The sequence below is a fragment of the Myiozetetes cayanensis genome, unplaced genomic scaffold (genome assembly GCF_022539395.1).
Source record: "Myiozetetes cayanensis isolate MyiCay16 unplaced genomic scaffold, myiCay2020 scf13, whole genome shotgun sequence".
Lineage (NCBI taxonomy): Eukaryota > Metazoa > Chordata > Aves > Passeriformes > Tyrannidae > Myiozetetes > Myiozetetes cayanensis.
In genome coordinates, this window is record NW_026086937.1 from 11,773,980 (window position 1) to 12,062,337 (window position 288,358).

Below are 288,358 nucleotides of genomic sequence, written 5' to 3' on the forward strand. Positions count from 1 at the left end.
ATAGGGACTCCAATCTGACCCTCCTGGAGACCATGGAGGTCTGCTTTAGGCATGGCTGGGTTGGGCAGCAACAGGACTGTGCTCCTTGACATAACCTTTTAGCTGGCTGTCATGGCCACCTGTGGTCTGTATGGTAGATGTGTGTAGCACTGACACAGCTAAAAAGCTCTGCTATTTCAGAGCTCCTGGGCTACAGCAGGATCTTCAAGGGCAAGGCTGGAAGATGGGCAAACAGGAGTCTTTCTGATCTTTTCTAGGTAGTAAATTGAATCTTTTCTGGCCTTAGCTTTTTAAAAGACCCATTCTGGGCATTTCTCCTTGATGGAAAATCAGCCTCTCATACTTAACATGTTTTGGGCTCAGTAGAATAAAGGAAGACTGTCTGCAGAAGCGTGTGGTTCTTCCAACTCAGGGTTACACTGGCTGCAGTCAATTTGAACACCTAACAGGCAGCAGGTTACAAATGCTGCCCATGAGCTCAGTCTTGCTTCATCCTTTGCTCAAAGGTCTGTAACAGAGCAGAGATGGAGAACTGCTGTAGAGTGAACATGACTGAAGTAACTTGCTGGCTACACTGAATGTAATCCCAGATTCTTTCTTGAATCTCCACTATTTTCTACAGTTATATTTGACTTCTCTTTTTAGATGCCACTCCAAAGTGCAGAAAATATATAGGTGTCAGGGAGGGTTGTTCTCATCAGATGAGCTACTTCTAAACGATCATGCTTTGCAAGTCCTGGGTTAAAGTCATGTGGTTGGGTTGTGCAGGTGGGTATGCAGCTGAACTCCTCTGCCCCTTTTGGCCATGCTGTGGTCACAACTGCCAAGGGGTGAGCAAGCAAGAGTCTCCAAATGGTGTTCATCCTTTCAGGGTCAGGCATGCTGATTTTTGTACTGTTTGGCTTGGTTGTAGCTGAAGCTTCTGAGATGGGCTCAGTGAGATTTCATCAATCGAGGCCTAAAGAAATTGCTATTTCTGTATACAAGCAAATTAAACCAACCAGTCAAGTTTTCCTATAAGCAAAACATCAGCATAGTAGAGCAGAGACAGGCAGTATCTTGATAGTCTTATTAAATAAGCCATTGAAGACTGCCTCTACCTAGTGTTCAGCAGACTTGGGAACAGGTGGCACGTCAAGTGCATCTCTGGATACTGATGCTGGTTGGAAAACAGGGTTCTCTGAACTTTAAATTACAGGCATGAATATTCTGGGCTTGACTGGTGCTTTCCTGTCAGTGCCAGACCCTTCTACCTCCAAGGGAAATGTCATCCTTGTAGCTTGGTCAAGGTGGCCACAAGGATTAGCATTCTCACCAAATAGCTTATATAGCACTTAGGATGCTGGAGCATAAAGCAGCATCACCTCTTTGCACTGTAGAGCTGCTGGAATCTGGTGTGGATCAAAATGGCTTGAGGGATCAGACTTCACCCAGGCAAGGTTAAATACTTCAAGCAAATTTCTCCTACAAGCATGAAGAGTAGTCTCCTTGGCCTGCAGCCTTTTCTGTCAGGGATGAAGATGTTCTATGGATCATATAGATAATTTCAGGTTAAGTATATGAATGTTTTTTGCCCTTACCATGACTGTTAAAATGCTTAAAATTTGTGTCACTGACTGATGTAACATCTAGTGTGGAGGTGAACAGCTTCACACAGTGGTCTTCCCATTTTTGCAGCAGTTCAGTTTGAGCTAGTTCAGTTGGGATTTCCCTCTGCTTTTGTCATTCTCCCTTCTTTGCTCCTCTTCCCTTGTTTTCTATTGCATATCTCACTTTCATTTGAATTTTATTTCCCAGTATTTTTCATGGTACATGCCAAGAGCAGCTTAAGCTCTGAACTGGTCCAGCCAAAAGGCTGTCAGTGGTGCTGGTATTGAGCAGCACTTATCTGTCTCTTGTATTTGAACAAACTCTGAGTTTCAGCTTGAAATATCACAGAGAGGTCCAAGTCCCTGAGGCATGGGAAAGCTGTGCTATGAATACACTGATGGTAATGGTCTTGGCTCTGCAGGTTTTATTGCATTTGTTATTTTCTAACATTCTGGAAAACATAGCATTAAAATGAAGTGAGTGAACACAGACAAGTGGAAAAGGATGTTGGAGCTGGACAGAAAATGATTCTTTGTGCCCAAGGCTCTGTTGTCCCCTACCTTAGGGTCACTGGAGCAGTCTAGCACATGCTTAGCATTTTGCAGGGTGTCAGCTGTCATTGAATAGCCACCTTAGTGGTGTCTCATAGAACTGTGGTGTTTGAGGGAAGAGATTAGTGTTCTAGAAATGGCTCTTAGCACGTAGGAATAAAGTAAAGAATTTACCTCCTGGGATTTGGGCCTCAGTAGGGGTAAGTTTGCTATGACTTCTTGACTTAGAAGATAAAGAATATGAATGTTACTCAGGTCTGATGGTTGTAGAGTTGCAATGAGCTAACAGACTTTTTTCTAATTGTGGGAAATAGGTATTTTAAGGTAAATAGTCTATTCTCTGAAAGAATTCAGGCATCTGGCTCTTAGGGCTGAGCTGCCAGCAGGAAGCTCTTTCCTGCCTCTGCCCTGTAAAATTCTTTTGCCTTGCATAAAGTATTCCACATGCATGTAATTACCTTTTCTAATCAAGTCAAAAAAGAGGATAGTGTTTAAATAGCTCCATTTTGCAGCTTATTTTCATATTTTATCTACTTTCATGTAAGTCTTAAGCTTTTATAATGGTCTAGCAACCTGATTTCAGACACCTTCCTCTCTCATCTGGATGAGAAGGTGACAAAGTATTTTATTATACTGAATAACTAGAAGCCCGTGGTGGGACTCAGAGGGTCTGTGAAAACACAAATATTTTGCTGCAAGGACTGAGAACAACCTCTATCTTCCATGGACTTTGAGGAGCTTGGGGTGCTCATGATGCTCAGAATCTCACAGGAAACTGAAAAACTGGGAGTTGAGCTGTCTGTATCAGATTCAACTGCCATTAAAATCAACATCAAGACTCTTGTTGAGGTAAATGGATGTATATGGATATTTATGAAGAATATCAGTAGAAGGAAGCTGGTGTTTCTACCAGCCTGATGCTGATGCTCAGAAGGACCTTCCCTCTATTGACACACAATTCTTCTATGTCAATACAACAGTGGTACCCTCCATCCATGATTTTCTTCCATAGTAATTTCTGACTTAGTAGTAAGTGATTGCAAAACCTCCCTTTTTGGTTTTTGTACCAGTTTTGGTACTTTTGTGACACTAGTGCTTTTTCCTTTATTAATATAATACTGACTTCTACCTGAAAGCCGACGTGGTTTCCGAGCCAGCAGAGGTACCACAGACATGGTATTTGTTCTCAGACAACTGCAAGAGAAGTGTAGGCAACAGAACAAAGGACTCTGTGTTACCTTTGTTGATCTAACCAAGGCTTTCGATACTGTGAGCAGAAAAGGTCTGTGGCAGATTTTGGAACATTTAGGATGTCCTCCCAAGTTCCTCAAAATGATCATCTCACTTCATGAGGACCAGCATGGCCAAGTCAGATATGGTGATGCACTTTCTGAGCCGTTTCCAATAGCCAATGGCAAGGCTGCGTTCTCGCACCAACTTTATTCATTCTTCAGCATGATGCTCCAAAAGGCCATGGCAGACCTCGATGATGAAAACAGTGTCTACATTCGATATCGTACCAATGGGAGCCTATTCAATATAAGGCTACTGAAGGCTTACACTAAGACCTTAAATCATCTTGTCCGTGAGCTGCTTTACACTGATGATGCTGCCCTCGTCGCCCACACAAAAGTAGCTCTGCAACGTTTGACATCCTGCTTTGCAGAGGCTGCTGAGCTTTTTGGGCTGGAAGTCAGCTTGAAGAAAACAGAAGTTTTATACCAGCCTGCACCTCAGGAAGTCTCCCATCATCCCCATATCACCATTGGTGAAACAGAGCTCAAATCAGTCCAGTAGTTTAATTACCTGGGAAGCATCATCTCCTCAGATGGTAGGATTGATGCAGAAATAGACAACAGGTTAGCAAAGGTATACAGAGCTTTTGGTAAACTCCATAAAAGAGTGTGGCAAAACAAACACCTGAAGAAAAGTACTAAGATCAGTTTTTACAGAGCTGTTGTACCGTCTACTCTTTTATATGGATCTGAATCATGGGTCATTTACTGCCACCACTTGTGTCTCTTAGAACACTTCCATCAGCGCTGCCTCTGTACAATCCTAAACATCCACTGGAGTGACTATGTGACCAACACGTCTGTCCTTGAACAGGCAGCAGTCACGAGCATTGAGGCCATGCTGCTGAGAACACAGCTGCGTTGGGCAGGGCATGTCTCCAGGATGCAGGACTACCGCCTCCCTAAGATCATGCTCTATGGGAAACTTGCCACTGGCTGCCGCAAGAGAGGAGCCCCAAGAGGAGATACAAGGACTGCCTGAAACAATCCCTCATCCTTGGCCATATTGATCATCACCATTGGTCTACCCTGGCCTCCAATCGTGAGGCCTGGAGACACACCATCTATAATGCTGCTGCTGCTTTTGAGAACACACGCAGGATCACTCTCGAGGAGAAAAGAACGCAGCAAGCATCGTGTCTTGTCGATATCACCTGGGGAGTCTTTCTGCTGTGCCTTCTGCAACCGGACTTGTCTATCTCGCGTTGACCTGTTTAGCCATCAGCATGCTTGTAACCAGCGTGGGTAGAGCCCTTCTCAAATCTTCATTCACAAAGCCTAGCCATGATGATGATAATACTGACTGATTAATCTTAACAACAAGTTATCAATAATTTTATGTAATTAAACTGTCTGTCCTAGCCCCAAGGTTGTGGCTTACATTGGTCTTTATTTCACACATCAGCTCCTAATGCACTTACTCTATGCTTCCAGAAACTACTTGGGTAATGTAAGGAAGTGACATCAGCTGATGATGTCATATTGCTGCTTTGTTCATAAACAGAAGCTACCTACATTATCCTCAGGGTGATGGATTACAGTTTGTAGAATGTTCTTTGTATTTTACCCAACCTACATTATTAAAAACTTCTAGTCTCTGTTTACTCCTCTTTCTCCCCACTGTGTTCTTTGCTTTCTCAGTAGTGTTATGGGTCCTTCCTGTTGCTGATGTGTCATGGCCTGCTTTCTTGGAACCTGCTGCTCTTGCTTGCGCTTATCTGAGCACAGCTCATGGCACATCGACATCTGAGCATGGTGTGGTACAGAGCTGTTTTCTGTCCCTAAAGAATCTGTTTTTCTGGCTATTGATGGCAGCCAGATAATGATATCTATTGTTTTTTTTGAGTAGATGCTTTGGAGTCCAAAAAGGCTTTCAGAAGCACTTGGCTGAGGCTTGCTCCCCATTGTAGTTGGTTTTGAGATTAGACCCATGCTGAACATCAAGATCAGTAGTTCAAGTTGTCTTTAAACTTTGGACAGGACAGATGTCATTCTGTCACATGCAGTAAAGAGCAGCTCTGTCTCTGAGAACTCTGATCTGGGTGCTGAAGTTGGGTTTATTGCCATTTTGGATGGTCATCACTAGAAACTGGGACTAGGCAGGTGATATCCCACCACTGGTGATCTGCTCCCTCCAGCCTAATGCAGAAATGCTGCATGTAGACATGGCAGCACATGTGGCTGTGTGCACAGCCTTGAAGGCTGGCTGGTGTCTCTGCCCTCCTGAATGGGGGTTTCCTCTTAGAAAAGGAGGCACTGTTCCAGCACAGCAGATGGGCAGGAGCAGCAGCAGCTGGGAGACCATGTATGATCATCATGTGGGCTTACTGTCTGCAGTAGTGCCAAAACAGCCACTTGGCTTTATCGTGTCTGTGCTCAGGGCTGTTTCTAACCCAGCTGCTTCCACAGGCAGGGTACAGAAAGAGGGCAGGCAGCACTGAGTGCAGGAGGCAATGGGCTCTGCTTAGCATCTACTATCAAGAAGGGAAGCAGCAAGTTCCTCAAGGGCTGAAGGTTACCATCTCTATTTCTGTCTGGAGCACTATGTGAGAGCAGCCAAGCTGAGCCCTTGTTGTTCCCTCTTGCCTGTATAGGCTGAGCTCTTTCCTGTCAAGTAGAACCTTACCTCAACCAGTAGAACCTTACATACTGCTCTCCTACCACTGGGGTCAGGGAGAAGTTCCAGGACTGGTGTTCAGTGTGAGTTGACCTGCTGGGGTGGGCAGGTCTCCAGCAGAGCATGCAGAGCAAAACCATGCTGATCAAACAACAGTGCAGGGGGCCCTGTGTTGACAGTCCCAGAGGAACCACTCAGGAATAACATCCAGATGGAATAACTCTGCCTTTCCCAAATAGCCATCTCCTTGCCATGACAGGGGCCAAGAATATGCTGAGGCATTATGAAGAACAGGGTCTGCATGAGATGGTTTGTACTTGGATTGAGCCACCTTCTTATTTGTACTGTGATTCCAGCTTACTCCTGAGAACTGAACACATAAAGGAAGCAACCTTGGCAGCTCTGTGGACTTGGTACTGGAGAGTGGTGCTTCATAGGTTCTCCTTCCACCTTGGCTTACAAGGTGTGGGTGGGAAGGAGTTCAGGTTTAGCACACCTGCATCTCTTGAGCACTGCAATGCTTTCTCTTGCTGTGGTTTGGAGGAGAACTTGATGCACTACTGAGATGCCATTGATGTGTGTATTGCTATTTGATGTGTGATACTTGTAAAGCCAGAGTAGGCACAGATCTGACTTTCCTGAGGAACTGGAGGAGAAACAGTGATCTAACTTGAGCTGGTATTTTAATGCAGGGATAATGTTGAAATATAGAGTAGAGTACAGACACTATAATATTTCTTTCTACTGATAAATAATTTGAAAGGTGACCTGTAAATGGCAAGGGAGAGAAAATATCACTGGATTTGTTCCCTTGAATTTACCTCTTTGCATTGAGGAAAGAAGCCTTGAAGGAGTATAGGGAGGGACTTCTCTCTTTAACATGGCTTTTTAAAAACATGTATGTTAAGGCCTCATGATGGTTTCATGATATGGAAGGGAAATCATGATGTCTCAGATGAGGTCTAGAAAGATCTCTGATAAACTGTAATTGTAAACGAATATGTGTGGATTAATGGGTTTGGGTGTTTTGCTTGACCTGTGTTTCTACCCACTATTTCCTTAAAGGAAGAAATGCTTCACAGCTCAGAAGCAAAACAAAAAAAATAACAGAAACGTTAATTTTGCCTTGCTCTCCAAGGGTGAGCCCTGTGAACTAATTCATGTCCTCCTCCACAAGGAAAACAAATCTCCACTTATGTTTGCCAGTGTTATGGCTATCCCTTTTAGGACATTAGAAAAATATATTTTCAGTATTTGGGAAACTTGATCTTCATGTATTCTCATAGCAGTGGGGCTCAGTCTGATGCCTTCAGCTAGGAACTGTTTCCCAGATTTTTCTGTAAAGCTGAATTATTGATGGCTGTTAGCTTTCCAGGGAGTGCACAGCTTTGAAAGGAGGCTCTTGGTTCATTGGTCCAATGCCTGCTATTACAAATGGTACCTCAGATTGTGCTCTTGGTAACTAGCCCAGCTGTACCTTAAAAGTTTTCTTTGCCTTCTTTTCTTTCTGTTGAAAGTTGTTCTTGAACTTGGATGCCAGGAACCTTAATGTCCTCTGAGAGTTTGCCTTGCAGGAATCTGCCTTTAATCTATGCAAGTTGGTAACTTGAGTCCAAGAGTTTTAGGAAACTGAGAAGTTGTGGAGCACTCTGGTGTATATTCTGATTGTGTTTTGCAACATTAGTGAGGACTAATAGACCTTGAAAGAGTTATTGTTGTGTTATTTTTCAGAAAGAGCACACAGGCTGACCCTGGAAGTGTAGTCTGGTCAGTTTGGCATTGATGGTAGGTAAAAGCAATGAGGAAATAGGATCCCACCAGTCAGTGAAAGAACTGAAGAAACAATAGACATTTACTTCAACCTTTTAGACAAATCATAAATTCTAAGTCTGCTTTATAAGTTCTGTAGTGAAGTTTGACTTGTAGCTCACCTACACTACCTAAAATTAAAAAACCCTAATCTTGTTCTTCACAATAATATAGAACCTAATAAATGGGTAGGAGCCAGTTGAAATGTGAATTTTATGTGCTAGGTCTTCATTTTGGGCTGTTTCTTGTTGCTTTTTAGGGGCCTGTTCCTGCACTAGTATGCCATCTCTGACTTGTGTCTTGCCACCTTGTGGGGTGGCAGCTCAGATTAGAGCTGGTGTTGCTCAGAACTGGCTGGACCATGTGTTGAGGTGGGATCACATGTGTGATGTTCGCTTCCATAACCAAACTTAGGGTTCTGCTTAGGGATGGGAATGCCCAAGGGTAGTGTCTGCAGGATGGTTTGCAGTGGTTTAGGATGAAGAGCATGAGAGAGGATATAACCACTGACTGGCTTGCTAGTCCTGGGCTGTAGATGAGAAGGAGAACATAAGCACCAGGATGTTTATACATCAGTATAGGAACAGCAGGAGGAAGGGAGTTACTGTTCACATACTTAGAAACTTACATAGTGCCGGAGCCACATATTCTCTGTGTGTGCAGCTCCCAGTACGGTGGATGCCTTGAGGTGCCTTTTCACTAGTGCAAATTATAAAAATAACCCCAAAATTGGGTTTTACCATCCCCATTGCACCAAAGTTACAGATCTGGAAAAAATCTTAAGAGGTACAGGAATAATACCACTGTGGAGAAACTTTCTTACAGGGATGAACTCCAGGACGATCTCTTTGTTCTCCAAAAAAGTGACTTTATCCTGGTATGAATGTTTTGATAACTTATTAGCAGGGCACTCCTTGCTTTATTAGTGAGAGGGTGAGTGAAATCTAGTGGCTGAATGTGAAAGCAGAAAAGCATAAGCTCGCCGTGAGGTGGATGTTTTATGAATCAGCATAATTAATCTTGAAACAACATATCCAGAGAAGGCCTGAACCTGAGACTGAGCAACTACTGAGAGCTCCTCTCCGTGTCTGCAGGTGCGTGGGCTCAGCCTGGCTTGCAGTGCTGAGGGAGAGAGCAGTGATTCCCCGTTGACCTGACCGGTGCAGGAGTTGCGATCTTGGGTTAGCACAGCACCGGTGGGCACCGGCCGGTTCTCCCGCAGCCGCCGGGCCGTGCGCGGAGCCGCCTCCCGGTACGCGGGTTGTGGCCGGTGCGCCGGGCGCGGGGAGGATGCTCCAGCGGGACTCCCGCCGGCACCACCGCGTTGTGTAACGCAGCGCTCCCGCTCTCCGGGGCGCGGGACGGGAGAGAGGGACGCGGTGCGGCCGGTCCCGCCGGGCGGTCGCTGCTCCTCCTTCCTTCGCTCTCTCGCTCGCAGCGCATCCCGCACCGGGGGCCCGGCGGTGCCGCGGTGCGGGGGCGGGGCGCGGGCGGGGCGCGCATGCGGGCGGTGCCAGGCAGCGCGGCGGGCCGCGGAGCCACTCGCCCCCGCAGCACCGCTCGGCCAGGGACAGCTCCCGCCGGCGCACAGGTAACGCGCTCCCCCCGCGCCGCGCCCCGCTCCACCCGCGCCCCGCGGGGCTGCGGGGGGGGCCCGGCAGCTCACGCCGTCTCCCCCCCGCCCGTTGCTTGCTTGCAGCTCCGGGGCTGTGACAGCGCCGTCTCCCACCGCGGAGCAGGCAGCGGCGGCCGGCTCTGCCCGCCGGGCTCTCGGCTGAGGAGGGAGCGCGTCTTCCCGCAACTTCCCGGCGGTCGCAAGGCTCCGCGATGGAAGGGAAAGGTGGGTCGGGCGCAAGGGGTGCGGCGGCGAAAGGACCGCAGTGGCCGGGCTGGTGCGGGGCCGGGCGGCCGAGGCTGCCGCTGTGCTGGGGACATTGCAGCACCGGCGGGGAGCGGGCGGGAGGCGCGTCCCTGCCGATCCCGCGGGGTGCTCGGCCCGCTGCGTAGGGAGTGAGGGGAAGGAGTGGCTTTTTTTTTTTTTTTTAAATTAATTAATTTATTTATTTTCCTTTAGGGCGAGACAGATGTTAGTTGGTGATTTGTTTTCTTAATGCTAAGGATTTGCATAATATGAGGTCTGTCCCGTGTTTTTTTTTTTTTTTAGCCAGTCAGCAATGGAGAGGTTTTTAATAGATGAAAAGCATTTCATGATTAGAATGGGTTTTAAAAAAAATCTTTTTTCTTTTTTTCTGAAACGAGAACAGGGCTATAGAGCTCTACCCTCCTTACATTGCATATTTAACATATCAGAACATAATGATAGATTGAGAGAAATGCAATGAGTATTGTGCTGTTGAATTGTCCACCCTGGAAAGACGAGATCATTAAATATTGCCTGCCTAGCTTGTGTGTTTGCATACAGAGATACCTCATCCACGTATATCCCTTCAGGTTGAGCATATGTATTTTGTTTCCATCCATAGCTATGTAGTCCTGCATGCTTATTTACCTATCTACCTCTACAACTGCTTTGGAAATCCCACATTCAACTGGTACGTGAACTCAAAATCTGTACATGTTAATTGCCAATGAAATATTGATGATAAGTTAGTCCATGCAGGAGAAAGGCGAGTTGCCATTCCCTCTCAACATAGCTGCCAGTTCTCCTGTATAACACAAATCTGGTAGCTGTTTAATTGATAGCGATCAAGGCAATGGGACAATATGGACTACATTAATTCAAGGAAAATTATGGTAGACTTGTATAACACAACACTACATACCTTCCAGGGAGACGAGCAAGCTATATTTAAACCTCAGGTTTATTTTTGTAACTATCTTGTCAATCAAGGCTATAGTTCTCCTGTGTAGGAATATCTGATTATATGCTGATTAAGGAAGGAAGCTATTTCAATCATAAGGAGGCAGTATGTCCTATAAAGTACAGTTTCTTGTGGGCAGTGATCGATAGAATTACCAGGGCATGAGGACAGGTAAGTACCTCTTTAAAAAGTGTATCTGCAAAGACTTCACTTAAATTAAAAAACCCACAGCAGTCATGTTAGCCTTACATTTTTTTTTTTTTAATTATCCATGCTCTTTTCACAGTTAACCTGAGATGGGCCACCTTTGCCTTTTGAATGTCCCACTAGTACATGTCTTGATGTGAAACAAATGGACTGTGACTTTAATATAACACATTACGTGCCTTGTCATGCACTACACAAGCAGGCAAAAGGCTCTCTGTGGAACTTCTGATGGAACTCATGTAGCTGGAGGAGCTGTACGGGGGGCAGAAAGGAAACATCTGCAATAAAATAAGAAGGGTCCAGTGAGCTGGTGTCAGCACCCATAGCACTCCCAGAGAGACCATCACCCGATTCCCGTCTTGTGCAAACAGCAACTGTTATGGTGCAGTTGCTGCTGGAGTTGGCAACGAGCATCTGAATGAAGCAGCTTTTCAGGCCAATGATAATTGTGTTTATTAGTTGCAACATGGGCTCCACAGCAATCCATGCTTCCTTGTGCTTATCTTTGGTGGAGGAGATAGCAGGAGTGAGAAGACCCCAAGAGTCCCTACTCTGAGAATTTTGTGTGGTTTTCTGTTGCTAAAGATTTTCTTTCACAAGGTAGAGCTAGGGAGCAAATACTCTCTGGGTTTCCTCTATCTATGTAAAAAGAAGAGTTGTCAAGAGCAAACCCCGCAGAAATCAAGGCACCAAAATGGGACATGTTTGAAGCAGAGATGACCTGAATGGAAATATACGAGGAACTTTGGCATCTCAATGAAAAAATGAGAAGGCAGAAGCCTTCTCACGGCAGAGATCCAATTGTGTTGGCACTGAAGTAATTTTTGAAACTCACATGGTGTTGGAGAAGCATGAGAAGGCCTGTGGTGCACAGCTCTAGCAGACAAATTTTGTGTGCATGTATAGTGAGGCACAATGCAGGATGTCTCCCCCGAGGGAAGGTATGAGCCAGCCTAAACTCACGTTTTCATTTTTTATGACTAATCATAGATGGACTTGCAACTGCATTGCCTTACTAAGCACTTGTTTACGTTTTATTTTCATTACTAACCAGGCCTCTGCATTGCGAGTCCTATGTTATGAGCTTGCTGCTTTCATACAATGTTTCTCCAAAATCATCTTACTTTTAAATGCTTTTTCCTGCAATCTTTCTCCCACCCTTCCAGTCTTCCTTGGTGCAGATCTTAGAACATCTCAAACTCAGCGTTGTGCAGATACTGGGGAAGAGTGTGTGCTATATTAAGTAACATAGTCTGTTTAAGAAAACCTACCTTCTGGTCCCTGAATTCAGCTGTCCCTGATGACTGCTGTGGACATTTCTGCTTAGGATTTGCCATCTCAGTACAACTTAGTTGTCCAAATGTGGCTGATGCTTTGCAAAGCCTGCAGTCCTCTGTAAAAAATGGGCTAGAGAACCATCTCTGGTGCTGCCCAGAGCAGCCATAACTGATTTCACTGATTAGACTTATTCATGACTGTTGGGAGTAATCTGGACGAGGAAGAGGAGTTTAGAAGGTGGAAAGAAATTACTTCTGGCAACATAGGCCAGACAACATCAGACATACAGACTGTTTGTTAGATTGTGAGCTTTCTCTCTTGTGGGAGAGAGCAGGTTTCTCTGACTGGCCAAAGTCCAGTCAGAGGCAGTTAGTTTTCCCAGTTAAGAACATAGTAGTTATCTGAAGATGCATGTATCCCCTCTATGAAGCATATCAATCTTAAATCCTATCCAATGCCCTGTCCAAGTTTATATATACCTATCCCTTTTTTCCAGAACCTTCCTTATCTGCATATAAAAACCCTCCATTTGGTAAAATACAGTTAGATCACTTTAGCACCCACAGCTGGTGTCTCTGTGTGATTTGACCCCTGAGCTCGACCGGTACACCACCGGGCACAATGAGAGAAACTGCAACTCAGCTGTGAACCCACTGGTCCAGAGAAGACCCCAAGATCCCAAACTGTGTTACGTGACAGAGAGGGAAGAAGAATGTATTCTGGTTCTTATGCAGTGGGATGCAGGACTAAGGACTTTACTGTTAGGGCTGTAGCAGTTAAGAATGCAAACCAAGAGAGTTCTGATGTGGGCTGAGGAGGTGGTGCAGCCTGTGCCATCTTCCAACAGTCAAAGCTGGCTGGAGCTGAACATCTTTATCTCCTCACAGCTCCTAAAAGATAAATAGCACTCTCTGGAACTGCAATGTTACCAACGAATCTTGGTGGTCTAAAAGTAGCATTTGGCCTCATCTAACTTAGAGCTTCTTTAGTTTACTCTGTTCTGCACAATCACTGTCTCCAAACCTTTTCCCCAGGTAAGAAGCTTAAAAGTTGTAGCTGTTCCCAAAGCTCATTAGGCAATGGGGAAATGGAGGGCACTGTGGGTGAGAGCTCTGTTTTGCATCAGCCACCTGATCCCTGTTCTTGAATCTTACCACTACAGCAGTTACTGTAGGCTGCAGCAGTAAGCGATACCACACCAGGCATCCCAGAAGCTGGGCTTTGCCAAAGCTAACAGTAGTTAATGTGGAGGTTAAAGAATACCTGGTCTCTTGCCAGATTCTTCAGTCACAGCTAGAAAGATGCTTAGCAGAGGAAGGAATGTCATGCAGCGATGTTCAGACTCGGAGGCTGGGAAAGAAATCAGCCGAGCAAGAGTCAAGCTGCACAGTGTAGAATGTATCCCTGGGCTTCTGGATGGAGTAGAAAGGGACTGCAGGGCTTTCCTTGCTGCAGGGAGAACTCCTTTCCTCTGACTGTGCTATGCCCTTTTCTGTACTTCTGAAGACACAGGGAAATCCCTTTCTCCCTCACTGCCAGAAAACACATATTACTTTTCTCTTGTCTGAGGTGGGGATTGGGGTTTTGATGTGTCTGTCTTGTGTGGGGAGCAGGGGAAGGCTGTCTGCCTGAACCCTCTTCAGGGGCTCAGCCAGTTTTTGGTGCCCTCTAGTCTCCCTGAGAGTCAGTGCTGGGCACTGGTGGCTCTGGGGTAGTTGCATTGCCTTGGGTGCAGGGCAGGCTGCTGACAGAATAGGATCCATGCTGTTAGCTAGGAAATACAACAGGACTTGTTCTTGTCAGCTGGTCTACAGGGACAGCAAATCTAAAGCACGTTGTTGGCTGAGACATGAAGGTGCTCTTGTCAGTCCTCTGAGCCCTGGTCCTTCCCTGTTGGATAGTAACCTCAGGTTGGAGAGACATTCTTCAAGCAGTGGTTCTTTCCACAGGAAACCCATCCTTGTGCTCAGAAGGCTGTGGGGTAGCAGCCAGGGCACCTGACCTTATAGCTCTCTTCTACTGAGGGTCCCAAAGCAGCGGCCTTGGAGATGTCTCCAGATGACATGTCTGCAGTGTGACTGTCCTAGGCAGATGCTGCCACAGTAGTGCTACCTGAGTCATGTTCTCTTCTCAGTCATAAAGCTTGGAGCAGGAATTTTGCTTCTGTAGAAAAGGCACAATGCTGATGTTCATAGATGTGTCATGTTCAGGCCTTTAAGTGAGATCTTGTAAACCATCAGTAAGATCCCATTTACCTAGGGCACAGTTACTCTTCCTGGGACTGGCAAACTGGTCTGAGCTTTTTGCGTCTTGCTATCTTGTGGAATGGTCAATGTGGTTTGATCCATCCTTCCTCACTGGAGCTGCTCTGAAGCCTCCTTGTCCAACCCCAGAATTGTGGACCAGCTTTCTCTGTTCAGATGCTTGCACTGTCCTGTAAAGGACAGAATCTTCACCTTGAAGAACTTGTGATCAAAACCCAACAAGAGCCGAGGAGTGGTAGGATTGAAGACAGGCTTTGTGGACAAGGTGAGAGAGGGTGGCAAGTACGAACATGCAGTTCTAGAGATTGCTGTGCATTGTTCCCACCTTCATGGCTTTCTTCATTGATCAAAGAAAATATCTTAGAGATCCCAGCCGTGGTTCGTGTCCTGAAGTTGTTTAGAATGCTCACGTCAAAACGTATCTCATAATGCGTCTTCCTGACATGTCCTGTATTTGTTAGCGGTAAGTCTGCAGCATTTACTGTTGTATGTGTGTTGGAGTAATGCAGATTGCTTTGGTAAAGTCTGGGTCACACAATTCATGGTGCATACTTGTTTGTAATGGAAACAAAGTAGTGGCACAGTTACTTTTGCTATGAAACTGTTTACTTTGTTGGGGGAATACTTGCATTTCCGTCAGGATGGTCAGAGGCTTCTCTGAGCAGCACGTTTTCCATAGAGGAGGCAGCTCTGTGCTCTCAACCTTTCACAGAGATGTACCATGTGAGATCCAGGGCATATTAATGAAGCTAACAGTTCTCAAACTGGCTGCAAGTTTGAGGGTGTAAATAAATGGCATGATTTTTTTTTTTCAAGTCTTTCCCCTGTGCCATACGTTTCAATGTGGGTACCAGCTTTCTGTATAGCAGGGGAACACTTTAATTGCCTGACCTTAACACCTTATTCCCAAGGCTGGGGTGGGGTGCAGTGAAAGATTACTTTGGTCCTGTGCTTTAGACTGGATCTCTGCTGAAAGATGCAGAATGAGAGTGTAAAGCACTAAGCTAGCACTGCTTTCATGCTTTTCTTTAATGCATCCCAGGAAGAGAGAGAAATGTCTGTTCTTGTCACTTGAGAAATCATGTTAAACTCAACACAAATATGACTGTACTGGAAAGGCTCAAAGATGGTAAGAACTCAGGTTGCTATGAGGTACTTGCAAATGAGCAAACCTCGGCTATTTGCTGCCACCTAGAAGAGCAGATAATGGTCTAATACCTTTATTAACCATCATTTGGTAGCTGCTGAAATACGCTGGGTGGGCATCTTCAACTTCTGAATGAGAAGGGTGACCCGAGACTATCTGATGCTGGGGGAAGTAGACATGGTACCCAGAAAGTATGTGTGCCCTAATGGGCCTTGAAGGGAAAAGGAGGGAAAAGTAAGTGGCCATGCTCATGTTCCTTCATACCCACAAACCCACCATGTTACTAAAGAAAGGGGAAAGAGGACCCTAATACTAGTCTAAAATCTTATAAAAATTGGTGGAGGACTTGGTCATCTGGCTCTTATGAAAATACTCAAGAAACAAGTCCTCTAACCCACTTCCACAAGTTATGTGGGAGATGTGGATGTTGCTTTTGGGCTGAATGAAATGCTGGAGTAATTGAAAATATTTTGTTTGTTTGTTTGTTTTAATGCATTAAGTTGTTCTGATGTACCATTCATACATAGAGTGGCTGGAAGCATAATCTGTGGATACTTTGAGTAATGACTTGGATACAGCTGTTTCATCCTTATGTCATTTGGGGTCCAGTAATTTTAAAAAACCCTTGGTGTTTTTTTAGTGTGTGTTTTTTTTTTTTAAAGGGGCTTAGCTTACTGCAAGACTTTTCTCACCTGCTCTTATCTTTCCCTCTCTATCTACTCAGCTATTCAAACCCTGTCTGAATTGCATTCATTTCTAATGTGCCATAAAACTTGATATGCAAAAACTAGTTATTTAGGAAGAATTGCAGAAACTATTTTAGTCTGTGTCTTTTGACCTATAAACGAGGTAACATGATTAATTTTTACATGCAAAGCTTGGTGTTTATTAGCATGGTAAAAGGCAAACTGACAATGAAATATATTCCTGGTGGGCATAATAATTAATGCTTTCACTCAAAGTATAAAGGTTTTAATAATGCTGTTATACTAAAATGACTGAAGAAAGAGTTTACTATTTTCCTGTCAGTGATACAAGGATGTTTCCTTTTAATATATTGCTTATATCCCTGCTTTTTCAAAGTGTTCTTTATGCTCAAGAAGAGTACAAATCATCATTCCAATTCATTGAGTTTCTTCTCCCAGGTCTCAGGTTTGGATGAACCTTATGATTTGATACTTACGCAGGACACACATTGAAAGCTATGGCTTTTTTCTTCAGATTGAATTAAACTATTTATGGTGTCCTCATGTTTCAGTAGAGATCTTGTGGCTTGAGATGATGGCTGCTCAATAGAGTGCAGGAGCAATACTGCGGCGTGCCATGAGCCACGTGGCCGAGGGAGGGCTGTGTGTGCATCAGGATGTGTACTTTGAGAAGTAAGGCGTTTTTACTTGCTATTTTTAATAGCATGTGCAAAGCAAGAAATCAGGGAAGCATGGAATAGCATTTCTAATTTGGAAAACGGCTTTTCTTGAGCTATGCTTCTTCCTCTTGAGTTTCATCCCCCTGTTGGAGACTGGCTTAAGGCTGGCTTTATCTACCAACAGCCTTGAATAGGTAAGGTTAATTTGCTGAATGTAGCTACTTGGATTTTCTTCATAAATCCTCCAGAAGTGTTGAATGTTTTATTGGTATAATAAGGGAAAGTTGCCTTCCTTCTCAGTCACTGAGAATATATTATTAATGCAAAAACACTCTCCTGGCATTTAATGCTATCTCCAGAAGAGGCTGACAAGGATGAAGGCCTCTCCAGGAAGACTGAAGCCCATGTGGTAACTAAGTCTTTTATGCCATACTCATTCCAATGTAATGTGCCATCACTGTGTATTTTTCTCCCCAAATCCAGGCAGACAAGGTTATTGGTAGGATGGGCATGCTTAAGTGTTGGGATAGTCACTAATCAAGCAAACATTGAACTAGAAACCTTGAGGTATCTTTCAGCTGACTCTAGTCTCTGATATGACCCTACTGAGGAGCTTGAACTCTAAATCTGGTTCCAGGTTCTGTATCCTGCCTCTTCCTCCTCCCATTCACATACTAGTGTCTACTGTCTTCTCATTTCTGAGTGTTTATCGTTACTTGGTGTATTGAAGAGCACGATCCAGGTGTTGTGGCTATTGTTTAGCTGTTCTTTATTTGGAGTGGGGTGGAATTGCAGGTGTCTGTGCAGTTTGAAAGATCAAACCTGTATGAAATTCAGCAGGAGAATAAGCTTCTGCTTTGAAGGACAGCTCTCAGCATTTCATCCTTTATTGTTGTGTAGTTCTGAGCGTGCATTTTGGGGGAGCACTTCAGTGAGTATAAAACTTGTCTGACCTTCAGCTGAGAATATTCTGCAGCAGTGGTTTTAGAAACATATGGAACAAACGTAAAATATTCCACATATCCTGAATTACTGTTTCATCACAGATAGTATTATTTTGGGATTCAGTTTAGTTTTCTGAAACATTGTCTGGAAGACATAAGTATGAATTCATTCTCCACTTAAGAATCCTTGCACACGTTATGCTTGCTACGATGCAAAAATGTCCATTCCACTGTGACTTTAGAATAACACCAAATTCACTCTCAAATGCTAGTGACTCCACCATAAAGTGAGAGGGAAACAGCAGCAACACCAACAAAATGAGGAAAAATTTAGAATCCAGTACCTTGTAGTATATATAGAAAAAAAAAGTTAATTATAGATGAAGGAAGACTTGGATTTCCTATTTTGATACTAACAAACCATTGTAGCATAACTGGGTTGACAGTAGAATAAGCTTCCTTAGCAAGACCTGCTTTTTATAATATTTCCAGCTTATTTAATCTCTTTGAAGGCTGAATATGAGCTTTTGAGATATTTTTCTAGCCATGAATTCATATTCCCTTTTAGTATTGACCAGCGCTCCTGGTATTCTGAAACTGCCCTTTAACTGGTGCCATATGTTATCAAATAATTGCATTGACAAAGCCAGCTGTTAATTTTTAAACTTTTTATTCCTATCAGTGTGCCCCAGTGGAGAAATTTCATACTGCAAATTATAACCATTTTGTTGCAATATGAGAAGTGAGGGAGAAATCAGCAGAGAAGTTTAAGAATTACTGTCCTGAGTCTCCTCTTCCAGTTAAGATTTTCAACAAAGTTAGTGAAGCTGTTCTGGATTTGCACTTGTGTAGATAAATACATCATTTGGTCAGTAGGCAAAGGCCAGGTCTCTAATGCTTTACTGAACTGAAAACACAATGGAAATATTAGTGATTATATGGTGTAAGACCTATTTAAATGACGTTAGACCTCAATTATTAACCACTTAAGAAGTAGTAAAGGTTTTAGGAAGTAATTTTATATTGGTTCAAGGTGATACTAAAATAACAAACAGTTATGGCTTATTTTACTTTCTTCCTGTCACTTTGAAGGCAATTACCTTTATTGGTACAAATTATATCGCTTTGAGGGGTTTGTGTTAGCAACCGCTATTAAAATTGCTATATAGTATCTTCAAAAGTCAGAACATCCACCCCATCTTAAAAATGACTATGAATTACACGTCTAACAAGTGGCTTTATGCTGAGACATGTCTCTACCATTACCACTAAACATAGTGCCAGATATCTAGATTTATCTGTCAGTTTTATTTGTATGATTCATCTCTCAATAACATGCATTCCAGACTCTCTGACCTAAACTGTGTTTACAGTGCATTCCCCTCTCAAAAAAAACAAACATCCAAGGAACAGCAAGAGTCTGACTTTTTATTTGTTTGTTTAAAAAATAAATTAAAAAAATAATAAAAAAAGGCACTAGGGATGAATTTTCCATCTCCTTTGATTAGAAGTTTCCCAGAAATAGTGAGGATGAACCTGACATACTGAAGCATACAGCCGTGGGCAATATACAGAGACAAAGAACAGAATGTGTTTAAAATCTTAATTATTTATAGTAAGAAAATTATGGTTTTCATTAAATTGTCCCTTCTGTGGCACCACCCTAAGGTTGATGACAGAAATCCAAGTACAGAGTTTAGCCTTGTGTTCTACTGCCTGTGAAACTAAGAACAGGGAATTGAGGCTGATGCTGAGGTTTGCATGCATGGAGATCTTCTAGTGCAGGCAGTGCTCTGTGCTGTGCAAGTGAGCCAAATGGTAGGAATGTTCTGACTGATAGCCTCTTCTAGGCATACCACTGTACATATGAAAACACTGTTCTTTTTTTATTTAAAGGTTTTCAGGAACAGTGAATACAGAAGAGTATCACTGAATCTGAGCACTGTTAAAGCTGGCATCACCACCATTGAAGTGCATTTATGGTCATGTGGAGTATGAGTTTATATTCAGTAGGCAAGGCTAGTGTATAGCTAGCTGCCTTGCTACTCTTGTATTCCTGGAGTCATCTTTATCACCCAGAAGCTGCGCAGTAATTTGGTAATCCAAACCAAACAGAGTATGTCCTGGATGCAGCTCCAACTGATCTTGAAAGTAGCTTGGTGGGCTATTGGCTTGGAGAATATTAAGACCATGTAGGTAGAAGTGTCTCACTTCTGTCTCTCCCTTGTACCCTGATATCAGCTCTGAAAGTTGGGCTTTGGCTTGGAGCCCTGGCTGTGGCAGCCAGCAGGTGTGCTTGGTGCTTAGCCCTTCATCCTGGCTACTCAGATGTGTGAAGACTTTGTCTTCTGTCATTTTCCTTGCCTATGGACAGCCCCTCTCCTTAGTATCAGGTCTTGAGTCTCAGGAGGAGTCCGTGATCTAGCAAAAGATAATGTTTGACACTTTGGGCTGTTGTCTGCCTGTCAGGAACACTGAAGGAAGCATCTATCTCTTCTCCCTCTTGTTTGCAGTGGAACTGCCTAAAAATCAGGTTTTTTATTTTGCAGAAAATCCCATTTTCTGAAGTTTCTCTGCTGAACTGGATTGAGCCTAGTATTTTTCTTACCATTTGGGCCCCTCAAGAGCTTCCTGGACCCTGCACTTTCTGATGGATCCCATCTTGGATTCATGAAAGTTTGTCAACACCTATGGTGGTATGAACAGCACACCTGAGAGCAGAAACTCATGTTTTCAAGCTAAACAACTTCACTGTGTACTGTTCTTGTAAGGAGGTATCACAGTAGCCAACTCTTACTGATTTCTGAGGGATTGTGGATTTCATGGGATGCTTTTAAGGCCTTTTCACATGGAGGTACATAGGGACTATAAAGCTTTATCAGTGCTTTTAGCTCTTGTACTGTTTCTCTAATCAACCTTGTAGCTATTCCATCTATTGAAGCATGGAGGTTAAGTTGATGGGAAAAATAGTTGTTTCTAAGTTTCCATTTTAACTTCCTTTCTAAAAGAAAAACAGTGATGTTTGCCAGAAAGGAGAGCCACATTGTCAGGAAATCTTGTGTATTCTTGTCTCCAAAAATACTGTACATCAGTCCTAAGTAACATGTTTTGGTTTGAAATTGTTTTGAAATAATTTCTTTGGGGAATAACACTGCTATTAGTTATATTATTGTTATGGTTATATATAGATAGATATACACACTCTCTATATAATATATATAAAAATATATAAATAATAAAGTTATATTATTGTTATTAATTCTGTTAACAAACAGTGATGTTTCACTGAAAACTTTAAAACTTATTTTTTCTCTAGGAAAAAGCAACAGCACTGGTCACTAAACTGCAGGTGTTACAATTTACTATATCAAGTATTTCTGTGCAGAAGATGTCAGCTACAAATGTTTTGCCTATTCTTTGCCAATGGTTATTGGCTCAAATGTCGTGCAAGGCCATGTGAAACTGTTTAGTTCCATGAAGAACTGACCTCATCTGGATGGATTATCTTGTAGCTTTACCAAAAAAAAGCATCATTCAAACCAGACTGCACTGTCTTGTTTTATGAACTATATGGCTTTCACCCCATGTCCCAGAATAGCCCCAGTTGGCACTGATAGCTATGAACTACGTATATTTATAGTGATGCTGCATGGTACCAGAAATAGTGACCAAAGTGGCTATCAGCCAATGGCTGCTGAATGCCCTGAGAATAATGATGGAGCAATGAGAAATATCAAAGCATGGGCAGTGGAGTCGCTTGATATAAGACAAGCCTGGATGGATCTGGTATTGCATCTTTCTTTTTTGCTGAAAGGCATACTGGACTGTCAAATCTGTTCCTAGAGGGGCTAGTTACAGCTACATAAGGCAATAAATCACTTCCTGCTCCTCTGGAAAAGAAACCCCTTGGCTCTCAGCTCAACTCCTGCTGGCAAAAAAGTGTGGGGATGGAGAGCCAGAGTTTCATGTGGCTGTGCCAAGTCCAATATACCAGCTTGTAAATCACCTGGGTCTAGCCCCTTGTGTCTGTATGCTGTAGTGGGAGGATGGCTACAGAAACCTGCTTAGTGGAGTTACTGTGCATGGGGGCTGTGTGTCTGTGTGGCTCTGTACTTTACGTTACATGGGAGGCTGGTGCCTCGAAAGTATGTATTTGAGTGTGTCCTTGGGTTGAAGTCTTCATTACCTTGGTAGGAGTTTTATTAGGAACCCAGTATGGCTTTAGTGCCTTACCCTACTGATCTGAGACCTTGCATGGGTAGCATTTGCATTTTGGGAGTGACTGGATCACAGAACCACAGGATGTTCTGAGTTGGAAGCAACCCACAAGGATCATCGAGTCCAAAGCTTATAGGGGGATTGAACCCACAACCTTGGCATTGATATCACCACGCTCCAACCAGCTGAGCTAATCTCAGGGTTATCCTGGAGGTGATGGTGTGTTGTTGCCCTGAGAGCTCAGGGAGCCTTGGAAGGAGGGCTTGTTGGTGATAAGGAAGAGGACAGTACAGAGCAGCATAACTCCTCAGTTAAATCCTAATTGTGAATTTTCATGTGTTGAAATTGATTTTAAATCCTCTGTGTTGCTGAATGGAATGAACATGCTGGGTAATGCAGCCCTGAAAGCAAGGCACTGATATTTTGTTTTCTCCTGTTAATCCAGAAGTTTTGGAACCATTTTACTACTAAAGTATATGTTAACATCTAGCTTAGTGGGGTGGTATTAGCTTTCCTCTCTATCTTTTTCTGAAGTTCACAGCTTAAAGGTGCTCCTGAAACATCTCAGATGACTTTAACTGAAGACGTGCATCCCATTCTAGCTGCCATCTTGACTAGAAAAGGTGAAGTTTACTAGGGTTTTTTTGGATTATGAATCCTAATAGTTTTTCTGCACTTCAGCAATAAATAAAACAGCAGTGTTTAATAATAGCAGGTAAGATCATAGTGTCAGGCCTGGAGGGATGCTTTAGTGCTGCAGCAGCCTAAATGGTGGTCAAAGATTATAGAAAGATGAAAGTACATCTGACCTGTTTGGCAAGATAGACAAGAACACAAGGAAAACCTCTGTTCCATTTTTTTTTTTCCTCCTCTTGGTGATTACTATTGTAGCATCACTGTATTGTGTTGCATCTATGTTTTTTGTTTTTTCCCTCCAGCTGTTGTGAGGCCCTGTGTGTGTTTAAGCATTATTCTGATGTTGGTCTGATATGGTGATGTCCCTTCTTTGCCTCAGCTCTAATCTTGTTCTTAGTAAAGATAGTGATGCAGAAGACACTAGAAAAGCATGGGGTCTGAGAAGTGTTTCTGTAAGTCTGCTGTATTCCATAGGCTGGTCTGTGTACCTGTATCCCAGAGGGACATCATTACAGAAACACAGATGAAGGGACTGATGTTACAGTCTACACGATTGTCCCTTTTTTGTTACAATTGCTAATCACCTGGCATTTCATAACATCTTTTTCTCCTTCGGGGCTGTCAGCTCCAATACCTGCTGTACCATCTTGCAGTGATTGGGGTGGCAGAAGATTGCGATCCCATAATTGCTTTATAGTTGGTTTGCTGTGAGCCTGGTGGATGAAAATTACCTTGAATGGTAAATGAAGTTACAAGTGCATGTGATCGAATGCTGGTGTGCGTCACTGCCCTCTTCGCATTTTGTGCTGCATGTGTAACGTTTCCATTAACTGAGACTGAAGGACTTGTTCATTTGTTTGCACCATTTTGCAGGGTACACTAGACTTCTGTGTAAAAGATAGTATTAATTTTTTTCCCGCTAATAAGATCTATTGATAGGTCCACTTCCTAGTGGGACTGAAATCCTTCAGTGTAAGAGATTTTTGTTACCTGAAACATTCTGTACTTTTAAATGTCAGAGAATCTTTATAAAGCTATGAAAATGTTATGAATCGTGTGTATAATCCAACTCTTAATTTTAAAATCTACACATTTTATAAAATTATTATGGTGGTCTTATTTTAAGTTTAAAATAGTGTAGTTGGTTTGGTGTAATCTGCAAAGTTTCCATGCAGAGTAAATCTAATTTTTCATGCGGAAAAAGATCTTCAAAGACAAATATTTGCAGTAATAGAAAAGGCAACGTAGTGAAATGATGTTAAAGAATATTATTCTTTGGATAATTGTTTCCTTTTTTTTCTTTATGGCTCATTACTGGAGGAAGATATCCAGGGCTGTGTGTGGGTGTGTGTGCTTCTAACAGGTGGCTAGTTTTAATCACCTTTCCATGAGGGGAGGGGATTAGGAATTTTGAATGATAGGTTTGGGAGTGAATTTTTATTGTTTGAAGTCTCTCAGGTACTAGTTAGCCTGGTTTTGTGGGTGATGGATGCATTTGGGACTATTCCAGAGAGATCAAAGAGTCCATGTCACCAAACCATGCTGAGAGCCCACCACTAGTTAGTTAGTTACATTGAAGTGTACATTTGCCATTGAGGAACAAGGAACTCAAACCAATAAGCACTTGTATCAGTGGGTGCTTTTCCTGTGTTTGCCTTGTCATGTTCCCTTTGAGTTCTGCTGTCACACCTGTCCTGGCATACCTACCTGTGCCAGCAGCAGAACTGGCACAACTCAAGTCAACATCTCAGGTACTTAATGCATTTTACACTGCTGGTGTTTAAGCAAAGGTAAAGCCTCTAATGCTCTGTACATGATATTCTGTTTGAATAATGTAACCATTTCACCAATGCAAGGTAGAACCCCAAGAAATCTTTCCTAAAAATGGAACATTTTATTCTGTTGCAAAGCCCAATCAGGAACAAGCAATGTCAGCTCCTTATGGTGTAAGAGCACATTTAGGGTAATGCAGCTCACCTTGTATACTCAGCAACTGTCTCAAAAGTCAATTAGAAATATTAACAAAGGCAAAACCTTTCAGGTCTGGTATAGAATTGAATAAGATTTTAAAGACCCATCTCCTGAAAAGTTCAAATGTTTCAGTACTAGCAGCTGTCCAGAGTAAGAAAAGATGGAATAGGAAATTTGTGGGACATTAAGTCAATTCACATTAAATTGCTTTGTTTTGATAATTCTGTTCAAAAGCAGCTCAGCATCTCAAGGATGTTCAGGTGACATATGTTTATATGACATGTAATGTTTTGCCAAAAGAAGTGAAAAGCTTCATTCTCATTGACTTCAATATTTTTTCCTAATGACACGTGGCTTCTGGAGCTGAGTCTGGCAGCTGGATTCCGTTCCGTCCTCCCCTCAAATCAGTCTGCCTGGTGAAACATACAGCCTTTGTAACATACAACACTAAATTGTTGCACAGCTCTTTGCATTCATGGCTATCAGTGCTACAAAAAGGAAACCGAAGAGCTTTATCAGTGTTACAAAGGAAAATGAGGCACAGAGTAGAAGTAACTTGCTCAAGGTCACCCTTGAAAATGCTAGGATAACTGTCATTCTAGGACAGGAATAAAACATCTTTTCCATGATACTCTGAGCTAGAACATCAGAAAATTCGTATCTTTAATGATTGACAGGGAGACTCCTTATTGCAATGTGAAAGATGTAGTTCTCCAGGGATTTTTCCCTGAATAAGAGAATGGGGCTGTGAACCGCAAGTTAGAAGCAGTGTGTTAGTAGGGAAAGGCAGCTGAATTTATTAGAAGTATTCTTCAACTATTTTTGGGTTAGTTGAAGGTGTCAGGACATTCTTATTTGGCCCTGTATGATACTTCACTGCAGTAACCCTGATGAGGCTGTCTCATTGTCGGTAAATGCAGGGTTGTTCTTGCATAATTGGAGGGTTGGGGTGGGGGTAGAGATCCAAAAGACAATTCTCAATAATGGTAATACAGAAAGTCTGAGGGTTTGTTGAGGAAGCATCTGTGGACCTGGTTCATAAGCAGATGTTTTCTCTGAGTGGAGATTTTATTGCCCTCCTTTGGTGTAAAGAAATAGAACAGCAGCAAGTTCGCACATGCTTCTAGCACTTGTGATTCCTGGGGTTTAGGGGCTTGGAAGAAATGTTTTCTGCTATTGACCCAGTTATGTAAATATCTCAGTGTATATAGAAAGAGATTACAGGATGCAGCTCTTAGTCTTAAATGAAGATTTTTCTTGAGTTAAGAGAAAACTGGGTCTCTAGGGTGTTCAATTTCTTCCTCTACCTGCAGCATCCTGACCATTCCCCTAGGCGTACTGTGGTCCTTATAAACTGGAGTTCAGTACCTGCAAAGGTTTTGACTGCCTCCAAGCATCAACCTGCCCAAAGGAGTAACAGTAACACAAAAGAGGAGTACTCTGAGGACAGAGCTATCTATGCCTTTGGTCAGGGTGGCAAACATGGAAGTTGTGCTTTTGGAGGCATAACCCATCCTTCAAAGCCAGCCTTTGAATTGCGACTTCAAAACCAACCTACCTGCTGGAAAATGGTTACATAATGCAGACTTGAATGTGTATTTTTCCCAGAGATGGGGGTGACCTGCTCAGTGATTGAGAGATGAGTACATGTTCATTAGGATGTGCTTTTCGATAGGTGGGACCTGGCATCCCAAGAAATTAGTAGAAAGGGATACCAGAACTATGTATATGTAGGTGATACTGCTATCTGTTATGGAAAAGGATTTATCAAATTACAGTGTTTATTTCTGTAGCCTACACATAAGGATATACTTGGCAAAAAGATAATACAGCTTTCCTGGTCCCCCAGTTTTTTTGAAGTTTAGTGGTCTGTACTTGGCTGCTCTGTAAGTGTATTGGACTGTGGCAACCCCCCATTGCTTGTGGGAGTACCTGGTTGGGAAGCTCTCCAGCAAAGGTTGGGGTGTGCAGATGGAGAGTGGCATGCTGGGTGGGTTCTGGAGTTGTCTAGCTCTTGGTTAGGTGAGAACTGGATGCAGGGCCATGCTGGGGGGGGCCTCCTCCGAGGTCTGCAGCCCTGCTGAGACAAACCCAGGCTGATGTGTAGAGCCTTGGGAGAAAAGCTATCAAAAGTGTCAGCTCTGTGATATGTGCTCTGTGACAGGAGAATTGTGCTTCTATTGCTGCCTTGCACTGTACCAGCACTGCTTCTGGAAAGCTGTTTAACCGTGTAGAGACTGACTTAATCTCTGGCCCTGGGTGAATGGCAGAAAAGAGGGTGCCAGCACTCGCAGTCACTGAGTACCAGCATTACAGACTAGCTTGCTGCTGCACTTCATCCCTGTGCTTATTTTTGAATAGGAAACACTACGTATAGCTATTTATACATTTATATATTTATACATTTGCCAGGCCTTTTCTGAAGCTCAAGCAACAAGACATTAATAGATGTTTCAAGAAATCACTTCCTCTGTTGGTTACTTGGGTTTATTGATTTATTTTGAACTACTACTTATTAGCATATTATGTGGAAGGATTATATTGAGAAATATCTAGGAAATAGGCATGATAACCCAAACCTTTACTCATCTGTAGGCTGTCCTGCTCACTATCATGCCAGGCAGTAGCAGGGATGCCCAGTGGGGCAGGGACACAGACATTTGGTATCCCTATCTGTCCAGCCCAGGAGAATTTATTCCCTACTCTGGCTTTATCAAGATGCTGGGAGAGCCAGAGCTCTTCGGATGTTTCAGGGAGACCTGGAGGTCAGTGACCAAAACCAAGCTGAGTTGAGGGTTGTAACCAGTAGAAGGGGCATCTCCTTTGGTGACGACCTGCAGCTCCTCACAGAGCAGCAGTGCTCTCTGTGCCTGGGGCTTTCCTACTCTCTCCCTGCCTAAGAGAAGAAACATCAGCAGATACACCCGAGTATCCTGAGGCATTCCCAGTGAGCTGTTGTTACAATGTACTTGGTTTGAATGCACAAGGAAGAGAGATCAAGTTTGGTTGCAAGGGGCAGGAACGACTCTTGATTTTTTATTGCAGGGATTTGAGTGTGAGGTCAAATAGATAAGACTTAATGGCACACAAGCCATTGCACACAAGTTAATGGCAGACTAGACAAATTTAAAACCCCCATATATTTGATGCTGTGTAGCTTGAGCAGTTCACAAGCAACTTGGATGCATTTGGCCAGCAGAGTTTTAGTGATGACTTTCTATCCACTCTTGAGATAACTGGAGAAAGAACAGCATCAAATCCCTACCCTGAGTCTGAATTGCCTAAGATTTGTATGCACATATCTTGGATCCTTCTTGGGTGCCTCAGAGAAGCTAAATGAATAATGTACATCCTTGAGGAGAGAGGCACTAATTGTTTAGGAATAACCCTTGCTAAGGCAAATATATTTTTAGTAGAGTCTCAAATGTCTGCCTCTGCAAGCAATTTGCCTGAGACACCCTTATGGGCAGGTGCTGAGCTCCAGTAATTCTTTTGTGTGGTTATGATGAGACTACTTAGGTCTGCTGCAATATGCAGTACAATGTGGCCAAAGAAATTACAAAATCATTGTTTGTCCTACAGAATATGGATCTGTGAAAGCCTATTTTCTGGCAAGGCACTTTGGAGAAGTTTTAATGTGGATCTGAGTATTGTCTTGGCATCGTTTGTGTGTTTATGCTTTTGCACCCCACAGAGTCTCGTTTGTCAAACAAATTATTGCCCCATGGGTGACTGTTTAGAAAGTGAAGTCATCCCTGAGTGGTCAGTACAGCCCAAGCTGCCCTGAAAGAGGAGAAAAATGTCCTCATTCTTGCATGCTTCTGAGTTTCTTCTCCTCAAACCTTGTTTTGTGCTCTTCTGGGAAGTCCTAGAGGCTATGGTGTAGCATTATTGATGGTGACAGCTAGGCTTTCTTCAGAAGAAGGGAAAATGATATTTTAATTGATTTGTTAATTGCAGATCGGGGTCAAACACTGTGGAAAAGTAATTTGGCTTATCTTGATCTGTTTTCATATTGGGTGTGTCTGTTCCAGCATTCCTTAGCTGTTGGTACCCCTGTGCTATGCAATGGACAGTGGCTTTGGGGAAGGAAACAAGCTGGGAGTGTGTGTGGTCAGCGCCCATTGCCAATGGAGCACATGGTACCTGCCCTGGCAAGAGGTCATGACCTTCAGTGTTTGGTGGCTGCTGCTCAGATAGGCTTTGCCCAGTGCAGGATTCACACATTTCCAAGGTGTTGTTTAAAGGACTTTCATTACCAGGCATAGGTGTTGCTAAGCCTGGGGTGCTCTGGTGTCAGGACAGGCAAGTGCTGTGTAGCTGTAGAGAGAAATAGAGAAGGGGGATGGGGAAAAGTGATCAACTGATTCTCTGGTTTGAACTCACCAAATAAGCCTGAAATCTATTTTATTCTGCTCTGAAAGAATAATTTTCTTGTCTGGGAATTAACATGACTGTGATGCTAATCTAGCACCATAAATGGGATTGAGGCTGTGATGTTCTCTGCCCTGGAGAGTCACTGCCTCAGAAATCTGCTGGGGCTCTGCAGTTGTCACTTCCACATTGTATCTGCATCCTCAGCCTCATCAGTGTTTCAGTTTGAAACAGCACAGGCTTTTGATCATAAACTATTTTACTTTCAGGACAACATGAAGGAAAGGATGTTATGCTTTGCTTAGAGGAGGGGAGAGAGAGTCTATGGCTTTTGTATATGTGTTTTTGCAGCACACTGAGCCCAAGCCTTCTAACTTAATGGGACAGATTTGCAAATTCACACCTGCAGATTTTGCCTTCCCAGCCGGAGAGCAGCCCGCACCTGCTTCATCTCGCCTGAGAGACCAGCAGCTCAGATCTATAGATAGTTTACTCTCTCTGGTAATAAACAAATGCCTCATCCTGCAGCACGGACCTCCTTTAGGGGGTAGTAAGGCTCCCCCATCAGGTGAACAAGGGCCAGAAACAAAACCCTGCCCATCTCTACTGCAGATACTGTCACAGCAGAAGTGCAGTGGAACATGTATAAGACACTGTTGCTGTCTAAGCCCACATATCTCCAGACTGTCAAGAAAGTAGGTTTTTGGTTGATTGGGGTTTTTTTTGTTTGTTTGTTTTCCTACACGTGCCCACATGTAAGGCATCAAGGAGCTGTACTGTGCAGCTGCCCATAAGTCTGGCCTTGTTTCTGCTTCTTCCTAACAGTGGTTCGTGCATTGCATTTTACTCTGAGATGAGTAGCTCAGGCTCCCATAACCATGGAAACCTGGTTTGTCTTACTTAATAGCTTCAACTGAACTTTACATCTGTCTACCTGGGAAAAGGAAGGCTGCAAGCTACAGGTTAGTTGTGCACACCTCTGGAGATGCTAAAGCCCTTGAACACCTCTAGCAGCATCCTGGCCCACCAGAATGAAGCAGCAACGCTGAGATAATACTTGAGGGACTTATAAGCCAGGCAGGAGGGGAAAACAGGGAATGAAGGAAGCCTCTCCTGAGGCAGGAAGGTGTTATGAAGCTGCATAATAAGTTGCTGCATAATAAGTTGCTGCATTCTGGTTGTCTTGCTCTGTGTTTATTGGCTAGACATGTTGGGCATGTGGAGCTTTCTGTTGTGACTTTAAAGATTTAAAAAGATGTTTTCCATTTTAAGTTAGAAACCCTTTAAACAGCTTGTAACAGAGAAGGAAATCAGGGTATAAGCTCATGAGCATAACATAAGCTTTGAGTTGGGATAAGTGCCTCTCTTTGGTAACAGCATGGCTTCACACAGGCTTTCACTTGATTATTGGAAGAATAGCTGCTGATAAATGTTTCTCATAGCTCTAAACTGGTGCTAGCTGTGCTGCCAGACTGGTTAACGTGGGGAGAAGTGTTTTTAAACAGGCTTAATTCAAGGGGGTTTATTCTGCTGTATTTCTGCATAGATATGCCTGTGTTCCCAATGGGCTGTGATTTAAACTTTCCTCTTCGACACTTTCCTCTTTGAAGAACAGGTACAGCTCTGGACTTCAGGCTCCCAGTAGAAGCCCTGATGGCTGCCAGCCTGTCAGAATAGGCATCGCATGAGCTGCCAGAGCTGTGCTCCTTTCCTGATGTGAGGAGTCCTGTGTCTGTGTTTCCTGTTGGGAGTGGGCTTGGTGCAAGCTTTTGGAAGCATGTGGAAAAGTGTTGCCCACACCAGGGAGGTGCTTGGTGCAGGGATCAGTGCCAGGACTCTCTGTAAACTGGTGCCAGAAGCAAAAATAGAAATAATGGTGTCCACTGGCAAGTCACAGCCCCAGTGTGTCCATCTGTGAAATGGAGGTCATAATATTTCACTGTGGATGCCTTAAAGGCTTACTTAGTGTTTATGAAATGTTCTGAACTTTGGATGATGCCTGCTGTAGAGGGCATTTACAATGGTCCCCAAATATCTTTGTTGGCAAAGCAGGTACATGAGAACACTAGCATCTTCCCAGTGTATAGAATACAGAGATGCTGGTATTGCTTGCAAGTTAAAAATCAGATGCTTCTAAACCAAACCTTTAATATTAATTTGACAGTTATGACCCGCAGGTATGTTGTAAGAATGAAGTAAAAGAAAACCATAGCAGGTAATATCTAGTAAAATTCTGGGTTGAGGATAGTGCCTGAACAACAAAAGCTGCTTGGGAAATTCTTCACACTTCTTAATGTAACTTAATATATATTCTTAATAACAGCTTAATATAGCTGTTGATCTTAGCACATCTAAGCACAGAGCCACTGTTCTGTGTGATGGATCCACATTTCTTCGCGGACATGACAAGCATAAATCTCTGCTTTCTCCATAGCAGCCTGGCTTTCATGCCAGTTGCTGCAGTGTTAGAAGACTGGGCCAGATCAAGGAGCCAGTATTCCAAACTTGGCCTCTCAGTGGGGACTCTGGCCAGCACAACCATGCAAGATGTAGTCTTATAATAACAATATGCTTCACAGAAACAGTTCTTAGTTATCTGGCTCCTTGAGTGTCTGGTGAGCACAGAAACAAATGTTTGTCTCTTGCCTGCAAAATCCAAGATCTTGGGAATTGATCCTACCTGTGTGCATCCACATATAGAGCAACTGCTACAGGTTATTTTACTGGCAGTTAAAAATCAATGGTTTTTTCCCCATAGCTTTTTTGCTATTATAGGTGCTTCCCCACTCCTTGTTTACACAGAGCGAAATGATCTGGATACCTGGATAGCCCCATCTGTTCAGGGTACTAGTCTCTATTTCCAACCCAGACCTGAGAAACTTTTTCCTCAAGTAAATTTAATCAAGATTGCTTCTTCTAATTAAGCTTCAATTAAAATACATTTATGACCAAAAAAGCCCCTTTTTAAAAAGAGCCAGCTGGGAGCAATTTTTTTCCTATAGGAGTTTCTGGGAGTCAGTGGTTCCAGATGTTGGTTGTGTCAAATGTCAGAAGTGCACCAGAAGTACACTGAGCTGTTTCAGTACTGTTAGGTGGTACCCCAAATTGCTCCAGGAATGTAGTTTTGCCCTCTTGTACTAGAGATTTCTCTGGCAGTACAGAACAGCAGCTCTGTTTGTCCAGAGACAGTGGACCAGAATAAATACACTCTGTGCATTTTTTTATGTGTGCTTATGTGTGTACACATATGTACAAAAAAATGCACATGCTTATTAACTACAACACTGTTTACCACACTGCTTATGCAACTGATAGGATGTAGAGATGGCACATGTTACCTGAAATATCTCTGGCAGCAAATTAGCTTATTTAGAGCAACATTTCAAACAGTGGCTTTTTTTCCTTTCTTTCTCCTAGTTGACTCTAGCATTTATAAAGTTGCACAAGTAAATTCAAATCTAATCTCTCTATCAGCACTTCAGAACTGAGAGTGTAGCTCTAACAATATTGAGTTGATGTAGCATAGACATTGTGGGGGTGTAGGAAATAACTCCACCTCAAAGCAGAAACAAAGTTGGACCTTCTGAGTTGTGCTAGAAAATATCTCTTCTGTCTGTACTTAAGATTTGGATAATGACTTTTAGCTGGGTCTCAATAGTGGAAATGGGAAAATGAGTGGAAGTGCGTTCATGACGTACAAGTTGGCATCAGGAACTGGGCAGGTGATTCGTGTAGATTCATTGATTTGAAGTTGCAGGGGTGACTTTGGTTTGCTGGGGCTAATGAGAGGTGCTGATTCTGTCTGCAGAATTACATTTTTCTCGTAACCTGTTTCTTGCCAACTCAAGTCTGTTTATGGATCAAAGGGTGAATGAATGATTACTATTTGGACCATGTTTGTGGAGCTGAGGACCCCAGATGAATGTTGATACAGAAATGACAAGTCATCCCGTGGCTGCTGAGAAGAATATCTGATGATGACCTCAACTGCGGTGCAGCTCCACTTACAGTTAATATTTTTGCATCAATAAGATAATTATAGTTAAGAAGTTATAGTTAAGGGTCAAGCTCAGCAGATTGGTAATTTGGCAGGGAAGGAGAACAAGCTGCTGGTGTGTTTCTGGGACACCCTGGTAATAATCTTGCCTCTCCACCTATTTGCTTTGTTACCTTGATCAAGTTGTGTCCCTTTACCATGCTTTTGATGTGGAGGAATGTTTTTTTGATTTACCTGTTGAGATTGCAAACACTTGACAAGCCTTATCCCTTTTTGTGTCTGTGTCTGATACTTTGTCCTTTCAATCCAGATCCCAATCATTCCTTCAGGGTATTACTGAGCTGAAAATGATCAAGTAGCAGTCACAATATATAAAGGAGCTGAATGTGACCATCTAGGGAAATTTCACCCCCCTTCAGGGAACATGTCTTTGGAGTGTTTGAAAATGGTTTACAGGTTTTTCTAATGTCTAGTAACAAGCTCTCTAAAGCTGAGGGAAATCTGGAGGTGGTGGGTTGATCTTATTAATGCATGAAATAAGGGAACATAGAAAACAGTGGGCAAAGCATATACACCTTTAGCTTCCAGAATTGTTGCAAGCTCAGACCTCTTCACTCTGTAGCCTGAAGCCAGGTAGAGGTGCCTGTGGCTTATTCAAAACAGAACTGGTTTGTAAAGCTCTGTCTGTGGCTCCTCCTCGCAGATGTGCAGCCTCCCTTCAGTATCTTTAGAGCTACAGCACACAGTTCCACCGTGGCAGCCTGAAATCATTGGTCAAGTATTATTGGCTGTCTTAAATTACTGCCTCTTAAATCATACTAAGAAATTAAGGTGTAGTTAAAAATGCCAAAACAGGTGTGTTGCATCTGAGCCTAATGCATGCAGATGGTGCCACATGCACAGGGATGTAAAGGTAATGCTGTCCACATTAGAGGGTGAGGACTGCAGGGAGCTAAGCAGGTATGTACCTTTATTTGTGGAAGAGATAGCACTGATCTTGGCCTAATGAGATAAAAACACAGATTTGCTTAAATAAGTCCAATCCAGACATGCTGCACTGTGCTTTGTAGTGCAGGTTAAACCCACTTACTGCAGCAGCTTTTGGACTCCCAAGCTATGGGTTGGCTTTCTGGTGTGTCAGAGTATTTCCAGCTAGAGGAGGATGTGTGCAGGTACTTGCTTTGTCAAGATGCTGTGTTAAAGGAGCATCTTTGATCTACCAGGAGACCCATGATCTGGGTTTTCAGTTTATAATCTAGTCTTGATTCCAAAACATCCAGCAGCAGACAGCTTAGCTTGTACAACACACAAGGCAAGTAACTTCTCTACTTTTGCTGTTGGCTTTTGTTACCCCTTAGTTTGGAGCTCAGCTGAGTCTGAAGCTGTGCCTTTTCCAGGAGTGAGATGCCACTGATGGGCTGCTTGCCACTGGCTGGGGCACATGGCTCCTGGCTCTGGCAGCATGATAAGGTTGCATGTGCTGAGCAGATGCAAAAAACTGCTTCTCTGAGCAGAGGGAGTCAGGGAGTGAACCAAATGGATCTGAATTGTAATGCCAAACTTTAGGCATTAGGCTTTAGGTTTGAATTTTGTATGGGTTCCAAATGTAGAGATATGGTTTTTTTTGGAGAAAAAGTCTGAGATATCCTGTTCTTAAAGGTATTACGGATTGTCCCCATGGGCTTACATCTGCCATTGCTGCCCTGGATGGGAAAACGTACAATGAAAAGGTGGTAGGGTATGGGCAGGAATTTTCTAGTGGTTGGGAACTGTAGTTATTGCCTCTTTGTAGAAATGAAGTTGATGATGCTTTGAAAGCTAACAGATTTGATAAATGATTGCACACTCTTTTAAATGCAATTAAAAACCATATGTAGTGTCTCAGTTTAGGCATCCTCAATCACCAGTCACTTCTGGAAAGTAAATAATGTTTAATTTCTTTAGCAGTGCATACAGAGCTAAAGCTATAAAACTGAGTCTGGAAAAGAGCCTGATAAAAATCTATTGTTCCCTCCCCAAATCCAAACAAGCCAGAAAAACATCTCTAATTAAAAAATTGAAAGGTTCCTTGACTGGCTGACTGCTTGTGTGTTCTTTGAAATAGATTATTTCCATCTTTTCCTCTGGCAGATCTCTTACTACATACTGTCAGTAACTCCCTTGCTTTACTTTTAAAGGAGAACCAAACCCTCATTTTCCTATTTTAGAGGGCACCTACAGCAGCTGAAGTTAATAAAAATGAAGATGATATAAACCTAAGCCCAGAGAGCTTCCACAGCTGGATTAAAGGTTAGGGTCTGTGAATTTTGAAGTATATTTTGTCCAAGTTAAATTGCATTAGTCAAAACAGACACTGAAAGCCCTGGATGCCCGTAGTTAGTGTGGGGGCTTTTGCTCAGAGCAGCACCCAGAGATGACAAGCATCCCTTGCAGAAAGGAGATCTATTTTGTGCTCTGTCCAGCCCTGTGGGATGAGATAACGTGTTCCTGACCTGCATGGATCTTGGAATCAGTAGTGAGTAGAGTGCAGCTCTGCTGATCAGACCTGCATGTTTTTAATTAGAGTAACTTCTTTAGGTCAGGTCAGGACTAGGAGTTGGTGGCTGCTCCAAAATAGAGAGGGAAAAGAATCACCTCCAGCTGATACAGCACAACCTTCCTCTTCTATGAAGAGCTGAGGGCTGTGCTGTTTCAGATGACTAAAGGCTCACATGGACCGATTGCAGAAGCCAGAGCTCATGTGAGCATCTAGTGATGATGCTTCAGTTTTCTTTCCAGTTATTTATGTCTGCTGGTGCTTTGGAAACTTCTTTGTGGGTCTCAGCTACTATGGAGCCTTATCAAGGAGACAGATTTAAGTCTAAAAATTCAAGGGCTCTAGAGACTGAAGTCAACCTCTAAGGGAAATGCAGTTTTCCTCAGCTTAAAATAACTTTATAATGTCCTTTACTCTCCAAGGTCTATTTCAAGGCTCTGCCTGGGTTTGATTTTGACTTGTGGAGAGCCAGGCTCCTGTGAGGAAGGAGGACCAGGAACTTGAGGGAAGGCAGTCAGGGGAGGGGAAGGAAAGGAGGAAATGCTGATAAGGGTGACGAACAATTTCACCTTCAGGAGTGATGAACTGTAGGAGAGTTGGCTGCACTGAGGGTCTGGCACAGCTTCAGCATACACACGTGGGGATGGATCAGCTGAGAGAAATGACTGCATTTATTCAATGAATTTACATGAGGTGCCTGCATTACCAGAAAGGGATGGGCTCCCTCCCCCTCCAAAACATCAGTGGCTCCATGCAGGAGCGCAGGAGTGGAGCAGCAGGCTCAGCAGAGGGATAGGGCAGGGAATTTTTCAGTGGAGCCTTTCCTGTGGAAGCTGCTGAATGGGTCTGGCTCCTATAAACTGAATTAATAAATGGTTACACATTGCCAGCCTGCTGCTGGCTTCTCTATAGGCTGCCTCTACCTCTAGCCAAACTCTCTCTGCTTTCCCCCCAGGCCTTCATACCTAGAAATCCACCAGTAGCTTTTTGCACATCTGATTTGAGGTATTAGGTTCTGTTCTGTAGTTGTATTTCACTTAAAAACAGTGCCTGTATGCAGTGTGTAGGGCAGGAAGCATTGATTTGCCCTTAAGTGTGTGGACCAGAAGAGGAAGAATAGGTTTTTACTGAAAGGTTGGAGCTACAAATGCTTTCATAGCATGTGGTGAGAACTGGGGCTTGAAGTGGGAAGTCCAAGGAACGTCATGCATCCTTTGGACTCTCCCTCAAAGTACAGTACACCGCAATACCAGCTCCACTTTCTTCTGTGCTCTTATTCTTTGCCCTGAGGAAGTGCCCTGACACAAACTTATGGCACACAGGAGTCAAAAGAGCTTGTTAAGAAAATATGCTGAAGAGCTTAAATTACCAGAGAGTTTGCAGACTCCCCATCCTTGGAAGAGTTCAAGATCAGGCTGGATAGGGTTCTAAGTAACCTGGTTGAGTTGGAACTAGGTAATCTTCAAGATCCCTTCCAACCCAAGCCATTCTGTGATTCTACTTATTCTTTAACCCTGGTGTGTTATTAACTGTTAAATAGGCTGCCCAGGCCTGTGACTGGGGTGTGTTTATCCTAAAGGCCTCCTCTAGCCTAGGTGAGTTTTGTTCTCAGCAAAACCTTTTGATACAACTGGTCTACATTGGGGGTCTTGCAACTGATGCTCTGCTCCCTCAGTTTCCAGAGCCAAAGAGCATTTGAAAGAAAGCAATATCCCTCAATCCTTATAAAAATAAGTTACAAAAAAAAAAGTGACTATTCAATTTTAAGATGGGATTTCTTAAAATAAGGATTATGGAGGTGTTGCCTTCCTTCATGGCCCAGGGAGCTGCAGAATGTGGCCTGAGCTGCAGCTCCATGGAGTTCAGGCTCCATGTGAATGTGCATGTTCTGACTGCAATAGTCACATTTCATGGGAGATGATGAGGGATGAGGTATGGGATAAATACCAGCTTGGTGGAGGAATGCTAACCAGACCATGGTACAGCAGAGAAGCTTTAGTCTTAAAACTTTAATTCCTGATAGCTGCCAGAATGACAGAGCCTGTCCCTAGTGACACACCACAGTCCCTACCTTGGCGTGATGCTTCTGCTGTAGGGGTCTCATGGGACACACAGAGCTACTCGTGTGAAGTCTGTGCAATGAAAATAATTCCCTGGCTGCTCTGAGTTAATTCCTTTTTTTAGCTAGAAAGTTGCTTCTGAGTAGGAGGGGAAAAAAAATCGTGCCATCATGTTTTTAACTTGCAATGGAAAATCCAAGACAGCTTTTACTATCCTGCATTCAACCTTACTGCAGGTATCAGTACTGGTAATACTGTCAACATGAGCATTGACTGATAGAGTTAAACATCATAAGCATATCTTGTTTTGGGCCTGATTTTATCTGATTTACTGGACAGAGCAAATTTGCTGGATTTGCTAAAGGACAGAGCTCTTTGATCGAATTTCTGTTCCTTACGTAGGTGCTTGTAAACTGTGATCAGATTGTCCTATTAACCTTCTCCCTTTGTTGGGGAGAACAGATGGTGCTTCTGGAGCCTTTCTCTAAGCTGAGCTTTGGTCCTTTAATCATCCTCTTGGAGGTTCTTTTCACTGGATCCAGTTTTCCAATATCCTTCTTGAATTGCAAGCATTAAAATTTAATGTAATTTTGACAGCGCTAAATGCCACATGCTGATTTATTTTTTATTTTATTTGTGCACCCCCCATCCCAAGCCTCTCTGAGCTCTCTTGAGCACTGGACTATTCCAGCACAGTGTGCTCAGCTTCTCTAATGTTGATCATGAAATTAATGAAAATCAATGGCTTCACGGGATGCTCTCCCCATGCATGTTGTTCTGTGTGTGTGTCAGTACTGAAGTCTATACTGTGTTCTTTGGTGGAGTTTATTTAGCCATGTGGATCTGTTGTTCAATTATTTAGCAATCCAACATTCTTTGCCATTTTCAGGCTTGCAACGTAATGATTATAGACTTTCTTCCACTCATTAATATGTGTTTACACCACAGAGCCAAGGAGCAGCCTCTACCAAGCCCTTAGTAGGAACACACATGTATACCTATGACTATTTAATCACCACTACATGAAATGATTTTCATCCATTAATACATATTTACTCATCTTAATTAAATAATTATGTAGCCTGAAGCTAAATTCTGTATGAAAAGTCAATAGTGTCATTTTACTCACTAAAATCATGTTAAAGGGTGGTATTTTATACTTCTTTTGAAGTCAGTAATGCTAGATACTGTGTGTTCTGGAGAATTTCCAGTTTCTACAGATTAATTTTATCATACTCAGTTTTCTGGAGATCATTATTAGAATTTTCTATTTAATTCTTAAAATATTTGGCACATCAGCAAGTTTTGTTCCAGCTACTGTGACTTCTATGTGCCCAACATATTTAAAATTGGTATCAATAATAGAGTGTTTCAGGATGTTCTTTTAAAACTGTGGTGCAGGTCATCCAAACCTGATGAATTTAGATTCTGTTTAATTAGCTGCATTTTCAGATTCTGCTTAGTTGGTAGTAGAATAAGGAGTGCAGAACTGATGATGTAACATGTGCATACACCACTGAACTACTGTCCCTGTGCAATGAAGAGTGTTAAAAATATCTTGTAAATTTTTTGACTCCTACCATATGGAACTGATTGAAACAGCATTGGAATGATCTTTAATTGCCTTAAACCTCACCTTATATGGTTCTTAATTTTACTAGGTAGATTCACTACTGGACCTTTATTTATTAGAATAACAATTCCTAAGTTTTGGTTCCTTATCGTTACCTTTCCCTTTATGCAAGGTGATGTGTATAATCCTGTGCTTCCGAGTGGCTTATTGCTGGTCACAGCACTTTTGAGTTAGTATGCTGTCATCTGAATGGTGGTGATGCTTGGGGAGCACTTCAGTAATAGCCCTGTGGGACCTCCAATTCTTCTGTGCTGAAATCCCCTTCAATATCTCAGTTTTTATTGTTATCCATTCTTGATGATTGTTTAAGAACAAGAGTAAAATCTCAGTTTTATCTGAGCTATCCCTGACTCAAGGGCACAAAATACTTAGAGTTGTTCAATTTTTTTCTCTATTTACCATTCACAGATACATTAAAATCACTGATTTGTCCCCATTCCTGTTGTGTGACTGCCAGGATGCAGCACTATTGAGGAGTGCAGTTTTCAGAAATGAGCAATCCTTGCTCCTCGGGTGTGTTGTAGTCTTCTGCTATGTAGACAGATAAAACTAATTAACCTAATAGGAGACACACAGAGAGGAAACAAATCCTGAGGTTTGTTTGCTTCAGCTTTTTTGCTTGGCTATCCATGTTTTGCTGTTGGTTTCTAGTGAGAAGATCAGACAAAAACCTTTCATTTACCGAGATGTACATCCCACTCTAATAGTTGGTGGAGCATCACTGCACAAAGTCTGTGTCCTCTGTGCCCCATAGGGTTCCCTAGTTGAGCACTTGTGGACTGAGAAAGATGCTTTTGAAAAATGGAGAGGAGTTATCTTCCAGTGAATTGCTTGAGATGTGGCTGTATGCAGTGAAGCACTGCTGTTAGTCCCTTGGGATATTTGCCAGCCAGCTTCAGAAGCCCTGAAGCTTGCATCTGGGTCTGATAGGACAGCAGGCCATTCTGCTTTTCTCTTTCCACCCTGAAGAGCACCCCATCCAAGGCTTGAAAGCTGTCAGTGCAGAGGGCTTGTGAGGATGAAAATTTCTCCCAAATACATGCATTATGAAAGCACCATGCATAGGTAATAGATAAAATCAGCCTTCACAAGGACAGAATAGTGTATTATTCCCAAAATGCATAGCTTGAGCTCCCCTGTACACACAAGTTAGTGTGGTGCGTAGTGAAAAAATCAGCTAATCCACAGCATCTACTGAGCACACAGGCTTGGGGCAGGGGAGCAAATGCAAAATGACTCAGGCATGCTCAGCTTGCTTTCTTTGTGAGCTGAAATGATTCAAGTTGTTTTGTGTTGGGCTTGAGCTTAGGGTTTCCTCAGCTTGGTGTAAACAGGGTTCCTTGATTATGTTGTGCCTTATTTGTCTTATTCTTTGAACAGCGAAGGAATTCTTTGATGATTCATGTGGCACTCAGTTAATGGGATTTTTATAACTAGAATCAGCTGATTTGCAGAAACAAATAGAAAAAATATTTTTGAAAGGCTTCTTTTGTGAAAACCACATCTAAGTGTTATGAACGACCTTGATATCAAAACAACAGATACATCACACAGCTTCTAAGTTAGCCTTTCTGAAATCTCATCCATACTCTCCCTTTGAAGTAGTTCTTATAAGGATTATCTCGTCCACCCTCAGCCTCTATCCTCCATAATTGAAAGTTTATACAGCAGCCATTCGATTTTAATATGGGTAGTTGGCAAATGTGACATCTTTAATTCTCTCCCTATGCCAAGATGTGATGAGAATGAAGACATGAGTTGTTACACTTGATAACTGCAAATACTGTTAATGTTGTTGCCAGACAAAACAAGTGTTCAAAGTTTCAAAGACTCTTTATTCCCCCCTTTAATTTTGACCCTCCCACCTCAGTTGGGCAGAATTGAGCTGTGGTGAGCTAAGTACTTAGACCTACCTGCTTTATGCTGCAGAAGGTTTGCTGTAAGTCTGAATGTCCCTCAATGGGCAGATGTGCTAGTTCTGTAGTATTGGTACGTATGCCTTCAACATGTACTCTGCTGTAATGTAGCTGTTAATCAGTAAATGTATATGGAATGAAATATGGCCCCTGTCAATGCTGCTGCTAAGGTGCACTTGCAAGTCGGAACCCTTGAGAGTAACTGCAGGTGTTGCCAAGCACATGCTGTACCTGCAAAACAGAAGATGTCCTTTGAAAAACACAGTCTCAGATGGTGTGTGGTTAGGAACTGATGTTTTAAAATGTAGTCCAGTGCAGATGGCAGCCACAAAGAGCTTATTTTCTCCTTTTCCTTTTTACTATTTTTTCTGTGCTGTAAGTCTTCTTCATTTGTATATCTCCTAAACCTCCAAAGCAGTAGTGGAGAGGGCAGCTACCATTGTTCTGTCTCCTGGCTATGGACTGAGGATACTGCGTCTCTATTAATTAGAGCAGTGTGGCATGATCTCTTCGTTCCCTGAACAGTGGTATGCACAGTAGCGTGCTGTTGGAATCTTTTCTTCTACCAAAGACGAAGCTGCAAGCTTTAAACTTAATGTAGCAAACCCAAGACTTTAAAATGCCTCGGAGGTCTCATTTGTTATTGCAGATAGTGCTTCTGGTGTACGATGATTTATGAGAGATGGCTACTGTCTGCTTTGGAGAAAGGACTCCGTGCCCATGAGCAGGTCTCTCTGACACCCTGTTAGCAGTGGGCTGTGAATTCTTTGCAGGATAGATGTTATTTGAATCATCTCAGAAATGACTTACAGTAAATGGTCTTGACTCAAGATTGCCTTCAAGAGCTGTATTTTCACCATTCTTAATACTATATTTGACATCAGACTTTTGTGATGTTTCCTGATGGAGCAGGATGCAGGCTGAGTGTTGGGTACAAGGCCAGGAGTACTGCTGGGTACTGGCCCAGGAGCCAGTCAGCCCCAGTTAGAACTGGGTTCTGCCTGTCTTTAGCAGGGAGCAAGAACATTTTTTCCTGGAGTTTGGTCTCAAAGCTACTGTGTGTTTGCTGTCACAAAGCTACCCAACACTGAGGTCTGGAGGACTCTTGTTACTGGAGCAGCTGTCAGGTCCAAGGATGTGTGTCCTGTCATGCATGTTTAGATATAGAGCAGGTGTTTCTGAGCATCACTAGGCTCTTGCTGCAGACCTGTGCGGACTATGGCCGGAAGTTTCTCTCCCATGTCTCCCATCTCTGCCATGCTTCTAAATCAGTGATACTACAGGTGATGTTCTGGGAAATGGCTCAGGAATTAAATTCCCCTGAGCTACCCCAGGGGGGGTGGGGGCTCACCTGTGGGAGGTGATATGGTGGTGGCTGCATCCATCCCAGGGCAGCTGCACTTGTAAAGGGAGATGTGGAGTGGATTAATGAACACTGAGTTCCCTGAGTGTTGTCAAGTAATAAAATCACTGATGCAGGAAATTCTGAAAAGTGGAAAATTATCAGTGAATATGAGAATATCAAGGGCAGGTAACTAATACCTGTGGTGTGTACCTAGATACCTTTCCCTGGCTCTTTGCTAATACCCTGTAGAAAAAGGATGCTGGTCTATACAGCCCATCTTTATGCTGAGAATGAAAAAATCTAAACAAACTGGAGTTGTGACACTTCACACCTCCTGTTAAACTTCATGTTCCTCATGTGGTAATCATTAAAACAAATACCATGATGCCAGCTCTAGATTTTTATTTTAAGGATATTAATACCTCATTTTTTTCTTAGTGCTTCTCTCTTGTTCAGAAAAACTGTTCTTGGCATAGAAGATAAAATGTATTTGTTTTCATTGTTAATAAACATCCAGTTATATTCAATGACAGGGCAATGAATCAGTGCAGCAACGCGCCAAATATGCCAGGGCCACTTCTGAAACATGATGCTGCAGTTCCCTGCAGACCGAGCGCAAGTTTCTCATGGATGTGTTGTTTTCTGCTGTCCACCTCAGAGAAAATTATTTATGGGAGATGATAAAGGGAACTTTTTTGCAAGCTACACATGCTGTGAGCAGAGATGAATGGAAAAGGATTTGAAAATACCTGAGTCCTCATTTTGGAAAAGGAGGGAAAATGATGTTGTTTAATTCATCCCTGGTGGGATTCTGCTGCTGTGGAGTTAATCATAAGACAGATTTGTCCTTACAGTGGGATATTTCTGTAGCAGCACAAACTTGCTTATTTGGTGGATAGAAAAGGTTTTACAGGTTAGTTATTAAAGAAGTGAGAACCAACCTGGCTGCAGTATGAAAGAGCTAATGTGATTTCAGTGTGAAATGGTCCCAGACACTGTGCTCCATGAAAAACTTCTAATGTTTTGAAACAGTTTCTAGTTTTAGGATTTGAGAGGAAAGGGTGATTTTTTTTTTTTTTTTTCACCTAGGTTCCCTTTTTTTCTCTTTTTATTTGAACTAGAATGTATTAAACTGTTTTGCTTTAATTGACAAAGAGGCAAATTTCTCTTCCATTTTGTAATGGACTTTTTCTTATTGTTTGGAGTAATTACATTAATTTATTTTTGTCTCCAAGTTAAAGATATTCTCCTGCCCTCATTGCTGTGGTTGAACATTGGGTCCCGGAGTTTGTGTCTGTGTCTTGCAGTTTTTTCCCTGTATGCAGACTTTAGCATCAACAGGGCTTTCTTCCATTGTGCTACTTTGATCCACACACAGGTTATGATATCCAGGGCTTCTCTCTTCTCAGAGAAGAATCTGAAGAATCACTTTCAGTATGGAAATAAATTCAGTGCAGAGATTCATGTCTGATTTCTTTTCAGCTATGTAAACTGTAATCTTGGCTAAATTGAAGTGACTATACTTTGTCCTTAAAAACAATTACTTTGATTATTTTTGGCTATGCTGCACTCTGCTGATGGCATGTGTGGCCGGTGGGACTTACTTGAAGTAGTATGCTCTTAATATCAGCTCAAAAACAAAACTATCTCAACCCCCAAAAATTATTGTAACGTAAAAAAATATTTTTTTTCTGTCTGACCCTACCTCTATTTAGTTATTTAAGCTTTTGATGTTGAAATTTAGAGATTAATAATTGTAGCTGCTTGAAAAAAAGTCAGGGTAGAGAACAATTACAACTGCAAACAAATCTCGCTTCAGCTTTGCCTTTCCCGCAGTTGGAACTCAATGTCTACAGCACTGCTGTAACTGTACACATGATTACTCACTTTCCTAATAACTCTGGGAAAACTAATTACTTTTTCAGGGCCGTTTGCTGCCAAAGGAGGGCTTTCTGTTATCCGGTGCAGCTGCATCATCGTGATGTCAGGCCCCAGTTTATTCCATTGCAGCTGCCTCACGTGGCAGCAGCACACCAGCCCAAGCAGTGAAGAGACCTGGTTAGGGCTACAAAGGGTTTTTTTGGGATGGTATTGCTGTCTGTGCTGAGTTTTACTCAGTCCTTGCTTAACCTGCGGTCCATCCCTAGTTCATGCTTGTCTTGCTCTGATACATCCACAGTGCTGAGTGCACAACTTGCTGTGGCTGTGATGGTCCAGTGTGTATGAGGATGAGTCCCTGTTGCAGGTGCTGGCATGCTGTGGCTGAGCTATGCTTTGAGTACTGTATATGTAATGCTTAGAGATGGAAGTCCAGGGATATCACAGTAATTGTGGCCATGTAAGAGCTGTAGAGGTCAAGTCCATCAGACCCGTAACAGCTTGTGGCATGTGACTGTAGTGTGACTTCTTGAAGGTGCTGTTGCAGGCAGACCTTGCAGTGTGCAGCATGTCTTCAGAGTACACGCTGTTCTTGGAAACTAGAATTGGCTTTGCCTTTAGGATTTTGTAGTGGAACAGCCTGTTACAGTGTAACTATCTGAATTTTGGACTTGGAAAGTCTCTTAATCAACTCATAAATCTAATCAGAGCTGTAATTTTCTGAAAACTCAGGATTCAGTTTGGAGCTGAAGCCAAGTGTTCTTGGAGAAGGTATAAATCTGTTGGAGAAGGTGGATACTTGAGCTAGAAGCATTATATAGACGAGACACTATTACGGGTAGAAATTGAAGAGCTGCTCCCTATGCTAAGCAGATTTTATTTCACATCCGTAGGTTTGATGGTGCTTTTAACCCAGAGTACTGCTTACCAGACCAAAAGCATGATTGGGAAATTAAATGTTTAATTATTGTCTCGTTAGATATATGGACTTGCTGTACAGAGCCTCCCTCCCCAGTACCCAAAGTTGTATCTAAAGCTCAAAACTTTGAATGTAGGGGTTCTCTGGCTATTTAAGGCATTTTTTTAGAATTAAAGACCAACTGATTTGCCTGTAATTTGCAGCCCAGCTCTGTTCGAGGCTGGTGGAGTTTGAGAGCTGACTTAGTGTTCTATCCAAGCAGAAGTGAAACACCCTCTGGGTAAGGGGCGTTCTCCTGAGTCTTTCATGCCTTCCTCACTTCATCTCCGCCTGGATTTCCATGACTCTGAAAAGACCAATAAATTGTGGAACTGTGAAAGTGCAAATAACTACAGTCCTCCAAGAAGCAGAAGCACTTTGTGTGAAGTGGTAGTGAGAAGCAGTTTCATGGCTATTGCCTCTTTGTGCACCAGATACAATTACCATGACACCACAGGTAGCTGCAGTACTTCTGTAATCAGCTGATGCCAGGGTGAACACTGGTGAAATAAACTTTCCTTGGGAATACACTAGCTATTTACCCAAACACATATTGCCTTTTAAAAGACATCATAGAAGGGGCTTACTCAGTCCAAACTAGCACTATTTTACATGTTCTGTATGTGAAAGGAATTCTGTTTTCTAATCTAGTGATTTAGCCAACTAACTGCCTCACTAAATGAGCAGAAGGGAATTAAGCATTGAATTTAAAACAGCCTTTAAAATTATTTTTGCCTAATAAGTCATTCTAGGACCTGGATTTTGCCATATGCCCGTGTTCCTGTTCCCACCAGCAGCCTTTCTGATCTCACATAGGTGGGGGTTTGCATCATGTCATAGCCTGTCACAAAGTATGACCCTTCTCCCTACCCAGTCCTGTCATTGACTTCAGTGTTGCTGCTTCATACAAGTGTGAATGGCTCAGTGTGGAGGAACTCTTGGAGATGGGGACGAAGCCTGAATACAAAGATGCTCACTCTTTTCTCCTCCCTCCCTGCTGCCAGCCAAGCCATCAGAGGAGATGCAACCATTTTTTTTGCCCCTCTATTTGTTCTAAGTTTGCCTGCAGTATTTTAGAGCAGCTGATCTCTGTGCTGAGCACACAGCCCTCTCCTCCCTGTGTCTCACCTCGTGCTGTTGGCTGTGCAGGGTTTTAGAGCAGTAGGAATAATGAAGTTTTGATGCTGGAGGGAGGCTGGTGGTTCAGGGGGCTAGAAAGGTAATGTCAGCCCTGAGCATCACAACCTGTGCTCCTCAGGGGCTGGGAGGATTCTCTGTAGTACTGCTCTGTTGACTGACATGGGCTCTGGGCATGGACAGCAGGAGCTGTGCCTGCCCCTTGAATAGGTCTGAGGACAGAAATAAGTGTGAGATTTTCATGAGAAATCCCAGATGTGCTCACGAGGCAGTTAGCATGGCAACCTGCACCCCAAAAATACTTGGTATTCACTTTGGTCTACTTCAAATGTTGTATCAGTGTATCTCCGGACATTAAACATGGGGACTGAATACCATCTCTGTCAGGAGCTACTCAGTTCTCAGATACTTGTTTCTGTAGCTTCCACAAACCCCAGTGGAAGCAGGACTGTGAGATGCAGAGGTGCTTGTGTTGGCAAGCTAGTAAAACACAGAAGTAAACACTTGTTCCTTCATATGGTCCAGGAGAATCTCTAATTTAAATGCTGGAGGCTGCAGAAAAGATGCTAATGAACCGAACCTAGCAGCCTCATTTACCCATATGAAATCACTACCACTGGATAATTAATTCTTCTAGAAAATACAATAATAGTGATGTAGTATACAGAACACAGTGCTGCCTTCTAATAAGTCTGAGAGGCAGACTGCAGTGTATATTTAGTCTGTACTAGCTAACCAGCAGTTTCAAATGCTTTTATGTGCAGACCCTTGTTGCTAACTCCTGCTCTTTGCTGGTTGAGCTAAAAAAAAGAACTAAATTAAAGAATAATGTACTGTAGCTGAGAAGTCAAAAAAAGCTAAAAACAGCGTTTCTAAACAAATTAACTCTCCCAAATTAACAGCTTTCAGTACTTTTTGCAGAAATGAAAATCACTTTGTTTTTTTGGGGGGATGGTCAGGGTGATTATGCTACATTTTGTTGAGAATCTTAGGTTCATAAACATGGACCTTTACTGCAGATTACAAGCACTCAAAACGACTTGCATTACCTATCTCTTTTGCTCTTACAGCATAAAGTGACTGTTCCGTTGAAACAAAGGGTACTAGTCATTTAGTGCATGATATATGGACTGTTGCCTCTGAACACCAGCACTTCTAATGTATGTTTAAAGGTTTAAAGCTCACTATGGCTGAAAGCATGCAGTGCCTGAGGGCTGCCTCAGTGGAATTCTTGGAGCATTTAACCCATGGAGGACTCTGCTGCTTCTCTTTCGGTGTGCGTGCAAAATGCTGCCCCTCTGCTTAGGCTGATGCAAGCTACCAGGCAGAGGACATCTGTGTCCTTGATGGCTGCAGTGGGAATATTTCTTGTTTCAGGTGCTGGGATGCTGCTCAGAATCTGCTTTGCTCCAGGACAGTAAATATATAAGGGCTTCTGTGAGGAGTGTGTCACCAGTAGAATTAATGCCAGGTGTTGTAGAGCTGTATTTACAGTCTGCCAATCAGTTTGAAGGCCTTACAACTATGGGAGAGAAGTTCCAGACCCAGAGGATGTCCTCTCTGCACTTGCACAGCTGCCCAGAGACCACATTTGGATGGAGTTGGGGTCTGTGCACTGAATTGCTCAGCAGAAGCACCATCTGGAATCAGTTTGTTGGTGAAAAGATGGTTCTGGTTTCACTGTTGCACCCACATACCTAAAGGAGTTCTTTCCGTGTCCTCTACCACCCAGTGGGTTGGAAGAGAATCCAAAAATACAAATTTAATCTATTTATATGAAGATTTCTTATTTCTTTTTTGGGTATTTTGTTCTGAAGAGCAGATTAGCTCCCTGAAGCCGTGAACTTGTGCTTTTGTCTCTCCAGGTTGCAAACACTGCATGTATTTGGGGCTGTCCTGATGTGTGTTCATTTGGGTTGAACCATTGCAGAGAGACCTGGGCAGGTTCAGGCTCCATCTTAATCTGTCTGAATTTGACTCGAGTAGCCTGTTCTAATCATTTCAATGGTGAAAATTGGCCCAGAGTAGGAAAACTTTATCTGTGAATGTAATGTAGAGGCAATATCTCATTACTGCCTTGAGCAGCACTTGAAGTTGAAATTTAGAAACTGCAGCATTCAGCCCATTCCCTCTGCAGCCTGAGTTTGAAAGATGCATATCCGTTTGGTGTTCGAAGAAATATTGGCACAGTGTGCTGTTGAATGCTGGCCCACTTCAATTGCTGATGGAAAGATGAAACACATTTTGCTCTTGGCTGGCTTCCTTGCTTGCTGATGCTAATAACATCACAAACTCAGCATTTCAGGGGTCATCTTGAGAGAAGCAGAGACCTGAATCCCCCCAGTTGCACGTTCCTGATATTGTTACCATTTCAGGGAAACATTGCTGGGTCAGAGACCATTGGTTGCACGTCAGCAAAGTGGTTGCCAGGTGACTGCAAGGGCTGCTGCACAATGGGAGTTGTGATCCGAAGCAGGATGGTGATGGTTCTCCTGACTGGCAGGTTTCTCCATACACATCTCTTCATTTTGCACTTGTGCTAAAGGTCAGACTGAAAACCTGCAGAACTGCAGCTTTCACAAACCACCTTTATAGGATACAATGCAGAGGCATACCTGGTCATGTATGTGTAGGTACATCTTTATCATCCTCTAGGAAGCTTTGTAGTGTCTTCATCATTTTGTAGCACCCCAGGGAGTTTTTCTGTCTCTGCCAATTAATTTGCTGTGGTTATTTCAATTTTGTTCACAACCTACTTGACAAAAACTCCTTAAAGCTAGGCTCTTACATCGAGGGAGGGGGTGAAACACAAAGCGGTCTGGATCACAAGTAACAGTAGGAGACATAATGCTTAGCCGTAAAAACTGCATACATGCCTATAAGCTGATGCATGGTAAACTCAAATGCTTTCTCAGCTGCCTGCCACTATGAATGGTAAAGATGATAGAAATAAACTTTAATTTGTTCATTAGTGAAAAAATCAAACAACTGCAAAGCCAGCTTTTACTATACCTCGCTGAAAGTGGTTTTGTAACAGCTACTTGATGCCAGTTATTTCTTGATATGTTATTGTCCCACATGGAGAAGTGATGGCTTTCTTCTAGTCCTATAATGTGAATTTGTGTCTTTAGCACCTGAAGATGGACAATTTGATTTTGCCTGGACACCCAAGTAAGATGGAAGAGAAGGGGCAACACATGGTGCCACCAGTGGAAAGTGTTTGTTCCTGCTGAAGTATGGCAGTACTTCTAAAAACACTTCATTGTGAAATGAACACACAAACTACTGTATAAATGTTCAACTAGATATGTCCGCTGCCTCCCTTTTGTCCCTGAAAGAGGAATATTGAATAAAGAATTGCTTAGGATTTTCATGTGTACACAGGTCCAGTGCACAAGGTGGGAGGTAGCAGAGAGCCGCTGTGCAGTGCTGCCTTACCTTGGGGAGGCTGTGCCATCTCCCCCTGCTCATGCTGGCAGGCAAGCTTTGACTCATGGATATTAATTAACACCAAATTGTTTTTTTCCGCCTCTACTGTGTAATTTTTCTTTCTCAGCACTTAAGACTTCTTTGTGGAATACCTCTATTTATCCCACATCCCCCCAGAGTGGAGAATTTTAATTCTGTAAGAACTAAACATACCAAATGTCTCTTCCCCACCCCCAACTTTTTTTTTTTTTATTAGCCTACTGCTGTAGATCAGTATTAGCTACACAAGTGATGTTTGCAATCATATTTTCTAACTGGGGCGGTTACAGTAGGCACAGGGTGGCAGCAATTCAGCTAGTCTGTATACAAACATCCTATTGCCAGCTCTGCTCCTGCTAGTGCTCTGTCTCCTGGTAGCTTTCTCTGAGGGTGCTGCACAATTGCTCTGCTGGAGATATTTTAATTAATAGTGGAATTTAACTTCTTAATGTACTATTAACTAGATTTCATTCTTTTAGGCTGATATTAGCTGTGGTGGTTCATGGGGCTATTCATGTGCATGGAAATGGAATTATGTGCAGAATTTGGTCTTGTCACTCAGGGTGATGATTCCTGGGGCCTTCAGTGAACTTTGTCAACTGACCCAAGATGAGGCATTTGGATTTTTTACATCTGAGTTCTGTGGGAAGACTTCATGTTGTTGAACTTAAAAGTGTTAGAGGCTGCTCTGGGAAAGGGGGGGATATCCTGTGCTTCAGTTTTCTCTAGCAATTTTAGTCTAACTGATAAAATAACTTCGATTGTCTGGATGCTTGGATGCTTCAGGCTAGTGACAGTGATTTTTGTATTGCCTCTATTGAGGATTTACTGCCATACAAAGATCAGCAAGACCATCTGCCCTCAAGAAAAGAGGGCTTGATAAAGCTTTTCCTTGCAGACCTGAGGAATGGTGAGGATGCCCTTGAATTCAAGGGAATCTCGTGTCCCTTCTTAGGAGATTGAGCAGTAGGAGCTGTCTCTGTCCCATCTTAGCTGCTTGGCTCAGACCCCTGAGGGACTTGGTGTTTCTTGAAGATAGAATACCTAAAAGCCATGTCTGCTATGCTTATCAGGAATGTGATTTTGACTGGTTTCATGTTCCTTTATTTGTCGAAATCTATTTTTCTTCTCCTGATTATAAATTAAGGCAATGCTTTGAAGACTCTTTAATTTGGGCTGTAACAAGGCTCATCATTGCTGGCAATGATGAATGAAGGGTTTGACTGGAGCATATGTTAATGCACAGAAAACAATGACACTTAAAATAAATGTCTTCAAAGTGCCATATTTGGCAGTGGCTGCAGGAAATCTGTAGTAAATGATGCAGTGCTGCTGCTACACTTATGAGGGACAACAGCAGCTTCTGGCTGGTTCAAGGATTTAATTCTACTGAGCTCCAGTGTGAGCAGTGACCTGCAATGAGTGTCTTGCAGCCAGGTTTTCAAAAGTAGTTTCTGGTTTGAGCTATGTAAGAGATTTGTTGTAATTCTCTCTTCAAAAGTCTGTGAATGCAAGGCAACTCCAGCACCAGATGCAGGGTCTTTGGGGGCTCTGAAATCTGGGCTGGGATTTGATTTTTCTCTTTTTTTTTTTTTTTTTTTTCTTCCCCAAGGTCTCTAGGCTGTATGTGGTCAAGGTACTGAGTGTCTGTATCTGGAACATAGGTCTCTTGACCTCTGTCACATGATACCACCTCTCAAAAGGTGTCCCTTTGTATTTATTGGCATGTGTGCTGTGTAGCTTAAATCAGTAGCAAAGTGCCATTTGCACTAAGACACAGCTTCTGCACTAGCCTGGCGTTTGTACCACAAGCAGAGCAATTTAAGAACAACATAAGCCACTTTGTTTTGCAAAATTTATCTTTTCCCTCTCTTTTGCTCTTATGTTTTCTGCATTAACACGTAACTGAAACAAAAAAAAACCTTATTTGCCACTTGCAAGGGTTTTAGTAGTATGGTGGCCCTGGAAAAGCACGTGTTAAAAAAGACAAAAAAACAACTTGAGGAAGTTGTACACTTTTTGATTAATAAAAGATTTATTTCTCATCTGTGAGCACAAAAGTTTTTTTACACATCAGCTCATTAAACAGATTCAAGAGAGCCAAACAACTCTACTGTGAGCATGGTGCTATTTTTCCATGAATCAAGGTTGGGGGATGCATAGGCAGTTCATTTACGAGATAGGCAGTAAAGCTCACCAGAAGGCTTGTGTCTCCCAGCACTGGTTTCATTCTAGGGATCAAAAAACCAAACTTGCAAACATAGTAAAGTCTGTAACCTCATGTTTCTAGAAAGGGGTTAATGCAGGGGACAGGGCAGAACAAGGTAGAGAAAGGGCCTGATTGAAGTGTGCAGGAGGACTCACCTTCTGTGTAGAGGAGCTGCAGCCACCTTGGCTTGCAGGCTTCCCACATAATGCATCTGGGGACTGGAAGCTCAGGCTGCACCTGAGCAAGGTGAGGGGAAAGGGAAGGGGGTGCACTTGAACACAGGTGGGGGTCCGTGCTTTGCAGTGGCTCCATCATGGTCAGCTTTGCTGTTGCATAATGGTATGTTTGTGCTTGCACCGTGACTGAGGCACGTGTTGGGCTGGACGTGGGCAGGCAGCTCTGCTGTGGCATTGGAGCAGCTCCAACACGCCCATGGGAAGTAGCATATGGGACAGGCATGTTGCTGGATGCTCTCACACAGGGTGCTGCGGCTGGGCTGGGGTCCCATCCTCCCAGTGAAATAAACATTGCAAACTGCGTGCTGTGCCTTAAACCAAGCCTGCTCAGAGTCTGGGATTATAGTCAAGCTTTTAAACCAGACTGTGTAGAGGCAGTTGTGTTTTTCAAGCAAGCATATCCAAGCCCTGTGGCATGAGCAAAAAGTGTGGCAATGTTTTTTCACTCGGACAGGGTAGTGCTGTTGTAGATGCCACAGAGAAGGTCAGTGTTAAACAGCTTGTAACAACACCCTTACCACAACTAGAAGTGGACTGTGGAAAGCTGGGTGGGAGAAATATCATATGTCTGTGCCAGGGAGACCTTTTGCTTTAAGGAGTTGAAAGGATTTTTACCTGGAATGACTACAGGTCTAAGCTTACACAGATATGGAAACAGTCCATATAATTGCCCTAAAGAACTGTTATGCTGTGGTTGAGAGTAATGGGAATGTAGGATACTGTGAATAATAGAAAAAACCCCACAAACAAACAACAAAACCCCCTCCAAACAAAATAAAACCCCTGACTGCTAGAGGAATTTCTGTTTCCAAACCTCAGCTGGGTGTTTTTGCATTATGGATTTTTTTGTTCCATGTTCTGGAAGGGTTTATTAAACCAGTGCATCACTGCAGGAGGTCTGGCAGACAGGTCAGGCTTTCCTGGACCTGCGAAGTCAGGCCAAAAGTCAAGACAGCTGTGACAAACCCTGCCAGGCCTGAGCAAACCTCCCAGGAGGAGCTGGAGGTGCTGGTGCCATTGATCTGCGCCCTGGGGAACCTACCCAGGGCAGTGGTTGGGTTTCTCTGGCAGAGCTGTGCAAACACAAAGGAGACAGAGGTGCTGTTACTGAAGATGATCTAGAAAAAGAGTTGTTTTCCTTGTTTCTGAAAATAGATCTTGCCTAAACAAACTCACAGTACTTTAAAGAACACCTGACAACCAGCCTGGCTTTTACAGCACACTGGGATTTAATGCTGAGTGAAGGCTCAGTTGCTTTCTCACTACAGCTGGGCTGGGGAAATGCACTGTCAGTTCAGGAGGGAGAGAAATTAGACTAATACTTTGGGATTTTTCCTGTTCTTACTCCAAGATATTACTTTGTTAATGAAACAGAGGAAAACAGGAGACTTTAGAATTTCTTTTACAAAAAAGCTGTTAAAATAAGCTTGTGACAACTTTTAACTTTGAATGAATTAACTTTAAACTTTGATATGAATTAACCAAAGTCTGTGTTCCATAATCTTGTTGGGGGTTTTTGGTGGTTTTGTTTGGGTTTTTTTTGTTTTGGTTTGGTTTGGGTTTTTTTGTTTGTTTTTTGTTTTTTTAATCTCTGTGGGAAAGGTAACAAGTATGGACCTATACCAAGACCAAAAATCTGAGCTGGAAAATCATCTTAAGACAAAGCTGATTTGCTCCCCAAGCTATAGCTTCAAACACTGCAAGGCTAATTAATAGCAGAAACATGAATTTGTGTTTGTCCTTGCCCCTCAGTTGCCACTCCTCTGTAGGTATGATGTCTGCTCCCAGTGACTGGAAGCCAAAATCTCTGGTTTTCCTGATTCTGTTTCTATCACAGCAGGCTTCTTCAGGGATGACTTACATGTTTAAAAGCTTTTGCTGAAACTTATCTTCAGTTGTATTAATTGACAAGTTCTTTGGTACTTGCTAGTGTTTCACTGAGCCCGAGCTGCATAAGACGAAAATAAATGTCACTGCCTTCTCTAGGACAGTGGGACTTTGTGAGCTTGCAGTTGAACTGAGACATCCCTTGGGATTGCCTTACAGGCAGAAAAAGTCCTACAGACTGCATATTAAACTTCCTATTTTTAACTTTATGTCAGGTTTAGAGAGCATAGCAAGACAACCCAATTCCCCCCGAGGATTCAAGTAGAAATATCACTGTCATTTCAGTTCACTACTTGGGGATAATTAATTGCCACTGAGGACAACTAATCATTTTAAGGAATTTTTTTTTTGGAGAAGGACAGAAACAAATACAGCATAAAAGACTCTGTCTGACCCCTCATGAGGCCATGCCAAGGCACCGTGATATGTAAAATATAATAATTATTTGCTGTCCTGAGCCTTGGTGATTCAGAATGTGTTTGGTGTTTGGGTTCCTTAGTCCTGTCCTTGATGGGTGAAACCATAACTCAGTTGAGATGGATAGTTTGTTCAATAATGGTTCCTGATTTCAGGTGACCGTGGAGAAAGCTCAGCCTGTGGCAAGAGCCAGAAGGGCTCAAAGCTGTATAAATGACTTGTTCCTGCCATGCTGCTTGGGCAGTTGAAGATGAAAGGGCCTTGAGCTTCCTGGCTTTCTTCTACCTTGGGCCAGCACCATGAGCCCATCCAGGAGGAGGTGTGACAGCAGCTGAGGTTGGCTGAATATCCTTTGCTGTGGATGTGATGGCTCTGGACTGAAAGATCTCAGAGTGCTGGAACCTCTCTGATACCAGCTGCTGCTCTCCTACCTGTTATCCCATCTCGTACTGATTGCTGGATGCTCCGTGTGTTGCAGAGCCAGCCTCCTAATGACCTGGTAAAAAAGGAGCTTTATATGAGCTGCTAGACAGTTTCAGCTGTGTTCTCTCTGTGGTCTTGGCAGGCTTCATTGCTGTGATAGACATATCCACAACTTAATGAAACCAAGGGTGATTGTTTTTCCAGGTCTCTCAGCCCATGTTGTAGGTTTACTGGAAGAAGACATGAGTGTTCAGAGACCATGTCCCCTTCCTCTCACCATCCTTGAACGTAAGTTTGATCTTGACAAAAGCATCTTTCTGCTGATGCTACTGGTATGAGTTTGCAGGTTTATGGTGACCCACTCATTATAACCGGCCGGTAGTTTTGAGCCCTGACAATCCTCCTAAATGTCACATGTGACACTTCTAGATCATGATGGCAGAGCAGTGGGCACACTGATAAATCAGAAGGCAGGCATGTTCTTAGCTTCAGAGTTTTCCCTCTGAGCTCAGGACCACCTTCTGCTCTGATCTTGATGCTGCTGGGCATCTGTGGAGTTTTCCCTATTGTTCTTGAAAATATCTACTGGGGTTTCTGAATATACTTGCCATTGCTTCTGTACTGCCTGCTGGAAAAGATGGCTGGAGGATGAGAAGCAAGAGTCCATTCCTAATGCAGTCAAAGAAACGTTTGTATTGCAAGAGGTAAAAGGAGAAACAGATGGAAAACTTACCTGAAACTTGCATTTTAGCTCTCCAGCAGGATACTAGAAGGCATCTATTTTCCTGTTTAATTATTGCGTTTTACAAGCCCATGAAACCGACAGAAATATTTTAGAGTTTCTCAAGCTCTGTCTCATAAAGCCCTGTAATTCGTAGAGGTTGAGCAGTCACAGGTGTTTGGGGACTGCTCATAGGACAGTCCTTTTGTGACAGTGCAGTTCTCTGAGGAAGATACACAATGGTTTTAAATGTTCTTTGCAAGTGCAGCCTGTTGTGCAGCAAGTTCAGCTGCAATGGATATCCAGGAATTTGAGATCTAGGCATTTGGAATTGTTTCCTGAGGAAGCACAGAGGATAATCATAGCATGAAACTTTCTCCAAGTGGAAGATCCCTTATCTTGCAGGCACTTAAGTAGAAAATGCAATTGCCTGTGTGCCCAGACGTCTGTCATGTACCATGCAGCTGGTATCCTCTCCCGCCTGGGGAGTTGTTGGCAGACTGAAGTGGTGCTTTAGCATTTGACCTGAGAGGTGAAGTGCTCCATGGGCAGGGACAGTGTCACAGCTGTGCCTTTGCTTCACTCATGCAGCAAAAGGCTGTTGCATCTGCTCTTGCTGCAGATGACTTCCTCAGCCATGGCTGCTTTGCTGCTGGCTGTGTGAATTTTGTTTGGAGTCTGCAAATACTGCCAACAGATGCAGAAACTATTTTATTTTCTTGCACAGAGTTGAGGACAGCTGAGCTTTTACATAAATAAAGTTTACTCCTGCATGCATGCGTGGAGGTCCCAGTGGTGGCTCTTACTTGAAGCTGGCTCTAGCCCTCCATTAATCAAATTCCTGAGTTCCTTGCTTGTTCTTTTTTCTGTTAAGCCATCACTGAGCTGAGTGGGCATTTAGCAAGAGTAAATCTGTATGAAACACTAATAGAGAGCAGCTGTTATCTTGAGAGAAATATCAATGTGAATTTTCCCTCCAGGTATTTGTGTTTCGAAACAGAGAGAAAATGTTTAGACAATAGCTGGGCCATAGGTGGGAAATGGAATTGTGTTTGTAGAGACGGGTCTGATTAAAATCCCACCTCACCTTCACAACCTGGCATTATGCCAGCCAAGGAGAGGCAAAGACCTCCCTGGCCAGATGGCCTGGCTTCCTCCCATTTCTAAAAACCTCACTGTACACCATGTTCATGAACTTTAAGTGCCCTCTTAAAAGCTGTATTTTTGCTGGGAATCTGTTTTGGAGCCATCTTGTGCCAATCAAACGTTCCCAATTTCTAGGTTATGTGTATTCTTGGCCATATTTATCTGTGTTGGGCTCCAATGCTGTCCTATAAATACTTTAGGAAGGACCATATTCCCTCTTGCATTCTTCTTTGCTGGGTTTAAATGGGGCAAGCTGCTTTAGTCCTTGTCATGCACAGCTCTGCTCGGCAGCTGATCCTGCTGACCCTGCTCTGTACCTGCTCCAGTTGGGCTTCATCTCACTCTAATACAAGAAAGCCACTTCTTTAAATGTAAGAGTCTTTCGGGTTGACAAGCTTAAAGATCAGCATCTTGTCTGGCATAAGGCTGGAGTCTGCAAGTTCAGCATTTGGACTTAAATAGTTTTTCATTTTTCACACATTTTTTAAAAAATGCAGTATGCACAGTAAACAGATGATGCTCAGCAGGGCACTGCATAAGCTGCTTTCTGTTGTGTATTGCTCTCAGCGATGGATGAAATTAGGCTTTGAGAGTCACTGGCAACCCTTACCCAGATCTATGGTAGGGGACATTTCATTTTCAACTCTTGTGCCATCACTTCTTAAAGTGCCTGTTTAGGTCTGCCAACCTCCACGGAGGCTGAGGAATGCAGAAACACTTGGATCCAAATATCTTAAAGTGTTTATGAAGTTCAGATCCAGCTATGAGCCTGGCAAGTGCCAACTAATGGAAGCTGTCACACTAGCTAGAGATTTATGGTTGGTTTTGTCCATTATCTCTCTGCCCATGTCCAAGTGCCAATGCCTCACCAGATCTCTCACAAAGCAGCCACAGATCAATGCTTCTGTAAGAAAAGTGTCTTCCCAACCTCCAATATTTGGCTTATTCCCTAAAGCAGGGGAGTTATTCTTCATAAAATGTGTCAGCCAGTACCTTTGGATTTTTTTTCTTATAAATAGATGATCCTTTGTGGATTTGTGCCAGTCTCTTCCAATATAAGGCACTATTACAGTGAGTTTCAAAGGTTATTGTAGCTGAATTGTGCAAGGAGAAAATAGAGTGAAATTTGGAAATGCTGTGATGCAGTTACAAGTCAGACTTCTTAAAATTTATGATTTTTTTTTTTAAAACGTAGTACTGTGCAATACATTCAGTGACGGCTGGGATTTTTGTAATACAAGTTCTTCTTTGGTCATTTAAAAGGCAACCAGAATTGCGTGAATTTATTAAGACTTGTATTAATATCCTTAGTTCCACTTTGTTACTGAACCTTAAATTAAGCTCAAATAATTAGTAGAATAAAAAATTACATGGAACATGAGAGTTAAATGATTTCTGATACTTCTCTGGAATGAGTGGATGTGAATGAAGCAGCAGAGCAGCAGTTTTGAGGTGACTGGTTTCCAAAGCTGGTGTAAGCATGCTGTTAATTAACATTTTTGCAGTGTTTTGAAAATGTAAATTGCTCCAGGAATGTTAAGTATCGTTATTATGGTAGTGTTGAAAAGTAATAGCTTAATCTATGAAATTGAGTCCTTTCTTTAGAATTGCAGGTGGGATCATGATGTGGCTGCTAGAGTAACAAACTGCAATTCAGAATGCTTGGTTCAGCTCTTGGTGCTTTTTAGTGGGGTCTGTCTGAGGTCAGCTCACAGCTGTGATAAGTGACCTGGAGAAGGGGTAGGGAAGATGAAGACAGATCATTCCTGAGGGACCATCAAATTGTTCCATGAATTAGCACGAACAACTGGTATCCAAAGTTGTTACTTGTAAAAGCAGGCGTTTGGATACACAGAATAGAGAGGGTGGCCTATTTCTGTGAAGCAGAAGGTCTGAAAAGGTGCAGGGCCACTCACTAGTCAGGTGAACCAGAGCCCTCAGGACAATCTGAGCACTCTGTGTTCCCATCCATCGTGCCTGTGGTACGGGTGTGCTAGGGGTGTGATTGCTACCCCAAGAGCAAAGGTCCAGCTCAGGGAGCTCTCTGCTGGTAACTGAATATAGCAAATGCTGTCTGTGCGAGGGCAGGCACAGAAAGCTGGAGAAGCAGGAAGGTCAATATGTTTTCTCTGAAATTAGGACTGGTGAAATCTCTTGTAAAATACCTGAGGCAGTTTCCAATACCTGTAATTAGAAAAAGATACTGGGGGAAAAAACATATCAGAGATAAATCAGAGACTAGCATGAGAATAATCAGAAAGTATGACTTATAATGAGAGGCTGAAGGAATGTGATTAATTGAAGAGTGATTTGATCTGTCGGTATCTAGATGGAGAGTAGGTTTTAACATACTGCAAGATCCAGTGGCTGGAAATAAAAGGTGGGCATATTCTGACAAGAAGTAAATTGAGGTTTAACTGTGAAGCTAATTAACCATGGGAACAGTATCTGATACTGAGGACTATGGTAACCTCTTCATCACTAGAAATGTCAAAATGAAGATTGGGTGCTTTTCCACTCCAGCTTTCATAGGAATGTGTTTTGGACTGTGTCTTGATCTGTATTAGGTAAAATACCCAAAAAGATAACAACACTGGCCTTAATCATTGTTCTGCTTTGGGCAGTTTTAATGGGGGATGTTGTAATTCTAAGTACAGAATCACAGAATATGCTGAGTTGGAAGCAACCCACAAGATCCCCATGTCCTGGCCCTGCACAGGACCATCCCCAGGAGTCACACCATGTGCCTGAGAGTGCTGTCCAAACGCTACTTGAACTCTGTCAGGCTTCGTGCTGTGACCACTTCTCTGGAGAACCTGTTCTAGTACCTAACTACGCTCGGGACTATCAATGAAATCCCAGATGTTCGAAGGCAAAATTATGACTGAAACTGCCAGGGCCAAGGTTTCTCCTATGCTGACTTTTAAGAGTGTTGAACCTTTCAAACTCTCATCATTTCAACTGGAGTTCGCTCAGTAGCTATGAAAATGCAGCAGTCAGCTGGAAAAATGAGTGCCTACAGAACTGTAGGGCAAGAAGAACTGTCTTCAAATCCACGTCTACAAATTTTGCCTTATGCCTGAGGGTGAGTTTAAGCTCTTGTGAAATAAGAGTTAATAATGACCATTGTCTCCCAAGGACGTGTGTGACCTTATGAGCATTTGGAACAAGCCTCACAGAAGGGTGGCTGCAGTTGAACCTGCCCTCCCCTGGCGCTGCCAGGCATCTGACGCTCACTGTGCTGCCTGACACAGAGCGGCTGAGCTGACCTGCCGTCTGGCCAGGAGACATGAGGTCTGTCTTGCAAAAAGAAAAAAAAACAGTCAAGATTTGGTGCATGTTGTCTGTATCTGAAATTATTTAAACCCTTCTGTGTAAAAAGCCAAGGAGAGGATGTGCTGTTGTTGCGTCTGAGTCCTGCTCCAACCTGGGCAGAGCAGAACTCTGAACAGGCAGTGCTTCAGGAGGGATCTCAAACAAGACCTCTTCCTTTTTTGTTTGTTTGTTTGCTTTGTTTTTGTTTGTTTTGTTTGTTTTGTTAGTTTTGTTTGTTTGTTTCCATTTCAGGGTTTTGTTTGTTTGGGGTTTTTTGTTTGTGGGAGGTTTTTTGGTTGTTCTATTTTGTTTAAACTGTAAGCTCAGCAATTCCACTGAAACACTTTAGTTTGAATACGCTGGTGTTTTCTAACAGTGGCATTTTTACTTAAGCAGGTCTTGTTGACACCAGAATGATCTCTGTCTGAGGGGGACTCTGAGGTCTGCAGCCTCTCACAAGGACAGAGGTAGTTTGAGGCAGTTCAGTTTGGCAGGAAAGGGAAGTTGTTCCTTGCATTAGCATGCATGTTCTTCCATGCATCATGAAAGGATGCGGGGTATTTGTGTTCTTGAGATTTTCCTGGTTTGCCAACTCATCTCTGTCATCAGGATATCTACTAAGTGAGGGACATGGTTATTAATGCTCTCTGGTGTGGTGCAGCAGACAAAAACGAGTTGTCACCAGAAGGTGACAGTATCAAAATGAGACCTCATGTGCACAAAGTGCTTTTATTTGCATACAAACTGACTAACCCACTAGTAACGGATATGTCTTTCATATATGGGGAACCTAAGCATGACCAGTCACTCCAAATGAACAGGCATCAGAATTTGACCTACACAAAGTCACACATTGAAGCGGGAAGCAAAAGCCAAGAATAGATTCAGGGTCCTGAACTTCCCCAACCTCTAGAATAGGAGCCAAATTTCATCTCTCACTTGTAATTATGGTCGAAACCTGCTCTGGAAATGAGAAGCACTGATTTCTGTTTCTGCTCTGCAGTAGATTTACTGTATGACCTTGGAGGAAAATGTCCTTCTGTGTCTCAGTTTACCTCCCTACTGATGGCAACAATTGTACACAGTAAGCTTTAATGGACTTTGGTGCTGCACCTAACTGAACTTAATGGCTCTCCTTGCAATGGGAAGAAGACCAGATGCTTTGTTTGTAGAGTGTCTGGATGAAAAGATGTTGCAGAATTGAGACAGATACTATTTGTTTTAATGTGTGGACCCAGATAATAGTCACATGTACTCGAGAGCTGATTGCTCACGTGGACAGTAAGGGATCACAGTTCAGTCTGGAGAACAGTAGCTGCCTCAACACTCCTTGAGCTGCTGCTGTGTGCATGTGTGGTCTCACCTGACCCAGGTGCTGCCAGAGCACTTGGAGGAATGTGTGGGTAGGAGTGGAATTTGTAAGAAATCCAAGACCCAGATCTGTCAATAACTCACTGAACCAGGTGAGTGCTACACCTTGATGCTAATGACTGGTTAAGCAAATCTACTGTGTGGAGAGTTCCTGGCTGAGCAGGGCTCTGCCTTGGGCCTTATTTTCCTCACTCATTCCTCAAACTAGTTGTTTTTCAAGTATATAGAAACTACTTGCAAAGGTAAAGCTGAACACCGACTCACCATGGTGCATAATGCTGAGCTAGAGAAGTTATCAGTCCCAGTACCATGGAAATGAGTGCAGCATCACTGGCTGCTCTGCATTCCCTACTGTGCATTGCAGTGGTCTAGCTGGCTCTTCCAAAAAGGTAAACTAATGTTGAAAAGTTTACCTCATGTGTTTCCTGGTAACTGGTGTCACCAAGTGGAATATTTCTGGCAAGTAGAATAATGTTTCTCTGTTCTGTTAGTAGGTGAGGTCTAAGAAGTACTATCAGTTTACACCACTTGTGCTGATTCTTTGTTTTCTAGGCCAAGGGGAAATAAATCACTGATCTGCTGACCAACTAAAAGCCTGTTCAAGTCAATTATCCCATAAAGACTCTTGCTGTGCATTTTATGTTGCAGTTTTTCAAAACCTAAATAAGAAGTCCCTTTTTTGAAGTATCTCTTAGTCAGGTTTCAGTGCATCAATACTTCCTCACTACTAACATTGGGGATCTCTGGAACAATTACTTATTGAAGAATTCTTGGTTTCCATGCACAGCAGGGGCCTGTGGGTGCCTGATGGAGGCATGCAGCTACATCCAAACCTGTGTTATGGCTCTAGTTTGTCAGTAACTGCAATAGGTTCCTTTGAGATTTTACTGGGTGAACAGTTGCATACTAAAGACAGCCTCCATCCCAAAAAGCTTATAACTTGAAGAGGACAAAGGGAGATTTAAGCCTCCAAAGTTCCTGTATCAATGGCAGCCATTCCTCCTATTGATTGTTTCCTTGCCATTATGAAGCTTTACACATTCACATACACCCTCACCACCACCTTTTTTTGATTCTAAAATGATTTTCTCATGAAATTGCCCTTGATCTCCAGCCTGAGACACTGATGCATATTTATAACCCTTCCTCTGTACTTTTTTGTCACTTGACTTTACCAAATCTCAGTCCTTGTCTGAGTTGGCAATATAAAGCACAAGCTGCAGCCCAAATGGGGATGAGGGTTGGAAGGACTCTCTTTCTTTGTCTTTACCCTCTTCTACTTTGAGCTCAAGATGTGTAGGAGGGCATAATTTTGCTGCCAGCTAATGAAGACATTCAGTGGGATATAATCTATGCTTAGTCCAATCCCTCCAACTCCAAGACACCTGGTTGACTCTCACTGCACAGCTAGCCGAGGTCCTTTGTGGGCAGGCAATAAGTGGCAAAATCCCCCAACAGAGTCATTCTGTCTTCATGTCCTTACCAGAGATATAACCCTACAAGACTAGAGAGCAGATGCCAACTCTCAGCCAGGGTCAATTGTCACAGCTCCATCACCTGATTCAGTTTGCCCTTACTTGTGCCTCACTGTTCAGCAATAAACAAGAGAAATCAGGATTTGTCAGACAGCTCCCTGTCTCTGGAGCCACACTGGGGAAACTGAGCACCTCAGCATAAGTGGTATGAGAAGCCTGCAGACAGTCCCCGAGGCTGAGGCTGCAGCAGCGAGGGTGCTGGCAGCCCCACACTTGGATTCTTCTGTAAGGGTTCCTCTTTTCCCTGAGAAGCAGAGCACAAAGCAGGACAGCATCACATCACCAAGCCCTGAGGGTCATAATTTGGCAATTCCTCCACCATAATCCCCATGACTATTAAAACAGTGCAGTGTGTTGGTGAGAGACTGTTAGAAGAGCTGTAAAGTGGCAGCATGTTTTACACTCTGCCCTTGGATGTGAGTCATGGAGATCTCCTTATGCTGAGGGTAGTGAGCATTTGTATTCAGATGATTTCTCAAGCTCTATTGTTGAATGCTGTGGAAGAAAGTGTTTACTGTTGTTTTTCCAGGCAGGGACAAAGTGCAGGGTGGTCTAGTGAGCTGCTTTCTGAAAGCTGCTCTTAGAGATGTGTTTGTTGGTCTCTTTTGCTTGTTCTCTGCTTGTGCAGAAACAGAGCACTCCGTGCTTTCTTCCACCTGTAGTTGGTGCAAGACAAAGCCTGATTCTCTGCACACATCTCAGCAAAAGGGCTGGTTATGGTTTGGCAAATGCGTTTATACCTGCTGATCTTTGTAACTTAAATACTTCTGGTGTCTGCTAGACATGAAGTATATTCACACAGAGAAACACTGCCTGCCTTCAAGAGTGTCTGGTTTTCGCGTTTGGTTTTTGTTGTTGTTGGTGGTGGTGGTGGTGTGTGTGTGTTTGTTTGTGTTTGTTTTTGGGTTTTGTTTTTTTGAGTTTTTGTTTTGGTTTTTGTTTGGTTTTTTGTTTGGTTTTTTTTTTGTTAGTTTTAGTTTGGAGGGGTTTTTTTGGTGGTGTTTTTTGTGGTTGTTGTTTGTTGCTGTTGTTTGGGTTTTTTTGTTTTCTTTTTTAACTGCAAAATAGGGATTTTTTTATGGCTTGGATAGTGGCATGCCTTTTCCTTTGCTATCTGACCTATCCATGTCAGGACCTTGGCTTCCTGTCTTCTGGGGTTGAAAGAAAAATAGACCTCATGAGCTGTGCTGCAGAGCTGTCAGCCAGGAGATGCCACATGGGTGTCCTTTCTGCTTTTTTGCATTGTACTGTGATGGTGCTCCAGTGGAGCTTCTCTTCCTGGCAAGCCTTCTGAAGAGATGCTGAAAAGAGCAGGGTAGTTTCTGAAGGCGTGGAGGGCCCTTTATATCACTGAATTATCCATTGCTTTGCATTCTTTACCTGTGGACACAACACATCTTTTGATGATGAGGTGACAATTCAGGTCTGGTGCTGAATGGGACACTCCAGGTGGTGCCACGGATCAGCTGTTGACTGCTGGCTGAGAGCACAGCTAAGGCCACCCCACTGAATGCACCAGCTGTGTCAGTTAAACGATGGCTGCATGCTTCTTCAGAAGGCACTGCTTTCAGGAAGCCATAGAAGCTATCATCTCCACTGGGAAGACAATTTCTAAGCTTCTCCTGTAGAACAGGTGTGAATTTTGAAGAAGTGGGGTCATCTTTAGTTAAGTGCCCTCAGCATCAATCAGTTACCAATATTTCAGCTTCCTTCCTTGGTGCCTTTGGAGGCATCTGACATCCATCAAATAAAGCGGTCTCCAGATGGCCCCAACATATGGTCCATGTCTCGGAATAGCTGAAATCTAAATGCTTGCCTCCTTGGGAAGCTACAGCCCCTTGCTGAGTCTCAGCATCCAAGGGAGATGCCTGCTGCTTTAATCAATGTGCGTTCCATTTTTTTCTGCTTTGTCATAGTCATAATAATAAGCAAGTCTCGCTTCAGCATCCCTAGCTGCAAGAGCCTTTCTATGCTTGAAATACTAAATACCTGTCAGTCCCTTGCTTTCCTCTTGTCTTTTCCCTCATCACTAGGACCCTACTGATCTTCTCAATCCTCAGAGCACTAATTACCCTTCTCTTCCCTCCTGCTATTGCTGCTTTTCCTTCCATCTTCTAATCTCTGATTTGTGTAAATCACGAAGGGTGAAGGAAGGGTAAATATCAATAAAGCAATTCAAGACACTCATGACGTTTCTAAGGGCTAACCAAGCTCCCACCTGGGGAATGGCAGCTAGTGATGGCTGTTATTGGTCTGTCCCATTTTGAATCAAAGTTTGTCTCAGTCTGTCATCTTCATTCCTTTGTCCCCACTCTGCTTAGCATTGTGAAATGGCTAACCAATTTCTGAGCCTCCTCAAAAATTTGTGCTCTCTTAAATCTTGTATCTGCTTTGATGCTGTAGTCCTGCTGTGCCTAGGAGTTCTATCAGCGTAAGTACTGGGAGTTGGGCAGCACCCATGGAAAAGTAGTCTTGAGCCTTTACTGACCATTTTCCTTGTCCCTGTTGGAAACCATTTGGAGAGAAAATGTTTAGAGGAAGGTACACTTCTGTAACTCATGCTCCCTATCAAAGTAATAACTAAATTAAAAATAATTTTTGAAAAATAAGTTAAATTATTGGAGCTGGATGGAAAAAGTGCCTGCACAGAAACTTCAGATGGAAATCTTGCACTAATTCAATAAATATATCTATAAGAAAAAAATAGTATTCCTTTAAAAGTGGCACGTGTGACTAAGTATGTGATGGTATTGTCACATTTTAGGCTATGTATGAAAGTTATGATTTGTACATATTTGCTTTGTGTGCAGAAGTATTTGGTCAAGACTTAACCTAAATCAAAATTGCAGTTAAAATTCCCATTGATGAAAAGGCCCATTTCTGACAATACAAACCCTGAGGAGGAGGAGTTGTTTCTGCAGCAGTAGATCTCTGTCATTCTGCAAGGTCCATAAACTTTATCAAATTTACCTCATAAGGGATGTAACTGTGTTTCAGATGTCAGAGGCTTAACAACTTGCCTGCTACTCCAGTGTCCAGGTCCCTAATGGCCTTGACCCCCTGAGCTCTGCGCAGGGTTGTTATTGCAGAGCTGAATTCACACACCCTCCAGATGCTGATATTGCCACTTAAATGGTGCAATCTACTGGTGTGAGATCTGGCCTTGAGTACTCACCTGTGTAATCTGTGGCTCAATTAATTTATCCTGTGGCATCCACTCAAAAGCCCATTGCTTTTTATCTAACTTGGTGGTAGTTCTCTGTCCTGGGCTTAAAAACCAAGGCAGATGCTCCCTAGACTGTAGCTTAGGTTTTTAAGGTTTTGAAAGTGGAGATGAGAATGAGATTCTGCAATGTGGGAAGGAGTTACGGACACCCTGGTTTCCCTTCCATTTTCCATGAAACTTCATGCTTTGTGGAGCCCAAAATTCAAAGAAAGAACAGTCTTACTTTCTCCAGCCCAGGCTAGTCATGGCTACACAGAGGAGTGCATTGACAGTCCTGAGGCTTCATGTCCCACCACTGTGACAGGAGTGATTTGCTGCCTTTGGGTTATCTCTTGGGATGAGAACTTTCTTTAATCTGCCTGTTTGCTGATGCTTGTCCTTTCTGCTGCACCTGCCAGCAGGAATTCCTGTTAGCACCCACTGCTTTGGTAGCTTTAATCAGGTACATCAAGTTTATGTTACCTAAGTCACCAAAGAGCCATCATGTGGCAACAGCTTCCCAGCATGGCCTTACAGCTGTCCCCATCTCACCCTCTCCCTTCCCCAGGGGCAGCAACATGTGCACGAGTGCTGTAGATTGAGTCATTCCTCTGTGTGCAGATGGCAGTGTATTCATGTCTCATGTAAATTATTTACAAGTCTTGATGCTTATGTGCACAAAGTATTGTGCTTTGTATTGTGCCTGTATTGGGATTATATTAATGAATTTAGGCTTGAAGTTAGAAAAGAGTTTGTGATGAGGAAAAAAGCAATGTTCTGGAACAGCTTCCCATAGGAATAGTAATCTGCTTGGGTTTTTTCTGGATTCTTATTAAGTGTTTATAGTGAGCCCATATGAAGTGATGATCCATACCAGTGAGTGTGGGACAGGGCACTTGACATTTTGGGGCCATAGTGTTGCCTGTGGGCCTCATTCAACATCATATTTGCAGTGGCTTCACTTACCCTCTCTTCTGAAATGAAATTTCAGTTACCTGGATGACCTGTGATCACTTCCCCAGCTCACAGAGTAACTGTGCCTCAGGTGCAGTTATGGGGGCGGTTCTGTGCAGAGCAGGAGGGCTAGAGCCTGGCACAGTGCTGTGCAGACACAGCCATCTGGCTTTGGAGATGCTTTTGTACCTGGAAGCATGTCAAAGACATTTGTGGTAACATGAGGCTCCATGGGTCTGTGCTGATGGTTACCTTTTTGCTGTATACAACTGGGCAGGTTTGGCTTCAAGGAACTTCTCCTTGGCTGTGCAGGGCAGACAAGGTGGATGGGGCAGCATCTGATGCAGGCCAAGAGAATGGAGTGTCTCTGTATCCCCAGTCCCATATTTTCCCTGTAACTGAATCCCCTCTCACTTTCCTCTGCAGTTCCCTAATACCCCATCCTTTCCCTTTTCCCTTCTTCTCTTGCAGCTCTTTTAACCCATCTCTACCCTGAACCTCATGCCAGCAGCAGTGTTGCTGAAGGAGGTCCTTTAGCATGTGCTGGTGCCCTCTCATCAGTGAGCAATGGGAACTGCAGGAAGCACTGGCAGCCTGGTCATACCAGTTACAGTTCTTTGTTGCAGAAGGCAGATGCTTTTTATAATTGCTGTTCATAATGGTTGTAAGACATGTCCTGTACAAGATGTGAGGTGGCACATAGCAGAGGGAGAGAAAAATCTTTCTAACCACATGGTTGTATCAGCACTAGTTTGATGCCAAGGTCAGCTCTTGGTTAAAATGGGATCCCACTTTGCTTGCTTACGTCTGCTGGAGGAAAAAAAGTTTGAGTTGGGGCCATAAAATGATTAACTTTTTTCATAGTGTTATTTCCATGCCCTCCTTTCTGCGTGTAAAGCATTCTGCTTAAAAAAACACACAAAACCCCCAAAAAAACCCCAAAAAAAGCCCACACAAAGCAAAAAAACCCCCCACAAACAACAACAACAACAACAAAGTAAACAAACCAAAAAAAAGCAATTATAGGTGTAATATTTTGGACTGACTGTGGTACTACCCTAGGATGAGTCAATTAATTCTGTCTTCACTGAGCAGGAAGAAAATCTCCATGGCTGTCATGCTCCATCACCTTTCCTAATCACTTTGAACATGCATTTCTAAAGATACCATCCCCATTGTCTCGCACACCAAATAATTTTTACTTTGCTTTCAAGACCACCACTGGTGTAAGAGAGTACACTATACCTTTGGAAGGCACTCAGGAAGGTTTCAAGAGTAGCAAGCTCCTTATTTCTGTGGTTATTCTTTTTGGATTTATTGGTAGGTTGATGGGTATGAAAGAAAGCTTGTGGTTTTTCATTGAGACCTTGTTCGATCTGTTCATGAAGATGATGCATTATGAGAGAGTAGATTTTGTTTGTTTAAATTCACCCTTGAATAAGAAAATATAAGAAAATTGTTGGTTGTACAAGCAGATACTGAAGAAGATAACATTCTGGAAAACCTCGTGAAGTAAAACTGGGACCTGGGGAGAAGGGGTGGTGGGAGGTATGAAGGGAATTTTGGCACAGTTTATTCATGTATATGCAGGGTCTGGGTCTGTGACACAGTGCAAACAGGAGGTGCTTTTCCATGGGTGCTCCGGGTCAGTTTTATGCCCGCCATGTGGTGTGCCAGACTGGCTCAGTGGCTTGGGTGCTGAGAGGTTAAATTGTAACTCACATTTTAAGGGATGCAGAGCCTTGTGCCTATGTTTGAGACTGTGTTAAACTGTGTGGATGTAGCCAGTGTGTTTTATCCTCAAATTTTGGATTTCAGTCTTTATCTACCCCACTTTCTCTTTAAAATGTTCATTTACAAAGCTTCATATCACAGTTTTTACCAGTTGGCAAGTTATATTTAAATCAGCTAGAAAAAGAAGAGACTGAACACTCAGCATATCTGAGATGGAATCAATTTAAGACAAAAAGGTTTTAATGCATTAGAAGAGCTTTGGGTGTCATCTGTCTGTTCCTGTGCCTTCCCCACTGAATGATGTGAATGCACTTAGAGCTGCTGTTGAAAGCATGCTCACAGCATGATGTTATTGTGGAACTTGGAGTCACTGCACACTAAACTCAGCGTGTAGATAGAATTGTGAATTGCATTTTTTTTCCTTCTAATGTTCTATATCTTCATTAAAAAATAGAATCATACCTAATATCCCCAAATGACAAATGTGTGAATCAGAATCTTAGAGATACCACATTTTGAGGATACTCCATTTCTTATGCAGCAGTTAATCTGAAATACCATTAGAAAATCCTGTATTATCTCCTCTCAGAATTTGCAAGTAGGGCTTTGAGCAGAAATAGAGTTTTAGTAGAGGCAAGTATCAGTTCTCCAGGTAATCTGATCAATCCTTTCCTGTTATACCACATGCTCTGAAAATACTCTTTTCTCATATAGTTTTTCTTAGTGGGAAATGCGAACATTTTTCCCTAGTCAGCCAAACCACTGTACTTCTTCAAAGCTGGGGATGATGGGGGGAGGGCAGAAAATCAGACCCAATGGCATCTTTTTCTAGAGAATGTCAGAATGAAACAAGTTCTGTGCAGAGGGGGGAAAAATATTCAACCTGCACTTGTCCACAGGTATGGCAGAAGGCAGACTAGGCACCTGTCTGTATTCCTCAGCTTGTGCAGCTCCCAGACAGGCATCCTGAGTCTCCAGCCCTGAAACACGGGCTGTGTTCTTCTCTATGGCAATGCCAGAAGTTCTGCGCCATCAGTGATTACAGAAAGGACATCCCTCTCTGAGAAACTATATTTCAAGGACTGCAGGGCCCCTATCCCTTTACTGTTCAGCCTGACACAAGGCTTTTAGCAGGAGCATTTGCTGACAATCCTGGCAAAACTGCTTCAGTTGCATGTTGTCTGACTTAAGGCAAAAACAAGCTTGTCCAGAAGGACTTTATGTGTGAGGTTCAGTTGCTGGGCACTGATGTCTAGTGCCATTTTAGTCTCCCTAAGAAACCTAAGATATTCACATTAGTTCAGGTAGAGCTAGTACAGCCTGCAGACCAGTAGTCTGGAGCTGAAGCAGAATATTGAGTTGGTGGTAAGAGTTATACTTGGAGAATCTTTATTAGTACGGTGATGCAAAGGTGCAAAGACTAAAATAATTGAATGGGCTGTCTTCTTGCTGTGTGCTTTGGGATTTTTGTCATAGGATAATTTCCATTAGGATGAGATCTCAGAAGTTTTACAAGAGAGGACTCCTAAAGAGCTTACAGTTTAAGGTTCTGGCCCTCATGACTTGTTCAGACCTTCTGGTCCAAATGGGCTGAGCTGTGCTTTGTTGCAGGCTTTAGCTCTCAGTGTCACTATTTCCAGGACAAGTCAAAGGGCTGAATGGGAAAGGTACAGTGTTGCATAGGAGTGCTGTGTGTTCTGTCACAATAATTTTTTTTTCTTTATTAATGCTTGTTCTAAGCCCTTGTTGTCTAAAATCTTGCTGTCTGAGTCACCCAGGCAGGCTCTGTGAGAACACATGTGATCTAACCACTCTTAGCAGACTTTTCACTTTTATTATCCTTTGGTCCAGATTTCATATAGTTCTTACTAATTCAGATCTGAAAATGAATGTCTTTGTCTTCCCACAGCACTTCTGTGCATCTTATGTATATGTAAACTGGAACTAAACTATTCTCTTTCTGTTGATATGATCATCTTTTCCTCACTGCCTTACCTGTAACTGCCTACTATTGATTTGTCACTTTGACCCTGCATGAACTAAAAAGACTTTAGAAAAGAATAGGTTCCTAAAATGGATGTTCCTTGAGTGAGAAGCCACAGCTAGCTCTTGTTTTTATAATTTTTTTGTGTGTGTTTATTAGAACACTGTCAGTATCCCAGGCATGGAGTAGCCTCATCTCTCTGTGCCCCCAGAAAGCCAGTATGTCCAAGCTTGAGCAGTAAAATTGCCAGTCAGTTGTGCAACAACACACGCTTGATCTTCTATAGAAAGGGAATGTTTGCCAAGAAAGGGCATCTGCTGGGCAAGAAGGACTTATTAATGTACAAGCACCTTCTGGCCTCTGTCCCTGCCTTCAGGGCTTGACACAATGTCCTGCCGAAGTCAGTAGCAGCAAGGCTGGAAAAGGATTCTGGACATCCTGACTAGGTTTCTTGTTCCCTGAGCTAAATGTTAGTCAGACTCGTTTCCATCACTGTGGTAATTGTATGTTTGTGCAGACATGTCAGTGTGGGGAAGGTTGTTACCTTAATTGCATTCAGTCATTATATAAAGGACTCTCAGTGAGGAGCTGTAACTACTCAGGAGCTTTAATTGTGCCCTGATGTGACGTTATTGTCCTGGCTTTGCATGTCTTTGTGGGTGTATTTCTGAAGGAGGTGGCTTTTGTTGCTCCAAGCTGACAACTCCTCTCAAGAAGTTGTTCTTTCCATCAAGGTGACATTCAGGAGTGAGAGTGCGACACGTCACCGAGGAGGAGGAGAAGTGCTCAACAGGGAACTGTGACTTCAGTGTGATGTTTCTCCATATCACCAGTCCAAAAGCAGTGTTTGCAATTCTCCGATGTTTCCTGTGCCATTATTCCTAATAAAAATCCTCTTGATTATGAAAAGAAGTTGTACCCTCCTAAGCCACTCTGTGAGCAGCCCTCACAAACAGTGATATGTGGCTTCCTTGTTGCAGGTGCATTACCAATCCAGGGCTCTGAGAGTCTGGGGAAACTGCACTGCATCAATAAACACCTGAACTGAAAAGAGTACAAATGGAGCTGGGAACACCACATGGAGCCTTGTGCTTTGGTTAGCTGGTAACAGTCATCTCTGTTCTCTCTGCCCTCACTAGAGGTCTATATCGCATCTACTGGAGATGCAAAATAGTATCTGCAGTTCCCCTGTCTTGAACCATGTAGTCTCTCAAGCCTTAAAAGTTGGGACATTCTTATCACAATTTGCATAGAGCTGCTGTTTGTAGTCACACAATAACTTTAATGGGGCTCCCCATGATTTGAAAAGTAAAAACCTAAGACATGGGCTGAACCCCTCAAGTTAAGATGTACTGGCTGGAGTACGACAGATGATGCCATGACAAGACGGCAGCCAGGAGAGGTCTTTGAGGGCTTCCTGTCATACCCTTGGTCTCCCTTTCAGAAGTAAAATTTTTATATGTGTGTTTTTCAGGCTAAGAAGGGAGAGAGTTAGCTTCTGTTGGTGTACTCAATTTGGTGTAGCAAAAATAAAACAGGTTATAGTTTCCCAGCAAAGGGACCAGTGCCCGTGACAAGAATGCTGGCAGTGAAATCAGTGCAGTGCAGCTGCTATGCAAATGTATAGCAATGAAACACAGTCCTCCATTTTTAAACAGGTTCTGCAGCTTATTTTGTGAAGTATTTCTTACACTTTGACTGTCAACAATTTTCTTGCATGTTGCAAGACATGCAGAGTACTGGAGCAAAAATAAAGCAAAGGAGTGACTTTTGTAGTTGGAACCATGCACCCCAAGCAGTTAGACTGAGGAAGGGTCTGTTTTAGCTCGATGTCTTGTCCCAGAATATCTCAGACTGAAGGTCAAGGAGAACTTGGTTGAGTGATTTATAATAACAGATTAATTTATATTAAACATCCAGACACATTGGTTAGAAGGGGGTAATCCTAAACTGAGATGCCCATTCAGTTGACTATCCTATCAGGGATGCACAATGCTTCCAAAATATGTTGTCCCCTTGAGGTTCCCTGACCTCAGCTACAAGAGAATGAAGACAGCCTTATACATTGGGTACTTTCTTTAAAAAATGGATCATCTATAAATGGATCTTGCCCAGAGTGTGCTCTTGTGCTGAGTGTCTGCTGCTTCACATTTCTAATTCATGCAGAGGATGTAATGGAGGAGTGAGCTGCTGGGCTGGATTTAAATGATGACAGAGGCTTTTCATAGCACTAAAAGAAAGTGACGCTTCTGATGTCTCTAGTTTTGGTGTCTGCTTCAGGGAGCCTGTGAGCAAATGTTTCTGCTATTGGTAGGGTTAGGACTGATAATCAAGTTTTCTAGGGAGGCAGAAGCTTTTAGAACTGGAAGTCTGCAAGAGCCTTTCCTCTACCTCCTATTGCTTCCTGACAATGTGGCAAAGGGCTGATCTTTGGGTCTGGCACAGCACCTGTAGATAGAGCAAGTAGGATATTCCGATTTGGGGTAGTTTGTGGAAAATGTATTTAGTGACTTCCATCAATGTGTAAAAGTGACTGGAAGCAGCTGCACTGAACAGATATTACTTAATCAGCGCAAAGTGCCAGCTGCGCTACAGTGTTAGCCTACTGGGTGAGACATAAATAAATAGGATAGATAATGGAAGGTTAGTTTGTCATATTTTTTAGCAATGAGCAGATGTGAAAGAATTTGTGATTTAGGGTCTTGAGGGTTGCTTTGCACTTAGGTCTGAGTGAACGGAAATTTTCAACTCTGCAAGTGCAGCTGGGTGAATAATTTGTAGTGAATAATATATCTGAAAGCTTTCACTGCATTTCGGATTGACAGAAAACACATCACAGTTTTAATTATTGGGAATGATTTGTTGAAATATTCAGGAGCTATTTTTGGTTCCTGCAGACGGGGCATGGAAAAGTTAGCTATTTAAAAGCCAGATTCTTTTTTTTTTTTTCTCTCTCTCTCCCCCACCCTGAGCTCCTGTCTGGTTTCCTTGCTCCATACAAGCTTCCCAGACCAGGGCAGCAGGACTCCTTGTATCCTGGCTTGAGAATTTAACACAGTTATTGCAAGTCTTCCTACTCTTACACTCAGCAGAGAGCATGTGAGAAGGATCAGGATGGGGTTGGTTCGTTGGTTTCTTGAGGCACTTGTGGAACTGAAGGCTTTCCATGTAACTGGGGAGAGACTGGAGAGTGGAGACCTTTGGAGAGGCAAGGAAAACATTACAAAAATTTTATATGTCTCTCCCACTCCTGTACTTTTCCCAAGTTCAAAAAAGTCAAAACCTCAGGACTGGCCCTCAGCACTTCTGTCTGGGTGTTACCTGAATGTTGCATAAGGATGTCAGGGTATTCCTGACTCCTAATGTGGAGAGTTACTGGCATGGACAGTTTCCTGAAACTGCTGGAAACAGCTGTTTGCTCTCCTTACCCTCTTCCCCTCCTTGCACCCCCCTATTGGGTGGTACCCCACCACTCAATCATAGGCCATCCCCATATGATACAGCTTACTACCCACTGCTGCAGGGGAGAATTGGCTGGAGAGGGATGCAGACACTATAAAGAAAATAAGGGAGAAACAAGCTTCTTTACAAGGAGAAGCATAGGAATAACATGAAATACAAATTTTCCTTCTCATTTGTAAAGAGGGAGAGGTAGCATTTTGAAAATGGAATGGATAGGGATGAATAAAAATGTGATTTTCCTGAGTAACCGAAATAGCAACCAGAAAGTAAGGAGGCAGATGCAGGTACAGATTGTGCTGGTTTGCCTGGGCTTCTGTTAGCTGCTCTCTAAAATGTTTTGCTACCCTCTGGTGGCTTCCTGTGGATTTGTGCAGTCTGGTTTCCATTCCTTGTACAATCCCCTGCCAATTTTCTGAGCTGAGAAACCCAGATGTGCTGGTGGGGATTTATATTTTTTCTGATTCTAAAGCAGGAATAGAATAATAACAGAATGGCAGCTTTGTGGTTTTGTTTTTGTGGTTTTAGGTTTGGTTGGTTTGGGTTTTGTTGTTGTTGTGTTTTTTGTTTGTTTGTTTTTCTCTTGTTCATATGAACTCTGTTTTGGTCTAGAGTTATAATCACAAAGGCAGCTTGGTTGGGAGGCTCAAATGAAAGAATAATAACTTTGTACCTAGGTTGACTGCATAACAGGAGCTGTTCAGTGTTTGGGAATGGCACAGGCTTCTCAGTCCTGCAGAATGCAAACCCATGTCCTCTATTTATCTACAGAGGACACAAAACGAGTACCAGTGAAGTCAGTTATAGCAAAACGCCCCTTATCTCAGTAGCCCAGAATATGTTCTGTTCAACCTTGTGCAGGGACGATGCTCAAACTTTCATCATCCTTTCACTGTGCCTTTGTCTTCATTATTCAGTAGCTTCTTGTGTTTTCCCTTTTCCATCTTCCCTGTTCTTTAATTGATTTTACATTGTGCCTTCATAGCAGAGGAGCTGTAGGTAGGGATATAAAGGGCAGTGGTTTGATAGATTTACAAAAAACTCCTCCCAGGCATTAATTCCTGGGTTATGGGGTCAGAGAGGCTCTTGTGATCTTCTCAGTCTGACCTCCTGTGGAGAGCAAGTCACAGGACTGCCCTCAATTGACTTCTGCTGGAAGTGCACCAATGAATATAGAAAACATCTCCTCTTGCTTTAAAATTTTCCAGTGATGAAAGATTCACCTTGTTGACCTGGTGCTTTATCTCCTTCAACATCAAATACTTCTGAACTTTACTTTGTTTAGTTTCAGCTTGCAGCCCTGGGATTTCTTGTTACTTTGTGAGTTTGAGAAGCCGTGTGTTGCCAGAACTCTGTCCTGTGTGGGACTCATGGGCTTCACTGAGTTGCCAACCAAGTGGAGCTCTGAGAGGCATCTTGGTTTGAAGAAATGAAAAATTTTTATTTGTAATTGACTGAGAAGTTGTGGGGTGTGATGTGACATCACAAACTCGTTGCACAGAAGGCACACACACATAAAAGCAATACAAGGGCATGACGGGTGGGGGAGTTGTTATGTGCTTTTCCCCTGTGCATGTCTGCACTAGGTATTTCTAGGGTTCACGTGCTTAAAACAAGAACTTACAAAAGGAGAATTTATGCAGGTTTTAAAATGAGATCTCATTGAAAAAGTCCTGCAAAGGCTGAGTTTCGTGCAACATTTCTTGAAATACAAAAGCATTTGTTGTTTCGGGTGCGTTTTTTTGGTAAATCAGCTGTGCTGACGTCCTTTGGGATGTAGGCTGCTACATTCAGCAGAATGATTATTGTTAGCTTCTTACACTGTTTCAATTTATGACACATTTTAAAAGCAGCTGCATTCATCTCACAACTTGGCAGAGGTTTGGAGTGGAGAGCAGCCAGTGCCCTTTGTGCTGGATTAGCCTACAAAAGCCCTGAGAGACAGTAGACCACAAGCCTGGTGGGCAGTAAGCCCAGTTATAAGACCACCTTAAAGGAAAATAGTGTTTTGGGGTTCAGGCATAAAAGGGGTGCAGTAGATTTTGGTTACTTCAACTATAGAACATGCTGTGACAGCAGATGACCCAGCTTTTCCTATGGTTTGACCTCCATCAAACCAAACTTGATGTTTTTAAAGCCACTCGAAACCCCTCAGGAGATGATGAAAAGTCAGTCAGTGCAGAGGTAAGGGACAGGCTTTTAGGTTTCAGAGTTGTCTTTTCTTGGCAGGGTGCTGAGCCAAGCAAGTGACATCAGCAGTCCTGAGTGCAACGTCACTTGTAAAACAGTTTCTTTCATGGCCCTGTGTCCTGTTTGAGTGAGCCTCTGGGAGCTGCTTATTTCAGTCCTGCTGCAATATCCCTGCTTGTGAAGTGGGGACAGAAATACCAACCTCAGCGTCTCTGCCAAGGCGTGCTGTAAGGGTTTGTTAACGTACACAGCTGTTGTGGGAACAGCTCTGCTGTTGATGTTCAGCATCCCCAATCTATCTTTTGGCATTGATGCTTTCTAAACCAAAGAAGTGTTTTGAGCTGATGCCAGTAGTCATGGGTATGTCTTACACAATCTTTTGCAGCCAGATGCAAAATTGTTTGGGCTGTGTTTTGGGCTGGCTGGACTCAGTCTGGTTCAAGACTGCAGGCTGTGTAATTACATAGCCTGAGAGTCTGATCTGATAAATCCAGTCTCCCAGCAGACCTAAATAACTAAGTGTGGTGCTTTGCTGACATGGTTACTAGGGTTTGGGACTGGAGATAGTTTACATCTCTCCCTCTTAGGGAAACTTCTTACTTGACAATAAAACAGAGCGTAGACACTTGTGAAAAGAGAGCATATGCACCAACCTTTAAAAGCTCCGTACCCTCTTCCCAGGAAGACCAAGGAGATGGCACAGAGTATGAAACAGAGAAGGCTTCAGCTGAGGTGTTTTATACTTTACAAATAACTTTTTATTTCGAAACTCCATCTTGATCTTGTCAGATGACAGGTAGTTCTGGAGGAAGACAAGATGCAGACTGACAGCCTCAAGGTAAGGCAGTAAGGGAGATCCCAGGTATGTATGTGAGCACTTCTGCAGTGGGCACCCCAGACTGCTGCATTCCCTCTTGTAGAGCCGTCTGTGTAGTAAGAGGAGATGATTTTCCTGCAGGAAATCAGGAGGATTTCAGGAAATCAGGATTTCTACAGGTTCAGAAAGAAAGCCCTTTGCAAGCTGTGGATGAGGCTCTGTGTTCATTGGGAGTTCCTGAAAACTGTTGCATTACCATGCACAGAGAATCTTTGTGCAAGGTAACCTCTTCCCCAACTGCCTGTGTAAGAGGACATCAACAATAATAATAATGGCCAGTCTTCGCGAGCGAAGATCCGGGGAAGGTCTTTACACCTTCCAGCCTGCGCATTGGATTTTTTAGGTGAGACACAGCGTGCGCGGAACTGAGCCCACCCTTTAATCCTAAGGTTCATCTGCCGGGGCCAAGCGAGCTTGGACAGTGGCAGTGAGGTCCTTAGGACGTAGGTGGGTTGCCTTTAAGGGTTAACGAGCCCCACCTGCCCGGGAGTGGCCCTGACCGGGAATCGAACCCGGGTCTCCGCGGTGCTAGCGCGGCGCCTTTACCACTAGACCACCAGGGGCTGCCAAGGACATCAACAATGGAGGTGTGAAAGAGCAGAGAAAGAAGCAATGAATCACCTACCATTCCAAAATGAAAGGAAAAGAGAAAAAGAAAGGGAGAAGAGTGCTCTATGTCCTTAAAAATCAGTCCTTCACATCACTTTTAGAAACAAAACTGACAATGGTTAGGAAAGAACAATCCCATCTACAGACTTTACCAGTGGGGTTTGGCTTCTCAGTATGAGGTGAAAAGTATACTTCTGAAACTACATTCCCCACTGTTTTCAGGGCACTGCACCCTCAGGCTCCAAGTGCATCAGACAACTATCCCAAAAAGGCACTTTGGGGATGTAGCCTACATCTCTGGAAGGAACTGAATGGGGAGTATGTCTCTGCTAATGAAAGCTGCAGCCAGAAATAAGAGTTCTGGAGGATGAAAACTAGGTTAAAAGCAGCCAGCAACAGAAAGCAGATGAAGACAGAGTGGGTTAAAGAGCTCTCAAGCATTAGATGGTGAATGGTTTAGCTTCACTCCCAACTCCTAGGTAATACAGTCCTGCCAGACTGACAGGGCTTCTGGGGTGAGTTGTCACAAGATGCTTCTGCTTGTTGTTGTTTTGGGTTTGTTTTTTTGATGGGTTTTGTTGTTGTTGTTGGGGTTTTTTTGTTTTGGGGTTTTTTTCCCCTTAGATTTTTATTTTTAGTTGAATTCTCCCACTTAACGCACACTACAGTGACCCCTACTGCTGCCAGCAATCAAAGGCCCATCTTGGTGCAATCATTAAACTATGTGAAAGTATAGCCTATAGTCTTAAAAACAGATAGAATCATTTATAAGCCTTAAGTATGCAGAAAGTCTGCTGCTAAACTCTACATCACCAAAGAAGAAAGCTTCTGTAAACCCTTGTGATGCTTAAAATGTGGAGACAGTGTTTGTGTAAAGAATAAGAATCAGCCACAGCCTTCAGAATAAACCTTGTCTCCCTTTTTCCAAGAAAGACTGGAGAGGATATGCTGACCAGTTGGACCTCCCACACAATAAAACTGCTGTACCCTACCACATGCAGAAACAGTATCCTTTTTGCTCCTGCTTGATCCTAGCCACAAGGATCCTCTCCCATTTTTCAAGAACAATTGTAGGGTGGGGAGACCCTGACAGCAACACAAGTATGAATGGGCATTCAATGCTACTGCCCTTATAAAAGTGGATGGCAGCTGCTGTCCTCTGTAACTACTTGCGATGTGTTAAAAGAAGAGCCTTACACTGATCTACACATCTGTGTCTCTTGTCTGTGTTAAATACCCTGACCCTGGGCTGAACCATCACCTGCTTATTTGACCTCTCTCTTTTCAGCATGATTTTTCTGGTGGGTGAGTGAGATCTTACCAGAGACATGGACTTACAAAGAGACAGTGAAGGAACAGGAAACTTCTAATATGGAATAGAAGGAAGTTGGAAAAGTTGGAATAAATATAAATAGCAGGGTCTCAGTGAAGTGCGGTGCAAACACAGCTGCTCTGTGGCAGGATGGCCAAACCACCACATGCCCTTTTCCATCAGTCCTAGTTGATGTAGACAACCACAAGAAAAATGGCATCCCCCATGAAACATTCCTTGGTAAGAATGGCACTGTGGAAAAAATTATGGGGTACCAGAGCCATGGCCCAACAGTTTCTACATGGTGAGAACCAAAGTGGGAAAGCAAGTTGGGGAAGAGCAGAAGAGCAATACTTTAAAATGAGAGTATCCAGGCACTGCTACCTGCATCCCTGACAGACCAGTACAGGCTTTTCCCTACGACTTGTTCCCCAGGAATTGCTCTGTTCCAGTTTTAGCTGCTCAGACTATCTCATAGGCTGGAGCAGATGTCAGCTCAGAGATTGTACCTGATTGTTAATTTATTCTGTTTTAATGTAGTCCTGTTATCAGATGCTTCCCCTAGTGGTGTACAAGTAAAGCTGTTGTCTGTTCTGTCTCTCATCAAAAGCAACTGGGTGTTTTACCTGGAGACTAGAGGCTGTTACTCTTTCTGTCCTTGTTCAGAACTGTCCCCACTTCTGGGCTGGAGAAATGGAAAAAGAGGCAGCTCTGGTGCCCTCCTGCCTGAGCCCAGAGGGTAGGGTGGTGAGCACCAAAGTGGCCAAGCACTGAGAGGGATCCCCAGGTCTCCCCATGAGTGACACCTGCTCCTCTGTGTGGACAATCTGACTCATGGCCATGCTCTGTCCAATGTACACCCATGGGCTGTGGCAGCAAACCCCTTCTCTCCTGCTGCCTGAGTTAGTGATGCTTTGGGTCAGGGGAAAAGCAGCTGAATTACTGCAACTGCATGGAGACCCAAGAGTCCCACTTAGGCACTCTTTCAGAAGTTATCTTTGACCATCTGTCCTCTGAGAGCATCAGCCTGAGAAAGATCCTTCTGCTTTTGCCTGCTTACCTTCATGTAGTTGGCTGTTGACGTTAACCATCCTGGACATTTGTGGTCTTGCCTGACAGCTCTCGCTGTAACCAGGACAGTGACTGAGGGAGGAGGGTGAGGAGCAAGGCATTTTTTTTTCTTTCTCTGCCATGCCTTGCTCTTGCTATCCCTGCCGTTCAGTAAATGTAGTATATAAAAATAGGGGGCATTTTTGGTATCAGACCCTTCTCTGTCCTGCAAAACAGCACACTGTGCAGTACAGCTCTGCAGAGCTGAGCCAGAGTGCTTTTGTACACTGCCAAGTAGTGCTGGATCCTTATGGCTTTATTATGGCTTGACACTGAGCACAATGAATGAAAAATAGATGATCTGGCTGTGGCACTTGCTGTAACTCAGCAGGGGAAAAAAGAAAGACACTCCCTTGGGAACCTGCCTTCTCTTTCCTCACACTCTCCAATGTCATGCACTGCCTCACCATGTGCATGGCACTGACCTCAGGAAATCTGAGGTTCTCTCATCATGAAAAGCAAAAAGCTAAACTTATGTTTTACAACAAGCTGCTCCTGTGAGACTTAAGCAAGGATGAGTTGAGATTGTGACAGAGGGAAGCAGCAGGAGGTCCCATGCTATGGGTCTGTTTTTCCTCAGAAAGCAACCATTGCTTCCCTCTCCCTGGCATAGCACCCCAATCCTGACCTAAGGACCTTCTGGAGATAGGCAGTGATTGCTCTATAGTAGGAAAATGTTGAGCTGTCATTCCCTAGTTCTGAGTCATCCTGCTAAATCTGTGCACAGCAGCTGGGTGAGAAGGGGAGTGGGAGATGGAAAATCCCCCATGGGATCAGGATAACAGTGAAGGAAACCAAAGTGTTGGAGAGAGAACAAGTAAAGCCTCTGAGTGTAGGGGTTTGAAGGTGGCACTGGTCTCCAAGATAACTAGGTGGAGCAAAGGGAAGCCTCACTGCTCCTTAGGAGGAATATAACATCTAAGGAAAGCTTATGTTGAGGTTGCTTGTGTGTTGAGGGTTTAAGCAAATGCCAGCTGGAAGGAAATAATTTTGTCAGTGAAATGAGACTGGATGCATGACATGTGAGAACTTGCTCAGAACAGTTTTGCTTTAATTGGACATTTTTCCCCATTGTAACTACTGTTTTACTGCTGAGTTGTAGGACACAGCTTTTTGGGAATGGAAAGTGATGGCTGAGGTTCCACTCACTTGTAAGTGCAGTACACCTGGTAGGACCATTTGTGCAGGGTCAGAAATGTTGCATGGGGCTACACAGTACTGGGGACTTGGGATGACTCAAGTCTGCACTTGTATATTTTGATTCTGCAGAGGCTTTGTCATCTCAGGGAAATTCCTAAAATTTATTGCTGCCATTTTGTGGCATTTGTTTTGACAATGTCTGTGGCTGTTCCAATATAAACAGGCAGAAGGCTAATGCAGGACTGGCTGGAGGTCAAACTTGTCCTGCAGCACAGCCAGTGCAGCGGCCTTGCCAATAGCTGTGGTGACTTTTCTCAAGTAGCTGGAAAAGGCACACAGGCCACATGCCATTCGCAAGCTAAGGTGACAATTAGAAAAGGTGTGTTACAGTGACCCATAAATAGCTTAGCGTATGCTGACGGAGCAGCAGCTCAGCTTTATTATTTCAACTTTGAATCCTGAAGTGCCTGTTAAAAAAAAATAAATAAAAAAAATCAGTGCCTGAAAAGTATGGGCTAAATTCAGACCTTGTGGAGCAATATCAGTTTATAGCAGGTCAGAATCTGGCCCCTGCTCTCTGACATTATTGGTAAATCCTCTGCAGACACCTCTGTCTCCTCTAACCCTTCCTCGGTCCACTCTGCTGCTGTGGTTACAGCTTTAGCTTGTGCTGAGCTGCATTTTGTGCTGTGCCAGGTCCATCACATGTGTCTTGTGTTTGGTCCAGGTTTTGAACTTTGCTTGTGGAGTGTAGACAGTCATTGTGGTGCTTGACCTTCAAGACCTCAGGCAATGCCTTGTGTATGTTTCCCTGATGATAAAGTAATGTTTCACTGATTTATCTGCTTTCACACAGAAGTGCCTCCTGCATTTTATTCCCCTCTTGTAATTCCAACCACCGGTCATCCGTCTTTTGTGATTTCCTGTTTCTTGCTGTGCTCCACAGCAATATTCAGAGAATGGTGCTTCATCTTTCACTTGAACACTTCTTGTTGCTCCTTAATTTGTTGGATTATTCATCTTTTGGAATGGGACTTGCTAGATTTTTTCTTCCAGATTAAGTGAAATATCTTCAGCTTCTGAGGAAAGAAGGATTTTTACTTTTTCATAGGGGAGCAGAGTTTTCCAGGGTCTGATAATCAGTCTAAACTGTATGTGGGCTGGCACTGCTCCATTTTTGGCAGAAGATGAGTAAGGCCATTACTAAGTATGTCACATGTCAACAGTGATTCCTAACTCTGGGAGCCAGCCATGTTACCTGTCACTGGTATGATTATTGCAAACTGGTGTTGCTAACTCTTAAAAGATTTGGGGCCTTTCTTAAATCCCCAAGCCATTATGTAAGAACAATATCTTGGCATATTTAGATGTTTTCTGATTCTAATGGCTGCAGAAAAAAGCTAACAACAGCAACCTTAAAAGATGCTAAACCATGGGTGAAATGCAAGAAGGAACCCCAAATGTGTTACTTATGTTTGTTTTTTTCTCATACTAGAGGATGGAGGAAGTGGCTCTGCCTTGTAGAGGCAGGGTTTGAGCCTGGTCACATCAACTGCCTTCACCATTTGTCCTGAAACTATGAACAGCAAAAAATCTTCTCTGTTCTGTGGAGCCAGTCTGTGGTACATGTATGTCTGTGTGCAGGGGGCTGCAGAGCAGTGTGGGAGTTTTGGCCTAATGGGGAGGGAGTTAAATTCCTCTCTGTTCAGGCCATCATCAGCCAAACTCTCCTGATATTCCTCAGTTGTCAGATTTTGTTTGAGAAACTTAGGGAAATGTTTTATTTTGATAAGATCAAAACCTTTCCTTGATAATTTATTTTCAGAATATTATCAAAATACTTCAGCAAAGTTGAGAGTTTAAAAAATGTAATTTTAAGGGAAAATAACATATGGTTTTGTTGTGTTGTGTGGGGGTTTTGTTGTTGTTGTTGTTGTTGTGTGGTTTTGTTTGTTTTTTGTTGTTGTTTTTGTTTTGTTTTTTAATTTTATATTTTACTTCTTTGGATTGTCTGCCACAAAGTATAATATTGTTGCCTAAAAAACGAAATCTTTTTCTTTCTTAGCTCTCTTCAGTTCTGGCGAGGACTACACTACATGAGACAGTCTCAGAAAAGGAAGTTTTCCAGACAGAAAGTCTTCTTAACTAAGTTCACATGCAAAAAATGTAGTCAGTAGGAGGTTCTGTCCTAAAAAGCCAGGATTTCAAGGGTGGCTCTTATAAAGGTCTTGTAAATCCAGTCTTCAATTCTCTTGAAACATTAATTTTCCTTCACCTACATAGACCCATTATAACGCTCTGTAATATTATTATTTAATACCTAGCTTTTGTAATTTTTATCCTTTCAGAGCCAGGAGGGACAAATCTGTGTGTGAGTTCTGTCTTAGCCATGCTACACTGCAGGAACTGGCAGTTACATGTTCCAGAATAGTGATTTTTCTAGTGTTTCAAAATGTGTCAAATGTTCAATATGTTTCAAATGTCTCCTTGAATTCTTCAGCCATGGTGGCCAGGTAATCAGTGAGGGTCTGAATCATGGCTTTAATGTCATTGGAGCAGCTGTGAATTGGAGAAGAAAGCATTTCTTGTACCATCATTCCCAAGGCAGGGTGTTAGGCAGGCTAGCGCTTGTCTTGATGAGGCTGTGCCACATGTGTTGTATTAGCATGCCAGAATAAATACACTTCAGATGTAGACAACAGTAAAAAGCTCCATAAGTGTCACTGAAGCAGGCAGATGAGGAGATTCATGCTTCCACAGATGCTATTCCTGACCTCAGATGCACTCTGGAACATAAGGAGTGGGTTTGTGGAGGCGAAGGGGAGTTGACTTTTTTTAAGGGTAGGTCTACTGTACTTTTGCTCTCAGAAAATCCCCCTTGTTAAGCCTTGCAACTTTTCCCTGTGAGGTGAATGGATTAGTTGCACTCCTAGATGGGGAAAGCAGCTTACCGGTTGTTCACGTTTCATGCAGTGAACTGGGGGGAAAGACAAGAGCACACCCTGAATTTGGAAGCTGCACCTTTTCCAGCTTCAGTTTTGCCTAGGTGGCTGCCTGCTAAAAGCAAAGGAGTCAAGGGGCTGTCCAGTGGGCAGAGCCCAGCAGTGCTGCTGGCCGGCAGATTGGCTTGCTGCCCATCTCAAAAGCCTGGCACTGGCACAACTGTGAGCTATTGCCCTCTAAACTTGGGTCATGCCTCAGGCAAAGCCATTGTTGCCTACTGTGGATTAATAACCTCAATTACTGAGGCCCTGTGGGTCAGATCTTCCCCTTGCTGGCTGCATGACAGTTTTTTAATCTGCTTTCCTCTCTCATAACCTCTGAGCCAGGAGGGATCGACAGGCCAGGGAGATCGTCTGCCCTCCTGCATATTTTGCCTTGTAAGGGCTGCAGATGTCAAACAGAAAGCAGAGCTGGCAGGGGACTTGAACCCACCAAGGGTGCATCTAGAAGGTGGTTCTGCCACTATCAGATTCAAAGGACAAATAGGGTAACATCTTGGTGTTTTGTCATGAAATTCATCCATCTGCAAAAAATCACAGCAGCATCCTGTGGGGGCCTGACAATCAAGTTTGGTCATCTGGGGAAGGGGCTGCATAGCTCTTGTGGAGGGAATATCCCCCTAAATTTCTTAGTGTTTCTTGAGTATCTGAGTAAGGGTGATGCAGAAGTTGTCATGCACTTGGATTTCTAAAATGCTTCCGTCACTGGGTGTTTCCTCTAAAAAAAATGGTCAGGTCTCATCAGTGGGGAAACTGCCAGTAAAAAGGGACTGAACTACACAGTCCTGGACATGCTTCTAAATGATCTCTAAGAGTGAGAGGATGGAGAAGGGACAAAATCATTGGAGTAAGAAAAACAGGAGTGTACAGGAAAGAGCTGCAGAGAGATTTCCTTATATAGAGCATCTGATGAACTAACAGCAGTATAGGAGGAGTGCAGGGCAATGCAGCCACTGACAAAAAACACATTTATTTATTTATTTATATTTTTGTGGTCACTTATGGCAAGGGATGCTACTGGGGACCATTTTCTCACTGTAAAAAGACCAGAGATAGTGTGAATCTCTGTGAAAGTGCTAGCTCAGCAGATGCAAACAGAACGGGAATGCAGGGGAAAGGTACAGATGGCAAATAGTAGGTATCCTCCTGCCGTGCTAGAAATCCCTGGTGCACTTGCACCTTGAGTACTGTATGCATCTCTAGTTATCCTATCTCAAAAAAGATGTGATAAAACTAGAAAGGCACAGGAAACAGCAACAAGGTCAGTGAAGTGTGAAGAGTAGCTTTTGCCCAGAGAATGATGGAACAAATCAGGCATTTTAAGGTGTCTTCAGAAACGAAACAATTGAGGAAGGAAATACAACAGAGGTGTATGAAATCATGACTTCCATGGAGAACATTAAATTACCATTTCACAATATAATCTTATAATTCTCACCTTATAAGCCAAGGGGAGCATTAAGTGGAAATACTGAGAAGCAGTTTTAAACTAATACAAGTTTTTTCCTGCCACGTGATTAACCTATAGAACTCCTTGCCAAAAGATAACGAGTAGACCAGTGGTATTACTGGCTTCAAAAAATGATTAGAAAAATTTGTTGGGGAGAAACCTATCAAGGTTTCTTAAACACATTGTGAGACATCCTGTAGATGAGGACAGCTGTGGGCAGTGGAAGTGGGTGGAAGGAGCAATGTCTGGCTGCCCTTTTTTCCAGAGCATCTGTTCTGAGATGCTGGTATTACTAGCAAAATAAGTTTGGAGAAGGCCTAGAAATTCTAGCTTCTGAGAAAGTGTCACTGTGCTGAAAAATATCCAGAACAACCATTTCTTTGTAATTCATTTGATTTGAGACATTTGAGACACAAAGTCTTCTTTACATGTAATATTAGATTTCTTCTTATTATCAGGAAATGCAACTACTGAGTGCTCATAACCTTTTTATGTGTCTGAGGATAAATGTATTAAATGATCAAGGCTACGGGACATCTTTTTCTCCTGAACCTGCTTAGATGAGCTGAGAGGAGGCCGAGATTTACCAAGTCAGTCTTTCCACCAGGAGCTGGAGTTGGTGGTTTCTGTTCTCGCTTGTTCAGAAATGCAACTAAGAAATTATTCTGATGTACAAGATCAAGCTCTTTTACTTTCTCATCTTCCATTTTCTCTCAGGTGGTGTGTGGTATACTTTATCCATGGTAGAGTTTCAAGAAGAATCTTTGCCTTATAATGAGTACAATTTTATACTGATCAGGAAGAGGTTAATCCTCTCATTAAATCACCATAATGAGGACTGACAGATGATTCCCTACTTGGCCACAAATTTATTGTGACCTTCATCAAACCCCTGAACTTTGTGCTGCAGCTCTCAGTGGCTCTGGTGTGAGCAGGCTCTGCTTTGGTGGAGCTGGGTGCAGTAGAAGTTGTATGTGGCTGGTACATCTGCCACCCCTTCTTGTCAGTAGTGCTCTGCTTCATAAAGAAGGGGCAAAGGGTAAGCAGAAATACTCAGCACATTGGTGACAATGGGGTAAAACTTGTTTGCACTGAAAAGGGCTGTATTTATTTGCTCATTGGTAGATTTTGCTCAAATGGCTCCTGCAATGAAGGATGCTGAGAAGTGTTTCTCTGCCATCACTGAATAATGTATCATCACATACAGACCCATGGAGTGAGCATCAAGAAATGAGCACCAAGTGCAAGCAGTTCTGTAAATTTACAGACAGGGACAAGGTCTGAGATCTGATCAGCACCAGCTTGGAAAAAGGTCCTGAGGTTAATGGGCCATTTCTCATCATACTTGCCTGTGTTTGGCCAGAAAATACAACAAAGACAGAGACTTGCAAAACCACAAACCAATCAACCAAACAAAAAGAACCCACCTGCACAAGCTGTTTATCTGTGTACTAGTCACAATGTTCAAAGAACTACAGGTCAGGATGGTGGAAACAGAACAGCATGGACCCAGCACCCTGAAAGATCATTACCTGCTTTTGTATGAACACAAGGAAATTACCTTTCCTGTCTGTTCTCTTTGAGCTTTTGTAGATTTTCTTTCTTTCTTGGCTTTTGTAACTGATGAACTCATGCACATTATGCTATTTTAATACCTAGCAAAGAGCCTTGTCAGCTAAATCACCTTATTTGTCTCTGATCAGAGCACAGGGTATTTCTTTTTAGTAGAAGGTATTAATTTAAATTCCGTAATCCCAAACATATTCTTGTTTCTGTTCTGTGCTTCAGAAGGCCAATGGCATTTTAATTTAATAAGGGAGATACACACATGACACTGTGTTCCCTGTAAATGTCTTCTGACCTCAGTGAGGCTTTCACTGCTTTCTTTGTGTTCCAGTAAATGCAATCTCTACTTTTATTCAAACACATGATTGTTTCTAATACCTGTGTTCTACCACTGGGTAAAAATCTAAATATCTGTAGCATTTTCACAGTAACTTTTGAGATGTTATTTGCATTATTATTTAGTAGTGCAAGCTCATCAATGGAGCCAAAGAAAGATTTATGCACCACTATGTTCCATTGAAATATTGTTTAGGTACATGCTTTCCCTTTGCGGTGAAAGAAATTTTATTTTAGTTTACCTTGTTTTCAGATTAAAATGAGTTAACACATCTAGCAATATCTCAATTTATGTCACCTACATTTATCTTTTAAAGTTCTATGAGCTTTGTTTACTGGGTTAAGATTTACCTAATTGGTACATGATATTAACGAGTATTTTGTGGCATGTAAACACTTGAGTCATATGCATCACAGTTCTAAAAAATCATCTTTTGCCATTTTTATACTTCCACTTTGCTGTTTAAATTTACGTAAACGTACTCAGTTTGAAAGAAGAACATGTGCACGTTGCAGTCCTCATGGACCTTATTTGGGAATGCCAAATAACATTCATTCTTTTCACTGATTTGAGTCTGCTCTCCTTTACTCTGATGTGAATCAGGAGCTGACCCCTTGGAGCCTGCCCCACAAAGGCTGGATCATCAGTCTTCCTGCAAGGTGATGGTAACTCCTCAAAGAAATGGGGATTATTTTTTTAGTGGGTTTGTGGGTTATTCTGAGTAGATTTTCCAAGAACAATTATGTTGGTTTAATGAACAGAGGTCTCAAAATTCAGCTACCTGTTGCATTCTAATTTTTTTCTTCTTATAAATGTCTGTGTTGTGTGTGACACACTTGTTCTCACACATTCATGTGATAAATCTGCCTATTTCCATGCTAGCTTACTACATATAATATGTAAGTGCATCTTTCCTGGGACTTGGTGCTGAACTTCAGTCCTGGCATCTTTAAATGAGAGCCCCCTCATTTACAGCTCCCTATTGGCTGCTAAGCAAGGAGGGCACCTTGACTCCAGATCTCCCTGTGCTGTCCTTGATCTGCCATATCCAGAATTGTTCTCATCTCAAACATGCTGCTGATGCATTTGCAGAAAGAGGACTATTATTTTTGTGCTATTACAGACGTATCCAAGAAGCACCAATTGTGTTTTAGGGCTTCATTGTGCAAACTACTTTTGGCCTCATTCCAGAGGGCCTACAGGCTTACTTGCTGATCAGGTAGAGCAGAGGACTGAAGGACAATATGGGTGAAGAGGAGAGGCAACAGCTGTAGTCTCAATTTGGTATCTGCCCTGACATGGCACCATAGGCTTCTGTGACGGCTGTGGATCAGGTTTTGCTGAGGAGTGTAAGTGTAGCAATGATCCTGTGTAAGTGGGGATGTGGAGAAAAGCAGTTTAATTTAGGTTTTTGCTGTGACTTGGTGCATATGCAATGTCCTGTCTAAAATAGCTTATGAATTAAGACATAGAAATGATAATTTTCACCTTAAGTCACAGTAGACAACAAAAGCTGAGTTTAGCATGAATCCCAGGGATTAGTTATTAATACCTTGCATCCTTCTAACAGTCTTGAACTGTATGCCACTGGCTTTGCTTCTAGCTAAGTGCTGTTCTTCAGCATATGAAGTAGAGCTGACTGGAAAAAAAGAGCTACAGTTTCATGAATCATTTAGCATTTTAACTGTTTTTCTTTTCCCCCCCTCTATTCTAGAGTAAGATGGAAACTGTGGAGTATTTATTGAGGGCATGAAAGATTCCAGGTGCTCTCACAAATACTAGTTTTTCCACAAATCCTCGATAGACTCACACCTAAACAGCACTTCTTTTGTTATGCCTGGTTTATGTGCCTTGGTACTCTAATCTCCACATATTTCATGGCTTTTACTATTCCATCCTAATGGGATTGCCGATGAGAAAATCAGCATTGCATCCCATATCATATAATCCCATGTGTCTCATTCTTTTCATTTGGACTTGAGAGACCTCCTACTAATTGTTAATAAAGTCTTTATCTCCACTCTCACATCCCTGTGAAGTGTTGGCCAAGAGACAACATCCTAGAGTGCACTGTCTGGAAAAACTTCCATCTCCTGAGCTGGTCAGAGATGCCTATCCACTTCTGCCCAGTGCCAGGAGAAACAAAAAAAGAGAAAGCTTTGAAAGGTGTTGTGTGAATAGGTAACCCTGCTTGAGCACAAGGTAATCCAGTTAGCAGCCTTGCACCAGGGTGAATTTCTATTTGTCCCAGAGGTAGCTGCTTTTTAGTGGAGTGTTGGAGTCTACCTGAGTGAAAGAGTTAATTTGAAAAGCTTTTGTATATGCTAATACTATTTTTTCAGAGGAACTTTCTGTGCTCCTGTGCTTTCCAGCCTTGTCTGGGTTTTGTGTAATTTCATGAATTGGAAACAGTTCTAAGGAGAGCATCTTTCCCCAGCCATCCTTGCGTGTTAATTACGGGCTCTACCTTTCTCTGTGCAGCTCAAACACTGAGACTTAAGACTGCAGCGCTGTAACCGCGATAACGGGCAAAAAAGAAGGAACCTTCAGTTTCAATGGAGCGCCTTTTGCAAGAAGCTGGTGCTTTACGGTCTGTAGGTGGAAATACGGAAGCTCCCTCGTTTATAGGAACACCCCAGTTCCGGGCACCCGCACCCACGGGTGATTTAAGACAAGAGATGTGTCTTCTTCTCGGCCACGTTGCTGGTCCCGTGGTTTCTGCCGGTCCGGGAGCCCCGGGAGGGCCATGCTCGGTGCCCCTGCACGTGGTGCCTTCTGTCGCTGGAGACACCGGCGGGCACCGACCCTGCCTGGCACCGGACAGCGGCCGGGGGGCCGGCGGAGCCGTCTCCTCCCTCTGTCCCCGCCGGGACTGGGAGAACTTCAGCGCGGCGGCTCCGTGCAGGGCGGCGGGACCAGACCCTGGGCGGGGAGCGGCAGAGCCCCCGCCGGCAGCGGAGAGGGGGGGGTCCCGGCGGCGGCTCCCCGCCCCGGCGGGGGCTGTGCCGGCAGGGGGCAGGGCTGGGAGCCGGCCGCTCGTGTTTCTAGGGCTTGACGTCCTTCCAGCCAGCCCGCCCCCCTTTCCCGGCAAAGCCGGCCCTCCGCGGGCGGAGAAGTCCCGAGAAGTGGCGGCGGGGTCCCCCACCCTCCCCCGGGCGCGGCGGGGCCGCGGCGATGGGTCGGGAAGTTTGGCGGCCAGGGGGCCCGACGCCCCGCCGCTGAGAGCCGGCTGCTCCGGGGCCGGTCCCTTTTCCGAGGAGCGGAAGGGCGCCACAAAGTGAAATCCATGAGGATTCTCGGGCTTCTCCTGGAGAAAGGCTCGCATATGCTGCAGTGTCTCTGTGGAAGGCGCCTGAGATCCAGCCACAGCCCAGGTGGGGAGCGCGCGTCCTTGTCCCCGCCGCCCTCGCCTCCCCGCCCGGCCGCCGCTCAGCCCGGGCTGGCCCCGTTTCCTCGCCTTCCTCCGCCGCCGCCTCGCCGGCGCCGCGCACAGGTGGCCGGGATGGGCCGGGCGCTGTCCGCGGTGCTGACCCCACGGGGCATCCCCGACACCGAGTCCTCCTTAACTCGGCACCCCCCCACACCCGGGTCCCCTCCGCCCCCAGGCTCCTCACCCGTGGCACCATTCACAACCCGGCCCCCATCCACCCGAGGACTCCACCCCACCCTTTGCTTAATCCCGCCTGCAGCCCCCACCCAAACAGAACCTATGCATAGGTTCTTTGTCCCCACACAGATGCCTTCTGCACACATGACCGTCGTTAGTGTTCCCCATCCCACTTGCAGCCCACTCAGGTCCTTCTTCTTCATATGGGATCCCTGTATCTCACATCTAACCTGGAACCCCCAACATTACCCTCTGTTACCACCTGGTCAGTATAGGGATAACTTTCTCCAGGTTATCTTCTGTGCCAATTGCCCCACAGAACTCTAGGGTTGACCCCACCGTAAGAGCTCTCCGTAGCTTTTGTTTCTAGTAGTAGTAATGTTGCAATGATTTTCTGGCTGCTCCTGGTGGGGGGCCATAAGACTCCCAACACCTGTCTCAGTATCTAGCCTGTTGGGCAGAGACTATTGCACTAGGATGGGGAGTGCAGTGGGGTGAATGTCTGAATGATATTCCTGATCTTAAGCTGTCCCTGACCACTTTTTGAAGAGGAGAATAAGTGCATGAGTGCCTTGGTTTGGTGTGGTACTACCTCTGAATTTTAGGGTGATCTTGGTGAAGCTTTTTAAGTGGTGTTTCTACAATTTCTTTTTTGCTACGTGTGGGTTCTTTTTCTTTTTTCATAAATCTGACTTTCCCTCTCTACAACACTGGGTAAATGCTTATGGAAAGAAGCCATATGTTATTGTTATTATTAAGATCTGCAGAAGCTGTAGCACTAACCCTACTGCTTTGAGCTTCACTGGTTTTTAGTTCCTATTTGGCTTTTGAGTAGGTCTGCTTGTTGAACCCTGACCATTGTAATCTTTGGGCACTGGATGTTTACAAGTTGTCTTTTAGATTATTCTTTGCTCATGCTTGTGCTGTTTCCATTTGTGAGATCTTGGTCCCGGAAGAGAAAAATTTCTATACCTCCTGCGTAAATTGTTTGGTGTTGTGTCTTGAAAAGAAAGGCTGTTCTTGGGGGAACACTGTTGCTGAGGTAGCCTGGATTCCCTTATGGCCTTGCTAAGAAAAGGTTGTTAATGGTTATAGGCACCTGTTTATGCCTCAGTAACCTCTTCCCTCCCACGACACTTGTGTGTGCAAGTTGTTGTCTGAGATAGGTCATGGCAAAAGGGGACATGCTGGAAATCTTTGGGAGGCTGGCTTGGCTCCCTTCAAAGTATGTTCTGTCCTGCTTTGAAGAACAATACAATAAATAAATAGAATGAATCACGTCTGTTCTTTGAAGCATTACACACATTATTCTCTTTTCAGTGAAAAACTATTGGGATTTTCTTCATAGTGCTTTGTGTGAACATTTGCTTTGTGTCATTTGGAAACTTGGACCAGTAAAGAGAACAATAACCTACTGGTAAAAATGGGGTGGTGCTCAGGCCACGGGGCATGCTTAGCTGTAACTTCAGTGAACTAAAAGTTGATGATAGCATCCTAATAGTTTCCCTGCTGAGCTGGTTTGGCTTTACAGGTGGATCCTGTGCTGAAGCGTACTTGATGTGTATATGGTGCCTGAGTCTTTCCTGATCTCTTCTGCTCTGATGGAATGATACTGAACATTGCATAGTCTTTGTATTTCATGATGTTGTGCTAAAAGGAGGTAGTTTGTGGGAATGACCTCTTATTGTTATCTCCAACTGACCTTATTTTCCAGATACTAACCCCATGCCCCCATGAGACTGAGCACTCTGGATGTGGTCTGTTGCTTTGAATCAGGATGCTGAAATATGTTCCCGCTTCTTGGCTGCATTTTTTCATTTTCCATTAAGGTTGGGCTTTATGTTCTTGAAAAAATGTGCAATAAAAATGAAAGCTTCCACCTGTAACGGCGTCACTGTGGGCCTGTGCCTTCTAGAGGAGAAATCTCCTTGCTACTTCTTCAGAAGGTGAGCGTACCCCAGGAGATGGGTGTATACTCCAGCAACAGCCCTGAAAGTGTAGTGCTATGCCCAACATGGCACTGTGGGGGCTATTCCAGTCACAGATGTAAACCAACAAAAGGATTATGTTATAAATGTGGAAGAACTGTGGAAACATGGATCACAACAGCAGTAGCATAGAGTGCCTGTGAGCTACTTATATGCCCTTGATCCTCTGATCTGAAGGGTTATACTGATAGATTGACCAAGCCCTTGCCCTTCTCATATGTATGTTTTCTTTAATGCAAACAAGTCATAAAAATGTAAGCACATGTGTAAAGTCAGATTTGTACTTTTGTGTTGTGCTGACTCAGAGCCTTAGACCACTCCTGATTCTGACAGAAGCATTATACTTAAAAGAAAAACAGTGAAATATTGAAGGTAGTTGTGTAGTACTGTGATGCTAGCGAAAATATTAGCAATATTTTTGTTATTGTTATGCAAAGACCTCTCACCTTTTTAATCTTAGCTAACTCTAGCCTGGTGTTTTCTCGTGCTCCACTTCTGAGGTCTGCAGACACTTGTCTCAGTCTGTGCAGAGGAAGGCTGCTTTGGTTGTTTGAACAGCACCTGGCAAAATGGGACTTAATGGGTCCCCAAGCTACCAAAAAAGTGCAAATAATTTATAGCAATACAGAACAAGAGATTTATCCTATTCCTTTGTGAATTTCTCTACAAGTATTTTAGCACAGCAACATCCTGTATCATCTTCCAAGTACTTCACTTGTTATCTTAGTTTCAGAGTTTTTACACTGACTGATTGTATTGCATGGGCAGAGATATTTCTCTTCTTGATGGTGCAATCACAGTTAATTTTGTTAAGTGGTTTTTTTAAAATTTATTTTCTCTGCTAACACTTTTGCTTGGGAGGTGTGGTTTGGCAGTCCAGATTTTTTTTTTTTTGCTTTTGTCTTCCTAGTCAACATTATGAAACAGATAGCTACTATGTTTGTAAATTCAAGGTAACCATTAGATAATGATTGTATTGTTGTTGTAACTGTGAATAGAGTTGTGAAAGAATATTTTGGGTGACTGTACCAGGTTTTCACACCCTTTGATGTAAAAGCCCCTGTACCCATAGACTATATAATAGCAGCACTGAGATTTCTGCTGTTGAGTGTTTCAGTCTGCCTTTGTAAGGATTTCTTATTTGGCTGAATGAGTGGTTCTGTCTCGTGCCTGTCCTGCCCTTGGCTCCTGTACATCCTGTGGGATGCATCATTGCTAAAACCACAGATATTTCTCACATCAACTAGCAACAACATTCAGCAGCGATGCGTTTTCAGCTTTATTTTCAATAGGAGAGATCTGGTTAGATCAGAGACTGATCTATTCTCAAACATTCATAAGAGTACTTCTCACTTTAAATCTCTGTTTTGCAAATTGATGCCTTCAGTAGAAATTAAGCTCATATTGAAAGTAAATCCTGAACTTGGCTTCCATGAGAGTCTCACACTGGTGAAATTTGGAGATGCTCCTGGAAATATGCTGATTGATGCTGGCTTTATGGGAAATTAAAATGATGTCTGGCACAGTAGGTCTTCATATTTCTCCAGGCATCACAACACTAAGTCTGATATTTGGGGCAATAGGAACAAGCACTCTGTCTAGGTAAGCAAGGTCAGGTTGTGGCTCTGCCATTAGCCAGTCTGTTGCTGTCAATATGCATTTTTACATTTGTCCTGAAACTATCTGGGGCACTGTCATAATGTGTCTGCAGTGTCTGTGCAAGACATCTCATCTGCAGATGCAAATGGAATCACCCACATAGGAGGTACAATTGCATATTCAAGAACAGCATTTGGCTTATGAGCAGAACAGGCATTCCTTGGTTTGTTTGTGCAGTCTTTTATGCATTCATCTACACTTTATTTACATATACTAGTTCTTGAATATACAGTGCTGTTTATTCAAGTAGACAGCAAGTTATAGTGTTCAGCAAATACCGCACAGTCAGCTTCAAATTACTGGAAGCAAGAGCTCTGTATATGGAAGCGACAGATAGTAAAACCTGCAATTCCTGCTGAGTTTAGGGAGCACAGAGAGCCTGTCTGATCTGTGGCAGTCAGAGTGTGGTATGTGCATTACTGGTGGGAGATTGGAAAGGCAGCTTGGTGCTGCTGAACTGGAGCTGGGAGGGGGTCACAAGGCTAAGAAACAATGGTATCTGAGTGGGGGTCATCAGCACATTTTCCTTCCTGCACCAGGTCTCTTGCTTGCCAGTCTCTGCCACTGCTCGGAGCATCAGAGCATGTCACTGTTCCTGCACGCATTTTGCTCAGGCGCCCTCTTCCTGTTTTGTGCTTTTTAGAAAAGAAACACTTGCTGACCAGTGGAAATTAAGTACCTGTGCTGTTCCAGGAAAATGCCTATTGTTGACACAACATACGCTAATGGAAATAATACCTTTGTCTGATTTAGTTTAATTCATCTGGGAAACAATTAAACAAAACTCTGAAAAATCTTTTTTTTTATAATAGGAGCACTCCTCTAGGGTATTATTCCAGAATAGCTATAGCATTTTAAATCCCCACTTTCCTTTATTCTAAAGTAACCCTCTATGTAGACACTGGCTAAGCATCTCTCTTGGAAGCTCATAGTGCTTGTGCAGCTTTATATAAAAAAAAAAAGAATCAGTTCTGGATGAGCTAGAAATGATGAATTTTTTAGGTTGGTTTTTTTTTTTGGTGAAATTGCTTGTTTTCTGTTGTACAGAATTCCAGAGATATAAATGATAATGACCTGAGTTATATGCATATGACTTTTTTAAGTGCTCTCAGCCAGTTCTGTGTAGCTATATAAAGGAAAGTCTTTGATATTATGAGGATTTTATTGTTCAGTTTGCAGTAAAATATTTCATAAATCTTCAAAAGCAAATGCGGGTCCACGGACTCCCTGGGTGTAAAGTAATTTGGCTATGCATAGGTGTCAGTCAGATGTCTGAGGTTACAGAGCTGGGTGTCTGGAATTGCTGCATCTTCACTCAGTCTACTGAGTATTGAAACTTGGCTGGATCCTACCAGAGCATTACTGATACTGAGTCATATTTGGGAAATGTTTTACTTTCAGTGAATGAAAAAATCAAGCAAAATAAGAGTAATTTGAATTTTCTTAAGTATCTGTATTTAGGATGATGAACAGTACTCTGAAGCAGAGGTTGGCTGGTTTATGGCACTTGTCGCCTGGAGGTTTACATGGTTTTCTAAAGGAATACAGCTTACCTTCCTTCACTTCCCAAACTCAACCAAGGAAAGAGCAAGAGCTTGTCTCAGTTTAAACACCACATACAACTGACACATTGTACACTGTAAGTTTTAGTGGGAAATGTTAACTAAAAATGTAATGAAATAATTTTCAGCCTTTTTCTTGGTTTTCCTGAATAACTGTGTGTATAAAATAATGTCTTCTGTGTTATTGTTTTTCCATTTGAAGAATAAGAAAAGAATCCAGGGACATAGGCAGATATTTAAAGCTGATGACTTTCAGAGCAGATGCTTTCAGCTTAAGAGCTATGTGACTATTGTTAGGTCATGATTACTCAAAGACCAAGGAGTATTTCCAGGGAGAGGTCTCAGTTCAGTGAACCATCGAAGTGCGTATTTAACTCTCTGCATGTACCTAGTCCCATTTTAAGATGATCATATGCTTGAATACTTACCAGAAGCATTGTTTTAGATGAGTGGCATGTACCATCCCTAAAACTCTTCTTGTTCTCCCTGTCCAACAGGTCATTTACAGTAAGCTTGTTTTCTGTATCCAGCAGATTACTCTGGAGGTATTCACAGCTGTCAGTTCTCAGATGAAAAGCCACTTTCATTTTAAAAATTCAAATCCTCCTACTTTGTTTGTGAGAATTATTTACTTTGGCTTACTGAAGTTTCACTTGAAATCAAGCCACTTGTCTTCCCATAGCCCTTTATGCTGCTTTCCAGAAGTGACCTGTTTAATTTTTTACCAAACTGATGCTAGTTGTAAATTTTTTAGGTCAGCATGGTCCAAAAACTAGATGATATTTCTTGTAGAGTCATAGAGTTGTTTAGGTTGGAAAAGACCTCTAAGATTATTGAGTACAACTGTTAACCCAGCACTGGTAGGACCACCACTAAACCATGTCCCTGAGTGCCACATCTGCATTTCTTTTAAATACCACCAGGCCTGGTGACTCCAGCACTTTCCAGGACAGCCTATTCCAATGCTTGAAAACCCTTTTGGAGAAGAAATTTTTCCTCATATGCAGTTTAAAGCTGCCTTGATACAACTTGAGGCCATTTCCTCTTGTCATGCCATTTGTACTTCAGAGTAAAAGGCTGAACCCCTACCTTGCTACAACCTTCTGTCAGATACTTTTAGAAAGCAATAAGGTCTCCCCCAAGCCTTATTCTCTCCAAGATGAACAACCACAGCTCCCTCAGCTACTTCTCATAGAACTTCTTCTCTAGACTCTTCCCCAGCTCTGTTCTGGAGCTGGACATGATCCAACACCTCAGTATCTTTCTTGAAATGAGGGGCCCAAAAGTGAACACAGGAATTGAGATGTGGCCTCACCAGTACCGAGTCCCGGTACAGGTCCTTTGTGTACTCTCTAGATGCAGTGGTAGTACACAAAGCTTTCAATTGTGTGAATAGATGTCTGCTTGAAAAGCCTTTAAATAGATTGTTCTTCCCCTTGGAGGAAAAGAGATGTGTAATGTTTAATAATAAAAACAGTACTTCTTCCTATAGCCTGAAATGGCATGGAAGGAGGTAATCATGTTCTGTATGGCAAAGCATTTTTCTAAATGGATGTTTATGCCTTTCTAGCATGGTGGCTGTGATTGGCTGCTGGGCCGATTTGCATGTGCTAAATTGCAGTCCTGGGGATCTGTGAAAACAACCCAGCAAAGCCAATCTCAGCTGGGAGCATGGAAGCTGCTGCTAATTTTGTGACGAACCACCCCCAGGCGCAGCGTGAGTCATTATCATTGTTTTGTTTTCCAGAAGTCAGTACCGAATGCTTCCAGGATCCAAAGCCTGGATTATCTCTGGAATTGTATTTATTTCCCCATAACTTTGCTTATTCCTGATAAGAGGGAAGAATAGGAAAAAAGTCCATATTAAAAAAACCCATGAAATAATTAATTGTTTCCTTATTAGTGTTCTCTTCCTGCTTTTAATGTGCATTCACAGCCATTTGTTCACTTGAAAACTCACTTGTGCATAGCCCAGCACTCGCACATAGCCCAGCACTCGCGCTGCTCAGTCCTAATCAGCTTGCTTTGTGCTGCCAAGGGGATGGGGTGGCAATAATAAGTACAGTGAGATGAAGCGACTTGACTGAAGTCATTGCTTGGCCCTGGCAGAGCTGAAATGGGGAGTTTCTGCTCTCTGTTCTTCTATTTGTCCTGTTAGTTTTGCAGTGAGTCTTTTTATGAAGCCACAGCTGTGTGTGGGAGCAGCTGGGGCATCCGTTTGCTGTTGGTCAGGAGTCTGTCATCTGAGGAATGCACTGGCCTGATCCCCAGAGTCTTACACCTGATGACTACTTCCTGGGGTTGCCGGTCCTCTGGGAGATAAGACAAAATGTTGAGAGACCAAGAAAAACCCCTGCCCGCTGCTGGAATTGCGACAAATATAATCAATTTGATCCCAGCTTTTAGCCCTTCTTTCAGGTTGTCTTCTCACATACACTTCTTTGATGTGGCATAGACCATGCAAATGTACCTGCAGGGACTGTGGGCAGGATGCAGAGGAAACGCTGGGTCCTTCAGGGGAAAGATCTGGGAGCAGGAAGATGCATGTGTGTGGGCATATAGAAGCACAGAGAAGTGATTTAAATGCATAACTTGGACATACAGTGGGTGGAAAAGACATGGACAGTGTGGGAGGCCTACATGAGCATGGGAGTGGAATAAGGAGCTGAGAGCACTGAGGAAGAGGAATGAAGAAGGGGGAACTTATAATGTTACCTAAAAACTTTGAATTGCTTAAAAGCTGTAGCTAAACATGCTGTGCTTTCTTTGGGGAAAAAAGTACCCAGTGTGGCATTCTCTGCTCTGCCTTAGTGATTTTCAGGATTGGGAAGTCTGCCGGAAGGACACAAAGTATACCAGAAGTTAGGGACAGGCCATAGCAATCTTCTTTACAGGGCTTGTGGTGAAACTGGAGAGCATTCAAACTGGAAAAGCACAAGGATCAGAAGTGTCTATGACAATACCACAGTGACAAGCCTCTCTGTGATGTCCATGTGTCTACAAATTACCTATTGGAAATGTATTGCAAAGTCCTCCATACTGTAAATTCCTTCTCAAGTCTTTCTCAGTCTTCAAGGTTTCCTCTTCTGTCACAAATGTGACATGAAAACGAAACCAAAAAAATAATGATTCTACTGCCAGTGGGACTGGGCAGCTAATGTGCTGCCACTGCTTTTCTGAGTTCCTATGACTTACTGTTGCCTTGTTTATCCTCTTTCATGGTTGTTTTCCAAGGGTGGTGATTGATGCATCTTATCCTACATGGAATTGCAGTAGTGAAATTCAAGCATAGATCCTGACAGACCGGGACACCTTCCTGTGTTCCAGTGCACGGTGCTCTCCTTGCTCTCAGCTCTGTGTGCCCAGGCCCTTTACTTACCTGCTTCTTGAGTCATAGGAGTATCCTGGGGGGTGTGTTGGTGTGGCTGGAGGCCTTTTAGGTGTTGTTTTAGAAAAGGTGATTTCACCAGTGCTGATTGTACTTATGTTCAGTGCAAGCAAGGTATAATCTTTGTAAATATTTGGTTGGTTGATGAGACAAATATGTATATAAATATTCACATATGGCTTAGTGTCCTATCACTGTGTTTGGGTATTCCTCTCTAATAACTATAATTTACCTTTTATGGATAAGACAAAGAAACCTGGTTTGTTTTTTCCTCTGTTTCTGCATTTGCTGAAGTTTCTGTGATGAATCCTCTACTGTGCTCACCCTTAACCTGAGGAGGCAGTTCTGGGAATGTAAATTGTGCTCCCTGATGCTTTAAGACTGCTCAGCAAAGAAATGCACCTTTCCTGCCCCACCTCACCTGGTAGATGGTTGACATATCTTACAACATCTTGCTGGAGGTCTGTTTCTGCCCTGCAGATCATTCACAGCACCTTGTCCAGGAAGGCAATGTGACTGTATTTTAGGATTGGTTTGGGGCTTTGTTTTTGAGGTTAGAAAAGGTGAGTTAGAGCAATCAAATTTCTTTGGATGGTATGTGAAGCGTGAATGAGGAGGACAGTTAAATGGAAGAATGTCCTTTGCTGAGGAAACACTTTAGTGAATGAATTTCTCACTTGTTTGGTGTTTCTGTCAAGTGGTGGGTCTTGCTGAGAGCACTCCCATGAGAGCTTCTCTCCTACTCATCCAGAGCTTGTGCCCTTTGGGTCGATACTTCTCTGTCTAACACGCTGTCTGGCAAGGGAAGCTCTCACCTCGGCAAGGGATGCCCCAACCTCCCAGAGAAGGTCAGGAAACGCAGTTTCTAAATTATAGTCTGCTGAATATAAAAATACCCAAACCAGTGGCTTTTTTTTGTTAGTAATGGGAAAAAAAACCCAACCCTAAACTGGCAGAAAGATCCAGACAGGCACACTGCTTTGCACAATAGCCATGAGTGCCTCCTGGGGACTGTGATAGGGGCTGTACTGGCATAAGGTTGTGTCTGCACAGTGGGGAGAGCTCATTGCTTGTGAGCTACGTGTCCTTGAAGAAAAGGGTTTCAGTAAGAAAGTCCTGTTTTGACAAGGAACTGGTAGGGTGCAGAGAGAAATACAGAACCCTGAAGTGTGCTGGGAAGACAGGTATGGGTCTAACTCCCATCCAGAGCAGGGAGGAAGGACTGGGTAAATCCTCCTCACTCAGCCTGGAGGCACCTTTCACTCCTGTCCCCCTGCTCACTTGGATGAGCTGCAGACTCTGCAAGTCTCCAACTCACTGGCTTTTGCCTGCTGCTTCATTGCTCCCAGTCTGTAGAAGGGGAAGACAGCACAGTGTTGGGGAGGAAAGAAAGGCATTGCATCTCTATTATTTATGGGAATGTTGTTCATTTGGCTGGGAAAATGCTGCTGGGATTAAACATTAGAGGAAAGATGTGCTTGTTACTCAGTGAGCACATGTTGCCCCACTAACTGTCAAAGGACAGTCCTCTATTTTAGCACTTTTATAATCTGTCTTTAAACCTTGAGACTAAGAGCTGATGTGTCTTACTCCCTACTTCATCTCCACTTAATCCACAGTGGTGTTGTGTTATAGAGACAGATCTTCACTGTGTTGAATATAGCCTGGAGAGCATTATTGGGGGGGAAGAAACCTCTGAAAAAATTCACCAATAAAAAGACATGTGGAGGCAGTGTCAATTAACAGAAAAATATGAGAGCAGTTAATCTGGTCCAGAATAAAGTGTCCAACTAGCCCAGTAGTCTTTCTCCATCCACATTAAACACATAGAAAAAAGGTAAGAAAACAGCAGTATAAGATGTCCCCCAAATACTCTCCCAGCTGCTAGCTATTTTCAGCTTAGAAAAAAAATCTGATTCAGTCATGGTACAATGTACTTAGAATTTCTCAGTAGATTTCTCTTCTGTGTACTTGATCAGACTCCCCTTGAGTTCAGGTACATTTTTAGCATCATAGTGTCCTATGGAAAGGATTTGCTCAGACCTGTTACATGAAGAAGCCCCTCTTTTCCTTTGTTTTGAAGTCAGTTCCTGCTAGCCTGGGTTGATGCATTCCTGAGACCAGTACTGAACAAGGTAGTGAATAACAGTCCCCATCCTCCTCTCATGATCCTTGTCATTGCATGGACCTCAAGCATACTCCTGCTAAGCTTCCTCACTTCAGTTTGAAGTGTTTTTGATCTTCTCTCTCTAAACCATTCCTAGTTCTAGTAAATGTTTGTTGCAATGAGCAGAGCACAACAGCACACACTTGCCTCAAGCAAAGCATTGCATTTCTTGACACCCAGGGCTCAAAAACAGTGGGGTCAGTTCAGCTGGAGAGACAGTAGTTGTCATGTGGAGTGCAGAAAGGAAAGCAGGCTGGTGAATAGGCTGTTGTGGCCAAATTATGAGTTCTGTAGCTGCCAGTCCCTCCAAGCCTGTGATTTAAGTGGTATCTGATGCTATGTGTGGACACAGCCTCAGTCAGCCGTATAGCCACGTCAGGAGATGAGGATGGCTGTGCCGAAAACTGTGTGTGACGAAGCGTGGGGGATCACCTTGAGACACAGTTTCATCTTTTGGATGCTTTGAGCTCTGTTCTGCCTGACGAGTCATGGTGGGAGTTGGCTGCCCATGGAGCAGAGTGGAGGAGCTGGTTCCACTCTGATGCGAGATGCTGCCCCTTGCAGACAGAGGAGAGGAACCAGGACACCCAGGGTAAAACTGAGCTCCTCCCATAGAGTATCCTCAGTTGGAAGGGACCCAAAAGGATTATCAAAGTCCAACTCCTTTGTAGTACTCATCTGCATGGTGAGAGGAGCTGCAGCTTAAACCCCACTGATTTTATTGACAAGATCTCCACCGAGCGTGGGGAAAGCCAGGGAGGGTTGCTCAATCTGACATTTAGGCTGTGGGTGCTTGCGCATAACTCCACCCTGGGTGCCACCGCACCTCCCTCTGCCTTGTTGCCTGTCAGTACAGTGGAGACGATGCTGCCTTTTTTCGCAAAGTACCTGTGGGACTAATGCAGGACCTGTATGGGGCCACTGAAGGACTGTAAGTTTCAAAGCAGTTTAATATTACTCTGTATAATGGAACTGGGGGAAGAGGTTAGGATTTTAGGTATTTAGCAGAAGATGCACCATGAGAATTTAAGAGTACAGTTGAAATTCCTCTTTTGTGCTTTAAGAGGCATTTGAGACTCCCAGCCATTCACTAAGTTCCCATTAAAAGCACATGCATTATAAATTTCTCACGTAAAAGTATTTAAGGTTCAGTAGGAGTGCAGCTTGCCAGAGAGAACATATTGGCTGCCTGTTAAGAGAAACAGATGAAGACAATTGCTTTCTAAGGGTTAAGTGTGATATGTAAGCCAAGGCCTGAAGGGTTAGCAAGTGCCAGCCAGCAGCTGGAATAGCTCAGTGATGGATAACAAGTGCCCTGTCCTTCCATCCTTCCAAAGAGAGCCTTGCTCAGTGAAGGTTTCTAACACTGAATCAGCAACAGCACTGATTTTAAAGGGTTCAGTTAGCACCTTCTACACACTAAATGTTAATGGTGATGTCTCAAGAGGCACATTTCAGAGAAAAAAGGTTTTTTTCACTGGGGCTTGCTTATCCTCTCTACGTTACCTGCAGCAGTGTGCTAACGCATAGGCAAAGTGGGCTGTGACCTCAATCAGCTAGTTAATTTTAAGCCCGTGCTTAAGTGATTTGCTAAAACTGTGCTTATTCAGAGAAGAAAAACAGACTATATTTTCATTGCTCAAGCTAGGTGAATTGTAACATCTAAGTGATTTTAATGATGAAAGTGTAAATTATGCTTTGAAACAATTATTTACATTTCCATTAAGAATATTAGTAGAAGTCAGGATGTCTCATGATTGATAGTTGTGTTCATACTTTGATAATAGCCCCTTCAAAGTTACCTGAAACACTGTATTGTGCATTTACTTTTTCATCTCTGTATTTTAAGATAAGCTGAGCTCATTAAACCAAAGTATTTTTATGTCTTGTGTCAATATAAAATGTTATTTTAATTGTTCAGAAAGAATCAGTAACAGAAGTAGGGGAAAGAGAGGGAAGAGACTGTTTCCCTTTCGTGTTCAGTACATTCTTCATCCTTTTGCTTTTTGATTACTAAACTGTTCTGTATTTGCAATTGAAAACTGTTGATTGGAAACTCTTGTGAGAGTAACACAAATGAGGCTTGATTTTGAAAAATACATTCATGATTGTTTGCCTAATTTGTGTGTGCAATTAGTGTGATTGCCACTGGAAATGGCCATCTGAGAACAGACTATTGGAGATTTATCTCTTCTTCTGATCTGTTTTCTCTCTCTTCTCCTTAAGGTGCCAACTTCTATGGTATCTAAAAATTACCCATGGCAGTTTAATTTGGTAATATGTTTATTGATCTTCTTTCATCTTTTACCTCTCCACTTTCAGGTGCTAAAAGGCTGATGATGATTATTCTCTTCTGCTTCCTTCTCAAGTCCACTTGACATAATGTAAGAGAGGTTCTTTCATCTAAGCTGTTAATCTTGCAGTTTAGAGAGTCAGATCCCACTGGCATCTCTATAGATCCTTAAATGGCCAGAGTAATATTTAAGCAGTTTCCAAGCATGCACAAAGGATTACAGCTCTCATCTGTCAAGTCTTTTACTCCCTCCCGAGGAGGAGACCTGTGCTCACAGGGGACATTTATTGGTGACAAGGTGGGATTGTTTCATTTTGTTTTGTTTTAAACATGATGGATTAAAAAGGTAAGATGGATGAGTGTCTCGAGTATTCTCTTCAGGGAGGCTGAGATACCTGGTACAGGTTAGCAATTTGAAGGGCACGTCACCTCAAGGCATCTTTGAGCTGACTTAGGGTTGGTTTTTTGGGAGCATGGTATCACTGTCACAGTTCCTCAGTGGGTTCACTGCTGAGTAAGAGAAAGCGACAAGCTTCTGCTCCCATCATACCCTTATTCCCTCCCTAGGCTGATGCTAGAGCTGGGATATAAGCCAGAGCAGGAAACTAACCTATTATTCTTATTAGTGGTATTTTAAAAATGAATCATTTTTAATCAAATCAGCCTTACCCAAGTCATCCTGTGGCCACACAAGCGCTGCTGCTGTCGTGAGGGAAACAGCAGGAAAGGTGCAGCAGAAGGAAGGGAGAGGAATGGGTAGAATTGACCCCGTAAGCAGCTACCCACACATATCTGGGCTTGAAGCCATAGGGTACTGCCCCTTTCCTGGTGACATTCACATCATGTTCATTGTTCCTGAAATTTTCTCCCTCCTGAGACACAACTAAGTCATGTTTAAAGATGAGGTGTACCTTCTAGTTTGGGATGTGACTCAGACCTATAGTTGCAGCAGTGGGAGAGCTGTGGCAGTGCTGCAGAAGACAAATATCCCCTGGCTCATTAATGATGGGATGGAGAACAGACACTGCCTGATTGTTATTGGCTGTGTTCTTTCATTAAGAGTAAATTCAATTTTGCCAGTATCTACAGCTGCCTGATGGAGAGGTTGTGCTATGTGGCAGGCACTGAACTGCCAAGAACAAACACCCAGATATAGCCACATGTCAAGAATGATACTAGTGGTGTATTTCCTTCTTTTCTTCTGTGCTCTCTCTCCTTGTTAAGAAGAAACACCTTCTAAGGATGAGATGGTAAGTATACCAACCCTGGCCTGTCTGCTAGCTAGAAAATGCTGGAACATTAATGTACTTAAAGTGGGGAAAATGATTTTTGTTTGTCCTTGCTTGTTCCTGGCCTGGGTTGAGACTGATTTAGTTATGGAATATAACTTTTTTTCCAAAAAGTCCCCCAAACGAAACAAAACCTTTGTTTTTTTTCCTGTCCAGTCTTTCCGGTTCTTCCCAAAGCATGAACTTTGGAAAGAAACAAGCAAAATGTGTTTTGCCAAGGAGCATCATTTTCTGTGGGCCCCAGCACTGCTCTTCCCCCTGCTCTGTCCAACCAAGGGCCCTCTCCATAGGCAGAGCTCGCTCAAGCATCTTCCCTCCTCATTCTGAGAGCTGCTCCAGCCCCTTCCAAACATATAATTATAGGCATGAAAAAAATAAACTTGTTCTTATTCAGCACCTGATAAAATGGTGACTCAGGCATTTTCAATTTCCATTGGAAATGCAAGTTCTCGCACATTCGGAGTGCTCACCAGCACGCCTCCTGAATCTTAAAGGGGTCTGTTCCTGCCAATTGGAAGGGCAAAATGGTTAGAAATGCAAAATGCCAGGCGGAGTCTTTACCAAATATCCTTATCTGGCCACATGGTGAAGCAAACCAAGGTCACTTACCTGTCTCTGCAGTTACCCTTGCAATGTAGTTATCCCAGCAAGACCCCAATCTATGCCTAGTGGGAGGCTGTGGAGATTTTATCTTCATATGTATCCATTCCTGACACTCACGATAAATATCCTGTCACCAACATCAGGTAGCCTGCAGTGGGTTTTGTCAGGCAGACCCCTGCTAAGGGGATCCATATTCTACCAGCTGTGCAGGAGAGCAAAGCAGCTTGGTGCATGCAGGGAAACAGCAAAAGCAGCAAAAGCACTCATGGCCCCTTGCTGTACCCACTAGACAGCACTCGTGCATCACCATTGCCTTGGCAGGAGGGGGCACAGCCTGGGCATGGAAGGTCTGAAGGGCATCTACACACCTGGGTGACCTTCTGTGCAGTTGTGCCCTAACACTGCACTGCCATGCTTCGTAAAGCCACATAAAGCACAAGAGCAGGAAGAAGAAGTCTTCGAGAAGGCAGTTCCTGGCTTGTCCCTGCAGATGGCTTCATCGATGTTTCTGGAAGATTTACTGAAGCCAAACCTGTACACAAACTGTGGGGCTTCATATAGGGCTGCCCAAGTGCAGCTATGTGACCTTTTGATGCGTTGGCAATCAAGTAAAACACAGGGGAATGAGTGAGAGGATTGAACCAGGCCAACCTGGGAACTAGGAGCTCTCTGGCCACTGGGGCTGCATGTTCAGCCCAGCATTTGAGACAAATGGTGGAGCAAAGGCACCTGATCAGGTTTAGGATGGCCCTTGTGAAAAGGGTGACGACACACTGTTCCTAAAATAAAGATGTTTCTGTGCTGTGTCAGGAGATCGCTCGTATACAGGCTGGAAGGAAGCAAGGAACTTGCTGAAAGGCATAAATATTTCTAACCACCTTCAGCTGAGTTATTTTTATGCTCAGGGCAGGCAGTACTATGAATCCCATCCCATTAGGTCTGGAAAAGTGTTACCCGGGAAGATGGGTGCTCTGGAGCATGAGTGCCCTCTTCCTCCTGCCTACATGCCCTGTGCCTTGCAAAAAAAATTCCCTGGGCTGTGGTAAGACTAAATGGATAACAGGAGCAGCACTTGAAACAGCTGTGTCCTATCTCTGTCAGGTTTTGTGAGGGAGGGCTTGAAAATCCTCCTGGTAAGCTGGGTAGATGCAGCATGTTTGCTTTTGGTTTAGAATTCATTCATTAAATGATGTTTTGTTGTATTCCTCTAGAGCAGCCAGAGTTGTAGGATATATATTTATACAGAAGAGGTCCTGGGTTAAGAAAAGATGGAACAGATGTACAGGTATATGATTTTGCCCTTGCTTCTACCTGAAGGTCCCCGAGGACCTGACTCAGTGCTCCCTATGGATCCCTTCCAACTCAAAATATTCTATGATTCTACAACTTTTCTGTCTTATACCCCTTCTGGTCATGAAGTTTTTTTTATGTTCTCATATAATTCAGGAAACAAATGCATCCATGAGGCGAAACCAAGTGCATGCCTGCTTCTCCTTTGTCTTGTACCCAACCTATGCCCAAATCCAGGACATCCTGGCAGCTTTTCACAGGAATATACTGAACCAAACCCAAATTAATGGCTCATCCCTCTTCTCTGAGCATTTACGCTTGCATCAATTGCTGATGTAGCTTAGTAAACAGGACCCCTCATGGGAAGAACTGTAACATCTCTGAACATGAGCCAAAATCCTTTAATCATAAAGAGATAATCCACTAAGTAATTTGAGCCCAGCAGTCTGCAGGGCATAGGGGAATGCTTTCTGGCTTTGCTCCCACAGATTCAAAAAGTTCTCTAGAAACTGCTGTCCTAGTGAAAGAAGCAGAGGGGAGAACCAGGAGAAGAATACATTTAGATTCATGTTGCATTTTTTTCCCCTGTGATAACATAACTTGCTAAGTGGGATGCAGAGCATTTTGTTTTGGTGTTTGTTTTTTTTTTTTTCTTTTCAGTCTGTTGGAGAAAAGTTGACATTTCTTATAGAAAGAAGGATCTTTCCACAGGATATTTTCTACATCTAATTCCCCTCTGGCAAAATGTGGATGCATTATTACTGATGGGAAAAGCCTTTCCCTAAATATTTTAGGATGTAGAAGCAGTGATGCTTTACAAATAATAATCTGTCATGAAATAGCAGGTGACCATGTGTGTATTTGTTCATGTGTTCCCACCACCTGTAGTGCCTGGAGTAAGCTGTCACTGACTATGTCATAAGCCTGGCAGTATTAGCAGAAATGCCTCCCTGGCTCAGGCAGGGTGGGATATGTTTTGAAAGGGAAGGAGTACAGGATATCCATCATGTGGTCCAGTACAGGTTAATGTCTTGCAAGTGAATCCTCTCTGTGGCTCCTGTGACATGGAGCTGCAATAACTCCATCGCTTTGTCTCTGCTGATCAAACAAGAATATCTTCTTTACTTCTGGGATGTTGGATGAGGCTGACTCTGTGATCCAGCAGCAGCTGGGCATTCCCTGGTCTATAGATATCTCAGGTGGCATATGGGCCTGCTCCACACAGCACACACCTCCATTCACAGGAGGTTTCTGCCTTTTGCAGGGACTAGAAAGTAATTTGTGACATTTGTGACTAGAAATTTGTGGCTAGAGGGTAATCAGTGACAGCCTCCTTGGAGGCTTAGTCCCTGAGACCTAACCAATCCCTCACAATGCAGAGCTGGGACCTCCAGTTTAGGGCTCTGTGTCGCCTTTGTCCTGTCCTTGGGTGAGTTGCCTTTGCAATTAACATCTCACAGTGATGCTGCCTCTTGGAGTGTACATTGGCAATTCACTGGACTCATACCTCTCCCCATCTTCCTTCTAGCAGTCTTTTTTTTTCCCCATAAGGATGTTTGCAGTCAATATGGGGACATTAAGAGCAGAGGTTTGCATATTTTGCTTTAATCTAGCTAGGTCCAGCAGCAGTAGCAGTGTTGATGTGTTCATCCTATAAGCACGTACGCAGAGCAGCCAATGTGCTGGTATAAATTATGCTGCGCTTCAAGCATTTTGGGACTTTTCTGCTATTTTTGTTATCCAGAATAAATAGATCACAGTTAGATGTGCCTACCAATAGCTCAAATACACCCTCAGTTTAGTTCAGTAACATTCCATCTCAGCCATCCTCCATGGGACTTTCCAGTTAAACTTATATCCCATAAGAAGCACCAGGATTACTCCTGTCTTGGACTATAGTTAGTATTCTTCCAGTTAATGTGATCATCCCTAGAATAGAAAAATTTTGAGCACCCAGCTATTTTCAGCCATGCCCCTGACATGCCCAGCTTCTACCACTTGAAGGGAATGTCAGATATTTTCACATGACAAAAAAGTGTGGCTGGATTCTTTTCTATAAAATATTCTTAACTTTGTCGTTACTGTTTCTTTATTGGATTTCAATTTCTACTTATTTGTGAAACTAGTAAGAGATAGGTAGTTTTTAAATCTATAGGTAGTTTTAAAATCTGCTAGGTAGTTTTTAAAACTATAACCTAGTTTAGGTGCACGTATATGCATTTTCCTTTAATGATAACCCTCGGCACACTTGAAAAGTAGTGATACAGATTGATAGCTACACCTGGAGGCATCCAGCCTTAAAACATCGGCCCATGTTTTCCATCTTTTATTTACTTCTTGTTTTTTGTCTGTACTGTAATATACATGGAATGAAACAAAATAAGGAACCGAAAAGAGCATTTTTATGTAATTTGTGATACCTGTTAAAGCACTCCGCATGCTTATCAGAATGAATCACTTGTTCAAGATTCTGTGCTCTTTCTGCTTTTTATGACACTGTGAAATATCTACATAATGGATTTAGGGAACCAAAGTACACACAATAGGGGGAACAGAGATGCAGATGGGAAATATTTGTGGTGTATTCCTGTGATGGTCAGGAAAGAGGAGCCCATCAAGCCAGTTTTGAAGAATGTCCTCTTGGAGCCAGACTGAACTTGAATGTGTCCTGGTACATTTCCACAGCGGAGCAGGAAATCCCGCAGCCAGGCAGACTGATCGAACCCTGCCAACAGCTCACTCAGCCCATGTAGGAGCAGCCTCACACCTCCCGCCTGCAAACTGGGTCTGAGCAGGGTGGGAGTAGCCGCAGCTTTCAAACGTTCCTTGCCATATGTCACAGTGCTACTTGTGCTTGCCAGCCTGACCTGCAGCCATGCACAACACAAACAAAACCTGTGTCCAAATAATCCGTGCCGGACAGAACACACGTTCCTTTTATCTCTGCTGTCCAAAGCATTTGCTGCGCTTTTTGAGCTGTAGTTTCTAGTTTTTCATCCCCTGCAAGTCATGAGTGCTTTCTAAAGGCTGGAAAGAAAAAAAAAAAAAACAACACCACACCATCCACCTTCTGCCTGCAGTCTGCACTGTGTCTGCCAGCACCACACAGGTCTCCTGTGGCCAATGTCACCCACATCATTACCCAGCCGGGAGGCAGCTGCTGGCAGCTGCTTTCTGCAGAAGCAGGGAAAGGCTGAGGCTTCTCAGTGCACAGATGCTTTCCACAAACGTATGCTTAATTAAGAGGCAAACTCACCACCTGCTCTGCAGCGTGGGTATCCAGGCTCCTTTCAGACAGCTATTTGCTTTGCCGGGCACTTATGCTTTTAAAGGGGACTGGAAGTTGTGTTTGTGCAGCTGCGCCTCAAACCCCAGGCATCAGGTGCTGTTAGCAAGCAGAGCTGCCAGCTTCATTAAGGTAATTGTGCCCAAGGCCTTTCCTTCCTTATCCTGGTTTAATGAGGAGGCAAAGCATCCCCTTGGATGACTCCCATGGCTGGTCAGCCACATGGCTGCAGGGAGCTGCATGTGGGTGGGAACTGGCGTGGGTTTGCCCTCGGCCCCCACAGCCACTGGGGCTGGGGAGGGTGCTGCTGCCACCACCTACAAATCCCAGCACTGGGAGGGGAAGGTGAGCTCCTAAGGGCATGTTTTACAGATGAAACAAGTATCTTGGTTTCTAAAGATGCAAAGAAGTTCATCACTCCCTTTTGAACAGTTGCCTCCGCTAGAATGCTGTGCAGGTTTGGAACCCCTTGTCAGCCCTTCCCTAAGCCTCAGACTCTCACTCAGCAGCCAAATCCCCAGCAGAGCTGGCAGTGCTGCAGCAACCTGGGCAGGGATAAATGGGCCATGCACTCTGCGGAGTTGTGGCAGGGACAGATTAACCCTCTTTTGCAGAACTAGTGCAGTGATGGCAGCTGGTGGGTGGCTGAAAGCCCCCTTTCCCTGTGGGGGATAGCCTGAAAATGGGTACTTGGCTTGGGGAGCTCCAAATACCCATGCTGAAACAGAAGTCATTTAATATATCTTCTAAGCTTGGCCTGTTTTCTTTCTCTCCACTGTTCTCTCTGCACCAGTTGCAGAAATGCCTTTTGCACAGAAATGCATTTTCTGAGCCCAGTTTGTGATGTATGTGACATCTTCAATGAAACTGAACAGTTCTCCTGCAGCGTTTTAAGTTATCTGGGTCCCAAGGGGAGAAAATGCACAGGGATTTCAACCCACAGCCCCAGAATCTCTATCAGCTCTGCAGAGAACACCTGCAGAAATGCAAAATGCACATCTGTGCTCCAATCACGGAGCCATGTTCTTGTGCCCAGCAGGTTTCTAGCCTTTTCATTCATTAAGGATGATTCAGGATGAGGACAATTAATTATTCATTAAGAGTCATTTTGAATTTTCACTAGCTGCAAGAAGGTGCCTGTGAGACCACAGGGAACCAAGCATGACTATGAGACAGGGTCTTTTGTTTCTTGCTGGCACACTGGGTCAGAGCCCACCCGAGAGCCTGCCAGACTGGCAGCTCCTGCCAGGCCAGTACCCCAGTCCCCAAAAGGGAAGGCAGGCACTGGGGAGTGGGGGGACTGAAGCACCATTCCAGCCTGCCATGAACTCACAGAGGCAATGACAGCAGAGCATGAACCTCCAGGGACCCCCAGAGCCTGCTTGGGTTGCTGTGCTGTGTTGCAAAAAACAAAGCTATCCCGGATCCATGTTTTTCCAGCTGTGCAGACACACAGAGGAACCAGGGCTTGTCGCTCTGCAAGACACATTTTTCCCTGCTGTGAGGCAGAAACCACCAGCTCAGGTACTGTAAGGTGAGAGGAGGAGTGGGAAGCCCAGAGCCAGCTTATATGAACGGATGTGATGAAGACACCTCTATGTTTCATACCTGAATGAGTTTTAGGTAAGCTGGTTTTTGTGCTGCTTACAGTCCAGCTGCTGAGGGTGATGCCAACCCATGAGGCCATGCTGAACTGCAGGCTGCATGCCAGGGCTGTCACGCAGGAGCTCGTGGCACTGTGTCTGCCTGTGCCAACAACAGCATGAGAAATGTCACTGGGGCTCAGCTTGCAGCCCCTCTGTAAGTCTGAGGTGACTCCCCAGATTTCAGCTTAAGCAGAAGCAGCATTTGCACTTCTTCTGCTTTTAGTGAAGTATCATGTGCCTGAGCCAGCACCCTGCTCAAACAAAAGTGGCTGTACTTGTACTAGCTGTGTTCTTTTTTAGTCCATTTTCCAAATCCAGTTAATCTTATAGGTGGGCTGTGCCCAGGGTTGAGCTGCAGGTACATAGGAGGCTGTTCTGGCTATTGTGACACCTTGCTCAAAATAAAATCCACTGGAATAATTGCAAAGAGGAAAGCTTGATGTTGGCCCACCGACACTTTGCAGCATCCTGCGAGTACTTATTATTTGCTATGATCAATGACACTGCAAAGGCCGTTTTCCAGGGTAGGAAACACCTAATTGTATAAACAGGCTATGCTGGGAAGGAAAATAGGACCCAGGAGAGAAAGTGGTGATGCATTAGAAACAATGGGCTCTATCAGTGTGATTTTGTTGGGGAAGGTAACCTCAAAGATTTATTTAAATAGGGCAGAGATGTGAGTGACTGCTACATTCTCACTTTGTAATGTTTGCCAGTCAGAGAGCAGATAGCACTCGAAGCACTGCTTTTTACAACACAAGTTCATTTAAACCAAGGCTCTGCAGTACTTGTTCTGTGGTGAGTTAAACCAGTACCCAACACCTTCCTCTGAGTAGTAGAAATGGGTAGTCAGACAGAAATAGCTGCATTTGTAGCTTTTTCTATTCATTTTCTGCAAATTTTAAAGATCATCTGAAGAACAAATATTGAATAGATCTGTTTTCTGAGGGCCCCCCCCCAAAAAAAAATACATACAAAACAACTGAAAAGGTTTACCCCTGTGATCTATTCTTAGTTCTTGCTGCAGATTCAGGATGTAGGACCAAGAGAACCATGGAAATTTCCTTTTCCCACATGAGCAACTAGCCAGTACAGCACAAACCCATTTTATTGTCAAAATGGAATATAGTGCTTGACATTAATGCTGTGGTGGAAAGCTGTATGCACCCCCTTTCGTAGGTTAATTTCCTATTTTATAGGACAAATTACAAATGTTGGGCTTGCATGACTGGCAGAGCAAGAACCACTCAAGGCAACATAAACAAACAGCTATGAATAACAGATTGAGCGGGGACTTTCACAACTTGCAGACAAATGAACAAGCGGTACAGCTGAGGCCAAACTAGTTAGCTAATGTTTTTCTTTGTCGTCTGTGCACCTACATTACCCTGCAGGTTGGAATATCTGGAGCAGTTGCAGTAGTACATCTGTGTGAGTGGTGTCCCTTATCACTTGGCAATGAAGTACAGAAAGTAAAGTTTCACCCAGAGAAACTCACCAGACTTTGCTGGATGTATATTCAGACAGCTGAAGTACAGAACCTAAGCTTCTCATCTCTCCTCTTTGTATAGGATGACTATGCTAAAACAGGTGGTAAAGGGGCACAAGCTGCCTCCCTTGTAAACTTCTTGTGTGAAGCAAGTGCAGCTGACTCCTGCTTCTGAGTGAGTCCTGGCTTACAGTGACCAGGACCAGGCAGGAGGGAAGGAGTGTGTAAGAAACTGTTGTGTATGCCTTACATGGTGGAAAGAAGCACTGAAGCCATCTGATCTCTCTGGTTAGAGACTTTGTTCTCTGTAAAGAACAAGGCCAAGGTATTTCATGATACCCCCTCTGAGGCTCTGGTCAGCTTCTGACTGGGCTGCCTATGGCTTGCTCCAAAGTCCTCATCTCCTTTGCGGTGCAGTCCTCTGGCTGGTCTGGCACGGACGTTGCAGGGTGCTGCTCTGCACTGTCACACAGTAGGTATTTCCAGTGTCAGTTATGGACCTTTACATTTAGCAGTGAGCAATTCTAGCTTAGAATTTGCACTCGGATTTGCACGGTACAGAGCACAAAGGCTGCATGATGCAAAGGGGAAAGGACGTTTAACTTGGTGCTGGAAGAGCAACAGACCTTGGGGTTTGTGCAGTGCCAAAAAGTTTGGAGGGAAGGGATAAGATTTGTCATGTTTTGTCCAAAACTCCAACAGAAGAAAATCACACTTTGTTTCTTACTTGTTACAACTACTTAGAATAAAGCACCTTGAATAAAAGAATAGGTAGATGTTTGACTGGTAGAGAAATAAATGTTCCTTCCTTCAGTTCTTCCAAGTTTTTTTCAGATTAGCCCAGTAAAATATTACAATTTCAACAAATAGTCCAGTCACACCACATGCAGATGTCTTTTGGTTTGTTTGGTTGTGTTTTTCGTTTGTTTTTAATGTGGAGATGATGAGACATCATTTCATTGACCTGTCTCCTGTAGCACGGGGCACCTGCGCTTCTGTCGCAGAGTTGCCACAAGTGCAAAGGCTCAAGAACCGCTTGTGGCGTGGAGGGGAAAGCCCTGCTAAGAACGACGCGGAGCTGTCACAGCTCACCGGGAGCAAGCGGTGCCCCGGGCAGGGCGGGGAGCCGTGGTACTGCTGGTGAAACTCTGCCCGTAGGAAAAGGGCTAGGATGGGTGTGGGCGCGGTCTGCTGAGGGATGCAGATGGGTGTTAGGACGCGCTGCTGTCGCCCGGGCGGTTGTGAGCGTGTCCCTGAGCACCAGGTGGCAGTGCTGCCGCGGGGACCGCGGGGACGCCGCGCCTGCGGGCTGACGGGGCGCTGGGAATGCCCAAGCCCCTCCACCCCCTCCTTTGAGGGCGCTGAGCATCGCTCTGTCCTTCCACCGATTTCCAGGCCGTGGGTATTTTCCAAGTTTGAACCAAAACTACGTATTTCAAGTTTCTGTTCAGCAGAGAGCCCCACCTCGCAGGGCTTGAGCCCGACCAGTTGTACCTGGGCTGTGGCGGAGGTGTTGGTTTGCCGCACACAGCGCATCGGAGGCTGCGGCTCTGCCCGTGGGTCCGCCCTTCAGCTCCCTCCTTCCTCTGAACGCTGCTGCTCAGGGGAGCATCTCCTGGTTACAAGCAGCGACATTGCCCTCCAGCTGGGCCTTCTAGAAGTCCCAGGCCCTCATAAAATCTCCTGGGGCAGCTTTGCTGCCTGTGGGAACCTCAGCTCCTGCTCTGCAGGCAGCGGAGGAGTGCCCGGGTCAGCATCTGTGCAAGGTGAGCGCTGTCAAGCGCCCCCTGTGGCTTGGGGAGGTGCTGCTGTGTGCAGATGTCTCAGTTTATTAATACACATCTTCCAGACCGTTGTAAAATTTTTTTCTCTGCGTTTATAGTAGTCTAGGGTTTGGGTTTATTTTCTTTCTTTTTCTTTTTTCCTTCCTTCCTTTCTTTCTTCCACACTTTCCTGCCTTTTTTCCTTTGCACCGTTTCCCCCATCCTTCTTATTTCTTTCCCCTTATCCTCCCCCTTTTCACCCCGTATTCCTTCTTTTCCTTCTTCCTTCTTCTTTTCTTCCCTTTTTTCCTTCTCTTTTCTTCTTTTTTCCCCCTTATTTTTCCTTCCTTTTTTCCTTCCTTTTTTCTTCTTTCTTTTTTTTCTCCTTTTTAAAATATTCTTCTTTTCTTCTTTTTTCCTCTTTTTTCTTCTTTTTTCTTCCATTTTTCTTCCTTTTTTTCTTTTTTTTCCTTCTTTTTTTTCCTTTTATTGTTCCTTTTCTTTTCCCTTTTATTCATTTTTTTCTTTCCGTCTTTGTTTTTCCCTTTTTTTTTTGTTTTGTTTTGTTTCTGTTTTTATTCTAATTTTTTTTTTTTTCCCCCCCCTTCCTTGCCCCCCTTGCCTTTACCCTTGAGTCGGTGATAGAGCGGGAGCGCAGGCGATCCCGGTCCCGGGATGCTCCCGGTCGGCTGCGGCTCAGCCGCCGCTGGGGGGCGCTGCGGCTCCGCCCATGGCGGGGGAGCTGCTCCACACACTTTGTAATTCCCGCCTGGCAATCCGTGCCCCTTTTGCAGACGTTAAAAATGATGGGACTAAAGAGAGGAAGGGAGAGGGATGCTTCAGAAAGGGCGTGATTTAAGACAGAAATTGGGGCGGCGGTGTCCTTTCTGTGTAACATCATGGGGGACATGCCCCGTCTTGGCTGAGCGAAATAGGTAGCGGTTTTTGTCGTAGTTTTCTTAAATCCCCTGTGGGTTTGGTTGAGATGCCTCTTCCAGGTCAAAGAGCGCACACTGCTGCGCAGGGTACCGGACAGGTCTGTGCTGGAGATGCGCTGACAGTCTCTGGTGCAGTGGAGGTTCGGGGTAGATGGTCAGCCCCCAGGGGGACAGCGCTGTAACTCGATAAAAATAAAAACTTGTTTTTTTCACCATGATTTCAGTGATGATTCTTGTATTTTTGCTCAGTTTCAGCTGCAGTTCTGGTGTGGCCCGGTCACTTTGCACAGCAGGCGCTCTCCCTTTTCAGCTCCCAAATCTGGCTGCCATCCCCCTCTGTTGCGTGTCAGTCTGTGGATTCCTCATGCCCAGGGGTTGTCCACTGTCATTACAAAGAGGATTAATTGAGCTTCTTCCAATCTCAGTTGTAAATACATGATCCAAATTATTCCATATGGAAAAAGAAAAAAAATAGGCTTGCTCAAATCCTTGGAAAGAAACTGGGAAATCTTTGGCTTAGGTGCAGCAGTGACCAGGATGCCCCCAAACAAAAAACAGCAGTGGACTAAGAGGCAAAATGAGGTTTTTTCCCAATTTTGGGGGAAAAAAATTCTAAACAAACCCACAATACAAATTAATAGTCTGGGGAGCTTACTTTGTTCCAAGTCTTTATCTAATTGCATTTCAATTTTTTCCATGGGACAAATTCCAAGATACTTTGTAATTCTCCCTGACCACCTCAAAGACAAGGGAAAGTTTGAAACATGTTGGGGTTTCCTCAAAGTTAACATTTTAAGGTTAAATAATGTAGAAAAGAAACAAAATTAATTTCAAGTAAAATAAAATAATTCTGTGAACCTGGTATTGTTTTCCATTTTTTAAAAATTCATTGTGGGAAAAGAAGATGGCTCAGTGCAACACTGTATTTTCCTTATTTTTCACTCTCTTCATGTACATAAAAAAACATGCTGAATATTTTCTGGAATTGAACATGCTGAGAGTTGTAATCCTACAAACCTGTGAGGTGCAGTTACTCTTGCCATGCTGCTGTAGTTGTTTTTGCAGGGTGGTAAAGGATCTTTCTGAATGGAAAACATCTCTGTGGAGCCCTGGTGTTTCCCAGGAACTGGATGGAAGCTGCAGGCCTGACCCCCATTCAGCACACTAGAAGGACAGACCTTCCCCCGATGCCTGTAAGCAGTGTCTCTTACTAGTCAGAATTATTTTCTTGGTGCAGCCCTGGGGCCCACAAGGTGAGGTTAGCAGGTCCCCATTGCTCACCCGGTGGCACCTGCATCTTCTCCCCTGCTTCTGGGCTGCTGAGCTCCTGTACCATGGCTCTGGGGATAGAAGGACTGTGGGACTGAAAAATTAAGCCCTAGTGAAGCAAGGTAGCAACCTTGTCATTTATTGCAGCGTGAATATAGGAATTCTGCAAGCTGTAAACAGGCTGGAGGAGCTGGTAAGGGGGGGCAAGTGTGGCCAGGGGGGCCAAGGCTACTCTGCAGCATCAGTGTCATTTGCGTAAGATATGACAGGGTCTCAGCTTGTGGTGCAGAGGATTTGAGCTGGATGCCGAGGGGAAACAGTCAAAGGTGTCAGCTGAAGAGTGTCAGCCCTTCCAGAAAGAGGGGCCCTTCCTGAAAGATCCATCTGTGTGAGAATGGGGAAAGTGGGGGCTCATCCATCAGCAGTCCTGGTCAGCACTGAGTGAAAAATCTCACCCTGAAATCCATCTGACACCTCAGAAAAGTATCTTCGCAAGCCTTCCTGTGGTGAAGGCTGCCAAAAGCAGTATCATTGCCCTTATTTTACAGATAGGAGGAATCTGAAGTGTGGGGAGTACATACCTGCAGTCATGCTGTGGTCTGGTGGCAGATGTGGAAGTCAAATTGTAGTCAATCAAGCTGATGCTTTGTTCTTGGTGTTGAGGGTGATCTGCAGTGTCTGTGTCTCAAATGCTTTAGTACTGTGCTTGTGAATCAGGCAGAAAGACTGCTTTAGAAGCAGGCAGTCTAGTTTTAGAGCTGGCATAATCATAATTCCTATGCTACTAGGAGTAGGGGGGGAGGAGCAGATAAAAATCAGAAAATTAGAATTTATTACAATAAAAGCCAAAGTGCTAGAAGCCAGAACTGTCATTGTAATGTGAGCTCTATTTTGATAGTGTCCTATTACATCGTATAAGAGGTTGAACATGAGTAAGAATATATTGGTTGGTAATTATCTGATTTGTGATATGTAGCTAATGTGTATTTGTTGTTCTGCTGTACATTATGCAGCAGCAATTCATTTCTAAAAAACATTAACTGGCAATATAACAGTTCAGTGCAGAAATTACAAGCATAAACATACGTTTTACTTAACTGAGTAATAGTTAAGTTGAGAGACCGCAGTCCTGCTCAGGGGAGATCTGGGGTGGAGAGCTGAGGGTATGTCTGTCCCTAACTCACTCTGCCAGCAGAATTCCCTTTTCCCAGAGGATGCTGGGTGTTTTCAAATTATCCAGCAAGCAGAAAAGGCATGTGCAGACAGATGTTGGTACCAGCTGGCCAGGGGACCCCACATGTGGGAGCTGACAGCTTCCCTATTCTGAAATGAGCTTGTGGAAAGTGATGTCTCTGCAGGCTGCACCAATCAATAGCAAAGATCTCCAGGAGTGGCTTTCAAATTAGATAAGCTTTGGAGCTGATGTCTGAATGATGGTAACAATATAAACACTTGACTGAATGCACTCCTGTCATTGCATCCCTAACAACACTTAGATAAGACCATTTGTATTTTATGGGATCTTATTTTCTTTCACTTTATTTAATGACACCGCTAAATAAAAACACTCAATAATCGTTGTTGCTTACTTCAATTCATCAATTAAATGTGTAAGGCTATTAGTATAGATATATTTTAAGATGTTTCAATTAGTAGAGGTTAAATAGAAAAGCCTTCTAATTGCACATCAAATGTCTCCCCATTCTTTGAGCATTAAAAAGAGATTTTTTTGAAGGACTGAAAGTATTGGTGCTACAGATTAGAGAAGAGGTCTCTTGGCTCATGTTATTGCAGGCTGTGTCACATCATCTTTTCACAAATGTGCACAAAAAGCCTCTTTGGAACAGAGGGAGCAGAATAAGAGCAGATATGTGCCCACTAGTCCTGTTGGAAGTGTCTTACTCCTCTGATCACTAGAAACCATTTCTAATTTCTAGTCTAAATTTATTCTTGGCCAGTTTCTACCCGTTTGCTCTTGTGCCAGCATTGTCCTTCAGCTTATCTGTCCTCTGACTGCTGTAATTTATACCCTGTTTACATTTCTTTCTGCCTTGGCAATGAAGATCTATGAAACATGTCCGTTCTGCTTTAGTTTGTAGCCAGTTTCACTTTCTTAATTGCTCTAGTGCCAGGGTTTCAAACAACACAAGGGACATCCTCTGTTTTAAAAAGAAAAGCCTTCATTCAAGCTGCACCATATTGTGGGAGTATTTTCCATTTGATTGAGGGTTTATTAATGCTTAATTTTTTTTTAATTTTTATTTTCCCCATAAAATTACAAAGTTGGGTCAAATTCAAGCTGACAGATACCATGTGAAATGGTTAAATAAATAAAAAACAGAAAGAAGACTTTTCAGACCCTTCCTTGTGCCAGGAGTTGAGAAAGAAAAGTGAGAGGATTGCAATAATTGCTGGAGCTATCTATGTGCAAATAATAAGGCTGGGAGTAGCATGTAACCTTTTCTAGAACAAATGCCTGGTGTCTGCCTCCTCAAATCAACTGATTTTTTTCAAGGGGAACTTTGCAGGAGTCAGTCTGGCATGTTTAACTGAGGTGAGAGCTGATACTTGCTGTACAGGGATCTCTTGCACACCCACGTTCCCCACGGAGCATTAGTAGTGTCAGGGACTGAGGCTGGAGCTTGCGGGGAGATCCCTGGAGCATCAGTGAGGTCTGGAAGTCTGCTTTCTTTATGTCCATTTTGATAGTCCCAGCCCACGTTTTTTTGGCTCATGACAGCTAAGACTTGCTGATGAATAAGCAAGGACCTTAAAGTTGTTGAAGGTAATGAAGTGTCTATGAATTATGCTCCTTCACAAGGACATGTTTGTGTTGCATATGCTCCTTTTACTGCTACTGTCTTCAGGCTTCTTTACCTGCATCTTTAATGAGGAGACAGACACTGCCCTGGTAGCTACAGGTCTTCACACTTAATTTCCTAAGTGCCTGACTTTGTCACTGCAGACATAAAAGTAGCTCTATTTCCAGATCATTTCACTGTCAAATCAGTCTTTTCATGTGAGGGCACCTTCTTGCACCCCACATTTTACAGCATTTGATGTGGGCTGGAGTGCGTATTAGAGGCACCAATTTCTAGAAGTATCTTCTATAATGGACTGAAGAAATAATACATTTGCATGTATTATTGGCATTACTTAACAAACAGAAAGATCCCCAAAGCCAAGCAAATGACAGACAAAGCATGTATCAGGCTTATGAAAATGAGTCAGAGGAGAGAGCCCTTAGAGCCAGAGCACAACTAACCTGCCATTCCACTGACAGGAGGCATAAGCCAACCCTCCTCCAGGCTGGAACTGTCCAGCATGTCTTCCTTCGCTTCCCTTGTGTGGGGAGTCCTTCCAGGAATTCAGGGCCTCTGGAGGTGCTGAAGACAGTAGGACCCACTGCTGTTGAAGAACAGCTACCTCAGGAGCTAGGCAGCTTCATAAAAATAACTTTGTGCATCCTTTTCCCTCATGCAGAGGATCTGTGACTGTGAGAGTATCAGGATTTCATCCTCTTTGCTGCTCTGGCTCTCTTTCAACTCTGAAGGATGCTCTTTGGGCAGAAAAATCCCAACATTCTTCTGCAGCTCATGGATAGCTGGTCATCTCTCTGTGGAGTGCTGATGATCTCTGTTGCCATATTGCCACCTGTAACCAGCACAAAGCCATGTTCTCCTTAATTACTGACAAAAATGTCTCTTCAGAAGCCTCCCAATAATTACTCAAGTACCCACTTAAGTGGCTTTTAATTCAGGCTCCTCACCCCCACGCTCATACGTTTTCCAGTTGCCAAGCACAGCTAGTCTTATGTATAAGCTTCTACCAAAAGAAAATGCTAATAACTTGCCCCTGGTTTATACTACCTTTCATGAACTTCAGTGAGCCCATAGCATCTCAGGAGATGATATTTCCAACAGGCTAGAGCAGAACCATTCAATCATAATGAAAGATGAAGGCTCTTATTGTGAGTTTCCCTACATCTGACAACACTTGGTAATGCTGCATCACCTTTTGTTGGAGTGCTGCTGGCTGCCTTGCCAGCTTGTCTGGTTACTGGAGGCTGCCCCTCTCCCCCTGCACTGGGGCAGGAGTGCCTGTGGGCTCCTGTAAAAGATGTGGGGAAGGTGGCAAGGATAAGCTATGAACATCATACTGGGTGCCTGACACTGTCCATGAGGTGGCGGGAAGGCAGCATTAGCAACTTTGCAGCCTTCTTTGTGGAAGTAGAAAGGGAAGCTCAGGGGATCCTGTCCTCTCATCCTGAAGGATCCAGCTGCATTCAGCAGGGAAGGTTTTAGAGTAGGACTTCCTGTGGAAGCAGAGTCTGTTGCCTGTTTCTTCATGCCTCATAGAAGGCATTGCTCTCTCTGCTTATTTCTACTGTTTTACTGGTTTAGTCTGCAGACACCAGGTTCAAACAATGACCTGTTTGTAGCAGGCTCCAACAGCCCTTTAACAGAATGTTGGTTTTTGTTTTTTTTTTTTTCCTGTTATGCAATGGAATAAGACCAAAGAGACACTAACTCTGTCCCTGAAGTGAGAAAAGCAACATGCATAGGAAGGGGGAGGGCAGGCCAGCACAGCCACAGAAGAAGAAAGAAATCACACTGCACAGGAATTCCTTGTCCAAAACAGAAGCTGTAGAAGGGTCATGAATAAAGGATGGAAGAAAACAGTGTTGCCCATGTCCAAAAGCTGTTCTTGCAAAGCCCTAGCAAAGCCCTACAAAGCAGTTAGAACAGCTATTGCATCTTCTACTGTAGGCACTTCTGGAGTTCAGCGGTTTGAGAGCAGAAAAGGCCAAAACTGTAAGTCATGTCAGAGAGACACATGTGAGTGGTACAGGTTGGGAGGCTGTGATGGATGCTTACAGAAGGAGCAGCCAAACAATCAGTAGTGGTAATTTTTTCCCTTGAAAAATGCCACTGTATCAAAACTGTACAAGGGAGAAAGGAAATAATAATTTCAGAATAACATGTTGCACAGGGATTTCAATACCCATTTTCATGCCACTTCTATACCCAGTGCAAAAGCAGAGACTTGGTCTTGAAAGGGGTGAGACCACAAGTTCTACCACAGAAGGAACCTTTCTCAGCTGAGGGTGGAACAGAGCCACATTACCAAAGGAGGTCCCTAATCAGAGATTGGACCAACCTTGTCAGTGATGATGAAGATACTGCTGGCACAGTACAAGGGTGATCTCTCCAGGGTCTGTTTTACCCAGTGCACTGTGATATCAGCTCATCTATTTTTGAAAGAGGTTGGCTCCTAGGGTGAAATGATAGTGAATCCATCACAACTCTTGCCATGTCATTCTCTTGATGAATTACCATTGCTATTAACAATAAACATGAGCCCTGCCTTGACTTACAGCCTCCAGATCTCACTCTGACTTTGCTGGATTGAAAGAGCCCCTCCTTTTGAAAATGTTCTTACTGAGAGGTGAGAGATTTATCGGTCAGGGACAAGTCTTCTCTGTCATTCTCTTGAATTCTGAGGATCTCAACCATTTGTCTTCTGTGGCCAAGTTTTCAGCAACAGCAAACTCAGTGGCCACAGTATTAACAGGTTAAATACAGCTGAGTATCAAGAGGATTTTGACAGAGTGGCTACATGTGAATCCCTGTAGATGTGCATATTACTGCAACCAAGGGACTGAACTTCTCAAATCTCTCATTATATCCATATTCTTTGTAGTCTTCAGACCCTCTCTGTTCTGCCACTGCTGAAGGGTGGCAACCAGACTTTGTCACTTTTGTGATTCTGGTGTTCACTGCATTGGACACAATTGTGACAGAGCATTCCTTCTGCTCCCCATTGCTTCATGCATGCCCCCATGGGCTTGGGGTCTCCTAGCTGCAGCGCCATGCAGAAAGCTCCTGTTCAGCTGTATCTCTCTCATGGTTCCCAATTCCCAGAATCATTTCTTTCTGTGAAAAAAAAAAAAAATTGCCCAGTCTTGAAGTAACGAAGACTGCACAATTTATCCCCAGAGGTTTGTTCTGGCTATGTTAAAAGGAAACATGCTTCTATGAACTCAGTTTCCACGTCAGTTCAGTTTACTCTCTTCACCAGACTTGCTGCGATCATTAATTACTACTGCATTAGTCTTTGTATCCTTGACAAACTTAGGTTTCCTTCCAGACCATTGATATCTTCATTGGTGTCTGGATTGCAGCAGCTGTGAGAGTCCGGGCAGAGAGGAACAGGGATTTCATTTTGCTGGAGAGATAGAGAAGTTGATTTATTGCTGGGGAGGGAAATAAATTATAATGCAAATAGCAAGAGGTATGTTTGGAAGCCAGGGGTTTACAGGGGAAGCAATGTATTCACCCAGATCCTTTTTTACCCTGCACTTTAGGTCAGTGGGGGATGAGGGAGTCTTCAAACCTTGTCCTGGCTGTATGACAGCTGTAATCTCACATTTACATTTAGTGTTGAGTATGCCCTTGCAGTATGCAGGAGAAATAAGCAGGTTTGGTTAAATAAGATGCAATCTGGATGCATGTAACTTCAGAGGCATCCCTAAGGGCAGGATTAATGTCCCAGCACTCCTGTTCAGCAGAGTGTGATGGCAGTGGGAATACCAGGTGTTGTCAGAGTTACTGCTTTTCCTGTGAGCTCTCCAAACTGGGAGGACCCTTTGCTGAGTGACTGAGCAATGGACTGCCCCTGTGAAGCATTTCTGTGCTGACCCAGCAGGATATGAGATGTGGCCTAGCTCAGGCTGCAAATCCTGGGCTTCTTACAGATTTGGAAGCTGGATGAAGTTTGGGGTCAGGAAACTTTCCAAGGCCTCTTTAGGTCTGTCAGAATCCATTATGTGCAGATAGACAGATTTGTGGGTCTGGAGGGAGTTTGGTATTTCTCCTTGACAGCTTCTGTCCCTTCTCCCTCTCTTGACCTATGCCAGTGCCAAACAGGTGCATTGAGGAGGTAGATGTCCCCAGTCTTCAAGCCTTGAACTGCACATGGTCCCACAGCCCTACTGGAGGAGCACAATAGGGGTTTCGTTCTCTCTCCCTCTTTTTTATCATTCTCAATCACATAATCGGGCTGGTTTGCCTCAGCCAAGATCTAATCAGGAAGGATATCTTTGACTTTCAGCAAAGTCAGCTTGATGGAAACTTTAAATTGAAAGGCTTTTCCTGACACACTTGAAAATGGTTTTGGTTGAAATTGCTATCTGGCTGCATGATTACAACAAGAGGAGGTTTCCTTCCTCATGGGGATGGGGAAAAGCATTTGCAGCCCCTCAGACTTCCTGAGCCCTGGTGTTTGGGGGCCCTAGGCCAGAAACTGCTCTACAGAGTCACACTCCCCTCTCCACCCAGATCCCATCACCTTCATGCAGATGACATGTGAATCCAGATAGAACCAGGTTAAGTGTCCATGGGAACTGGGTACCTCTTGCACTGTTGAAACTGTAGGCCAAAATGGGCTACAGGTTTTCATCAAATAGAATTCAAAGAGAAGGGTGGGGATGGATGACCTCTCCTAGGGAGAGGAAGGTTGTAGGAGTTGTCTTGTTCATGACAGTGTTGCTATCCTGAGGTTTGAGGACTAAGTATCTACTTTAGACAGGGAAGGGCATGTGTATGTGTTCAGTCTCAGGCTCACAATTGGGGTTGTTCTGTGGTGGCTATTTCACCCATTTCACCTCAAGCTTCTGCTCTTCGTTAAAAGCACAATGTGATCTTCTCCTCTTTCTTATACACTGTGACTGCAGATGTAAGACCTGGAATGAACTCTCAAGTCTGTGCTTTCCTTCCCCTTCCAGGTCCTTGTAGTTTCTGTGGCTTAAGGCTACTAAATGGGTGGCCATGGGTGAAAAGTCCCTAAGGCAGTGGATGGAGGGAGTTGCTGGATGTTGGGAGAGGCCCAGCGAGGAAGAGGAGGTGGATGGAGGAAGAGAGGAAGAGAGACAGCTCTGTGTCCTGTCTGCTGATTTAAAAGCTGCTGATTTTAAATCAGCAGCTATAGTACAGGCAAGAAGATATTTGAGTTCTCTTTCCAGATGCTTGGGTGGGTGTTTCTAAGCCTGGATCAGCTGTTTGGCTCTGTGCCCCTTGCTCGGGAGGGGTGGGCTCTTGGCTCTGCCTTGCATAAGGGGATCTGCAAGTATCGTGCTGACCCTTTCATTGCTCCTTCAGCGAGGCCTCCTCCCTGCACTGTCCCCATGACTGAAGTGCCATGTGGGAGCTGTCACTGGGCAGGTGTTTGCAGGCCCTTTGTCTTGGACTCCTGACACTTATGAAGCCACAACTGAAGTGCATCACTGCAAGGGCAGCAGTTTTCCATGCCCTGATCCCATTGACTGTTGGGGTGAGGTGATACAACAGCTTTGAGATGAGCCCTTCTTGAACAAGCCTCAGGTCTGGCTCTGACCTGTGGGACAGGCACTGACCTGTCTGCGAGGAGGTCTCTCTTCACATGTGGGAACAGTTTCAGATGCTCCCTGCTACTGCTCCTTTTCAGGCTTTGTTTCAGGGAGATGGTCCCATCAGGTGCTTCCAGAATCCTGGAGACAAAAGTCTGATTGGCCACACACAAGCTTCTTGAATAGAAATATATCGTGACACTTTCACTCATAGATAGCCACAGTTCCCTTCAATGAGGTGAAGCTTTCTTGTGGTTGCCTGCCTCCACCTCATACAGGCAACAAGTCACTGAGGAGAAATAAAAACTCCTGTTACATAGAAAGTTTTCTCTTAAAAAGGGAAAAAAAATATGAGTGTATAAAATCCTAGTAGAATTATTTATTTTTCTGGTCTGCAGTTGATTTTGTTCTGTTGGTGCTGCTTGTGGCCTGGTTTTCGCAATAGTGGTTTTATTCTGCAATCTGCCAACTGTGTACCTGCCACTCACTTTAACACAAACAGCCCCAACTTTTACCCAGGCCACAGCTGGTTTTAAAGACACCAGGTAAACTAATGAATACTCCTCATGATGAGTTGCAAGTTTTGTTTTAATTGAACCTTTGAAGGCAAAAAAGGGAGTAAAGGGCCCATTAAATAAATTATTTTAATATAGCAATCAGATGATGCAGGCTCTTCTGTGTTTATTAAAAGGCCAAGTCATCTCCAAGCTCAGCTGTGTGAGAACAGCCCAGAAAGCTGGCCAGTTTTTGTACTCTGCTGCTGTTTTAGGGCCAGATCTCTCTCCCTGAATAGTATATATAGTGGCCATGTGAATTCTTATTAGGCAGTCAAACACAAATATAAACCCATGCATTGTAAACAGAATTATGCTGCACAGAAACTGAGCAAAATACGGTAAGATCTTTTCTTTATCAGGTTAACCAGGCATGGTGTTTTTGTTTTTTTTTTTCAAAAAGTCCACCCACGCAGAGAGGCTGGAGAATGCCAAAGCTGCATGAATTTTAATTATGCTAGACATGCAACAAGGGGCTACCTTGTAAAGAATAAAGTTAATAAAACATGGATATGGGCTTAATTCTGCTTAATAAGCAGCCCTGGCAATGCACATTTTAGATGTAATTTACACAGCGTGGAAATTGGGTACAATTCTTAAGAGGTGTCTGCATGCAGACTTTCAAATTCAACAGTGCCTTCCTATTGGAAGAGATTTGTTGCTATGCTGCTATCAAATGGTGAATTAGGCCATTCATAATTATTGGCCAGAGATGGGTGTCTTTTTTTCCCCATTCGGCTACAGAAACATGCATACACATTCTGAAGTGGTATTAAATGTAAATCTCTTCCTTAATTTTCATGTATGCATTTTCAGCAGCTCTGCAGATAAAACAGCAAAAACCCTGCATATGTTTGTATCTGTAGTTAGCTCTGTGTGTACAGAATTAGTAAAGCAGAGAGATGCCTAATGACTGAATCTACAGAACACAGCCCATGGCTTTTGAAGACTCTGTGAAAAATAAACAGGATATTCTGTTAGCAACCCTGCGGGAATTATTGCACTTCAGTAAGGAAAGATGCCAATAACCTTAGTTTTGACCTAGATAGATTGTTCTGTTTAGGAAGGTAAGGGAATGCAATTCTAGATCTCTTCTTTGTTTAAGTCACCAAAGCCCTGAAATTCAGCCATTCATTGTAAACCTCAGCATTGAGGACAGAAGATTTTATTTATCAAGAGAACAAAACTTCAGAAAATACAGTGTCTTGAAATGTTTATATTGGTTACTTTCTATAGTGAGTGTCTAATGCAGAGGCTCCTGTATGCTTGGGGTGAGCATAGTGAGTCTGATCCTTCAACAGTCCTGAGGAGTTCAGAACTCTGGCTGCTCCTGTGTGCCAGATATGGGACCTTTCTCCACAAACTGCAGGAGGAGCATTGGCATATCTCTCCACCATGATCAAAACACTGTGTTGTTCATTTTATGAACCAGTGCTATTCTTGCATTCCCTCTTCAGAGGGTGCATTGTGCAGCTTTCCAGACTGAAACTGAAGTGAGGAGGGAGCCCAGGGAAGAAGAGGCATGGGAGAAAAATTGCCATAATAACTCTGTAATAAATATATGAATTATATCATATTATATTTACATATAAATATGTTTTTAAAAATACGTTCCTTAAGGAAAAATGCCATATTGGCCCAGCTAGGTAAAAAAATTCGGTTTCCATTGGTGGCAATGAGGAATGCAGCCTGAGGATTCAACAGGGGCTAGCTGCATGGCTGCACTACCCTCAAAGAGAAGTAACTCATACAGATAAAAATGGAAGGTGTTTTGAACCCTTCTTACCCAAATGAAAGTCAAAGGAGAGAACTTCCACTGGCAGAGACCAAAGACAAGGGGGCTTTTCTGTTTCCCTTGGCAGCCCATCAAAGGTAACATTTCACCTGTGAGAATGACAGTGCCAGGGGCATGATGAGGTTGGTCTTCCATTCTCCAGCTCAAGACCGCTCTGGGCTTGCTTGGTGTACATAAAATTTGGGCTCTTCAGAAAATTTTGTGAAGTTGGGCCATGATTCAGAGTCGTGCAGAGCAGATGCCCATGTCAGTACTGTCACCAGGAGCTCGTGGCACTGTGCCCGTGTTCAGAACCAAACCCTGTGGACTGCTTGGCCATCTATAGATAAGGACAGACCGGTATGTTGGCAAATGCAACATTATATTCAGTTTCACAAGCTCTGGTTTAATTTAATTCCATCACTTTGGAAGCAGAGAGACTTGTGAGAAGCCTTTCTTCTATCTTAGGAGTTGCAGCAACTCTTTTCAGATCCATAAATCACCAGGAAAAAAAATACTGTGACCGACTTTATCACTGATTAGGATCATTTTTAAGTGCAGAGCTGCCGCTCCTTGTTTACAGCTACACAACAAAACAAATTAGTAGCATGTCAAAATAACTGGAACTTATCTAATATGGTGCAGATAAACCAGCAGTTTTTCATCAGAAATTTGAAGACTACAGGCAAAAAAAGTATTTTTATATATACATGGAAAACTTTTTTCTTGGGAAGATATCAGATTTGCTCACATCCTTTGAAGATGAAGCTTTGGATAATTCACTGGCAGTTCAGACAGTGATTCTCTGATTGCAAACAGCTTTCTTTAGGCCATGCCTGTACCTTGTACTGCAATAATTCTTTGATGTCAAGTGAAATAATCCGATAGAGAAAATTAAAATATGAAGCATTTTAGTTACAGGAAAGGGAAGAAAAAACCTTTATTGATTGGGATGGTGAAATCTGCTTGAAAAAGTTGGCAGCAGTTAAAAAGAGATCAACAGCCAAACATTTATATCTCCCAAATGGTTTTGAATATTTTCTTCTCCTGCTTTCCCCTCGAGAACCTTATTCTACTTTGTTATGGTATGCATAGAGACTAGGAGTGAAAATCAGGAAGTAATGCCAGAGTTAGTTAATCTTTGTGGACATAGTGGGTGGTTGTTTCAGTTGCCCTTTTTCCCCATTACATTAAAATAATTTAGAGCCCAAGTTCTTGCAGTGAAGTAGTTAGAAAGATCATTTTGCTGAAGTTGATAATTCCTAGGGGATGTCACCAACTGGTTTAAAGTGCCCTCTTCACTTGGGAACATGCATCACCCCTAAACATTCAGGACTGGATTAGGCTCGTCCTGCCATTGCTACTTGCCAAAGTGTGGCTGCGGCAGGTCCTGTCTTTCCAGCCGAGATCCCCTGTCCCTCCAACCTGACCCCTGTTCATCACCTAACTAACCTAACAGCTATCATTGCTAGCTGTTACTTGAACCTGATATCTGGAGAGCACAATCCCTGTGGCAGCAACAGCAGTTACTTCTCTGGATAACCAGAGATGTATCTATCTGCACATTAAATTTTGTTTGGTGCAGTTTTGTGGCCAGATATAGGCGGGAGCCGGGCCAGCACCTGCTGATGCACTAGTGGTCTGTCTTGGGACCGCTGCAGCCGGAGGCAGCCCGGCAGTGCCCATCGCCGCTACAGCCGCCTGCGCGCTCCCCGGCCGAGGAACCGGTCCCCGGCAGTGCATCCCCGGGGTGCCGACGCTGTCGCTCTGTGTCTGCTTGCACAGAGAAGCAGGGAAAGCCACGGAGATGCTCAGCTGCCGAGGTGGGGTGCTCGGGCACCGACAGCAGTGGCGAGGGAGGCGGCCGGGGTGGCTGCAGGACTCGCAGGCGGCTCCGCCAGCGGGGCCGGGGGGACTGCAGCCCCGGGAAAGCCCGGCGGGGCTGGCGGGGTTGCCCGGGCGGAGGGGCAGAGCCGCCGCGGAGCTGCAATTGCCTCGATCTGCCTGCGCGATGTTTCTCATCCAAACCTCGATCACGTAGGATTGCGTAGAGGAAGGCGAGCGGGAGCAGCTGCAATTCTCCTGGAGCCCGGCTCCCGCCCGGCCCGACCCAGCCCGCCCCACCCGGCCGCGGGGCTGCGGAGCTCCCCGCCGCCTTGGCAGCAGCCGCGAGCGGCGTGGGCGTCCGGGGGGGCTTCCCCGGCCCCTCCCTCCTCTCTCCTCCCCCCCTCCCGGGCCGGGCCGGGCCGGAGGATGCGAGCGGGCAGCGGGCGCGGCTCGGCTCCTCCTCGCTCCACCGCCGTCGGGCGGCACCGCGGAGCATCCTGAGCCCCGCACGGAGCAGCAGCAGCAGTGGCAGCCGCACCCCCCGCCCTTTTTCTCCTCCACCTCCTCCTCGCCTCGCATCGCTCCTCCAGCCGCTGTCCCCGCCGCGGCAGCCGGGCCCGGGGCCGCCCCGGTGCCGAGCGCTCGGCGGCCGCCCGGTCGGCCGGACGATGTGGGTTGCTGCCGTCGGGGAGAGTCGGTGCCGGGGCAGAGGCGGAGAGCAAGGCAGGGGAAGCTACGCCAGCCATGGCGCTGTGAACCCGGAGCGCCGAGCTGCGGCGATGTGAGCCCGCACTCGCGGAAGGGTTCTTTTTTTTTTTTTTTTTTTTTTTTCTTTTAGATTTTTTATTTTTGCCTTTCCTCTCTTTAATTTGTTTGCTGACCTGCTGCTTTTTCTCGTGGCTGCTTTTTCCTTCCCCTCCCGCCCTCTCTGGGAGCGGAGTGGGGAGGGGGGCAGAGGAGGAAGAGGAGGAGTGCGAATAGAAATGCAGCGCTGCTCTCCCTGAGCCCGGCCGCGGAGCCGCGTCCATGTGCGCGCCCCGCCGCGCAGCGCCTCGGAGCCACCGCGCTGGGGCCGGGGCTACCCGCGGGCCGGGGGGGCTCTGACTCATCCCACGGCCCCTCGCCGGAGGGCGGCCGGCGGGAGGAAGCGCCGCCGCCTGCGCCCGGGCGGAGCGGAGCGGCACCGCGCCGCAGGGACCCGCGGATCCTCCGCGCCCCCCTATCCTTTGGACAGAGCTGTCGCCGGCGGACCTTCGTCAGCGGGGCGGCCGCTCCCGGATCTTCGCGGCCGCTGCGAGCCCCACCGGGGGGTCTCACCGACGGCCGCCCGCGCCGGGATTTGCGCTTCCTGGGGACAGACCCATGGGCGGCGGGGTACGGCGGCCAGCCATGGTTGTTTGCCCGGGCGCCCTGCTCCTCCTGGCCGGCTGAGCCCTCCCCGGCGCCGGGACTCGGGGCTGCAGCGCGTTAAGCGGGTCGTCCCCGTGCCCGGTCCCCGCGGGGCGCGGCGGCGGCTCGGCCCCAGCGCGCCCGAGCGGCGCCCCCCGGAGCGGCGCGGAGCGGAGCGGGGTGCCCATGAGCGGCGATGGCAGCGGCTATCGCCAGCTCGTTGATCCGGCAGAAGCGGCAGGCGAGGGAGTCCAACAGCGACCGGGTGTCCGCCTCCAAGCGCCGCTCCAGCCCCAGCAAGGACGGGCGCTCCCTATGCGAGAGGCACGTCCTGGGGGTCTTCAGCAAAGTGCGCTTCTGCAGCGGCAGGAAAAGGCCGGTGAGGAGGAGACCGGGTGAGTACGGCGGGCCAGGGCCGTGGGAATCCGCTCCGCGGAGGGGAGCAGCCTCGCACCCGTCGGGATGGCTGCCCCGGGGATCCTCTGACAAGGCTGGGGACAAGGCTTGCTCCGCACTCAACTTTGGCCTGGGTCCTGGCGGATCTTCTCCGGTCTGGCGGGATGGGTGGGCATCGACCTGCCGCCAGCATCCCTCCGCCGCTGTCCGAAGCATGAGCACAGCGGGTCCTCCGGCAGGAGGGACCCAGTGGCTTCATCTGTGCGAGCTTCACCCAGAATTGTATTTTTCCACCTCCTTGCAGATAAGTTTTTTAAACGGTCTCTTATTTCCTGCATAGTGACAAGGAAATCGATAAACTGAGGATCAATTAAAATTGTGGGCATTTGATAACTAAATCCATCAAGTGCTACTTCATGAGCAGAGTTCCGTAGGGAATTTAGTTAGCTTAGAAAGATTTCTGTATGGCAGCTGCAGAATGGTTACACCTGATACTGAGCTTGCAAGGATCTAGAAATGCTCTTTTGGGTAATCCTTTCCCCCCCTTCTCTTTCCTTTATTCTTTTTTGCATGTATGTTCTCAGTCTTGGTTCTTTGTGAAGAACTTCAGCCCTAGTGTACACACTGTTCACTTTTCTACCATGAAGTCCCACCACCCACAGTTTCATTTCTGAGCAGTGCTTTGTGCTCTCAGCCGTCCTTCGTAGGTGTGAAAACTCAGTACCTGGCAAGAATAGGCCCTCCATGATTTCTCAGTGGAATTATTTACTTCTTGCTTTATTTTTTTCACTGCTATAAATCACCACTAAGGAAATAAAACAGAGATCGGTTTGAGAAGCTGCTGTGAACCTGTAGTTTTCTCAAGTGTCCATTAGTGTCGTGGTTAAAAAATAGAGATACTTGTTCTCTCAGCCCTTCAGCATGTACCATCAACCAGTGTAACCTTCCCATGTTTTCCATATACATTAGTGTTGTGCTAGTGCTTCAATGGGAAAAAAAAGTTGCCCTTCTATTTTTTGCTACTCAAGATATGACGAGCGGTGGCTTAGTGGACTATCCTATATATTAGTTAACCTGTGAACCAAGACCAAAAGACGGCCCTTGCCCAGAAAGTCTTGGCATTTTGTCTCAGGAATCACTCTTTGAAGGATCAAAAGTAGGAACTAGGAGTCACACTGACAAAATCATTTTCTGTTCCTCTTTCCATCTTAATCTGCCTTTAAATGAGATCCCTTAAGGACCTAAAGAGTTGGGAAGTCTAGGTTTCAAGATGCTTTGTCTCATTAAAGTTTGAGTGACTTACGGCAGGGTGTGGTTGGGAGGCTTTTTATTGGTTTATTGTTCACAGCTTAACAGGTCCAATTCTGCTTCCATGGACTCAGTGAAGAATTGAAGAATTCCCTCAACTTTCATGGTCTTTCATGCTGAGGAATGTTTTTGATAATTTACAGACCAGACTGATTTAAGGGAGACTTTTTATTGACTTAGAAGAAGGATCGATGCCACTCAGTGCTGTAAAAACAGAGCTGTTCAGTCTTTAAAACTGTCAGTCAATCACTTGTAACCAGTACTGTATTCATTTTATAAAAATTAAAGAAGTAGAGTAATTAAGTTGCTGTGAAAAAAATCCAGATATCCTTTCCTAGCCTATGGGCTGGGTCTGCTTTAGTTCCCAATATCCATCTTTTAAATAGAAATTTTATTTCACTGGTACATCCTATTCCTGATCTTGGGTGTGCTTCTCAGAAGGCAGCATGCCACGGGGCTGCTGCTACTCGGATTGTTTATTCAGGGAGTGTATTGTGCCCGGATAACTTACGCATTCCAGAATCAAGTTTCTGCACAGCAAATGACATGCAAATGAAATGAAAGTAGTTTCAAGAAACGTGCATACATTGTGCAGTGACCCACAGCCCCAGTGATTATGTCTACTTAATGATATGCTGGCTCAGTAGTTTGCAAGTCAGTGAAAGGAATGAGAGAAGCATCCATGTTCAAAAAGGGTACAATCACATTTGAAAATGGTACAGTGCTAGGGGATCTGTCTTTACCTTTTTAAACATGACCTTGTTTTATGACTATGAGGAGAATCTGTCAAAAACCTTCAGATTTATAGAGTGGTTTTTATCTATAGTACTCAACAAGCTCTAATAAATGGAGAGGATTTATCCTGTTTTACAGAAGATGAGACCAAGCATGGAGCATTTACTTGACACAGAGACCTAATTCCTGATGCTCATCCCAGCACACCATGCTTTGGGTCCCCACCACCAGTGAGCTCACGATGCAGCAATGGTGGAGCTGTAGCAGCTTGCACCTTTACAGAAATGTAACTCTGATGGTGGTTCACGTTCCCTTTGCTTCTGTAGAGTAACTGTGTGAGCTTACATCAATTAAGTGTTTTTAATATGTGACTCAAAGAGTGCTGTAACTGAAATATTCAGTAGAGACGTGGGTGAGCGGAGTTTTTTTGCACTGGTTGGCACCTTGTGCTCCACACTGCGGCCTGTGTGAAGAGGAAGTGACGTACTCCTGCTCTTTTATGGGAAGGGAGAGTTTGCACTCTGTAGCAGTTAAGTCCTGCTCAGTGGTGGGCATGAGTAGTCACAGGTTTTGGCAAGCTATAGGGAACCAGGTCCATGCAGGGAGATCTTGTGTAATCAAAGCTATCAGCTCCTAGGGAGAAGTTGAATGCAGAAACATCTCATTTATTGGTTGCAGTAGGGACCGTGTTGTAAACTGAGAACTAGTTCTGTCTGTCTTTTAAATGGGCAAAGACAGCTGTCTCACATACGCGCATTGTGTTCTTTTATAGCTCTTGCATGTGTTTGGTTCCAAGATGACTTATCAGTTTAAGACAGGCTAAATAAGGACACTGAGTGCTGTGGACTAAACTGAACATTTGGACACATGGGCTTATTAATAACATTATTGTGAGTTAATACAGGTCATTGGCTGCAATTGTTCATCTATAAATTATGTATTTTTCTCTGACCATAGTGACTTGATAAAGGATTCAAAAGAAATTACTGTATGGGATGGCTTATTGGTACAGGTTCAAGAGGTGGATTTTTCCTCAGAGACTGGTAGGTCCAAGAGTTGAATTCGGAAGAGTTGACAAGCATCTCTCTCCACACGACTTCTCTGCCAACAAATAGTTGAATCAAGTAGTTTCATCCCCTTTGTGGCTGAATTAAAGCATCCAGGCACGTCCCTTCTTCAGCTGTTTTGTAACAGTCTGGAAAGCCTCGGCTGGAGGGTCCAGCTTGTTTGTGAAAGCTGTTACTGATTCTTCATCTTCTCAGGCAGAGCTCACCCTGGGGAGCTGGGGTGGAGGTGGCCTTCCGTGATGCCATGGTCACTGAACGGCAAAGCTGAGGAGTTTGGCAGCCTTGCACGAGGGGAAACAGGTTGGAGTATCTGTGGGGGTTGGTGGAAATTTTATCTAAGTGAAGCCCACTGAAAGGGTGTTGTTACTTGGGTAAATCAGATTTGAATTGAGGCAGCTTTGGGTCAGACAGTATAGCAACACTGTGTAGCATCATCTCCATTCCTTCAGATGTTGCTTCTGTAGATGAGTTCCCAGCTCAGATGCAGAGCTCAGTCTCAAACAGGTTTTTTTACCCCAGGAAAAAGAAAAAAAAATGTATTATTTTCATTCCTTTTTTTTCCCCTTGTCAGATATATATTTTGTGCTCCTCAAGGGAAAGGATGCTTTTCCTTAAGGAGATCTAAAGGCTTCTTCCAAAGTGAAGGAAATGACTTGCACATAGCAAAAAAGCAATAACTAAACCCATGTTTTCCCTTTGTGGTATTTCTCATTTTGAATAATAAATAGAGATTTGGAACTTAAAATATATCGATGTAGATATTTTTGTAGCGGTATAAGTAAAATATAAAAGCAAATTAGTTGAAGGACATAGAAGGACTTTGTTCATTCGGAGATTCATTTAAAACCTTTGAGAAGTCTGTCATCTCTGCAAGCTGTTAAATTCCCTGAGTTAAATCCTGAAGTCCTTCCTGATTTAATGCAGGGTGAAAATGATGATTGAAGCTCAGGGTAAAAACTACCTTTTTATCTTCCTGTTAAATTTGTTGTAGTCCTTCCCTGCTTTTGGGAGTGGTGCATCTCAGAAAGCTGTAATATCTCCCCAACCTGTGGAATTTGGACTCTCTATTGCTAGTGTCTGACTGCTGGCTACATTATCCCAGCACATAGCTGCTCCCTGCAGTAGGATTCCAGCTGGTTCCCAGCATTTTTATACAGCATGTCCGTGTGTGTCAGGGTGTATGCCCAGCCAACGGTGGTCCATCACATTCTTCTGCAGAATCTGGAGCTGTGTCTCTTAAGAAGTGGCTGATGGGAATGGAAATGGCTGGAAATCCTGGCATTGCCTGGCCTGGAAGAGCTCATAGAAGTGCTAGCTGAGATGAGGGCATGGATGACAAGTCGCCAGCCAAACATGAGCCAGGATAACACCAAGGGGAAGGGCACAGCCTTGAGGGCGTGTGTCCTCCTTGTTTGGGGCAGTCTGTCATCTCTAGGTCTGATCTGCCCTTGGTGCTGAAATCTCCTTCTATACCTGCGGGTGCTAATGAATGCCAAAATAATCGGGAGGGAGGAAGAGGCTCCCTCCTGCATGTGACAGCTCAGCAGATGGGTTTCATTTTATCAAATTGATCCCTGGGGGTGGTATCACACACGTTCGTGACTTGCAGATGTGGTGACTCTCACGGTGCGTGGCTGTGCTCGGTTACTGGGGAGGGGAGTCAGATAGCAACCCTGAGCTATCCATCTCTAAAATCTGGGAAAGAGCTGTATATTCCTGGTTTTCTCCAGAGTAGGAAAAGTCAGCCAGCTTCAAACACAGCTTCAAACACAGCTTATGGGTGAGCATGTCAGTCAGTAAGCCGCTTCGTACTAGTACTGAGTACGGTTGGTGCCAAGAAAATCCATGGAAGTCATCCAAGCTCCGAGAAGGATGGATATCTTCTGTCCCCATGGCCTCAGGGGTAGCTGTGCTTGTGGGAGCAGGGGAAATCGTTAGCCAGCAGAGGAGGTTCACCATTAGAGCAATACAAATGTCTGATTCCTCCACCGCCAGCCAAATGGAAAAGTCAGGGCAAAAATAGGTTCATGTGTGATTATTTTCCCTCCCCATAAAAGATCCATATAAATCAGTTTATCATTGACTGATACTACTGTGAGGTTTTTTCAGGGTGGGGGGAAGAGGTGTAATTTCATTTGCAGGATTTTTATACTTGTGGGTTTTTTTTAACTTTTGACTATACTTCTAAATTAAATACTATTTTGAAATTTAAACCAAAAGCTTGAGTTCCAAAAAATACCAAAATAAAGACAAGATTTTCTTCCTTCATTCCTTGCTTTGCTCAATTCAGCACAAATTTAGAAGGATTTCAGTAGACCAGATACTGCATGTTTTAACAAATAATATCTATTACCAAAACAAATCATCCACTTGACTTGGGCAGTGTGGAGAACTGAGCTACCATGGGAGCTGAAGAGGCTGTTTGAGAGACAAACAAAACCATGAGCCTCACTATGGTGGGGAGCAAGTGCAAACACACTTGGGCTTATCTGCTTTCCTTCTTTCACCTCTCCAAATGGGCATACCATGGACTGCCATATAGCACGGTGGCCAGGTAGGCGTTTGTTTCATTTCTCTGGCATTTGTTCCATTTGATCCATCATTCTGAACAGTCATGTGCACATTATTTTTGGGATTTTTCTACTCCCGCACAGCTGAAAGCAAGCTGTGACTTGTTGTTGTTATTATTAAAATCAAAGCGAGAATTTTATCACGCAAAACAGGCAAGAGAACAATATTCCTTTCATATTTGCAAGCTCCCTGGCTTGGCAGAAGGAGACCAAGAGCACAGAAGAGAACAGTTTAGAGAAAGCAGCTCCAGAGTACTAACCTTTAAATAAAGAACTACCTTTACATATGCGTACATTTCCATGTACTCCATGTGCTGTTGTGGCGTCATTGCCATGGCTGCATTATTGTCATGCCTTAATCTTGGAAATCTCTTGAGAAGTGACCTGTACCAAAACCATCTACTCTGTCCCTGGGCTGCACACACTGCAGTCTATCAGGGAATGGTACCTTCCTACTCTGTTCTCTTTGTTAATAAGTGGTTCATCTCTATTCCCTGGCTAACACTATTGTTCATATTAATGAGTTAGCCTTTCTGAGCATGGAGTAAACTACTGCATATATTGTTTTACCTTTGCCCTACTCTGACATGTAGTAGAATGCCAAAATAGCTCAGTCTTTCCAGAGGCTGGTTTTACTTTGCATCTCTAGTAAAAGCTGTAGTAGAGCTATGGACACACTTTGTGCCCCTCATCCAGCAAACACTGCTGACAGGGACTCCTGGAATAAATTATTTTTAAAGGAGGGTTTGTGCTTTGCAGGAATCAGTGCAGACTGAATTTGTGCAGCATGGTCACAGGGCTGTAGGGCTACAGTTTCTTAACAGTACTGTCTGAAAATAGCAGCTACAACACATTTTTAAATGGTAAAGCAGAAGGCAGCTTTCTAGAGAGCTGTGGAACACGACTGTGGGATTCACTGTTCAGGCAGACCACTCACTCTGGCTTTTCCAGCCCCCACGCTGCAGCTTAGACAAATAACTGTGTGCTTGTTCCAAGCACTGAATTGTCTCTCAGTTTCATCGGGGCTCTCTGAAACCTTGATGGAATTTATGTGGTTGCTGAGAAAATTTATCTGTATACATTGTAGCACCTGCCAAGCATCTCTACTGTCCTGTGCTCATTCCAGACTAAAGGTGACAGAGGGACAAAGCCATGAGCTTGGAGGCAGGATAGTGGCCTGAGCCCTTCTCATCCTTAGGGACAAGCTGTTGGCTGGTTGTTGGCATGATGGGGAAGGCTGGTTCCATACAGTGCCTCCAGGTATTTCTGCTTTCTGCCCTTTCCCCATGGAATGGGCTGTGCTGTGAGATGAAGGTTAGTGTTGGAAGTGGCATCATCACAGAATGGGCCTTTGCAGCTCTGTTCCTGCATCTGCTCTGTGGGTTTGTCATGGGGAGGTGACGGCGCTGCTGTCCTGGGGGTCCTGCTGAGGAGATGTTGTTTGGAGTTGTGCTGCTCCAGGCAGAACTCTACATTTGGAGAAGTACTGAGCTCTTGTGAAGACCCAGACTTGGGTCAGGACAAGGAGGGAGGTAGCAAAAGCAGTTCCTCTGTCTTCTCAGCAGCATACTCATCTATTGTACTTGAAATTTTATGTGAGAGGAAGCGGGAATTTTGTCCAGTCCAGTCTGACTTGCATCAATGCCTCTACCTTCTTCAGTGTTACCACGCACAAAGATGAACTTTGGCACCACCATGTTCCCAAAGAGAAACCCTCAGCTGGGGACCTGTGGCACTTCACTGTCCGGGAGGTGGGCAACTGTGGTGAAAGGAGGGGAGCAGTTACGCTGCCGCCTGTCTGCACTCCCTGTCTTCCTTCCTGGGGCTTTTTGAGCGTGATAGTTCATGTTTGGAGTGTTTGACTTCATTGATAGATGTCAGAAGACACCTGGTTGCCTCCATTGGTGGAGGTTGTATTTGAGGATGAAGAAGCAGAGCTAGATACAGCCACTACGGTGATGGAGGGCACAGAGTTTCTGCCACATCACACAGAGCTATCCATGGAGTGCTCTGTGCAGAGCTCTCTCCCTGTGGCACTCCAGCAGCGTGCTCTGTTAAGGAAAGGTATTACATCCAGTGGACAGCTACATGCTGTGAACTGGTAAAATATCCACAGCGAGGCAATGTAATTCTGTTACTTGTTTCTCTTCCCCAGCTGAATCCTGATTGCAGTTAAGATAAACACCCCTCTACCCCTCTCACCCACCTCCCTGAAATGTGTGTTTCTTGTTTAAGGATTTTGTATTGAAATGAAGGAAGAAAAGAGTCAGGTCTTGGGGTTAATAGAACATGCTTATTTAATTGATATTTACCTAGAAAAGCACAGTTGGCTGTCCCCTCCCCTTCCTGGCTGCACAGATAGTTTTTTGCTCAGTAGTTGCCACCCATGTTGCACAAGCTGCCAAATAAATACATTTCATTCATTCCCCAAAGCAAAACTGTTTGAAAAAGTCAAGCAGATGGGACTGCTGCAAGGGAAACCAGGCTGCAAAAAGCCAGTTCACATGTTCCAGAAAACGGAAAAGCTGTAGAAATTAGAAAAAACGGCACTGATTTTGGCTTCCGGGGCCCAGCGTAGGGTTGGCATGCTGAAGGATGCTCCCTGGGGACTTGGGAGCCGCTGGGCTGCAGGAGATGCAGTGATCACAGGCTGGCAGGTGAGGGGGTTGGACCATCCATCTGCTTCCTAGCTGGTGCTTTCCCTGGCACAGCTCTTGTAACTGGAGCCGGTGTGAATTGCTGGCAGCCTGTGCTATCGATTTGCAGCCGTTTGTGCGGTCATTCTCTGGTGATCGACATCACTCTCTTGTGGGGATTTTCTGTGGCTACAAAAGGTGGCAGAGCGTGCAGTTATAACCAGCAGTTCTCTGCTGGCTTTTTATAGTGTGGTGTGGTGCTCGTCAGTACAGGCTCTGCCTACTGGCTGAGCATCCTTATTTAAACATTTCTGAACATTTATTTTGCCTATTACTTCGTTTAATTCCGTGCCACTCCTACATTCTTCACTTCCTTAAACATTTCTTCTTCTATTTTTCTTTCTGTTTTTTCAAAAATACAGCTCTGCTTTCCATTAAATAAATTTTAGGTTTTAGAGGTAGACCTCCTGAATGATTAGAAACTACCAGGTGAAGTTTGAGAGCTCCTTCTCTCAGAGCCCTCCTTCCTCCTGGGCAGCTGGAGGAGCAGGAGCTTTGTTCGGAGACCTGTTGGAGAGGCAGATTTTCTGTTTTCACTCCATCTGCACTGTGTCATCCTCAACACACGCATTCCTGGAGAGGGAGCTCACTGTTTGCACCTCTCTCCCAACACAGCGGTCGGGAGAGACTCACTGGAGTCCTCGGGGCTGCCTGGCATCAGAAATGAGGTGTTTGTGTTGAGAGATGAACAATAAAACATCAGCGTTATTTAAAACAGAACCTTAGATGTCATGAAGTAGGTGATGAATTTCTCACACTGTGCGTGTTTTCGTTAGTTTGAAGGAAACCTTTGGCTTTGGTGGAAAATTAAAATCGTTATGCAGATAAAGGTGTATTTTCACAAAGCAGAAGGAAAGAACTTTGAGTCACATGGTGGGTTTGGGCCATTTTTAGCATGTTCTTGCCTCTTGAAGTGTAATGTTGTTTCAGTCCAGAAAGGCACAAGCAGCATATTTTCCTTATACATTTGAGTGTTGTGTAAGATTTGTTAAAATTTAGTAACATCATAATTTTCAGTTAAAAGTGCTTGCAAACTGCTGCAGAAATGCTTAAGCTGCATTAGTGCAATGAACAAAAAAATTCTTGTAATACAACCGAACTTACTCAAGCTTTAATTTTTCCACATCACAGGCTCATTACCTGTTAAAGTTTCAGATGCTCATCCCTTTGGAAAATGCTGCAAGATTGCATGAGGAATACTGTAGCAAAAAAAGATTACTGCTTGGTATTACTGAAAGTTTGCAGAATGACGTTGCGATCCAAATTTTACCCTGAGGTGCCATCCAGTCATTAGCCAGGGCACTTTTGTAACCTGGTGTTGATAGGACCCTCCCCAAGACCGATAGCATCTGAAGTGATTAATTTAAGCTCAGTGCTTGTTGATAGTATGTTCTGTCAATTTTTTGTTTTAATGAATTTACTTTTCCAGGCGTTCAGAGTAGGGTGGAAGATTGATGGAGTTGTTTCCATAGTGTGTTTTGTTTGTGTGAGGGACTTCTCGGCGTTTCTACAGTATTTCAGGCCTGTTGGATTGATGGGGGAAATGGAGAGATTTAGCATCTGAGAACACCATAAATCACAGCACCGTGGCAGGCGTGAGCAGCAGGGATGGTGTCTGTCCTGCTCATCTGAGGACTATTAGTGATCTGGTGCAGAAGTGTGATATCACCACCAAGTCGTGGTCATCCAGCAGCAAGGATGAAAGGGACCCCCTGTGTTGACTAGTCCAACCTCAGTCCTACGCTGACTCCAGGTGTGCGTTCCCCAGAAGGATGTTTTTAAACCTGGCTTTTTATATCCTCACACGGAGCAAATTCTAGGAAGAAAGAATGCCCTAATATAAAAAAAAAAGTCTTTGTAGGAAACCAGGAAGAAATCTGCTTAACCGATTGTGAAGAAGTTTCGTGTTGTATGTTGGAGTCAAGAAAACAAAACTAAGTCTTTCTAACTGTGCACATGGCAAAGCGCTGCCACAACATTCCCCAGGATTTCTGACCCACCAGACAAGTCCTTAGGATGTGTCTGGGTGACATGAGACTCTGTAGGAAACCCTTTCTCTGGGAAACTGCAGTGTGAGAGGTGCTGCAAGCACGGCAAGAGTGCAGAGCTGGTTTTCAGTTTCTCCCTCCTGTCCGCTCCAGGCAGCCAAGCCCAGCAAGCAGCTTCTCCAGACATCTTCTGAGCCTGCCTTTCCACCTCCCTTGGGATCACGGAACTGGGGCCCTTTTCTCTCTGGTAGGGGGTCAATCCTCCCTCAACCCAAAGGCTCTGCAGTGGGGGTGTTCCTGTTAGATCTTTGTGCAGCTCTTGAGCTCTCATTGCTGGATGATGATGATGAAAGTCTAGGTTTTACTCCTCATGTTTCCCCTTTGTGTTGTCTTGGGAGCTGGCACAGCCCGGGGGGGGAAGGGGGGCCAGGGAGAAGCCCCCACAAGGGCACATGGAGACACGTCTGTACCCAAATGAAATACGCTCCGTGACTGTGGGCTCACACATAATATTTATGCTATCCTCTGTTTCACTCTCGGTGAATATGCTGTAATTTTGGCTAATTACACAATATGTCAGGAATAATTGCAGGGTGTCCCTCAAAATAAATAATACATCTTGTATTCTCTGCTATCCATACTTATGAGCAAGCTTTAACCTTCACTAGCCACGGCATTGACTGTGCTGGAAAATGACAGCTTAGGGGCTGTAGCTACAACTTCTTTTCCATTAAGTTTCTCTTTTTTTTAATTCCTTTACCTGAAAAAGCTCACCCTTTATACATTTCTGGAACAGCCCTACATCTGTCCTTTATGCCTTTTGTTCTTGCCTGGCTTTGGTTTTCTTATCAGAGCTCAAGTCAATACAGGTGTAGAAAATTACTCTTGAAAAGAAACGTTTTGAAATTTTGTCTGCTGCTAAAACACACTGGATCAACAGAGCAACATAAACCACATCCTGGGGGAGGCAAAGACAAACCCAGGAGTGTAACTGTATGAAGAATTGATTTTTTTTTTTTAGTTCTCTGGTCAAATAAAAGAAGTTTCTGGGGAGAAGAGGATTCAGATCCAATGTAATATTTCATTGTACTTAAAATGAAATTTTGGATTTCATCTCTGCCTCTTTTAACATTTTTTTTTCTCATTAAAATTCCAAACAAAATGTTGTGTTGAAAGAAAACATGAAAACTGGTACTCTTTTCAGATCTCCCTCTTTCTATCTGTTGCTGAGATGGAGTTTGTGTATAGCTTTAGCTACTCTTACTCTGAACTTTTCAGCAAAATATTCATCTAGACAGCCTCACCCAGAGGTAGTCAGCAATTTTGTGCCAAAATACCTGGTAGAAGTTAGACCATCAATTCTCATCTGCTTGCCATCCCACTGTTTTACCTGCAGTGGTCTTTGTGTTCCTATTTTGGCCATGCAATGCTGGTGATATCTGTCTTGTCCTTGGCTTTTGAGCAGAGTGAGTAGCTCATGTGTCACATACATTAGTTTGGCATTTGCTTTCTAGGAAAACTCATCCAAGACTTTGTACCTCTTTAGCTTTAAGCCTTGGAATTTAGGTGGCTGTCACATGGGATCCAGATCTTGGAGAGTGAGTGAGCTGCAGGGTGACTTCCCTAAGTTCTAACATCCATAGACACGTAGGAAACGGGTAGTCTGGGAGAGACATGTAGCAGTGATGCTGTGTTGCAACTCCAGTTTTCAATGCTTTTATGACTCCTTTCTCTGTCTCTCACCTCTGACTTGTATTAATATCTGTGTAAAGCTGATTCCCTGGATATAGGAGGGCCTGCATAAGTGCCAGTGCCATGCAACCACATCCTTTCCACCTACTCTACAAGTGAGAAATAAGACTTCCCTAGAGGGACTCATCTTTGTAAGAGCAAAGCAGGCATAGTGGAGGGGTACAGGCAGGCAGCTGTGCTCCATGCTGGAGAACTAATTACTATTCCTTCTTGCAGGCACCAGCACAGGAAAGGAAATCTCTTCTCTGGATGCTCTTTTTGCCTACAAAGTGCCATTCTGCTCTAGTGACTCACTGATGGTGACAGGAGGCGATTGCTTTGATGGGTGCTGTCATCGGCTTGAGCCAATCATCCTTCTGAGTTAGGGAAATGTCATTTTTGGAAGCATGTCCTTCAAATGCAGAAGCTGTCCCTGCCAGCACAGTCTATTATTTCATGTAATGCATCCTGGAAACACCAGTTGTTTCTCTGTAGTTTTTAGACCTGGGTGGAGATTTGCACTTGACATGAGTAAATAGATGAGTATTCCATGCAGCCCTATTGTCCCAGAGTAATTTTCTTCTCCAGATAAATGCTCCATAACTGGAGGGTGACGCTAACCCTGTAATCATGTTAAACTGAAGCTGAGTGTGGCCTTCATTCTGCGTCATTGGGAAAGGAGCTGGGGTCAACTACTTGTTGCCCCTAGAGTCACAGACCTCGCGAGCAAATCTTAGCATCAGTCAGTCTGTTTACATCTCTCCATCCTATTCACAGTCTGGGTGATGTATCAAGCCAAATGGCTGTATATAAACTGAAGGGGTTTGTGGCAGCTTTACAGGGTGGGGTTAGATGCCTTGCTTTGCTACAGAACCTCCTCTAATACTTGGGCAGCCCCTGTTGCCCAGTGTGACCTGACCTCTGTTCAGGCAGCATGAGGGAACATCTAAATAAATGCAAATGCTCACCTGTGTCACGTACCTCCCTTAGCTCTGCAGTTCATGTGACATCTCCCTGCCTGATATTAAGGATGCTACAGGTGGCATTGCCCAGTCCATCCTGGCAGAGTGTGTCCTTCAGCTCCAAACAATTTTGCTGAGTTTAGCCGCAAAAGCTGTGGAAGACACTGTGTGGGGCTGGGAAACAAACTCTTTGCGTCCGACTGTGCACTTTTATGCACTCAGTGACTCTTGTGGAAGCTGAAAATGCTCAGCACTTCGCAGCAGGATTTCCCACCTCTGCATCCAAGTGACATTGTTGAAAATGTCCTCCAGGATCCCTGCATGTGGCTCAGGATGCTTTGACCTGTTCCGTGCGTGACTCACTGCAAGTGCAGTCACAGTCAGCCGTATGCAGCATCTGGTGAAGACTTACAGTCTGCTGTGGTCACTGCTTGGGAGAGTTGGGCAAGATGTTTGGCCTGGGAAACACACCCCTGGTCTTTAAGGGCAGCAGCTGCTGTCACAGCTACAAGTGTTATTCCTGAGCTTTCCACTCTGGATGAATTCAGTGAATCCTTGCAGCGAGTTGAGCTATTAAACTTACACCAACAGTGATGCATTTAATTTGAGACGGCCACTTACTTCATCTTAACTCCAAACACCCTGGAGAACTTAACAGCTTCTGGTTGGTAAAAAACCCCTAGCATTTATCTCCCTCAGCTTTTCATCCCTGTGCTGATGCTTGTCACCATAGTTATCTGCATGGAGCTCACAGATGCATTTTTGTGCTGATTTATTACGAGTCTTCATTAATACTGTACTTCCAAAGGAGGGATTTTGGTGCCCTTCTCAGTCTGCATGTATTTGCAGTATCTGACTGATCGAGTATTCTGGAACCCATCCTTTTCAGGGGAGGGGAACTGCAGTTTCTGCGGTGGCACTTTAAATGTGGAGTTAATCTAAGTAAATTAGGAGCAGTTTATGCTCTGACTTGCGTGCTGGGTTTGGTGTGCTAAGGATTTGAGTGCTGGTTGGGTGAGTCATAAATCAACCTCCAATTATGACAGCTGCAGCCTGAATGGGGGAAAATAAGAATAATGGAATGTGTAAATTCCAGGCTAAAATGTTTAATTGCAATAAACAAATGTTTGAAGAACATTTAGGTGAAATATGCTCCTGAGATGTATTACAGTTCCTGTGTTTGCAGTCACATCCTCAGCAAAACTGTTGCACAGGCACAGAAGGGAGTCAGCAGCATGCTGAGTGTGGTTCAGATGAGAGCTGAAGATGCCTTCTCCTTTGCCAGACCGATGTCCTTAGCAGGTACCAGAGGGACTGCTGCTGGCATCTCTGACAGCCTTGCTGTACTAAGACCAAGCAGAGGTGTTGAGCTGCAGTAAAAGAGAGCTAACAAATGGGCAGGTCTCCTATTAAAATCCCACAGTAGGTACCTTCCTTGTACCTTATTGCAGGTTACTGAATAGAAAATGGCTGCTTCTCATCTGAGTTAGCAGAGTCTTTTCTTGTGTGACAGCTCATTGTGTGGGTAACTCCAAGAGCTTCAGAGTTTATGCCATAACCCACACAGAGTACTGCTGGCACCCAGCACAATAACTTTTGGAGTGGATTTAAAAGCATTTCTGCACCAGCAACCTCAAGTAGAGGCTGGCCTGTCAACCAGAGCATCGCAGGGAGTTGCAGGAATCCTTGGAGCCAATGGCTCAAATCCCCAAAAGGTCACTTAGCCCTTCATCTTTTTTTAAGACATCATTGAAAAGTAGCCCTTCCGAGATCCCTGCCATTGACTTGGTTCAGATTAAAGTGACTTCTATGAGTAGGGTCTTGTTGAATCCCTTTAGATTTCCTAGCCCAGGCAAAAGGGGGAATGGCTTGTTGCAGCCTCATGTCCTTGTTTTGCTATAATAAAGGGTGTTCTATGAATTGCAAGAATCAAGGCTGTGGCAGACTGCCTTCCGTAGGAGTTGCAGGTGGAAGTCAGTGCTGTGCCCTATTCTTTGGTCCTCCAGAGCTCAGTGTTTGGATCAAATTTAACTACCCTACAGTGGTGGTAAGAGTGTAGGGTTTCTGTCTCAGGTTTGTACCACTGCTCTGCTGATGGGAATAAGCAAGATTTAGTGCCCTCACTGGGGGTTTGATAAATGCTGCATAACCTCATAGCTCCTCTCTGCATTAAGGGGAGTTGTTCTGCTTGTGTGTTCTCATTTTCCAGTTAAGGGGGTGAGTTCCTTATTCACCTTAAATAGGAGAATTAAAAGAAAAGGTCATAAAGAGCCAGTGATATTTCTGTCAATGCTCTTGCTGTTCTCCCCATAGCATACAGCAAATACCTTCAGCAATGCCTGCAGTTTGAGGGTGAGGGATGTGACTGCAGAGCAGCTGATTTGGACGTGATCCCCTGGCCTTTACTGAGCGTGTCCCTGGAGATCAAACAAAGTACGTGTGAGCACCCTGCAACTATCATGTCCTTGGCAAGCCCCAGGAGAGGAACAATCACTGCGTAGCTGCACAATAAGGCAGGAAACACAGCAGCTCATGGTGAACTGAGATGACTTCAAGGCTCAACGACAGAACAGCTGAAGTGAATAGTGACAGCATCACATTACCATTTAAGAAGAGGCAAGAAGATTAGCAGTCAGATCATGATTTAGTTAGCCTCAGCTGTGTCAAAGGGCTCAGAAAGTTAAAAGCAAGACAGACAGAAATGGTGAATTTGGCCTGTAGAGAAGGGACTAGGTAGGATGCCTTTCAGAGGATGAGCAGTGAGTTTGTTGCTGGATGACTGCTCTAAGAAGGATCATTAGGTGAGAGCTGTGCCCTCACCACAGGGAAAGTGCCTAGTCTGGTAGATGCTGCAGACTAGGACGAGAGTCATGGCTTAGCTCTTGTTCTCTGTTATTGTTTTGTTCTGCACTGTGATTGTGTCCCTTGTGGATAGTTCCTGGGCATAATCTTCCCTTGCATCTTCTGGAATCAACACATTTGAAGGATTTGAGCTTGCTGCATCTACAAAAGCAGAGGGTCCACTGAGTTTTCTGCAGCACTCCCCAGTCCTCAACAGCTGTGTATAAACAATGAGAACAGGCTCTTTAAATTAAGCCTCCTAAAGTATAGCAATATTGCTTATAAAATAGGGGTAAAAATATCTCTTTGCCTATTGCATGGGAAACCTAGTAGCATAGAGCCTGCACTGGGAGTACAAACTGCATGGAAATCTCTTCTGTTTAGTCAGTACTTTGGGATCAAGGCAGCAATAAATCTTTCTTAAATCCATTCTGAAGTATTTGACTTGGTGTTTAGGGAGATACTAAGTTTTTGTTGAAGTCTTGTCCACATTAGTTTAGTTTCATTTCTGCAGGGAAAGCCGCTCCTACAGCAAAATAGAAGCATGTACAGAGGAACCTAAGTGGGAGGAATAGGTTTATCCCAAGTGTGTTATGCAGTATTGCTCCTTTAAAAAGAAGAGGATTTGAGTCCCCCTTGCTACACAGGGTTGAGGTTAGAGAGTAGGTTTAAGTTTGATTTGTGGTAAATTCTGTGAATTATAGGACAAAAATGCTCATGGAAAGAATTTTGCTTATATGGGCTGCATTCTTTTCTTTCATTTTTTAATGATTTGCTTCTTTCTCTTATTGATTATAGCCTGGAGTGGTATCACTGAGGGAAGTTTAGGCAAATAGAAGTATCCAGGTTGTGGGGTTTTATTTTATTTTTCCCCCCCCAGTGCTCAAATAAGCACTATTAATATTACCTGCTGGGAAGGGTGCTTCTCTTTTTTTATTGCAAAACTGAAGAGTTCACAGTCTATTTCATTGCCTTTCTGCTTACTGTTCTGACTTATTGGGGTGTCCCACCATCCCTAACTGACAAGGACACTTAACTGGTTTTGAGTTTTTTCTATAAACTGAGGATTTCAGCACCATTACTGCACCATAAGGGATAGCAATGCTGGAAGACTGTGATAAAATTGCTCTGTAGATGGAAAGAAGCAATGTTAAAATGCGTGATATGACAAAAGTAGGTCTCTTAAAAGTCACGTGCAGAGTTTTGCCTCTGGGCTTGCAGGAAAATTCCTCTCCAGTGATTATACAGTTCTCTGTTCAGGTAATAGTTCTGTAGTGAGTGAGAAAGATGGGTAAATCCTTGTTCTGTGTTCAAGTTGCCTTCACCTAAAATTTTGTCTGTAGGCCTCCCAGCCACACTGCTTGCTGTATGAATGACAAATCCCAGTATCTCACTTTATGCCCAGACATAAGACAAGAGGTTCCCTGGTGGGAAGCAGCTACTCTGCCAGCTGTTGTCACCTGCCTACCTGTTTGTGTCTGAGCTGGTCTCTTTGCAGTCACTGGAGAGATGCAGGTGGTTTTGGTACCCTATGGATCTGGCTTGACTTGCCTGTTGTTTTTTTGGGATGCAAAGAGAGCCCAGTGTAGGTGTAAAGTTACTTGCCTGTCGTATGTGAGACAAATCACCCACAACCCAGGCAACTCCCCAGCCCTCCTTGGGTTAGAGCAGGGAACTCAGTGCTGGCTGTGCACCTCTCTGCACCACTTCTGTGTTTAGTTCAGGTGGGTACCCAAAAGTGCAGCTGGTCACCAGTATTTCTCTCCTGTGGGAAGTGACCTAAAGAAATGCGGAAACCAGGTAAGGAGAGATCTGTACGTCTCCAAAGTCTTTCTGATCCTTTGCTGTCTGGAAGAGGCATTTGTCTGCTGGTGCTACAGGGCATCCTAAATGAGTCTGGCTGGGGATGCTCCTCCAGAAGAGGATCTGAGCAGTGAGGAGACACAGGAGCTCTGCTGCTGTCAGGCTGTCTTGGTTGAGTGCTGTTCTGATAAACTCTAAAAATTATATAACACTCCTAATAATGAGCAGATTTGGTCAATGTTTTACTTGATAGGCTATTTAGTAAAAGTGGGAGAGAATTTCATGTTGTTCTAAAGTGATTTACATGATTGAAGTATAGCTTGCGCTCCAAAGAAGGAGAAAGGGCCTTCTATCCTGTAGCTAAATTGTCTTCCCAAGGAAAGAGACAAGGTCAGGGTTATTTTATATCTCCACTCCTCTTATACTTGAGGGGCTTTAAGACAAGACACTTCCACTTCCCCAGCACATCACAAAGATGCAGCAGCATCTTCGAAATCTCTCCTTCTGGGATCTCTTCCATTTTGTGCAAAGTACTTAAACATTAAAATTTAACTAGCGAGTAAAATTGAGGCTAAGATTCATTCAGGGACTCAGATGTAGGTGTCTCATAAGAGAGACTGCCTATTAGTGCCTTTACTATTGTGGTATTAGATAAAAGAGGAAAAGAGGACAGGCTTGAGGAGGGTGGTGCAGTCATCTGTGCATGAGAATACAGCTTTTCGTATCCTCTAGCTTTGATGTGCTTTTCTAATGAAAAACAAGTTAAATCAAGCTGCTGCATTTAACAAAATAGAGAATTCATTTAGGTAAGAAGAGAGCAAACCAGTTAGCTCAATCTAAGTGTTAATTTGACATATACTGGCTTGATCAGCTAGCTTTTATTAGATGGCCAGTGCTATTGTACTTATTTACTGTCCCAGAGTTGAGTCTTGCTGGGAGAAAGCCTGCTTGCAGCCGACAGCACTCATTGCTCTGAAATTACTTTTTTAAAGGCAGCATAGAAACCTGCTGACACTGATTTATAACTATGAAATAGTTCATAGCTTTTGTAACTATGAAATAGTACCTGACTCTCCCCCAGCTGATGGAGGAGTTTTCTAAGCTGAAATCCTTTGCACCTGCAGCCTGTCAGCGTCTGGGGTCCCGCTGCTGTGGAGGATTTGTGAGTGCAGGAGAGCAGGCTGAGGGTTCCCTCCGAGGGGAGCTGTACATCAAGATGGGGGATTCTAATGAAAACCCTTAACACACAACGTGACCGCAGTTATATAACAACTATGGCTTATTAAACAGCCTCACTGGAGGCATGAAAGGCAGGAGGCTGGGGAGATTTTGGTATGCTACGCTGGACTTTTTCCTGTCCATTGAGCCAGCAATAACTAGGTCTTATTTATTTACTTTTGATGGGTGGTCACATAAAACCACAACCTCCTGTCACACAAGGAGGATCTCTGTCATCCCAGCTTGTGTGTCTGCTCACGTTGTAGCCAGCTCACTTGCTTTCCAGCAGCAATGCCTGTGACAAATTTTAAGACTAGAATGACTACAGTTGAATTTATTTTTGACCACTTGTGTTTGACTGGTAGGATGACAGGGAGACGGGTGGTAAAGCTGCACACCTCTGTCTTGTGAAGTTTAAATTGTTTCTGCTTTTTTTGTGTTTTCCTTCTTCTCTTCAGCCGGAAGGTATAAGACGTTGCAGAGGTAATAGGGAAGCCCCTAGCCAGGACATGGCTGACTCATGGTACACGGAGTCTGGGAAAGGACCCTGCTAGAGACAAAGATTCTCATCTACCAGGGTGTGGGGCATGTGTTTTCGAAGGGGAGAGACACAGGATTTTAAAACTGAGTGTTTTAAGGTGCCCCTAAATGCTTCATAGGTCAGTTTTAGAGGTGTCTTGCATCTATTTCTTTTGGAATTTTGCTTCTAGAGTCCCACACAGTTGGACTCATGCAACCTGATTTGGCACTCAGTTACTCTGGGTTTATACCACTATAATACCAGTGATTTAAATGGATTTTTAGTGGCATAAAACTGGGACTGCATGCAAGTGGGAATGATAGTGAATCAACCCTAGAGAAAGCAAGATAGTTGCCTTCGCAGGCAGAATAAGAAACAATGGGCAGATTCTTTGCAACATTGCTAGGAAATACTCTTCTGAATAAGTGGTATATCCAGAATACATAAACTGTCTAAAGACTTCCATTCGGTAAGTAACTTTGTGATGTATCGTATTCTGTTTCTGCTGCACCAACTATGCATTACATTTTACCTGCACATCTGATCTCAGTTTTATTTGCCAGTACATCTGTGTATATATGAATATTTTACAACCACTCTTGAAAGGAATCACAGAAAACCGTCTTAGCTGCCAAACACTTCTACATTTACTTATGGCTTAATGGGGGAAAAGCAAATGGGGTCTTGTGCTGCTTGGTATATCTAGTAATTATTATTATTATTATTTTGCAGAACCCCAGCTGAAAGGAATTGTGACAAGGTTATTCAGCCAGCAGGAATACTTCCTGCAGATGCACCCAGATGGTACAATTGATGGGACCAAGGACGAAAACAGTGACTACAGTAAGAAAAATTAGCCTGTTTTGCAACCCAATTACAATCAAATGCATCACCTAGTGGGTCTCACTTGTGCAGCTTCATTTCTGAAAAGATCAAATCAGGAGGAAGACAGCTGTTTTCTGCACATTTTTTCCTATCTATCCTTCCCCTTTAAATGTTGCCTGTGTAATTTCATATGTTTCCTCTCCGATCTTCTTCCCTCCTGCCCCGATTCTGTAACTGCCATCTGGGTGGGGTGGAGAATAAAACCCATGATTTGAATTGCTGCCAGAAGAGAAAGGAGATTATATTTATACACATGCCACGTGGGTAAAGGATACGGGGAATTCTCTCTCCAAGGAGAAGAGGAGAAAATGGTTTTCACTATTTTATCCTCAAAAATTCAGCAAGCATCAGGAATTTCTGGGCTGGAGAAAAGCAGCTGTTCACTGAAACCTTGTGCTTTGAGGCTGGTGTAAAGGCTGAGGGTATTGAATGACCTTGTAAAAGGAGGTCATCTTCCAAAACCCTGTTTAAAGGCGTTGGGTTTGTGCTGTCCAGCAAAAGGAGAGTCACACAGGCTTAAAAACTGTGCTCACATGCAGGAGCCATATTTGTTTAAATACGTGCAAAGCACTAGTCAATCTTCCTTTTGCAAAAGTTATTTTGTCAGTACCAAAGGTTCTCAAAAAGCTAAAAAGGATGTAGAATATTTTGTGCAGCATCTCTGCATTTCATAGGCATCAGATTGATGCTTCTGAGGGGGCAGTGAAGCTCATATCCTTGTTGCCACCAATTGCATCAACAGAGGAGGACTCAATACTTTTATCTTATCCTATGTTGGTTTGAAGCTCCCTGTACCACTGCTGAAGGATATCTAATCTGACCAGCATGGAAGGTGTCTTCCTAGTAGTTACTAGAGATGAACAAAAGTTCATCTGTGGTAGGACTGATGGAAGCAAACTTTTTGTACTTTGTGAAAGGAGAAACTGGCTGAATTTGGGGTCAAATCTTGCTCTGATTCAAAGAAGCTCCTAATTGGATTGAAGGCAGCGTTTCTCCAGGAAGGCAGGGCCTGGGCTGCAGGTGAGGGATGTCTGTAGGGGTGCAACACGTGTAGCACAGCATCAACATTATCCTGTGAAGGTGCACTTGGACAAGGGTGCAAGGTGGCTGCAGCCCCATATCTGTGTCTTTGCCCCATCCCCAAGAAGATGTCAGAGTACTGTAGGAGGAGCACCGTGTGTAGTGGGACTGCCCTGCTGCAGCCAGCCCAGGGCTGGGGTTCTGTGCATGAGAGGGGCTTTGGGGAGATGGTGACTGGAAAGCTCTTGTGGAATGACCCAAGAGGCTGCATCCACCAAAAACTTGGCCTGTAGCAGATGCAAGTGTCAGGTTTTAGTCCTTTCTCATATACTGGTGTTGAACAAATTAAATTGTAATGACACAACTTCTGATTTATGTGGTGCCAGGAGAATCTGTGGGCCTCCGCACACACACATGCTTTGAGAGACTGAGCAGGTCTCCTCCTACAAGAAGAGTCTAGCCTTGTGATACTCTCAGGCAGACACCAAAACATGGGGTAAGTTCAGTGGGCTTTGGTGGGTGAGTAATGACCCAGTGTTTGGTTGTTTTAGCTACTTTTTCCTAAAGAAAGATGACATAGGGTGTTTTCAAGCTGCAGAAAATCCCACTGGAGGCCTATTAGTCAAAAACATGGGAAGATATGGTAGAGATGGCAGGGATTCATTACCCTCATCTATCAGAGAGTACTGAACAACAAAGTAATGGGTTTAAACGGGGGCAAGGATGAATTTAGGTAAACAGCAGAGGAGAATAAAGTGTAAGAGCAGTTCTGCAATATTTCAGGCTGGCAGGGGAGATGAGGGGAGCTGCTGCTGGCTGCACCTCAGTAGGTACAGGAGAACCTTCTGAGTTCCCATGGCTGAGGTTGGGCCCCAATTGCCCAAACAGATCTGATTTATATAGCCCACCAGAAATTTTAGAGATTGGTTTGGCAAGGTGCTGAGTACCTGAGGGCCACTTCTACCCAGTCTTCTTACTTGGAAATAGATGGGCTGAAGTGCACTTTGAGAGTGTAAATTTATCTGGTGAGATGGCAGCCCTGCCTCAGCAGCTTGTTGGGACAGGAAGCATCTTGCTGAAATGTGCCAAGCCACCGGCTCAAAGTCAGGGACTGTGTTGCAAAATTCAGGCAAGTTTATGGGAGAAGGTTGAAGCCAAAGAATTCCCCATCTGCTGATCTCAGGGGATCTCAAAAGAGGAAAAGAATCCAACCTGATAATATTTGGCTTCTGAAAATGAAAGACTCTGCTTTATTCAAGTTTTTAAAACTTTTTGCCACATGCTCTCCTTCATAAATGATCTTCAGTTTGAATGGACATTTTATAATATACGAAAGTTCCTGTTACAGCTTCACAACAAAATAATTTTTCGCTTTGTAAGTGCCAAAGTAAAGCAGACTGACGTTTTTTCTTTTCTGTTCTCCAAACATCTCCATTTTTGACCAGAAGACAGTCAAAATCTATTTGTCTAAGTAAACATCTTACAGATCTACTTCTCTGCTCTTTTCTGTTTTTAAAATACTTCTCAAGAAGATTCCTGACCAGCCAGTAAGAAGTCTGTGCATGGGCAAAACTCATCAAAGACTAGATAAATATTTCCCTACCCCTGGAGAGGGGTTTGTTAACTTGCATTCATTGGCAGAGAAGGGCACTCTTGATGTCCACAGCACAGTCCTTCCCACCTTGAATGACCATCTGTTCTCCATGCAGAAGTCATCTTAGCACAATTAAATAGCTGGTGAACACCATGTTCCATGCATTGTTTTGTGTTCTTTATCCACACACTGATTATTTAAATTAGCATTATGAAAGGAAGCATAATTTTCATGGAATACATTAGGTTGGTTTACCCTGGCAAAATAAACATTTAGAATGAGACACGACATGTCCCTCAGATATGTCTGATGCAATTAAAAGTTCTAATAAAAACCCAGTTATTTATACAAGATGAACTGCTAATATTTAAGCAATTTTTAAATTAATTATCCGGTGCCCATTTTATGTGTGTTATTGAAGCTGATGGCATTTATTTTCCGCCTCCTCTCACTCAAAGGAAAAAAAAATATAACCAAGAGCCAATATAACCAAGGCTTTTGAATGGGCATCCAGCCAGCTTCCTCTGAACCAGCACTTGGGACATCTGTTCCTTCTACCATGCCGTTAAAGGCACGCCATCTTAGTGTGAGCAAGGAGACACATTCTCTGGCTACTGGTGCTGGGATATATGAAGGATTTTCTTTTAATTGGAGTGCAATTTCATGGTGTGTGAGCCCCCTGTTTGCATTGTTAGTAATGTTATGTGTGAACCTGAACTTAGGGCAGTATCTTTTCCTTCCAGCTCCAGTGATCTCAAATAGTCTTTCAGGGCTGACTCCCGTTGTCAGTGCTTGCAGTCTTTATTGCTCTTTCCTGGGCTGAGCAGGGTAATGCCCCTTCATTTGAGAAATTAGACTTCTTTTTTTGTCTTGCTGAACATCTGAAAAACCTTGGCAAATGGACAGTGCATAAAGGATAGGTGAACTGTACTGACCTGGTAGAAACAACCCAGCATATCTAGGGTATTGTTTGGGGCTTTCCAGCCAGAAACACAAAAAGATTAAGGAGGATTCTTTTCCAACATCCTCCTTGGACCACACCTTATATACGACACACCTTTCCTTACTCTTCCATTTCTCTCATGAAGTTAGTCCAGACCCATAGGGAAGTATGCATTCAGATTTTAGGTGATACCTTAACGTAACAGTGACAACATATTCATGGGTGTAGGACTGGAGGGTGCTAAAAGTAATAATAATAATGGCCAGTCTTCGCGAGCGAAGATCTGGGGAAGGTCTTTACACCTTCCAGCCTGCGCATTGGATTTTTTAGGTGAGACACAGTGTGCGCGGAACTGAGCCCACCCTTTAATCCTAAGGTTCATCTGCCGGGGCCAAGCGAGCTTGGACGGTGGCAGCGAGGTCCTTAGGACGTAGATGGATTGCCTTTTATAGGGCTAACGAGCTCCATCGCTAAAAGTAGTATCATCAATAACCAGGGTCAGGTGTAAACTTATTGATGGTTGAAAATGGTAAGACGTAGTAAAGAAAAAGGGGCACGAATACTCAGTGTCTTAATTTTTTCTCTTCTGCCTGTGAAGTAAAAGAGCATATCCATTCTATGAAGCTGCAGATGGCATAGAAAATGTACCACTGTTAATTTTTTCTCTTTTTCACATCAGCACACCCTGTGTCCAGTTCTGTTCTATCACAGCTACTCCTTTTCCACATTGCCAAATCTGCTGTTTCAAATTAATCAGACTTTTTTTCCTCATAAAAAATGAGACATCTTGCTTTTGAGATTGGTAGAGGGGTTTTCCCCCACACACTCTTACATTCTTACAATAAAGCTTATAAGCTTTTAAATCTGTTATAAAGCAAGACAAAATATTCATCTGGAAGCATGAAAGCAAAGATGTTTCTAGATTGGAGTGCAGCCCTGAGAATTTGCTAAATCTTGATTGACCCAAACTACTGGTTTTTAATAGAGGAAGATATTTGCTTCCTAGAATTTTTTAGCTGCCAGTTACTTATGTCAGCTGTGTGTCCTCGTGCTTGCCTGCCCACTTGCTCCCTTGTTCTGCAGTGTGTCTTGCAGGAGGTGCTCTGCTCTAATTGTGGGTGCAGCAGGGTCCCTGGGAGCTTGGGACTGGCAGTGGTCTTCCTACCCTAACACAGCACAATTGGATTGTTCCTGTGCTCCTTTACATGTATAGGTGGAAGGAGAGATTTGCAGACATGTGGGTGCTTCCAAGTGGAACTTCTTATCCCCTAATTCTGGGTATTACCACCTTGCTGCCTAATGAATGCTTTGAGTGGCTTGTCACAAGTTTTCTATGCAAGACAAATTAGCTGTAGGGAATGAATGATGATGCCCATTTTGTTTCATTATTAGCAGTAATATGCTCCATTTTTCAGTAGGAGGAAAATACAGGGAAGGGGAATTGCTTATGGACTTGTTAATTGCAAAAGGTTTTAGACCTTCATGGTAGGGAGAAAGGGAGAGGTAACACTTTTAATGCTGAGTAGTTACAGTGGGGTGTGTTTGTCTTGTCTGGGGACAGTATCAGAGTAGCACTGTCCTTGACTCCAGTTGTTCACGGATGAATACCCAGGCTAGACTGCATTTGCCATATGCATCTGTTGACATTCTCCCATGAAATCAGAAATGTGGGCACTGGCTTTACTAAGACTTCAGCATATGTTTTGATGTTTTACTGATTATGGTGCTTAAAAGCACAAAAAGGGGCTGAGGGTAGGGTTGGGTTTTTTTTCCTAGACTCGAGTTACCTCCCTTTTAGGCAGCTCACTGGGGGGAGTCATCCAATCTTCTGTGGGAATTAAGTGAGGAAGTAATGGTATTCATGAGAAACTGGAATTCATGAATCCCCTTTTGGAAACAACCCTGACAACAGCTCAGCCAAGATATTTGGTAGATATCTGGAGCAAAGTGGCTTTGTCTCCTGGGCTCTTTTCAGATTTTACTTCTGAAAAGTTATCCATCACGACCTTTAAGCAAATCCACCAAGAGTTTAGGTCAAATGTGACCTTTTTCATTACATTTCACATACACTTTGGGTTATGCTTTTTCTCTTAGAAATAGTGGGAATCCCGGAACTTTGGCTCAGACTTTGTAGTCTGAACCCCTGGCTTCAAGGAGAGAACCAAGCCACAGTGTCAGCGTTTTTTTTTTTTTTTTTTTGACTCCCTCCTTTCTCCTCGTTGAATATAAATGTTCAGGGGTTTTTTCTCTTTGGAAAGGAATTCAAACACATTTTTACCTTATCTCCTCTGCAGTAATTCACATTGTATATGAGGTAGGTTCTTGGGAAGCATCTTGTGGTTGAGATAAATCCGTGCATTACCTAGCACATGCACATTGAACCAGACTTTTCAGGTTGTGAGTTTAATGTTGAGCTTAACTCAGTTTCCTCCTGCCGTACCAGGAATAACACTAGCCTGGCCTGTGAAGCTCTAAGCGTTTTGGATAGGCCATTTCAGCAAAAATTGCTTTATCCTGATGTGAAATCATCAGTGGTCCATCTCCTGGGGAAGGAAAAGCTTTGAGATGGCACTGTGAGAAGGAGTTTTTCCCACAACTGCCTTCTCATGAAGACTCCTCTGTGCTGTGCTTGCTCCAGTGTGATGTGTCAGACATAAAACTTTGTAAATGATGTATAAAATCCGTTAGCTAGAGGATGATGTCCTTAAAAGTCAGCTGGAGAATAGAATGCTTCACTGCGTGCTCTGTCACTCAGTCTTTCCTCTGCTCTCTGCCCTTTCACAGGTCTCCCTTGGGCTCATTTGAACACCCCAAAGCTGCTGAGAAGTTTTAAGCAGGCTTTTGCAAATGAGTGTGTTAAAAAGCTGTGAGAAATGCTTCATGAACATGTCAGGGACAGTCTGACTTCATGACTATGGAACCAGAAAAAAAATTCTTTTTTTCAGGGCAGCTGTGTGGGAAGAGATGTTGAGTGAAGTATTTCCATGTGTTTGGGCTTGTTTCTGCCTGACTCTGCCCATCCTTCCATATCTTGAGCTTCCTAGGACAAGGTCTAGTTAGCTGCTTTTAAGCTGAAACACAAAAGGTCCTGCCACATCTAAATAGTCTTGTCCTATAAATCTCAGTGGAAACAAAGCCATGCTAATGCCTCAGTGCTCAGTCTATCAGTGCTGACAGTCCTCTCCAATTTGAGCCCATGCTATTAGGAATGTAGCAAAAGCCTGACAGTACATTAATGTATATACTCATGGGAAGGGTCTTTCAACAAGATACAAGGTCTACTGGGTGTGAGTCAAGCAATGAAGTAATTAATTGGGAGGAAGTAATTGCAATGCTTAAATCAATAAGGCTGCAGTAAAATTGAGTGTTGAAAGATCTTGTCCTCTTCTGTCCTATTCAGTGCTGCTCCTGAATAAGGAGCAGTGCTCAGGTCACGGATTGGAGCAGTATCTCTTCCTGAGTTTCTTCATTCCCTTGACAGCTGGGACCACATGGGCAAACACACAGTCAAGTTAATTTGCAGCCTTCTGGCCATGGTCACTCTCTGTGTACTCTTTTAGCATATGGCAAATGCAAGAAAGTGTGACTAGGCTTAAGTGTATTTCAGGCTGAACTAAACTAAATTGTACTGTTGCATTTGCCATAGGCAAAGTCATGTATATGTGCAGTTACCCCAGCTCAGCTGGCTCTTGGAAAGCCACTGAGATGCACTAGCTTGGGAACACGTATGAGCCCTTGGCATTGCAAAGGCAGTGATCAGACAGACTGATGGGTGTGTTAAGGCATTTGAGAGGCAGCCAAACTCAGCACTTTTAAAAATTCCTTTCACCATCATCACTGTGGCTGCAGTCCTTTCCTGTAGCTGGAAGCAGGATGCTTGATTTATAGTCCAGTCTCTTTTGTGAAGAGTCAGGAGTGGGGTGGGCTGGGCCTGGGGCAAAAGCAGCAGTTGTCATGCAGGGTGATGTCTCCATATAATTTGCTTTTCTTTTCCTTCCACAGCCCTTTTCAATCTAATTCCTGTGGGTCTTCGTGTGGTGGCAATCCAAGGGGTGAAGGCAGGTCTGTACGTTGCCATGAACGCTGAGGGATATCTCTACAGCTCAGTAAGTACTTCGCACTTTTGGAGTCCTGAAGTGGTTTGGTTTTGTGCACAGGAGGAAGCAGACTGTGCTGGCACTTGCAGCTTTTTCTGAAAATGGTCACGTATCACCAAACATTTAAAAGCAGGGGTGGGGGGAGCTGCTGCAAGGCTATGCAATATTCACTTTAAAGTGTCTCCATGGAGATTCATGGCAATATTTCCTGACCTGTGAAGATACACTTTGTGTTCCTTTGAGTATATACTTAATGTAGGTCATGTTGTAGAGGAGGTGGTATAGAGTTGGCTGGTTATAGTCTGATTTCACATTTGTGAAATAGCATGGACTCAGTGGGATTGCTTCTGAGTTGCACCCAGATAACTGATAGGTGGTGCCCCAATGGCTCATGCTCTGTTTTTGACTGAAGTGTAAATCCACAGAAATACTTTGACTCCATTAAAATGGTTCTGGACTGTTCTGTTGGCAGAATTTCCCTATATTTGTGTTGTCTTCTAAATGCACGTAAAAGATAAGTGAGGCAATTTTTACCAACTAATTCCCTTATAACTTTCTTAGATGGCATGAGAGGGCATGAGGTTATTCATAAGATTCTCATTTGAAGTAAGTAATTGATTTTCACAGTGAATAATTGATTTGGTGATTTATTAAATATGGCAGCCCTTTGCCAGAATTTTTATGCTTCAAATAACTTTGCTCTAGTTCTATATAGTAAAAAGTGATAGTTAATAATACTTTTCTCATTTCTGTAGTTATGATAGCTTTACAGTGTATAGCCAAGATTTTAATCTCATCTGCCTTTGTGTAAATTTACAGTGCAGAGATTCTGCTCTTGTCTAGGCTTTTACTTTGCTTTAAAAGCCTATGTGAGCATAGAAATGGGATCACTGAAAGGACAGAAGTTTGAGTTGTTCTATGCAATTTTTCCTACCTTTTGCCATCCATCTTTGTTCCTGTTCAGTTTTTTACCACTCAGGTGATTTGGACTTCCCCCCTTCCCTGGGAATGTAACAAAGCTCTGTCTCCCCAGCAGCTCAGGGTAGAAAACGACAAGTGAATGTGTTAGTATGCCTGGTGAGATAGGTCTCAAAACTGGCTGCTTGTCAAGAAGAGACAGAGAGATCAATCTGGATCTCTGTGGATGCCAGACGCTTCCTGTTCTTTCATAGCCCAGTAAACATAAATGACTGCTCCTAAATAAATTACATCAGTTTACTAACAGTGAAAACTTCCTCATTTTGTATCAGAGTCCTAAAGGTAATACTGAGTGTGGTGTGGTACTGCATTATTGTGCATGCTTCCCTCTGGGCACATTGCCAGTTTGGGCAGTGTAGGACATAGCTCTGCCCCAACTGTAGAATTCTGGCTTCTTGTACTACCAGTGCCCTGTAAATGAGGACTGCAGGAAATCGGTGTCTGTCACAGAGCCACAGCCAGGATGTGGGTCTTCTTGGAGCCAGGAGTGGTCAGCATTTTCTGAGCAAATAGTGCAAGGGAGGGAAAGGTGTGGGTCTTGAGCTAAAGAAGGAACATAGAGTTGAAAATGTCATTTTTGACAGTTGAGAGATTAGAGATGATGCAGAGGAAAAGTATCTCTTGCTAGTAGTAGTGAGACACAATATAAAGGGTGGGAGGGGCATACCAAGAGATGGTAAGCAGCAGGAGGACCATGTTTTTCAGGAAACACATCTGCTAGTCATATCAACTCCTAAAAGGCACCAGATCATACATGTGTTCAAATGAGGGTGGTTTAATAGGGCCCTCTTATTTCCGACGAGTGTGCCCATCTTGAGTAGGAGGGTTAATCAGGGAAGGCTGATGGGAAAGGGTGCACCATGATGGTCACTAGTTAATGAAGTGAACCTCATTACATGCCACAGCTTGATGGCATTCAGCTCTGTCTGAACTAATAAGAGTGAAACTGTTCATGTCATCATCGTGATCTAAGGTTTCATTTGCAGTAAATGGATGATACTGGCCTATCTCTACTCCAGGGAGATGGAACTTTTTAAATATTTTTCTTGTGATAACTAGTGGCTCTGTCTCTGTCTTAGAGCAGTAAATCAATGCTTTGGAGAAGACCTCAAGGCAAGGAAAAAGAAATTTTGTGGATAAAACCAGTTAGAAGCAGAGAGTGTGGGTCAAGCCCATTATAACATTGAAGACAAGGGATTAGGAGACCAGGGTGATATAAAAGAAGTGGATATATCTGAGATAATATACCCTTTTTGGGCAGTCTCTTTTGGATACTGTAGCTTTCCTTGTGAAGTCAGGAACCTGCTCCAAGCCAAACTTTGGCATGGCTGTATCAGTCTCAAAGACTGTGCAGGGGAATTGCTTTGGTAGGACTTGACAGTCTGGTCCTCCCTGGGACGAGCAGAGCCCCTTTCCATGCTGCCTGGATCTGATTGTGGCCCATGCCGAGGGACACATCATCCCTGTTCTTTGCTTAGCAGACCCTAAACTACACTTTGTTCTGTCTGTGCATGTACCCTTTTTTTTATTTTTTCCCACTAGCCTTTTCTGAGGAGTTTCTGAAAAAATGGGTCAACGTTCCCCACAGATATTGTTCACTCACACAGGTCCATTGATAAATGAACTTTTCTGTTGCTTGGCTGCTTTCCGTGCTGTACGTCTCAGGTCTAGCTCTGCAAGGGCTTCTTAGAACATGCTCAGACCCAGGACTGGTTTCAGATAAAATTGTCCAGGGTAACCAGTTTTTTTGTTTGGGGGTTTTTTTCTCTTTTTTTTCCCCCCTCCTCTTGAGCCCAGATTGATGCTGTAACTGAACATGTCATCACTGTGGGATTTGTTTTGGTTTTGTTTTGTGGGGTTATTTTGGTGATATTTAATCTCTGTGTGACAGCTGAGATCTTGGCTGACATCCTCTGCCCTGAATCAAACCAGAGGCTATTATCAGCCTTGTCTTAAAGATGGTTTGTGCCAGCTCCTTCTGAGTTTGGGCCAATGGGCTCTTGAATGAATGGGCTTAGAATAACCAGCCCTTGGAAAAAGTCTTCCTGGTGTTGATTAGCACAAAAGTAGGGCTGAGTGGAGTTCTCTAAAGCCAAACTGGGTGAGATGGCACTTTGTAGAAACATGAAAGACCTTCCGATGGGCTCGACCACACTGATACCTTCAGCAATGAGTTTCCTCATCCCTACCTTATCTGTTCAGACAGGGGACAGGGATAGTGTAGGGTTGGGTTGCTGGTTTAAAGCCAATCACAGATTCCTAGCCAGCTTCAGAGGCCTAAATGCATTAGATAATAAAGCTTCTTTGCTTGGGAAGCAGCTGTTTGTTTACTTACACCAGATACCTGATTTTTTTTTTTTTCCCCCCCAGAGACTAGGTTATTGCCACCTCTGAGGTCTACGTGGAAATTAGGTGCTTAGTAGACAGGAAAATCATATTTTGGTTGAAGGCACCTGGCTTTAGGGTACAAACCACTGTCTTCATAGCAAGCTTACCAGAGTCATTGCTGTGTTTCCATTTGATTTCCTATAATGTAGAGCAGCTGTAAATTCCCGATGGTGCACAAGGGTTTCTATCAGCACCTGTTCTGGGGAGGGACATGACTCTCCTGAGGATCCACTGTTAGCATTTTATGCCAAAGTAAAAATGCACAGAATGAATGAAGGGCAGTGAGTATTACTTGCAGTGCCTTAGCCCATGGGAAGCTGCCACCAAAGGCTGGTTGTTGCACAGGAGAGGGAAACACAGAATAAAGAGGTACGTCCTGCTCCAGTGAATTTACAGCCTAATCTTAACGGGAGAAGACACAGAACATGCTCTCCTGTCTGTCTGGAGTTAATAGTTCTACCACCAAATTAATTCCCACTCCTGTATAACCTTTCTTTGTGAAGTTTCTCTCCTCGATGCCCAGCTTTCTCTCTGTTATCCCTGCAACAACTCACAGAAGCATGGGAAAGGGAGTACCTCTGAAGTGCTTTGCCTGAGAGGTGAATCTTGTTGTCCTGGAGCAGATCACCATCATGGGGCAGTTGAGCCTCCACAGGTCTGCCCAGTCACTAGTGTGCTGAAAGTGCAGCTCTCACTCAATATGACAATATGTATAATTCAGTGGCATTGCAACTGGGATTGGTTTGCCCCAAGTGCAAACCATTCTCTTCTAAAATGTATTGCTCTCAGATATTCCTTGTTGTTAAACTCAGAGTTCTAATTATTTTTGAAATGGCAAATCGTGATACATAATTTATTTGAAAGACTGAGAAATCCTAGCAGAGATACAGAATACAGAGGGGAAAAAAATGGGTCACTTACGATAGCTCACTATGGTTTTACAGTATAAACTTGTGAGTTTGAAATGCTGAAATTAGAGCCTGAATCACTTCAAAGATTCCTGCTAATAAGGGAATGATTATGCACAGTAATAAAAAAAAACCAAACTAAGCAGCATTGAGAAAACCCAAGTCACGTTAAGAGCTCAGTGTGTCTTTGCATTTTCTTTTCCTCTCCTATTTTTCTGCTTTATCATTTTGCATAATAAACATGTCTTGCATAATAATAAACAAGCATCTGGGGAAGTATGTATATTAACTGTGTTTTTAATCTGCTTGCAATGCTATAATTGTTTTACTACAACTCTTCTAGGGTAGCTGCACACCTATTTACATCATTCCAAGGTCAGGGGCTGGAATCAATAATGCTGCATTCTCTCCCCCCTAATATGCTTGGAGTGTACAACCAGCTCATCCCAATGCCATTTCTTTAATTCTTGTTTGACCTCCAGTGGTACTTGTTGATTTGGTCAGAAGTACACACAGGCCAAGCAGGTGTCCTGGACACCTCCCTTTTGCAAACCTTACAAGCAAGCACACTTGGTGGGGAGATTCCATAGTTTACATACCTCATTAGGGAGCCAGGTCAGTGGAGAGAGAGAAATGTCTCCAAAGGCAAAGCACATCAGGAGACCAATGTAATGTGCTTTTTAATTTCTTTCCAGAGAATCTACTCTTCTTCATTGGCTGTTTAAAGGGGCTCACTAAATGAAGGCATTAGCTGGGAGATATAAAATGCCTGTCCCCTTGCTTATTCATAAATATGGGAACAAAATGGGTGCTCAGGGAAGCAGCTGTGCTGAGAAGAGACAGCCCCTGGGAGCAGATTCTTGCCTCTCATCAAGTGTTCTTAAAATACAGCTCCTGGCAGGCCACCCTTGTAGCTTGGAAACTTGTAAATACAGCTCTTGGTAGTAAAGTGGTCCCTTCTCCCTTGGTGAGGTGCTGCTGCCCATGTTGCTCTGCAATGTCCTGCTTTACTTCTCCTCAGCAGAGCAGGGGTTCCCTGTCCAGTGTGAGGTTGGTGCAAAAGTCAGGCAGGACCAGTGCTGGCCCACGTGGGCTTGGGCTATTCAGGGTGTTTTAAGAGTTAGAAATGGATACAGCCTCCCTTGGCAGGGCTGCCTGGACTGCTTGTCGGATGAGGAGAGTGGCACAGCGCAGTTCTGTACCTCTTTGGGGGAGGTTTCCCATGTGGCAACCTGTTGAGGTACCTGTATTCCCTGAACTTTCCGAACACAGCACCATGGTGGGGCTCTCACAGGGAAGGGTGCTGCTATGCACCTTTTACCACATCTGAAATGAGTTAGATCAGACTTATCTTTTGCCTATTCAAGCAAGAGATTCTTCAGAAGACAAAATCAGTAACAGCAGGAACTAATCCTCTTTTCCTAGCTCCTGTTCCTTGTCTTACATGATAGCAATACAAATTTAAAAAGGCTAACTAAGCTTCAATAAAGAAGATAGTTCTCTTAGCCTTGGTTGCTCAGGGTATTTAGGAATGTGCTATATTTCACCTAACACCAGCTAGAGGAGCAGGGATGGGCTATTCCTCCTTATGAGCAGTGGTCTGTCAGTGTTGGGATGCATTATGATCTTTTGTTGAAATTTCATTTTGGAAGAAAATTGGGGGAAAATGCTGACTCATCTTATTTTGATGCTTCCCCAAAGAAATATCACAGATTCCCATTTTGAAATAATTTCAGAGTGGTTTATATTGCTTTATAATTCCTAATAAAATCAGAACAATATGTTTTGATTTTGGTGGAGCATTTTGATCCCACATGATTTCCTTGAAGTGTGGAGGGAGGATAAGACAGTGGCTGGCATGGGTTGCTCCAGATTGAAGGCAGGAATAGAAATCAGAGAGATGAATCATTGGAGGCTGCCATCTTCTGCACAGTGTTCCTTTGGCTGATTTCCTTGAGGCCAGATATCCAGGCCTAACTCTAGATGAGCAGGTGCTAAGCACTGAATAGACCTTACCAGTTTTCCTCCTGTGTGTTGTGTGTGCTCAATCAACCACTGTAGGGGAAACGATGAGGTTAAACCAGAACAGTCAATGGCAATACAATATTTGAGTTGGATCTTGAAAGGGTAATGTCTGGACTGAGGACAGTGTGCAGTGAAGCCCCTTGTTTAGCAGAAATGATGTGCAAGTGGAGCACTCATTCCGGCAGGTAAGAACCAAAGGCTGAGTGGCACAGTGTGCTTCTGGGGAGGGATCCACAGCAGAAGTCCCTTTTATTGCTTTCCTTTTGCATCGTGCTAGGTGGGGGATGTAGGAGCAACTGGTAACAGCTCCTGTCTCTCCTCTACCTGGCTAATATTTTGCTTTTCCTCAAAGTCTCCATACTGCTTTGCTTGATTTTAACACTATTTATCCAGTGTCTGTTTTGGAAATAAATAATACTATTGTCTGGTTTCCACAAGTGAAACCTAGACAAAACTTCAGGACATCCAGAGTGACAGTGGGACTGTTATTAACATTTTATTTTATAGTACAGGGAGGACAAAAAGGTTTTGAGTGAGAATATGTTTGGCTGAGGTCAGGTGTGTGTTAATGAAGTGATTTGGATCTCCTTTCTGGTAATACCAAACTCAGATATAGAATGGATAAAAGTAGGAAATTATGTGCCTTTGCCGAACAGTGACTAACAGCTCTGGAGGCGAAATCAAGAGAGAGGCTAAAAAATCCAACTAAAAACCTTACTGACTGTGTGCATGTAATTATAACTAGGAGCCAAGTGATAGAAAAATTTAAAAATGGGGACCATTGAACTGTAATGCAATTTTCCAGGGTAAAGAGAGACTCAAATTACCTGAGCTATTTCAAGCCAAACTGGCTGAAGCAGTGGAGAATGTAATCTGTAGCAGAAAGGCCTGGATGGGAGCCTGAATCACCTCTTGTTTGCTGTGAAAGGGTAATGTCCTGCCTAAGCATTTGCAAAACAAAAATAATTTTCTTGAGGTGTCTGAATCACAGGAATTCATTTAGGCCCCATAGATTTATGTTACCATGGATCCCAAGATACTGGGTTAACTTCTGGCACCTGTAGTTACGTGGCACAGTGCCTCACAGTAACCTCCTGAAATTGGTGGAGTAGGTGAGCACAGCAGGAGTTTTGAACCTGGCCTAACAAGATCTAGTTCAGCGAAATGCTGAAATTGCATCTTGATGCTTTTCTGAATTCATGCTCCCTGGTTACCTCTGTCACAGGGACGTGGGCCATGGGAATTACCAACCACTTCCAGTTGCCTCTTCTGGCATCCTTCCTCCACCATACTGCAAGGAAAACTCCAAATCTACCCATCTTCTCTTGCCACGAATCTATCCTTGAAACCAGGCACGGGGTGGAAGGGATCTGTCTGTACTCCCGGCAACCCATCACTGCTGTGATGTGTTGTGTGCTGCCAGCGTGCTCAGCTCTGCAGAGCATGTGGGATGGCCAGCGTGCCTGTGCCAGGGAGCCTGCAATCTGTGTGCGAGCAGGGAGGAGTGGAGGGCACCTTGCCAGCAGCACTGCCCAGAGGCATCCTGGCAGCAGAGCAGGCAGGCAGGATGTGGCTTTGGACTCACTCCAGGGTCTCCTGAACTATGCCTAGCCCTTGCATCTGGCCTCGTGGTATCTGAGGTGCACCAAAGCAACCCTGCAAGGGCTGTCTACTGTACATGCTGGCCCTGTGACAGGGGTTGGAGGGCAGTGGGAAAGCAGCCTGCACCAGAGGCAGAGCCTCTACTCACCCACCGCAGCTGCTGGCACAGGGACTGACTTTTTAAAAAAAAAATGCCTGGCCCTCCTGGAAGGCTGAAAACATCAGCCTCAAGGGGAAATGACAACCAGGTCTGTTGGTTGTTTGTTACAGTGGTATTTAATTATATTAGTCAACTTGTAAATTTTGAATGAATGAGTGAATATCTGCTCTAAGACTTTTTTTTTTTTTTCCTTCTCCTCGCTTCTGGTATAGTACAGGAGACTCTAGGATGGGGCCCACAGGGTTTTGAGGTGATACCACCCAACACCATGGGAACAGACACATTCTTCAGGGGTCCTGTGTTCTTTAGGGTAGATTGATGACACAAGAGAGTCATTCTAGAACATGGAAGCTTTAATGTGGACCCTCTGCAGAGCGTGTTGGTTTACCAATCATCCCAAACCCTCTACAGCACGGTCGGTTTAGCCAGTGACCCAGACACCCTGCAGAATGGGTTGTTTTACACATTAACCATAACCTGAGTTTGAACACACGAAGCTCATTTGGTGCTCAGGGTCCACAGTGGGTGGTGGAGAGTCTCTGGCTCTGGACCTCATGGCAGCTGCTCCCAACCAATCCTTGTACCACCCTGGAAGTTGCGGCTGTGCAGGGTAACGAGCAGGGCAGTGTGTGTGCTTACACATCCCTGTTCATGCCATCAGCAATTCTGATCAGCCTCTGTGCTCGGGACCCCTTCAGAGAAGTGTGTAGTGACCCACTGTGGTGGCCACCAGCCCCACACGATGGTGCAGTGCAGGTGGAAGTAGAGGCTGCAATCATGGATGCAGAATTATGGGAAAATGGGAGATTTTGAGAATTCCAGTGGTAAAGTCATGGCCTCTTCTGCATCATGAATAGGAGAGAAAATCCTTGCTTTGCTGGAGGCTGAGCCCAGACAGGACGGTTCAGAGCAGAGTTTGAACTTGTGGCCTGACCCTTCTTAAATTAAACACTCTACTGCACCAACAGTCATCCTTAGACTGCTTGCAGGGCTAGAGAACCAAATAAACATAGTTGGACTGATACCCATTAGTCCCTTTATGGTGTATCATCACCTTTCTGCTTGCAATTAGGTTACACACTTAATCTTACGTGACTAATTTCACTTGCTTGCAGCAGTTTTGCTGTTCTTTTAGTTACACCTTCCAAAAGCTTCTGCTGCTCACCTCAGTGCTGTCATCCTTTCTCCTGTTCCTTAATCACTTGTAGTGGCTTTCTGTGGCTAGATTTTGGTAGCCACTTTTTATTACTCTCACATCAGTGAGTTTTGGACAACATACCCAGAACAAAAGATTCATCTTGATAGGCGGATGCTATGTAGCCTTTTGCCTGTGGCCTCCCCAACAGCTTTTGCTTGATTAAAAAGAGAACCTTCTTCCCTACTGATGAACTACAGATTGCATCCTCTGTTTTGTGGAGGTGGCTGCTTTTCTGTGGAAAAGCCAAACAAGGCCTGAAATGTTGAAATGACGTTAAATTAATCGTCCCTCTGTGAAATCAATAAAGCCCTCGCACACACACATAAGTCACATGTTAATTTTGTGGTTTGCCATCTCAGCCATTGAGAAAGCAGTAAAGAGACTTACAGTCGTGTCCTGCCACCTCCGAGATACCAGTGGTATCCAAGGTGCAGAGGAGCTGTGCTTTGGGAGCAATGGTAGCCTTTCATGCAGTTCTTTCCTATAAGCTAGCTGATTGCAGAAAGCTGAAAGTATTTTAATATTCACAATGTGCTCTCTAATCCCCCAAATACATACCTGGGCTCCAGCCCCATACTAAAAGCTTTCTGAAATGTGAACAGCGTCTTGACATAAATAAGACATGGCACAATGATGGTGAGTTTTTCTCTCTCCTCACTACTTTCCTCCTGAGAAGACCAAAGGGTTGCCTTCTCCTTTTAAGAGGCTTCCTTGGTCAACTCCTCTGAAGGCTGCGCATCAAATGCATTATTGATAACAGCACTTGGAAGTTGCGTGCACACCTTCCAGACTCCCAGATGCTGTCTGGAGCACTGCAGAGGAATTACTGCAGCTGGTCAAAGATTGTCTGTTTCTCCCTAAAACCTCTGAGACAGAAATCAGTATGATTCTCCTGCACAACCTTTTCTCTTCCACCGGTAAATCATTGTAAGCATGAAACAGAGGAGAAGAAAATAGAACCTCAGGGATTATGAACAATGCTGTTAATTGAGGAGGCACTTGGAAACATAATGTCCAACTTTCTAGGGCATGTGCAAAGTGAGATGAGGAGCAAGATTTAGCCTAACTTGGACATTCCCTCAAGCACAGTGGCCATACTGGGCTATTGCTTCCCCCAGCAGGAATCTCTCTGAAGCAAGCAGGGGTCGAGAAGGGCAGCTCTTGGTATTCCAGCCCATGCACTCATGCCAGACATGCCTTTTAAAGTGACGTCTTTCCTGCTGCTGGTGGGCTGAGGAGTCTCCACATTGTCCCATATTGCTCTGATTCATGTTCACTGCAAAGAGGTTTCCCCCTTCCTCCTAAGGCTGGATAACTGCTCTTGGTGGAGCTGGGGCAGCTAATGGGTTTTCATGTATTGGACTGTACTTGCTGCCAAGGAGAATCATCACCCTCTGCAGTTAATGAATGTTGTGTGTTTCCTGCAACCTCCTCTCTTCTGTACTGTGCCTCTTCCCATACCAGGTAGGTGGCTGCACAGAAGCCTTTGCTTCCCAGTAGGGTAAAGCAGACTCTGGCTGGGGGAAGGACCTTTGCCAGGGATCCAACCAGCTCAGGGAGCAGTGCTGTGCAGATGTGCAACCAGACAGCTGCAGTTCTGTAATGTTGTTTGTTGCCATCCTAGTTCTCAGAGGGAGAAGTCTCACAGCTGTTACATGGGCTTGTCCAAAGAAACTTCCATCCTCTTGCACCTCTCTCTGCTGCTCTGGACGCCGGACAATTCACTTTCCTCTTTAATTTTCATGACATGCTTCAGGAGCTGTAGCTGGACAGCTCTGACCTTGCTGTCTTTAGAGATATCCTATGTTTTTTTACTTCCTCCTTGTCCATCTACGTAGAGGCTTATCAGGATCTTTTCCACAGGAAATGTCTGTGGATGTCCTGTAGATACCTGGTGTGATGGGAAGGGATCTAAAAATGCCACTGTCATCCAGTGCTTCTCAATTTGTAGACCCATCTGGGAACTGGCATGCCCTTTTTCTGCCTTAGGTTGGAAAAAATTTGGAGACCTTGTGTAAGCACATCCCTTCCTCCTCCTTTTCTCAGTCCTCAAGTGCAATGCAGTGCCCATCCCTAATAAGCAGGGGGGAGGCACTGAACCCAAAGGCAGACATAGTGTCTCCAGATGGAGAAAATGGAGGATCACTATGGGAGGCACATCTCTGAGCTTTTGTTTAGGGAGAAAAAAAATACAAAGCATCTCTAAGAGCAGACTGTAGCTTGGTCAACCCGTTAGAATCCTCACAGTCCTGTTGCACTTGAGATTGCTTCTGGCTTAAACCCTAACATCTAGTTGAAGATTTATGTTTACTGCCTGTAGCAGAATTTCCCCATGGATGCTGGAGAATCCCACCATACCCTGTGTTGAGCAGGAAGGGAACAGAGCAAAGGGAAGGACTGTAGAAGTAGTCGTAGTGAAATCAGAAGCAGGGTAGTCTGGTGATAACTGCCGATATTGGACGGGGAGGAGGAGTGAGAGCTTGTGCTGAACACAGCCGTGGATGGGAGGAGGCCAGGTCAGGGAGGTGCTGTGTCACTTGAATATCTGATGGAAGCACCACACAAATGCTGTCAGCATAATGCAGGACCCAACCTGTAGCTGTTATGTGTCTGGTAGATAGAGAGCCATTAAAATGCAGTTCTTTTGCCTAAAGCAAGATCCTATGATTGACCTTGAGGGATGTTTGGGTCTGAGGGTGTCTGGCTCGTTTGGATCATTGGCAGTGTGAGGAACTAACTTAACTGGGGCTACAGAGGCCAATGGGGTGGGCTCAGAAAAGAATCTGTTATTGCATACCTGTGAGTTTCTCCTGGGCTCTTCCATGCTTTCAGATAATTTTCCACTCATGCTGGGAAACTTCATCACGTAGTTAAGGAAACTACTGAGCATAGAGGAGTGATGTGACCTGCCCAAGGTTATTTGTGGAGACTGTATTAGGCCTGCTGTTCTTCCCAATCCTAATACTTTGCCCTAATCACAAGCTTTCTTTTGTATCACTGTGATTATTCAGGGAACTGGTGCATCAGCAGCAACACAACTTGTTTGTTTTATATCTTGTGTCTGAGCAAATCAGTTTGCTTTCAAAGCTGTACACTGTGTAGGCTGGGCTTGCTTTTCCCTCTCTGCCTTCCCATTGCACTTCTTTTCTGGCTCCTCAGCATTTATGTCCCTAGCAATCATCACTGAGGATAATGGGAGCAGGCAAAAGAACCACAGGAGAGTCGTACTTTGCCAGGCATCTTCCCCTGCACATCTTAATACCATATGTCAAGTACAGTTGCTCAGGGCTCCACAGATATCTCTTTTTCAGCCACCCAAGGAGCTGGGGCTGTTTATGGTGTTGGCTTCACAAGATGGCTGGTAGAGAATTGGAAACAGCTCCTGAGAAGCTCAGGATTGCAACAGTGCTCTGAAGAGAAACACTTGTAAATGTACTGATGCCCCCAGGAGCTGAACAGCCCAGTCTTGCAAGAAAACCATTTGCAGTAACAAAATTCAGGCATGGATTTTCCAACAGTTTAAAGCCCTGCTTTCAGAGGTCTTGAGCACCCAGTACATCCCTTGCTCTCACTGAGATGAACGTAAGGGTGGCCCTTTGGGTCCACTTAACTCAGTGTCCATTTGCGGTAAATGCCACTCATAGTGACAACTGGAACAAACCAGTAACAGAGACAGGAACCTAGTGAGCTATCTGACCACAGAGAAAACATCTCTGTGCAGAAATACTTGCTTTCTCAGAGCTAGGTTGGGTACCAGAAACCATCCGTCTGGATTGCTGGGCAGTGTGTCCAGCATTCACAGTGCCTCAGTAGTGCTTTACAGTCCTGGTATGGTGCCATATACTGTGCCTTCCTCTCTCCAGGGCATCTCATGCCATCCAGGCATGACCAGGGACTTCATGAGAACTGTGGGACAAAGTCTGTGCTGGTTGTTTTGCTTAGAGGTTGACTGGGTGGGACTCAGCAGAAAATGTTGTTCCACAGGCTTTTTTTTCATTGTGGAAGCATGACTGAAAAGCATCAAATATCAAGGCAATCAGTGGTGGAAGGACCAGTACAATCTCTGTGGTATTGCAGGTTATATTTTTTGTTTCTGCTATCACTGCTACTGGGTTATATCTACACCAAACCAATTGATGTTCATGTGATTAGAAAACTAAGATGAGTGTATTTACCCCAGCATACCTGAGTCTAGTCTACTCTTTTGGGTAATGTCCAGTGAATGGGTGCATGCTCATGCCACTTACATGTGTAGAAAGACCAATTGCTTTCTGAGGCATTGGAATATGAATTTTCAATGAATATTCTTTGTTAATAGTGGTTTATGATTTTGGTGAAATGGTAAACTATTAGAAATAATGCCTCTTCTGGAAATTGGAAATCATCATGTCTTTCTGTGATGTAATAGCAAGATCAGCTTGTCTACTAGAAAGCTCAAAGTGGTTTCCAGAAAGGAGAGATGTAGAAAAGAGAAAGATGCCTCCTGGCCACACTTATCTTTGGTTTATGACTCCTCAGTGGCAAAAGCAAAGCAGCCAGACTCCCATAGCCTTAGTTTCTTGCATGACACTGGGTAATTTCAAGTTATTTTTAAAATTTTTCTGCACCCCCATGAGAGTGTTTGCCACCGGATTCCAAGTGTGAATATCTCAACATTTTTACTCTGCAAGAACCTCTATTTTTGCAAGGAGCCCTGAAAGGCTGTTTATTAAAGATTTAATAAAGTATTTTAATTACAATTTCTTGCATCTCCAGGAGTTTCTTGTAAAGACATTCTTTGTGAAAGTTTATTATTCAAATTTGGAGGGATGGAAGGAAATCAATTTCCTCCTTCAAAACTACGTTTTTTCACTTACTGTATTTGCTTATCACTCTCTGCCTTGCCAGGATTATTCTAATCAGATTTCACATATTAAAAAATAATAACATAAAAATCACTCTCCTCTTTCAAGTCTTTGTGAGGCTTAAGTAAATTAAGACATTGATCAGATTCTGCTCACTGTCGAAGCTGTGAATACAGTGGACGGTACCTGTTGTGGCTGGGAAAAGGATTGTTCTGATGTGTGTCTTTTATCTTCAGAGAGAGGCCAGAAGGAAGGATTGAAACCAGCCTGGAGGTTATTTGGTTAAGCCTGTATTTTGGGGTAGCAGCTGGGATGTGGACCTGCAAGGCATGTGGCCACAGTCCAAACCAGTAGGGACAAATGGCAGAGAAGAGATGCTTGCATGGCTGAAGGTTGTGCTGCAGGAAGCTGCTCTAGCAACCAGACCTGCCTGGCTGGTGTTTCGCCACCACCTCCTTCACTGAGCTGTTTCAAAGGGGAACCAAGTGTCCAAATTGCTCGAGTGGTTTTACAAATCTGTCCTCAGCCTAATGCACCAAAATAACAGCCTGTAGCAAGGCCAGCACAGCTTCTCTGCATAACAGCTTGTTTCTGATTTGGCAGCTGTTTGGGAACCTTATTTGCTGTACATGTCAAAAATGATAGCACTCCAATGGGGACTGCGACCTTGAGCATCCTTTCATTCTTCCTCAGTAAGCTCATTACGAGCTCCTAAATCGTCATCAGGGATTTGCCATGAGCTAAAATGAAAGTGTCATTCTGTAAAAACTGCCACAATGAAGTACATTCACCTCTCAGCATGAGGTCTGGGCTCATGGGAATGGTGGAGAAAGACCACTCTGATACTGATTCTGGCTCCTTCTATGACAGTCTGCATGCTGTTATTGAGTTTGACAAAGAATAACTACATACTCCATAGATCCATAGGAATCTTTTTCATAGTGGCTAAAATGTGTGTTCATACTTAGCTAAGAAGAAGATGATACACGGGCTCCTGACAGCAGTAGTTATTTTGGAAGCCCTGGACACATGAGGCTTGAGTTTAGTAATAAAACAGATCTGCAGTCAGTATGTTAAAAAAAGGATTGTGTCCCTCTTTGCAGTCGGAAGGGACTTTTGTATTTAGGGTGCTAGCAGGGCAGTTTGCAGGGTTTGGCTTCCTGCTCTCCCACAAATGTTTAATTGTCTAAACCTAGACATTCAACCCCCTCTGCAATGTGCCAGCATACCCTGCCTGCCCTCCACCATCGATCTCCCTTAGGTCCTGTGCCCTACCTGTCAGCCCCATGCATGTCTTGCATGCCCCAGGACATCTTAGATGGCACTGGAAACCTGTGTTCAGGTAAGATCAAACCTTTAATTTCTCTGCCTCAGCTGCTCATCAGTATGGTGGAGATAAGATTCCTTTCCTACTCCCGCAGAGACAGTGTGGAGATAAGCGTGTTAGTGATTGACAGGCACTCCGATGCTCTGTTAAGGGCATTATGTAAGAGCTTGGATAGATAAGAGAGTGACTGCATGACAGCATGAGGGGTTTTTGCATTGTTTTTTACCTCAAAAGATTTTCTCCTTCCCATGTCCTTTCCCTATAGGTTGTTAGTGTGTTGAAAGAAAGGTGAACTCATGTGAGCCTTTCATACCTGGAGCCTTCCTGGGCTGACATTACTCCAGATCTAGCTCCCATCTCTCAGAGTCCAGCCATTATGCCCCTGTTTGACCTATTTGCCCCATGTTACTCAACCAAAGAAGCATGCTTATGCCTCAGCAACATTTGGAGGCAGATTCTATTTGGGATAGCTCTATTATTCATTAAAAAAAAGGGAGAAGGAGGCTCTTGGCTTCCAGGTCTGTCAAGTTGGAATGATGCAGGAAAGTAGGGACATCACTGTTTGACTTCAAAATGGAATAAATTGACCTGACACCACCTGAGAGAATAAACCCAGAATCCAGCTATCTTATTTTTGAGCTAAATCACTGTTCTGGCACCTAGTTACTTCATTACCAGTGGTGCTGTAAATACTTGCAGCTCCCTGTGGTTTCAGTGGGATTTCAAAGTAATCACCATCCCTGCAGTTCTTTCCCCTTTTATTTACTGACTTCAAAGGCTCAGTTTTGTGCTCATCATTTAGGACTGTCTTTCCTGACATCTGTTTGGAGACTGTCTGAAAAAAAATTTCTATAGCCAGGAGATCTTTTCAAAGTTTCCTGTAAGGGGATTCGAGTACTGGATATCTCTGGGATGTAAGAGACCAGCATAGGTGCTTCAGATAGTCAAGCTATGGACACCGTTGAAATCTAGGGCAGGGTATGAGGTCACTCCTTCCTTGTGTCTTCCCTGAAAAAAATCAAACCATTATTCTCTACAGCAGAGGACTTTCACGTGCAGTAGCAGTGGTGGGTGCATTGAGAGCAGGAAAATGAAGCTGTGAAGACCTTTGTACTCTGTAACAAAAGCTTTAGCCACACAACTCTCAGAGAACCACCTACGTTTTTCCAAAGACCCTGTGAGAGATTCTGCAGCATGCAATTTTTAGGTCATTATGTCCTTTTATTTATCTTTGCTTTCACAGTGTCCCCTTTCTTTGTGCATGTAGTCATCATTCATATGTTCAAATACTCGGGTAGGATCTGCTCTCAGTAGTGTCACTTGAAATTGTAAAATTCTTTATGGTTAACAATTTCACAGATTCCACGAACATCGATCTAATTATCAACAATGTACTTTCCCTCCTGCAACTCTTGAATCTTGACTCATTGAAACCTTCATAAAGTGAGCAAAAGGTAACAGAGGCATTCTGAGTGTACTTGTAATTTGGTGTTTTTGCAAAGATTATCTCTTCACTTTTATTATTTGGGTTTCTTTACTGAAAACACACTGAAGAGAAGGCTGCAGTGGCCATTGCTGTAATTCCTCCCATACACTGCTAGCACTGAGAGCCAGTCATTCGTATCCACCTAGTTCAAGCTGGTTACCTCTGTGGCTGATTCAGTGGTCTTATACAGTAATGAAGTCATAAGGGACATGAAAATATCCTTAATTCAGTTGTATCTGCAGTTACTCCCCTGGTCAAGCACTTGGCTGAACTGAGGAACTGTTTTTCTTCAGAAGATCTGGGGAGACTAACTTTCGATCTAGACCTCAGGGCACCTCTTGTGCACTGCAAAACTTGGCAGCATCCATCTGGTGAAATATCCCTCCCTGCATCTTTCTAACTCACCTCTCTGTAGGAGCCATCTGTCTGTCTAATCTTCCCAGGGCTAACGGATGCTTGTGCTTAAGGGTTTGACCATCCAGATAGAGTCCTCGAATGATGTAGCCAATGATGCAATGATTGCTAGTGCGTGGTGAGCTCTGTGCAGTCTGGCTACAGCTGCTTCCCTGCTTTCTTTCACCACTAAAATCTGTGGTGTAATTTTTAAAACTGACATCCCAGTTGCCCCTAATCTTGTGATTCTAATGCAAATATTGACCACTTTTCCTTTGAAAAATGTGTGGAGGAAGAAAGGTGGAATACCTCACAGGAGCAACGTTGTCACCTATACAAACCTAAATCCACTTTCAGCAGGACAAAGACGAATTTCCATACTCAGAATGGGTAATTGCATAGGAATTACACAGTGTGCATGCTAGGTAGGTAAATTATAATGCTCTGAGACTGTCATAACAAAAGTATTGAGAGGACAAACCAGATTTACATATTTTAAAAAGTGGGCTTACATACCGTTCTTGTTCATTTAGATAAATCAGCTAATGTGTTAGCTTAATACATGGCAGAGACAATAGTCTTGACTCCTCAAACATATATATTCAAAGAAAAATAAAGATTTAGAAGCAATTCTTTCAGTAAATAGGGGGATTATCCACAAATCCAATAAAAATCTGCAGTTTTTATTTCCCCTGTTACAGTCTTTTCTGGCTTGAAAGTGTCTGAAATGATGCTATTTCCTGATTAGATGCCTTTTTCAAATTCCCTACCAGTCATTTTCCTATTTTACTTTTTTAGGCTTTTCTGTTTTCTCAGTAATAAAAGCCGTTGAACAGTTCTTTAGTGTGCGACTGTGGAGTCAGCAGAAAAGAACTGTCCAGACTGCAAAAGAGAACTTATTTAACCTGGTCTTTAGATTATGGTGAATAAATGAGAAAGAGAAATGTGTTCCTGGATGTTTTCAGCCTTCAACAATTCAATAACCATACCCTTTTCAACCTCAGCTAACTGAAATATACACTCCTAATGAAGTTCTGCCATTCAATTATTCTCATGTTTGGGGTTTTTTTTTAGATCACCCTCATTGCCCAGCCAAGCAGCATCTCAGTAGCTTTGTCAGTCTGTCCCTTTTCTGCTAAGGACATCCCATGTCCTTAGCAGAAAACCAACCTTTAGTGTTGGAATACCTGCAAATTTCTGTAAGAAAGCACTTGAGAGATGAAAAGTGTGATTGAACCAGCCAGGTCTATGGAAAGCAAGCTGTGAGGCCTCTGTCAAACTTGGCTGAATCATTTTAACCTGGAGCAATATTTTAATGAAGTGACTGGTCCAGGACTGGAGGGTTTTCATCCATCCTTTAAGGAGGATGATATATGCTGAGTGACTGTTTGTACTCTCACAGCAGTTTAGAAGGTACCTGGAAAGTTTCATGTGATGTGACCGAGCAGAGCAAATAGGAAACTAATTAGATGTAGGCACACAGTGGGACAAAGCAGGTTCTAGAGAGTGAAAGTGTCATACAGGTTGGTGTGCAGAGAAGAGAAAGAGACAAAGGGACGTAAATTGAAGCATTGAGGTGAGTCCTTGGAAGCACAGCCCTGCTGAGGAGTTTGATAGGAAGGAGAGCCTCATTCTCTGAGCATCTCTGACAACGTTTTCCAGAGAACATTAGCAAGTTTAAAACAGAGAAAAAAAAAAATTGTCCACATAAGATGTGATGGCTGTTTAAAGAGACCACAGATTGATGAAGATTCAGGACTTCAGGCAGTGTTCCTACACTTTTCAGTATAGCCAGTGTTGATCACTACCAGCAACAAAGTACTCATCTAGGTGGACCTCTGGCAGAAGGAAACCAATGTTGAAGAGGGTCTAGGAGCAGAAGGATAGAAAAGGATGCCCTGAATGAACGTTTAACTTTCCATAACCTCCCAAGTACTCCCTCTAAACCAGTGATGATTTGCCAGCAAAGCTGTCTTGGACAGAAAGGCTGATGACTGGGCCCATTTGAAAGTAGGAGAACAGAGGTAGAGGAAGTTCAGGCACGTCCACCATTGCACGTGGGATGTCTGTGGAAGACCTGAGTATTTATTTAGAATCACGATGAAAACTCATCACTCTGTTGTCTTAACTATTGGACTCCCCTTCCTCTCTATCCCATCAAGTTTCATACAGTCTTTTCTCTCAGTGTCATGTGTACTGAGGACATTACCCCACAGGCCTGGGAAACAACAGGGTAAACTTCTTGGGCAGAGCTGGATTTTTCAGCTGGCTCCAGGGCTGAAGGCAATGGGCACAAAGGAAAGGAGATTCCATCTGAACACCAGGAAATGTTTTTTTACTCTGAGGGTGACTGAGCACAGAGGCAGGCTGACCAGGGAGGTTGTGGAGTTTCCCTCCTTGGATACCAGGCTTCCCCGGTATGCTTTAGTGGTCTTTGCAGATGTCTCTGGAGATGGTTTGGAAGATAGCTGAAGTGGCTTCCTGGCTTTGAAAGCAAAGGACCACAGAGTAGAATAAAGCTATGCAATGTCTTTAGGTGTCTTTAAAGTGCAAATGCAAATATGTTGCCAAGATTAGACCCAGTGAAAGAAGTGCAGCAGCAGAGCAACCTGCTACAATGAGCTAGTTCATAAATATTCCAGCAGAAAGGTTCAGAGCCATCTGCAAAGACCACTAAAACTTACCAGGGAAGCCAGAAATCAAAAAGAGAGGTAATAATCAGTCTTCAAAGTCTCAGAAGCATACGGGCCTCTTTCCGCATTATGCTACACGAATGCCTTTTGTATTGCGGCATCCGCCTTTAGGTGATAAAAAAAGGAGAGAGGCACAGCACTTTTAGTAAAGCACTCAGATATAGACTGGAGCTATTAACTTGCTGAAATTCCTGGTTGTTTTGAAGGAGCAATCTGGTTTCCATTTTTAAAAAAAAAAAAAAAAAAAAAAAGAAGCAATAAAAAAATCTTCTGCCCCCCAAAATTTTGCATATTTGCATTCATATTAGTAGTTTCCTTTCTAAAGGGTAGGAGGAAAGTGACAGGAAGGGCACTTTGACAGGAATGCTGGAGAAGACGGGTATGAGAAAGTGGGTGGTGGAGAAGATTTGTTATGTCACGCAAAACCTATCACCTCTATGTCGAGATTCCTCTCTGTCCAACTCAATACCACTCTAATAAATCTCCACCTCTTGGCCGGTGTCTGCATCCAGGACATGTTATCAGTCACTGGTGACAAGTACTATTAGTCATTATTGCCAGTATAGAAATTCAGTCTAAACAGACTGGCTGGGATGGAGAGAAACCAGTTACTCTGTCTGTGCTAGGAAATATTTGGTGCCAGTGATGTGTGGTCTAGGAGTTGGTACAGCTGACTGTTGCCCAATGTTACTCATGCAGCATTTCCATTTCTTAGGCAGTACTCGCTGTTTTAATGAATAACATGTTCCTGTGTGTGTTGCTTCCCTTGGTGTGCACCAGCCCTCCTCCCAGACTCTCCAGAAGCTCTGAGAGGATCCTGCAATCATCGGTAATAAAAATGTTGCCATTTAATTTGCACTTTCATTTCAGAACAAGGAGATAACATTCCCGATGATCTGCCTTTAAAGGGAGCTCATTTGTTGCTGTTACTCAGTGAGAATGGAGGGAGATTATCTTGTTCCATTTGGAAACTGCAGTGTTAATTAAAAGGTCTTCAGAAACCATCTGTGAGTTTTTATTGCAATTTGAGATTTGTTCCCACTGATTCCCATGCTGGGGGGAAGAGCAGGGGTTACATGCCAATGGCTTGTAATTGCTTCCATATTTGTGTATTGATCACCGTGGACATAGTCACAGCACAAGTTACTAGGGTCAATAGTGCTGTCTCCCTGTTTTCCCTCTCTGACAGTATTCCCCAGTCACCCAAGTTCTCACTGTAAGGATGTTGCCTCCCATTATGTATCTGACATTTTTGCAACTGTGAGTGTTTTCAGCAAAATTTCTTCAGACATGTTGTTGTGGATTGTTCCAAGCCACAATCCAACAGGACAGAAGGTGCCTGAGTTAGCTTCAGCAGTGAAATTATACAGCAGAAGGCATTATTAAAAGTGGATCTTTTGTCCAATAAATCCTCCTTTATGACTCAGAGATTGGAAGGAATTCAGAGAAGGGCAACAGAAACAGTTCCAGGACTGTGGGTCGGGTTAGAGGGGATGTGCTAAGAGAGGGAAAAGGTATTGTCATTTGTTAAGGGAGAAAATTGAGCATATAATGTGCTGCAGTGACTAAGAATGGGGATGTGTTCAGGAAACCAGCAATGAACACAAAACACTACAAGTTACATAGGAAGTTCCAACCTGGTGATGCAATTGCACTGGTTCAGTGATTTTAGCTGCAAAATGGAGGTTTCCATGTGTGTAGTGAATATAGATACAGGTATGTGATTGAAATCACTGTCCTTGCAGTGCTGGGAATGGGCCCCTTTGACCTGGCCCATAACCAACAGTGGGAAGGACAAAGGACAGGGGTTACCAGCACTCTCCCATTTGATACCCTTCTAAAAGGGACATTTTGTTGTGACAGAAGAAAAATCCCTCTCATTTGCAAAGGATAACAAGTAATTTGGGAGCTGAAGAAAGCTTTTATTTTCCAATGAGTGTGTGTTAATTAACTGTCTGTCTCACAAATGAACTATTAGTAGAAGATGCTTAAGTGAAATGCCCTGAAGCTGCCTCTTTGCTGCTTCTCTAGAAAAAGAAATTGGGATCAGTTGCAAAGTCCAGTCACAAAACTGAGGAGAGCCTTCAGCAATGCTATAAGAAGGATGCTGGCAGCATTTCCATCCCAGCTCTGTTCTCTGATCTCTTGGCAGCTTTTCATTTGAGTGATGACCATATTCTTTTAACCCATCTTTTATACCTGTTGGTTTTTCCTGGAAGCACCTTCTCTGGTTTGTGCTATATATATTCTAGTCTGCTGGATTTTGCATTAATTGTGCATGTCTAATATAGGTGCATCTGATCTTAAAAACTACTAGTTAAAGCAGTTTCTAGACTTCTGGCTCTCGAGGGATAATAAAGTTTTGACAGCTCATTAGGGGAACAGCATGTACCGTCATCCTGACTTTTGACTCTTGGGCTCCAGCGTGGCAGGGAGGAGAATGTGGTTGTTTTCCTTCTGGTCTGTTTGTGGCTGAAGGTCATGAGCATCTCCCTGTGCCCGCTCTGGGTGCAGGCCCTGTGGCCTCCATTTATGACTTTGTATTAGGATGTTTAACACTTCCCCTCAGTTGCTGCCTGCCTCTTGCCTCCTCTGCCACATCTTTTCTTGTGAAAGCATGGTGATGTTTTAGGCAGCAGAGACTGCTCTGCAAACACCCCCTGTTCCCCTCTGGGGGACAGGGCTTCTCTGTTTAGGGCATAGGAGAACCTGAAAAAGGCATCAGGTATGTGCACAAGGATTTGTCCCAGCCTGTCAGCAGCCCATCAGAACAGATGCGAGCAGTGTGTTCCATTCTGATGGCTCAGCACCTCCTTTCTTCATCTCCCTAGGAAGGCAGAAAGGACAGCCCCAGCTCTATTTTCACCAGGGGAAAGTGAGAATTACTCACCATATCTCTGTGCAGTCTGGATTTATATCGGCGTGATTGAAGTGGGCTGCTCTTAACGCTGGGGGAGAAGGGGAGTCTGCATTGCTTTGCTTCCAACATCGGGTGGCTGTGCCATGGAGCAGGCATGTCCTTGCCCTGAGCCTCAGAGCAGGTTTCCATCAACAGCAGGAGCAGACAGGGATTTCTGTCATGGGGTGGGTACCTCTCCCTCTGCTCCTGGCAGGACTGTTTCTTTCCCAGTTTTAGCAGCTGAAGGTATCAGTGACACTTCTGCATACAGAAATTTGCTAGGGCATAACAGCTTGAATGATTTAATTATTTTAATTGGAATTAACTAGGAAAATAATTCCCTCTTTCAGCAGGAATAAGCAGGATACAGACTGTCAAATTTTTTTCAAATGAGCTCTGATGAAGGCAGAGGTGCAGAGATACGTAGTCAGCCTGCTTTAATGAGATTTGGCTGTAATTTTGTGGTAAAATTATTCTAGGCTAAACTCAATCACAAAAGGAAAAAAAAAGTGTTTCATTATATTAAGTCATATTTGAGACCCAAAAGCCTCATTCTTATTATTGGTGAGATAAAAACTATCCAAAATTATGTCATTTTGAAAGATTTTCATTCTCCAAATAGATGTTCAACAACAAATACTGCTCCTAATGCTGAGCCCAGATATAGCACGATGTGATAATTCATGGATTTCTTTCTCAAATAATTATTAAACTAAGAAAAAGCAATGCAGATTTGCAAAATATTGAGATTATAATGGAAGTCTTAAACACAGAAAGTGACCTTCAGCTGAGAGACCATGAGTTGTTTCAATTTAAATTAAATGGAAGGCTAAACGTTCAACTGTAACAAAGATTTATTATTTCATAAAAGTGAAGGAAACTAGTTATAGAGGGAAACTAGGCTGGAGAGCTCTGGACATGAATGCAAAAGTGGCTTGGATTTTTTGTTTTTCTCTGTCAGAGAGGTAAAAAGCACTAAAATTAATATTCCAGATATAGAAAAAATCTGGCAGGGAAGGACAGTTAGTCTAAGAGATTTAAAAAAACCCACCCAAACCGAAAAACTCCAAACAAAAATAATAACAGTAATAAAAAAACCAAACAAGACAAAAAGGCTAAAAACAAACAAAGCTAAGAAATGAGACATTTGTAGGCAGGAAGTCCACAAAAATGCAGTGTAATTCAGTGAGGAAAGGTATTGTTCTCTAGTCAGAAAGCATAGGGGAGAAATGAGAATGACATATATGGAGAGGAATGAGATGACCATCAAAAAAAGAACAAGAAAAAAGTCAAACAAATAGTAGAATGCTGTTTAACCATTAATATGTGAACAGAAGGAATAGTGCTTTTCATCACTCAGTAGGGAGGGTGTTGTCAGAGAGGATGGAGAGAGCGAGTGTTTAGGAAGCAGAATGAAGAAACTGCATCTGAGGAAACGGTGCTGCAGACTGCTGAAGGATCTGACATACCAAATTGAGAGTCTGTTGACACACAGACATCTGCTCATTTTACAAAGGCTATGTGGCAAAGTACTTCATACTGGGGAGAACAGGAATTTTATTTAAAAATGAGAAAAATCAGAATTATGGGCATGTGTGGGCTCATCCTTTTGACATACGAAAAAGGAGGAATCATTTAAAACAGTGGTGATGATGACACAAACTGTAACCTGGATTTAATAAAGGTAAATTCTGCAGATTATTCTGTTACTGGTCTTTGTAAAATAACTGATTTTCTAGACAAGGGGAATGCAGCAAATCTGAATTGTCGGGATTTCAGTGAGCATTTGCTATCCTGTCACATGTGTTACTGGTGCAGTTGGGAAGGGCAGGATTATCAGGAGAGGACTGAAACAGAGATGACAGCAGGTTGTGCTGAAGGGTGAGCCTGTCCTGGCTGCAAAGGTGCTGAAGTTTGGCTGAGGGAAGCCCATAGCAAGCTGAGTCTGGGAAATGCTGTCACTGAAATGGGCACCTGGAGCTTTGGGGAGGAAGCACAGGAGTAATTCTGGAGCACTGGAGTTAGTGAGGCATCAGTTACACAGAAATTGTCGTATTAAGTAAATATTAGAGAATTTGGCCTATTAATAAGAATTTGCACTCCAAGTTTGTCAGAAAACTGTGAACCATTAGTGCAATGCATCTGAGAAAATGCCAAACAACCACACAAGTTGCAGTAGGTGCAGATTAGCCATAGAGAGCTGAGGGCATACTGAAATGATAAAGAAATCATCACGGATACACAGTCTGATTTTTTCTGTTTATTTCTGATTAATTGTATTAAAAAGATTGAGCAGAGCAAGTTCAGAGAAGGTCTTTTTGTATGATCTGCTTTCAACTGATTTGTTTGGTCCCCAGCAAAACAGAAGATGAAAATGCATTATAATTACTGTATAAAATAACACCAGGGGGTAAATATCAGCAATGTTCATGTTGAAGGCCAAAGCTGGCACAAGAACAAATGGTCACTGCCTGGCAGTGAATCCAAACCAATAACTCATTTAAAAGTGAAACTTGATGGACTTGTGAAAGTGATAATGAGACATTGCCAGGAACGGGGCGATGTGAACCAGGAGGGTACTTTCTCTCTAGTAACTTTCCTCTGTCTTGGAACAGCCATTTTTTATAGCCTAAAGTCCGGTTATGATGAGATTGTTTTTTTAAATGGAAGTAATTTATAAATGACATTGAGGAGGAAATTATAAATGGCGAAAACCCTCTAAGTATTCCCTTGGAAAATTGCAAAAGTGTTTATAAATGCACCTCTTTAGGATACTGCCTGTGAATTGGAGCAGGCAAAACCAAGGAAATTATAACCCATGGATCATGGTGCTACCAAAGGCCGATGCAGTGTTAGCCTTTGTAAATGGCTGAGGTTGTTTTCCTGTTGTTAAAAACATATATCACAGCCATGGCCTTGCCATCTCCAGTGTGCAGAGCACACCTGAATGTTCTTTGTGCCCATGGCACAACCTTTGCCAAGAGCATTGACCAGCAGTCTTGGTCTGTCAGCCATGTCCACAGCTATGAGGAAGGACTTGTAAATTCTTCCACAGTCCCATGTGGGAAAGCTTTCTTCCTGTTAGGCGAGGGCAGAGTGGAGTCCTGTGGCTGCCAGGTTGCTCCCTGGTACCAACCCATTTGTTAGAGCTCCTCAGCAAGGAACTTGCAGGATCTCATACATGTGCCAGACCTTTTAATTTTTAACATCAGGGACTTATAAGGGAAGACGTTCTCGGCTGGGAGTTGTGCTGACAATTCCACCTGAACACTGTTTTAGAAAACTCTTATTTTTTCCTATAGCTAAATCAAGTTAATCCTCTGCTCACTGCTTTGCATCTTCCATGGCTTCCTCACTCTTTGTTGAGAAATGCAGATGTTTGTGATGTTTTCCTCTCACCTGTATCTTGGTGATTAATATTCTGCAAGTTGCTGAGCTTATGGATACCGATTTCCTGCTCTACTTAATGTACTTAAGTCAGCCTGGTTTGTTTTTCTTCCTCTTGCTGATATCCACCTGGTGAGTTAATTGTGTAGGAAAACAGCCAGTGAAGAGAGAAAATGCAGAAAACATGACATCAAGCTCAGATGGGAGTATTCTGCAGTTCAGTCCTGGGTGTGTTGGGAGTGTGCAAGAGGCTGGATGGTAAAGTTTGTGGTGCTAGAGGAAGCTATTTCTGTTGATGTTCCCTTGGTACAGTCTTGAATTATGAGCAGGAGTGATGGGCTCTGTCCTGAGCTGTCCTGGCTTGATTGTAGGGGTGGGCAAGCCATGTGTGGATTCTGGGCTTCCTCCACAGAAGCTTGCATAAGGGCTCAGTGTCATTCTTGAGGGTGAGTAGATATTATTTTAAAAAATTGTCCCTCTCTTCCTCAGTATCTGTTGCCATTCTGTGAATTGATGAGAATTTGCACTACATTCCTTGGTTTACCTGATATGGAAAAAGATTTTACAAGACTAGATTAAAAACAAAGTGCTGGAGGTGAAGCATGTGAGAGTATTCCCTTCTTGCTGAGTGGCTCATTATCAGGGTAAGGTAGATCCTTGTCTGCTGAGAGCATCTCCAAGCAGATCATCTGAAACAGCAGAAGTTGGGGGTGCTGGACTTATTACTTTGGTTGCAGACTTGCACACTGTGTAAATAAATACCCAGTGGTTCATGGGTTTAAACAAGTCCTCAGGACTTGCAGAAGGGTGGTACAAACCACCAGGCAGAAGGTTGTGTGGAGACTGGGCTGTTCTGATGTCTCCTGGGGGAAGTGCTCCAGTTCATAGAAAGCATCAGTGGCTGGCGTAAGGGAGACAATGGTCTTCTCTTCCAACACAGCGCTGCTTGCTTACTGGTCTGGTTTCTTGTCCTTGGCAGTCTGTACTAATTCTTCCTTCATCTTACTCTCTGAAATTGGACAGTCTCAGTAGCTCCCTTTATTGATCCATGCCCATTCGGTCCCAGCTTGTCTCCTGCTTTCTTCCTTTTCTCATTTCCCTTTGTCTCTCTGGTTGCTGGTCCAACTTTCTCTCATTTATATTCAGGTTGGCCAACTCTTCCATTTTGTCAGGATCCAACAGAGAAGATAGATGAAAAGAAATCTCTCTGCTGTCAATTCAGAACAGTTCTGGCACAGCCTATAACCATCCAGAGTTGAAATTGCCAGGAATTTGTTCACTGGAAGGCATTCAGTTTGGACAGAATCAGTAGGAAGTAACAGCTCTTGAACTATAGCACATCTCCCCTGTACTCATGTGTGAACTGCTCATTTTCACAGATCATCAGCTTAGCTAAAGCTTAGGTGAATATTCTTTACTCCAAAAGATGAGGATGAGGGATGTTTTTGCAAGAAAACTTCACCAGAATTAACATATTTTTCTTTTGTTTTTTTCCCTGGAAATGTATGAACTGTCATCACTGAAAGTTTCCAGGTGAGTTCATCTTGAAATAGCTCAAATTGCCAGTTAAATGGTCAAAACTTGGCAGAGTTCTAGGCATGTGAAAACAGGGGATTGTCATGGGATTTGTCAGACAACCTTAATAATAGTTTCACCTACAACACCAAAATTTGGTAATGCAGTGTAATTTTGAGGCATCAGCACTGCACGGATGAACACCATTAGATAAATGGGACCTAGGAGAGTGCAAAACACCAGTAGAGCCCTGGCACTTAATGCTGTGGTTCTGCTTTTGTATTCATAAGGGTATGAGCGTAATGACAAAGCATAAAAGCAGCTTGTTATTCCCAAGGTGCGAGCCCAGCAAAACCCATGCTGTGTGCGGGTAGTTCCCAGCCCTGTCACACATCAGCCTCATTGCCTGTCCCACATTTCCACCTCGCAGCTCAGATTTGAGTGAAATTTGTGGCAGTGCCAAACTGATGGATCACCATCCTGTTTTGTAAAATGTCCTCCCTGACAGCATGGGCTGTGCCAACAAATCTCACTGAGAAAGTCTGGGATAGCAACTCCAAGCCATTTATCAATTCCATTTGAGGCTTGCAAGATAGAATTTCTCACTTCTCCCAGTAGCAGGAGTACAAGATATCCATCCCCAAGAGGTTTCCTCCTTGTGTACCTCTCCTTTTCTCAAATGTAATGAACAGATTAATCCTGGAGCCCCTGTGTCAGGTTATCCTATCTTTGCTGAATAGATGGAAGAGACAGTGTGGGACAAATGGAGTATATGCCTCCTAGTTGTGTACACCCTCTCTTGCTCAGTTGCTTGACAGTTTATTAAGTTACCCTTGCTCTGCCCTGTTACAGATAACATTTACTTAATATGAGTTTGGTTTTTGGTGTTCTAAGAGGATGCACCTAAAAACAAGATAGTAGAAAGGTGAGGATGACTCTAGCAAAGGAAATGGACTTTGTGAATTTTCAGCAGCTGGGAAACTGCCTGGAGCTGTAGGGAGGATATCTGAGACTCTTTTGGAAGTCCGAGCTGAAGTAAGAAAGAGCCGTGGACTACTCGGTGACATATCACAAGATACTATTAAAATACTTCAGGACATTCTCTAACTGCTAGAGATCTGGATGAGACCAAACATAGGGTACTTCCCTGTTTTCAATTACAGTCAGAGACCTTGGTCCTGGCCAGCTCCCACATTTTCCAAAATGTTCTGCAAGGAGGAGATTCCATGAGTCATCCTGGTCGTGGTGATAAGCTGAGCCGAGCTTGCACAGAAGTGTTGGAAGCGCTTTGCTGTGACATTAGCTTATAACTCTCTTCTTGCTGCAGGGACCCAGGGTTGCAGTGGGATAACACTGGTGGAAAATGCAGAGCTGTTTCCACTTGCTTTCCTCATTAAATGGGCTGAGTTGTGCAGGGTGGTTCAAGGAGTTCAGCCCAGGCTCTCCTTCCACCGGTCTCCACTTTCGGAACATTGCTGCCTAGACAACCAGACAGCTTCTGCATATGTCTGATAGTTTGGGCAGGCAGTTGTCATGGTTATGGGTGCTGCATAAGAACCAAAATAGATGTATAGAAAGATGGTGATAGAAGCTGGCACAGATCCTGTCTTCTCTGTACATGAGCTGGCAGGATGTGGCATGGAGGAACCACCTGTGCCCTGGCTCCCTCCTGCTCCCTCCAAGTCAGGACTAGCCATGTGTTTGGCCTTCACTGCTGCAGGTAGCAAAAGAAGCCGAGCTGTCTGAAAAAGGCAAAGCCATCTAAGTGAAGATTTTTTTTGAGAAAATAGACAAGTAAAGATGTTAATTTGTTAGAAAAAGCTTATCTCTTGAGTTTTAAATTACAGAGTATGAAAAACCTCAGTGTCAAACTTTCTCTTTTCTACAGTTATTTCTCTTTTCCCTCTTGAAGGGAAATATCAAGACATAACACTGCCTTTCCTCATCTCAAACTGATTGCCAAATGCTACTTGTTTTTAGCAATATTTTTTTTACTGCTTCTCATCATCACAAAGCACTTTCTTGGGCTTTTCTATATAAATGCATCAAAACTGAAAGGCCTGGGGAGTTCCACTGAAGACACAGAGAGCTGCTGCTTGGTGGATGGCTGCTTCTGGTGGCCAGATGAGCACAGGGGGAAAGCAGAGTTCTTCCTTGGCTCTTGCTGCAAAGGTCCATCAGGCATTGGGAGGAGGTGGTGGAGAGCTTTAGTCAAAGGTGATGCAGGGATTTGGACAGAACCTTGGTCAAACGCTGCAGCCAGGTCTTTGCAAGATCCTGAACAACAGAATTTTGGTTGCATTTGGGCTGCTGGCATCGGTTGTGCGTTATCATGCCTTATTCTAGTTCTTTTCCTTTGCCCTCTTTCTACTTCAGATTTTTAAACTACGTGGACACCTACTTGTAACACCATGGAATAAAGGGTAAAAGCAGAGGGGTTGTTCTGAGCACTTTAACCCAGATCTCACTTTTGAAAGCCTCTTATAGCAGGGTTTCAAATTGGTTTAGGGACAGAGCCTGAATGTGATAAGATATTAGTTAACATGGTGGGATAATCAAGTCACTTTGATTTCTCCCCAGGCAAACCTCTCTGCAGTCTATTAAAATGAAATATGATGCCACTTCCATTTCCCTCAGCTGTAGTCAAGGAGATATTTGTTTTAATTCAGCACAAGATTGCCCCACAGGCTCCGATTTCTACTATCTGTATTGATGTTTGTAATTTATTACCCTTTTACAATACACACTAAAAGGATGTTGTATTTGCCAGACTGGCTTTTGAGAACTTCATCTCCGAATCAGTCTGTATAGAATACACTGGAATTGTTCTCTCTGTCGTTAATGTTCTGTGTCATACAATATTAACACAGGCTCCGTTCATTTTACAGGCAGCCTTGGGCTTAGTAAGGGACACAAATAGAATATAACATATTCACAAAATATAGTTATATTATCCTGGGTTTGATGAAAACAGAGAGGCCTCTTGTCCCAGTTTATATAAATGTTCAACAAGTTTCTGGTCAACTGGCACTTCAACTATAAATGATCTGAGAGGGTACAAGGGACCACACTGTAGATGATAGTATGTGTTACTGTCATGTTCCATCCAGCAGAGATGCATTTCATTAGAAGGTGTATAATTTATGAGGCATGCTGGGACAAAAGATGCTGCAAAAGTGCAAAAGCCTATTTTAAACTCCAAGTTTAAGCAGACCCATGAGAACTGGAATTATCTGAAGGCTACAGGCACAGATGCCATGTATAGCTGAGCTCAGTGTAAGCCACGGGTCAGAGTAGTGATGAAGGCAGCTACTTCAACTTTTTCATCTAATACATTTTCTAGTTGGCAAATCTGAGTTTCATAGAACTAGACTTTTTCAAAGGGAGAATGACAAATTGATGAGATGTTACAATTTTTCAATTAGATGAATTGAAACAAAATTTTCATTTTGGCATTGATATGTCATAACATTATGATTTGATTGAAAATGTCCTTTATGCTTTGATAGATTCCACTTTTGTTTCTTCCTTTCCTGATTTTTTTTTGACTGCTTAATACATGAATATCTTGTCCTGCTTTGAACCAAGAACATTCCCAGAAAAATAAACTTTTTCTAGCAAGACTAGTGTTTCACTCCCACTGTCATGTGTGTGCTTGTTCAGCCTCCAACACATCTTTGGAAGGAAAGTATTATCGCAACTAAATCATGTGCAGCATTTTTTATTTCTTAAGGCTGAAGAGTAAGGTGAAAGAAAGGTAAAAGCAAAATTATTGGGTGGAAAAAGAGCTGCTAAACTAATGCAGATCAGTTTCCTATGAGACATGGATGAGGATTTATGAGCTGGATCTCCTTGTACCTCAGTTTCTTTGAGATGCTTTAGTGAAGCATTTGAAGCAGAAAACTCCTTCATCTTTCCTATCCATCTCATCTTACTCTTGCCTCTCTCAAAGTCTTGGCTTATTAGAAAAATACAATAAAAGACTAATTGCAAAGAATGGGGAATTTTAATTGCTTCATTTACATTTAGAGAATTACTCTAAAATCAATATTAGACTGTCAGAAAGGACAATTAGCTGAATATTTTTTCTGAGTTTTCATGTCAAGGAAATGTAAGTTTAAACAATGCAGTTTGGAATACTCTTTGGGATTACTTTGCACTTCCTTCCCTAGCAACTCATCCTTGTTTATTTCAAGACTGCTTTTTCCCCATGAAAATTCAAGTATAAAGGGGAGCTTTTAATGTTGTCTTTGTGACAAAAAGATGGCCAGTTTTATCTGCAGACCCAGTTGTCAGATGGTATCAGGAAGGGGTAGTGCTTGTGCACTAAGAGCCTAAAGTCAAGGCTGAGATAGAAACACTAAAAAATACATTGACTTCTAGAGGAACAAGGCTGTCTTGCCTAGATATGGCCATTGCTGGTGCCTGGAGAGGCAGACAGACAATCCTGAAGACTATCCTCAATAAACTGTTAATCTTTCATCACCCCATGAGCAGTACCTGGTGTAAATTTACAAGCAGAACACTGCTGAAGTGACCCACAATTTGCAGAAATAACATGTTATTTTAATTCTTTTTTCTTTATTGCAAAAGGTGTTGCAATAGACCTTTCTTTCTCTCATCAGCATGGGGTTTCCTCTCCCTCCAGGGTTAAACCAAGTGGCAGAGTGAAGTGCTGTCCCAGCAGCAGGACACTTGCCATGTCCTGTCGTGGTGGGCTGGCCATGCCTTTGGCAGCAAGTGTCAGAAAGGGTCTACACCACCCCATCATGCTGATCCTGGAGGGCAGCCAGGTCCCCTCCCTGCCTTGGGGCAGGATGAACTGTGGTTTGGGTCCTGTGTCTCTTTGTGCCATATGTGTAATGCCATACATGCTAATGCTACTGCCTAAGTAGCAAGAGATTCCTGTAATTTTCACAGATGTCTCAGGAGATATTTTACTGCTCTTGGAAGGGGCTGCTGGAGTCCCTGTACTTAGTGCCAGTGATTGAGCCTCTGGGAGGGGACGTGTTTGCTGCCTACATTGCCATCTTACCAGTCCCTCTGGGTGCTCTATTCCTTCTCATCCACTGCTAGCCAAGAATCCCAATTCTACGTTAAAACTATTTTCCTATTAAAAATACAAGATTAAAAGGAAGTCATAAAGAGCCTAGAACTCCCACTTGGTCAGATCCAGTGATAATGGGAGTTATTTTATGTAAAACATTAAAGTGAATGGAAAAAATGGAAGGGAAAAATCCCTTGATGACCTCAAGTGAGTAAAAGAAATTACTTTGGATGATCAGTGATTCAGTTTTCTTCCTGAGGCTTGATCCGGCCACTGGATTTAGAGTCTCCTTGTTTAAGGAGACGTTTAGAGCACAAGGAGTGTATCAAACTGCTATGGACTTCTGGATGAAGAGGTGTGAGGAGCTCATTTTACTTTCTGTATGGAAAAAATCTTACCCCCAATGGTCTTAGTAAGGACCCTCTGTCTGTCCTGCTGATGTCTCTGTTCCATGTTGAAACTGACTTCACTTGCCCTTGGTGGTGTGAAAGCCTCCAATTGGACTCAAAGACTGTGTCTTTGGCAAAGTGCTTCAGATGGGAAGGACCCTCCTGCTTCTCCCTACAATGTGAGCTTCACATACCCTTCTGAGAGGTGGGAATTCACATTTCATTGGGTCACCCTTCCAACACCTCCCAGAACTGAAGCAGCTGGGTTGCATGCATCCATCTGTATTCAGTTCATGCTTCTGGATGTGAAATATAAAGCGACGGGAGGGACAGGAATGAAACATGAGTTTTTGGAGAATATAAAGGTCATTTAAAGAGTTGCCATTCAATTACAGTGATACAGATCTAGTCTAAACTGAGAGATGTTGTGGTTCTGCAGAGCTGTTGCTATGCAGCCCTCATTTGTAGAATGTGAATGTGGGCCAACCAACATGCTGAACCCCCAGATTTCTGCAGCACTTTGGCCCAGTGTGTAGGACCTGCTTTTCAAGGTCCCTCTTGCAGCCACCAATAAAATTCTGTCAATTTGACATGCACAGTGTTGATTCAGATGCATCATGTATTTCAAGAATATTTTCCAATTGTGATACACTCTGGGCTAGCTTTAAATTATCCAAGCTTAAAGTCATAAAGAAAAGAAAAAGTTCTTAAACACAAAGATATTTATTTAGTTGTATGTCAAGAAGAATAGCTTTTTCATCCTACATTTTCTCCGATACACACAGAATAAAGGTCAGCAAAACAGAACAGTATCTCTTTTCATGGGTGCTGAGGCTGATTCATCAATGAGATGAACATTGTTTTCTTCCCTGCAAAGGAGGAGATAGCTCAGCCTTTGATCTTCAGAGTGACTGCGGATGGAAAAGCCCTCAGAAGTCCATAATCTCTCTTATATTTAGCCTTATCTGCATTGAGAGAAGGGTCCTGCAGGTTTTTTCATATCAAGCTGCTTGTTAAGCTTGATTGAAGGTTATGATTTCTGTCCCCCTTCTTCTAGAGGTCATTATACTCTGGTGGATCTGTGCCTATCTGTATATAGTTGTTGGTGTTCCATGTCAGGGTGAAACCTGGCATATGTAATGTCTTCAAAAATGATAACCACAAATCTGAAAATGTCAGCTGGTTCCCCTTGTGATCTGACCTGGCCTACAGCTTCTGTGGTGATGGAAACTGTGGATTACCCACTAACCACCATATTGGTTTAGCTGGGCAGAAATGAGTAAGACATCTAGAAAAAGGAGCGTGGCTTACCTCAGAGGGGGAATATAGAGATAAGGTGCTTCTCTATCACCTCTGATGAGGCATCCAAGTGTCCTACGAACAAATGGTGGGGAAGGGTATACACCATGTTCCTCATGTTTGCTTTTGCCCAATTACAAGAGAGTTTATCGACTATGGAAGAGAGGGCTGGCTACTTACGAAGAATTCAGGAAGACAGCTAGATCATGCAGAAAGAAAATCAGGGATACAAAAGCGCAATTTGAAGTTAAATTGGCCACTTCTGTTAGGGATAACAAAAAGTCCTTCTATAAATACATTAATAACAAAAGGAGGGGCAAAGAAACCCTCCATTCTTTGATGGACTCGGAGGGAAACATAGTTAATAGAGATGAGGAGAAGGCTGAGGTACTTAACACCTACTTTGCCTCAGTTTTTACCAGTAAGACAGGTGGCCCTCAAGGCAACTGGCCTCTGGAGCTGGTAGACAGAGAGAGGGAAGCAAATAGCCCCCCTGTATTCCAGGAGGAAATAGTTAGTGACTTACTGAGCCACCTGGATCCTCACAAGTCTATGGGACCAGATGGGATCCATCCTAGGAGTAATGAGGGAGCTGGCAGAAGAGCTTGCCAAGCCGCTCTCCATTATCTTCCAACAGTCCTGGCTCACTGGGGAGGTCCCACATGATTGGAAGTTGGCAAATATCACCCCAATCCATAAAAAGGCTGCAAGGCTGACCCTGGTAACTACAGGCCTGTCAGCCTGACCTCGGTGCCTGGCAGAGTTATGGAACAGATCATCCTGTGTGCAATCACACAGCACCTACAAAGATGGACAAGGAATCAGACCCAGCCAGCACGGGTTTAGGAGAGGCAGATCCTGTTTGACCAACCTGATCTCCTTTTACGATCAGGTGACTCACCTGGTGGACGAGGGGAAGGCTGTGGATGTGGTCTATCTGGACTTCAGCAAAGCCTTTGACACTGTCTCCCATAATATACTCCTGGAAAAGCTGGCAGCCCATGGCTTGGACAGGGGCACTCTGTGCTGGGTTAGGAACTGGTTGGAGGGCCGGGCCCAAAGAGTGCTGGTGAGCGGGGCTGCATCCAGCTGGCGGCCGGTCACCAGTGGTGTCCCCAGGGATCAGTGCTGGGCCCAGTCCTGTTTAACATCTTTATCGATGACCTAGATGAGGGGATTGAGTCCATCATCAGCAAATTTGCTGATGACACCAAGTTGGGAGGGAGTGTCAACCTACCAGAAGGCAGGAGGGCTCTGCAGAGGGACCTGGATAGACTGGAGAGTTGGGCTGACTCCAATGGGATGAAGTTCAACAAGGCCAAGTGCCGGGTCCTGCACTTTGGCCACAACAGCCCCTGCAGCGCTACAGGCTGGGGACAGAGTGGTTGGAGAGCAGCCAGGTGGAAAGGGACCTGGGGGTGCTGATTGACAGGAAGCTGAACATGAGCCAGCAGTGTGCCCAGGTGGCCAAGAAGGCCAATGGCATCCTGGCCTGCATCAAGAACAGTGTGGCCAGCAGGAGCAGGGAAGTGATCCTTCCCCTGTACTCTGCGTTGGTGAGGCCGCACCTTGAGTATTGTGTTCAGCTCTGGGCCCCTCAGTTCAGGAAGGATATTGAGGTGCTGGAGCGGGTCCAGAGAAGAGCAACCAGGCTGGTGAAGGGACTTGAGCACAAGTTCTATGAGGAGAGGCTGAGGGAGCTGGGATTGTTTAGTCTAGAGAAGAGAAGGCTCAGGGGTGACCTCATCACTCTCTTCAACTACCTGAAGGGAAGTTATAGCCAGGTGGGGGTTGGTCTTTTCTCCCAGGCAACCAACAACAGGACAAGGGGACATGGGCTCAAGCTCTGCCAGGGGAAGTTTAGGTTGGATGTTAGGAAGAAATTCTTTACAGAGAGGGTGATCAGGCATTGGAATGGCCTGCCCAGAGAGGTGGTGGATTCACCATCCCTGGAAGTTTTTAAAAAGAGATTGGACATGGCCCTTAGTGCCATGATATAGTAATTAGAGTTGGATCAGGGGTTGGACTTGATGATCTTAGAGGTCTTTTCCAACCCAATCTATTCTATGATTCTATGAACTGTGATTGACTTTGATTAGATACAGATTCACAGAATATCCACCCTGAGTCCCAAAAAATGCTTATGTAAAAGATCAAATTTAAAGGACATAATATAAAATGCCAAAGGCCACAATAACAGTATTAATTTTATGACTACAGAGGATAGAAATGAGACATCACATTCAAACTTTGCATAAAGAAACAATATTTTCATATAAATGCAAACTAAAGCTCAGAACATTTTGACCGAATATTATTTAGTGGCTCTTGTTCTCTCCCAAACAGGATGTTCCAAACACAGACAGATCCTTTATCTAGAAGAATATATCCATCAGAGGATCCACTTTCCCCCCTCTTCTATTCATAAAATATCTAATTCCTCAGTCATCATTCATACGTGTACTATTACATTTATTTCCTTGTCTGTAGTTGATGAAAATGGTTCCATTCAAGCTATATTTGAGAGGAGAAACAAGGACAGGCATATGCAATGGAACAGAACTGAGCTCATATAGCGAGGCATAAAGCACACTAATGCTCAGAATTTCGTACCAAAAGAGCTAAACTGAGTATATGTGGACCAACATGATACTAACAGTTCAGTTAATTAAACCATTGCCAGCTTCCTGTTGTTATAATATTTATTAATCCCTAATAGTAAAATAGCTGAATATACCCAGCCACTGCAAACATCTTTATGAATTGTGAATTAATTAACTCTCAAAATACCTTCTATAGTTACAGGGAAATTATCACTTCACCTGTTCTGTATCAGAGTGTTCTGAGTCCTGGTACTCCACAGAGCTATTGGACAGAAAAACATTCCTTACTTGTTGGCAACAGGTTTATGAATAGAACATGAAAGCATAAGTAAAGCTGCCGTGTTTTGTAGTGGGAAAGCCTCTTAATAGGTACTGCCAGCAGCTGTTTGCTACGTGGAAAAAGAATAAAGAAAAGTAACCAAAAGTATCATCTCATCTAACAGTCTGGGTTGAGAAGGAGCTGATGATGGAAAATCATTCTGTTCCATAGAGATCTTGGTGTCACACAAACATGAAAGCTTGGGAACAGTTTTGGGGACAGCTGAGGACATCTGAGTGCCTGCTCTGCTGCGAAACACCCAGAACCTGGGGAGGGCATGGAGGCCCAGACCCCCACCACAGACCTCCCAATGGAACTCTGGGCAAGTCACAGATATTTTGATTTTGATGAAGCACTTTTCAATGGAGGAAGGGGTTTTTTAAGCTTTGGGGTTTTTTTAGAGAATGCTATACTTTGCTTACGTATCATTCTTTAGCTCCACCAAACAAGACTGAGTAAATGAGGTGTGTATGTACTTTAGAGGTCCCCAAGTCAGACATTAAACCCCATTTCTCAGGCAGGCAGGACTGACTTTGGCTGTGGTGGGGATGGGATCGGGAGGGTTGCACAGGCATGGAGCATACACTCTGAAAATGTCAGCTGGTTCCCCTTGTGATCTGACCTGGCCTACAGCTTCTGTGGTGATGGAAACTGTGGATTACCCACTAACCACCATATTGGTTTAGCTGGGCAGAAATGAGTAAGACATCTAGAAAAAGGAGCGTGGCTTACCTCAGAGGGGGAATATAGAGATAAGGTGCTTCTGTATCACCTCTGATGAGGCATCCAAGTGTCCTAGGAACAAATGGTGGGGAAGGGTATACACCATGTTCCTCATGTTTGCTTTTGCCCAATTACAAATAACTGTGATTGACTTTGATTAGATACAGATTCACAGAATATCCACCCTGAGTCCCAAAAAATGCTTATGTAAAAGATCAAATTTAAAGGACATAATATAAAATGCCAAAGGCCACAATAACAGTATTAATTTTATGACTACAGAGGATAGAAATGAGACATCACATTCAAACTTTGCATAAAGAAACAATATTTTCATATATATGCAAACTAAAGCTCAGAACATTTTGACCGAATATTATTTAGTGGCTCTTGTTCTCTCCCAAACAGGATGTTCCAAACACAGACAGATCCTTTATCTAGAAGAATATATCCATCAGAGGATCCACTTTCCCCCCTCTTCTATTCATAAAATATCTAATTCCTCAGTCATCATTCATACATGTACTATTACATTGATTTCCTTGTCTGTAGTTGATGAAAATGGTTCCATTCAAGCTATATTTGAGAGGAGAAACACGGACAGGCATATGCAATGGAACAGAACTGAGCTCATATAGCGAGGCATAAAGCACACTAATGCTCAGAATTTCGTACCAAAAGAGCTAAACTGAGTATATGTGGACCAACATGATACTAACAGTTCAGTTAATTAAACCATTGCCAGCTTCCTGTTGTTATAATATTTATTAATCCCTAATAGTAAAATAGCTGAATATACCCAGCCACTGCAAACATCTTTATGAATTGTGAATTAATTAACTCTCAAAATACCTTCTATAGTTACAGGGAAATTATCACTTCACCTGTTCTGTATCAGAGTGTTCTGAGTCCTGGTACTCCACAGAGCTATTGGACAGAAAAACATTCCTTACTTGTTGGCAACAGGTTTATGAATAGAACATGAAAGCATAAGTAAAGCTGCCGTGTTTTGTAGTGGGAAAGCCTCTTAATAGGTACTGCCAGCAGCTGTTTGCTACGTGGAAAAAGAATAAAGAAAAGTAACCTTCTCATCTAACAGTCTGGGTTGAGAAGGAGCTGATGATGGAAAATCATTCTGTTCCATAGAGATCTTGGTGTCACACAAACATGAAAGCTTGGGAACAGTTTGGGGACAGCTGAGGACATCTGAGTGCCTGCTCTCTGCGAGAGCACCCGAACCTGGGGAGGGCATGGAGGCCCAGACCCCCACCACAGACCTCCCAATGGAACTCTGGGCAAGTCACAGATATTTTGATTTTGATGAAGCACTTTTCAATGGAGGAAGGGGTTTTTTAAGCTTTGGGGTTTTTTTAGAGAATGCTATACTTTGCTTACGTATCATTCTTTAGCTCCACCAAACAAGACTGAGTAAATGAGGTGTGTATGTACTTTAGAGGTCCCCAAGTCAGACATTAAACCCCATTTCTCAGGCAGGCAGGACTGACTTTAGCTGTGGTGGGGATGGGATCGGGAGGGGTTGCACAGGCATGGAGCATACACTGCAGGGGCTTGCCACATATAACCTCCCTCCTTGCCAAGTTAGTCCAACCTGTTTGTCTCCAACCTGGAGAACACCTCTGGGGACCTGCCCTTGGCCTGTCCTTGCCAGCTATTGGGAAGACTGAAAAGGGATGGAGTATCTTCCTTGCAAAGCCCCAGTGTGACTTGTGGGAGGCAAGAGGAGAGGGTTTAAGGCATTGGGAAGGAACAAGGTGCCCTGCCAGAATGGGTAGGTGTTCTCCAGGGAGGATTTGGGGAGATTTTCCATGCATGACAACCAGCCACCTGTGCAGGCTGCAATTCTGAAACCCTTCCTATCAGCCCTCAGACGGGAGAGATCACAGCCAGTTCATTTGATGTTTGAATCAAATGAGGCTGCATTTAATAAAGCAGATTCAGGGAGTGTCACAGGCCCCCTTCTGCTGCTGCTGCCTGTGGGTTTGTTGTCAAGGTTGTTTAACAACCTTGACAAATGTTCTTAATAAGTGACAGGCTGCCTTGGCAGGGTGTCCACGCACATCAAACGTACTGCTCGAGGTTAATCCAACCATCCCACTCCTGCTCGGGAGGGACAGGAGAAACATCTCAGACACAGCCTCATTTTTTGCAGGATCAGGGCCACCCTGCAGTGGGGATATCCCCATGGAGTCATGTCATGGTCCTGTGGGCACAAATGCAGGGTCTGATGGGTTGGTAACATTTATTTGCGCTTTTTTTGGTTTTTTTTTTGTCCTTGCAGCTGTGACTTGTCAGGGCAGACGTGCCAGTGTCATTTTCCATCCTTAGTGAGTGTGTGACATTTTTTAAATATTTTTTATGATGGCCCTTTATAGTCCACATTATCTTCCCTTCTATTACTTAAAAATCTATTATCTTTTAATGCATCAGTTCTGTCTCCTTTTCTGCAATGAACTTCTTTGTGGTAGGACATGGAGGTTCAAAAACGCTGTGAATGTGAATTTGGCTTCCCCAGGAGGTGAATTGGTGCAATGACTTTTTATTTAATCCAACCTTTAAGTTTTGAGGCTATAGAGGAAATTTTTGTTGAGGCAAGTTATGCCATTAATGCCTTGGTGGGACCACTTACATGTTCTCTGAAACAGGTTGTCCTGCTCTGAGGGGATGTTTTATTGGGTACCCCCCAGGTTATATCTTATGTGGCAACTCCTATGCATAGTAAGAGAACTTGCATGCAGAACATATAATTTGTGTCTGGAGCTGTCTGTATCCAATACAGATATTAACTGGGACAGGCTGATGGCGAATAAAAATGGGGAAATACAGACTGAAGAAGTCCTTGATGGTTTTGACAGTTTGTACCCTTTTAGACATGAAAAGGATTTTCTGACCTGTCAGGATCAATATTGAGCTGAGCTCTGCACAGCCAGTTGCATCATCTTTCATTAGCACAGCGCCCAGAGGCAGTGATTTGAAACTATCATGTTACTAGATTTTTGGAATTATTTTTTCCTTCCTCCCCTCCCCTTAATCAGTAATCAATATCCTCTTGGTCCCAGCAGAGCTCAAAGACTAGTTGCAGATAATGGTAAAGATCATCAAAAGCTCAAAGAGCTCACTTTTCCCTCTGTTCTGCCAAGACAGTCAGTGCCTGTCATGAGGCACTGTTGGAGGAGGAGAAGCAGGATCCCTGTTCTCCTATCCGAGTGCAGAACCCTCAGACTGCAGATCTGCCATCTTAGGTTTGATAGTATAATTCATCTACTACTTAAATCCCAAGACTTCTGCTGAACAGGGCTGTTGTAATATGTGTTTGCCTGTGCAAATACACATTTTCATGCATTAAAAGGGGAAATATTTAGTGGCTGAAATTGGTTTCATCATTTCATTGGATTTACAGCCCTCATAACTAGTAGGTATCTCCCTTGTGAGTGGCCGTGTAGCATATGTGTGTATCCGTATATGTTTCCTTGACTTCCACGGAGCCTCTCCACTCGTATGCCAGTGATGGTTCTTATTTCAGTCTCAAAACAAGGATTTAGCAGCCATGGCAGAGCAGCAGTGAGGATTCCTGTTACTGAGAATTAAATTACTTTCCAGAATAAGCTGTGGTGAAATGGTCCCAAGCACCCTGTGAGGCAGTGGCATACATAATTAAAAAGCAAACTACTCGTGTCAAGTAAATGAACAGAGCATGTCTTGTCAGCTTCCTCCTTTGCCTTTTTATTTTTTGTTATTGTATGTCAACCCTTTCTTTGGAGTTCAGAAAACTCAGTCATTTATGGTATCTCTCGCATCATTAGTGTGGCAAACACAGCAAAAGTCAGCTTGCTTGTGGTAATAAAAAGCAAAGCACAGCAATTACCTGACTGAGTCAAGCCTGTATTCCCATCTCATCCCATAGCTTGCCCATTTAGAGTAGACAAAAATATATTCTCTGGCAGATAGGATTGCGATAACCTACCTACCCTACCCTGTTTGTGTGCCGTTGGGTAATTTAACTCTCTATTGTGCTACTGGCCCAGTTTCCCCAGCTATTTGCACTGAATGCATAGCAATGCTTGCTGTGTGTAAGGTGATTCCGCTGAGATTGTTGGGGTAGTGACTGTTCCTCAGGAGGCAGAGCTGAGGAGAGAGCAAGACAGGTGTAGTACATGTAGCATATTGCTTGTTACGTGGTCTTGAACGCTCACCCAGACTCCTCTTACACAGCTCTCAAGAACATGCGCTCTCTCTCTCTCTCCTGTACTTCTCCTTGCCACATGTCTGTCTTCAGCCCTGGAAAAAGGTGAAACTTGAGCCCAGGAGTTAGAAAAATGCAAATAGAGGAATCTTAGGGGCTAGTTGGGGAAGAATCCAAACTTCTTAGAAGTCCAGTATGTCCCCTAAAATTGCTCAGAATCTCACAGAAATTTATCTTATCCTGAAAATCAATAAAAGCTAATTAACTAGAGGTTAGAAAGGGTCTTTGCTGATAAGCCAAATAGACACTTGGCTCCTTCCATTCACCTGCCAGGCTCATTAACAAAATCTGAACCAGTTCCAGGGACCTGCTTGCTGCTTCCCCTCGGGGCTTGCCCTTCCTCCCAGCTCTCATAGCCCACCTCTGTCAAACGGAGCACTTTGAGCAAATCACTTAGCTAGGCAGCTTTCAAACCCTCTCTCAAAGGAGAGCTGGGATGGGAAGATTTAACTGAAGATGGGTTAGAAAAAATCAAGAGAAAGCAAGGACGCAGAGGGGCTGTTCCAAGGGGAAATAGTTATTTAGCAGCTGAAGAACAGAGCAAAGAAAGCAGTGCATAAAAAATTAGCTGCATGAAAGTCCATCCAATTTTTGTAGACTTACCTTGATTTTTCCAGTACCATTATTAACTGCCTGAACCTGTATTTCTGAAAAGAACAGAGTTATGTATCTGAAAAGCATATGAGTTTGAAAAAGCCAGGCCTTATTGTGCTCTTAGACCCACTGCATCTACACAGTGACTGCAGTGAGGATGAAGGGTGATGAGCTCTGCTTGCTTCTTCCAGGACTGTGGTCTGCATTAGTGTAAAGCACAGGAGATGCTACAGCAGATCTTTTCAAACCAATGCAACTGCCTTCTGTGGTAGAGCAGCTATCTGACCTAAGAGGCCAGAGGGAAGGAATGGGGATGTGATGCACTATGGTATTAGTAAGCCTTTTGAGAACTCTCCACAAGGAACTCCTTTCTGGGCAGAAGGGGGCTGGATTTAATTAATGTAAGGTGAGAGGATATATGGTTAAAAAATCACTCTCTGCATAGCAGTGTGTTGCGATTAAATGGGGAACAGACTCTGAGCAGTCTTGAGCAGTTTGTCTTGAGTCTTATTTCAAACCAATTAATGGTGCATGTGGTAGGAGATCGTACTCCTAGAAAAAAAAAAAAAAAAACACGTGGATTGTGCCAAATCTGAACTTTGGAGAATATAACCTGAATTCAAGCATTGCCTTGAAACATTGGAGAAGTACTCAAAATCAGTAGAGTAGAATTCAATAAAGATTAGTTTCTTATGACTTGTGCTCTAAAAAGAAAACTTAAGTGCACAGATAGGGAATGAAAAATATGGATGGCAGCAACACTGTAGGAAAGAAACAGGAACTTACAGCAGACCACAAATTGAACATGAGTCAAGATTGCTTGGGAAGCTTATAAAAAATCACTTTTTGGTCTGGTTCTGAATGGATGCCACTGGGGAGGAAGGGTTATTATTCTACTTCTCGGGTGGAGGACTGGAGCCAGTTCTGGGCACTGTGCTTAAGAAAATTACAAGAAAGCTTGGAAAAAAAAAAAAAAAGTGCAACAAGGAGGAAAAAAGACATCCAGAGGAAAAAAATATGGTTAAGAGGAAAAAAATATGAAATATTAGGAGGATGGAGTGCATTTACTTTGTTTTTTTTCTTAGAAGAGGGAAGGTCAAGTGCGGCACAGAGGCAGTAAGACCACATTAGGGAAGTATCTTTAAGGATTGGGTTTGGTATATTTGCTCCTACCTCAGAGTAGATAGAGAGATTTGAAGTCTCTAGAGATACTTCCTGGCCCTGAAGTCAGTGATATATATGACAGCAGTATTAAAATGATGCTTGACTGCTGGAGTGTCTTCTAAGCAAAGACATTTGGAATCATATTCTGTCCTCATCTGTACACCTGCAGTCAGTGAATTAATTTCTATAAATGCATAGCAGGCTGTAGCACAGGCACATCACTGACCTGGGATGGCAGGCTGTAGGCACTCTGTGTATTTTAATTCTGTTCGGTTCCTCTTCTTCCACTTTCTGAGACCTGTTTGATTACCAATGGCATTAGAAGTCATTCACCACTGTTAATAACCCCAGTTAATCACAGCAGCACATTTCCCCTTGAAAGAGTTCAAATGGTGAGAGCCAGCGCAGCCAAGTTTAATGCCTCCACTGCAGGGATGATGTGCTCCCAGCCCTCACTGCAGGGCTATCAGGACCAGGCAAAAAAGAGCTACAAATGTTCAGCCCTCTCCAAGCTGATGCTCCTGTAGTCTTGTTTGTTGCTCAGAGGAGGCTGAAGATTTTTTGTGGTTTAGACCAGGATAATTATGATCCAGTTCTGCACACAGAAATTTGTTTGCTTTTTTTTTTTTTTTTTTGCATCAGAACTCAACCCTCATCCCAAATCCTGTTATTCTTAATGAACCTTTTGGATATAACATAGCATAGCCACTTAGAAGCCTTTAATAGCACTAATAGTTAGATTACTTATAGATCTTTCTGCATCTTCTACTTTACATCTACATTACAACACAGATTTCCAATAGTATTTGGATGTGGAAAGATGCTTACAGAAGCTTTGTGGGATTTACAGACATGCTTAAATGACTTAGGTGCCTAATTCCCTTTTGACACTCAGTTGGAGATAAGGTGTCAGAGCTGTTTCATAGCCTGAGGAAGTAATGGAGCTACACGTTGAAACTGCTAAATATCTACCTCGGGAGTGGGTATCCAAGCATGTGCTGTGCTCTGGTACCGTCCGTCTGTGACAGTAATTGAAGTAGGAAAGACTGATGCTTTTAGGTATAAAAACCCAGGGCCAAGTTTCCACTTGTGGCTATCCACTACATGTATAGATATGAAGCTGTTAAACCTGGGACTTATTACTGAACTTACAACAAAATTCAAAGAAGCACTCAAAATCAATTAATTTTAACACAGAAGGCCTCTGGCCCTTAAACCTGAAAGCACATCTGGCACAGAAAAGGGCATGAATTGGTTTGAAGCCAAATTTAGAAAGGTTTGATCTGCTCTGCAAAGTAGGTGTGAAGTAAAGGAAACAAAAATGTTATGTAAAAAAGGAGATGATTAATATTCATACAGGTGCTAAGGAGTGACATTTTGATTCCCTAACACCAGTATTAGCATTTTGCTTTTTGTCAGCAAACCTGAATTGATTTTTGGCTCAGTTTTGCCCTTTGAGGTAAATCCATGGTAATAAAGTTGTACTTTCACAGCTTACTGAGTGTGCATGCATGCGTTGGAAAAAGGTGGCTGTTTCGATGTAAAATGACAGTCTGTATAAAAAGTAATGTAGCAAGAAACCTTTTAGTAATAACCATTTCTGTTAGCCCCTGGTTTGTATTTTCATGGTAGCTGGATACCCTGGGGCCAGGAACATGCACCATAAAGAAAAGTTCATCTTCCCAAATCTGGATGAAACTTGAACAGGTAAGAGACCCTGGAAAGCATCTGGAAGGACCAGGAGAATACTTAGGCAGGCAATGCCAGACTCCATTCCAGCTCCATCCCACAGGAAAAGCCAGCTGCAGGGTCTGTGCCTGGAGTGGGGCTGTCACAGCATGGAGGTCCCTGGAGTAGTTACTTGGGAGACACAGTTGTGAGAGGTTATTTGCCCTACTGTTGAGGTTATTTGTTTTGCTTTAAAGAGCTGCACAGTGAAAATATCGTTATTGGCAGAAGATCTTGGAAGAATGAGTATCTTGCAGTGCAGTTGAGTGTTCGCTGCCTGCTGATCAGTTGTGGGACCTTTACGCTCTGATTAGAAGCCGAGTGTGACACTTTTTGTTTTCAGAAACTCCCAATTTGAATTAATCAAGCACCAGAGCACACTCGGGCTGGCAGGATGCTCAGGAAATCAGCTGGGAGCCGGGCTGGTATCTCCAGCTCTCATTTTGTTTCACTCTTATTGCCATTGCTTGGTGACTCTTGATTTGAAAAATATTGGCTTAGCAGAAATGGACTTGTCACCTGTCCAAATAACCGATCTCTGATACTCTGAATGTCTGAAGGATTTTCACTAGGCGTAACAGAAGGGTTCATCAATTATATAAAAAACCATTTAAAATACAGAAGGGATGTCAAGGGATCTTCAAGGTCAGAGGAGAACAGAAAAGTTTTAGCCATCCGTGGGTGGTGTATTTGTCTTCTTTGAAGGCACAGAAAATTGTAATGAATATTATACCCATATTGACAGAACAGCAGGGAAATCCTGCTTCCAGCCACAACCAGTCACAACCTGTACCCTCACTGGCAGAAGTAAAAACCTTTCAAGAACAACCTCTGGTGTCTTCACCTAAAACCGAAGAGGCTGCAGCTTTGCATAGGCACTATCAGACCAAGGTGAATGTTTAGACTCCCGTAAGGTCCTTGATGGTCCTTCCAAGGAGGAGACAGTGCATGTCAGTGTCTTTTCCAGTCTTCACAAGATCAATAAAATATTCAGAATTTGGGAATCATTGCCCTAAATACTCCCTTATTTACAGGAGTAATGACTGACATTGTAAATCCTGTGGAGAGTCCAGTCCCTGATTCCTTGCCTCCAAGTGACAAGGAGCCACACACACTGCAATGAAATCCTCACACACATGCCAAGCTGCAATTCCACTTTAGTTCTCTCAATGAGTATATTAATTTAGACAAAATCAAACCTAGAAAGCACAAAGCATGTAACCCACTGGCACCAAATGTGCTGTCTGTTCAGACAACCTCTTTTAAAAACATGCTTTTCTCCTGGAGCTGTCAGGTCCCCTGCTTTGTCACAGAGCCACCCTGGTGTGACAGGACATGGAGGCTGTTTCTCTGCCAACCACACTTCTTCCTCTGTTGCATTTTCCATCATTCCAGATCCCACCCAGACTATTTTTTAGAATTTTACTTTTTCTTTTTTCTTTTTTTTTTGCGGCAAATGACTGTATCAGTTTTAATAAAGAGAGGACCAATGGCAAGCAAGAACCTGAATGAATTTGCTGGACCCAGAGCTGAGTTAAGGGGTTGCTTTCTCTTGCTTTCTCAGCTGTACCAATGTTGTCTATGCTGAGGCCAAGGTCTAGTCTCAGTGTGGTTGTCCTGGGAAGACTGTTGTTTGGATAAGGAGGGGATTCATAAGCAAGAGTTACTGAAATTCTCTGGTGACCTGCTCTTAAATAGGAAAGATAAACAGAAAAGAGAGGTTACCTCTGCTGCCTACACAGATGCAAGCACATTTTGCTTATCTGGTGTTGTATGTTTAGGCCGAAGACACCATAAACCCAATAGCAGAGGGAGTGCTATATGATGGCAGTTTGCTACTAAGAGAAAAAAATCTTTGCTACTCCCTGTGTGCAGGTGCTGTGACAAATGCAAGTCCACACAACCAAACCAGAGGGATTATCTTTTAGGAGAAGGGACAGTTGAGGTTGGTTTGTGTTTCAGTTTCTGATTGTCTTTTCCATGGGAGTGCCCACAGTGCTCTCCCAGCTCTGGGATTGCCATCAGTGAATATTGTGAAGGAGAGCAGCCAGGCCATGGCAAGTAAGCTCTGCTCTCCTGCTCTTTCCTTTTCTCTTTATATCAGTGACTTGGAGCCCCTGGTGGTCTAGTGGTAAGGGCGCGGCGCTGTCACCGCCAAGACCTGGGTTCGATTCCCGGTCAGAGCCACTCCCGGGCTGATGGAGCTCGTTAGCCCTTAAAAAGGCAACCCATCTACGTCCTAAGGACCTCGCTGCCACCGTCCAAGCTTGCTTGGCCCCGGCAGATGAACCTTAGGATTAAAGGGTGGGCTCAGTTCCGCGCACACTGTGTCTCACCTAAAAAATCCAATGCGCAGGCTGGAAGGTGTAAAGACCTTGCCCGGATCTTCACTCGTGAAGACTGGCCATTAGTGACAGCTCCTTGCACTTGGGACCATTATGTCCAAACCCCATTCGGTCTAAGCAACTCACTCAGGGTCTGAATTTCTGCTCTTAACTATCGATCACTCCATGCTGCCTCTAATTCTTTCCTTCCTTGGAAACAGCTTTTTCATTGAAATTAACCTGTTTGGCCAAAGGTGCTCACTGTTGCTGTTTGGATTACTTTCAACAGAATTAGTGGAAAGCATTCAACAGAATTAGTTGAAAGCAACAGCAATAAAGTGTCCTGTGTTTGGGCAGGGGCCACATCTCTGCACCACTTCCCAGCTGCTGTGATGATTGCATGCATGAGGTTTGGAAGAGCTGGGGGTATACCCAGGGGCTCCTGGCTGTAAAAGTGAAGCAGCAGTACAGGACAGTCCTTTTTCACACCAAAATTTCCTCCAGGTAGAAGGAGAGAGGCCATTGCTTAGGTTTCATCCAGGATAGCAGAAATCCCACACAAGCAGCAGCTGCACGTGTAGGCAGCACAATATATACGAGTCAGCCTGGTGTATCTAAAATACAGCATGTGTTGAACTCACTGAGCCTTTTTCTGCAGCACCTGTACAGTACTGATGCACTGGGACATGCTGAATATATTGTCTGCTCTGTGTGTTCCTGTTTCCTGTGGGGGAGTGACAGGAAGGGATAAGCCTTAGCACAGTGTAGCAAGCACTCCCACATCCCCGGGGCTGTCAGGATGACGTCGCTGCAGGGGGCTGCCCTGTTTGCCTGCAGGTGGGTCAGGACTGTGGAAAATCCCCAGGAGGATCCCTTCTGACTCTGGGTGGCTTGAGAAGAGCAGAGCCTGAATGTCTGTTTCTGCAGATGCTCTCTTCTAGAATCCTGCAATTAGCTCTAAGAAGAGGTGATGAGAGCTGTTTATGTATCATGGAGTCCATGTGTGAGAGCAAAGGAGGGATGGGAAACCTCTGTGCCATCCCATGGTGTGCACAAGGTGCCCTGTATGCCCAGAAGGGGCCAGTTCACAGCTCTTAGTTCCAGTGTTGTCCCAAGAGATTAGGCTGCCAGCCAAGCAGTCTGTGACTGTCACTGCTCTGTGCTGTGATGCAGGATTGCAGCAGAGATGACAATAGATGTGATGAAATCAGTTGCATGAAACTTATTTCACGTGTGCAGCACTTCAAGATTGCTTGCTGACTGCTGGGCTCAGGCTCTCCCTGTTGCATTGAGATATTGATGGAGACCTTGGTGCTGTTACTTTCTTGCTCCATCAGCCATCAGTCTCCCAGGGGAGAACAATGTGTCCCTTTCTCATTACACTTAAAAAACTCTATTTCTGTTTCAAATTTCAGTATGTTAGAAGTTGCCAAAGAGAAGTTCCTTCTCACAGTCATTATAGCAGAAATACAGTGAGGTAAAGCCTAAATGTTTATAGAGCATACTGCTTGTGACTTGTGCCTTAAGGATCCATCAGAGCAGCTCAATTTCTGGGTGATCTCATTTGTCATAAACTGTGGCTCAGGAACAGAAGCTTACTGTGATGAAATAAAACACCAGGGAATAAAGAAGAAGGAATTAGAAATGGGAAAAGGTAATGTAAGCTATGAATTAAAAGAAAGACAAGAAGTTTGTATGATGTGGCATTGCCTGTATTGTGAGACTGAAGGAGATGAGTTGTTTGACAATTTTAGAGTAAACTGGTATTCTGAAAAGCATGGAAGAGAACACATCCTGTTCCCAGTCCAAACAGCTCTAAGAAGTACCCTGCAGGGTCATCCCTGAAAGGGCTGTTGTCAGACATGATGAAGACGAATTCACTGTTCTTCCCTGCTGTCCCCAGCACATTTCTCCCAAAACTGCTGTCAGTGCAGTTGTTCTGCATGGCCTGTGAATGCCAACACATCTCCCCAGTGCTCTGACCCTGAGTGTACACCTTCAGCTTTCAAATGGTTTCTGCAGCTGTGATATTGCCTGCCACACTTCAGGAATCCCCAGCTTCTCCCTGGTCATCAGATTTTCATCAACTGTCTGGTTTCAGCAATTCCTGAGTACCTGGCCACAAATTTTCCAAATTCCATAGTATTCTAGTCCCTGCACAGATTTGTCCTTTGTCCCAGCAGTGCTTTGGGATGGGGAGCAGCTAATACAGGGGGAATTTACTTCATGAATAATTCATGCTGAGATGACCCTAATCCTATTCAGTTCAAAACGAAGAGCAAGAAATGGCACAATTAGAACTGTAACAGGAAGAGGCCCCTGAAGCACTGGGGCCACCCTACCTCATCTGAAATCACTTTCTTTGGTTTGTGTCTTCACATGAAGCCAAGGGGTGTCACAGTACCCCATCTCAGGGCCTTTTGAGGATCCACAGGTTAGTGAGATTGTGCAGATGAAGCTGTGAGCTGCATCCTGCTCTGTTTTGGCTTTTGATCACCGGGAGATGTGTGTGTCAAAGTGCAGCAGCAAGAATGACAGTGCACTTCATTCTGTTGCCTACAGGGACAGCAGCCCACTTCTTGAAGCACATGGTGTTCAGGAGTTTGCCACATTGATGAAGGGAAAGCATATCAGACTTTGACAAGTTATACTGGAGGCTGAACATTGTCAGCTGTGGAGTACATGCTAGCACATATACTGCATGCATAAAAAGCTGTTTATGTTTGTGGAGGGAGAAGCTGCTGCTGACGATAGGGAATTTATTTCCATAGACCTTTCGGGGCTTTTTGATGTGCCTGTGCTTGGCATCGCTGCTGAATGACTTTCAGTTTCCCAAACATTTTGCTGGAGTGAGAAAAAAGATGGGCCACAGCAATGTTTTGCCTTTGTACCAGGGATCTTGGGCTCAGAAGGTGATGAGGAGTGGAGCTTTCCTGCAGTGAATCCTGCTCTGTCTGGCACCAAAGCCTTCCCACTCTGCCCTGAATGTGGTAGAGAAAAGTTTTTTGCTGAAAGCATTGGGCTGGAACTCAGAAAATCCAGATCCTGACTCTGACACAGCCTTTCCAAGGATCTTATGCAACTGACCTTGTTTCTCTGTGTCCTTTACCTCTTCACCATGGTGGGACTTTCTCCAGCCCTTCTATGATTCTTGTGTGAGTGCAGCAAATGGAAATACTCGGTTTCTTTGCTGGTAGGCACCATTTCTTTACATGGGGAAGCAGACCTCCACCCTTATTTGTGGCATTATGGAGTTGATCCTGCTTCTGTGAGCTGTGTAAGTGTGAGTCTGGCATGACACAGACAGGTATCAATGATGGTCACAATTGCATTTGGCAAGTTCTTATCTCCATCTCCATTTCTTATCACATTTTCTTTTGTCATTTTCTCCCAGACACCTTGAGATCTCAACACCAGTGAATTGTCCACAGGCTGAGGCCTGACAAGGCCTCCCCTGAGCAGAGCAGTGAAGTGCAATCCTGGAGCTACTCTTCCAAGCTGAGCTCCATTAGGAATTCTCCTTCCTGTAAACATTTCACTGAAGCCTCTCCTGGCTCACACCATTCTTGACTCTCCTTGGGGATCTGTGGCAGCTCCCACACCCTGCTCTGAATACACAATGCAAACCACACTTGTGTAATCCCACAGGAGTCTGGGTGCTTTGCCTAAGCACCAGGATACCCTTGATGGATCCAAAGCAAGGAGGAACTTTCACTACATGTTTGCCCTGTTCTTGGTCCTGCTGCTGGCCACTGCCACCCTGCTGCTCTGGCTCAGTGCAGTGGTGCTTAAATCAGTTTCAATAAGCATGTTTGAAGCAGAGACAATGGGCTGGAAAGGTTGGTATGCTCAGGAATACCGCCCTGTTACACAGCATGCCTGTCGTGAGCGTATGTCTGGCGTCGAGATGAAACCCATGGCTCTGACTGTGAGGCTGTGGCACAGAGAAGGTTTCCAGCTGCCTGTAAAAAGCAGCTGATGGATCCATGCTGCCAGCAGGCATTGTCCCCTGCATCATGACCAGTAATTGGTACATGGGGCTGCGCTGTCCTCTTACAATAATCGCTTCTTTTATCGCCCTCTTCAAAGGTGGCTTTGCATACAAGACCAAGAATGAAACCATAGCTCATTGCTTGATTGCATAATTACATTCTGCTACAGTGTAATTTGGTTATGGATGTTATTAAATGGATCAAGGTCAGCAGTAGGGTTCAGGACACAAGTGGGGAAAAAAAACTGAGAACTTTTTAGCTCAGAATACCACCTTATTGGCATCTTTTGCAGCTCAGGTCAGTTTTTTGTGGCTCTACTGCTTGTCCCAGGAGCCCCTGGTGCTCTAGTGGTAAGGGCGCGGCGCTGTCACTGCCGAGACCCGGGTTCGATTCCCGGTCAGGGCCACTCCCGGGCTGATGGAGCTCGTTAACCCTTAAATAGGCAATCCATCTACGTCCTAAGGACCTCGCTGCCACCGTCCAAGCTCGCTTGGCCCCGGCAGATGAACCTTAGGATTAAAGGGTGGGCTCAGTTCCGCGCACACTGTGTCTCACCTAAAAAATCCAATGCGCAGGCTGGAAGGTGTAAAGACCTTGCCCGGATCTTCGCTCGCGAAGACTGGCCATTATTATTATTATTACTGCTTGTCCCTCTGGCCTCACAGGCAAGATGTATATGATGCTTTTCACGTGGCTTTTCACCTGGTTGTGAGATAGCCAGCAGCAAGTCAGCTGGTTGGAGGGGTGCAGACAGTTGGTTCATTTGAAAAACCCACTTGCCTTCCTTGCAGAGCCTTTCCACAGGAGTACATTGAGGCCCCTGAACCTGATGTCTGTGTCAGGAGGGGCTTTGGGCTACACTTTGGCTATAGAGCAGAAAGTGACAGCTGCTTTGTCTTCTGAAACAGCTTTGTAGTAAAAATTGTGGGGGAAAGAAGTAGGGTTATAAATGGAGCTCTGTTGAGAGCCGGGGCTGTGTTGTAGTTGTAGCAAGGACAGAATGAAATAATTCAGGGAGCCTCTTCCATGCTGCATAATCTCTGTCCTGCTGCGTTGAAGCATGGGCTGAGCTGCAACCATGGCAGCTTCTAACTGGGTATGGACATTACTGGGTGGACAGACTTTTTTTCCCCATTTACAGTATTGGGGAAAGAAGCAACAAAAGGCATTAAATGCACACCAAGACTTGTAAAAAAAAATGTACGTACCTCAGAATGGTAACTGAAAGTAAGTCATGCAACAAAGTTGAGCCCTTCAGAACAACCTAGTCTTTTACTGGCTTTCAGAGCCTGATATGAATAAATAATTTAATGGCTATTAATGTGAATGCTGCTGATTTTGAATCTCAGTTCCTACCATATTAAACCCTGCAGCCAGCTCTGCCCTTAAGGAACATTCTTTCTTCAAGGGCTTCGTATCCATGCAAATGTTATCTGCACCCTCTGAAGAGGCTAGAGCTAAAAAACGGCTTTTGAAAATGTGTAGCACCATGCCTTGCTTTTTTATCAAATATACTCTAACAAAAAAAAAAAAAACCAAAACCAAGTCTTTTTCAATATCAAAGTTAAATTTAGAAAGCAAACTTTTTAAAGCATACTTGTCAGTTGAAAGTTAATTTTTTTAATGACCATCTTAAAGGCAAAATCTTACAACACATTATTTTTCTTTTGTGCCTCATTTGCCTCATATTTTTTTACTGCCCTCTTCTAAGTAAAAGGATCCCCATGGTGCTCTTACTTTCTGTTCCTCTAAGTGCAGTTGCATGTATTTCTCTGTGTATTAGCAGTTTGCTAATATGCTTTGGTTAGATCAGTTAAGATGCAGAAGTGTAAAACCAGTAAATAAAATCCAGTGATTTGGTAAGCATTCTACCACTTACCTGTTTGAATTTCTGCTTCACAGGTTTTTCACCTTTCAGCTTCTTTTGTGTTGTGCAATACGGTGACAGTCTTTCATGGCTACACTGTTTGTGTGTAGCCCCCTGTATGACAGATTTGGACAGACTGGGACACTGTGGCTGTTGCTGACCCCAACACCATAGATTATAGGGGCAGAAGTGACTGTTCAGGTCTATTAGTGTGAACAGATTATCAGATAACAGAGTTTTGCTAAGTCATTCTGCTTGCATGAAGTCCCTGCCTTTGACTGAGTTAAGTCAGACACTTCGACACAGGTTATCTTTGGGTTTTTCTCTCCTAGTACCAGAAGTTATGTTTCCACAGGACGTTTAATCTTCTTCTCCTTCATTTCCCTTGTTATGAAAGTGATCATTTCAATTTTAATAGAAACATTCATGAATCAGTGTTTATTCCTTGAACAGAATGTGTAGTCCAGCTTTAGTGATTCTTAGAGGAACCAGTTCTGCTCATGTTGTTGCACTAATGATTCATAACTTATCATTGATAAAAACAGATGAAAACTATTAAATAGTACAGATTGTAAGAAAAGATTGTTATGCTCATGAGCAAATGGTTTCTCTTTTGTGGGGCTTTTTGTTTCAGTGTGGTTTTTTTTTCCCTCCTCCTGTTCCATAGCAGCACAGAAAAAAAGCAGGAATGATGTTTTTATTGTAGTGATATAGTCAAGACAGATCTAAGGTTTCCTCTCTCCCTCAACATGTTTACTGGAACATATAAATAAGATTTATTTAAAATTTATCATGCTAAGAAAGATCTTTTCAGACCTCTGAAATCCAGCTGTGACACACAGTAAACCCCAGGCTTTCTGCAAGTAAGGTACTAAGATTCAAATAGACAGGGTTAGCAACTGACCTTTTTTGTTGTTATTGTGGCATATGTGTCTCTTTGTGAATGTTGGTGCTAAGCTTTCTGGAGGGCTTTGTGTTACTGTATCCAGGCATTTCAGATCATAAAGGAACAATCTGAAGTGTAAACTCCACATGGCAGGAGAAGAGGACCTTGTGTACAGCCAGCACCCAGGTTACAGCGTGCTGCTTACATTCCTGTTTTCCAGAGGACATACAGGGTCCTTGACTCCTTTTAAGGATATTGACATTTCAGATCATCACATGCCTACTCTATTATATACCACTGCAGTAAGCCAACTATCCCAGATATCTCTGGGATTAGTGCTTTTGGAACAATCCCTCCAGTAACCTCCACATACAGCTCTTTGGTTTGCACCACGGAACAGTCTTAGGCTGTGCAAACTACATTCCTTTTGGGTGAAGCTAAACTGAAGGGTGCTCTTTATGATGCCCATAAAGTACTAGATATTCAGACCATGGGACCAGATGGCAGTTAGACCAGACTGAACTCATCCTGAGATATGTACAGCACCAGCATCCAGCCCTTGCTACCAATGCTTTACTCTACACATTTGGTCCCACAGGGTAAACACAATCTCTGTAAAAAATCATCAAATCCCTACAGTTCTGATTGTAAACCCTGGATCTCACTGAGAGTGCATGCTGCAATAAGCAGCTACAAAGAGAAAACAGTAATTTTAAACTCTGGATTGCTCTGTTGATTTTGAGTCATATAATTTAAAGACAGTTGCACAGTCTTCTGTATACTAGTAACACAATAAAATGATCTCCTGCTTTACTGTGCATTGTGCCAAACAGAGTTAGTGTGTTATATTACTCTCTCTAGAGTGACTGTATTATCTTAGATTGGAAGTTGCAGTCATTAGTTGGCTTCTGAACAGTATCAGATGCCAAAGCTAATCTGTGTTGTCTAGCAAAGTGTGCAACAGAGTGAAAAATTTCACTATAGCCACTACTCTAAAATCCCTGATGATATACTTCCATCTGTCTGATTCCTGGGAAGCAAAGCATCAGCTACAATGGGTCACTCAGCTGCATACACTGGAACAGTCAGATCTAAGCTGTGGCGTAGTTTGGGTTCATTCAAAATGTTTGTGCATTGTCCACGGGTTATTTCACATCAAAAGGAAACTAACAGAAAAAGAACAAGTCAAGTTTTCAGCACATATGTATTGTGGAAATCCATTCAAGGTATTAATAAGTCCAGTGTTCTCTGTGAAGTTGTTTTGGGCTGTAAGATTTGTCAGTGCTTTTCAAGCTAGGCAGAGGTACTGTGGTCAATACATGGATGGAAATTCTGTCACAACAGAGTTGGTTGATTTTCTGAATTCCCAGAAAATCAGTGGACAAAGGGCTGTCTACCCCTCATGCCATACACTTTCTTTCTCCTCCCTTTCTCTCCCAACAATGTTCTGAGTAGCTGGAGGCTCATTCATTTCTCAGGCTGAATTCACCTCTATTATATACAACCAAAGACAGGTTCTTTGTACACCATGAGCAATTTAAAGAGTATTAGATGGGATGCTAGCCCAAAGTGTCTGGCTTAAGGACACAGTGTCTGAAGGAGTCAGGACCAGCAGAGGAGCCTGCTCTCGGAAATTAAAATCCAGTGCCTCAATAACATGACAGGTGTTCACGAACAAACTCTCTTCAATTGGCAGTAACTGGTGCTCACGAGCAACAGAAAAGTTCCTGCAGATCCTCTACACAGTCTTCTGTTATAGCACCCACCTACCTTCACTGGGGTTTGGGATGATGAGCGGAGGGGTTTGAAGTGTCACCCTGAGTGTCAGCCTGGCAGATATTAAGAAAGCACCATTGACCTTTTTTTCTGGCTTTGTCTGCAGAAATGTTGTGGGGACCCAGGCCTTGAGGCACAAATTTCAGGGGGTTCCCTTTGGCTCTTCCAGTAGGCAAACAGACCTGGCCTCCACCCAAGAATATGCCCTGAACCTTTTCTTTTCACTGTGTAGGCACTGCAGCAGCAGGTACCAGGGGGATGGAAAAGCCACATAAAGTGTAGCACTTCATAACATTTTGTCCTGGTTGTAAGAACCTACCTGTCCAGCGCCAGCTTACCCCAGCCTCGGCTGATTTTTTAGACCCCAGGACTTGCTGTTAGTTGACCAGTCATAGCCAACCTGTCAATAAGCTGTCAAAATACTAATAATCTAGCACCGCTCATTTTCAAAATGGAAATTTTAGCAGCAAAGAAACTGAATTTCCTATCCTGGTCATGACAGCTCTGAAAATGGTTTAATTCAGCAGTAGGGAAGATAGGGAGAGTGTCGGAGATGGTGTGTTTCCACTGAGTCTCACGGTTTAAATTTAAGAGTCAAAGCAGAGAGGCTATCGCAGCACATCAGCAGCTCAAGGCTGTAATAGGCCTGGTGAGCTCCTTGGCAAGTCCTCTTATCTTCTGCTCATGTGACAATGAACTACACAGAAAATTGGGCTGAAGACATTTTCTCTCCTCAGACCTGCAGTCCACGCAGGGCTGCACTGTCAGGTAAGGACAAGCCAGTTTTGTCTGAGTGCTAAAAACTGTAAAACACTTGTAAGACTCTGCCTTACAAGGAGTGGGGCTCACTCACAGTCTCCTTCTTCGTGGCATTGTTATAACTGCATTATTTCATTTGTGTCAGAAAGAAAGGCTGTTTGCCTAAGAAACTCAACTGGAACTTGGGGGAAATAAGTTTCTCTACTTGCTCTGACACCTCCTGTTTATAGGGCAACCAGCAAGCCAACTGGTCTTTCAGTGCTCAGGACCTCAGCAAAAAAATGTAGAAAATAAGACATCTTACCTGTCCTCCTGTCATTATGAGGGCATTTTTATTAAATACCCAAGGCATTTGTACTGTAGTTTGAGCCTTTGAGGATAATTTTCATATAAATAATAACATGATAAATCTAATATTGACTGCTAATTTTCCACTAAATTGTTCCTTTTGACTATCAGAAGAATAGAAGAATATAATCTCATGTTTATAAATGCATAACCATTACTCTAGTTTATACATTGTTATTATTATCAACAATAATAAAAACAGCAAGATCACAAAAATAACCAAAGGTCACAAATCAATTTATTCTGCCCTGTACTCAGGTTCAAATTGATGCCAAGAAACATAAAAGAGATCAGAGGTTCAAAGCATCCCATCTGGCTATGTTTCTAGAGTTCTTAGATTATTATTTTTCTTCATAGTTATTTCAGGCTTTAGCAGATGAGGCAGTACGATGCTAATTTAGGAAATCTGTTTTTCTTGTATGCAATTAACATATCTTCATCTTGTCCATCTTGTCTCATGATCATTATCTCTGAATGCAAAGATGTATTTCTGGATACTATTTGGGAGTAAGCAGAGTTGATAACATTGTTAGTAATTTCAGACACTTTGTCAGGAAAACAGAATGTAGAGAAGACAATAGATGAGTTGGGATTCCCAGGTTAGACGTTATCCTGGGGTTTCACCAGATCCCCAGGCTGCAAAGAATGCAGAGACAATGGTGTCAGAAAATCCCCCTTCATGGGAAGCAGTTGCTTTCCTGGAAGAGGGATGCTGAACTGGATGGGGCCAAGTGCCACACGAACGAGCTGTGCTGCCACTGCTACTCCAGTTCATAGGAGTCCAGATTTTAAGAGGTTTAAAATTCCAACTTGAAATAAGATCCAAAATTAAAAATCAAATCAAATCAATCAAACAAATTTCAAATATACCTTATATTTTAAAAAGAAGGAATGAAAATTTACTCCATCCAACCATGAATTTGAATTTGGGGTCCATCATTAAGAAAGAGTGAAGCAAAGGACAAAATAGGTCACTTGTTCTGTGTACCACATTGGTGAGCAGCTCGATGTGCAGGTTTCTTCAGATCACACTTCACAAGAGCTGTGCAGTCATTGGTACCCAGACCTTAATGATGGAGCATGTTCTCTCATCCATCCTACCCAGGTTCTCCAGCAAGGGTGAGCAGCCCAGTGGAAGAGTCGTCCCAAGCTATGTTCTTGTCAGCACTCATTAAGCTGAAAGCTGTGTTCCTATCAGGATTTCATGAGCAGCTCACCAAAAGCCAATGTGGTGAATTGGGGCACTTTATGAAGTACTTGGTAGAAATGTACCTGCATGATGTACAGGCCAAGAGCTGAAAGCAAAAGAACACAATACTGCACTGTGGTGGGATGGAAGGTCTGAATCAGGATCCCCAAACTCATCTGCTTTGTAGCCAGAAGGAGACCATGGTTTGTGTGGATCTGTATGAGCTCATTTTCATGTGGGTAATGGGTTATCTGGGGCAAAATGGAGCTCAGTGTGTCCTGCAGAACCTACCACCTGCATGCCTGGGCAGATGTCCTTGCCACTGCAAGGGTACCTTGGCCACGTCCATGCTGCAGTCACACCTTTGTCTCCAGCATTCCTCTGTGGTGACGTGAATAATTTAATCAGTCCTTGAACACCAAAAGGTGCCTTAGGACAGCCTTTGTCCGCATATAAAGATCTTCAGTCTAATTACAGAGGCTTGTCCAGCACTTGGGTTTTTTTTCCCTGTCTAAAAATATTGGGTCAGCTCACAAGACTTAGCAGACCTGCATTCCACCTGTTTCATGAGTGTTTTAAAGTGAATCCAACTGAACAAATATGTACCTTGAGCACAGAGAGCTCCCACAAAAGTGAGTGCAGATAGCCCTCTAGTTATATTTTCAGAGGCAGTAAGTAAGATAGCTTAATAATGCTGCTTCTCAGCTCCTGGAGCTGGAGACCAGACCTGCATGGATGGTGATTTATTTGAAAATGTGCTCCCTCCAGCCCACAGATGGTCCAGGCGGAGTCAGAATACTTGCAGTTACCATATTACCTCATCAAGTGAATCTCTGCTCTGCAGCTCCCATGTAGCAGCTTATTTTAAAATGTAACTGCTTTCTCCTACTTCTAAAAGGCCACCAATAAGACTTGTCACCAATCTCTTGTGGAGCTAGAAGGGGGAGGAAGAGTGAAGTGTGAAGAGTAGAATATCACCTGCCATCTGGACAAAGATGTGATGAGATGTAAAGTTTGGATGCACATTTGCGGTTCTTGATCACATGCCAAGAGAGAGCTCAGCTACAATTATTTTAAAGCATTCCCAGACAGATGCAACCCTAGGTCATGGGAGAAGCTACACTGAGGCAGGCAGGCAATGAATTGCATCAGACTCTGTGCAAGGCATCATTGCCCGTGGGAGTGCTGCTATAGTCTGCACAAACTTATCCTGTGAAAGAGCCTCCACGGTAAAGACCTGTCCTGGGAATATGAGTATACTGGGATCAAGTGCTGTGGTACAAGGTTTGTAGTCACAGATTCTCAGATATTCAAAGGCATATTTAGCCTCTGAACTTTCATGGGTTTAAATGGGAGTCACGCATTTGCATTTCACCTGGAAGCCCAAATGTCTTCAAGAATCCTGTGCCTTTGCACTTCCATAGTGATTTCAGTGCTGAATTTCTCAGTGCTGTTGGCATCAGAGGGGTGTTGATAAAACCCTGCTCTGGCTCAGGTCAGTGGGGAATGTAGAATGGGCTTTACTGGGTAAAGAGCACCATAAAGCAGATGCTCTTCTATAATGCCATCCTTTTTCCTGGGATGGAACAGCACTTAGACAGGCATAGTGAACAGGATCCAATCATTCCATGCTCTGCCTCTGCAAGCATAATGAAATGCTACTGCTGATAGCTGTGCTGATATTTATGATTTCTACTTAATATGTTTTAAATGAGTTGATGAGCTCTAAGTATTAACACTAACATCGGTAAGTATCCTGAGCCAGATTCTCTGGGAGGGAAGCCTTGTCATGCCATAGACTTTGGTGCATTTTAGTGCTTTTATCCCATCTGAAGATCTGGCTCAGTAATTGTGCAGCACATAAAAGAGAAACCCATAAGTGCTGTAAACAAAGGAAAACTGTTACTCTGGGAGTGTGTTAGTTAGATATTTCAACACTCATAATTAACATCCCTTTCCTAAACTGTGGCACAAACTACTTGCAGAATGAGTTTTTTCTTTTATTACTGCTAGTTTCAGTGACTGAATTTATTAAGTCATTAGGTTTGCTTCTGGATTTGTGTATTTGCTGTTCTCCTTTGGGTTATAATAAAATCAAATCTTGAGAAAAAAAAAAAAAGATATCTTTATTTGTCTGGCAATTTTGAGAATGTTTGTAGGGAAATGGTAAGCAATACAAACAAGCAGCCCAGTCTGTGGGGACACTGAGTGAGCAGCTGGATTTGAATTCAACAACAGCTAGTGACAGTGTTCTACTGGCTGCCTGGCTGTCCCTGAGCATTGCACATGGGAACCTGTCACCATTTCTGCCATGGTCTGGAAACATCAGGAGTTTCTGGGGAGCAAATTGTTGGCTGTCATGATCAGAACCCAGAAGCACCATGCTGTTGCTTCCAGGGGACCTCTTCCTTGCAGTTCCCAGCTGAGGATGTTCAGTGGCAGGGATGCTCCCATACTGGTACTGCAGGGCCTGGCAGTGCTTTGCTGAGCAGCACCAGGGCTGTCCACTGCCCTGACAGCACTATGAACTGCACCAGGGCTGTGATGCTGTTGGGTCAGCGTTTTTTGAAGTGGCTGATACCTCCAAGGGTGGTAGTGCATCCCTGAATGCTCTGAAGTCTCATGTCCACAGTTTTGATAGCAGTGCTTCTGCACTGATGTCTGTGGAACTTCTCCAGCTGTACGGAAGTGCAAAGGGGAGTCCATCAGACCTACTGTGTTCAGGGTCCAGAGGCTGGGTTAGATCTACCTGACCAGGGCAGGTGAAAACTGAGGTGGTTTAGGAAAAAAATCTGTCCTCTCACAAACCACCTCCAGCCTGTGCAGTGGTAAGAGAAAGATGGGGTCAGACATTCCCAAGATCTCCCTGAAAGACCCAAGTGATGCAGACATTGGCTTGTGCCTGCAAGTCCCATCCATGTTTTCATCTGCAGATTGCAGAAGACACTACTGGGATCAAGGCTAAATAAAATGTTGTTTTTCTACACCAAAAATAAGTTTTGGGGCAATTATGGTACCTTATACGCTCCCTGAGCAGGTCTGACCCAGTGGATCTCAGCACCCTGCCCTCCAATGGCAGTTGCATCCATTTAGCTCCTTTTGATTCCAAATGTCATTGAATGTGGTCTTCCTAATTTTCTGTGTGATAGCTACTGTGGTTTTTTTTTATAGACTGTGCAATTTCCAATAAAACTAGAGTTAGCACAAACCAGACCTATGTTTGTTTTTTCAAAGCAAATCTAATTATTCTTCTTAATAGAATTGTCTTTTGTTCAAGGGATTGGATTGAGATGCAAAAAACGAGTTGCAAGCAGATGCTAATCATTTTGCATGTAAATTACTAGCATTTCTTTTACAAATATTTCATGCAGGTTTTTAGTTTAACAATTAAAAAAAAATCTGCTTTTCAAAACCACTTTCAGTAATGTCTGCAGACATTTAACAAAATACTTCTGGCTCTAAATCTCCAAGTAGTAAGCAAATAAATGTATTTATTTACTTTGTATGCAAAAATAATTCATTCAAAGGCACATATTTCACATGGAAATTAAACAAGAGAAATTCCCTTTTTTTTTTTTTTCCTGCTACAAATCACCAGCATACTCTTTAATGAGGAGAACTGGTGGAATTTCCGAGTGAGCTGAGTTCATGATGGTCCTGACAGAGGACTTCTATGGACTTTGTGCAGAAAATAGAGTCACTGTTTATTTCTTTGTTTAAAGACTGAAAAAAGACTGGTGATTAAAAGATGAAGCCATCTGTTCTCTCACTGTCTCGTACTTGGTCATGCTATTTCAATCAAGAAGAAAGTTGGAAAAATAATTGAGTGGGGTACGTTATAAACCTGTTTCAAAAAGTCCCTGCAGCAAGTGAGGAAGTGACGTGGTGCTCATGACCTGGCTGTTTAGTCTCTCTTTATCTGTGGGATGAAGAGAAAGTATTGGACCTTGTCTTATAAATTAAATAGTGACCTTGTCTTATAAATTAAACCAAAGAAATAAAAAGAAAATCTTGCATGCCTCAGGGTTCTGGTCAATAGATCAGTGATTTTTCAAAAATAGCTTCAGTTATCTCAGATTTCAACCTGTGCAGCAGTGGCTGCTACGAACTGCTTTGTTAGTGTGAAGCCTGTTGTGCACACCTGCACTTTCCTCTTTCCTCCAAGCTCTTCTCAGCCCAAGACAACTGAAACAGCAGTTCCCACCTGATTAGACATAATTGCTACAATTAATTTTGACAGTGAAACTTGTAAAGAGTTTCTGCCATTAATATCCCACTAGCCTTTTGTTATTGGTAGCCCCAAAGCCATCAGCAAAAGGTATGTGATGAAACTAGATGATGCACTGTAGCTGAAGGCTTGCCATTGGCCACCAAGAAGATATCAATGAAGAAAAATGTGTTTGCATGTTAAAGAGATTTAGAGAACATGCTAAATATCCTCAGGCAGGGCAGTGCTTTGAAGAGTAGCCTGTGTCCTGCTCCACTGTCCTATCTCCTTTCTGGTCATCTGGTTCTTCCTTCTCCATCCTCTTGCTCATTGTGTCAGCTCCATATGTGGGAGTGACCGTGCCAAGGATTTGTGGTGCTCAACCCTGTGAAGTCCCTGTGGAATGTCAGTTTGGTGGTAGGATGAATTGCATCCTGGTGTGTTTGTCTCGAAGTGGCACAGTTGTTGCTGGTGAGGTGATATATGTAAGAAAAAGGATAATAATGCATAAACCCAGTATTATTTAACTAGAACTTAGCTACCAAATCTGTGGGGTTTTTAAGCTGCTGAATAGACAGAGCTGGGGTGTTTTTTAGTGGTGTTGCCATGGTTTGTGTCCTGAAGTGCTATTTCAACTGAATTGTGGGGGATGAGGAATCAACCAGCCAATTCACAAAACCCATGGGATGCTTTTGTTTGCTTGTGGGGGAGCTTAAACATTTAAAGGAAATCAATATTTTTTTCTTCATATTTTCTTAAACCTTCATTGAGTTGATGTCTTTACATACATTTGCTTTAAAATAATAGAAGAATTTTGCTGCTTTATTAGTACAAGTGAATATACAATACAGGGTCTGCTTTTAAGAATTGCTGCTGCATGTCATAAATACTATATATATTTATAGTGTATATATATACACTATAATATATATTTAACTGAAAACCTAATTTTCAATAACTTTCAATTAAAATATCTTTTTTTCTCTGTGAAACAACATTTTCAAAATTTATTAGCTTTTATATTTCTTCCTCATTGAACATAGTCTTAGTTCCACATTGAAACTAAAACAGAAGTGGAAAATCCAGATATCTCATGCACGGTATATTCCATATTTTGTCAAGTTGGGAGCTATCCTTCACAGTCTACCAGTTTTTCAGTCCCCCTAAAGGAAATGTTCTTGATAAGTTTTTATTGATGGGTAACGAAGGCATGGGAAAGGGAAATTGGTTTGAGAGCTGCTGCCTGGCTGGCCCTGATGCCAAGGGGTGCCCCTGAGCCAGCCAGCACAGGCAACCACTGCAAACTGCCTGGCTCCCGGGTGAGCTGTGTTCTTCCCAGGCAAGACAAAGCCTGGAGATAAAGAGCAGATTTAAGGAGCACTTAAACACTGATCTTTGGGGAAGCTACTTCAAACACCATTTTATAGTGCTCTAAGTTATCTAGATCTCTCTTAACTTGTTTCACTTTCTTTTAAAAATATTTATTTCTTCAGCAAGGAAGACTCCCTCAGATAGGGCAATGTGATCTGTTGCACTGATAGTATTTTTGTCTGTGTGGTGCTAATGATTGATGCCAAATTCATGTATGCAGCACAGCTCTGCACTTTCTGCTGTGCTTTATTTTCTGTGGCTTCAAGCCTGCAAGGATCCCCGGGTCTGTTGCACACTGGATTTACTGTCAGAACATCAACACTTTATATAATCCCAAAATCGCTTGGGAACACATACATGAGTGTTGCTGAATGTTCAGAATGTTCGTTCTTAAGCAAGGTCTGCAGTAAATATGTGGCATTACTCCAGAGGCTTTGCTCAGATGTTGGTCATGGGTTTTCCATTGGCAAGAGTGGAAGCTCCCAAAGATTTGGGAGTGGGAAAGGCTTGGGAGGGAGCATCGCTCACCTGTAGCAGCAGCTGCCTTCACTCACAGGGCTCATAAATACCTTGTCTGGGACCTATTAGAAGGATTTTTTTGCTAAAGCAGTTTTACTTCAGAATATGCATTTTCACTGAACTTTTTTTTGCAAGGATGTCATAGTTTTTATGAACCTAGTGGGAGAATTTGGCCAGGACAAGTTTTCTGCTCAAGATCAAATTCTGGGAAGAATACCCAATCCACTAACAACCCATCTGACTCACTGAAGGTTTGGGAGCCCACTGCCACAGAATGCCCTGGCCAGCCAGATCTTTGAAAAGAAATGTAATATTTCTCTGCTGTAAAAATCTTGAAAAAAACTGGGACATGACAAGTTCTGGTCCATAACTGAGTGTAGTTTCCTCCTGGAGACTTGATGTGAAGCCAGTGCAACTGGTAATGGCGCAGCCACTCCCACAGCCAGCATTGGCTTAGGAGATGTCTTGTGCAAACCCAGGTGTCCTCTGCTCCAGGGCAGGTGTGGAACCACTTCTCAGAATCTGAAGAAATACTTTTGCCAGAAATCTTTAAAATTACTTCTTTCTCTTTATTGAAAGGTTTCCAGGCTTTGTGCCAGCATTTCCTCACGTCACTTTTGAAATTATATAGTTTACTTACTTTTGTACTCCTGTTTCTTTAAATCCACTTAAGTTGTTCAATAAACTGCCCTTTGCCTATAAAAATTTGAAGAAACCTCAATATTTTAGACAATGAGCATTGTATACATTTCTTCCCCATCACAGGGAAGGTAAGAACAAAGCCAGGGGAAGGCATCAGGAACACCAAGGCTGTCTCTGCTTCTCAGCTCTATTTTTTCTAATTTTGCTTAGTATTCCAGTCTAAATCCTGGTAAATTCCTGACTTTTTCCACATGCTTTTCACACCCGTTCACTGTAGGCTGTTTTACAAACTGCAACTCTGCCAGGGAAGGAGAACCTTTCCTTTCAGCCAGGAGTTTTCTACATGGGTGGGATCTGGCATTGCTGATGCTTCTTGTTTTCTGTTGTTAACAAACTGCAGTGCGTGACCATTATGTATCGCTCGGTGATGCCTAATTTAGAAGATCAGTGATTAATTCCTTCCATTGCTTTTTCCTCTCTCTCTCTCTCTCTCTCTATATCTCTCTCTCTCTCTCTCTCTCTCTCTCTCTCTCCCTGCAGGATGTTTTCACACCAGAGTGCAAATTTAAAGAATCCGTCTTTGAAAACTACTACGTTATTTATTCTTCCACGCTGTACCGGCAGCAAGAATCCGGACGAGCGTGGTTCCTGGGACTCAATAAAGAAGGTCAAATTATGAAGGGAAACCGGGTGAAAAAAACCAAACCCTCATCACATTTTGTACCCAAACCCATTGAAGGTATGGAATCTGCCCACTCTCTCCATCAGTGGTGTATGGGAAGGGGGAGTTTGCAAATTCATATTCATGGTTTCCTGTGTGGAGGTGTTGGGCTGCAAGACCAGAAAGCAAGGAGAATATGTATAACACTTCAGATAGGTGCTGGGCTACACTGTTAGCATTTAATCTGCTTTTCTTCCCATATAATAAACTTTGCACTCGTCCCAAAGGGGTTTCTTAGCTTTGGGATGCTAAAGGGTGAATTTAAAAGCCTGGCAACATGAGAAATTACTGGAAAAGAAAATCAGTCATTGAGCAGCCAGCAGTTTAAATGGAAGCTGATCCAGCAGTGATCATAATGTTGGGTTCTCTGTGAAGATTTTGCCAGTGTATTTCAGTAGGCTTCCAGTCCCATATAGAGTCAGTAGAGACCAGATTTATCCCACCTGATTTTAGACTTTGGCACTCTTTTTATAGTAACAGAAGAAAAATGCATCCTACCAGCACAGCTGTGGATGTACTTGGTATGTCTACCATGAGATGACTTAAATCTGTTTTTTTCTCATATGTGAGGACATCCTAGTTAGTCACCAGGGGGTAGAGATACCTTATCATACTCATTCAAAGTTAGATGGGATGCTGTCATGCCATATTTCTTCATCACAGTGAGGCTTCAATGAAAGTCATGGAATTGAAGTTTTACCCTCCTGCTGATGCCTGTACACTGCTGAAGTGTCCCTCAGCCTCCTGCAAGGTCATTTTGCTTTTTGTGGGTTGGCCCCTGATAAATGGAGAGATGTACTATGATGACCCTTGTACTTCATAGATACTAACTTGACTCTGGAAACAACTTTTTTTTCTGCTGCTTTGGAAAAGCACTGCTTTTTGATCCCCAAACTAGGTATGCCTTTCTGACCTCATCTCAGATCTGCCAATTGCCACCTCAGGGACACAGCAGTCTGGAGATGGCCTTGGCTGCATGGCTATGTGCTCCCTCTCACTCCTCCCTCTCACTAACCCCCTCTTGGCTGTGGGAGAAGGGATGAACTGATGCTGTCCTAGCAGGTACCATTCAAAAGTGGTGAAGGCCACAGCCAACTCCACAAAGTAGTAGCTGTTTTAAAAGCTTCCCATCTCAGGCTTGAGTGGCAAGCAAGTGTGAGTGACAGGCCAGCTCAGGAAGGCAGGTTGAAAGTGTGTTGGACCACTGAAGCAAAGCACAATGAGAGAAATTCATTGCAGCATTCCCAGAGTATCTGTAGCCTTTGCACGGGAAATGGAGATGTTGAAGGGGCAGAGAATATCCTGGAGCTGCTTGTCCTATGCTTGTTTTCAACAGCTTTTATGAAGCATTAGTGGGATTAGTGCCCTTAGCCCTCATTGAGTTGTGCTAAGGAACAGGGCCTGCTTCAGGCATGGGGTCAGTCATCAGCTTCTCTTGTACCTTGACTGTGAGAAGAGTCTTTCACAAGCGCCAGCTTTCACAGCTGCATTTCCAGCTCCTTCTGGTATTTCTTTGCTGCCTGGCTGGGTGTTGGCACTGAGCAGTGGGTTTCTTTAGAATCCAGGCTTCTTTTTGTAATACAGCTTGCATGGTGTCTGCTGAACGGCTCAAAAGTTGTCTTCTGCATGCATTAAACTAGACCATTCCTGCGGCTCTCCTCATGGAAAACCTTGTCTTAATAGAGGTGCCTGACCCCCACCAGAGATCTCATTGCTGCAAATGCTGCTCTGGCTTTCATTTTGAAAAACCCAGCCCAAACCAAGAGCTTCCCTTTCCCGCAGTTGCATCCTCCCACACTTGCTTCAATCACAGCTGTCACATAACCTCCCGAGCAAGTGAGCGCTTTGGAAGTTGGCAGTCAAATTAAGGGCTCCTCCAATCCTTCCCTCCTCCACATGCTTTGCAGTCAGCCTCTGTGAGCGCTGCTGCATCAAAGAGCTGGCAGTCTCCCAAGCCAAGGCACGTGTCAGCTTCCCAAAGCATTCAGCTGTCTGGGGCTACGACTCCAGACGGAGGACTCTGTTCCCAAGCCGAAGATTCATTGTAGGTAGCAGAGGCTTGCAGGGAGGGTTGGAGTAAAATGCGCTCATCTCCACGTGAGTTCTCTTTGCTGCATCCATCAAAGTCCCCGCAAGTAGAGCTTGCAAGCAGAGATGTTACAGAAAAGGGGCAATTCCTGCCCTGCTTTAACAGCTTCTTTCTTTGTCATGACTCCAAGAAAATATTCAAAGCATTCCCCTGCTCTGTTTGCATGTTCCTTCTGCAGAATGCTCTGGCTTGCCCCAGCGTGTGGGCTTTGCTGCTTATTCAGGCAGCAGCTTCCATCCACAGGAACTTTGCAGCTTCCATCCACAGAAACACCCCCAGGTTTCCTCTTGCTCAGTCCGGTACTCCACCAGCATTAGCCATACCACATGATCGCTGACACAGGAATGTATGCAAGGAGGAATCTGCTCCCCTGGGAAGGAGAGGTGTCACATACATTGCTAGGAATCACTTCACCCCACCACTTCAGTGGCAGTTATCGCTGAGATGAAGCTTCCCAGTTGTTTGTGGTGAACAGAAAAATTATGCAGCAGTTTAGTGAAGAGAGTGATTGCAGGGAAAGGAAACACAAAAAAACCCTGATTGCTCCCTGAGCTCTTTTGATTCCCATTGCTTTGTCCTGCTTTCTGAATTCAGAAGTCTTCTTGAAATTGCAAATGAACTGAAAACTAATACATAAATAGGAAATATCCTCACAGGTAATTTCTAAGTACTACATGTGTGTACATGTGCCTACATGCACATGGGTATCTGTATATGGGTGTATGTTATCTGTGGCTTTCAGCAGCTACAGCTTTCTGCTGTGCTAAACCCACAGAATGTTTTCACTCATGTAGATTTCCAGGATGCTGGAGGTACTCTGTACGAAAGTCAGTAGATACCAACTGGAAAAGTTTTGGGTTTTGGTTGGTAGGATTTGTTTGGTTTTTTAAATAGGATTAAGCTTAATCAATATGAAAGCACAAAAAACTTACTCAGTAATAACAGGGGAGATGTTAAGTTCCTCTCCCATCTGTGCACAGGCAAAGCCAAGGAAAACAGCCTGGTAGGCAGCAGTTGATGTACTGTGTGGTGCCAGTTTTGCTTAAAAACACACATACTCAACACATTTCTTTTGATATTTTTATTTCTGATCACTGATCTTTCAAGCTAAATGATCCCTAAAGTGCAAACATATAGATTGAACTAGGCTGCACAAGGAATAAGCTTGACTATAATTGTCAGTTGGACAATAAGTCTTTCAGAGCACTTTCAGTCTCCTTAAGTGTCTATAATGATTAGTGCTGGACAAACCCAACCATCAACAGTGCCTCTTGTTCTTCTAAATATCCTAACAAGTCTCAAACAATGGATGTTTCAAGTCACTTAAGTGATAATCTTGTCAGATTCTTGTTGTAGATGTGCTCTGTTACTTATATTTCCTTCTTGAAGACAAAATTTACAGATTTCTCTCCCAAAAGATTTACATTTCTTCTCACCTGGCTGAAGCTAGAAAGCGTTTGTGTTGGCAAATCTGGCCACAGAAAACTCTTCCTCCCTCTAAGTCAACCCCTAACTCCAGATTTATGGTTCTTCAGCCCTCATGATGTGAACATTTCTCAAATATGAAGGTGACCTATTAATGGCTAGTCTGGATCCATTTATTATCACTGACAATCCAAGCAGCCAGATCTTTCCCAGTGTGATTCCTCAGTGATGCAACATCCAAGTTTTGTTAACGCAGAGTCCTCAGATGTTGCAAAGAAGTACAAGGCAGTGTTGAGTAGGAAGATGTGATAGGCCTAGTGAAAATGTTTCAAAGTTTTCAATTTAATCCACAAAACATAGAATCAAAGAAAGGCTTGGGTTGGAAGGGACCTTAAACATTATTTGGTTCAACCCCCCTGCCATGAGCAGGGATGCCACCAACTTGATCAGGTGGCTCAGGGCCCCATTGAACACTTCCAGAGGTGGGACATCCACTTTATCCATCTTTGCTAACACAACTCCTCTCTTGGGTCTATCTTTCAAGTGGGAAGGCTTTGGTATATTTTCTATCCCACACTAACTCACTTGTTCATCTATCAGACTCCCAGTGATCTCATTAGATGGTAAATGTGATGTATTATAACCATGATTTTGCTTGGCTTTTTGTCATCTTTTGCTGCCTTTATTACCTGAACAAAGTGTTTCACCTGGCAGCATCTTTTGCATTTTACCACCGGATAGATGTGAGTTCAAATGCCTCTGAAATGCATCAGCTGGGACTGGGCTTAGAACACAGTAATTAGAGGCAGAAAATGAGAGTGCCTAAGCACTCACTCCCTCCTGTCCCTGACTGCTGCTGCTCAGACAATTAATTCTCTCCACTGAAGCATTAGCTAATGCAACCGCTCCTGCAGATACCGACACCCGGAGCTGTGGCATCTGTCAAGGGGAAGAGCCCGTCTCCGGGCTGCCTTCCAGAGAATGTGGGCCCAGCCCTGCCCAGACCCCAGCCAGGCTCCATCAGCGTGTGGTGATCCTGCAGGGCTGGCGACCTGCCCACCTGCTGAACAACAGCTTAGAAAAATTTTGGTTCCTCCTAACTTGCAAGAGTCTGGAGCAGGGAAAGCCGCGAGTGAAGATGGATGGATGAGATATTTCTAAGGTGCTTAGTAAGCTTTCTGACGTATTCTAGAAAAAGGAAATGGAGTCTGATGCATCCTCTGGATCTCCTCAACTTGCAGTGATGCCAAGTGAGAAATACTAGGGTCAGGACACTGATTCCTAAACTCAGACAGTCCCTGGATGATTTCAGTGTCATCATGTAGGTGATGTGCCAGTGCCATGCCTGGGAAGTAGAAATGAGACTGGAATCCTGTGCCAGCATGTAAGCAAGAGGTTGAGCTGCTCGTGGGTGACAGACAGCTCTCTCCATGACTTTGTCTTCAGAAAGAATGGTCCCTGCCATGCTCTTCCTCCTTACTTTTACTCCTTCCCAATTTGTGAGTCATTTTTTTGTGAAATTTTTTTCCTTGTGCCTGGGAATAGCAGACACTGCTGATTAGCAGGGGAGCAGGGAATTGAAAGCCGCAAGAACCAGACGTGCACAGCTCCACTGCCGTTCACCCCCTTCCATTAATGCCTGCAACTCTTCAGCAGATCAAGCTAGCGGCACTTTCCAATTAAAACATGAATATGGATGTGTTGATTGGAATCTAGGGCATAGGAGCTGATTATCTGATTGAAACTCCAAAGCATTAGCTTGGTTTCCAGACATTAAGGACTGTATTTGGCTTGGTGTGTGGGTGTGGGTGGGTGGGAGAAGCAAGGCAAAGCAGAGAGGAACTCCTGTTCTAGCGGAATTGCTCATCCTTCCAAAGCTCCTTGTGCTCTGTGCATCAGCAGACCTCCCAGGCGTCTGGGCATGCTGACTGTCACACTGCTGCTAGTTTACCTCAGTGCAGGTGACAGGACAGTGTGCCTTCACACACACACAGACACCAAACAGACCTGCCAGTGAGTGCTGCCAGTCCAGAACCACAGAGATGAGCTTCAAAGCTGGGAAGATCTGGGCACTCACAACAGTCCATTTGCAAACACCCCCCTCCCCGGTCCATGACTAACATCTCTGTGCATGAGTCACGCTCAAGCTTCCTCAGTACAAAGAGTAACAAGCTGCAGTCCAAGAGCCTGTGTTGCACAACACGTTGGACTGTCCTTAAAACTCCCCATGTGTCCATGTTCACTCACATCCGTGTATCCATGTGCACATACCCGTGTGTCGTAGTGCACACAGATTTGCAGCCACTGCTGAGCAATGGCCGTCACTCAGCACATGTGCACAAGCCTCTCGTGTAGAAGAACATCCAGGCATTCTCTTGTGCATGATGCCATGTAAATACTGCATACACTGATACTGTAGGTGTATCTAAATACTGAAAATATGCTTGTCCCATACTGCTGCAGATTTTCTGGCATGGGCTGTTGGCACAGCCTGTCTGGTACAGAGGCTTTGACAGCTCTGTCTGAAAAGCTGAGTGTAAGCAGCCTTCAACCATGCCCCACATCAGTACTTGTATCATGCATTAGACTGGAAGATAAACTTTTAATTCCTGCCCTATTTGCTTGCTACATACAGGGTATCCTTAATTAGTAGCTGCTGTTGTTTACTTCTGTAACCTGGTTTATATTCATTACTCTGTGGGCCTTGTTAGCAGCTCAGTGTTTTTGCCCAAAGGCCATGGTGAGGCCAGGATGTTGAGGAAAGGCAACATGCCATGGTGCTACTGCTGCAGGCTTTGCTTGTGCTCAGCCCTTGTGGCTCAGCCCTATGGGATGTTGGGTATGGGTGTGGGTGAGATGAGCTTGATACATGTAGCAGGTCCGTCCACCTCCAACTTGGAACCAGGGAGGTCAGGATGAAGGCAACAGTGTACTTGAGGCAGAACTTTGTGTATGGAGTGTCAGGGGCACTGAGGCAACACTGGCAAAAACACCTAATTCTGCCGAGCAAACATCGTACCAGAGAATAAAGTCAGTAACAGAAGTGATGTACATCCTCAGTGCTTATCAAGGGCTCTGCAACTTAGGATATGAAATCACAAGGGCACAGGTGTTCCTCAGTTATTAAACATTTCATACTTTCTTTAAGATTTTTTTAGGTACGTTGCCACCACCACTGTGTCATTGAGTGACACTCTCCAAGCTCAGCAGCTGAAAGGGACTGAGAGCGCCCTTTTCTGTCTGTTGCTGCCATGCTACACACTGTCCTTGCAGCATGCAGACAGCATCAATAGTCTGGGCGTGATGGGCAGTCCTGGCATTGCTCATCTTGGCCCAGACCCACGGGACAAGTGCTTAATTTTCTCTTTTTTTTCTAATTTTCATCAAAAAATATCTCCAGTAGCAATAAGAGTTGGCAGAGCAGTACCTGCCTTGAGCCACACTGGGAGGCCCAGTGTGCGTGTGTTTAAATTGCTTTGAAAGCCTTGCATGAAAAATACTCAATGGGAAAAGTAATATTTCTTCACTGCTCATATATTCGATTCAATATCTTTTCTATTAATACACAGTTGACTGCACTTTATCTCTGTCCTGTATTGTTGCACACTGCTATAACTGTTTATCTAGCCAGGAGTAAAAAGGCAGAGCAATAATGTCATTTGCAGTCTGCCTCTAATTGCTGGGATTTATTTGCAAATCAAGAGAGATTATAAATACAAGTACTTACATTGCCTTTTCATACATAGGGTCTTTTTTTTCATTTCTTCAGATAATTTTTGAAGTTTTGTTCTTGCTGATTACCCGGAACCAAACCCTGATGGACTCTATCCTGTGTTGGAGCTCTGTGCCATTGTTTGTGATGTGACAGCTTTACAAAATGAAGCAGTGCACAATCATTTCTTTTCATTCTAATTTTTGCAAAGATCCAGACATGACATTGGCGGTCTGGACTTACCTTATGTTCTCAACTGCAGTTTGCCTGCCCTTGAGATGCCTCACTATTTCAATCACATCTACACCCTGCCACATTTGCATTGAGCTCATCAGAGATGCTCCCCATTGGTGTGAGGCACTGAGCTGCTCAGCCTGTACCCCTGCTCTGGCACACCTCACATGGCACAAGGACAGCCATGAGGACTTAGTCCACATGGTGAGTTGGACAAATGCTTTGTGCTACACACAGGGACATGGGGATGAGCCATACCTTGGGCAGACGTTGCCTTCTCCGGCTGTCTAGGTTCCAGCAAGTGCATTTTTGTAGGACACACATTGCTTAGCCATGGTCTGGAGGGAAGGTTCCCTCCATCCACCCTGTTCTCAGGTGCTGCCAGATGACCACACAAAGCAGGGATGGCTCCTGGCTTGCTGTCATTGAACTCATCCTCATGTGTCCTCTCATGGCCTTGGCCTTGTCTGGCTGTCTTGATTTACAGAGGAAAAAATAAGAAGCGCTGAGAGCAGATCTCAGCTCTTGGCTGATGGAACCAAATAGGCTTGAGTCCTAGATCCAGATTCCAGATCCAGAACTCAACACCCAGAAGGCTTGGATGGCTCAGATGCAGGTGTAATTTTGATTCAGGTCTCTCAAGGGCTTTTTTTGGAGATTGAGGACTGGGGACCAGATAATCTTGGACCTGTTGTTAGATAATGATCAACATATCAAGACAATACATGGTTCTATGAATTGGAGTGTTTATTTTATGTATATGACTGTAACATGAAAAAATCATAAAGCACAGAAAACCTAGAAAGACTTATCTGTGAGCAATCTCCTATTTCTCTTTGTGCCTTTGGAAGAATCCTGAGACAGAAGCAGGACCTGACCAGCAGTGAGGGCAGGTAACAGATGCTGCTGGGTAACGGGATCTACTGCTGGGTCACTGAGGTTTCTGTGTGTGTTTGTCTTGGGCTGGAACTCCAGTCTCATATACAAAGAAATAATTCATTATGGTCACAAATGCCTGTGACTTCTATGATGTTAATGGGTGTCTTTTCTGTTCACAGTGTGCATGTACAGAGAGCCATCGCTGCATGAAATTGGAGAAAAACAAGGACGCTCAAGAAAAAGTTCAGGGACACCAACCATGAATGGAGGCAAAGTTGTTAACCAAGACTCGACATAGCTGACAAATACCCTCCCTTCTTCCAACTCCTCCCCTCCCACCCACCTACCCACCCCACCTGGCGAAACCACACTGAGACAATGACAACTGAGCAAGGCAGGACCTACCGGTAGTGGCTAGGAGTGCGAACTCCAGAATCTTTCTTTGTGTAGGACGAGAAAATCGAATCCCAGATCCTGCCTGTTGCAACGTTTTAAAAAACAAAAACAACAACAACAAAAAAGTGAAGAAAAAAATGTTTTAAATCAGGACTCCATTAACATTTTCAAAAGCAAACTGTTTGCTCTGTGATCCAAGGGGGAAAAAAATCTCATCTCTGCATAATAATAATAACTAATAAATATAATAATAATAATAATAATAAAGATGTTACCTTTAAAAATAAAACAAAGCTTTTGGAAAATTGAACTTAGCATATGATGTGAGAGAAACATGTGGGAAATGCAGCTTGGGACTGTGCTTTGTGTCTTATACTTTCACCTCACGTTCACACCACTGTTTTTAACATCCCTGCTTCCCTGGGGATGGATGGGATTTTTCACAAAGCAGGAAGGGTAGGGATAGATTATGACTCTGTTTGCTCTGCTATCAGTAAAATATGGCCTGTCCAAATTAGGAGTCTGACAGTTATGGGCAATGAAGTAGCTACTCTGTATTCAGTTTTTTCCATCTACATTCAAACACCGCGTAGTTATTTGTTGCTAATGTCACTCTGTGAGTATGTTTGACCCAAGTCTGGCATTTTACGCCTTTTTATCATAATTATTTATATTTATAGGCTTGTTTTACTGTATTAGTTGCCAGGGGCATTTGGGAAATGAGTTTTCAGGTCGCACAGGATGAAGTGATCATATTTATTAGGGGAGAGTTAGGAGATAAAGGGAAGGACGGATAGCTGCTTGCTTTAAAATAGGAAACAGAACAAGAAACGCTACTGAAATCCTTGCTGTCAGATGGAAATGGTGGGGCATGTGCTGTATGAGTGCGTAACACAGGGATTTCAGCAAGGGAAGGAGGGTGTGGGGAGGGAGCAGCTGAGGTGTGCAGAGGAGGGAGCAGCTGTAGGGGGACATGGGTGGTTGTGCCTGCCCAGCTGTGCCAGGGAGAGCACAGCTCTCCTTCCAGCAGCTGGGGTATCCCTGAGTGTTACGGCTCCACACATACCGTGATTGACACACGTTCAAAACCGAGGCTACAAACCCCTCTAATTCACAGCCTTACCACTGCCAAGACTGTGATGGGATGAGTCCCCCTGAGATGCTGCAGCAGCCTGGGTGTGGGTGTGGGCACATGTCTTGCCAGTTCCAGGGCTGCAGATGCTGGAGAAGTACTTCAGAGGCAACAAATTCACAGATTGGGAAAGGTAAGGGAGACGGCAGTGGGGTGAGGGATGCCCAGCACTCAGCCCACCTGCAGTAACAAGGGCATTAGTGAGGATTTGCAAGGCTCTTCCTGTCTGGACTTCTCTCTCCTTGTAGTTTGGAGATCAGCAGTGAACCACACACCCTTGCTCCTGGGTGGAACTGAAGCAGGGCAATATGGGCAGAAGCCTCTTTCTCTGACCACACACATTAACTTCAGACTCTGACATCTTTCAGCACCCAGGGCCTGCAGGCAAGAGGGCCAAATGGCAGCAGCAGTACAACTGCTGTTACAGAAACAGGCACTGCCTTGGCCAAGGCACCTGGGAAGCCTTTGTTGCTCAGACTGTGGGCTGCTGCAAGAGGTGAAAAACAAAATGAAAAAGTAAACACCCAAGGGCCCGGAGTGGGTGATGGGTCCGACCAACTCTCTCTGCAAGGGGAGCCAGCTTAAAGCCTTGCAGTTACAACCTGGGTGGGAGCGTTTGTGTCATTCGTAAGTGACACACCAAATACCACCTTAATTGTTGAGGATCCTCTGCTATTCCTTCCAATGGCTCAGCTGGCTGGTGCCACACACACAAAGCTGCTGTGACTGTGGGAGAGGGGCGTGCCAGGGCTGGTCATGTTGTTCCTGACCTGGGTGTCCCCCAGCCCCACGGCACTCACCAGTGCTGGGGTGTGTCAGGGCTCGGTGAGCAGCTCTGTACAGGCACAGAGCAAGCGGGGAAAGCAAAGACACAGCCAAATTTCAAGGTTATGGAAGACTCCCAGGATCAGCATGAAGGAATGAATTTCAAGCATGTCCTTTTGTGTTTTGAAAAGCTGAAACCTTGAAATAAAGAGCCTCTTGCCATGGCTCTGCCATTGAATGCTGCACCTGCGGGTAGGTCCCCTGTGCTATAGATTATCTGGGGCTGCCAGTCATGCCAGAGTGACTTACTGTTGCCTTCCAGTCCCACAACACTGGGGCAAGGTTACAAACACATGTTCAGCTTGGGAACACACACCCAGCCCTATCTAATTCATTGCTTACATTTCAGATCCCTCACAAACTAGAGAGCACCCCAAGTTAAAAGGTGGGGGAAAAGCTTACTCGCTGGAGACATGTACATTCAAAGAAATGGAGCCTCAAGACCAACACATTGAGATAGCAGGTCCCTGAACTAACCAAGCACCAAACACTAGGCCATGGTTTAGTCACTGAGCCACAACCTTTCCAGCTGTCCTTGTGGAGGGAAAGTGCAGCACCTGCCACAGAACAGAACATCCACAGCACACCATGATACCACAAACCTCTTCTGTACCCAGCCACCAGCGACTTGCCAAGGGCACTGATATCATCAAGAGCAGCTCCAGCAAGAGAGCCTAAAAATTGCTGTAACCTTGTGTGCAGGATACCCTTTACCTAAGCCCCAGGAGGCCATGGACAACAGCAGATCCAGTCCTACCATGTGCTGATTTTTCCATTGTGCAACTCACCACTCTCCACAATAGGTTTTTGTCTTGTTAAGAGTCTTTGTCCAGATCATTACAGGAGTCCTTGAAAATGCTATATTTAGGCTAAATGTCAAAATAATCTGCTCCTTTGGTCCATGGTGTTTGAGATAATAGCTCCCATATGACACTCAGTGAGCTTGCCCCCGAGAGCCAATTGTTGCACTGCCTTGGAGTAGGTCTTCTACCACGTGTTGAAGGGGAGTGCTGGCTTTCCATGATGCCTGCTTAGCCTAGGCAAACCATGAGCCACACATGATGGCATAAACCATGATAAAAACTCTCCCACATACCTTAAGAATCCTCCCACATAGCTGCGCTTTTCTTGATCTCAAGGAAGCTGCAAAAATCATCTTGTGGTGTAATGCAGGGACATCTGACATCATGATAGCCCAAAAATCAGTGAGGCTGCACAGCCCAGCTCCCTGGTGTCCACAAGCACCACATACTGACCAAGAGCTTCTTGGCTCCAGGTGCCTCAATGCCCTCCACATGCCTGAGATAGTCTGGGGAGATCCACAGCTTTCAGGTACTATGTAGGGTTTCATGCATTTATTTTTTTTATATACAAGCAAGCTTACTCTTCAGGCCACATCTTGAGGTGATGTGGATTTTGTTGATTACTCATCTGCCTCTTCCCAATCTGCAGGGAAAAGGGGAATCCACAGAGACTTCTTTGGTTTTTGAAGTTCCTGCAGTCTCTTCATTGCTACTTTCTGTTCTTGCTCAGTGTTAGAGTCTTAATGAGTGACGTTTCTTTCTTTAGCCCCACATGCCACAACCATTTAGGGAGCTTTGTAACTCAGTTTAACAATATAGTGACTATGACCCTTATCTGGCTACGTGTGATTCTAGCAGGACAAATTCCCTTCCTAGCTATGTTGACAGGACGTTGTGCAAATATGTAGCACTGAAGATGGCCAAGAAAAGTAAATGATAAAAAAGAAAGATGTTTTCATCTTACCTGGTCCGTGCTAGCTATGGTCAGTTTGCAGCAAGCCTTTGCCCTCTAAGTAAGAGATGCTGCTATAGAAGAACTTGGATGTTACAAGACCAGCAGTAGAAAATACAGAAATATGGGTACATTTAAAGCATTCATTTTGCTTCACTCTGTTTTTAATTGTGATGTTGGCATGGTTCTGGCAGTACATGCTGTGCAACACAGTTCCACTCCCCTATGCATCAAGGGCAAAACTTGGTAACATGGCACCAGCTTGGACCATAAGGATTTTCCTAGTAAAAAAAGGAAGAAAAAGCTACCAGTAGAACAAGTGTGCCATACTGCATCAGCAAGTTCTGCCATGAGTGTCAGCACTGGCATGTGACAATATGCTATAAAGCGAAGCTGACACTCAACAAAGCAATTTATGAAAGTTGTCTGTCAACAACATTTTTGTTTGCACTCAGATAGGTACTGGTTGATAAAGGCCCACACAATCCCTCAAGCTGTCATTGGCCTCACTTTACACCTTTGTATCTTAAACTGCACTGACTGTGCACCAGAAGAGTTTTGGCCCCAGAAAGGCATCACTGCCACTCTGAGCAATGCTGAAGAAGTGATGGTGTAAGCACCCAAGGTTGAGCAGAGCCAGCAGGAAAGAAAGTGTGCCATCCTTCCTGGTTCCATGCCAGCAAAACTGCAGTATAGATGCATGCTAGGCATGAAAAACATCTTTTTGAGGACTACACTTCCTAAAAAAAGAAGGCATAGAGTTGTCATTAGTTACAGCACACAGATCCAACCTTTGGTAACGACATGCACTAAAATACATTACTTTTAACACGTGTGAGATGTTGGCAACAAAACATGTCCAGTGCTAAAACTCTATTAACCGGGCTATAACGTAGCCCTGGTCCTAGATGGCAAAGATCAGTTTGTATGTCACTGCATCAAGGGAATTAAAAACAAGAAAATACACAAATGAGAGCCTTCAGGGACAGATTTCTGCCCCAAAACTGTAACAAAGTTGTTAGTTGCTGCTATGGGATGACCCACTGCACAGACCTAGGAGTAAAATCAAAAGAAACACTACTGCATCTCAGTGAAGCAGAGATGTTTCCATGGAATTCACTTCTTCCTTCTCCCCCACCAATGCCTTCAGGGTGATGGAAGGCTGTTTCCATGGAGTAAAAGACATCAAGGCTTATATCCTCCTCACCAGCATGGAGTAAAGCTTTACTGTTATGTTTCAGCTACTGAGCAACGATCATGGCATCAATCAATTTCCCAGTATTCTTGTTAGACACCTTAATTAAGGATAAAAGAAAAACCAAACAAACAACAAAAAGCCCAACAACGAAACAAAAAGGCCACCCCCAACAAAACACTAAAATAACCCCTTAGCCAGGCTGACATATTTTTAGCAACATGTTTAAGCACCTCAAAACTTCTTAAACATTCGTGGCCACAAAGTTAAAGCCAAGTAACTACCCTTTCAGGACAGATTTCTTTTCATATACTTGCATAATGAACTGCTGCATACACAGAAAGTTGGACATCTTCCCAGCCTGCCTCCCTCTTGGACTTAAGGCACCTTCTCTATGGTGAAGGAGGTCTAGGTTAGCATGGCTCCAGGGCTCATCTCACCAGTGCATGCACTAGGAATTGTGGTGATGGGCACAAGGAGCTCACACAGACCTCTGGTCAAACAATTGTTTGAAAAGAAGTCAGTTTGTTTCATTCAAAACACTCTCGTACAGGCATGGGAATTTCATCCTTGGAAAATGCCATCAGTGTTTACTGAGCAATACAAATGGATCTGGGCTGTCTCAAAAAAGATTTTAAAAAAGGCATTACCAATTATTTTTTAAAAAGTGTCTGGGTATGGGATCTGAGGAGTAGCAGAGGATAACCCTCCCAAGAGTCTATTAAGAATGGGCTGTATATTGTTCCATTTTCCATGCTCATTACAATCACTGCCCCAATAATAGCTGCATGCTGTGCCTTTCTCTATTCTAGTACAATTTTCCCCATGGGAACTAAATAACTCAGTTTAAATACTGAGCAGAGATGGTAGAAGAAAGCAGTGTGTTTCTGCTGTGCCACCCTTATGTTCACTCTGCATCTTAGGTAGCTGGTTACTACCCTTCTTTCTTGTAGTTTGATACAAAAATGAAGGGGCAGCACTGGGGAGGAGGAACATGTTGATCAGTCAAACTAAATGAGATTGTGAAGAACAGATTATGTCAGACTTAATGACTTTCAGAAATTACAGATTCAGTGAATTTTAATTCCTTGAGCTCTAAGAAAAATTGCGGGGAGAAAAGAAACCAGTGCCTCCATCTTAGTGCCAATCCCTAAGCTAGGACTTTGGTGACATTTAAGTCTCTGTATCCAGCCCTGGCTTGTCTCCTACATACAGCAATGTTTTCCTTTCTCAGAGGTCTGAGTTTCCCTGGAAGATCACCCTCACTGGGTCCTTGGGGCATCCTGCTTCCAAACAGGGTAGAGCAGTTCCTGCTGAGGCAACAGTGGGACTCCAAACTAAGTGCACTGCTCAGGCTTTCAGCTGATGGTCCAATCCAGAGGAGCTCTTCACAGACCCCTCACCAGAATGCCACACACCTTTTCCAGACATGCCAGGAAAGACAGGAAAAGAAGGCTCAATGTCCTAGGAAATTCTGCTTCCAAGGACCCTGATTTGTGCGGACCCCACAACAAGAACCCCAAAATCTGAGATGTCAGATCTGCTATGCTGCTCCCAACCTATGCTCATGGTGTTAGAATTCTCCACCTTCCAAGGAGCAGCCCTGAGCAGGGGTGTTATGAGGATCACGAAAATGCTGAAATGGTCTGATCACATGATAACAAGACCCTGCAAAGACAAAGAGTTTCTGATTTGACTGTGCCTTGGAGGGGTCACTTACATGCTGTGAGTCTGACACTGCCACTTATTAATTTTATTTTCCAACTTACTGCACAAGGTGGCAAGAGAAAAAGTTTCACTCAATTCACCATTAAACAAAGAGCCAAGCCAGTGCATAGAGAAAAAACTTTGCTTGACATCAACTTAATTTGAAGAACAAAAGGAGGTGTGTTTAACTTCCCATTGTCTTAATTTTTAATTTTTACTATTTTTTTATGCTTTCTGCTATTAGACAACACAGCAAACAGAACTAATGGGGAAAACACTGACTTCTGCTGTGGAAGCAGAAAACATTATCTGACAAAGAGATGGATACTCTGGTGACTCCCAGCTCAGTTCCTCTGGGCATCACCTGGGGAATTTTCACATGAGCATGTAATGAAGTCTTACAAGGTCACATTTAGGGTACTGTGAGGCCTGTCCTTCACAGCAAATTCATGTGATTCTCCCAGCAAGGTCAATGGGCTGCCATGTAGGACCTAAATCTGAATTCAAACTGTACAGTCAGTGTGTGGAACCAGAGCTTCCCAGGAAAAGTTCCCTATGGGGACTCAAAGACCTAAATTTGCCATGAAAAAGGTCCTAGTTCAAATCACCATCTTTGGATTCCACTTACGTATATTTCCCTACAAAAACAAAACAAACTTCTAAATTCTATGCTCACCTCTGTTTTCTTGAATCTCCAAATACAAACACTCGACTATCATAGAATTTTATTCTTTCTATGGGATTGAGTAGGTCTTTTATGAAGCGGTAGCATTTAAAACAACAACAACAATAAAAAGCTATATCTGGCTATATCTGATGGCTAAGTAGCACGATAAGCTAGCTCTAGACATGCCCAAAACCTGGAGTCCATATACACGCAGAAATTTAACTTTGACTGTTGCATCTATTATTAATTTAGTAAAACCATTTTTCTGTTGAGAAATATGTTCCTTGAGGGAAGCTACTGCAAACACATCAGCAGGTGGTGGCTTCAGAGAGAGACAGAATGGATGCTCTCCTGAGAGTTGAAGTTGGGGATACTTTAAACAGAAAGACACGTTCATCAATAAAATGAAATCCTTCCAGAGGTAGCATGAGCAGGTTCCAGGTGAAGGCTTTATCTTTTCTTTGTAAAATAGTTGCCTGCTCTTACAGATTTGCAGGAATAAATTTTATGTTATGTTAGTTTGTACTAAAACAACTGGTGAAAAAAACCAACCAAACAAACAATCAAAAAGCTCCATCAGTTCAATACAGCTGCCCACCTGGATTTTGCTTTGTTTTGGAAATTTTAAGGTATTGAGAATCAAACTCGCCCTCAGGGCAACTCCAGTGAAATCAATGTGCAACCCTGGGATTTAATTTGGCCCGAGCTTCATTTTGTCTTTGACTGCAGGAACCAAGGTCATTTTCCCATCTGGATTTTGCAGAGGCTTCTACACATACTGATGAGTTATACCTTTTATCAAACCTTGACCATCATTTCCAGGGCTAGAAAATGGTTGCATAGTGTCAAAGGATAACAGGAAACAGGATGAAAACTCTTGGTGTTAAAATCCAGACCTTATATTTACTACATGCCAACTTTCCTGTGTCCCCCAAAGCCACATACAGTATCTTTCCACAGTTCAGTGCAGGAATTTGTCCTCCTTTATCTCCAAAATCTCACACTTAATGCCAGATGACACCACTCATCCTCTATCTTAACTTCAGGGAAGTTCCTCTTTTCCACATCTGTGGGATTTATCTAACAGTGCAACCAACATTTTTCTGCTGTTTGAAGGACTGAGAAAAACAAACTGTCACTGTTTCCTTTTGGAGGGATAATGTGTCTATCTCTCTGTCTGTCTATCTATTCCCCTCTTACCTACTCAGTAATACCACATATATCAGTACATGTGGTGTCTGAATGGATCTGACCCTACAGGAACTCTGATGACAACAATAGAGCATTGTGCAGTCAAGCTACTTCAGGTCTTGACTTGGACAGCACCTTAAAAACTGCTTTTTAGTAGTTAAGGACAAAGACCTAGTGTGAACAAGCAATTAGGGCAACTGTTCCAAGCTCCAAAGAAGCAGATGGGTCAAAAAATGCATAAACAATTGGTTGCAGACACCCTCCCCATCACCATGTGATTGGTGTCAGACATGCTGGTCAAGGCTCCATCCGGTCTCATCAGGGTGAAGAAGACATCCATTCAAATGTGGCAAGTCCATATATTGGAGAGAAAGGGTCTGCAAAAGCGACTCCTGCCTGGAAGCAGACTGTGCAAGGCTATCTAGGCATCCCCTTTTCACCTTGGCTTCGTATGAGCATATCACCTCCTCAGTCTATACCCTGGGGTGCTAAAACACACAGATGCCAGCTACAAAGTAATAACACCGGGAAATTTGTGGTTTGTGATATTTTAATATCCTGAGCGGAGGATTATTTGCTGTTTAGTGTGATTTAAAATGTTCTCCTTCTGTGCAATTGATAGCTTTACTGCTCCTGGACAGAATAACAAACAGCTGGGCTACTAAAATAAAAGAGATCCTTTGGATCATCTCAGAGCACCATCTTGGCAGCCTTGGAGCCATAGTGACTTGTGGAAAGGGTGAGTGTTTGTGGGGCAGATTTGCCAGCTGGTGCAGGCACTTGCAGCTGCTTAGAGTCCATTTATAGAAGATCTCATAACAGATTAATAAAGGCAGAAAGGACAGTTGTAAATCAGAGAGTCTTACCTCTTGTGTAACAGAGGCTGGTGACTTCAAACCAGAAGCCACAGATTAGCCCGACCATTGCCCATCTGGGCAATGGAAATTCTGTTCTTAGTTCACTGGAATTTCACACGCCAATGTTGTATTTCCATAATGCAGTAGAGAGTTCATCCAGGGGCTGGAGATCAGGTAATCAGATTCTATACAGGTTTACTTCTTGATTATTTATTCAATAAGGATCACATTAAAAGCCCACTGCAGGCAGTGAGAGACTCCTGTTGACTTTGCAGCAGCCCGAATCAGACCTGAAGCATTCAGACTTTTAATATGCACAACTGGAATTTGGTAGTGATGCTTCCAAAGGTCTATATCAAATTATGAGCTCCCTTCAGGGTAATGTGTTCATCACACATCTTCACTTGCCTGAGGGTAACCTCTTATAACTTGTTCCGAACATCCATCCTGCCTGGATTAACACTTCCTCTGAAGACCTATGAACCAGGATCACCTACTAACCTTCTTCCATGCAAAAATGGTTTTTTGGCCCAGGTGAAGGAAAGCATGGCGGGCAAGGATGGCAGAGAGATGGAGCCACAGCTTAAGAGTTAGGAGCAGTTGAGGCAGAACTGTAAAAAGGACTCCAAATAGCTCGGTACGAAGTCTCAGCTAATGTTGCCTGATGCCTCTCTTTTATTTCCCTTTTAAGACAGGACACTACTGGCACTCCTTCCTCCCTTACTTCTGCATCACCATTCCCCTCCGGTAATATCTCAATGCTGTCTTTTGTCAGGGCTGCCAGGGTCCCTGCAGAGTACAAAAGAGCACAGAAATGGCCCATGCTGGTGAATTCTGGGGTAAAATCCTTCCAGGTGCAGGTCCACACAAACCAAATAAAAGTATGATCCCTGGAGCTGGCAACCCTTGGTATGTGTCAAAGCACCAAAGAGAATAATCTGTTAATGTCTAGATACGTTAGATGTGGAACCAGAATAGCTTATATTGTCTATTGACCACTTTATAATGATCTTTTACCCAATCTATAGAAGAATAAAAATCTAGATAATATTTTTTGGTGTAACACTATTCTTCCAAAGAGGAAAAATACAGTTTCTTATTTGTATTCCTCTGACTTGAAATCATTCATTTTAAACAACTGTTTGTCCTGCTAATTTATAATCCGGGCAGGTATGGAAACAATTTATTTTGGTTTGTGAAAGGAGCCGAGCTTGGGTTTGCTAAGCGTGTGTGTACTTTGTTGCTTTGGGATGCAATGCAACTCCCTGCTAGAAAAAGAGTTCTTCGGTGGCAGGAGCTCCACAGTGAGCTCCATGGTGACACCCTCAGGGATGAACCTGTCCTTCTCCTTCCCTGGGCTTTGGAACAGACTCAGTGATAGCTGGAATGGTATAGCTTGGACAGATGCAACAGCCCAAGAGTGGAGATTACATTGTCTCTCCCCACATCACACAGCATGTGGGCCCCACCAGCTGCTGAGATGTCACACTGTGCACTCACCTCTCCTCAAACTGAAGTACCCCTTGGTGAATGGCCAGAGGCTTTGCTTGTGAGGGAGCCAGAGGCTTTTTGAAGTATTTCTCCCACTTCCCACCTTCCCCATTAAACCTGACAGAGGAAGGTAGATTGAATATCAAACCTGTGCACCTTGCCTCGTGTCCTCTACAACAGTTATTTTCTAAAAGTCACTTAATGAACGAAACACTCCATTGGCCACCCCTACATGATGCAACCTAGACAATGGATCAGTGTTCACATAGGAGCCCAATCTGACATGGACTTTCTGGCTGAACTCCTCTAATGAGGATTGCTCATCTCCAAAATCCAATGTAAGTCCTCTTCCCTGATGCTGTGGTAAAGTTCTTGTGCTTCTTACAGCCTCAGTAAAACTCAGACTCTCACTGCCAGGAGCTTGGAAACTTATTCAAAAAACCTGCTCATGCGGATACAGATAAAACGGGATTTTGACACCTCTAACAATGCCACTATCCCAGTAAATAAATTATCAGCATTCACTTATAATTACTTTCGTTATACTTGTGCCTGCCTCACAGCAAATTTCCCAAGACAGAGTTCTGATGCCTGCTAACTTTATTTTCCTTAATGTTTAAGCAAAACCCTTTTTCTTTTTTTTTTAAATGCTTATTATTTGAAGCAGAAAAGTAATTGATATTGAACAAAAGCTGGATAATATTGTCTTTCGTGTTATGCGGAGCAATGGCTTGGACTACAGCAAAGTTACATGAAGCGAGGCTTTGTTTAAATAGCTTTCATTCTAGTTTGCCGCTAAACCTCAGGAACTGCACATTAAATACATGCATTTCAGTACCCCAGCACAGGCATTTTGTTCAGTAACTCAAAATGTTTCATCTTATTGCTCTGAGGATTCTTGCTAGTTGGTGGATTTGCACACGTGCTAAATTGTTAAATGTTTAGTATTTAGCCTCTTATCTGCTTTGACACAGTATGCCTACATGAGGGAAAGGGAATTGGGCCTGGGAGTATGGCCACTGCATTTTCAGGGTTGTCGACACTTAAATTGGCACTCTCTAATCAGACAGCACAGCAATGGGCCCCTTGCAATTAAACTGATTAACACGAAAATACATTAGAAGCTGTATGAATTGAAACCAGAGACATCTAACAGCAAAATTATTTGCAAGAGAGATGGCACCGTCAGAAAGAGTCATAAGACAAACCCAACTGATTTACTGCAGACAGTTCTACTCCTTTGAAACCAAAAAGCAAATTCATGCTGTGTCTTTGCATCAGCCACGCAAGGGTTTTAATTCAGATTTGGTCCAAAGCCGGAGCAGAGCTTTTCTCTGTGTCTTATATTGAATGAAACTGATGTGGCAATTGGCATCTGCCAAAACAGGACCGGGGCTGTCCTAGCTCATGCTTATGCTGCTTCTTATCTGGACCTGGCTCAGAGCTAGTCCAAAGCACTGAATTAAAAGAAAATTATTTGCTGGTTTAGCCCCTGAGTGGACTCATCCCCGGGGCAACCAAGAGCCAGCAGGGGCACAAAGGACAGGGTGGGAGCATCTGAGGATAACAGCCAGCAGCAGGGCTGCTGCTGTGGGGAGCAGATAGCCTTTCCATCATCTTACCCATAGTGTCAAGCCAAGAACTGTAAGATCCCTTCTCAGAGGCTCCTGACTGTGGGAGATGTCTAGCCACTGTCAAATTAATGAGATACTCACAGTCCTAGATTGGCTTTTGTTCTGAATCAGAGACTTTCTTTTCTCCATTGATTGGTATGAAATTAATGAAAAATTAACATGCCCATGAACACAAGTACATTAAAGGTATACAGCTACTATGAACAGAGACAGGGTATCTTACCACAGATGACTGCTCTGGGTATTTCTAGCACTGTTGCTTACTAACCTTATTAGAGACAGCTGGACTGTCCAACATTCCCCAGCCATGTGCCCATAGGCAGTCTGCAGAGAGAAATGCATGGCAGCAGCCTGATGACAGCCTGGCTGGTCCTCAAGTGCCTGAACTTCATAGCAGCATTGTACTAAGCTGACAGCTGTGCCCAGCTCTGTTCTGGGTGCACCAGGGATCTTGTTCTAGCTTAACTGCACCTGTCCTGCCACCTTGGTGTCAGAGCAGGGAGTAGATTGGGTTCAGAGATTGGCCCTGATAACCCAATGCAGGCAGCACAGACTCAGCTGTCTTCCCAGAAAAGAAAATTGGTTTCTAGAGCTCCTCACAATAATAATAATAAAAAAAAAGAAATAAAGGCAGCTCTTAATTCAAAAGTAAACAAGGCTTGTGGCCAAAATTTAGCACTTTGCAGTATTTCAGGAAAGCCTAGTCTTTGTTTCAGGCTGAAACTCCAGCCCAGTTGGCAAAAGTCTGGGTTTCAATGCAGCTCTGATTTCATTCCCTAACTCACACTACTGAAAGCACTGGCTTATGAATGGTGAACAGCTCAAAGAAAAGGGCTAGAGCCAGACCTGGCCTTCCTTATCACTGTTTCCTGGGTGTTTTAGCACTACTAGCAGGCAGCTAGCCAGTGGCAAAAATAATCCACAGTAACAACAGAGTCCCAAGGACTGTTAGGGGCAAAAACTCCAACACATCTCCTGGCTGAGATACACCATAACATTGCAATAAGACTGCCCATGAGATGCTTTGTAGGGAAGGAATGGAACTACCGCTCCTCTACTGAGATCTTTACCTTTGCGATTGCCTGAGATAGTGAGTTACAAAGAACTAGTTATCCTCCATGCAATATAACATTGCTGTTTCTCTCTGTGGTAAATAACAGTATGTCAAAGGAAAGAACAGTTCTTCTGTTTTCTCAGGCACCTGAGGTATGCAAGGGGAAAAAGAAGAAAACCCATTGCTAACAAATCTGTTGTTCTGAATGTCTCCAGCCTTCAAGGGTTTGCATGCTGGAATGAATGCCACCTGGCTCTGGGAATCTGCTTCCACCAGTAGCATCAGGTTTTCCTGCCCTCACTCTCCACTCCCCACCTACCCTTAGGGGAGTGATTTGGTCTGGTGCTCCCTGTGTTTGCTCCAGACCAAGGCCAGCTGGGCTCTATTCCCAGACCTCCCTCTGCTTCCCCATGCTGTGTAGCTCAGATCCTTTCTGTAAGCCTCAATCTCCCCATCTGTAATGAAAGAGTGAACCATTAGTTTCTTTTTGAATGCTCCAGGAAAGTAGTGTAACACTAGAGAGAGAGAAGGACTGGGACTATCCAAACTGCTGCTCTTTATGCAACAGCTTCAGCTCAGGAGTCTATGAGAACTGGGCGCCAGCAACCTCCAGCTCTGGTTTTGGAGGCAAATGCCTGCATTGCTGAAGAGGCACAAATCTAAGCCTCCTTCCTCCTGTACTCCTACCTGTTCTTTATGGTGTCTCTGAAAATTACTATTTTGCCATTTGAAAACAAAAGTGCTTAGCTAGCAAGAAGAACTTCATAAAGATGGCAATGGAAGCTGTCACATCTGTACCATCTGAACACCATCTGTCTCCCAAATTTACTCTGAAAGAAAGAAAATCCCATCCAGTTCTCTTGCAATATATCAGTAAATTGCTTAGCAGTGGCACTTGGAGAAGGAATGAACACATTTCAATTAGACAATGGCATCACAAAACACCAACTCAGTAAATAAAAACCTGGAGGTTAACATTTGTAGAGATTAAGCAGTCTGTTAAGTAAAGTTTACCATGGCACATTTTTGTAATACAAAGTTATATGCATGTGGCACTCCAAACAGCCTCCTTAGCTTACTTTTCAGATTTTTATTTTTGCTTTAAGCATACGTGAGTTCCTGAGGGTTACCTGAGGTCCAGGCAACTGGTTTAGAACTGCAGATACCTGCAGAAATGTGTATCACTTCTGGTAGAGAAAGGAAGGACAGCAGTGATGGAGAGGGAAAGCAGAATCACAAAATGATTTGCATTGGAAGAAACCTTTAAAGGTCAAAAAGGTAAATCTTATCTTTGCCTAAGGGACTGGTGACAAATGCAGAGATGGAATCTGACTCTTGTCAAAGGGATAGTTACCATTCAGAAAGTCATTAATTGCAGGTTAGGTGGAACTGAATGCTGGGATAACACCTACCTGGAGGATATGTATCCCCACTAATTTCCAAGACTTTGCAACCACTATGGTTATGAAATTTTAACTTACTGCTTTCCACCCTGTAAATTTCAAAATAGCATCAAGATATTTGGTCATGGAAGGACTGTATTCACTGCAAGCCTAAGCAAAGAGGGGGATCCACTGTTTCTTGGCTGATTTTTCAAACAACATTTACATCCAAAGCAGAGCAAACCTGGGCAGGCTTCAACTTCTTCCAAACTCAGATAAATGTTTTTGATTAAGATAAAGCAGTACAAATGCTTAAGAAGGCTGCTCCTGCAGAGTGCTCCTGCAGGTCCCTGTGTGCACAGACAGGTCTCACTGGGCTTTTTAGAGAAGTGGTTTCTCTGTCAGCTTCAAGAAGTGGCTGCTCATAGCTGCTGTCACTGTGACTGTCCATTGACTTTATGAACAAGACTTGAGGCAGAATTTGTTCAAAGTACCTCATGAATATTCAGTGTAAAAACGTCCAGCACATTCCCAGTGCAGTGAATTGTGCCTCACAAACAGACAAAAGCATTGATCCCATCTTATACATGGGAAAATGAGTCTCAGGGAACCACACAGCCTGTGATGTTGTACCTTCAGTCACAGTCCAGTAATGGCTGGGCCAAACTCACCTAGTGCAAACACCCAAAAGAGTTGCTGAAATGTGCTGGCTGCCGAAATGTCCCTGTACTACAAGAATCTTGCTCCTGTGCTGCCAGTTCTTCTTCCTTGCCACTTTTTCCCTCTCCTTCAGCATCATTGCCCCCACATGAGCTGAGAGATTATCTCAATTATTCCAGCTGTTGTGCTACACCACACTGAACATAATCAAAGCTAACAAAGCACAGTTCACTGGCTCCATTGTCATCTGGCTCCAAAAGCTGAAGATCTTAAACAAAAAGGGCTCAGGCTGATGTCATATTAGACAGAGTTTGGCAGGGGACAGGGGAGAGAAAAAAAAAGAAATAAAGCTGTGGATTTTACACAGCTGGGGTTTTTATTATCATTAGGAAACTTCAGACAAGTATGGATAGGGTGGGATGACACTGCGATTCTGAGGGTCTGTCAGTCTTGATATTTTTTTGAAATGCAGACTTCTTAGACAAATATACCCAGGTTTACCTTAGATTATGAATGCAGATTTACCTGGAACTGTACTGGATAGTCTGGGAAATCCATTCACTTATGCTGATACAAGCAAGATGCAGACTTCCAATTTATCACCATGTGGCATCTTCAATGGACCCATCAGAAATGAAATGGAAAGAAAAAGAAAGAAAAAGCTGGAGTAGAGCCCACATTATACATACTTTCAGCTGATTTCCCTAAGCAGAGAACTTCCGACTCATCAGCACCAGAGAGGGTGATAAATAAGGGCCATGACCTTAGGAAAAAGTAAGTCTGTCTGCTCACCCAGCTCTGCCAAACTTGAGCAATCAGTGCACAAATGTGCTCAAGCGAGAAAGAGGAATGGAAATAGTTTGCTGGAGGGTTGTAGAGTGGGGACTGACACTGGATCCTATTCCAGTGTCCAAATGGTGAGAACAAGCACGGCTTAGGGAGGGCCTAACTGGGCATACCTCTGAGAGCCTCTGCCAGTGGGGTTACAGGTATGTGGTCCCAGACCACTTCTACCTTTTTGGCTGCTAAGTTTCATTGCAAAAAACTGACAACACAGTACATGCCCATGAAATGGCATTTCCCTCCCCTAGCTAGTTTTGCAGCTTCTATTGGGCTCTGCCTCACAGCAGCTGAGAGCAGCTCTCTAAGAGAGACATCCTAAAAGGCAGACACCTTGGGGATCCTAGGGCCATCTCCAAGGATTGAGACAGCAACAATTTCCAAAAAACAAAGGATCAAAATTCTTCACATCCTGTCCCCATTCTTATAGACTTCTAAGACATTTAATGATTTTTAAAAGTTAATTATGACATTCTCATATCCTCTCCCAAATGCCAGAAAGGGCAGAAACTTTGCATGTTTCCATGTGATGTCACTTCAGCAGGCTGAGAAGCATTTCGTGGCTTCTCAGCTTGCCGACCATAGCAAAATCTTCTCTATATAATTCTCTAGTATTATAAACAGGGATGTATGTTCCAGGGCATTTGGAGCTTCATGACAAGCATGTAATAATCTCCAAAAACTAGGTTTATGTTGCTTAAAGTGAAAGGATGTGGCACTTAGAGACTGAATGTGGCACTTAGTGCCATGGTCTAATTGACAGGGTGGTGTTGGGTCATGGGTTGGACTTGATGATCTCAGAGGACTTTTCCAACGTGGTTGATTCTGTGATACTGTGCAGGGACTCGCTGTGTATTGTAGAGCTTTGGCACACAATCCAAGGGACCAACCTCCACCTCATACAGAACAGCACAGAACATATACAGAGCAAGCTTTGTGGAAGGTTCATATACATCTCTGTAACGCACCATGGAAGGTGATAATCAAATGTTTGATGATCACACATTGATATTAAGCAAGCACACAGGGCTTGCTTAACACCCAGCACCTGAAGTGTTAATACAGCACAGAAGAAACCAGGTAAACTCTGAAATGAGGACAGTGCTCCAAGAATGGATCAATCCAGGGTTGCCCTTCAGTTCCCAGTTGCTGACAGACAGCAAATTGATAACAGTGTGGTTTGAATTTCTCTCCTGACAATTCGGGCAGGAGAGGACCAGGAGCTCTATAAATGCATAATCTTTGCCTGGTGCTCGCTCGCTATGTACTAAACAATGATAAAACCTTTGGAGCAAGCCGTTTCTCCTCCAGTTGGTTAACATTTGTATCCAGCTGAACTCCTGGGGTGATAAGTACAGCAAACCTCCTCCTCTGAGGCAGATAAATGAAACATACTGTAAAGAAAAGTACGGGGTATTGGCACATCTCTCCTAAAGGCTGTAAGCAGCTGAGTGCTGCATCCCAGTGAATGTGAACAAGAGGTTTTTTAATTTGTTTGGTTGGGTTTTTTTCCCAGGGAGGCTCTGCTCTCTCTCTCTCTGCCTTTCTCCCTAGTAACTCATCCATTTTTTTTGTTTTGCCTTCCTCCTGGCTTGTGCACAGAGCCATGCCCTGACACAGGACACAGCAGCATCTTTGCTAATTCTCAAAGTGCCCCCTACAGTCTGCGCGAGTGCATGTGTGTGAGCACACACAGTGACAGGCAGAGATGGAGATAGATATCCTATAAATGTGTGTGTATACATATATATATATATATGAGTACTGAGACATGATGAAAACAGCCCGTAGTTCTCACATGGGAGGACAGAAATAAGTCTGGAAATGCTTCTGTTCTGGGGAGCAGGTCTTCTGCCTGCCAGAGAAATCAGGCACTGAGCACACAAAGTCTGCAGGAGCACAAACCTTGCAGGGAATGAAATAGGGTCATTCTGACTGCGTCTTGTATACTTTGTGAGTGGTCCTCAATCCCTAGCTAAGAAGAAGTGCCACAAAACCAGAATGGAATCCAGTATCTATTTTGCTCCCTGATCAAATACACTGGTGGATTTGGCAGTACCATGAAAATGGTGGTAAGTAGAAGCAAGTGCTAGAGTGGAGCAGGGCAGTGGCTTCAACAGTTGCAGTGATTTAGCAATCACCACCACCACCTCCACCCTACCCCCTCTACCCTGACGATAGGGCCCCTGCACAGAGGAGAAGTTTTTTTTTAGACAGTAAGGGAGGCAAACAAGGCAAAGGAAATGACTTCAACAGCTGAGAGGCTTAGGATTTAATCAGAGCAGGCTTTCTACTGCTTGTCTGCTGTATTTCTTAACTTATTTTCAAGGGAAAATGTCCCTGTCTCTAGAAAATATAGAGGACTTCAAAAACCCAAAAAGCTAAACAACTATTTCCTGCTCCCACTCTGTGATTAAAATAGAAAAAAAAAAAAAAAAAAGTTGTTTGTTTACTTTTCATTAATTTTCCTGCAGAGATAATTTAAAAGAAATAATGGAGGACTTCACTTGTAATATGCTATCTTATAGCAGACTGGTTGGGGATCTCACAAAACCCATCCCTGGATGCAAGGAAAAACAGTGGCCAAACACTCTCAGATAGAGGCTTTCCCTGGAGATTTGGCTCCCTTATTTGTGTGGTTGGGGTTTTTTTTTGATTTTTTGTTTGTTTGTTTGATTTTTTGTTTTGTTTTGTTTTGTTGACAGCTTTGTGTAATTCCATTGTCTTTTCCTTGGGGTTTCATCCAGCCCATAGCAGGCTGTGCTGAACTGCCACCATCAGGGGATCACACCAACCAGATTTCCATCAGTGTATGTGCAAACCTCAAACAAGCCCCCTCAAACAAGAGCCTGATCCTGGCTGGAAAAACCACCCTCAGGCTTGGGTAGATGTTTGCAGGAGACCTGGAGATGCTCGAGTGCTTTGCTCTGGAGCTACTCATCCTTTCTGCTCCTTGCTCCCACCAACCCCAGAGAATCCAACGATCCCCTCTGTTTGGACATGGGCACACTTGAAAATGTTTGAAATGAAATTGTCTGAAGTGATTTCATTTGGACTGACAAGAAAACAGGAGCACAGAATGGTTTTTAAATATACCCTATGGCTGAAAACCTCGAAGCAGTTGGCCCCTGGCCAGGCTATGAGAATGAACAATGATATTTTTGGGGCAGAGGCGGAGGCGAGCCCAGCTTCTTCCTGCTATTATTTGACTTTTTTGAATGTACTTAAATGGAGAGGTTGTTAACTAATTGGATGTCTTTCAGTTTGACCCTTAGCTTTGGCTCAGCTTTGGCTCATGATATAGTAGATACACAAACAGCATATTCCCAATACCCCCTTCAGTCATAAGTTATTCCTCTCACCCATCAATCAGTTTCCTTCTTTCTGTCTTTTTTTTTTTTTTAAATGTTTTTTTGCTCTAAGTTTAAACCTTTTGTGGGAAAGAGAAGATGGAAAAACTTTTCTTCCTTTCTAGTATTGAGAAACACTTTTATTCTGCTTGTTAACTGATTTCTTGGCTTCTGAAGAAGTAAATAAAATGCTAAGAAGTCAAATTCAAAGACAAAATATTGAGGTTACCCTGACTTCTTGTTTCTTTTACTACTCTGTCATCAACCATTTAAGATTTTAATTTTTGTTCCAAAACAGCAGGCAAGAAAATAATTTACAAATGACACGGAAAGCTCCTTTAGGGTGGGTCTGGGAGGATTTGGAGTTAGGTGAGAATTTAAATTGCTGCTTCTGGGACAGGCTATCAGCAATTTTGAACAATATAAGAATAACTAAACAGGCCTTTGACTATCTTTCTTTTTTTTCTTTCTTTTTTAATCTGCAGGGGGTCACTTATCTGGCAGATCTTAGTCAGGCACACTGGTCTTTTTCTGCTAGAGAGATATTTGGTGAGGGTGGAGAGAAGGAGATTGCAAAAGGAGAATTTGACTAGACTATTTCCACTCTTTGAAAACACAAAATACGTGTGTGCATGAGTGAGCTGGTTTGATGGGAGCTTAAATCCCAGCTGTGTGTAGAGTCACCCAGAAATATCCTCATTTATACCCTTACTTCTTTCCTCCATTGCATTCTGTTAACTTGGAGCCTTGCAGTGGGTTGATGAGAGCCCCAAAGAAAAGGAGTAGCCCTTGGTCAGGGAACTGACCCACAGATCCACAGCCACATCTGTCTGAAGGAACCTGCTGCCATCAGGTTTCAGAAGCTAAGCCAACCTGTCCTGGGAGCTGCCACAGATGAAGACAAGCACATGTAGCTGAAGGTGCCCTCAATGTTTAATTATAAGTGAGTGGGGAGAATTTGTCCAGCCTGCTTGTTGCTGGAGGGCTAAAAGGCAGAGAGACAGAAAAACAGTCCTGTGGCAAGCTTGGCTGCCCTCTTCCTGGGGAAGATGCAGTTTTGGCAATCCTGCTGCAATCCTGTACCCTTCTGCTGAAGACAGTGCTATGCTTTCACCAAGTCTGTTTGAGTGGTAGAGGACAGGCAGATAAGCCTAGAAGTAGTTGGGTACAAGAGACCACAAAAGTCCCTCAAACAGACTGTAGAGATGTCATAAATGGGACTCTGGGACAGACAACAATCAAAATCCAGAACTGAATCTATTTTTCTCTTAGAGACCACAGTCAGCCAGTGATGGCAAACCAGCCCATAAGCAACTAGACTATATTAATACCAGCTCTCAGGCATGTACTTCTAATGCATTACAAAGGAGGAGGTTCAGTGGGTGAGGAGGCAGGTTGAAGCCCAAGGGAAAGCAGTGGTCCAGTGAGTTCAGGTATCCAAACCTTCATGTGGCCATGGAGCTGGACCTTCATCCTCCAGGCTGCCATTTTAATTCATTAGCTCTTAGGTGACAGGGGTGCAGTTTGCTATATGTTTGTGCCTTGCATGAGAGAATCCTCTTAGGAGATGCCATCAAAAAGCTACTGAAATGGAACAACAGGGGAAACAGGGTTACAAAGTAGTGATTAAAGGGGCACTTTTTACATCAGAGGCAGTGGGGTCCATGCAATGCCTCCTCGGCACTGCTGGGCTATCAAAGCTGGCTTTCTTCAGCAGATGTTAATCTGTCTCACTCATGGAAATGGCTCTCTGTGTGCACATGTCCAAGCAGCTGGCAGGATTGTGACCTTCTCCCCTACCTCTTAAGGCACCTACTGAACATGCCCTGCGGAGCTGTGCAGATAAACTACATGAAAATGTATGTGAGGAGGAGTGTGCAAGACATGGGGAGAGAAGAAAGGAGAACATGAGAAACCAGACATCTAACAAAGAAGGAGGAAAAATGATCAGGCAAAGCAGTGAGATGAGAGAGTTGTTATTAGAGGTAAGAAGTGAAAAGAGGCAAATTAAACACTGGTTCAAACCAGAGTAAAAATAGCATGGGAGGAAAAGGAAAAAGAAAAGACTGCAAAGGAATACAACTGATGTCTTTCAGTAGGTGCCATCACACTCACACATCTGTTCTACCAGCTTTGCAATGGAGCACACCCTGAAATTAACTGCAGGGCAGCCTTGGCTGTAGCCCACCCAGCTGAGCCCTTGCTCTCTCTAGCTGGGCCAGCTAAGATAACAAATCTGGGGATTGCTGCTGGGTACCTGCAGTTAGTTCTTTGCATCAAATATTGACCAGTCACTGCAAAAGGACTTGGCTCTGTGGCTGCTTTTTGAGGTACCTGCATCTCCTTTCACCCATAGAAGTAGATGGGGTCTGGGCCATGCAGCTAAATTCAGCTGAAAGCAAAAGTTACACCTAGATACAAAATTAACTAGTGACAATTCTTCATGTAGCAGTGCCAAGCAGGAGTGTCTCTAGTAAGATATCTCAGGAAGTTAAGACAGATTCAAAATCCATATATTTATACTTGACTTCCATTCTGGTCACAAAATTAAAATTGGATGAGACCAAGATCAAAACCTAATCTTGGGACATGACCACCATCCTCTGCCCCATGTCTAGCTGGATCCACACAACAAGTTACATTAGTCTATGGGGACCACAAAGAAAACTGAACAAAAAGCAAAGCAGGAATATATGTATAAGAAAGAAATATATAACAGGGTAAAAAGCAATGATAATTCATGACTGAAAAAACTCACTTATTAGATTCATCTTGGGGTTGTCTCCCTAGTCTCATCCCAAAGCACTACATTGAAGTCAGCCAGGCTGCCAATAACAGACAAGACTGATGACTGTCAGTGCTGCCCAAACTGTCTTGGCATTCTCCAATGACTGTGTGTCCTGAGAGAAGAGCTGTCATTGCACAGACCTTTCAGCATCTGCTGCTGGGGTCAAAATGGGTGGAATGAGAGCACACTCAGGGCAGGCAACACAAGGCAGCAGCTGGGAAGTTGGCTAGGAAGAGGACCCAAGGAGGTTCTTTCCTTTGACTCCAGAGAGAGCTGAAGAACAGAAGAGGGTCACTGCTCACCAGCACATACCAGTATAAATCTAAAGTGAGTTCAGTGCCAAAGAGGCAGAGTATTTTCACTCCTGAGCTGTTGGTGCCACGACTGCAGCATTGGGAGCCTTCTCTCTCAGCACCAATTGAGATTGACTGCCTCTGTCCAAAATCTTGTGTTTTCCTTTAATAATACCTCCTTGTCCATTCTCTGTCCTTCCCTCTCTTCTGTTGTTTCTCACCACAATGCCTTTTTCCACAGAAACACTTACAGAACAAAACCTAAGAGTATGCTTTAGATTTGTTCTTACCCTGCATGCCCAAATTCACAAGCAGGTGAACCTCAGGAACGAAGCTGGTACCAGTGTTATGTCTGGCTGACACTCAGACATCTATTAGCCTAAGGCACTGAAAGGGTAAAAGTGAATCACAGCTCTATGTCTCTGTGTCAGCCCTGCTCAATCCTCATTCCCCACAGGATTGGTCCCAAGGGCAGGAATGTCTCTAAGGATCTAAGAGAGATGTCCTGCTCCGTTCTCTGCCTCAGCTTTCATGCCTGACCTTTGCCAGGTGACTCTGAAGTTCATCTCCCTCCCTGCAAAAGGATTACAGAACCAACTTGCTCCAAGACAGCATTGCAAAGAATAAATGTGTTAACAGTTGTATTAGGCACAAGAGCAGTGAGAGATCGGATGAATATGAAACATCACTGCACTTTACCTCCTCGATCAGACCATGTAACCTGACTTTATCAAAGTTATACTCACGCTGACAGCCTCTGGAGAGCAGACACATCAGCCTCCTCTGAATACTGTCCTCAACACCCAGATGGAAAGACCAGCCCTGGCCATTCTTTGGTTCTGCTGTCACTTCTCTTACAGTGTTTCCCACATTTCCAGATATGTACACAGAGATCTGGAGATCTGAGCAGAAAGAAATATTAAGAGAAAACAAAGCCCTAGAACACATATTTATACACAGTTATAAAAACACAATTCTTGCTTTGATTGTGTATTATCCTGATAACCTCCAAGTGTAAGTAAATGCTATAACAGCTAGTCTTAGGTGAACCCAAATGTTAGTGCACCACTTATTTGCTTTAACATGAATACCAGTCTTTGGAAAAAAGAGAATCTGTGCTTGTGTATCTGTGTCGTGGTTTTATAGGTAAGACTCACGCTGTGAAGTTCTTAAAGAATAAAATTTTATACTAAATCCCTTGTCCTCCCCTCCCTCAACCATAGGCTGTGTTGCTGCTCTGCTTTGCGAGCTCTGTGACGCTGTATTTGCCGATTCAGCCAACAGTTAAGGAAGGTCGAGCTGACCTTGTGGTGCACACACTGTCTGGGTAGGGAGCCTTCTGGGGACCATCCACGTCTGCCTAAGACAGCCTCCCCATGTGGTAAGCATGCTACTTGCTGGAGTTAATATTCACACCCACTCAGTGCAGGGGTTGCAAATACCCGAGGAACAATTAACCTGCCACAAATGCTTGTTTCATCATTTTTAATCCAAGGCATTGACAGGAAAAAATTACATTTTTTCCTACTTGGCTTAGAATAAGAAGCAGTTAAGTCTACAGATTTACTGATGAAATGCTTCTTAAAAGGAATTCTCAAACAATGAGCCCTCCAATGAACCTCTCTTTACCCTCTGGCTTTCATGCAGCAAGGAATTTAGATTTCCTATGACTTATACCTGCTTTTGAGAGGGAAATGCCCTTTTAAAATATGGCAGTGCCTCCTAACTGATGCAGCTGCTTTGCACTTAGAAAGAAACAGTTAAAAGAAATACATTAAATCTTATGCCAGAGCCAGACCTGCTGTCTCAATTCCTTTGAGTCAATCAGCACATTGATGCTGCTGTAAATCAAAGGCAATTCTGCAGAACACCATTTTGTAAGGCAGGTACTGCCCTGCAAAGGTAAATGCATATGCATATTAACTATCAGAATTTATTCAAAGGTCATAACCTCCCGATGTTTTGCTTCTAGTTGAAATATTCACACACATTAACTGACATATATAAGTGAAGTGCCAAAGATGTGTATGTACAGAGCATATACTATAGATGTGTAGATACATCACACATACATATTTATTTCACAACACAAGAAGATAGAATCATTGTTATATCTCATGTAAGGCTGGATGCTGTTTTCTGTAGATCATAATGACAGCCTCTGTTGGAAAACTACAGGATATTAGCCTTGAATATTCTGAATGAATTCTCAGCTTTTTGAGGAGCTGCAAGAAAGAAACTTACATTCAAGTTAAAACTGTTCCTCAAGAAATATGCACATTCTGAATAATGTGATTTTTCCAGCCAGTGTAACTAAAGACTGTGAAGCAGAGGAAATGAATGTGCAAAAGAAAAGACTTCAGAATATTTATATTGTTAATTACCAGATAGGAACAAAATATTAGTGTATTTTATTATTGCTGTATGCTTCAATATCATAACAAAAATGAAATAAGGCTTACAATTATAGAATGTTTTTTCTACAAACCAGTATCTTACTATGAATTTGTCACTGTGGTTCTTGCCTTTTAACTAGTAAAAGGGACGCACAGGAGCAGAAGCATGGCTTTACTGGAAAGCCAGAGCATGGCTGTGACACCTTTTCTGATTAAGCCAAATTAAAAAATTCCAAATTTAAAAAAAAAAAATGAGGACAAATCCAGTTGTATCTCGCACTTCTCTGCAGTATGGGCACAAAAATGCATTGCTTGAAACTCTGGTATGTACACTCTGAGCATCAGGAACCACAGAAATCCTTGCAAGACCCAGCAGTGAGCATGAGATGCCTTGCCCAAAATAAAAGCAGGATCAACTGCTACCTTCTTGGTGCAACAGCACAATGCTCACTCTACATGAACTGACAACTTTGTCATCTATCAGACCCTATATGTATTGATGAACAGAAACAAGCACAGCTATAGAAATGCTGTGATCAAGAGATGGCTCTCAGAGTACCTTTCACTGGGTAAAGCAGTGATGTTCAGCTATATAAGCCAAAGGCTTGTGGCACAAAGAATAAAGCAAGGGTATTTGCCAACTTTACCTTCAATCACTGCCTCAGGTGCTGCACTGATTCCAAAGAAGCATCTTGAACGATGAGAACAGTGGGAGCTGAGCTAGCAATAAATCTTTGTTACAGGGGCTGTCTAAGGTAACTGGCAAGTTTGTAAGCACAGTCTCGCATTTATGTGGTCTGTACACCTGCACTGAGTGTGCACATAACCAGTGAATTCCACACCAGAGGTTTATATAGACGTGGATACATTACATAAAAACACAGACCCAAAAGATGTATTTTTCAATGTAACCCATGGCCATCCCATATGACCTAAATAATTCAAGGGCAGGAAAGCTACATAACATAGTATCTTTGCTGATAACAAAGCAATAATCCCCCTTCTGTGAGGAAATGACAGGTTTGAAATTGCCTTGTGTTCTCTGGCTTTAAACTTGGCAGCATGTCGGTTCTTGTAAATGTTTCACTCCAGAAGAGTCTGGTGATCCATTATTAGCAGCTAATTCACTGTCAAACATGTAGGCAACAACATTTGGACAGGAGCAGTGAAGCATCAGCTGTTAGCCTGCTTCAACTCCCCATGTGCTGAAGATTGGGAGATTTTTTGACATAGAAATATATTTCATGTGTTGTGGGTCACTCTTCTGGTGAGAATAGCAATCCAAAGTCTGGGCTTTGCAGAATCTTTTTTCTCTGTCTGAGGCAAAGTCCTGCTGACCCCTGTCCCATGGCAAGAGGGAAAGGAAGCTGTTTATGGTAAAAATAAACACGATGAAAAGAGAAATGTGAGCGCTTAAAATTCATTGCTGCCTGAAAAATCATTGTTGGATTGGTTAAAAGGACATGAGTCTGCTACCTTGGCAATATTCCCTGGCAGTCAGCTTGAAGGGGGCATTTTGGCTGATGTTAGTTTCTGGTAAACACATAGTTCAATTCTTCCATAACGCTCTCCTTTTTTAAAAAAAAAAAAAAAAGTAATTGTCAGTAATGAACAATTTAAAATAGCTTTATAAATATCACTAGGCTCTTAAACAGGAAATTACTAAATTCATTGTACAGCTTATCTGACACAAAAAAGATTCAGTCAGCTCTTCTATTTATAATAGCTTCTCCCTCAACTAATTAGCAGCATTAGCATTCACAGGCTGTTCACCAAGAGATTCCAAAGACCCTCAGTTCTTGATCCGGGCCTGGATATTTTGTATCATATTCCCATTAGCTCACGGGTACTTTCTACTACCTGTGTACTCAATAAGCCCAGATTCTCTTATCTCTTGTCTGTGTACTTTTGTCTCAGCCAAAGTATTATTCTGCCAGGAAGTCACAGCTCTGTATGTACAAATGGCACATAGCACCAAGGTTCTGACCAAACTCACCAGCATCACCAAGTCCGCAGTCCTATTGGTGCTATATTATCATTGATTCCTTTGCAGAGTCATCATAGAAGGTAAGAGCTGTTCAGCAGGCATAATATTAGATCATTGCCTATGCCTGAGTGACAGACAGAAAATAAAAAATCTTTCCAGAGTAGAAGGGGAAAGTCAAATTATTCTGAATATTTGCCAAGAGCAGGAGGGATGCTTTTAAAAGAGGTTTTGATACCAGACTGAAGCAAAGGAAGAAAATGAAGAGGAATAAGCCCTAAAATACCTCCTCTTGCTGGGCTGTCTTCCCTCTAGGAAATAACAGACTGAGATTGTACTGGAAACACAGCTCAAATTGCAAGTGAAAAAAAGTTGTGGAGGGAGCAAGGTTGGCTTGGAGAGAGATCAGAAACCTTGTGGAGTTGGCAGTGATGAAGTAAAGGGTGAGGAGAGGGATGGGGGTGGAAATCCCATCCTAGATTTGACATTCAGGGAACTGCAAAGCTGTGCGTGGAATAGAAGTCAAGCAGCTCTTCAAAAACAGGTTGGGAAATTCAGGAAAGATACAAGCTGTGCTGATGGCTGCTTATGACTTACTGAGCCACCTGGATCCTCACAAGTCTATGGGACCAGATGGGATCCATCCTAGGGTAATGAGGGAGCTGGCAGAAGAGCTTGCCAAGCCGCTCTCCATTATCTTCCAACAGTCCTGGCTCACTGGGGAGGTCCCACATGATTGGAAGTTGGCAAATATCACCCCAATCCATAAAAAAGGTTGCAAGGCTGACCCTGGTAACTACAGGCCTGTCAGCCTGACCTCGGTGCCTGGCAGAGTTATGGAGCAGATCATCCTGTGTGCAATCACACAGCAGCTACAGGATGGACAAGGGATCAGACCCAGCCAGCACGGGTTTAGGAGAGGCAGATCCTGTTTGACCAACCTGATCTCCTTTTACGATCAGGTGACTCACCTGGTAGATGAGGGGAAGGCTGTGGATGTGGTCTATCTGGACTTCAGCAAAGCCTTTGACACTGTCTCCCATAATATACTCCTGGAAAAGCTGGCAGCCCATGGCTTGGACAGGGGCACTCTGTGCTGGGTTAAGAACTGGCTGGAGGGCCGGGCCCAGAGAGTGCTGGTGAACGGGGCTGCATCCAGCTGGCGGCCGGTCACCAGTGGTGTCCCCCAGGGGTCAGTGCTGGGCCCAGTCCTGTTTAACATCTTTATCGATGATCTAGATGAGGGGATTGAGTCCATCATCAGCAAATTTGCTGATGACACCAAGTTGGGAGGGAGTGTCAACCTAGCAGAAGGCAGGAGGGCTCTGCAGAGGGACCTGGATAGGCTGGAGAGTTGGGCTGGCTCCAATGGGATGAAGTTCAACAAGGCCAAGTGCCGGGTCCTGCACTTTGGCCACAACAACCCCCTGCAGCGCTACAGGCTGGGGACAGAGTGGCTGGAGAGCAGCCAGGTGGAAAGGGACCTGGGGGTGCTGATTGACAGGAAGCTGAACATGAGCCAGCAGTGTGCCCAGGTGGCCAAGAAAGCAAATGGCATCCTGGCCTGCATCAAGAACAGTGTGGCCAGCAGGAGCAGGGCAGTGATCCTTCCCCTGTACTCTGCGTTGGTGAGGCCGCACCTTGAGTATTGTGTTCAGCTCTGGGCCCCTCAGTTCAGGAAGGATATTGAGGTGCTGGAGCGGGTCCAGAGAAGAGCAACCAGGCTGGTGAAGGGACTTGAGCACAAGTCCTATGAGGAGAGGCTGAGGGAGCTGGGGTTGTTTAGTCTAGAGAAGAGAAGGCTTAGAGGTGACCTCATCACTCTCTTCAACTACCTGAAGGGAAGTTATAGCCAGGTGGGGGTTGGTCTCTTCTCCCAGGCAACCAACAACAGGACAAGGGGACATGGGCTCAAGCTCTGCCAGGGGAAGTTTAGGTTAGATGTTAGGAAGAAATTCTTTACAGAGAGGGTGATCAGGCATTGGAACGGCCTGCCCAGAGAGGTGGTGGATTCACCATCCCTGGAAGTTTTTAAAAAGAGATTGGACATGGCCCTTAGTGCCATGATATAGTAATTAGAGTTGGATCAGGGGTTGGACTTGATGATCTTGGAGGTCTTTTCCAACCCAATCTGTTCTATGATTCTATGATTCTATAAGATAGGACCTCTGAGGAAAGGTCTGTGAGCATTTGCATTGCCAGGAGGTGTGCAGAAAGCATTGCACTGTGCTTAGACTATTTACATGGTGATCTTCCTGGCTTTGGGAAGTGTTCAGACTGTCCCTCTGAGAGCCCATTTCATATTTATAAGGCTTTATGAACTTGCAAAATCTTTCAGAACTTTTGGTCTGTGTGTAATTTCCCATGCTTTTCTTCAAGAGCTTTTCCTCTCCATGACAATGTGCTATTTAACTTTCAAAATCTTACTGCAGGACTGTAAAATTCATGTGAGGTTTCAGAGCATTGAGTCTAAATGTTTGAAACTGGTCCATTGGAACTAAAGGAAAAAATGTTTGGGGAAACAAGAGAGGACAGGAGGGCTACAATCATTCTGCATATGAAGAAAAGAAAATAGGAATTATTTAATAAAGCAAGGAGACAACCATGTTCTTTACTCACAGGAGGGAAGGTACAGTGAAGCCAAAGGTGAAAAAGGGGGAAGAAACCAATTTTTGGCCTCCTCTGAATTGTTCTTCATACTGCAGACTGGCTGTTGTGAAACCCATTTATGCATGTTCTCAGGACATGTTGTTTCATGGCTAATACCTACTCTGCAGTCAAATGAAAGCACACAAGCACCCAGACTTTCCCCAGTATGTTGGTATGTTCCCAGTAAGCAGATTTGTCACACATCATGAAATGTAGCCCATAAACACATTTCCCAGCCATCCCAGGTTTCAAAGATTTGTGGATGTCAAAGGTAGAACAAAATATTCACGTTTCCTGTGTGATACGGACCAGAGAATACAAGCTGACACATTTTAGATCAGCAAAATAACTGTGATTAGTATCAGTTTATCATAAGGAAAGTCACCCAGTTTTAAGTAAAAAAAATAATAAGCTATGGAGAATGTACTCTGTCTCTTGTCTGTCTGTTCCAGTACTAATGACCTTCCTACCGAACAGTTCAACTCTGACAAGATTCAATTTCTCTAGATTTGGAAATTGTAGAAATGCCTGGGTGAGACTTGCCAACCTTTGTGATAGAAAGAAGCTGACATTAGCTGATTATAACACCATTTCTAGCTCGAACATATCTGCATCTCTGAAAATACTATGAATTTTGACAGGTTTTCAATACATTTGTCCACCCACAAAGCTGATGTCATCTCACTTGCTGAAGGAAACTATAAAGGAGAGATTTCCTTTGGTTCAAGAGATGTCTGAGTAGTGGCAAAGTCTGTCCTTCTGCAGGCATTTAGCCTGAGAATCCACGGGCTGTTTTAGTCACTCGGTGGCCAGAAACAATTAGAGAGCTCGGCTGGGTGTTTCTTCAGCCTGCATCACTCAGACACCCCAGTTCTTGCTGGCAGGAAGAGCCAGAACTGCCTCTTTCTGAGATACACTATTAAAAAGCATCCTCTGACAAGGTTTTGCCTGACAAGGTTATCATGGGGTGTGGGCAGGATGACATGCCTGACGTAGTGGTATGGAGGGGATAGGAGCATTAATAAAGTCCAGATCAGTCAAATAAGCCAGTATGCAGCCACTCTACCTCTACACATAATGTACAGCTGGCCAGCTCAGTCACAGTCCTGTTCCCAACACTTCTGTCATCACATCTTTTCCTGTGCAGCAACTGCATCATGGAGGGGTACCCTGACCAAAGCAGCTGTGGTGCCAGATGTGTCTGCCCGTTGCTTATTGCACAAGAGTTTGGAGACTCCTACTTCTGAACACAGACTCCTGCCTTCACCCCCATACTGGATCCCACCACGCTCCCCTGCAATTACACTTTGGCACCCACAGTAAAATTGGCAATATTGGGGCATCCCACTTTTTGTGGCATTAATTATAGAACAAGGGAGAAAGCCCATCACTGCCCCCCTCCTTGGGCATGCACTAGACCTGGCCCCATGCTCCCAGGAGTCGCTGGAAGGCACATTTCCCAGGTGCCCGAGCAGCTTGTTCTTCCAGCCCTGTTTGAAAGGGGAGAGAAGAAAGTGGGGAGATCTGATTTTGGCTCTTCCTACTTGCAGCTTAGAAATATAAGAGTTGTAAAACTAATCAGTCTTTTAAATCAGTTGGTGAAACTTTCCTCTGTAGGAATCACAGCCAGTGGAATAGGCATTAGAAAAAGATGGATGTGGCAGGTCTGATTAATCCAGGTGCTTTTCTTGAATAACGATAATTGGGGTTTAGTGCGGCTATACGTCTAAAATCAAATTTAATCAGTAAATGGACTGCCTCCAAACTTACTGCCAACCCACCCTCACATTTATCTAGGACTACTGCTATAATTTCATTGAAATTGGAGTTTTCACCCTGAAAATTTATTCATTCACCTTTGGTGACATTTTGGTCCTTTCCTTTGCTAAATACAGATTTGGCCTTTCACTCTAAGAAGTGGAGCTGCATGTTCATGTGCCGGGTCCTGTCAAGGGGCATGAAAGATCAGTGAACTTTACCTCACCCGTGTCCACAGCACTGTGTTAATTCACAGCTTAGAAGGAGAAAAAGGTAGAGCAATGCACTGACTGTCAGCTGGGGCTGCCAGCAGGAAAATTTACCTCAGTATTCAAACTAAAGGAATAGACTACACCAGCTCAAGGAACAAGCCTGTGAAGTGCTAATTGTAGTTTACTGAGTTACAGTAAATGCAGTCTGGCTTGTTAGTACTGCAGCACATAGGCACAAGTGTAATTACAGTAATTACTTCTCTCAACTATCCCAATCATAAGTGTCTGAGTACCATCCCTTTGGATAGTCAGAGAACCTGAAGAGGACACTTGAAATGCATCCTGCTCTTGTGATGACCTGGAAGATCATCAGAGATTGTGAGTGGTTGAGAGGCAACTTCAAGGCACTCAGTATTACCTTGTTGTCTATTTACCGCATGTATGAGGTTGCGTAGGTTAATAAGCAGCTTTCTGCCTTGTCACATCAGTGCAACCCAAACTGTGTTCCAAAAGAGGGATAAATCCAGCAAACCAGAGCTCAAACCTCCCTGGCCAACAGTTGATAGCTGTGGTTTGGCTCCAGTTCCTGGATCTGCTAAAAGACCCATGGCATCCCAACATTCCAGTCTTGGCTCTGCTTACAGACCACAGATATCTCACCTCCAGCCAAGCCCTGGTTATTGCCTGGATTGCCTGTCTGGGATCAAGGGGACTTGATCCAAGACCCACATAAAAAGGAGCTATGAAACAGCTTCCCTCAACTGAGGAGCTTTAAATCAGAGAGCTGGTCCCACACATTGCTACGAATGTGCTCCTTGTTTTTGCATCAGGCAAATGAAGGGAGAAGGACTGGGAAGAGAGAAAACAATCACACAGGAGGTCTTGAAAAATATCTACACCCTTACATTCATAAAACTGAAAAAAATTGTGGGAAAAATAGGTCAATGTACGTATATAGTCTTTGTTATACAACAGTCATGGAACATTCATTGCAAAATTACCTGCTTCTGCTGTCCACAGTGAAGTACATTAAGGTTTTCACACTGCATATTTTACTGAATCTATTTCACAGTAACATTTCTGCAAATTTTGATGGCTTTTTGAGGATTTTTGAGGTTTGTCTGAGAGCAGGCTGCCATGGCATGGCCCTGAGTACTGGGATCTGTTAGTGTTCTGGAAGGAAGCCAGTCCTACCATTTTCTAACTAGGTATTTCCTCTGGGTTTGCAACTCTGTTTTTTGGGGGTGTTTTGGTACTTAATTTGTGCTTTACTTCTTTATGAAGAAGTTTGCAAGTATTCTTTTTATAACAAGATGGGCATAAGCCAACTCTAGGGTAATAGCTCAGGAATCTCCTTTTGTTTGCATTGGGGAGAAATTTGCTGCTGGTGTTTCCTGGATTATTAAACTCTTAATTTGCAAGTATTTCTTGTTCATAAATATTAAATGAACATCCAAATAACAAATGTCCCAGTGATGGTTTGATTCTTAGTTTAAATAAGTCCCTTATTCTTACACCAATAAATCTTTTTCAGTATCTTAAGAAAACAACAAAACCCCTTTCCTTCAAAAAACTGTCCTCAACAATTTTACCTGGGTCTCTTGTACTATCTCCTAATGTTGTCTAGTTTCATTTCTGGGAGCTATTGAACAGGGCTCCATTCAAGCTGATATCTGAGTCAGCTGTTTCCTACTCACGACCACCAGGTAACCTGGCTGGTATCAACAAGACTGAGGTTTTAGACTCTCCAAATTGTTGCCTGCCGAGGGAAATGTTTATACATGTACATAAACATGTTTAAACATGTACAAACTGCTGCTCTCAGCTTGAATAAAACACTTCCTGGGGCCTGTGGTTAAGTGACAGGGAGGGAGCTGGATGCAGTGGGAAAAAAAGAATAGGAATGACTGGGGCAGTTTGCATAGTCTTTTCTGCCAGAAAACAGGACCATTGCCTGTATGGTCCTGGCAAGTGGGAACCAGGCTCCTGGCTTGTAAATCAGGAGCTGCATTACAGGGGAATTAATGGAGTTTGGTTGTTGTACCTGCCTACAGATGTGATGTTACTGAGGGTAACAAGAACTGAATTTCTGTGTAGCCCAGTTGTTTAAGCTCAGCCTTCTTTAATCCTACAACCAGACCTGGGGTGGCATCCTAGGCTGCATCTTTCCTCTGTGGGCTTTGCTGCCTATGAGGGCTTGGCACAAATACTTTACAGTCCAAGAGCTGGGCTCCAAAAGGCTGAAGCAAATAGGGAAAGCAGCCACTGCTGCAGGGGGATAAGGTAGAGATAATGGGTGTCATCAGTCCTGCTGGTGCGGGGCACACTTGCTTATTGGACAGGTTCCAAGTCAGATATCTCTTTTCTTTTCCTTCCCTTTCTTGTTGTCTTTTCAAGTAAGCTCTTCTTTCTTGACTGGTTCTGGGATGAGCACAGCTATAAGGGAAATAAAGAAATTCATGCCCTGCTAGTTCCCAAACATTTGCCAGTGATCATTTTCTGAGATTCACTGATCTTCAGCCATTCCCCAGCAGAGGTGAGGTATATCTCTATATCTCTATATCTCTATATCTATCTCTATATCTCTATATCTCTATATCTATATATCTATATATCTATGTATCTAAATAGATATATCTTGAGCACAAGTCCCATGAGGAAAGGCTGAGGGAGCTGGGGTTGTTTAGTCTGGAGAAAAGGAGGCTCAGGGGTGACCTCATCACTCTCTACAACTACCTGAGAGGAGGTTGTAGCCAGGTGGGGGTCGGTCTCTTCTCCCAGGCAATCAGCAGCACAAGAGGGCACGGGCTTAATCTCTGCCAGGGGAGGTTTAGGTTGGGTATTAGAAAGAAGTTCTTTACAGAGAGAGTGATCAGGCATCGGAATGGCCTGCCCAGAGAGGTGGTGGATTCACCGTCCCTGGAGGTTTTTAAGACGAGTTGGATGTGGCCCTGAGTGCCATGATCTAGTAATCACAGTGGGATTGGATCAAGGGTTGGATTTGGTGATCTCGAAGGTCTCTTCCAACCCAGTAAATTCTATGATTCTATGATATGATGGGAAATACGAGATTGACAGCAGGAAAATCCCTGTCCTTAGTCCCTTTCGTGCAACACCTAAGACAAATCAATCACTGCAGACATCCTTAGGACCTCTGGTATGATGACTAGCACTCTAGAGTTACACCTTTCACGAGTCTCTGAAAAACCTTTATAGGCTCCTCTACTTTTCACAATATTTTCCATCTTTGTTCAATGTCAGAGTCTGATTGCTAGCTGTAGAGAAGGGATGATTCTCTGCTCTCTTGTTCCCTTTCCCTGGAGTAAGCTGGTGATCTAATGTGTCCATATTCATTGCCCAGTTAAGAGCTTTTTCTGTATTTCACAAGTCACTCTTACCTAATTTCTCTTAGAATTTCTAGAGATGGCTTTAGGAAAAAACAGGAAAAGGATCAATATTTACTTCTAGAATATCAACTGTTCAAATGATATTTGTATTATTTTAAGAGAGTCAGTTTCAAATATCACCATAGGTGTAATCAAAATAACCTGATACTGTCCCTTTACCTTCAAGTTGTGAAGAGCCCAAGAGCTGCTGTTGTTACACTGGTGTTTTAGAGCACATCCCAGTAGGCTTGGGGCCTGATCCTCCCCTCTGCCTAACCTGCAGTGGCTGGCACAAGGGAGGATGGAGCACATCCTACTCTTTCTCATTTTAAGAAGCTGTGTACATAAACCATGTGGATAGGACTGGTGGAATCACGTTACATATGGCAGACAATAGGAGATACTTGCAAATGTTTGCATCTTGGAAGAGTTAATGGAAACAGACTCTTCCATGGATAAAATCTTTTTTGCCATACAACATGGTAACAGTTCTGCAGCAGGTACAGTAGGATGGTGACTGCACTAGCATAGAGACACACACTGATGTAGCATAGCTCTACCACTGCTTTGGCACAAGAGAAACTTGGTCCAAGCTTGGTCCATTTCTATCCTTAATCAGAAATAACATCTCTTCTTGGAGCCTGCTCACCAAACCAACCAGGATATAGAAATCCAACCTATAAGGAAAGAAAAAAGCAAGGTATTCCTTAACCTCACCAGAAACTAATTGTATCAAATACAGGCTGAATACTTTTTCCTAGGGCTTACAACATTCACGGAGCCATTCCCTTGTTTTATTACAAATTTCCTTGTACAATAATACTAAGGATTAAACCGAAAAATCTGAATTTCCCTTGAAGCAAATTGCATTTCTGTTGAGGGGCTTGGAAGAGAGAAGAGATGCCAGCATTGTGTGCTGCATCATTTCCTGAAGCTTCTCCTGTGGGCTGTAAAGTATTTAGTGCTGTTTGTGTTCAAAGAGATTGACTTGTGTTGACAACACCCTACCTGGGGCAAAACGCTGGCAGTCCATGCTCTCCAAAATGCTTTAACACTAGATTTATCCTATATCGTCTGCACTCAAAGAAAACTTTTTTATCAGGCGCTTCAAGGTTTGGGTAAGCTGTGAGAGTAGAGGTGGTGGCAGTGTCTGGGACTGGAGTCACAACCCTCACAGGGGAAGTCATGTTGCAGCAAGGATGCCCTTCATGGAAATGCTATGACTAATCCAATGGAAAAGGGTACTTCCGGCTGGTAAAGAGTGTCCTGAGCTGATCCTTGCCCCTCCTGGTCTCGCTGCAGGCAGAATGTTCTTTTCCTCACTGTGATCAGGCAGAGGCAGCTAGGGGACCTGTACTCTCCCTGAGCCCTGGGGCATCAGCTCAACCTTACACTCTCTGCCTGGCAAAGTTAAAAATTAAACTGCACCCCCCTCACCACACACCTCCTTGAACACAGGCAGGGTTGGCATTCTGAGACCCGATTTTGGCAATGCAATTAACATTGCATGTCTTTGAATGAGGTTTGGCTTTTATCCTCACCGGGAGGATCTGTCTGGGCACAATCTCACCTCCACCTGCTGGGTGTATGTCAGGCTTCAACAGCAATAGGCAGTGCTCAGCACAGTCCACTGCATCTGCAGTTTAGAATGAACCCCTTAAGATTCAGTTTATGAATTTAAGTATAATGGAAACAAAAGCATCTGATGATGGCATAAGTAGATCCTGCCAAACAGCTAAGAGAAACCAGGATAAAGTGGTCCTGTCTGTGAGGCAGCTCAGTCACAGCATTTGATACTACTTTAACTTTTTGAACCTGAACTATAACTGGAAAAATAATGATCAAAGTGAGGAAGCATAGCCTTGAACCATGTATGTTCAGATGATAAAGTTCATAGCAGAAGGTAACAGGAATTTCTCTCTATGAAAGTGTCTATTTAGATTGAAAAAACATAAAACTTCACATAGTAGTATTGCTGAAAGACTCCCCAAAATCCATTAAAGGCAACTGAAATTTGAGATGATACTTAGAGCTCAGACCTTAGTTTCTTCAGAATCACTTTGCAGAACCTTTTGTTTAATGATGGCTGGAGATGCTGCATACTTCAACTTTTCTTCTTCTTCTTCTTCGTTTATTTTTTTAAAATATATTAACAAAATCCCTGCCTTCCTAGATCAATGATGGGGTGCCTGTGATCATAGCCAGAGTCATACACCCTGGTATAAAGGTTGGACTACGGAGTTCTAGAGGCACCCATCACACTCTAAAGGGCCACATAAACCTTCTCAGTATCACAAAAGGCTGTCAACGGAGAAGTGAGTTCTTGTGATATGGTCCCTTCTCTCTCTTAGAAATCAGGCTGAGAGAAAATTGCCCTGAAAATTAATCTCTGAAGTTCACTTAAATTAAATAATTACCTGTGTTAAATTAGAACACTTGAAACGGTATAACATTATAATTTCCCCTCCACTTGAGAATAAATATTCATCTTTCCAAGATCTACAGATCATTTCTCCAAGGATGCTATCCTCATATTTTGTCCTAAACTGCTGCAAAACACACTTCATTTTCTCCTGGAAAAATTACATATTTATAAAGGAAGACTCACAGCAGAAATACTTGGTTTTTGGTTTTCACATCTGAAATGAAATTCTCCTGGGCTCAAGAATCTTCTCTAGGATTCATTTAATTGAAACCTGGACTTGTACAACCCTTATTAATTCAACAGTGTTAAAGGATATGTGATTATATCATCTTTATTTGACTATATGAGTTTGCTCTTCAGTGCCACAATGCTTAGCCATTATACAAATAGACACAGATAAGTTATAATTAGTGACTTCAGGAATGTTCTGAAGATCACTTGTAATTGGTAACTACAGTTAAAAAAAACCTTAATTCATTTAATTAGACATGTAATAGATATTATGACTTGTAAAACATACCTAAGCTTATTGATAAGGAGTAATTATTAATAGTGGCTTCTGTTTACTGAAGGAACAGTAGCAGATACACTATAAATACAGTGCTAGATCTGCAAGTCTCTGATTAGGATGGGTATTGTCATTTTTGCTCTCTTTTGTTCTGCTTTAGCGCTTCAAAGGGTCTACAGCATGGCATTAAGGGCAACATAGTGCTTCTGAAAAGATTATGGTCTGATCATGACAAATTAGCTTCAGATCATGTCCAAAATCCAAAAGTGCTGTTTTGACAGCTGCGCCGCAATAACACCCCCACCCTGAAAAGAGAAATGAATGCATGTAAGCCCTCAGAAGAGAGTTACTCCAAAATGACAGGTATGATGACCTGAGCATTTCAGCATCAGGGTACTGAAGGATATCGTCATTTCCACAAGGTCTGGAAATTGGTCTCACACTGCGCTTTTAATGACAAAAGAATATCATGATTTGGAAATCTAAGCAACTCATCAGGAGGCTGTGCTCTTAAATGACGTTTAAATTGAACGGTGGGTAAGATGTTCTCCAGAGCATCCTCTATCAGCCTTATATTTTGAGTTTTGCCAGTCTCAGGGTAAAAACTATAATTAATTTCTCCTTTTCAAACCTTTAAATTATAATTAAAGACAACATACATAATAAGAAAGTTTTCTCTTGATATTACATGCAATATTGGAGTTAATTATTATAATTTTTGCTCAGGGTTTTTATCATTCAGAATATTAATCTCCCTGTTATTCCGAGAGACTGAGAAAAACTGGAAAAAAATTTGTAATTGGTTTTTCCCAAAAAAATGCTTCTGTGCAGAAGCTGAATGTAGCATGCATCTAATTTTGACCAAAATATTTAATTGGCAATGACTACAAAATAAATTTTATTCTTGTTCTCAAGAGATTTTCTCTGTCTAAGAACTACTTTTGGTAATTAAACAAAAGTGAAAGGATATCATACACAAAATTGCATATGCTCATTAACAAGGATGTCTTACATTTAGCTAGATACACAACTTTACTGGATTTTAGCTTTAATGGCTCATCTTCACAAGTGTTAATGCTCCCTCTGCAGCTTCCTAAAAGGGAACAGCCTGTCCCATCAGGAAGACTCTCTGGGAGGCTCAGGTTAAGCAAGGTTTTATCTTTTGCAGGATGAGGGCCATGATTGCCCTCTGGAAGACAATAAATCACAGTAAGGCTGTGCTACACTTTTACTCCCTGTGCTGTTTCCTATTGCTTTCAAAACTGTTTCGTGGAGTGTTGCTGGCACCCCGGCAGAGGCTGCCTCACCAATAAAATGATTACCATTATGCTATCAAGCAGTTCGGTTTGCAGTACCACAGGCTGTCAGCTGCTTATTGTGGGGCTGGATTAAAGGGCCTGAATCCTTGACTTTGTCATCAAGTCTTTACAAGCTCCTGCATGTAAACTGCCTGGGCTGCTGCCCTCTCTTTTCCTCCTGCTCCCGGAAGACAACGTGCGTTTTGGTCCAGCCCTGTAGGTGGGATGGGAGGACATGTTAGAGCATCTGCAGCAGCTCAGTGTGGCCAGGTGACAGCGGTGACTCAAGAGAACCAGACCAGGTCTTGCCCTGTTAGACCTGGACATGGACTCCAGGCCTCTGGGAATTTTTAGTGCCTGCATTTTTTTCTGAATACCCAGAGAGGTAGCAGACAACAGCTGCAATAATGTTGGGGCAGGAGGGGAGGCAAAAACAGACAGGCTCTTGCTCTGCGCTGAGAACACAAATCCCACCCTGGGCAGGTGTGCAAGTCTTTTTCTCCCCTGTAAGCCCATGCATCCTGAATTGGCTCTGCCTGCACCAGAGGAGCTATGAGCACGCACTGACTCAGACTTGGCACTGTGTTAGCACATCCCTACAGCTCTGGTTGGCTCCAGGCAGGCAGTGAACTCCTGTACGCCAGCAAAGAGCAGGCAGAGGCACTCAGTGCTACCCACCATGCCAGGCTTTGCTTCTGTGCTTTTGTGAAGTCCAGTGGTGTTCACTGAGGAAATTATAAAAGCACAGGACAGTCACAACCCATCCTTGGAGAAACAGATTGTTTTTCCACCGTGTCACACACATTGTCATTCACAACCCAGGAAGCCTATCAACAAGCAGAAACAAATCCCATATGTGTGTTTTATTCTAGCATACAGTATTATTCAGTTTCTTTTCCTTTTCAGTGTGAATACATCTTTGTCAGGAAAGACACTGTTGTAGTGTCTATGGTGTGAATGTCCATACCTGACAAGGGTTGTGGGAAGGAAGTTATACTGCTGTACAGTTTAAAATCACAACTTAGAGATCTTTTTTTAAGTGGTTCGCATGCAGAAAAGGTAAAGCTTCCCCAGACAGAGGTAGAAACTTTTACTACCATCATGCTGGCTACATCACAAGCAGCAAGGACTTAAATCTTCACACACACTCAGGTTATACAAAGTCTCTTAGGACATGTGCCTGAACCAAAAGAATGGATATCAATTTCTGATGCAAAGACATGAGAGATAACACTAAGGAAGAGAAAAATGACTTGAAAAGAGAACACCGAAATATTATCTTGAACACAAGAGATCAACAACTTGCAATTCAAACACGATTACTTTTTCCAGCACAATTGCCTTGGCAGTGCACAATACTGAGTTGACTGACGGGATCTGGCATTTCATGGACATAATCTGGCCCAAGATTCTTTCTTTTTTTTTTTTTTTTCCAAAGTAAGTACTTATAAATCTACAAATACACATACATACACGTAGCTATATTTCATCCTATCCAAAAAATTTATTCCTGGAAAAAAAAGGAGCATAGGAGTTCACAACTACCATAATTTATACCTTTGATCCAGAAAAAAACCTGCATGAGCTGTATTGGGATTTGTGCAGAAAAACAGGTTCTCTTAGATTTTTGGACTGAGGATATGCTTAAAGGAAAGTTTATTTGAGGTCCTTGGCCACTAGCTGAGCTACAGTAAACTATTGTTAACCTGCCACTGCTACATCAAAACTGAGGCTGTGACACAGAAAAACCTCCATACATGGAGTAAGTTACTGAAAGAGACTTGCTGCAGCTTTTGGGGCTTTTCTGGCTGTTGTCAGTCAAACTGTTTCAATTTTGGGTACCTTGTTGACTGAATTTTATCTGTTGCAACAGACTGCAAGAACTAACCAAGGCAGCAAAGATTAGCTATGCCCCAAAGCTAATTCCCTTTCAAAATTTCTCCACTAATGGAGGAGTTCTCAGTTCAGCTTTTGCAGTATGGCTTAAAGTGCAGCTTGGGTTATGGCTTACACCCTTAAAAAGCTAAGAAATATCAGAATGTAACATTTGAATCTATCTCTATTCTAAGCCTCAGAGGAATTCTCCCTACCTGACATTCCTGTTTATGCCACAGTTAGAGTGTTTGTTGCCTCTGTGCACCCCACAACAATGAAAGGTTCACCAGAGGAGGGAAATACAGCATGGATTTAGCAAAGAGATGATGCCTTCCATGTGGGAGCATAGAACAGCCACCTCCCAGCCCCAGGTCAGTAAAGCCTGTCTCTCCTTCAACTCCGAAAATCCAAATTTCCCTAAAAACAAAATTGCAGATTTGCCTTCTAACCTGCTGCAATAAACAAGGAGATTTATGGTCCTTCTCACTTTCTTCAGCTCCCAAGGTCACACACTCTTCACTTAAACTTTGTTTAACACATTGTCTGCCATACACCCCTCTAAAACAGCAGGGGCAATGTTTCAGGTCACCAGTCACTCCCCTTCATAGAATGATAGAATGGTTTGGGTTGGAAGGGACCTTAAAGATCATGTTGTTCCAACCCCCTGCCTTGGGCATCGGCACCTTCCACTAGCCTTCCTCAGGTTGCTCCAAGCCCTGTCCAACCTGGCCTTGAACAATTCCAGGGATGGGGCATCCACAACTTCTCTGGGCAACGTCTTCCAGTGCCTCATCATACTCACAGCAACTCCCCCACTTTAGGGGACAGTCCCTCTCCACAGCCCCCTGGATTGCCTTGTCTTTCCCTGAACTGAGCTTTCCACCTCCACAGACAACATCTATGAAGTATACTGGTTTATCTGTCAGAGAAATAATGTTTGATGCACTGCCTCTGAACTGAGTGATTTGTCAGGGTAACTGCAATGGGAGGACATAGCACTGCTGAAAGCTAATGTATTACTGTCCTGATAGATTCATGTTCTTAAATTGATGGCTGACATTGCTGGACCTCTCAGTGGAGAAACTGCCTGGGCCATCAAAAATGCCACGTTAAAAATACTAGTATTTATCACTTACAAGGAGCTTTATAGCCACAGAGCTATTTACAAAAATTAACCAGCAGGTCTCCTTCAGTTTCCATGGTGAGTAGTCCACATCACTAACATTACTTTCATCTTTTAGAAGGGGAAACACGAAGGCCTCATGAACTCAGTTTCCAGCACTGGCTGAGTACCCACAGATCTGGCTGAACACTCCAAGAGTAACAGGAAAAGTGCACCTCAGACATAAAACGATAAACACCAGCCTACGATAAAAAAATTGATCAGAAACTGCATTAAATTCTGTTCTCTCCCAAAGGAATATGGAAAAATCCCCTTTGTTTTTAGAGATGTAATACCACATCTCTATATTAGAAACAAAGGTAGAATTCTAATTGTTGATGTTTCACCTGGTTTGACAATCCAGACTCCATTCCTTATGTGTCATTCACCTCTCTGCTTATTAGTACCATATGTCACATCAATTGAGTTAAAAAGGATACAAGCAATGCAGTATCTGGGCACTATTTGAAGTTCACTTCATTTGTAACTTTTGTGTCAGTCCCAGAACTTTACAGCAGACCATACAAGACAATCCCTTCCTTCAGAAACCTCCCCACCAGTATCACATATGCAAGCAGCAAGGCTATTTTGAGAATAGATTATAAACAAATATCCTGGCAAAGCTCAACCTCCCTTGACTACCCAGTGACTGGATAAAACAGGTATACAGAAAAACAGAAAATGAGTCTCCCTTGTAAGCTATCAAAGCACGGGCAGCACTGCAAGGCTGTTTGTACATGTTACTCTCCAACGCCTAGCTGCAAAGCTGAGTTGTGCTCCTGGGAGCTCCCACACACCAGTACAAGTGCTGTTTGTATTACTTAGAAAAATAATGAGGTAATTTCTCCTTTTCCTTGTCCTTCCAGCTGTCACTACTGCGTGTTCCTGCCTGCAGAGGCCATTCCCTCCAGCCTCTGTGGTGTTCCTGGCTCTTCACAGGGGCAACCAGAATAGCTCTGGGAGCTGACATTATCACTGCCTGGCATTTTCCTCTGCTGTTTTCCATTTTCAAATTGCTGTATTCCTAATAGAGGTGAGGCATTCAAAGCAGGCAAAGAGGATGTTGTATGACAGCCTAAAGGGTCTTCAAAATGGTAATTAAGCACCTAAAACTCTATCTGTGCTTTTTATAAAACTCTGTCCCCAAAATTAAGGTAATTAATACATTATTTTTGACATCTGCAAAACAAACTACTGAATGGTGCAACCTTCCTTACCTGTAATGTTCATACTGATTTCTGTTAATCCCCACTCTTGAAAAATGCATCAGGCATATGTCTCTGTTTGCAGAGGACAAAACCCAAACCAGTCAGCCCAGAATAACTTTGATCTTATTTATTGAAATTGTCTTTGTGAAATATGTTCCTTTTAAAAGTCAGTTTTCAGAAGTTCAGAATAATGAGATCATTAAAATAACTTAGCACAGGCTGGGATCAATTAAAATAAATGGGTAAGGATAAGGACTTTAAAAACAAGTTGCTTCATCAGGGAATTCAACACTCAACTGTGTCTACCTTGGCTTCACTATATGCCACATGTATATTCATAGTGCCTTGCCTCAGAGTTATATATAGCTGAATGTCATGGTTATTGGATCAACTAAAGTGTACTATTTATTTTTTTAAGGTAGATTTTTTTTTAAAAACATAGTGCACACCAGTTCACTATCAATGAAGTGAGTCTCTTTTTTTTCAGCCAGGTGGAATTGCTCTACCAGGTCTCCATGTATATAAACCTATGCTTAAGTTTATTTTGATCCAGTAAATCAGGTATTTAAGGATAGACTATTCACAGAGCTGAATGTCTTTCTGTGGGATTTGGGGAATTTAACCTCTCTTTGTTGAAAATTGCAGCCAAAGTACTTAACTGAGTAGGGATGAACAAGCTTAACTGGAAATTTTTAGCTCACCAGACATGCTGCTTTCTTTCCAAACTATAACTAAATCTAAAGAAGGGGAGACATTGCTGAACATACCTTGCATAAAGAGAATTTTTTTCGATGAGACATAAGCCTAGATATGAAAGCAGTTATCAGTATGAAGGAGGGATCCAGAAAAAAAAAAGGAAGAGAAAAAAACTTGGAACAGGTGCACAGTGACTCTTGTAGCTTGAAGGTAGGTAGAAGTCCTTTTTTTTTCTGTTTACATTAGAAATAATAGAAAAACTTTGCAGGAGTGCTTCAAGATCTAAATACTTCCATATCTGAGACCAAACATCTTTCCATTCTAAAAGAGCACTTAGAAAAAAGGAGGTTAAAGCACCTCAGTTTCATATGGAAACTCAGGAGAGACTGGTAAGACTTGGCTCAGCCACTGATTTTCAGTACAAGGGGTCAAACAACCAGACTGTCCATCAGATTTTTTGTCCATTTCTTGTGACCTTTTTGTCTGTCACAAAACTGCCTTTGCATGCAGTGAAGAATTGTTCCAGGTCAGGCTGGACAGCTTTGAGCAACCTGGTCTAGTGAAAGGTGTCCCTGCGCATGGCAGGGCGGTTGGAACAAGATGAACTTTAGTGTCCCTTCTAACCCAAACCTGTCTATGATTCCATGATGTACACTACGAGAGAAAGAAGTTTATTTTGTGATGTAGGTGGTGAAAGCAAAGACAACACTGGGAACAGATCTGCTGACTTTTAGACACCACTTTTCCCCCAGGTTGCCAGCCCAGACCTACACAGTGAGCCCCATTGGAGTGGGACTGCCTGCATGTGCTGAAGCCTGGACTGGCACAGCCTCCCTGGGACAAGGCCTTCTGCTCAAGGATACGGGTCCATACCTGAGCTGGAGCCAAGCTCCAGCCATCCCAAAGGAAGGTAGAAAATGGGAGAATAAAAAAAGCCACAGTTACCTTGTCTTGATCAAAAGGAGTAGGTAAGTGGAACAGCAAGAGCTGCCAGGAGTAGGGGAAAACTGGAAATGTGACAGGACATGGCATTTTTCTGTGCATTTTTAAGAAGGAACATTTGTTTTCAGTGTACTTCAGCTTAACTTTAGAAAACTATTGCTTTCCACTAGTCTTCAGTTGTGCATTTACACCAGGTTTAGTTGAAAGGGCTTCCAACCTTATCATCAGGTTGTTTTCAGTAAATCTGTCTAAACACGGATGTCATCTGAGCAGGAACTTTGCATCATGAGAAATTACATCTCAATAAAAAGCTTTCAGCAAGCAGCAGTTCTCCAAGGCATGGAGTTATTAATGTATTAGAGCATGCTAGTTAAGTAAGATAATTAATATATCTCTGAACATTAGGTATGCATGGCCAGCTCTGATAGCTGTCAGCAAAACATAATCTAGGTAATTTCTAGCATATAAATTGAATGCATTCTTCAAAAACAATTTCTAATTATGAAGACTAATTAATTTTGGGGAAAAGCTTGCTTTTGTTTAATTCCAACAATAAATTTAATTACGATAACAAACACCCAGTGGACAAACAGTTCTGAAGAACAACATCTCTGTCCACAAATAATCAGTTCTCTTTTATTTAAAACCTGATCCTGTTATGTTACCAAGAAAAGAAAATAACTGCTTATTACAAACACGAACATGTTTCCCTGTGTTATATTTAGGGATACGTCTGGCAATGAATGCACTTGCAATGGTGCCAACTGCATACGCATATGCAGCTAGGTATCACAACCTGCCTGGTGCTCAAAAGTGTGGGTGAGATATTCAATACCACAAGCAGTTGTTAAAAAAACAAGTAGCTGGAATAGAAGGCATTTTTTTATTATCAGGTTCCAGCAGCCTGGGTAGTGAAAAAAAGGAAGCAGTGGAACAAGACCAGAGTAAAAATTGAGCTGTGCCAGGCTTTCTGTTTTTTTATCTCAAGACAGCAATCACTCTTAAAAACTAGCAAGGTGGGAATCAGACCCTGTCCTTCTTTGTCCCCCTTACATTCAGTAATACTCTTTTCAGATGCACATTCTAAAAGCTGGGACAGAGCAGGTATTTTGGTGGTCGCAGTGCCAGCTCCTTGAGCAGAAATTGCTGGGGAGCCCATTTCAAACAAAGCTGAGTCTGTAATGGTCAGCCTCCCAGGTCTCCTAGTTCGTCCACATCTTACTTGTTCTCTTCCCTAGAGGAATGAGTGTGGACCTTTTGGAGTAGGAGATTCAGTCCTTCAACATCACAACACAGAGCAAATATTCGGTTGTGTGTTGGGCTGTGCAGACTAAGGGAGGAATGAGCACTGATAAGGCAGGCTAATTGAAAAAAAAAACCTGCTTCCATGGTTGGGGAACAAGCTATGCCCCCTTTGGCAAAACAGAAGAAACCCTGGCTTTGCATAGGCAGCATGTGTGGCTCAAGAAAAGCAACATGGCCAACTGCAAGGGTCACCCTCTGCTCCTGCAGCTTCCCTTGAGCTGATGTTGCACAGCTGTGCAGTGCAGGACCACTGCCACCACAGAGGAGGGACCAGGCTCTCCTGTGCCTCACCGGTCCTCAAGCACTGGAAGATGACAATGGTATCACACAATTATCTCCACACAGCTGGGTGTACTGGCCAGAAAGGAACATCCTACCAGCCAGATGTTTTTGGCTTCCCTTTTTCTCCTCTCTGCAAGGTGCTCACCACATAGCAGAGTTGCAATGTGATAACCATGTGGCAGTTTTCAAAATAAAATATCCTGCTTTTGCCCATGGCAGATAGTTATTTTTATTGACTCTGAATGTTACACTCCACCCTCATTCACATGGGATATGAGATTAGAAAGTGAAGTTCAAGCAGCCAGTTAAAATTGCTGATATCTGGAAAGGGAACAGCATAAGAAGCACGGATTCCCCTGAAGAAGGACAACAAGCCTTTGAAGTCTTTTTCCTTTGCTCAGCCATCTGACTTGTGTGCAATTCATGCCCCCTGGGGTTAAGATTTGCATCCCAAAAGAAAGACTTGAAAAGTAGCTGGTTTGAGGCACTCACACTTAGAATCCAGAGACTTCACAGGCTTCATGGAGAGCTGCATCACACTTCTCCAAGGCCTCTATAACCTTGGTGCTAAGGAGTTACTCCTGTCAGAAACCCTTCATACAGCGCTGAGTCAGGTGAAACATCAGCAGGGAGGTGGCAAACTTGCTTACTCTAATTTTCCTTCATGTTCATTGCTTTCCCTTTCTGAGTACCTGGCTTGGCAGGACAAGATCTTCACAAAGGAGTGCTTCAGCAGTGAGACATGTACTCAGATGGCACAGGAAAGGCCACAAAATCATTAAAATAAAAAAAAAGGAAAGAGAAAAGGGAACTTGGTGTGTCTTAATTCCTGCTACAGGCAGCTTGGAGGCACTTAGGGTCTTCAAAAGACTTGAGATGAAATGCAGTCTTGACTTTGAAGTACTGTGTACGTGCGCTAAGGATCATCCTGATGGAAAGACGAAAACATCCTTCTTCCTCTCTCAAAAACTCTTTCTTCTCACTTTTACTGCTTTACCTCCTGCTGCACTAACCTCTTCACAGCTAGAAGTTTCTGAACTGTGTTCCTAGGAGTGAACTCAAGAGGAATTGCCTGTTTTGTGGTTCTCATGCTCAGTTATAGGGATAAAGTAGGGAATGGATTTGGAAAGTGCCTGTAACTCATTCAGACTCTCAATTAGTCTCAGGCAAGTCATCACAGACGGTGGTGTGAAGATCTCCCAGAAACTTCAGAGCCCAATTAAAATAAGAAATTAAACAGCTGATCCAGCCAAGCAAAACTTGTTTAGTAAAGAGAAGAATGGGATCAGTACGTGTCAAATACAGCTGTGTAAGTCTGCTGCACCATGGGGCTTCTGAAACCATGATGAGTAAACATGTGAGGACAGGTTGGGCAATTTAAGAGATAGCTGAGAAAAGATGTACAGGGTCACAGAGTAACCGCATTGTCAAACAAATGAGAGCATAGATAATTCCAGCAGAAATAAATACCTAACAGAAGGAGCTGAGAGCAAATGGAAAGATAAAAAGAAAAATTCTGCAAACACTTGGCATAAAAGATCATCATCCTGATACCACAAGTGAGCATACCAAGAAAGAGCAAATTTTCCACCACTCTGCAGAATACAGAGCCCTGCAGCTTCCAGCATTTCTCATGGGAGAAGGGAGTCCCTGCAGAGGCACAAATAGTAGCATCTGGCCCTGTATTGAATTCCCAAGGTCACTTCTAAGCAGAGCAAGAATTTGGCTACTGCTGAGACTTGAAATGCTGTACAGAGCACCACGTTGGGCCAGCAGAAGTCCGTGGATGATGTCCATGCAGACCTCTGCTAGGGAGGAACAGCATGAGGGGCAGGCATGTGCCACAGCCACATAAACCCTCCTTCTCTCTTGCCTCACTGAAGCACTGTGACACTTCAAGTTCACAGCTTCAGCAGCACTGAACAGACTGCAAGGACCCTGCCCATCCAGGCAAGTACCCAAGAATACACTGGGGAGGGTGGAATGAGATGAAGGATGAAGATTTTATCATTAAGACTGCAATTGCATTAAATCATTTCACATTATAACTAAAGTATCTGGCTTTCAGGTCATTGCCCTGCAGAGGATCTGCTGTACAGGGAGTGCTGAGACTTGACTGCTTTTGATGAAAGGTCCCTGGAATTACAAGATTCCTGGAAAATGTCAGATTTCAAGAAAGCAGCATTTTCTGGTTGAAAGAACAGTGCAGGGCAATTCCAGCCAGCACTCACTGTGAGATCCCCTTTCTGCAGAGCAGGGATTCAAGGCACAGGAGGTGATTTTCACTAGAGTCTACAGCAAAGCAAACTGCAGAAGGAGAATCCTGTCTGCAGTGTTTGCTTGAGGTACACAAGGGCAATTCTCATTAGCAAGAAAGTCATTATTTAACATAATCTTTATCTTCTCCTTGAAGGGAGAATTGGGAAGTGGCCAAAGGTTTTGTTTCCCACCCATCAACCTGGCCCCAAAGTCATCTTACATTTTCTCATTAGCTTTCCTACAGGACTCTCCCACCAGAGGATTTGGATGCATCATAAAAATTAATGAAGTGACTTTGCCAGTAGCTCTATGACAACAAAGTATTACCCCCACTTTATGTATTTTAAAGATGCAGACAACACTACAAACTTGCATTGGATGCTCAATATGAGGTATGTGAGTCTCATCAGTTTCTAGATGCCTGGTATTTTTATGCTCTGAGAGCAGCTCCTAGAAAATTCTATTAAAGACATGAATATGAAACACTGGGAATACAGATGTGATTTATCCCCATGCTATCCAATGTCAGGCACCTAAGAAAAGCTAAATTAGGCCTTTATTTGCTCTAACCTTCCTCTATAGTCTCTAAAGAAAAATAAAGCAACTTGTGTCTACATGGCTGTGCAACACCTTGGGTCTCCTCTCCATCTATCTTCCTCTTAGGTATGGAATGAGTTTTCTGAAATGTAATAATGAGCATATTTCCAACAGATTTTGTGATTCAGCTTCTCCTATTTCAGCACTCCTTTGTTGCTCTTACAGAGTCAACAGGGCTTCCAAATGGACTGGCTGCAGTGCACTTGAGTATCTTTACTTTTGATAACACACAAGCCTACAATAAAATGTCAGTCTGTGGTCCAACAGATTGATAATTCTGAAGGACCTACTTATCTGTCTAATGAAAGAGTGATGAAGATAATGAGAAGATCTTGCCTTTGATACTGTTCATTTATCACAAAGACGTTAATTAAATTTTGTTAAATCTTTGATGGTCTGGTTATTTGCAAAGGAGGACTGTCACTGTTTCTGGCCATGAGCGTAAGGTGTGGTCTCCAGCAAGGAGGCAAAAGTACTTTTTTCCTGAATAAGCACTTTTTTAAGCCACAAGATGTGCATATGCCAAGCCTTGGTTTGCAAAAGCACATGTGCCTGTGTGACTAGAATCGCTACCCAGGTTGCAGATGCAAGCAAAACAGCATGCAAAATGAATGCCTCAAATGGTCTCAGCGTCTTCCTTGGAAAGATAGACCCAAGGAGCCACTTGCAAAATACAGCCTTAAAGCTTGAGCTGCTGCAGCTGCAATCTGCAGACTATGGCTTTCAAAATGCAATTAAAGGGTAAGTTGAACTGGAGGTAATGAGTGTGATATGTGCTTTATAGCTAAATAATTAACAAAATTATTTGAAAAGACAGAAATACTTATAGATTTAAATATTTATAAATTAATTTTTAAAGTCACTATATAGTATTGAATTATCTTTAAAAGTCCACCAATCTAGGACCTCTCAGTTTCACTTCTGCTTGTTATTACAGTTATTAATGCTCCAGAAATGACAGGTGCTTGGCAAGAGAGATGAAATGCAGCCTCCAAAGCAACAACAGCAGCTAATGCTTCTGCACTAGCGCAGGGTCAGCTCCTCTGCCAGCAGTCACTGGAGGAAACCCAGGCTCCTGTAAATCATCCCGAGTGGACACATTCAGAGCCAGACAAGCCATGCTGAGCTGTGCCAAAAAAGCCCCCAAAGCACCGATTCTCGACCTCATCAGTGTTAGCAACAACTCTGTTGCTGACTCTCTGATAAAGGGGCAAGTACCAGCATCTCTCTGCCTGGGATTCTTGCTGGACCATTCAGCAGACATGGTGGCCTCTGTAAGAGACTATCAGTGACAAGAAAGACCAACTCAATAAAGTATATTGTCTGAAGCTGTACCTTGCTCCTCCTTGTCCCCACAGTAGTCTGTACATTCTAGTAGGAATTTTACTTGTTTTTATTTGTCCTAAAATAAATTAAAAATATGAATAATGTGGTTGGTGACATTCCCACTCGGGCACTATGTTACCACGCAAGAGGAGACTCATATCTGCTCTCCTACATCAATAACTGAAAACATTCAGGATGGAACACAGCCAGTTTGTTGGATATGCACAGTTCTTGCTCACAAATGCCACAGACACCAGACCATCTCATGTTTCTCCTACATGTCCCCCTTGCAAATATGACATAGCACTTGCACAAGAGCCCTGATCCTTTTTCAATACCCCTGCATTGTACAGTTCCTTCGCTTCCCTTTGATACTTATTTCTGATAAATACTTTGTATTCATGTAGCAGCAGGAGACCATTACCCTTTGACAAGAGTCTGCTTTCACTGACATTATCTCTAAATTATTGTCACTTGATATGACTCAAATGGGTTAGCCACTTAAAGAGGCTTACATGGTAGTGCTTAGAAGAACAACAAAAGTTGTCAGACTATTTTCGTTTATATCAGCTAATGAAATCAAATCACTGGTTTGTTTTTTTAAAAAAAGCTATTTCTGTATTTGTAGGTATGTGAATATCTGGAGCTTAAATCTTTCCAGAACAACAAGAATTAAAGGTCAGCTAATGACTCACAAAAGAAATAGTTTAATCTAATTTCCTTAGAAGGTTTAATAGTTTAATCCAGAACATTGCTTTAATCTTCTGCTTTAGTTTTGGACTATATCTCAGATAGAGTTGAATACTCTAATAGAACGAATAATAATGTATATTAACAGAGCACTTCCAAAATGAGACACAGTGAGATACAACCAGTGAGTAGGATAGTTCTGTAAATATACTTCTCAAGAGAAGAGATCATTCTTCTAAATAACCATTTTTTTAACTGGTGCTCTTGTTGCCTCTGCTCCTGAGCAGTTCTGGTCCATCACAGCCCAAGGCCATTGGGAGATAAGCACTTAAGAGATGTAGATCACCGTCTGTCTGGTGATCCAGAATACCTGAACTTCTCTGCTTTTCACTCACACTTTCTGGCAATTTCCTGTCTTGACTTAATCTTTTAAAAAGAACTCATTTAAATAATGATCCTTCTCTGACAGTCAATTGCTTTCTCCAAGTGAGCTGATGTAAATCGAGTAGGTGGCTTGTCATCATATCACAGAAACATCAGCAAGATGCAGCAAACTTCATCAGGTA

At 43.5% G+C, this 288,358-nt stretch overlaps 1 protein-coding gene and 1 non-coding gene across 4 annotated transcripts; one reads left to right on the forward strand and one right to left on the reverse strand.

Moving 5' to 3' along the window:
- Positions 1-9,361: 9,361 nt before the first annotated feature.
- FGF12 (fibroblast growth factor 12) lies at positions 9,362-236,323 on the forward strand. Of its 3 annotated transcripts, XM_050308571.1 has the most exons (6): positions 9,362-9,453; positions 9,562-9,702; positions 152,941-153,051; positions 160,653-160,756; positions 227,098-227,296; positions 235,797-236,323. In XM_050308571.1, exons 2-6 carry the CDS (start codon positions 9,690-9,692, stop codon positions 235,913-235,915), a joined length of 546 nt encoding a protein of 181 aa, XP_050164528.1. In that variant the 5' UTR covers positions 9,362-9,453; positions 9,562-9,689; the 3' UTR covers positions 235,916-236,323. The 3 variants fall into 3 exon arrangements, with proteins under 3 accessions (XP_050164528.1, XP_050164529.1, XP_050164527.1); XM_050308572.1 differs by lacking the exons at positions 9,362-9,453; positions 9,562-9,702 and adding an exon at positions 91,262-91,580; XM_050308570.1 differs by lacking the exons at positions 9,362-9,453; positions 9,562-9,702 and adding an exon at positions 132,534-132,768.
- Positions 78,172-78,244, reverse strand: TRNAA-AGC (transfer RNA alanine (anticodon AGC)). The gene has a single exon. It is a non-coding gene; the product is annotated as a tRNA-Ala (tRNA).
- Positions 236,324-288,358: the final 52,035 nt, after the last annotated feature.

Excerpts from the sequence above, each read along its gene's own strand:
- FGF12 (XM_050308570.1), top strand. The coding sequence starts at position 132,570 with ATGGCAGCGGCTATCGCCAGCTCGTTGATCCGGCAGAAGCGGCAGGCG. Across the intron at positions 153,052-160,652 it reads GGACGAAAACAGTGACTACA|CCCTTTTCAATCTAATTCCT; the intron begins GTAAGAAAAATT and ends TTCCTTCCACAG. Across the intron at positions 160,757-227,097 it reads AGGGATATCTCTACAGCTCA|GATGTTTTCACACCAGAGTG; the intron begins GTAAGTACTTCG and ends CTCTCCCTGCAG.